At 44.6% G+C, this 254,507-nt stretch overlaps 2 protein-coding genes, 1 non-coding gene and 1 pseudogene across 6 annotated transcripts; 3 read left to right on the top strand and 1 right to left on the bottom strand.

The window, feature by feature from the left end:
• The first annotated feature begins 27,905 nt into the window (after positions 1 to 27,905).
• LOC101556903 (enhancer of rudimentary homolog) lies at positions 27,906 to 28,213 on the top strand (annotated as a pseudogene).
• Positions 28,214 to 36,570: 8,357 nt separating this feature from the next.
• LNPEP (leucyl and cystinyl aminopeptidase) lies at positions 36,571 to 148,097 on the top strand. Of its 3 annotated transcripts, none has more exons than XM_055123817.1 (18): positions 36,571 to 36,677; positions 74,902 to 75,742; positions 79,671 to 79,809; positions 82,404 to 82,535; positions 98,177 to 98,297; positions 98,889 to 99,043; positions 101,499 to 101,612; positions 103,208 to 103,339; positions 111,128 to 111,259; positions 113,533 to 113,693; positions 113,931 to 114,019; positions 126,966 to 127,149; positions 128,597 to 128,753; positions 134,374 to 134,558; positions 136,251 to 136,412; positions 138,135 to 138,275; positions 138,788 to 138,869; positions 139,701 to 148,097. In XM_055123817.1, exons 2-18 carry the CDS (start codon positions 74,925 to 74,927, stop codon positions 139,830 to 139,832), a joined length of 3,036 nt encoding a protein of 1,011 aa, XP_054979792.1. In that variant the 5' UTR covers positions 36,571 to 36,677; positions 74,902 to 74,924; the 3' UTR covers positions 139,833 to 148,097. The 3 variants fall into 3 exon arrangements, with proteins under 3 accessions (XP_054979792.1, XP_054979785.1, XP_004613147.2); XM_055123810.1 differs by lacking the exon at positions 36,571 to 36,677 and adding an exon at positions 37,229 to 37,900; XM_004613090.3 differs by lacking the exon at positions 36,571 to 36,677 and adding an exon at positions 74,061 to 74,078.
• LOC129401005 (small nucleolar RNA SNORA26) lies at positions 72,187 to 72,303 on the top strand. The gene has a single exon (XR_008628036.1). It is a non-coding gene; the product is annotated as a small nucleolar RNA SNORA26 (small nucleolar RNA).
• Positions 148,098 to 186,696: 38,599 nt separating the features above from the next.
• Positions 186,697 to 250,921, bottom strand: LIX1 (limb and CNS expressed 1). 2 transcript variants are annotated; one of them, XM_004613091.2, is made up of 6 exons: positions 250,634 to 250,920; positions 232,980 to 233,143; positions 206,555 to 206,695; positions 202,366 to 202,461; positions 191,959 to 192,036; positions 186,697 to 189,732 (listed from the first exon to the last, which is right to left on the bottom strand). In XM_004613091.2, the coding sequence occupies exons 1-6, from the start codon at positions 250,713 to 250,715 to the stop codon at positions 189,445 to 189,447; spliced, it is 849 nt and encodes a 282-aa protein (XP_004613148.1). In that variant the 5' UTR covers positions 250,716 to 250,920; the 3' UTR covers positions 186,697 to 189,444. The 2 variants fall into 2 exon arrangements, with proteins under 2 accessions (XP_004613148.1, XP_054996607.1); XM_055140632.1 differs by lacking the exon at positions 202,366 to 202,461 and having other exon boundaries at positions 250,634 to 250,921.
• Between the last annotated feature and the right edge of the window lie 3,586 nt (positions 250,922 to 254,507).

The following is a 254,507-nucleotide window of genomic DNA, read 5'->3' on the forward strand; positions in this document are numbered from 1 at the left end:
TGGACTCATTACCATCTAGAAGAATTAAATTTTCATATATGTAGGCAAATGTCTGCATTCATGTCTAATAGACATATCCAGGCAACTCTCAGTGCCCAGATGCTGGTTTTATAGAGATATTTAGACAGTGATTTTACATCTGGTGTATTTTGTTATTCAGACCTCAAGACAATAAACAGTCTACTTAACATAAGGAGACTTAGCAAGTAGAAGAACCCCTAGCTCATCCCCACATGCCAGGAGATGTGTCCAATAGCCCAAACATCCTTTCATCCTTTTGAGTAACTGAGCAGAAGAGAACGCATAGGATTCCCTGGAACACAGCTGACTGGGGAAATGTGTCCAGGCCATTTAGGCCAGAAAGCTTTTACTACCCTGTTTCTGTTACTGTAATTCAGCTTCTCCGCTGCTAGCTAAAAATATCTCAGTTCAAACTTCCTCTGAGCAGTTCCTGCCGTATCTGCCTCCAGTAGGTTCTGAGAAGTGCCCAAATAAACATGTTGTTAGGCTTTGAAATAGGGTGAACAACTTCCTTGAGGTCTGGTATTTTTATTTCCTTCTGGACAGTCACTGAAGCAGGCTAGGAAGTGAAGGGGGAAAAATGCCCAAGAGAAAGAGGCAGACTTGTTCTAGAAAGAAGCCCAATGATTGTGTCACTGTGGTTTTGAAGGGAGATTTAGCATTATCCACTGGCCAGTAGTCTGTTCTGGGAAAATGCAACAAACTAATTCATATGGAAGATTAATTTATGGTATAATTCAAATTAAGTCATATGGCATAAGTTTCTACCAGCAAAACTATGCCACATAGTTAAAGCTTCCCTAGAGAATGACATTTCTGTCCTAAGCCAGTGTCTGGGTCCCATGGTCCTAAACACGGAAAACTCTTCTTGGGTGTTTTCTGAGGTATTTTTTTCAAATTGGGTCCATTCCCAGCAGAGCCACTATAAAGGGTGCCAGGGGTCAAACTGAGGACCTCATGTGGAAAAAGCCTTACCCTGCCCTAACCCCTGAGCCCTGCATATGGTGAAAAGGGAGTGTGAGGGAGATGAATCTCAAGCTTCCTCTTGACTGACTTTTCTCACTCTGGTGTATGTGGGGGTGTATGGTGTGTGGGCTATGCATGTGATGTGTTTGGATGTGTGTGGTATGTGTATGTGTGGTATATGTGCTATATGGAGTGATTTGTGTGTGAGCTATATATGGTATATGATGGTGGTGTGAGTGTGTGTGTGTGTGTGCAGTATGTGTGTAAATAAAACATTTCTTATCTAAGTCATATAAAGGAGTCAAGAGAGTGAGTCCCCAAAGTAAAGGAACATGACACTTGGAGCTGGGGTGTGGAGTCCCTGTAGACTGGGTGTCCCATGTCCCCTCAGAGACAGTGCTTGTTCCTGGGTCTGACTGGGGTGAGGAGGCTGAGGGCTCTGTTGGCCGTCCTGAGGGGAGTGAGGAGTTCAGAGATGGGGACAGGAGAGCCTCGCCCAGCTGCCATGGGAAGGTTCCTGAGGAGGTGCAGAGAAGCATGAGTGGAGGCCAGCAGGCACTGTGTTGGCCTTGGTCAGGCTCACCATCCCCATCCTGCTTCCTTCTTCCACAGTTTCTGGCTGGGGGGCTGCGGGGTGTCCTTTACACCTGGGAATCTGTGGCTAAACTGCCTTGACAGCAGATTAACAGTGTCATGGGGTGGCCCTCGGTCACTGGGCTGCTGTCTAAAGCCTCAGCTCTCAGGCATGGGAGGCCGCCATGTTTCTGCCTTCATTGAGCCAAGACTCTTCCCAACACAGATTTGAGCTCTGTGGAGTGGTGACGGGCATGTGATCTAGTGAAGAAATGGAGACACGGTCTGCAGCTGTACATCTTATTAAAGAGCAAGGAGAGACTGCACACTGGGTGGCCAGGTCTCCGGCTGCCTCCAGCTGCTGTCATGGATGAAACATGTCATGTCTTGGCAATAAGGGAAGCAAGTCCAGTTAAGCACTGTTCCCTCACTGGCCTCCAGAAAGATAGCACTGTACACTCTTCTGATTCCTCATTAACCTGATTGATCCATGCACAAGGCCGATGTAATATGAAGTAATCCAGAGGGATCTGTGATGATTTTCATGATTGTGTATTTTTCTTTTTCTTTCTTTATTTCTCTCTTTCTCTTTCCTTTCTTTCTTTCTTTCTTTCTTTCTTTCTTTCCTTCTTTCTTTCTTTCTTTCTTTCTTTCTTTCTTTCTTTCTTTCTTTCTTTCTTTCCTTCTTCCTTCCTTCCTTTCTTTCTTTCTCTCTCTCTTTCTCTCTTCCTTTCTCTCTTCTTTCTTTTTTCCCTGTTTTCTTTTTGTTTGAGATCACACCCAGTGATGCTCAGGGGTTACTACTGGCTTGGGTTACTACTGGCTCGGCACCCAGTAATTATTCCTGGTGGTGCTCAGGGAACCATATGGGATGCAGGGATCAAACCCCAGTAAGCAACATTCAAGGCAAACGCCTTATCGCTCCAGCTCTGATTATACATTTCTTTCTAATAATCTGACTATTGAATGGCAATTTCAAAACTTTTTTTGCAAATCAAAAGCACTTCTATATATTTCTGTGCTGTTTTTCCTTTTTATTGTTCCCTGTTTTTTCCCAATATTTCCAACAGCAACTCCACCCAGCCACTTCTCTGGGGAAATACCCTTCCATTGTTCCTTTTGTCCTTCTCAATCTGAACCTCAGAGCTCTTGGACAATTTGTAGCTTGGCAACATTATTGGTTCATTATTTGGCACATTATAAATTGCAATTTGGTAACTAATCAAAGGATCTCAAAAGAGTTCGTACAATACATGGTTCATAATAACACATTTGCAACACAGTGGAGATTCTCCAGTGATCCTTCACTGTAGCAGTGCTTGAATTATAGTTACAAAGTTATTGTCCTCTGAATAAGGGATACACAGAGAGAGAAAGCTGTATTTCTCTCTCTGTAGTGAGATATTTTATAATTTTATAATGCTTATTATAGAATTAGTGTCCTCTGATTCATGTCTCTGAGCTCACCTTTTCTGATTCATCTTTCTGAAGGGGCACTGCCTCTCTCTTTACTTCCACATATTGTTGGTATGAAAAAGTTCCTTTCCTTCTAGAGCCAAGATCCAACCAGGATCCTGATCCATTAGGTCTTGGCACTATCAGTGTATCTATTTTTTTTTCTTTTTGGCTTACACCTGGAGATGCACAGGGGTTACTCCTGGCTTTGAACTCAGGAATTCTCCTGGCAGTGCTCAGGGGACCATATTGGATGGTGGGAATTGAACTCGGGTTGACCGAGTGCAAGGCAAACGCCTTACCTGCTGTGCTATTGCTCCAGCCCTAGTGTATCTATTTTTAATCTTCTTATTTAAATATTTCAATTGCTTTGTTAATTATCTGAAGTTTGTGAACTATCAGACCCTGTCCTTTGATAATACAGAATATATATGTAAGTTGGGTTTTTATTTTCCCCATTGCTGTTTAAAGCATAACGGGAACTTCCTGGTGTTTTTTTTTCCATTTTATCAAGCAAGCACATGCACATATGCCAGAATTCTATAGCTAATATGACTTGGTGAGATAGAGGAAATCAATTCTAGGAGCTTCTAGGAATGTGGTTCAGAAAAAAAAAAAGTAGCTGTTTTTGATTATTTACTGTCAATGGGCCCTTGAGAAGTCACTGAGACCTTTTAGTTTGGTCATTCTACGTTTCTGCTTTCTGGACTTGACCGACCTATGAACCATAGATTATAACATTGTTTGGCTCTTATAGTCATTCATAATGGGGGCAGGACATAGCTTTGTTGAATCAAAGGGGAGTCATAAGTGTGTACTGGAATAAGCTATTTACCTTTTTGAGGCCAGAGAGATAGTACAGGATGTAGAACACTTGCCTTGCATGTGGCCAATTCAGGCTCGATTCCCAGCACTGCATATGGATCCTAAAGCAAGGATTGATCCCTTGCTTTAGGGATCAATTGATCCCTGGGCACAGTGCCAGGAGTAACGCCCCAGACCCCGACCTCAAAAAAAGATATTTACCTCTTTAAATATGTAAAGAGGTAAAAAGATATTTACCTCTTTCCTGCAGTTTTAGTTTTTTTGTTGGAATTAATATCAGATGAAGTGCAACTTCATCTGATATTGAAATCAAATAAAGATATCAATATATTAATTCCAATTTTTTGTTGGAATTAATATATTGATATCTTTAAATATGAAAGAGGTAAAAAGATATTTACTTCTTTCCTGCAGTTTTAGTTTTTTTGTTGGAATTAATATCAGGCTGCTAGCATTGTTGGAAATGTGAAAGGAAGGGGTTTTTTTTCTTTATTTTTGTTTTTGCTTTCACTTAGAAGGAACTATCAATAGAACTTGTTAATAGTATGATTTTTTTTTTTTGCTTTTTGGGTCACACCCAGCACTGCACAGGAGTTACTCCTGGCTCTGCACTCAGGAATTACTCCTGGAAGTGCTAGGGGACCATATGGGATGCTGGAAATCGAACCTGGGTTGGCCTCGTGCAAGGCAAACGCCTTACCCACTGTGCTATCGCTCCAGCCCCTATAGTATGATATTTTACAGCAAATAACCCAGGGACTTGTTATTGAGCTCAACTCAGTAATAACATACATATTGTGCACTTTATAATATATTGTTGCACTTCATAATTATCACAAGAGAATTTTTCATACCTAAGGACCTGCTACTCTAAGCCTATACAGTATAAAGGGCCACTAATAGTTCCCTTTAATGTCCAGGTCAGCCAAGTGAAATTTAGACTCTCATTCATTTAATCTGTAATGGTATTTCCTCTCTAATACAGGGCCTGTAGCATGTATCATTGACCCACACCATGAGTTCCTTGGACAGGTTTTAGCATCATATTAAAAAATCAAAGACAAGGGGCTGGAGCTATAGCACAGCGGGTAGGGCATTTGCCTTGCATGCAGCTGACCCGGGTTCGATTCCCAGCATCCCATATGGTCCGCTGAGCACCACCAGGGATGATTCCTGAGTGCAGAGCCAGGAGTAACCCCTGTGCATTGCCAGGTGTGACCCAAAAAGAAAAAAATAAAATCAAAGACAAGAAAGGAGCTAATTTAATTAGCCCAACAGGTATTTTTCAATGTTGAAATTAAACATGTTTTGAGCTACTTGAAAAAAAAGATGCTTGAGTAAGTCTAATAGTAAAATACTTATATTTGGCAAAGTTCACATATCTCCAGATATAAATTACAAAAGATCCCATCAATAGAAAGTCCAAATTTTTCACTCAGTGGAAAGTTTGTTTGTGCTTTTAGCATTTAGTTTGTGTTTCTATTAAGAAATGATGGCAACCCATCTTATGTCTTTTACCACTAATTCACTTTTTATGCCATAATATGTATACTTTAGTTTTTAAGAGCAGAACTTTGGAAAGAGAGAGATAGAGAGAAGGAGGAGAAGGAGGAGCAGGAGGAGCAGGAAAAGTAGGAGGAGGAGGAGGAAGAGGAGGAAGGGGAGGAGAATGCCTGTCATAGAGGCAGACTAGGGCTGGAAGTGAGAGAAGGGTCACTGGGGATATTAGTGGTGGGAAGTGGTGAAGGGACAGGTGTTGGAACATTGTATGACTGAAAACCAATCATGAACCACTTGTGACTATCACACGTTGGTTTAAATAAAAATAAATATTCGAGAGCCCATCCCTCCACCAGTGTCCATTCTCCACCATTTATGAACCCAGTATCCCTCCCACCCCCCTATCCCATCCCCCCCACCCCACTCAGCCTCTGTGGCAAAGCATTCCAATTTGTTCTCTCTCTCTTCTTTTGGGTGTCGTGGTTTGCAATAGGGGTATTGAGTGGCCATCATGTACAGTCTCTAATCTACTTTCAGTGTGCATCTCCCTCCCCGCTCGGGATTTTCAATCACATTTTACTTGGTGTTCCCTTCTCTATCTGGGATGACTTTCCCCCAGCGTATGAGGCTAGCTTCCAAACCATGGAGCCAACCTCCTGGTGTACCCTCACTGTGACTCACTAATTAAAAAATCAATAAATTTTTAAAAATAAATAAATAAGTAAAACTGGAAGTACACACCAAAATAAATAAATAAATAAAAATAAAATTTTGAAAAGTATACTTTGAAAATTATTGACAGCAAACCCTCATTCTGTCATCTAGCAATTTCAAAACCACCCACCTAGAATTAATATAAAATACTGTATTTTATATTATAGACGTAATGATATTATAGACTTAATATCAAATACACTTATAAGTTAAACATTCTTTTTACAATTATGGCTCAAATACAGTATCTACTTTCTACTTGTTAATCCACCAATATATTAACTGTATGACATAATCTACTTATGAGAAGGAAGCAATGATGACATTTTGTGGACTTGTGTCTTAAAAAAAATGAAGAATCATGGAAAAATCATAGAGCATACAGTCCAGCCCTCTCTTTTCAGATGAAATTTTTGGAAAATTTCCTTTAAGTCTGATTTAAGCAATATGTCATCATTATTGAGAATTGAGAAGTGTAAAATCACAACAAAAGTTGGTTCTTTTTCATTTCATTTCTTTCCAGTTTCAATTCCCTCTTTTTAGGGAATAATTAAAAAATAGAAAGACTTAAAGGCAATATGTAAATTAAGAATTCAACGGACACATCTTTTGCTCTAAAATCTATTTCTACATCAAATGATTCCATCTAACCTAAGATCTGAAACAAGCATGGCTTATGCATCCTGAGCAGGCGTGGGTACCCAAGAACCACTTTGCCAAATCTACAATAGAAAGCCAGACTCACTCTAGAGAAGGGGCCCAAATGCTTTATTCAGAATTGTAGTTACTTATTCTTCTCCGTAATGGAAAATGAGGAGAAGGCATTTGATTTTAGTGTTGAAGAGGGAATAGAAAGAAAAATACAACTGCTGCTACTCTAAAGATGACAACAAAAAAGTAAAACACATGCCACTTATCCTCAAAGGACCCATTTACTTAGAGGAACAATTCACAAATCAAGTCATTAGAAAATGACATTATTTGTGAGACCTTCCTATTATTTGGTACTAAATAATATTACCTGATATTTATTTCATTACACATCTCATACTGTGTGCTTGGCACTGCTCTTCTTGTTTTCCAAATATTAATTTATTTAATCTTCAGAACAATAGAAAATACCAGCATTATCCCCCAGGGTGAAGGGGAGCCATCTGAGGCCAGAGAGGTTAGGTAAGTTCCCCCAAATCACACAGCTAGTCAGTGATAGAATTGCTTCTACAACACAGCCTGGCTGTAGTGAATTGCTCTTCATGTTGCACTCTATGTAAAATTTTTTTGCTTTAACATTAGGAATATCAAGAACCACATGAAATATACCAATCACTGACATTTGCTTTATGCCTCAGAGCAGGAAGTTTGCTCTAAACAAAGCATTTAATCAGACTCACTACCTCCATTATGAAGTGGATGCCCAGTGCTGCTTAAAGGTCTGGGGTACCTAGAATTGTTCTCTCACATGGTGGGCAGAACAAATATTTCAGATGTCTCTGAAAACCTTAAGTTTTGTGTTTTGGGGAAAAATTCGTTCCTTCACTCAGGGGAGCAGCAATGTGCATTGAGTGAATCTGTCAAGGTTTGAGAAGCAGTGGGGACTGGCTGGTGTACCAGCCATGCACGGAAAGGCAGCTACCCCTGGTCTGGATTCTTGTCACCCTTTTGTTCTCGCAAGAACTGGGCTCCAGGAAGAGGAACTAAGCAAAAGTATCCTTCCTAAGGGGATTTTTATCTTCTCCTGTGGATATTCTCCTCACCAAGAGTTGATTACAATTGGTCATCTCCTAGGGTCACTCCTGAGCGTGATTGCTGAACAAAAGCCAGGAGTTAGCCCTGAGCACTTCTGGGTGCGATCCCCAAACAAACCAAACAAACAAAAAAAATTTTAAATAAAGTACAGGAACTATCTTTTTGGTTGTTGTTGTTTTCAAGTGTTGTGGGTGAGGAGGGGCCAGGGAAAGACAAGAAAATTAAGAAGATAAGTAGTTCTGTGTTGGGGGAAGGGCTGTGTGGCTGATGGCAGTGGGTCAGTAAAAGCTAAAATTAGCCTCTGCCCGAGCCATCCCAGGCTTTCTGCAGCATTACCTTCTCCAGTATTTTAAGCCAGTGATTGATGTGCAAGTCTGGAGCGAACAGGGCTCAGCTGGGGCAGGATGCCGTGCTCTGCCTGCTGAGAGGCTGGCGGTGAGCTGACCCAGCTCCTGGCTCAGGGGAGGCAGCTGAGCTCTTCTCTGGCAGGGCGGAGTCCAGCGGGAAACGAAAGTCCACCTAGACTCAGTCCTCTTCTTTGTTCCTTTCACTTCCATGCCCATGTCTTTAACTCAGCAAGACACTAGACTGAAAACCTTCTAGAAGGGATAGAAGATAAAAACATGCTGGGGACTACACAGCCTTCTCGAATGCACTCACACAATAAACCCACATGCTGGGGATTATACATCATTCCCTCATGCGCCCACTTAGTAAGTCCTCCATGAGATATTCTGGGAAGTGAGGTTTAGTTTCCTTATGGGAAGAATAAAATACATTGGCAACACATATTTGGGGCCAATCTCCAAAAGGGACGCTTTTTTAAACATATAAAGGAGTTAGAGAAACATTATAAAATATGTGTGTGATTAAAGGTATAAAATACCGGGGGCGGGGTGGGAGGTGTCTATAGAATACTTACCTATTCCCTAATCAGTACTACAGACCACATCGTTGCTCCAAATTTCACCTTGGATGAGAAATTGATGATGTGGGGGTCATAAAGGATGCACATGATAGCAAAATACATTCTGATAGTGATCATAATCAAGGAAATTTCCAGTTATGAATTATTATGTTGTAGATCAGTTTAACAACTACAACCTATGGACACTAACAGACTGAATGACCTTTTTAAGTAAAGCCTTGATTTTGCCCAGTGCATGGCTGTATATTATTGTTATGGTTAAAATGCTGACTCTAAAGTTGGAAGTTTTCAATACTTTTTGAAAATTAAGGAAATTTTAGGAATTTAGGAAAATTAAGAAAAATAAACTTTTAAAAAATAGAACAAAATCTACAACTATGCTATCATGTAATGCAATGTATTACATTACATTAAAATGTGTCAACTTTTTACCTCTGCCAAATTGTACTATTGTGATTTCTTTTAATCTTGATGAGATTTTTGAAATCCTTTCTTGAACTATTTTTAAATTACAGGGACTAGAGAGATAGTATATTAGGTCAAGCCCTTATTTTGCATGTGTCTGACCTAGATTTGATCCCCGGCACCCCACATAGTCCCCTGAGCCCCACCATGAGTGATCTCTGAGCACAAAGCCAGGAATAAGCTCTGAGCACAGCTAGTTGTGGCTGGACACCAAAAAGAGATTAAAAATAAAAAAGGAGTTAAAGTTTTTATTTTAGAACTTTTTGCTTTCTTGCAACATTTTTGTAGATATTTTCTAGTTGTCATAACAGATAAATGGCTTTGTTTTACCTTCACAATCTTGAAAGGGAAATATTGCAAACATATATTGTCAAATTTAAGGTATGGTAGATGATACTAATCAAGGTTATTTGAAAATGGTAACAAATAAAAATCACTGTCACTGTCATCCCATTGCTCATCGATTTGCTCGAGCAGGCACCAGTAACATCTCCATTGTGAGACTTATTGTTAACAAATAAGAATACTTCTACAAAAAAATGTTTAATTAGAATACTTGCTTATTAACTAGTGGAGAATTTATTACCATGTTTGGTAAATTATGCTTTAGCATGTTTTCTTTGTCCTATTCTTTTGTACATTAGTAGCCTGAGTTCATTTCTGTTACATAACACATACCATAAAAATCAAACGGCTTTCATTTCCTCAGATTTATTGAAATGGGAATGAAACCAAAGGTTGTCAGGACATAATACTTGGTTCTTCCTGTGACTTCCAAAAATCCAAACTGCAACACTAAGGGTGGAATTTTGCTTAATTGGGTAAAATTGGGCCCACCTCCTTAAAATGTTGATATTCATTTATATCATCGATGTACTTTCACCCAGATGTCTAAGTTGCTTAAAAACAAATGTAATAAGTGTCCCTTGGTAAACATAAATCATATCATTTCTACCCAAACAGCTTGATGACAAAGACTTCCAGTTTAACACTCACCAGCTCAGTATTCACCATCCAACTTGAAGGCTAAAGATTGAAAAGGAATAAGAACAGATATTGCTTATACAGGCCAGGCGAAGGGTTGCCAAGTCCAGGGCCGCACAACAGCCCAACTGTAGGGCATTTGCCTTGCACACAGCTCACCTGGGTTTGATCCCTGGCATCCCATATGGACTCTGAGTACCACCAGGGTTAGTTCCTGAAAGCAGAGCTAAGAGTAACCCCTGAACATTTCTGGGTGTGGCTCCAAAACTAACCAAAACACACACACACACACAAACACACACACACACGCACACACGCATGCATGCAAACATGCACACATGCACCAGAGACAAAAACAATGTATTGCAAATTCAGATTGGGTTAAATCTAATCATAAGCCTTCTCCTCCTTGGCCCTACTCCCCTCCCTGCCATCTCTAGGAGAGGGTTGGGAAAGAGTATGCAAGGTGATGTATTAGGTGCAAAAAGAAAATATTACCACAACATTACTTACATATTGCTATTAGATTTTTTCCACCAATAACATAATATATATATATATATATATACAATTCAGGAATAAAAATATACTGAGAAATTCCTAGAAATCTTTAGTGATGAGGTACAGAATGCTGCTTTAAACATAAACATACATTTGAGCTTAAGCATTGCCAAGTTAGGTAGACATTTTTCCTATAAAACTTTATGTACACTTTTTTATTCTTTTTTTTTTAATTAGTGAATCACCATGAGGGTACAATAACAGATTTACACATTTTCGTACTTGTGTTCCTTTATACAATGTTCAAGCATCCATCCCTCCGCCAGTGTCCATTCTCCACCACCAGTGAACCCAGTATCTCTCCCACCCCCCAATCCCATTCCCTCAACCCCCCACCTCTGTGGCAGGGCATTCCCTTTTGTTCTCTCTCTCCTTTTGGGTGTTGTGGTCTGTAATAGGGGTATTGAGTGGCCTTCGTGTTCAATCTATAGTCTACTTTCAGCACACATCTCCTCTCCTGAGCAGGTGTTAATTTCTTACATCTCCTATTCTGTTATTTTACATTCCACAGATGAGCACAATCTTTCTATGTCTGTCTCTCTCTTTCTGACTCATCTCACTTAGCATGATACTTTCCATGTTGATCCACTTATATGCAAAATTCATGACTTCATCTTTCCTAACAGCTGCATAGTATTCCATTGTGTATATGTACCAAAATTTCTTTAACCAATCATCTGTTCTCGGGCACTCAGTTTTTTTTCCAGGTTCAGGCTATTGTAAACAGTGCTGCGATGAACATATAAGTGCAGATGTCATTTCGACTATACTTTTTTGCTTCTCCAGGGTATTTTCCCAGAAGTGGTATTGCTGGGTCAAATGGGAGCTCAATTTCTAATTTTTTGAGGAGTGTCCATATTGTTTTCCAGAAGGACTGAACAAGTCGACATTCCCACCAACAGCGTAGAAGGGTCCCTTTCTCCCCACATCCCCTCCAACAGCAGTTGCTTTTGTTCTTTCGGATGTGTGCCATTCTCTGTGGTGTGAGATGGTATCTCATAGTTGTTTTGATGTGCATCTCCCTGATGATTAGTGATGAAGAGTATTTTTTCATGTGCCTTTTGGCCATTTGTATCTCTTCTTTGGGAAAATTTCTGTTCATTTCTTTGCCCCATTTTCTGATGGGGTTGTACACTTTTAATCATAGGAAAATTTATAAAATTTCACATATTTGAAATAGTACTGGATGAATATTTTTCTTATATCAATTAGTAGTAATTGTTGCAATGCACAATTTTATCAAGATTATTAATTCTGTTTTACTATCATATATATTAGACATAAGGCTGATCTTTCCATTACTTAAATCTCAGGGGTTTCTTCTCATTTTCAGATTTTACTCGTGCTTTTTTTTTTGTCATGAGAACAATCATTTCTAGCATAACTTCTCACTTTTCTTTCTTTCTTCTCCTTTTTTTTTGGGGGGGGGAGGGTCACACCAGGCAATGATCAGGACTTATTCCTGAATCTGCACTCAGGCTTTACTCCTGGCCATGCTCAGGGGACCATATGGAATGCCAGGGATCAAACCTGGGCTGGCCGTGGACAAGGCAAACACCTAGCCCACTCTACTATCACTTCAGACTCAATATTTCACTTTTCTTCCAAGAGATTTGTGACTCCATTGCCAATGATTTAAACTTTTTTATTGAAATGATATCACTATTATAACATTATGTAAGTTTGAGGTGTGAGTCATTATAAACAAATGCGCAGGTACGTGTGTATGTTACATTAACCAGTAAAGATCAATTCTAGGGGCCGGAGCAATAGCACAGTGGGTAGGGCATTTGTCTTGCACTCGGCAGACCCGGGTTCGATCCCCGGCATCCCATATGGTCCCCCAAGCACTGCCAGGAGCAATTCCTGAGTGCAAAGCCAGGAGTAACCCCTGAGCATCGCTGGGTGTGACCCAAAAAGCAAAAAAAAAGATCGATTCTACTCATCACCATATAACTGACTTTGTTTACTCAATTTACTCCCTCTCTTCTCCCATCCCTGTGGAAATAATTAATTTGGTCTTAAAGTTTGATTTTGTTTTATATGCTGAGTTTTATCTTTCTATGTATCTCATGAGTAAAATCATGTTCAAGTTTTAGAATTAAAAGTAAACTTTGATATGATCTGATTTAAAGTTCTCATTTGATTAAAACAAACTTGGGACTCGAGAGATAGTACAGTGGGTGGAGCACTTGCCCTCCTGGTTCCATCCCTGGCATGGTACATGGTCCCCTGAACCCTCTAGTAGTGACTGTTAGGTACAGAGCCAGGAATAAGCCTTGAGCAATGCTGGGGTTGGCCTCCAACCAAAGAGAAAACCTAACAGAAACCCAACAAAGTACGTTGTTTGTTTAATCCATAGGAGTAAATGTAAGGGACAGACATTCCCAACATTCAACATGAAAACTGCACTTGAGAGATGTGTCCTTTTATGCTGAAAAAAACAAATAAAAATAAGTTAATAAAGAAAAAAAAGAGAATTTTCTTTCCAATGTTGGCAAGAAGTGCTTGCACCTGTGTTTTTACCATTTCTAAGTTGCTTTGAAACTCTTTTGAAGAAAAAAAACATTTTATGAAGTGTGCAATTGATTCTTTCCTTGCTTCTCTTCTAGGTGATATTTTCTTTGAATCTCTTAAGGCCCAAGGCTCACATCTGGATATTTTTCAAATTGTCCTAGAGCTCATTTCTAAAAACATCAAGTGACTAGAAAAGAATCTTCCCATTTTGAATACATGGCTACTGGTTAGCATGTAAATAGTCAAGAGAAATGTTCTGTCAGTTGTGGATGGTCTTGGTGTATTAGATTCAGGGTCTACTGGGTACTTGTTGGGTGCCAGGGATCTAACCTAGGCTGGCTGTGTACAAGGAAAGCACCCTACCTACTATACTATCTCTCTGGGCCCCATGAGCTGTATCTTAAATTGAGAAGCTCATGTCAGAGTTCAGGATATTTTCTCTGGTAAGAAGCTTCAAAGAATTATCCAGTAGAGTTCTGGCCTCGATAAGGTCTCAGCAGTTGGATATGATGATGGTATTAGAATAAACTAGGCCAGAAGCCTATTTAAAAGAAATGGGAGCTCAGATAGTAGAGAGGAAACTTATCTGGCATGCAGCCAACCTGGGTTCAATTCCCAGCACCCATGTGATCCCCTGAGACTCAACAGGAGTGCTCTCTGAGCACAAAGCCAGGAGTAAGCCCTGAATATAGATGGCTGTCCTCCTAACAAACAAAAAGATTAGAGATAAGAGCTTCCGGATGTGGAAACAGATCGAGAGATACAGCAGAAATAGTTTTGCCACAACAGTGACAATCTCCACTGCCTTTCAACATCCCACTCTTCTGCTTTAATACTTTTTCAGAAATCCCCTCCCCCTTCCTCCATGGTTGTTTTCTGGGGATATTGTTGTTAGTGATGGAGTTGCTTGTGTGCCCATCCTGAGTGCTTGTCAGTGACACTCCTCAGGTTATGGAGCTTGCGTGATTCTCATTGGGGCTTGACATTTAGCTGAGATGCACAAATTAAAGTGTTGTGCTCATTGGGGGTGGGGTCCCTGCAGTGGTCACACAGTGCTTGACGGAGCTCACACTTCCTTTAAGCTTGCCTTGAGGTAACGTTCTTTTCTTGGGGTGCTCACACACACCTGACTTGGTGTGGATGGGAATTGCTTGCATGCTGGACCTGAAAGACAGCCTAACTTCCAGGCTCCAACTGCCAGGAGTTGCCAGAATTACTCTGTGCATGTGGGGCAATGGGGATTTCAACTCATGACCTCACAATTGCAAAGCAGGTGCTCTAAAGCAGTTTCCTTTTTTCTGGGCTGTGTTTTAATGCTTTCTTAACTTTGATTAATGTCTTACAAGTTTGCTGAACCGGCTTACCTTCAAGAAGAAGAATGCATGAAGAAGAATGCAAGAAGGAGAAGAAGAAGAAGAAGAAGAAGAAGAAGAAGAAGAAGAAGAAGAAGAAGAAGAAGAAGAAGAAGAAGAAGAAGAAGAAGAACAATGCATTTAAAAGATTTATTTCATGTATGACCATCTAATCTTTGATAAGGGAGCAAGAGATGTGAAGTGGAGCAAGGAAAGCCTCTTTAACAAATGGTGCTGGCACAACTGGACAACCACATGCAAAAAAATGGGTTTAGACCTTGACCTGACACCATGCACAAAAGTCAGATCAAAATGGATTAAAGACCTCAACATTAGACCACAAACCATAAGGTACATTGAAGACAAGGTCGGCGAAACCCTCCACGATATTGAAGATAAAGGTATCTTCAAAGGTGACACGGAACTAAGCAATCTAGTAAAAACAGAGATCAACAAATGGGACTACATTAAACTAAAAAGCTTCTGCACCGCAAGAGATACAGTGACCAGAATACAAAGACTATCCACAGAATGGGAAAGGATATTTACACAATACCCATCAGAGAAGGGGTTGATATCAATGGTATATAAAGCACTGGTTGAACTCTACAAGAAGAAAACATCCAACCCCACCAAAAAATGGGGCGAAGAAATGAACAGAAACTTTACCAAGGAAGAAATACGAATGGCCAAAAGGCACATGAAAAAGTGCTCTGCATCACTAATCATCAGAGAGATGCAGATCAAAACAACTTTGAGATACCACCTCACACCACAGAGACTAGCACACATCCAAAAGAACAAAAGCAACCGCTGTTGGAGAGGATGTGGGGAGAAAGGGACCCTTCTTCACTGCTGGTGGGAATGCCGACTGGTTCAGCCCTTCTGGAAAACAATTTGGACGACTCTCAAAAAATTAGATATTGAATTCCCATTTGACCCAGCAATACCACTGCTGGGAATATATCCCAGAGAGGCAAAAAAGTACAATCGAAACAACATCTGCACATGTATGTTCATCGCAGCACTGTTTACAATAGCCAGAATCTGGAAAAAACCCAAATGCCCCAGAACGGATGACTGGTTGAGGAAACTTTGGTACATCTATACAATGGAATACTATGCAGCTGTTAGAAAAAAGGAGGTCAAGAATTTTGTAGTCAAGTGGATGGGCATGAAAAGTTTCATGCTGAGTGAAATGAGTCAGAAAGAGAGAGACAGACATAGAAAGATTGCACTCATCTATGGTATATAGAATAACAGAGTGGGAGACTAACACCCAAGAACTGTAGAAATAAGTACCAGGAGGTTGACTCCATGGCTTCGAGGCTGGCCTCACGTTCCGGGGAAAGGTCAACTCAGAGAAGCGATCACCAACTACATTGTAGTCGAAGGCCATGTGGGGGAAGGGAGTTGCGGGCTGAATGAGGGCTAGAGACTGAGCACAGCGGCCACTCAACACCTTTATTGCAAACCACAACAGCTAATTAGAGAGAGAAAACAGAAGGGAATGCCTTGCCACAGTGGCAGGGTGGGGTGGGGGGGAGATGGGATTGGGGAGGGTGGGAGGGACACTGGGTTTACGGGTGGTGGAGAATGGGCACTGGTGAAGGGATGGGTTCCCAAACTTTGTATGAGGGAAGTATAAGCACAAAAGTGTATAAATCTGTAACTGTACCCTCACGGTGATTCTCTAATTAAAAATAAATAAATTTAAAAAAAAATTTAAAAAAAAAAGATTTATTTCATTCACATCCTTCCATCTCTTTTATCCTATTTCAATTCAGATCAGTTTAACTTTTACTTATGTGAAAACTGAGAGAAGTTATAAAGAATGGAATCAGGAAAATGAGGACTTGGTGAGAAAATAAATCTACAGATAATTAGAAAGTAGACTAAGGACAGTAGAGATAAGTGCTAGGAGGATCACACCATGGCGTGGAAACCGGCCTCACTTGCTGGGGGAAAAGGCAGCTGGGATAGAGAAGGGACCACTAAATAAATGATGGTTGGAGGACTCGCTTGGGGTGGGAGATGTGTGCTGAAAATAGACTATGAACCAAACATGTTGGCTTCTTAGTGCCTGTATTGCATAATACCCAACAGGAGAGAGACAGTAAGAGAGAATGTGCCTGCATAGAGGCAGGGGTTGGGAATGGGGTGGCAGGAGGGATACTGGGAACATTGATGGTGGAGAATAGGCACTAGTGGAGGGATGGGCACTTGATCATTGTATGGCCAAAGCCTAATCATGAAAGTTTGTAAGTCCATAACTGTATCTCATGATGATTCTTTTTTTTTAAAAAAAAGTAAGTAGATATCAGGGTTTTTCAAAACAGTCAAAGAGATGTTTGACTTGAATCTTATGTTGATGAAGCATCTCCAGGTCAGGTTTTGAGAGTCTCCAAAGGAAGTAAAACTTCCATCTCAGGGTTTCAGGAAAGATGATACCATTTCATGGCAATCCATACACTTCATACATTTGTAATTTTATTTCTAAAAGTTATAGACTTAGAGTGTGTTGTATATATTTCAGGTTACCTCATTGTCTAGTGCAAATATTCAAATTCATTTTATTTTGTAATTCTGTTTCAGTCTTTTTTCATGTTTAAGGAAAATTTTTGATTTATAAATGCTTCTCTTAGTTGTTTGAATGAAGTAGTTATAATAAACATCACTTTTGATACAAATAGAACCACTAAGCCCACAACCCCTCATATAAATTACTACAGAAGTATAAACAATGACATGAAGATTTTAATCAATACAAAATAGACTTGTATGGGTATCAGGGAGCTGTGCTTGTCAGGACCACAGAGATGGAGAGTAGGGTGATGCTCAACCACAGTTGGAATGAAAACATGAAGATCTAGTTCTTCTCCATGGTCCTAACATAAATATCTCTAGACCTTTGCTGTGGTCATATCATGAAGATCTGTGCCCACTGTCTGCAGTGTTACTGGCAGAGTTAGGTTATAGATCAAATGGATTATGGGTGTGTTTTGCTGTTTTTTTTTCAAATCATTTTTCTGAATCTTGAAAACACCCTTGATTCTTTTTTTTTTTTGAACGTTTTGGCATTTTGGGCCACACCTAATGATGCCCAGTTACTCCTGGCTGTGCACTCAGGAATTATTCCTGGTGATGCTTGGGGGACCATTTGGGATGCTAGGGGTCAAACCTGGTCAGCTACATGCAAGTCTAATGCTGGATCCTCTGTATTATTGCTCCAGCCTCAATATCCTTGATTCTTAATTTGACCTGGCCTTAGTCCTACCAAGTTCTTTTTTTATTTATTTGTTTATTTATTTTTAATAAGTGAGTCACCATGAGGGTACAGTTACAAATTTACCCATCTTCGTCCTTGTGTTTCCCTCATACAGTGTTCAAGAATCCATCCCTCCACCAGTGTCCATTCTCCACCACCAATGAACCCAGTATCCCTCCCACCCTCCACTCCCGTCCCCCACCCCCACCGCACCCTGCCTCTGTGGCAGGGCATTCCATTTTGTTCTCTTTCCTTTTCGGTGTTGTGGTTTGCCATAGGGGTATTGAGCGGCCATCATGTTCAGTCTCTAGTCTACTTTCAGTACGCTTCTCTCTTCTCGCACGGAGTCCCCAACCACGTTTTACTTGGTGTTCCCTACTCTATCCGGGCTGCCTTTCCCCCAGCATGTGAAGCCAGCTTCCAAGCCATGGAGCCAACCTCGTGAGTCCTACCAAGTTCTATGTAACACTTAAAGCATTACACAGTTAAATGTTACACACTTAAGTATCAAACAGTTTCTCTAGAACTGTTTTAACTTGAGTACAAAAGAAAAGGTGAAAGAATAAAGTGCATGCCTTTTATATCCACCCACAGATATGGGAATTAAGGAGTAAAATATGTCTGAGTTTGTGTGGAATTGGGCCACCAATATATTTCAATAAATAAGCTAAGTTATCCTTTTTTGTACATTAAAACCTACCAAGGATTTTCCAGATTTTTCCTTCCCTCTTTTTAGTTCCTTATTTAAATACAACTGTAATTTTTCAAATTCTAGAGAATAGAGCACAAAATGTAGAAATTTTATTATTTAATGAGTGAACTTGAGAATGAATGTGCCAACAATGTTACAATGAACATTCCATTTTTTTAAAAAATGCGTTGTACTTGTATGATATTTCAAAACTTTGTGAGCTATTTAGCACCTCAAGTACTAAATAAGTCTTGGCTGATGTTAGTTTTAGTTTTTTACCCAAAATAAATGATTTGTGAAAAAGTTCCTTATAAGATCATGAATAGACCTGAGAAGCAAATACAGCTGAAGAGCTGCCTCTTCAGCTCCCCCGCAGGCTCTGAGAATTTCCCATCTTCACGTATATCTCAGGCAAAAGACTTTATAGATAACTGGAGCTTAGAACTAAAGACTTGCTCCATCCTGACCTATGAGGGTCAAGAGCCTTAGTATGCAAGAGACTGCTAACTACCATGATTGGAATTTCTTATTCTTTGTCCTACATGTCACACGTGTACTTCTGCATTACATCCCCTGTCACTGGGTCTGTTTGAGGTTACAGAGAAACAAACTTGATCAGAAAGTGCTACAAGGGATTCTGATTTTCTGAGGGAGTTCCTTAGTGAGTGTATTTAGGGGTATATCCCACCACAAACTAAAAGTGGAAATCTCCAAGCAGTTGTGGAGGCTAGTTTTTCCACTTGAATTAGATTATATACCAGACATGAAGCTATTAAAGATGGTTGCAGATTTTTACTCTGAAACTTTCCTAAATAATATTCATTAGTGACCTTCTTTCTCCCATTATCTGCATGCCAGTATTTCCCATTTCAACATCTAATGATTTGCAGCCTCTACATTTATAGATTTAATTCTCTCAGACGGTCATGGAGAGTATCATGCTAAGTGAAATGAGTCAGAAAGAGAGGGACTGACATAGAATGACTGCTTTCATTTGTAGAATATAAAATAACATAATATGAAACTGACACCCAAGGACAGTAGACACAAGGACCAGGAATATTGCTTTATAGTTGGAAGCCTGTCTTATGAGCTGGAGAAGAAGGCAGCTGGAATAGAGAAGGGGTCACTAAGTCAATGATGGTTGGAGGAACAATTTGGGATAAGAGATGTGTGTGAAAGAAGATAAAGGACCAAACATGATAGCCTCTCAGTACCTATACTGCAAACCATAATGCCCTGAAGTAGAGAACATGGGGGAAATTGTCTGCCATAGAGACAGGGGAGGGTTGGAAAGGGGGGGTTATACTTGGGACATTAGTGGTGGTGAATGTGCACTGGTGGAGGGATAGATGTTTGATCATTGCATGACTGAAACTCAAACATGAAATATTTGTAACTGTATCTCACGGTGATTCAATAACAAAAAAAAGAAAAAATGCTTTATCATATTGTCTGCTCTCTGAAACTCCAATTTCATAAAAATCATGACTCCAAATCATAAAGTAGAAAGAACAAAAAGAATTCTGGAATGTACAGACACTTCTCTGGAGAAGACAGATGGTACATTAAAAGTGCCCATCTGTAGGATAACGTTGGTTTGCCCTTCCTCCCTGGCCCCTGGGAGCTTGTGTTTGTTGATTGCCCCCCAAAATGTCAATTACCTTTGTCTCCTGATCAGACACTGACTTTGTAAATATTGTAATATTGCCTTTCTCTTCTCCTTAATGTCCTTCACATGGTAAGCTATTTCAGAGCAGTTGCTTTTTGTATGAATACAGGAAGACAGTTAAAAAGACAAGCTTGTGGCTTGGGACTTGATTGACTTCAGATAATATTACCTCCTGAACACCCGCTCTCTTGACTTAAGCCTCAGTTGCCTTTACCTCCTAGATTCCCAAAAGCAGGGACTGGATGGCCCCAGGGCAAATGGTGAGCTGTGAGCTACCCTGGCATTGAAATGGGCCTGGCCAAAATGCCATAACACTTAAGTCTAACTTAAGAGCTTGATCATGAGAAAATTCTGTCATGATGCAAAAAGTAATAGCTAGATTTTGACCCTGCTGGGGTTAGGAATGATTAATCTGGCCTGAGCACTGTAGGCTGAGTCTGTAGAGAGATAACCCCAGAAAAATCACCCTATAAGCCTAAAAGTGTCTGTTACTGTGTCCATACAGAATGGTAAATATTAGCAAGTAGAATTAAAGATGTTAATTAAGCGGCTCGAGAGCACCGGCTGTGGGCGGCAAGAGAGAGCCACCTGGAGAGCCCACAAACATCCTTTCACGTCTAATCTTCAAGTTGAAGTGCTTACACAGCCCAAGAGTGTGAAATTTTCACACTCATCGTCACTTACCAGGAAAATCCAAATCAAGATAACAGTGAAATAACATCTCACACCAGTAATAATGACATCACTTGTATCACTTGTAGTCCTGTTGATCTCCGATTTGCTCGAACGGGCGCCAGTAACATCTCCATTTGTGCCTGTCATGAGCTAGTGTAGCCCAATGATACCTGCTCGCTCCAGGAACAGAAAGAGCCTCAAATCGTTCATTCAGAGATTTGACGAAGAAATCTGACCATCTAGTTGGAGGGCGGCCACGAGGTCTTCTGACGTCCCGTGGAATCTAGTCTGTAACAGCTCTAGTCCAACGGTTGTCTCTGAATCGCATTACATGACCGGCCCATCTGATTTTTGATGCCTTGGCAAACGAGACAGCATCCCTGATTTTTGACCGTCGATGGAGGTCAGAACTCCGGATTCCTTCTCTCACTTGAGTGAGACATGATATTCCCAGCATAGATAGGAATCGTAATAATGACGTATGTAAAAAATACTGGGAGCAATATGTGTTAGTGGGATATAGTGAAAAAGAAACTCTCCTTTACTGCTGGTAGACATGTTGTTCTATTCATCCCTATGGAAAACAGTATGGAGGATTCCCAGAAAAGTAGGAAAAGAGCTTACGTAGAACCCAGCAATTCCACTTCTTGGTACCTACCCCCAGGACACAAAAACACTAGTTCTAAAGGATTTATGCACAACATTATCTATTGTAGCTCTTAGCACAATTGCTAAGATATGGAATCAACCTAGGTATCCAATGGCAGACCTGTGGATAATGAAGGTGTGGTGTGTGTATGCAATCTAATACTATGCAGCCTCAATGAATGATTTAATCACGCAATTTGCTGCAAGTTGGATGGAACTAGGAGATATCATGTTAAGTAAAGTGAGGCAGAAGAAGGGTAAATATTGAATGATCTCACTTGCCTGTTATATTAGCAGGAGGAAGGAATGTGAGGTATCAAAGGGGGAATACCCAGATCACCCCTGATCCTAGGTCATAGAAATGAGAAGAATAGCGGAGGAAAGAAACTGGGGTGGAGGGGAGTTAGTTAGAAGAGACGAGCTAGAGGTGACCAGGATAGGGGTCAGGGACCTTGGACACATGAGTGCTATAGAGGTGAGGTATATCTCTCTGTAATAACTATAGAGCCAATAACACTGGAAGTAGAAGATTCAAACTATAACAACCAAACTTTAAAATGTGTCTGTCAAGGAAGGAGTCAGGCTGGGGGTTGAGAGGGAACCTGGGGACACTGGTGAAGGGAAGACTGGTGCTGAAACACTGTACCGCTGAAAACCAACTATGAATAACTACGCAAATCACTGTGCCTTAATATTTAAAAGTTTTAAATGTAAAATAAATAAATTATTTTTAAAAGGATTGTGGAAGAAGTGGACTTGTTGGGTGGAAACACGTTTTCTATAATCTAGCATTTTAATAACTGCTTAAGATAATTTCCTGCAAATGGGTTGATTCACTTTCTTCTTACCTTATTTCCTGTGCTTGTCGGTACCAATGTAGTAGTTAATGTAGTAGTACTGTCCCTGGTAGACTAGTGTCCCCAAATATTTCCCTTGCTTTGTGTCTGGTACTCTGGATTGGTATTTGATAGCTTTTTTGTATCCTGTAACTTAGAATTTTTCTGTATCCTTTCAATGAGTCTTTTGCAAACAGGTCACACCTAAACTACTTCCTGTTTCATCCCTTACATTGAGCAGACCTGGGCTTTGCCATCTGTACTTCGTTCTCTCAAAAGTGAAGCTTCAGTTGCCCTCAAGAAGGAAGTTGACTACCTATTCTTTTTCAAAATTAAAAAATATTTTTAATTGAATTACCATGAGATACACAGTTACAAAGTAGTTCATGATTGATATCCAGTCATACAATGTTCCAACACCTGTCTCTTTAGCAGTGTACATTTCCCACCACCAATGTACTCAGTTCCCTTCCCACCACCCCTCAACCTAGCCTGCTTCTAAGGTAGGCACTTTTCTTCTCCCTCTCTCTGTCTCTCTGTCTCTCCTCAACACCCCCCACCCCCACGCCCCCAGTTCTCATCCATGCCTGCAGGTCTGTTCAATACTCCAGACTTGGGATGTGTTGCTATTTGGGCCTAGCAGTGCAGAGGTGTCCGGAGCCACCTCAGTGGTGCTAGAGCTGCATGCAGTGTCAGGCATTGAGCTCAGGACCTCATCGTGTGAGGCCCACACTACAGCACTTTAAGCATCCCCAGCCCCTGACCTCTGAGTAATCTTCACCCATTTTCCAGATCACTGATGCTGAAAAAGGTTATTTGTTTGTTTGTTTGGGTTTTTTATTGAATCACCATGTGGAAAGTTACAAAGCATTCAGGCTTAAGTCTCCGTTATACAGTGATCGAACACCCATCCCTTCACCAGTGCACATATTCCACCACCAAGAACCCCAGTATACCTCCCCTCCCACCCACTCGCACCTGTGTAGCTGATAATTTTCACTTTACTTTCTCTTTACTTTGATTACATCCAATATTTCCACAAACAACTCATTATTATTGTTTGGAGTTTCTCCCCCAAAATCAGACCTGCTGAAAAGAAAGCATTTGATAATTTGTTTTCCATTCTGAGAATGAAGAGATATGAGGTCGGTTTTGGATTTCTGTGTTTTAGTATTTTAGTAACTAAGTACAGGGAAAATTCTGTCAGAAATTACATCATCTTTCCCCCCCTGGGGTGGCATGGGGCCGTCGCTTAGTTCACAGTCGAGAGACATTTCTGCAAGAAGCTGCTGGTACCAAAAGTAGTTTAGCTGGCCTCTGGGATCATGGTCATCCAGCAATGGAGAGGCCGCACACGTGCAGCCACTCAGGTTACATCGAAAAAGGGTTTTAAATATACTAAGTTCTATATATTTTTGCTTAAGCAAGAAGGTCAGTCCAGGTACTGACCCAGCATATTCTCCCAAATCATAATAATGTCTTTTCCAATATGCAAATACTTAATTAACACTTTTAAATAAGAGGCTCCTTAAGATGAAAATTGGTTTACAGTATTGACTGTGTAGTATTGATTTCTCATAAAGCTGTGAGGAGTCTATCACTGCATGGCGTTTAGGAAGCTAGCTATATAGAATTTAACGCAGGAAAATGTTTCCACTATCTGTTGGGAGAAATGGTTAGAAAGTCAAAGAAATTCAAACTTATCTGATGGACATCAAAAATGCGCTTCTATGTCTCAGTCATTTCTACAAAATAGTTCCCAATCACTAATTCTAAGATCTTTTAAAAAATTATCCCTCCTTCTCCACAAATTTCTCATCTTTTACCCCATTCTCAGATATGATTGGGAAAGTGGCTTCTCATTCTCAGTGTATGATTAAGTCTCATCTCTAAGAACTTCCACATGAGTTTCCACACTCCCAAGCCCTTGTCTCAATGAAGTCATATTTCAATGAAAAAGCCATATATCTTTCCCTAAAAAGTCAGCTTAAATTAAGCCATATTATCTTATATGGGGCAACCTGTAGGGGGGCAGATGAGTCCCTCTAGCCACCCCAATAGAGCCCTAGCAGCTGAAAACTTCCTGAACTCAATTGTTGCCATGCTCATGGCTGACTTCCACAGGCTTGGATGAGCCTCATTCATGAGTGAATCTGATGCAAAAATCCAGATATGTGGGTTCTGTGATAGAAATCCCCAGACTTCCACAAATTTGGGAATGACCACTCTCCCCCATATCCCTGTGCTTCCAGTGGCGTGGCAGACATGCCAGAACTGCCAGAACTGCCTCTGACACCATATAAGCTCATTAGTGGCCATGATACAGAGACTCACAAATAAATTTCTTATAAGAGCAACAGAAGAACAACATGCCACTGAGATGCTTCCAGATCCCAAAGTCACTGTCCAGTTAAAAAGAATTAAGTTAACCTCAGCTGTATCACCATATTTAAAATTTTAGAATCCCAGGGCTGGAGCAATAACACAGCAGGTAGGGCATTTGCCTTGCATGCAACCCACCTGGGTTTGATTCCCAGCATCCCATATGGTCCCCCGAGCACCGCCAGGAGTAATTCCTGAGTGCATGAGCCAGGAGTAACCCCTGTGTGTTGCTGGGTGTGACCCCAAAAGCAAAAACCAAATAAATAAAATCAAATAAAATTTTAGAATTCCTGGAGTGACATCTCATACTCTACACCACTGATGTACCAACACAAGGGTTTGATGACTCCATAGTGAAATACAAAAATCTTCACACACTTTCCTCTAAGGAAACTGTTTTGGATCATTCTTAGTGGATAATTCATAACAAGCAATACAAAATAAACTATTATTCAGGTCCTGCTTTGAGGGCAGGATTTGGGAATTGGAGTGGAAATATTCAAAATACGGTGGTGGGAAGGTGAAATGGTGGTGGGATTGGTGGTTGGAATATTAAATGTAATAAATTATTTTGAACAACTTTATAAAAACAAAATTAAGTTGAAAAATAAGAAAATTAAACCATATTTCTTTCAATGTTTCAATATTCTGGCTCACACTTTCGTAAGGGAATTCTGTATTAGTATTACCTACAGTGTCTTTCTAGTTATCCTCCTAATGCCTCAGCTCTAATTTCAAATCTTTTTTTTCCAACTCTTTTTTTTTTCTGCTTTTTGGGTCACACCTGGCAATGCACAGGGGTTATTCCTGGCTCTGCACTCAGGAATCACCCCTGGCGGTGCTCAGAGGACAATATGGGATGCTGGGAATCGAACCCGGGTTGGCCGCGTGCAAGGCAAACGCCCTACCAGCTGTGCTATCACTCCAGCCCCCCAACTCTTATTTTTTAAAGTATCACTTGTATCAGTTGATCTTCGATTTTCTCGAGCCGGTGCCAGTAACGTCTCCATTTGTCCCTGTCACGTGCTAGTGTAGCCCAATGATATCTGCTCACTCCAGGAATAGGAAGATCCTCAAACTGTTCATTCAGGGCTTTGACAAAGAAGTCTGGCCATCTCATTGGTTGGCAGCCACGCGGTCTTTTGACGTCCTATGGAAGCCAGTCTGTAACAGCTCTAGTCCAGCGGTCATCTCTGAATTGCATTACATGTCCGGCCCATCTGATTTTTGATGCCTTGGCAAACAAGACAGCACTCCTGATTCTTGACCGTCGACAGAGGTCGGAACTCCAGATTCCTTCTCTGGTCCAATCCTGTTTGGAATTTTGGGACAACAGCGACATTGGTCAGGCAAAACCTTCAATTGAATATGATATGGTCAATTTTATTGTGGAACTGTCTACCGGGAGACTCCAATGTCCAGCATTTAGATTCGGCCTTCCGGAACTGTGAGTTACCATGGATGGTCTTGGTCGACATGATGAACTCAGTCTCTCACCCTGATCGTTCCATTCTAGACCATGGGTCCCAATGTGGAGTTCTTTGTGTGACCTTCTTGGTCCTATCTTGGCATTAAAATCACCCACAATTATCTTGTAGAAGATGTGGTCTTCTTTATAGAACCTCTCCAGTTCCAAGTAGAACTTCTCAATTTCTTCTTTATCATAGTTGGATGTTGGTGCGTAGACGATGAAGATAGAAACTGCCGGCAGTGAGCCACATATATTCAAGTGTAATCGTCCAATTCGGGTTGTTAAGCATTCGAATGAATCAATGCTCATGGCCAAGTTCGTGTTGACAAGGACACCGATGCCACCGACACCTCTGTTTTCGAATGTTCCAAGGAACAATTCTTCTCCGTGTCGAAAATGGCGTGATGTGATCGATGTCTTCTCGTTTCAGTCAGACCAATGATGTCGTACTTGATCTTCTGCACTTGCACCATCAGGTCCTCTATGGATGCTTCGATGCCAGCGTACATGCATTGAAAGTACAGTCATTTTAGTCTTTCTTTGTTTTGGCAGTCTAGTTCGTTCCTGAGATTTTTTCAGCCTCTCCTTGCTCATCTTTCTTTACACTGCCATATGGGGGGCTCTTTCGGTGTCAGGTGAATGAGGCCCATTGTTGTTACTGTTTTTGGCATATTGAATACGCCGCGGTTAGTTTGCCTGGCTCTGCCATGTGAGCAGGGTACTCTCCGTAGCTTGCTGGGCTCTCCGAGAGGGATGGAGGCTTTTAGGGTGGCCTCCAATTGCCCTTAGTGGTGTTCTCATGGTTCACACCATATTTGAACCCCATCAAATATGGTGCAGGAATTATGGAAAATGGGTATTAAGTGTCTTATAGTGTGTCGTGCAGCCGCGGGGTCCAGAGAGCAGCCTGGAGCATGGCGGTGGCTGCGTAGTGAAAGTAGGTAAAGTCAAATGATTTAACAGAGCTACAGCAATGGTTTCAACCTCTGCTTTGCAGACACATGTCTGTTTTCAGGTAAAAGAAGATTAATAGAAAGTTCCTGTTTGATCCTCTTAAAATAAACTTTTTTACCCCAGAAAAAATTTTCTAATAAAGTGAACTCAATTTTCATATTTTGAGCTAGAATTGAATGAGGGTTGGAGCAATAGTACAGTGGGTAGGGTGGATAGGACAGAATTGAATAAAAACTCTAAAACCATAAATATAAAAAAACAGGATAAGGGTGTGGGAAGTTTTTTTTTTAAGTAATCAATTGTTGATATAGAAAAAAACTGCTTTGCAAAGGTTTTATATATATGCATACATACATACATACATATGTATTTATATATGTATGTATGTGTATATATAAAGACATATAGAATGGGCAAGGGATAAGTATAGAGACCTGAGAGCCCTAAGCTGATAGCATTCAAAGGAAAGGGCTGGTCTGAAATACCTATGCTTGATCTAAGTCAGCTCACAGAACCCACAGGATCCAGGCCATTTGTCTGGATCAGTTAATTCAGCCCAGACTGGATTAGGGTCACTTACACAGCAGTAAGTAAGCTGTTGGGTAAAGAGGGAGACTGGATAGCATTTAAAGTTTTGCATTGGAGCTCATGTGTGCCCAGCAGAGGTGTTGACATGGGCTGCATCGAAAGTGTTTGGCGCCATGCCTCACACCTTTTCACTACTCCAATCCACAAAGAGGCCAGAAGGCAGAACTTATGCTGACTATGGACCTGTGAATGAATGCATGGAAGGTGTTTGTAAAATGTACGAAGAGCATCTGAAGAGAATGAACCCTAATAGCCCCTCCATTACATATGATATCAGTTTGATTTTATTGATGATCTGCCAGACCTCAGCTGCCTTGTTTAGTGAGTCGATACCCAGACATACCACCAGTCTTGCAACAAAGCCTGGATTAAAGAGAAGATCTACGAGCTTCGTTGGCAGACCCAGCAAGCCAGGAAATAATTGAGCTGGAAGCGTTAGGTAGATGGAGTAGGCTTGTAATGCAGGTTTGTACCGCACACTCTAGAGTATGTTTTGTATTCTAATAATCCTGTTTCCATTTGGTTCAGGACTGGAGCCATAGCACAGCGGGTAGGGCGTTTGCCTTGCACTCGGCAGACCTGGGTTCAATTCCTCCATCCCTCTTGGAGAGCCCGGCAAGCTACTGAGAGTATCTAGCCCGCATTGTAGAACCTAGCAAGCTACTCGTGGCATATTTGATATACCAAAAACAGTAACAAGTCTGACAATGGAGATGTTACTGGTGTACACTAGAGCAAATCGATGAGCAATGGGATGACAGTGAAAGTGACAGTGATAGTTGTAGGGGTCAGGAGGTGGCTCAGGGCTAGCTTAGAGACCTTGTAAGCCATTTCTGCTACCCCAGTAGCTGTTGTCGCCCAAATCCCACGCCAGCAGATGAGAAGCTCCCCGGTGAGCACCAAGCCTGGGTGTGGGAGTACACAAGTATGTGTCCAGCCTCATCACCTCAGCCTCAAGAGGGAAAGGAAGGGTGAAATAATATGCTTCCTCTCAATGACTTCTTGTGCTACATGATTACAGAGATTAATTCATTTCTCTCAGCTACTGGACAGGATAGTGTGACTTTACAAACAAATGTGTTTTTGTCTAAAAACTAAAGGTCTCCAGCTGTGTGTTCTCATTCCACGCTTTACCTCAAGTATAGCCAATCCGTAGGACTCCTGGTGGAGGAACTGGCTTAAAAGGAACATTCTTGGGATGCTCTTTCTCGGGTAAGAAAAGCACGGTGTTTTAGTTTCGAATAACTGCTTCTCTGGGAAGCTTGACTGTTTGGATTTTAGGGCCCAGGGAAACTCGCCAGCTTCACCTCAGTCTCACTGAGCATGTAGGAGGAAAGCCAGGCAGTGTGGGCCTTACGGACCCAGTCAGTACAGAGCTGCAGGAGAAGGAAACCTCACAGCTGCCTTCTTCTCTTCTAAAGCCTGTTTTCCTTTGTATTTTCATTTATAATGCCGCAATTGCAGATGTACTCCTTTAGCCTGATAATTGTGAAAACATTACATTGCAACAATGTCTCATGCTTTCGATACCCTTTTTGTTATTAATATTTGTTTATAGCTAGCTGAGTCTAAAAAAATAAAAATAAAAAAGAATACCCTTTTTTATTAAAAAGAGCAACAGTAGAGCGGGGATGGCACTGGCTTCCTAGTGCTGACCAGTTTAATCCCCAGCATCCCAGGTGGTCCCCCAAGCCCCTCCAGGAGTCATCCTTGAGCACAGTCAGGAATAAGTCCTGAGTTAGATTGACAGCTGTGCTCTCCCGAGTCCCCCCCAAAAAAGCCCAAAGGAAAGAGGGAAGCCCTGAAAGTCAGAAAGAGTATTGTGGAGGGTTCAGCGATAAGGGCAATACCCCAGAATACTGTTTGCTGGGAAGGTCCAAAAGAAAGCAGGTATCACTGGTCAAGGGTGATGGGTACAGAAGGCGTTTGCAAAGTATTTGCTCACTTTGTGAAGGGGCCGGAGAATGGGGGGAAAGGACCGAGAAATGGAATGAGGAGGACTCAGAGACAACCTTGCTTGGTGATTTTGCCTTAGGCCATACTGCCAGCAAGTAAGTGGCTAGTCTATGTCACGTTTCCTGCACCCTATAGAAATCCTGGTGCTTTTTCTGATCAACCCAAAGTCTTGCAAGCAAGAGTAAGGCAGAACTGTGAGTAAGGGTCTTATTTCGGTCTCCTTGGTGCCCAGCACAGTAAGGCACGTGGCTGATTCAGCCACAGCCTGTGTGGCCTGACAAGGGAAAAGCCTCTGAGTCAGCCCAAGAAGCAGAGTGGAGAGCATCCCTGGGGGCACCCGTGCAGGCCCTTCTCAGGCGCAGAAACAAAGTCTGAAGCACTCAGCTGAAGGAGGAGCCTGGAGACAGGCTCTGCCTTCGCATGGCTGTAAGAAGTCAAGGAAAATGAAAACGGAATTAGAACCTCTGGGAATCCAAATAGCTCCCTAGAAAGAGAAAGCCAATACAAAACCAAACGCTTTGGAGAGATCATTTCTAAAAATAGCCACTGCATCCCCTGTATCCTCGACTCCACAGGACAAGGCCCAGATTGCTTCTGTGGCTGAAGCAAGGCCTTATCTTGCCACCCCCAGCCTAGGAGGCCTCCAGGGCACAGTCCAGCACCAGCTCAACGGTCTCAACCTGGGTCCCGCAGAATTCCGTTCTCTTAAATTGTCAGCCTGTAATACAACAGTATTCTACTTTTGTCTTTTCTTTCTTTCTTTCTTTTATACATTGCAACTGTTTTGCTTGGTATTGTCTTGTTATTATTTCACAATTCACTTTTCATAGGAATAGCAAATACGCCATTTGTGCCAGTCTATGTTCCATGTGCTTTTGTGATGTAAATTCATCTTGTCCTCACAATAGCACTAAGGGAGGAGGTTCTTTTCTTAGTTTTCAAAAGGGAACATGTAGTCCAGCGAGGTTAGTCTTCTGCCCAGCACAGACACAGGCTTCTTATATTCAGACCTGTGAATCTCAGAACATTTTTATCCCCCGACAGGAATCTGTCTGTGCAGGCACTTTCCAGTCCTCCCCTGCTGTAGGCAAACACTAACCTACTTTTGTCTCTATAGACCCGCCTGCTTTGGATGTTTCATGCACCTGGATGGCACGATGTTTGATCTTCTGTAACTGGCTTCTTTGGTTGCACTCTGTGTTTTGAACTTTTGACTCTTATAAGCTATGTAGCTGTGAACATGTCCAAGTTTTTGTGTGGATAGAAGATTTTTTTTTAATCTGTTTGGGTATGTAACTTGGACTGAAATTTTTTTTTTTAATCTGTTTGGGTATGTAACTTGGACTGAAATTCTGTTTAAACTTTCAGAGCAGCAGCAGTCTGATTTCCAGTACAGTGGCCCCATTTTCTGTTCCCACCAGCATTGTATGAAGGTTCTATTTTCCCTATAAGTTTTCCAGTATTTATTATTATCTACCTCTTTAGATCTAGCTCTTCTATCTATGCTCAGCTGTACCACCAAGTGGAATCTCATTGTGGTTTTGGTTTACACTTTCCTCATGGCTGATTATTATTGAACGTGCTTTCAATGTTAGTTGATAGAAATAGATCTTCAGACCCTATGTCCATTTTTCATTGGACTAATTGTATTTTTTTGCTAAATTATAAGTTCTTTATATATTGTAGATATGCTTCCTTTGTGAAGTGTGAGTTGTGAGTATTTTCTCCAGTTCCCTGACTTGTCTTTTTTAACCTCTTAATGTAATCGTGCAAATTCAACTTCTTCTGGCCTTGTGAAAGTCAACCTTATTTGGGCTTCAAGAAGCCTTCACAAGTTGAATTGTTCCCCCTCCCTAGACCAGACTCATATTGAATTTGTTGCCTTTGGTACTTCAGAATGGATGCTATCTGGAAATAGGATAATTGCAGACTTACTTGGCTAAGCCTGTGAGCCTTGATCCAGTATGGCTCCTTTGTAAAGGAGTAACTGAAGGGAGGAGACAACTAAAGATGGAATTTATCACTGTCACACACCAAGAGACAGCTGAAGTGGGAGAGGGCCTGCAACACATCTCCCCTAATGTAGGCGACCATAGGTCGGCTGATGGCTTCATCCTGGACACTTCTATAATGTACCACATGACAACCAATCTTTGGTGTGTGTGTGTGTGTGTGTGTGTGTGTGTGTGGTGTGTGAGAGAGAAAGTGTGTGTGTGTGTAATTATTTATCATCTTTGCTGGTGTGCAGTGATTTTCAACACTGTTAATGATGGTTTTATCCATACACCGTTCCAATACACCCCAGTCACCAGAGTATCAACTCCCTTCACCAACGTCCCCAAAGCCCCACCTATTCAACACCCCCAACCCCCAGAACAGTTTGTGGACCAAGACTTCAACTTTGCTCCTACCATTTGGCCCATTTGTTGTCCCTTCCTATGTGCCTTTATATCTCACATATGAGATATTATTCTGCACCTGTCCCTCTCATTCTGACTGACTTCATCAGGACAAAACCCTCTAGTTTTGTCCATTAATGAATATTTATCCTTTCTGATAGCTGCATAATATTCCATTGTGTATATCATAACTCCTTTTTTGTGCCAATATATATTTATTTTTAGCTATAAAATTGTATTGTATTTCATTATGATATATGTATATGTACACTAAAACCACAGATTATGTGATATGCTTAAATTTTTTTTAATTTAGTCACCATGAAATTATAGTTATTTATGATTGGGTTTTAGGCAGACTATTTTTCAACACCGATTCCTTTATAAGTGTCCACTTCCTTCTACCATGCCCCCCTCATTTGCTTCCTGCCTTGTGAGATATATACATATAAATTGTGGTTTACAGTACTGTTACTGACAGGGCCTCCTCCTCTAGGTTGAATGCTTCTGTCCGCCTTGCCCCTTTCCTGTCCTCCTTTCAGCCCCCTCAAGTTGCATGTTTCCTACTAAATACCAGTTCTCATGTTGTTTCCATTGTCTTTGGGTATTCATTATTCGACCATTATGTTTCTTTATAGCCTACATATGAAAGATCATTCTGTGTTTATCTCTCTCCCTCTGACTAACTTCATTCAGCATGATATTCTCCTGGTTCTTCCATGTAGCAGCAAATTTCATGATTTTACTTTTCTTATGGCCAAGTAATATTCCATTGATATTACAACTTTTGGTCCATTCATTTGTAACTGGATATTATGACTATTTCTGCAGCTTGGCTATGGGAATAAGCAGCGCAATGAATGTAGGTGTGTAATATCCTTTGGAGTTAATATTTTTGTCTTTGAGGACCAGATGCCAAGAAATGGTATTACTGGGTTGTATGAGAGTTATATTCTTACAGGTTTTGAGAGGTGTTAACTTTGCTTTCCATATGGGTTGGACCAGGTGACGTTCCCACCAACAGTGAAAGAAGGTTCCTTGCTTATCACACCACTCCTAACACTGGCTGTTTCCAGTGTCACCAGACTTTTTGATATGTGCCATTCTCACTAGTCTGATGTTTAAGTAGTTTAAATTGCTCAGATCACAGTGGCATTCACAGCACCCCTGGTAAATAAATACAAAGTCTTTAGATTAATTTTTCCATATGAGCAATTATTTTTAGTTCAAAATTCAAGAAACAGACTATTTTGTGGTTCAGAATCCTAGTTATGTTTATAAATTGTATAAGTAAATTGTATTTAATTATATTTAGCTCTGTTCTCTACCTTTCTTTAACAAGTGTCTCAGGGTTTAAAAAAGTATAAAAAAGTTAAAATATTTGTGTTTATCATTAGCTTTAATGAATGCTTAGGGTTGCCTAGTGTTGCTTAAATTCCCTTATCCCTTTTGAATAAGAAAAGTGATTTTAGGGCTGGAGCAATAGTTCAGCAGGTAGGGCATTTGCCTTGCACTCGGCCAACCCGGATTCGATTCCCAGCATCCCATATGGTCCTCTGAGGAGTGCTAGGGGTGATTCCTGAGTGCAGAGCCAGGAGCAACCCCTGTGCATGGCCAGGTGTGACCCGAAAAGCAAAAAAAAAAAAAAAAGTGATTTTGTTCGTCTATACTCTACTACCTGCTTTGAAACAAAGCTAGTGAGAGCTAAGGAGAATTCTAATGGGAATTTTCTGTGCAGTTTTATTGTTACTAAGAAAGAGACACTGAGAAAAGTTTCCTTCTTCCTCCCTGGCCGCACTCGACTTTTTGACGCATAGCTCTTGGTCTTCCAAGAAATTGCTCAGAACGAACAGTGAAAAGTGCGGTCTATTTTTTGGGGGGAGAGAGGGACCAGAGGGGGGTTGAGGAACTATTATTAGGACAGTACCTTCTCTGGGAACTTACTTGGCATGACTCAGAGCTTTGGTTTTTGTAGTACCGAATATCTGAACTGCTCTGTAATGGCTCCTTCACAACAATGTTTCCCATTATATGGCAGAATCTTTTTAAGCTAAGTTATCATTTAGGGAATACGGGGCTGACTGCACTAGCTCTGATCTTACTCCTGATTCTGTACTAAGGGATCGCTCCTTATTTGGCTTAAGGGAACAATATGTGGTACTGGGGATTAAACCTGTGTTGGCTGTATGCAAGGCAAGCAAGCACCTTACCCACTGTACTACCATTCTGGCCCCCATGGGGTTCATTTATGTCCTGAAAGCAAGTAGCATCCTCCACCTATTCAATAGTGCCGAACAAGCATTTTCAAATGTATTATTATCTATTTAGTTTATTATTTAGTGTATTATTGCTGATTAGGTGTTTAATGTTGAATTTGGATCCTATATAAAATATCAAATAGGAATATCAGTTAATTAATGAGCAGAAATAGCTACCTAGTAGTCTGGACTTAGTTATGGTTAGCTCTATTCCATATCCCTGTCATAAATTTCTATCACTTGCCCTGACTTCCCCATGGGAACAGAGAACAGCAGAAACCCCAGGGGTGGAGCATGTGGGGTGTAGTCCACACCAGCTACTAGATTCCTGAGAATCTCCTAGTGCCTTATACTCAGTTTCCTCAACTGCTCAGTTGAAGCTTGGGTGAGCTGATCTATGCAGACCCAGAGCTTTTTACAAAAAAAGTCCTGGCCCCAGGGATATGACTCAGGGGTAGAATGCAGGTGAGAGTTGTGTGCTTGACCACCTGCGCCAGCCCACATCACTGCCAAGTACTGCCCATGTTCTGTAGCTGAGACTCAACTTCAGAAAACACCCTGGTCAACTGGATGCCCCCACAGCAGAGGGAAGGGAACATTCTTATGCTCATCCATGGGCAGGCTGTGGGTACTTTGAAAAGGACTGCCTGCATCTTCTAGATGCTGATTAGCAACTCAGACTTGTTCCTTGATCATTCAGTGGTAGAAAGGATTCTGAAAAGAACAGATAAGTGTAGTCATGTCACAGCATCTCCTTTGATAAATAATAGCTTGATAATAATAATAATCTAAAGGATTATCACCGCGATGTAAGGAAGAAGTCCTTTGTGGGAGGATGGAAGGGGTTAAAGATAGATACATGGTGGGGGCTGGTAGTGATTTTGGGAAATTATGTTCCCTCCAAAAGGCTTTGTGAAATGTAAAATGTAAACAAACCTAAACAAGAACCAAAATGAACTATTATTTGAAGGTAGGTAAGATTTCAAAACATTTAGTTGTTTACTGTTTTTATTACAAAACAAAACTGCAGTCTGTAAATGAATCCTAATGGTGTGTGTGTGTTTGTGTATGCATTATGGATGTGTCTGTGTGTGCATGTTTGTGTGTGTGTCTGTGTGTTGTTTACATTTCTGTGTCTGAATGGATGGGAGGCAAGAGGTTCACAAAAACAAGAAGCTGTTTGTGTCTCTGTTGCAGACACTGGGGACAGAGCAATAGTACAGGGAGCAGAGAGCTCTCCTTGCAAGCCACCCAACTGGGTTTAATTCGGGCACCCAATAAAGTCTTCTGAACCCAGTGCAGAGCCAGGGTGTCGCTGGATGTAGCCCAAACAATCAAAAAACAAAAAACAAAAATCCCAAAACCCAAAAATCCCACCCCCCCCCAAAAAAAAAAACCACAATGACCCACCTGCTTTGCTAATGCAGTGGGGAAACATTTTTGCCACAAGTTTTTACAGAACTGAAGTTTATAAACTAAAAGGTAACGTGTTTTGCACTTCAAAGCTCATGATAGACTCTAGCTTACAGGTGAGGGGATTTAACGAGCTGTTGAGCTTTAAATATCTCCAAGTCTAAGTACTTAGCGTGTAAAAATAACCGCGGAGGATCACGCTGTGACCCGAAATGCAGAGGGAGCTGCTTATTTAAGCTGTCGGTTCGAGGCGTGGGTCTCTCTAATAGAGTCCAGTCCTCACTATATTGTGTACCATCTAACACAGATGCACCCCCTGGCATCCTGCCTCTTGGTTCTTAGAGGTTCCCTTAGAGGGGGTGCAGCCCGAGGGCTCTGATCTTTAACTCAGTGGGGGAAGAGAGCAACTTTGAGATATTTGATGCAGACACCTCTTCGCTGATCACACAAAAAGTCATTCAGTATTGAGATCGAGATCCCAATATCGGAGAAAGTAGAATTATAAACACATCCACGGATTTATTTAACAATCCGCAGTCATTCATTGCGGATCCGGATCATCCCGGGGGGTGGAGGATGCGACGTTTCAGGGGTGCCCTGCTGCAGGGAGCTGGCTCTGAGATGGACGAGGAAAGCGGTCAGCGCCTCGCCCAGGGCGAGCGCTGCCCAATGCAGACAGCAGAGCTGGTGTCTGGTTCTAGCCACCTGCTCCGGGCAGGGCTCTGCGGAGGTGGCATGTGTGTGGGAAGCAGCAGGCAGAGGCGCAGCGGCGTCCACCCGCGGGGACGCAGGAAGAGGGTTTCTGCGACGAGGATCCTGCGCTAGCCACCAAGTTCCGCTTTGGTTGTCGGCGCACCGGGTATGTGTGGTGTTTAGAACAAAGCAGGTGGGGAGTGGGGTGACCACTGCAGCCCGCCCCGCACAGCCCCCCACTACGCCTGGCGGCGACCTCGCGGAAACCGTATCTGGAATCCCGGGCCGTCCCGCCCGGCCCCAGCGGCCGCGGGCGCTTAGCGGCGCGGTCGCCCAGCTGTGCAGCACTTCGGGTGCAGGGCGGGGAGCGCGGAGCAGGGGACCTCGTCGGTCTCCGCGGGGTTGTTCCATCACAAAGCTGCCAGGGGGCTGTCGGCCCCGGACCTCGCCAACAATGGGGCTGGGGGGCAGGAGCCTGAGAGCGCTCCGGCCTCCGCTGGTTGCTAAGCGAGGTGCCCTGACTGCGGCCCAGCTCCGAGCAGCCCTGCCGCGGGCCCCGGAGCCTGCAGCCCCGGGAGCTCGGAGTCGACTGGAGGCCGAGCTGGACTGCGCCTGCAGCCCGCTCCTTGCGGCTCCGCGCGCTCCAGCGCCGGGATTCGGGACACGCCGAGGCGTCTGGCCACGCCCCGAAGGCCGGACCCAGGGGCTGCCGTGGGGACCCCGCCTTCCCGCGGCCTCCGGGCGCCGCCGGGACCCCCGGGCCCGGCAGGGAGCCCCGCTCTGCGGCGCAGGGGTCCGCCTCGACCCTCCGGCTCCGGCCGCATCCCCACCCGCCCGGACCTGGGGCTCCGCGGGCGCTGCCGCTCCGTCCCCGCGGCTCCCGTGCTGCTTTTGCTTATTGCCAGTCTCGGGCCCGGCCGCTAGCTGGGAACGACGCCGAGCTCCACCCGGAGTCCCGAGCCCGGCGCAGCTGGGCGCTCTCAGTGCGCTCGGCCTCGGCGCCGCTGCGCGGACCCCGCCGCCCCGCGCCCTGCATGAGCGGATGCCCGGCCCCGGCCTCGGAGCACCGGAGTCCCGGGCCTCCGCGGGGGGCGGGGCCGGGGCGGCCAGGCCACGCCCATGGGTCCGCCCCGCGCGTTGATGGACAGGCCGGGGAGCCAGCCCCGAGGCGGCGGAGAGCTTGGGCCCGGGACCTGCCGTGCGTTTCCTCCGGCCGCCGAGAAGACCTGGAGCGGCGCCGCCCCCCGCGCCGCCTCCCCGGCAGGCCTGGGCGCCCGCGCTGGGCATGCTCAGTCGGCGGGGCCCCTTCCTCGGCCGGAGTCTGGAGCCCCGGCGCCGCTCGGGCCTGGAGCAGCCGCGGTGGGCGCGCCATGGAGCCCTTCACGCACGGTGAGTGGGCGGCCGGGGGGCCGGGCTGGAGGGCCGCGTCCGCTCTCACCGGGGCCCGGACCAGGGGTCGCCGGCAGTCGCGACCCCCGACCGGGCGGCGAAGTTCGGGCGCCTGCGCGCCGCCGAGGGGCGTGCGGAAAGTTGGGCGCCTTGCGCGCCCCTCCGCACCCCTGCTCGGGCCAACTTGGATGGCGAGCGGGGAGCCGGGGACGGCGCGCGGCGGCCTCGGGTGCCAGGCTGCCCGCAGCAGGGGGCGTTCGGCGGCGTCCCGAAGCCGCGGGAAACGTGCACGGGGGAGCCCGGAGCGTCTCCGCCGGCCGAGCCTGGGGACGCCCCCCGGACGGCAGCCGCGCGGAGTGCAGGCTCGGGGTCCCCTCCGCCCGCGCCCCGGCCTGAGCGCGAGGTTCCCCGGGGGCGCCTGGCCGGGGGGTACCCCCCGCCACTCCGGCGAAGGTGAACGTGCGTCCTGGCCCGCGATCCCGAGACGAGACGCGCACCTCTGGGTCCCGCCCGCCTCCCCGAGCCCGCCGCCGCCGCCCTCCCGGCCGCAACCCGTGCCTTGTGCGTCCTCGGCTCGGCGCGCAGTGCGCGTTCGGGCGTCCCGGGCGCCGGAACGGCGTGGCACAGACTCGGAGCAGATGGGGACACTGGACACCGGAAAGGCCGTCTCGTGTTGCCCTGTAGAGTGGGGTTCGGGGCCGGAGAAGCAGTGCAGCGGGGAGGGCGCGTGCCCTGCCCTGCACCCCACGGGTCGGGTCCCCGAGCCCTCTAGGAGTGACCCGGAGCACAGAGCCAGGAGCAAGCCTTGAAGCCAGCCAAGTGTTCCTTCCCCCCCCCCCCCCCCACACTACACAGTCCAAATAAATAATAATGAAACAGTGTTTGGAGCAACCAGAGGCGGTTTCCGGGAGTCTTCTTGGGCGCCCATGTTTGCAAAGCTCTCAGACCCTTTCCCAGCCAGGCCTGTCCTGACCAGACACCTCTGGTCTGTGAGCCGGCACCCACAGAATTCAGGCTATCCTCAGGTCCTGAGAAGGACCTTTCCACCGCTATGTATCGTAATTGGGGAGAAGAGCAGTTGGGGAGGTGGCCGGCCAAGTCCAGAGAAAATCGGGGGTCTTCACTCTCCAGGTAGACTTGGGTTCCGTCCCTTTTCTCTCCCCAGGCCTGTCGGTCTGCTGTAAAGTATCTGGTGCACCATCCCCGCCCCTGGGTTCTATGCTGCTCAGACCGGTTGCTTCTTCTCTACTAGGGGAATAGAAACTACAGCGTGGAAAGTCAGCCAGAAGTGAGTCTCCATGGCTTCAGGTGCTTTTCTGTTCAAGAATTGGGCCTTCCAGCTCACAGCTTGAAGAGAGGGGCTGTGCAATTTTCTAGTGTCTCCAAATCGGACTTGCTGCAGTGTAGAGTGAGTCCTTACAGTGAATCCTTTGGCGCACAAGGATCCGTAGCCCGGTTCTCCCACTTATTCTGCCAGTGTTTACCATCATCTGTGCACGTTGATGATTGCAGGATCAATCGAATGTGGTATTGGCTTTCAGCTATACAGTCATTCTCTTACTGGTTTTGTTTTTTGGGCCTCACCCAGTACTCAGGGCTTCAGGCTCTGTGCTTGGGCGGAACCTGTAAGGTGCCCAGGATCTCACCAGGTTCACACGTGCAGGGCAAGTGTTTTACCCCTGCCCTGTCTCTCAAGTTCTATATTAATCCTCCTTTAGTAAAATCTTTATCACCCAAAGTTTCTTGGATGTCCATGTAGATGGAGAGAGATGTGAGAGTTTAGTAAAAACCATTTTAGTAATCCAGGACCCTAGGCTTTGCAGTTGGAATTATTTTGTCAACACTGTCATTCTCTGACTTATATATTAGTTTGTAAGGGATGCTGAAATTTAGTTTCTGTTCTGTCAGATACGGATTCAATGCCCATGAAATTCACCAAGGCTTCCTGTACTCTGCCTGTTTTCTGTCACAACTTGCTGCCAGGGGAGGAGAGATAGCACAGGGCTAAGGCATTCTCCTTGGGCATGCAGACCCAGCTTTAGTGCCCAGCACCACAGATGGTCCCCAAAGCCCAACAGGAGTCATTCCTGATCTTAGAGCCAGGAGTAAGCCCTGAGCACCTACTGGTGTGCCCCATCACCTGCAGCCACCCCCTCCGCCCCCCCAAAAAAAGAAAAAACCTAAAAAACTTGCTTCTGGTATGGCTCCTTTCCTGTGCCCTGCTCTTTATCCTGTGGTGAGAGGTTCTTTGGCCGAAAACTCTTATTTCAGTTTACCAGGTGACCATGTGTATAACCCGTTTCAGACATACAGGCCCAGGACAGGCGTCGCTGCAAGGATCCTGGTGCCAGAGTTTCCATTTGGCTCCACAGATATTTTTGGTCTTGCCCTTAGGAGTCTCTGCTGACTGCTCTAACTCTCCAGACCGGATGTCAGTGTGGTTCTGGGTCGTGGGGACTGTTTCCTGGCAAGAGATGTGTGGACCCAGCATGCATAATTGGCACTGTCAGCTCCTGTGAGGCAGGTCGAGGGGAAACTGTTAGAAAATAGTGATTTGTGTATTGCCAAAAGCCAAAAAAAGAAAATGAATAGCACCTCTCTTGAGGTCTTTGGCTAGGTGATAGATTAGGGCGAGTAATTATTTGATAGTTTGGCTTTATTTGTATTCCTCTGCATGCAGAATTTGGGGTGTTTTGAGAATAACTTTAAGGAATGTAAATACTAGGACTGACTCATCCTTAAAATCTGATTGGAGAGGCCTGAGTTAGGCCTAGGAATTTGCAACCTTAGATCGAGGCCTTTGTTAGTGTTTATCAAAAGGGAGCTTTGGAAAACTATATTAAGTAAGCAGATTCAGAATTAGGAAGAGTGTTGGCAGAAAAGGGTATCTTTTCTGATGCATGTGTATCATCCTGTATTTCTTCCATATATACATATTTATACACATGCATTCCAGCCCTCAGGGCTTCCTTGTCACTACTTTCTAGTTTCAGGTATTTGTTGTTGTCAAATAAATGGGGAGAGGGAGAGCATTGGCACTGTGAAGTTCCAGAACTGAAAATGTCATTTAAAATTTGTCATGTTTTTCATATGAAGAGTCCCTGGGGATCGCTTGCATTCTTACCCTTTGGTGCATAATCAACCCAGAGAGCCTTTCCTGTTGCACAAAACTTTTTTTTTTCCTCTCCCAGATTGGCATCTAATTGAAAGTATTTCCCAGCTTCCAAAATGGGAAGTCTAGACAACAAAGTAAAGTTTCTTGGGTCGCTAATGCAGCATAAAATTGTGACTTTTAAGTTTTTATCTTAAAGGTAGTAGTTTTCCGCAGCTGGAGTGATAGCACAGCGGGTAGGGCGTTTGCCTTGCACAAGGCCGACCCGGGTTTGATTCCCAGCATCCCATATGGTCCCCTGAGCATTGCCAGGTGTAATTCCTGAGTGCAGAGTCAGGAGGAACCCCTGTGCATTGCCGGGTGTGGCCCAAAAAGCAACAAAACAAAACAAAACAAAAGTAGTGGTTTTCCTATAGATATGCTTTTAAAAAATTAGCACCTTTCAAAAACATTTTTCTTATTCTATGGTCAATTATATGCAGGGGGTAAAACTCTAAGAAGCAGAAGCTCATTTCTTTTCTATGATAAAATAGTCAAATGCTGCTTTATCCCAATTTCTTGGATTTTTCTTTCCATTTCTTTCTTTCTTTTTTTTTTTACTTAGAGAAATAGAAAAAGAAAAAGTCAGGTTGAGGGTATATCTAGAAACCAGTTGCATTTTGAGGTGGAAAGTTGTGGTGGCAGAGTTCTTTATGTTTATCTAAAACTCTCCAAAAACTGCCTTAAAACAAGATCAACAAATGGTGCATTTCAGAACCTACTAAGAACCAGTTGCTATCGTCTATCTGCAGATGATCCATGAGAATTCAGCCCCCAAACTGTGACCAGAGAGACCAGCTATAAACAAATTATCATCTAGAGAAGCGATGTGCCCTGTCGTAATACAGATATGTTCTTTGGTTGGATTTGGACCACCACCCTTGGCAGTTCTCAGGGCTTTTCCCTGACTCTGTGCTCAGAGATCACTCCTGGAGGGCCTTGGGAACCACCCTTGGTTCTAGGGGTCAAACCCAGGTGGGCTGGGAGCAAAGCAAGTGCCCTGCCCTCTGTACTATGTCTCTAACCTCAGACACAGTTTTGTGAATGCCTGCTTTCACTGACCACAAACCTGTCATCAGATTAATCTCATGAAAAGAAGTAGGAAAATCTAGGGTTTCTTTTTTCATGCTGATACAAAAATTAAAAAATGTGGAAGCTGTTCAAAAAGAATGGCAAGAAAACCTCAAAACAGGTGTTTATTCACCGTTTTCATCTTGGGGCTGACCTGGCACCATTTAGGGGCTGCTTCAGGTGAACTATGGTGCTGGGGGATGCTGCAGATCACACAGAGCCCAGCTCGAACCTGGACTCCAGCCCTCCAGCCTGTATCCATTCCCCGAGGCAGCATCGTTCTTAGAAGCAGAAGTGCAGAATTGTTTCTGTGGCCTGTCAGCAGTACTGTCCGGAACCCGTCCTGGGCATGACCACTGGTGTTTCTGGGGAATAGTCTTCTCAGGGAGCAGCGGTGTGGTCAGCATCCTGAATTGCCTCAGAAATTGAGGGATGGAGATGTTTCGCTATGGCCAGTCTGTACAGTGACAGTAAGCCACTGCTCCTCGGGAGAGCGTTTCCATGTTACTCGAGTCACACATGTTGTAATCCATGTGTGATTGTCTTGGGAGCACGTGTAGGGCTGTGAAAACAACGCCTCTCCAGGGAGAATTGGGTCTGAGGCGAAGGTGTGATAAGAAGGAAAGAAACGCGGAAGGTAGGGTAAGACTGAAAGGCTGGAAGTTTTTCAAAGTGCACACCTTTGAGCCTTTCCTCAGAAATGAGTCTTGTTTGGCCAAAGAACCCTGTTGTTTGAGATGAAAAGAATCAGGGTTGGCAGGGGGTGTGAGGTGAGTCTGGCTGGACAGAGGGTGCTGCTGAGTTAAGGGTCTCAGTAAGTTAGGATTGGCATGGGGATGTCCCGGAAGAAGATGAACGTTTGCTGCAGGTTCAGTATTGACTTCTTCCATAGCCGGGCAGTTCATTCGCATGCCAGTAGAAACTCTTCACTCCTCACCACTATTTTAGGTCGCCAGCAGGAAGATTCCAAGGGGCCAGGGAGCTGGCCACCTCATGGGATGTCACTCAGCCCAGCCTGGTCCTCTTCTCCTTTTCTGCTGGCTCTTGGGTTCGGCAGTGGCCAGCTGTCTTCCCAGAAACCCCAGCCGCCCTTAGCTGTGCAAGGAGGAGACTCGCAGAATAAAACTCGCAGAATAAAACTCGGGGCATTTCAAAGAGCAGTGGGGAGTTGAGTCCCTGCAGCAGCCCTTGGTGATCTTCCTCCCTGTATCCCTTCTTGTGGCTCCGCCCATGGATTTCAGGGCTGCGTTGCCAAAGCCAGACTCAGGCCGTTCTTGGGGGGTTGTCTGCATGCTTGTCTTTATAGCTGGGGGTGGATGATCCAGACCCTGCTTGGAGGATGGAGGGTGGCGGAAGCCTGGGATCTGAGGTGAGCACCCTTCAAGGCTTCTTATATTTTCTTCCGAAGCAGCTCGGGCTGGGGGCAGGGGTTGATGTGTGCCTCCTTCCTGTCCATCACAGCACAGGCCACCCACTTTCCTGGGCAGCTGAGAGGATCAGACTAGAGCTCTGCAGCTTCTCACTGAAATGCCTGTTTTGTGATTGTTCAGCAGAGCGGTCGGTGCCTCTGTCCTCTGAGAGGGAGACGTGAGGTCTCTGGGTGCCGCAAGAGTGTGGGGTTGGGGGCGGCTTTGCAATGGGGGCAGGTTTGAGATTGGGGTTAGGGGTTGGAGTTAGGGTTGGGGTTGAAGTAGGGGTTGGGTTTGGTTGGGGTTGGGAATGGTGGGACCGGGATGGGGCAAGGGTTTGTGTTGGGATTGAGTTTCAGGTTAGGGTTGGGGTAGCCAGCAGCATTTTGCAGTGCTTTTCCCCTTCATTCCTCATGCTCCTAATTGTGGAGAGGGCCACGGTTACCAGGTGAGGCTGGCCCTGCGTGCTCCATGAAAACCATGGCCCATGTTCGGGGTGGCCCTCCCTCATGCTGCGTGCTCAGGGGTGTGACTGCCCCTGTGGGACAATAGTAATGTCCTTTTTGTGTTTCGATTGGGTGACCTGATTAAGGAGACTCAGACTGTCTCGTGGGGGGTGTTGGTGGGAGTAAGGAGCACATCCTGTGGTGTTTTCACCTCCGTAAACACAGGCTGCAGGTGTGGCACAGAGATCTATGGTTGGTAGAAAGGTGGGGTCTGCTTTGGTTTGGAGGGCTAGGTCATACAAAGACTGACTGTATGGTATTAGATACAAGAAATGGGTTTACTGAAGTGTTGACTAGCCTTGTCGGGAGTACAGCTTATTGCATTTGAATATTCTGTTTAAATTACTTGCCATTTGGGAAACATAATTTAGATAAGGACTAGAAGAATGTATGCACTGACACTTTTTTTTTAAGCGGATAATAAAATAACATTGACTATTGCTAGAAGAATGTAGTCATGGTTCCTTTTGCTATTCACTGTGGGTATTTTTGGGTTTGTTTTTTTTTTAATCATACCCAGCACCAGCAGTGCTCAAAAATCTTTGGTTTTGGTTTTGGTTTTGGGACATACCTGACTGTGCTCAGGATTTACTCCTGGCTCTGTGTTCAGAGCCTCTGTGTCCATTTCTGGCAGAATCAGAGGACCTTTTGGGATGTCAGGGATTGAACCAAGACTGGTCTTGCACAAGGCAAGTGCCCTACCTGCTGTACTGTCACTCCTGCCCTTCTCTGGGATATTTTTTATAATGATAAGCAAACTGGTGATTAGTCAGTTATGAGCTTTGTTTGGTTTGAGTTTTTTTTTTTTTTTTTTTTTGCTTTTTGGGTCACACTCAGCGATGCACAGGGGTTACTCCTGGCTTTTCACTCAGGAATTACTCCTGGCGGTGCTTGGGGGACCATATGGGATGCCGGGGATTGAACCCGGGTCAGCCACGTGCAAGGCAAATGCCCTACCCGCTGTGCTATCGCTCCGGCCCCTGGTTTGAGTTTTTAAGGCCCATCTGGTGGTACTTAGGGCTCATGACTAGTACTGCTCTTAGGGATCATTCTGGATCATTTCTGGTTGGTCTGCGTGACCCTCAATTGTGAGTTTTTGCTATAGAGATTTAAAGGTATATCAGGACTTACGATTACTCAGTCCTTTGTGTCTTACCAGTATTATGAATCATGTAGAAACATATTTCAGAGAATTATGATAATATAGTAAAAATATTTCATCAAATATCTAGCTAATAATATTTAGTAAAGAATAATATCGCAAAATTATGCCTTTTCTCTCTCTTCCTTTTGTATTTTTATCCCCCCTTCTCTTTGTTGTTGTTGAAGTGGTTGTGGTAAGCAGATGGTACAGTAACTGGTGTGGTACCCACATCCTTGGCACAGTGCTCAGATCTGTGCTCCCAGTCTCAGTGCTCACCCCTGAGCTCGCCAGGCACTTTGTAGCTGAGACACAGACATCATCTGACTGTGATGCTCAGTGGGTACCTGTGGAGGTCTTGGCCCGTGGTGATGCTCAGGAGGCCTCTCAGGTGGCACAGCTGCCGAGCGCAGGCTCAGCTCGGTGCTGACTGGGCTGTGACACGCAGACCCAGCACAGCCATTGGCAGTCACCTGGCCATCTCCCCTGGGCCATGAAACGAGCCTTTCTTCCAGCCCAGCAAAGATCACGTCTAGCAAGGCAACTTACCAATCATTCATATAGGGCTTTAGTTCATCTTTAAATAAGGGGCTATTGTTTTTATTGTTGGCCTAAAATATTTGGGCACATATTCAGATGGGTGTTGGAAGTTAAAATCAGCAAAGGCATTTGCAACTCTGTAGATTTGTCCAAGAAATTAATATAAATATGAGACACCATTTTGACAAATTTAGTTACTTTTGTTGTAGGTCTTAGATACACCTGAGGATCCCTAAGCACTCTGGAACCTGTGTTGTGAGGGGAAGTAGGGATGGCCAGCCCCGCCCTGCCCCTGTCCATGCCGGCTCTGGGCTTTGTCTCTGGCCTTCCCTGTTTGTCTCCGGGGCCCGGGGAGAGGAGCCCGCTGGGCCCCTGAGGAGGAAGACTCAGGCCCTCTGCAGCCCAGCCGGGCCCCCCAGTGCCCCAGTCCCCACTACCTGGCTGGTGTCTGGGCCTCCGAGATGCCATTTCTGTGCCTGCCAGAAATAGGGTCGGGAAGAAGAAGAGCCGCTTAGCTTGGAGGCCCCTGGAGAGTGGAGAGAACTGGCCGCTGGGAGTGGGCCAAGCCTGGGCATTGGCCCGGCAGTGCCCTGGGAAGCAAGAGTGGGTCCGCACCTTTCCCACGGTGACTGGCTGGTGGGTGAGGCCTCACTGACCAGGTGAGGGTCCCGTCTGGCCTCTGCCGTGAAGGTGAATCCTCCCAAGTGGGTACATGCGGGCCCCGAAGCCCAGACCCTTGATCTGCTTACTTATTTATTTATTTTTAATATTTCTATTTTTAAAGGACTGGAGGAATAGCACAGCGGGTAGGATGTTTGCCTTGCGCGTGGCCGACATGGGTTCGATTCGGAGAGCCCAGCAAGCTACCGAGAATACCCCGCCCACACAGCAGAGCCGGGCAAGCTCCCCATGGCATATTCGATCTGCCAAAAACAGTAACAAGAAGTCTCACAATGGAGACGTTACTGGTGCCAGCTCGAGCAAATCGATGAACAACGGGATGACAGTGATATAGTGATAGAGGGGGATCAATTGGGTGGGAGGGCATATGCTGTGCATGTATAAGGTCCTGTGTTCAATCCTGCCCCTTCTCCCTCAAACACATACATATGCACACACAATGAGGATGGAGAAATTGTAAATGTGAATGGATAAGCTTGAGATATATATGTATGTGTATATATATGTATGTATATATACATATATAAACACATTTCATGTACTATATCATTTGGTCTAGAAAAGGAAAATTGAGAATAAGGGTAAAAATTATCTTACCACAGGATATTGGCTCCTTTGTAAGTGAATAAAATGGCATGCATTTGGCAAATTGTTATCACCTTCATAATGCTGTCATAAGGACAAAGGAACCAAATGCTTTCAGTGGTCTGTTGTTTGCCTGTGTACTGAAAACAACAGGCAAATTCTGTGTGCAAGGAAAAGCATGTTTAATGTGTTGACCTGATGCTTTGTAGAGGTGTCTTTTAGAATGAATTTTAGAGCATTTCCTCCAGGTAATTGGCAGTGGTTTTGACATTTTCTTCTGGTTTTGTGTTCCATGGTGAGAAAACAACCCGAGAAAATGAATGTATATGTAAGCATGTGATTGCGTGTATAGTATCTCTCCGTATGTGTAGGGGAAGAGAAGGGGGCGGAGAGAGAACACACTGTCTGAGACTCTTTTAGGAAGACAGATGCTTTGTTTTCTCTCTTCCGAAACGAGGCAAGACTGGGCTTCAAAACTAAGTTATTTGCTAGGGCTTGTTCTTCAAGACCGTGTTCCTCCCTTGAACATGCTTCTCATTTGCTCATGTTTGCTTGTTGCTCATCTTGGTGTTTCTTATTCTCTCTCTAATGAATGTAAACTTCTCTCTCTCTCTCTCTCTCTCTCTCTCTCTCTCTCTCTCTCTCTTTCTCTCTCTCTCTCTCCTCACATCTTTCTAAATAAGTCTCAATATAACGGACCTTGCTTTAAAAAAAAAAAGAGTAATTTTCTTGATTCTCTTTTTTTTTTTTTCATTTTTGGGATATCTATTTTTATTTAATGCTAATAGATTTTCTTTATTTCTTATCTTATCACCAAGTCTAAAATTACAACAACCTGAGAACTGATGCTGAGAACTGGGGAACAAATGATCTTCTTAGTTATTTCCTCAAGTCTGGAGGTCTTCCTGGCAGCCTCACTGGCTCTCACTGGTCTGTCACACTTTGCAGGGAACGCTGCTCGGAGTACAGAAACAGGAGATTCCCTTCTAGGTCCCGTTTGATTCTGGCCTAGATTTGCTCTTCTGGTTCTTTCAGGCAAATGTAATGTTCAACCCCTTATCATTGAGACAAGTAAGTCTTGTTTCATCGTAGATCAATTATCAAGTATATTTTGAGTGTTAGATGGGGTTGAAATATTTGGGAATTTGGATTCACAGGAGTAGTGTGAATGTGAAGGCATAGCATAAGAATATTTTTATTAGCTGGTAACAAGGCCTATTTTTCACACGCATTGGAATGCAGACAAAAGTACAAAATGTGTTTTAAGTTCATATCCGTTTTGTTATTCACCTCACAGGAAACTTCAAAAGCTAGTTTCACTGGTGAATTCCTATTTCTGCTAGTGACTTGCTATCTGTCGGTTACTGTCACTGAATCACTGTAACTTGGCTATACGTTTGGCTCCGAGACTCTGCTGTGAGTCAAGGCCATTTGTTTCCCTGCTCACACTACCAGGAGTCTCGGGCTTGGAGCTTCATTTTCATCTTACCCAGGGAGTATTGGGGCCTTAGAAGCAGCAGAGCTGGTGCTGTTGCCCCCATAACAGAATGCAGACTGTGAGGCAGCGCCAGCTTTGGGGCTGGAGGGATCCCTAGACTTATAGCTGCGGCTGTTCTGGGCATCGTCCAGGAAAGTCAGCCGGGCTCTGGGAGTGAGTCACTGGCCATTGGCCTCACACTGCTGCCCGGGCCTGAAGGAGTGTGAGCAGTGTGCTGTGAAGCAGGCCAGCACCTGCTGACACTCTGTGTGACTCAGGCCCCGCGGGGGTGGGAGAGACTGATGCTGGCGGCCCAGAACAGGCATTTGAGTAGCAATTGTGTTTGCTCCGTGCTATTGGTCTAGAGTCAGGTGTCCTGTCCCCTGCCTTCGCCCCCACGGGTCTACCAGGAGTTGGACTCAGGACACCACATATGCCAGCAAATGCTCCCAATACTGAGCTGTATCCTGGTGCCAGTCTAGAGGGTTTTGTTTTTGGAGAGTGGGTGGGCAGTACTCAGCGGTACTCATCCCCTGTACTCTACTCTCTGGCCCTACTGTTGGTTTTTTTGGGTTTTTTTTTGTTTTTTTGTTTTTTTTTTTGGCTTTGTTTTTAACCCCAAAGAAATTTCAATTTGTTGTTTTTTGTTTTGTTTTGTATTCTGGGGCCAGACCCAGCAATGCTCAGGACTTACTCCTGGCTCTGCACTCAGGGATCACTCTTGGTGAGGCTTGCTGGGACCATGTGGGGTGCTGGGGATCAGACGCAGGCTGGTTGCATGTAAGGCAAGTGCCCTACCCATTGTCCTGTATCTCTCACCCTGGAAATTTGACTTTCATTGTACTTTTTCTTCTCCTGTAAGCATCTCTTTATAATTCCAAGTCGCTTCTGGTATAATACCAGTGCTTATCCAGCTTCTGTGTGTGTGTGTGTGTGTGTGTGTGTGTGTGTGTGTGTGTGTGTGTGTGTGTGTGTTTACTGGAGCTCAAACCCAGGGCCTCACCATGAACAAGTGCTCTGCCACTAAGCTGCATCCCTGGCTGAGAAATGCCTTTTTGAGCAGACCTTTTGCTAGGTGCATGAACATGGTTATTGTGTTGGAGGGAAGACATTACTCTGGTGTGTGTGTGTGTGTGTGTGTGTGTGTGTGTGTGTGTGTGTGTGTGTGTGTGGCGAATATCTGACTCTGCAGCTTTTTCAGGACCAGAGTTCAAGAACAGCGTGACATTTCCCTCTTTCCCTAGCAGAGAGCAGCCAGGGAGGGGCAGCTCCCCCCCTTCCTGGTCTAGCACACAGGCCTGCTGGCCTGCTCTCGGGCACTCAGGCCTCTGTCAGAGGAAGCAGTGTCCACGCCAGCTGGGCTCAGCTCTGCGAGAGGCTGGATGGTCTGCTAGAAAGGCAGGGCTTCGTGGCTTCTCCACGGAGGAGCTGTGCGACAGCAGTGGGAAGGCGCCACCACAGTGCAGGTAGGCTCGCTGCCCATCCATGCCCCTGAGTGGCTGGTTCTGTGCCAGCCAGCATGGGGTGGGCGGGTGGGGGGCATGCCTTCTAGACCTGTCACCAACCGGCAGGCAGTCTGGGATGTTTTGTCCAGACGTTAATCCCAAGTAATGACAAGCCTTGAAACATGATCAATAGAACTGGGATCTAAGGGGCTGGCGGCGGGGAGGGGAAGGCTGGGGGTGTGGCTCGCTTCGGTGGCACGGCCACTGCCATCTCTGCACAGTACATTCAGCGGGTAGGCGAACAGAAAACCGAACAAAACCCAAATGACTCCTTAGTGCTCACGATGTGTATCATCGTGTGCGGCACTGTGAAGACGGTTATTCTGCATCTCCTTCCCACTCAAGGAGCTCGCCCTTGGGAGCGGTGATAGAGCCAAGAGTGCAGTCCTGAGTGCAGACCTGGAGCCCAAACAAGAAAGGCCTACCTGTGGGCTGGGGAAATGGTCCAGGCCGAAGACACTTGCCTGAACCTGCCTGATGCCCCAGTCCCAGCCCACATCCTCAGGCTCCGAGGGAGCCCACTGTCCCCACACATCCTGAGTACCACGGAAGGAAATACACTTGTTACAATCTCAACTTTCCCCTTAGAGTCAGTCTAATTAGGATATATTTATATGAAAAGGGGCTCTGGCTTGAAATCCCGTAATGCACTTGCCGCCGTCCTAGTCAACAGAGATGGTTCAGGCCGTGGGGTGCTGGGAACCTGGTACAGCATCTGGTCCTGGTCTGCACAGGGCTTCTTCCGTACCTGTGGACTTCATGGTCAAGCTTGGTTTACGAGTTGGGCTTAGCAAGGGATTAAGAACAATAGAAAACAGAATAGTGGGGGCCAGAGTGAGAATATAGTGGGTAGGGCACACTTGCCTCGCACCTGGTGGATCCCGGTTGGATCCCCAGCACCCACTATGGTCCCCCAAGCCCACATCACTGGGTGTCACCCCAAAACAAAACAAACAAAAGTAGTATTTTTTGATTCGACAGAATAAAACGGAATGGAGGAGATGTTGCCTCTTGCCTTCACTTCTGTGGAACAGGCATGTCGCAGAACAGTTTGTTCTGTCTGTTGCGGTGCATGGTTCTCTCATTCCCAACCTTCCCGTGTCTCTGCATGTGACTGTGCTGTAGAAGTCTTCTCCTGTTCAGTTGTATATTTCAAATACTAAAATGCTAACTTCTAAGAAGCAAGCCAAATGTATATCTTAGTTTTTATAAACCTCTTTTAATCACCCCAGATATGCTGGTGGAAATTAGTTTTTTTAGTGTGTCATAGTGGCAAAGTTGTTTCTTATTCATAACTGGAAGCAGTTTCTGTCTTGTGCTTGTAAATTTATATTCGCTTTTATCTTTGAGGATAAGACATGCTCCCCAGTTCATTTTTAAGTCTGCCAAACCTTAGATCACCATGTCTGTGGCAGAATAAACAAAACTGCTAGTACCCTCCATAGGCTCGTCCACATCAAGACGGCCATTCGTGTTAACTCACCTGGAAGTTAATACTGTGTGATGCCCTGTAAAAGAGAGATAGTTGAAAATGTGACATTCAAAATTAAATTTACCAGTAACAACCTTAATTCCCCTATCTCTGGAATAAGACCTGTGATAAAAACCATGACCAAAAGCAAACGTTCTGAGGGCCAGAGTGGATAGTAGAAGCAATGGAAAGGGCATTTGCCTTGCGCATGGCTCACCAGATTCAGTCCCTGGCACCCCACGGTCCCCGAAGCAGCACCGGGAGCGATTCCTGAGTACAGAGTCAGGAGTAGCCCGTGAGCATTGCCGGGTATGGCCCCTCCGCCCCCGCCCCCGTAACGTAGACATGCACACTCTGGCCCGTGAGTGTCACTCAACCCTGCCAACTGACCTTGGGTTCCAGCATGTAGATTCTGGGCCTTCCCTCCTGACCCACTGCTGAATGGACCTTGCCAGGCCTCCTGGAAGGAGAATTAGCCCTCCTCTCTGCGGCCGCCACAGTTCAGGATCCCTTTCGAACCTTGAGTTCTTTGTGGGAATGGATAAAAAGAGCAAAGGCCTGGACTCTGTGTTTGAATAAGTGTCTTGATTTGGCCTTTGTCTAATTAAAAGCAGTTCTGCACATCCTTACTTGTGGGGTTATATTTTAAACTTAAAGTCAAAATAAAATAAAGGATTTATAGTTTGTTCCACCCTCTAGCCCCAGTTTTTGCCTGCAGTAGCCTTCTGTCACTATAGTTTATAATTACCAGAATGTTTACAAATTGATTAATATATTTAAATAAATGAAGTCATACGCTGTCTTTACTTGCCCGGATTCCTGACTCAGCATAATTTTATTTGGAAATTCATCTATATTATATCAGTAGTTCCTTTTTTGCTTTTGTTTTCTAAAGAATACTAAATAACATCCCATTGAATCACTGTCCCATAATTTGTCTCTTCACTTTCAGATAAATATTGTGCCTAGTGTGAGTTGTTATAAACAACAGAACCATGAATATGCTAGAAAAAGTCTTTGTGTGGAACTTGTGTGTCTAGAGTGAAATATTCAGGAGTTGATTGCTTGTCACCTGGTAGCCACCAGCTGTTTTCTGAAAGTGGTTTATCATTTCACATGACCATTAGCAGTGTATGGGAGTCCTAATCTCCACATCTAGGACATACTTTGATATGGTGAATATTTGTAACATTAACTAATCAGATGGATATATATAGTGGTATCTCAGAGTGGTTTTTATTTGCATTTTCTGGGTGACTACTTATTGAACAGTTTTTTATTTATTTATTTATTTATTATGAAATGTTTTGGCTGTTCATCTTCCTTTGAGTGGCTATTCAAACTTTTACCAGTTATTGAGTTGTAAGAGCTTTTCATGTATTCTCGGTAAGTGATTTTGCAGAGATCCAAACATATTTGTGTGGTATATATTATGCACATATTGCACAGACACAATAATCTCTATGTACACAAACACTTTCAATATTTGTCTATCATCTTCTGACTTGCATAGGTCTTTGCTAAGAAACAGTTGGTAATCAGAACTGATACTGCCTTAAATGTCTTAAGGGATTTATTTTTCTAGCTGATGTCAAGATTTTCTTTACTTTGTCTTTTAACAGTTTTATTTTCTGTGCCTTGGTTTGGTTTTCTTTGGGCTGTTTTTTGGGGAAAGGGTGGGTGTTCATTGAATTTCTTGAATATGAAAATTCGAGAAGTGGGGTGTTGTGATGCAATTTCCTGTATTAGCCCAGACCCTGGCTCGGTGTGTACCAACAAGTAATAGTATAATTTGTTTCCCCAGTGATGACCATATATGTTTAGGCTTTTAAAAGTGTTTTGCATAGGAGAATTTTTTAACTTAATAAATCAAGTGTTGTGACATAGAGAAATCTTCTATGTTAATATTTATACATATATTTTCATCCCAAATATAAAATTTTACTTGTCTAGTATCAGTATCAGAGAGGAGGAAAAAAGGTGATAGCAGACGTAGCTGGCTCATTTGGGGGAAGCCATTCCCAATAGTGCTCAGTCAGGGTTTGCTCCTAGAGGTACTTCAGGAAATGTGGTCCGAGACATCTGACCCAGACCCCCACTTACAAAGCATGTGCTCTGACCTTTGAGCTACCTCCCCAACCTTAGCTTTTCATATTTCTTTTTTTTTTTTTTTTTTTTGCTTTTTGGGTCACACCCGGCGATGCACAGGGGTTACTCCTGGCTCTGCACTCAGGAATTACCCCTGGCGGTGCTCAGGGGACCATATGGGATGCTGGGAATCGAACCTGCGTTGGCCGCGTGCAAGGCAAACGCCCTACCCACTATGCTATCGCTCCAGCCCCAGCTTTTCATATTTCTAAAATACCAACCATTGTATAACACAAGACATTTCTCCCTAAAAGAATGCAAGATTTCCAACAGTTGTATCTGGTCAGAGATCAGTCTTGACCAGTCAGGTCAGTGTGTTGGATGCAATGATTTTCATTTTGCTGGCTTAGTCTTAAAAGGGTATTTAGAATAGTGTGATAACTGGTAGCATTTCTTATTATTTCAGATGTTGAACAAGTTGGTAACGTTAGGATCTGAAAAGGACTCATTTCAGAAAATGTCTGCCACCATGCAAAAAACAGTGACTCTTAGAGGTTGCTCCACCACTTCCTGTGGGTCTGAGAAAGTGGTTGTCTTCAGTCTCACCAGCTGAGTTTAGGTTAAACTAAACTTAGCCGAGCAGTTCAGTTAGATTCACTCATGGTTTCACTTCCATCTTCATGTAGAGAAGTTCATATCTAAAAACTGTCTCAAGAAAAGTGTTGATTCTTCTCATTTTCATGAACTAGCTGAATTGCTCTAAATAATACTTGATTGGGCTCGAGTGATAGCATAGTGGGTAGGGCGTTTGCCTTACACACTGTTGACCTGGGTTCGATTCCTCCGCCCCTCTCAGAAAGCCTGGCAAGCTACCGAGAGTATCTCGCCTGCATGGCAGAGCATGGCAAGCTACCCAGGGCTTATTTGATATGCCAAAAACAGTAAAAACAAGTCTCACAGTGGAGACATTACTGGTGCCCACTCGAGCAAATCGATGAGCAGCGGGATGACAGTGATACAGTGAATAGTTGGTTGCTTTATCTGTAAAACTGAATGAGTTTGGGGGTAGTGGTGTTTCTAGAAAAGTTACAAGTTTTCAGTACCATTGAGATTCAATGGTATTTCATTACCATTCAATACCAATGAACATTTAAGTCTCAGTCAAATGGACCCTGTGTTGTTTTTGGATAATGTCATGATTTTCATGAGAGTGGGAGAAGGCCCAGTTGCTGCACAGGATGGAACAGTGATGAGGGTGCAGGGAAGGCCACAGAGAACGTGGAACGGTGACGAGTACAAAGAATGCCACAGAGAATGTGGAACAGTGACAAGCGGTGCAGGAAAGGCCACAGAGAACATGGAACAGTGACAAGGGTGCAGGGAAGGCCACAGAGAACATGGAACAGTGACAAGGGTGCAGGGAAGGCCACAGAGAACATGGAACAGTGACGAGGGTGCAGGGAAGGCCATAGAGAACGTGGAACAGTGATGAGGGTGTAGGAAAGGCCACAGACATGGGATAGGTAGCACATTCTCACCGTGGGGCATGTGGCGGTGCTGGGTCAGGGCTCCTGGCTGGAGGGTGTTGGGGAAGAGGCGGGGAACAGTGCTTTCTGCAGCTGACTGAAGCAGTTGAGAGCCTTGGGAAAGCTCAGCTCAGTGTGGGGCTCATCCTGTGGATCTTGTCTGGCGCCATCCTCACCCCTGTGGCTCCGTGACCGCCCGGCCCAGCTGCAGAGGACTGGAAAGCAGGAAGAGGGACCTGACTTGACCTTCTGTGCTAGTTGAAGTCCGGAGGGTTTGCTACTGTCATCAGAGGCAGGGGCCTGGGATCGAGGCCGTGCTCCTGAAAAGTGTGCTCCTTCAGCTCTCTGACTTCCTCTAGGGAGCTTTAGGGATCACTTCATAATGCAGAAAACTAATAGTTGTTTGTGCCAGGCCCAGCATCCAGTGCTTCACACATGCCCCTTTTTCAGTCTCACGGCCCATGGAGGTGGGATCAGCCATTCTTCCCCTTTACAGAGGATCCAATGAAAGATAAAGAAGTGACATGTTGAAAGAGACAAGACATGGAGCAGAGGAGCAAGGAGCTAGAGGCATTCTTCCTGCATTGAGGTCCTCAGTAGTGTGGCTTCTCACCTACTGATGCTGGTGGTAATGCTGAACGTGGTTTGATTTTTCACTTTATTTCTGTCTAACGTGGTCTTTTTTCTAGGACCTCAGGCAGCTCTCACATCCTTTGATGGGGGGGTGAGAATCTGTGAAGTTATGTCCATCAAGGCCCTTGAGCACAGCTGCGCACAGGATCTTTTCAGAGTGACCACACCCGTGTTCTCTCCTCTGCTTGGGTCCTAATGGAAGTCTAGATAACTAGAAGTCCTGCAAGCACCCCTGTTTCAAAGATGCTGTAGTCTTGGAGCTAGTATGCTTTGTGTGACCTAAAAATCAATAGCATTCTCCATGGGCGATGTCTAAATCAGCCATCTCTGACTTCATCACCAATCAATCTCCCAGCGTAGAGGTTTAGAGTAGTGACAGTTACCCCGCCCACCCCAGTTTGGTTGGTTGGCCTTTTGTGCTGTGCTTTGCTGTTTCTCCTGTGTATCGGGCTTGAGGCCCCTCTTGGTGCAGCCTAATTTAAGCTGGATGGTCTCTGGTTACCTCACTTGCTCATCTGGCAGATGGTCTGGTTGTAGCATGGGTTGTCTTTCTTTGCGGTTCTTCTCTTATCCATAAAGAGAAGAGTTCGCAGGGGCTGCAGGGGGGATTGAGAGGGTTGGCCTGGCACAGCCAGTGATCTTGAGGCCTTACTCCTGGCTCTGTGCTCAGGGCTTACTCCTGGCAGGCTTGGGGGACCACATGGGATGCAGGGGATTGGACCCAGGTCAGTTGCATGCAAAACCAAGCGCCCTGCTCTGAGTATTGCCCCAGCCCAGCTCAGATTTCATATGGAATTCCCAGGTCTGAAGAAAAGATGCAGGAGATACTAAGAGGCATCCTAGATCCTAGGAATTGGGAATTAATCATGTGGCATCTGCTTGCCACTGACCAAAGCTGGGACTCGGGCCAGTACAGAGTCAGGCAGGGGAGGTAGAGACCCGCTTCCCATCCAGAGGGTTCCTAGGAGATTATGCCTAGATTCTGTCCTGGAGCCGAGTTTCTGGATTTCACTGACCATCCTTACACTGCTGATATATTTTCCTTAATTGATTAACCTTAGATATTGAGAGGTTAAAAGTGTTTCTTTACATGTAGGAAGGTTTTCCCCTGATTTTTATAAGTGAAAGTAGAAGATAAAGGTAGCATATATACCACCTTCTCGAAAAAACCACTGTTGACATTTTTCTTTACTGCTTCTGACTAGTTGATTCATTTATTCAAATATTGCTGTAATCTCTCTCTAAGTACTATACTTTGGCTGGTATTTTCACATGCCTTTCTATGTGTGAAATAGATGAGATTTTTATGGCTGCTTAATGTGTGATTAGGTATGTACATGCTTGTCCCCCGTGTTTATACATCGTTTCCTTCTTGCTTTGTGAAGAAGATTGCTGTAAACACTTTTGGACATTTATCTCTGCGGACATTTTACTCTGAAGATAATTTCCTCAGATGGAGCTGTCACTGTCACTGTCATCCCATTGCTCATCGATTTGCTTGAGCGGGCACCAGTAACGTCTCTGTTGTGAGACTTGTTACTGTTTTTGGCATATTGAATACGATATGCCAGATAGAGCTATGGCATGAAAATATATTTTATGGGTTTGACATGTATTGATGATTTTAACATTCTTCCAGTTTATCAGTCTGACTTGCAGTTGTAGGTTCTTAAGTGCAATAGCAAAATTGTCCTTGGGCCATTCCTAGATAAATGCATGATTATGGATTGTATGTGGGGAACCTTTATCTGGATCCTTGGTTCCACGAATGAACCTAGGGGTGAACCTGAGACTCGTCACTTTTTCTTTTCACCTGATCTCAGACATAACAGACAAGTTTTAAAATCATGTTAAAAATGGAAACTGTATGGACAAATTCATTCCATGCCCTCTCTGTGGCTCGGGGTAAGGTGCTTGGCTCACACCCATGAAACCTGGGTTCTGTTCCCCCACTACCCCTCACACCCAGCGTGGTCAATTGCATTTCTCTGTACTTTAAGACACAGTGAATAAACTTAGCCACTAATGTCTCTGGTTGACTGGAGTTGTGTTTACCTGTGTGCCTCACTCGAGCATCACACCATTCTAGTCAGCTGAATATTGCTGCCAGTAGCCCCTGGTTCCCCAAGTCCCCCCTGGTTTGGAGTGCTGGGGGCCTCCAGGCTGCACCCACAGTGCTCAGGGACTCTGGGACCAGCGGTCTGCCACATCTGCTTTAAGCCCTGTCCTCCCTCGCTGAGACTGTGCGATAATCATTTGCACAGAGCTGCGCTCCTTTCTCTGTCCCTGCCTCAGTCTGTGTGAAGCTGGCGGGGAAGGATTGTTTCTGCTGGACTCTCTTTTCTGCAGTGAATAGCACCTTCTTTTCCATCTTATGTGTTCTCCTTGATAGATGTTGAAAATGTTCCATTGCTTCAGAATCAGACTAGAAATAGTTCATCTTTTTAATGTCCTCCCAGCACTGAAATGCTGAACCATCCCCCCACTGGAATACCAGACAGCACAGGAAATAGTTGTGATTAGGTTCAGTAAATATATTTCAGTGTAGCGATTGAAGACAGCAGATTTATTAGCTGAGTGTTTGAGACTGGTGAAGTGAAATCAGTGTCTATGTAATGCTGCCCTTTAGGTTATTTCAACCGAAAATTACTGAGCATTCGATAAATTGACATTGGTTCTCTCATCGTGCTGTCATTGGATAGCTGAGTCCCACTGTGGAAGTGCAGTTCTAGTAAATATTGCACTGCAAGGCTGTAGCCAGCAGAATCCCTAAGGAAAGGGTTGCAGACTCTTTACAAGTAAAGCAGCCATTTGGAAAATACTGACTTAAAACCTGCAACCTCTTATTAAAATCTCTGTCAAGCAGTCATCTGTTCCGAAGAGGCTGAGGTTGAGGTCCGAGGTCTGACATTGCTGTCATATCTGATCCTAAACGACATCAGAGAGATAACAGGAATAAGGCACTTGCCTTGGACGCAGTCCTGGGCACCGCATCTGGTCTCCCAAGCCCCGCCAGAAATAACCCCTGAGCACAGTCATGAGTCAGCCCTAAGTACTGCCAGGAGTGGTTCCCAAATTTAAATAACAAATAAATAAATAAGTAATATAGTGACTCCAGAGTCTAAAATCCCTGAGGTTCTACTCAGTCCTGCTCATTAAAAACTCAGTCCCCACAGCAGGACCATGTAACTTCCATAGCTCATATATCCATTATATCTTTGTTTGGTTGTTTGTTTGTTTGGATTTTTTTTTTGCTTATTTGCTTACTGAGTCACACCCGGTGATGCACAGGGGTTACTCCTGGCTCTGCACTCAGGAATTACTCCTGGCGGTGTGCAGGGGACCATATGGGATGCTGGGGATCGAACCCAGGTCAGCTTCGTGCAGGGCAAACACCTGGCCCACTGTTCTATCGCTCCAGCCCCCATATCCATTATCTCTTAAGTCTAAGTGAGTCTTGGTTGAACCCTCACAGTTTATGAGGAGATACAGAGGCCATTTTCACTCATGAATACTTGAGTGTGTTTGGTATTGCTATGTTCATTGCAGTGCTTACTGCAGGCTTCTTCTCTTAGAGCATCGTGCGGGTAACAGCCCTTTCCTGGAGGAATGATCTAATTTGGATGCCTCCCTACTCTCCAGTTCCTAATTTCAGTTTACTTAAGCAGAAACCCCTATCTCTGTAGGGTAAAAGCCCTGAAGGCTTTGCTAATCTTCCCCTTTCAATTTTTTTTTTTTTTTACTTTTATTGAATCACTTTGAGATAGTTACAAGCTTTCATGTTTGGGTTACAATCTCACAATGATCAAACACCCATCCCTCCACCAATGCACATTCCCCACCACCAATATCCCCAGTATACACCCCCTTTCTCAACCTTCCCCTGCCTCTAAGGCAGACAATATTCCCCATACTCTCTCTACTTTTGGGCATATGGCTTGCAACACAGACACTGAAAGGTCATCATGTTTGGTCCATTACCTACTTTGGGCATGCATCTCCCATCCCAACTGATTCCTCCAGCCATCATTTTCTTAGTGATCCCTTCTCTATTCCATCTGCCTTCTCCCCTCCGCTCATGAAGCGGGCTTCCAGTTATGGAGCAATCCTCCTGGCCTTTTCATCTACTGTCCTTGGGTGTCAGCCTCATGTAATGTTATTCTATACTCCACAAATGAGTGCAGTCCTTCTATGTTTGTCCCTCTCTTTCTGACTCATTTCACTTAGCATGATACTCTCCATGTCTATCCATTTATAAGCAAATTTTATGACTTCCTTTCTCCTAACAGTTGCATAGTAGTCCATTGTGTAGATGTACCACAGTTTCTTTAACCAGTCATCTGTTCTAGGGCACTTGGGTTGTTTCCAGATTTTGGCTATTGTGAACAGTGCTGCAATGAACATAAAACCCCACGAATAGCTAAAGTAATCCTTGGGAAATAGAAGATGGGTGGCGTCACCTTCCCCAACTTCAAACTCTACTACAAAACAGTAGTAATTAAAACAGCATGGTATTGAGCTAGAAACAGACCTGCAGACTAATGGAACAGAGTTGAATATCCTGTCACAGACCCCAAATATATGGCCACTTAAAGGAGCAAGAAATGTGAAATGAAACAAGGACAACTTCTTCAACAAGTGGTGCTGGGAAAACTGCATAGCTACTGCAAAGAAATGAACTCTGACTTCTGTCTAATGCCAGGCACAAAAGTCAGATCAAAGTGGATTAAAGACCTCAACATCAGACATGAATCTATAAGGTACATAGGGGAAAATGTAGCAGAACTCTCCATGACATTGAAGCTAAAAGCATCTTTAAGGATGAAACAGCACTGACCATACAAGTGGAAGCAAACATAAACAAATGGGACTACATCAAACTAAGAAGCTTCTGCACTTCAAAAGAAACAGTGACCAAAATACAGAAAGAGCCCACAGAATGGGAAAGAATATTTACCCAATAGCCATCTGATAAGGAATTAATATCCAGGATATACAAGACAATAGTAGGATCATAAAAGAAAAAAAACCTCCAACCCCATCAAAAAAATGGGGTGAAGAAATGAACAGAAATTTCTTCAAAAAAAGAAATACAAATGGCCAAAAGCACTTGAAAAAATGCTCCACATCACTAGTTATCAGGGAGATGCAAATCAAAACAACAATGAGATATCATCTCACACCGCAGAGACTGGCACACATTCAAAAGAACAAAAGCAACCAGTGCTGGCGTGGATGTGGGGAAAAAGGGATGCTCTTTCACTGTTGGTGGGAATGCCGACTGGTCCAGCCTTTCTGGAAAACAATATGGACAGTCCTTCAAAAACTAGAAATTGAGCTTTCATATGACCCCTCAATATTGCTTCTGGGAACATACCCCTTTCAATTTTTAACCTCTGGTTAGCCCATCATCAGTATTAAAGTGTCTTTACCATTATTTTAGAACAGTACTGTGGAGTCAGTTTTGTATCTCATTATCTCATCCTGAATTGACTGTTAAGCATTTAGTATGCATGATTTCCTTTTGCAGGTCCAGAGGTGGCTGGGGGCTTCAGTGTGGAGAGAGTGAGGTGACTCATTACTCAGGAATGGTTGTTTGCCTTGCTCCCTGTTGTCTGCATCGTGTTGGCAGGCTGGCCAGTGTTCTCATTAACAGCGCTCAGACTGATTAGATGCACAGCTCAGTGGGCAGTGGCACCCAGGAAGCAAGGCTGCTTGGAATAATTTTCAGTGTTGCCTGGATTATTTCAGAAAGATGACTAGATGATGCTGTTTCCTGTAGATACAGCTGCATTTTTGTAGTGTCTGTGAAGTCACCATATGAGGAAATTAGTATTTTTGTAAGTCTCACTGAGTTAGTTTTTCAGGGCCCATTTAATAAGTCTGATTTTGTGCTTTTTAAAAAAGTTTTTGGGCCACACCGGGCAAGGCTCAGGGGCTATTCCTAACTCTGCACTCAGGAATTACTCCTGGCAGTGCTTGGAAAACCTTATACGGTACTGGGGATTGAACCTAGGTCAGCTGCATGCAAAGCAAGCTGCACCCTACCCACTGTATTTTCTCTCCAGCTTGCCCACTTTCTCAATCTTTACTGAAAAGGCTGCTTCCCTTTTATCCTGAGCATGGTTAGGCCCCTAGGCTTTTGCTGCCGCTGGAGCTATGCTTGGCAGTGCAGGGATGCAAGAAACACAGTTGTACACACCTCCATTAACATAACAGCAATGTGCTTGTACATACCACCACCATGCTTGTACATGACACTAATGTGTACCAACAGGCAAGGTACAATGTACATGTCACCAGCGTGCAAGATATATACTTGTACATAACACCAACATGCAAGGTTATATGCATGTACATAGCACCCACCGACATGTGAGATATGTGCTTATACACACAATTGTTATACACAGTACACATGTACACATGTGTACATACCATCGTGCAGGTTACTTACTTGTCATGCCACCAACATACAAGAAACATGCTTGTATATATTATCAACGGTGCACATACAGGTGTGTGCTTGTACCTGCTGCCTGTTGGTTATTTATATGCCACCACCAATGTAAGAGGTACAGACTTTACATGCCCCCAACATGCAGTGTATATCCTTGTAATGCTGTCAACATACAAGACATATGTTTGCACTTGCCACCAACATGCAAGGTACATGCTTGTACATACCTCTAACATGGAAGGTGTGTGCTTATACACACCACCATCATACATGGTACATGTTAGTACATATTGTCGGCATGAAAGGCATGTCTTTGTACATGACACTAACATGCAAGATGCATGCTTGTATATACCACCAATGTATAAGGTACACACTTGGACATGCCACTGATGTGCAAGACAATGCTTGTATATACCCCGGCATGCAAGATGCATGCTTATACATGCCACCACCAACATACAAGCTACACACTTGTACATGCCACGAATATGCAAGGTATATTCTTGTACATATCACCACCAGCATGTGGGGATGAGTTCTTGTACCACATGATTTGAGTAATTTACATGCCTCCACCATTATGAGAGGTACATACTTATACATACCCCCAACTTGCAGTGTATACCCTTGTAATGCTGTCAGCATGCAAGGCATATTCTTGTACATGCCACCATCATGCAAGCTCACATAACTAAGTCACATTCCCTTCCCTGAATTTTTAAATCATGCACCTTCAATTTCTAGTATTGCAGGAAGAGCAGGAGAATGAGTTCGAGTAGGATATTCTTCCCAGTAATAGTTGAATTTTTTTTTAAGTGAAGAAACTACAGATTTGAAAAGATGATATTGAACTTCTGGAATAGAAGAGAGAGATCAGGCTGAAGTGAAGAGGGTGAGATAAGAATGCAAAACTACAGTAGTCACAGCAAAGATGTGCTTGAGAGAAATGGAGAGTTTTGCAGCATGCATATAGTCCCACACAGAGCAAGCACTGTGCAAGCCTGTGTGCTTTAAGGATTTGTGGAAGGAGAGCCAAGAGCAGAGGGCCAATTTAGTTAGTTTATATATAGATTTGGCCACTGGGTCACCAAGATTTAGAACAAAGATGCTAGTTACAGAGATTGGTTTCATAGAACTGTAACCTGAACTACACCAAGAAGTTTGTGTTTCTGCAAAGTGATCTTCAGAGTTGTGATCGCCCTGAGTGAAATTAGAACTTTGATTAAGTGCTTAGCAATGTTTCCCTCCTGCCCCACCACTTTAGATTTTCCTACTAAGAAGTTCTCTTTTTAAATTTTAAGCGAAGACTTAAAAAATAAGAAAGGATGCCCGTTTTAAGAAAAAAGAATAATGGGGCCAGAGCGATAGTGTAGCAAGTAGGATCCTTCCCTTGCTCAGCTAACCCATTGGGGTTCAAACCCCAGCGTAACATACTGTGCTCTGAGCACCTCCAGGAGTAATTCTGAGTGCAGAGCCAGGAGTAACCTCATTGCAAACACATTGCCAGGTGTGGTCCAGAAACCCCAAGGGGGGAAATTTTTTTAAAAAAACTAAGTATAGAACTAGCTGAACTAAATACAGTCTTTGCTCAAGAATACTTTTTTAACATTTAAAAAAGATGAGAAATTTTCTTAAGTACTGTTTCCAATTCTGTTTCAAATACTTGGGTTTAGAAAATAAAATCTCTCTTGATTTTTATTTAGGAGGAGGTGGAGGCATGTATGATTAGCTTTGTCACTATTAATTATTGGATAAATGTTTTTGTATTTGTGAGGTACGAATGTAAGATGGTTTCCTTGTTAGAGTATTTCTATCCTGGCCCAGGACTCTGTTATAGTTTGGCTATTTGATGAATGAACCTAAATAGACTTTCAAGAATTGAAAAATCAGTCTTGGAGGTTTACTTGTACTATATTTGAAGATTTTTAATTTCGGTTTCTCAGAGAATATGACTATGGCCAATAAATAATAGTGTTCATCTTTTGGCAGGATTTTTTCTTTGTTAATTTTCTGTTTCATTGATTTCTGCTTTATTTTTCTTGATTTTAATATATTTTCTACCTTCTTAGGGGCTAACAATGTCCTATTTATTTTAAACCTTTTTCTAAAAGAGGCATCTAAACCAGTAAATTTATCTCACATCATGACATGTTGTGTTATTGCTTATTTCAGTTATTTTCTTAATTCATTTTTAAACTCAAAGATTATTTCAAGACTTATTTTCCACTTTGCAAAATACCTAGAGGTTGTCCAGAAAATCTGTTTCTCAGTTGTTTCAATTGTGCCTAGAATATATGGTCTCCAAAAAGAATATTCTAGTCTTTTGAAGAATATAGAGATCCATTATTCACCTTGGTGAATGTTCCGTGTGGATTCTGCTGTGCCTTGTTGCTTGTCACTGTTGTGTGTGCTGTAAAGTGCTCACATGGGCTCGTTGTTTGAAGCAGGCACTTGGCTTTCGCTTTCACTTCTTGTATTATCAAATTCATATTTGCTTTTGACTCACACTTGGTGTGGTGCTCGGGAGTCAATCTGGTGGTTCTTCGGGGACTGTGTTATATGGGGATCACACCCAGGGCCCCTGCATGCAGATGTTCCAGTTCTGCACTTGCTCCCTTGCCCTTAAACTCAGCTTTTTATTGAGGAATTATTGATTTACAAGAGCTCAGAGGGTTGTAAGTTTTAGGGTGCTATGGTACCACACTGCACCCTCCACCTTCATTCCCCCTCACCCACTCACTCTCCCATACCATTGGTGTGTGTGTGTGTGTGTGTGTGTGTGTGTGTGTGTGTGTGTGTGTTGCCTGAAGCTGAACCCAAGTCTCATTAATGTGAAGCACGTGCTCACCCTTTGGGCCATTTTCCCAATCCTCTCTGTAGGTCTTGGCTGTTGTAACAAGCGCTGCAGTGGATATACATGGACATACATCTTTTGGAATTAGTGCTTTTGTTTCTTTGGGTATGTAGCTCTGAGGGGAATTGCTGCATAATCTATCATAGTTCTATTTTGAATTTTTCCAGGAATCTCTAGACTGTTCTCCATAGAGGTTAAGCCAGGTGGCGTTTCCACCCAAGTGAATGATGGTTTCTTTTTCTCCACGTCCCCCCAGCACTTGTTGTATCTGCCACTACTGGTGTGAGACTCTCACTGTGATTTTGATTTGTGTTTCCCTGAAGGTCAGTGATGTTGAGCAGGTTTGCCTAGCCCTGATGGTGTTGTTCGCCTTCTGCCTGAGAGGGTCTGTTCAGCTCTTCTTACCATTTGATGGTGTAGATTTGTTGTTCTTCAAGTTCTTTACATGCCTTGGATGCTGCATACATCAGATGTGTGATATGTGACTGTTTTCTCCCATTCAGTGGGAGTCTTTTTATCTTAGCTATGGTTTCTTTTGTGCCAAAGAAACTTCCCAATTTGTGGTGATCTGGTTTTTGATTTTGTTTCGATTTTCCTTGCTAGTAGAGTTGAATGACTGAAGATACTCCTGAAGCATGTGGAGCAGAAGGTTCTGCCTGTGTGATTGTCTATGTATCATGGATTCAGTCGGAAGCTGAGTCTGTAATCCATTCTGAGAAATTTGCGTGCAATAGTAAAGTGGGTAGGGCATTTGCCTTGCACGTAGCCGACCTGGATTCGATTCCCAGCATCCCATGTGGTCTTCTGAGCACCACCAGGGGTGATTCCTGAGTGCAGAGCCAGGAGTAACCCCTGTGCATTGCCAGGTGTGACCCAAAAAGCAAAAAGAAAAAAAAATTGGGTGTATGGAGTAAAGTATCAGCCTCATTGTCTTTCAGCAACTCACTGGTTTCCTCAAAGTCTGTTGAAGAGACTTTCCTTTATCTGTTTTATGCTTTTATGTCCTTTGTTGTAAATCAGCTATGTATATGTCTCAGTCTCTGCATTGACCACACTCTGAGGACCTTGGCTCTGGAGTGAAAGCCTAAAGTGAGGGACCGTGATCTCCCTTTTTCTCAGGATTCCTTTGGCAGTTTGGAAATTTGAGTTTCATAGTGTTTACTGTTATTTGTTCTGTGTCCTTGCAGAAGCCATTAGGATAGCATCAAGTCTTTATAATGTTTTGGGGAGGATGGTTGCTTTAACACTGTTCTTCATGGACTGTCCTTTCCGTTTTCCTCACCAGCATCTTCTTTCTTTCATCTTTTTTCTTTCATCATCATCATCATATAGTTTCTGATATACAGTTTCTTCCATCGCTGTTGTTACCAGGTTATTCCTAAATATTTATTTTTTTATAATTGTAAGTGTAGTTATTCGTAAGTTATTTTAACATGCAGATTAACTTCTGCAGCATCATTTCATGGGGTTTTAATACTTTCTGTGTTATTATATCATATACCAATAGTGGTATTGCACCTCTTTTCCAACTTGGATTCATTATGTTTCTTTTTCTTGCCTAATTGTCTGGCTACAATTTCCAGTTCAGTTGACTAGTAGTGGTGAGTGAGGTAAGCCATGTTTGCTTTGTTCCTGATCTTAGAGGAAAGCTTTCAGTTTTTCACTGTTGAGTATGGTGTAGTGGCAGCTTTACTGACTACAGTCTCTATTGGTTAAGGCAAGTTCCTTCTAATTTTGTTATTTTCATCGTAAATGCATATTATCTTGTTTACTGACATAAGTACATGATCTTTTAAAAGCTTTTGTTGATGTGGTTTCTTGTATTAACTAATTTGCCTGTGTTGAATTATCCTGGTTCCTGGAATAAGTCCCACTTATCATGAAGTGTGGTCCTTTTCATGTATTGCTGAATTCTGCTCACAGAGATTTTGTAAAAAGATTTTTGGAAAGTTATTTGTTGGGAATATTGGCCTGTTCCTAGTTTTGTCTGCTTTTGGTACCAGGGCAATATTGGTCTCATGAAATGTGTTTGGAAGAGGTTTTTTGGTTTTGGTGGTTTTTTTTTTTTTTTTTTTGCTTTTTTGCTTTTCTGGGGGTCACACCCCGAGATGCTCAAGGGTTACTCTGCACTCAGGAATTACTGCTGGCGGTGCTGGCTGGGAGGCCCTATGGGATACTGGGAATCAAACCCGGGTCTGCCGCACGCAAGGCAAACGCTTTACCCACTATGCTATCGCTCCAGCCCCCTGGAAGAGTTTTATTTTCAGATTTTTTAAAGAGTTCACAATAAATAGTTTGGTAGAACTGAGTAATGAAACTATCTGGTCCTGGGGACTTTGTTTGCAGGAGGAACTTGATTACTGTTTATAATTACTTCTAATTGGTCTGGTTTTCCCATTACCACCTTTAGAGGTTGTGTTAGTCTAAGAAATTGTTTCTAAGATAGTTGGAAATGATCACTCTGGATAAGATCTGTGTGCTGAAATTAGGTAAAGACATAAACCTGATAACCTCTTAGTATCTGTATTGCAAACCTCAAAATGCGGGGAGACAGGAAACAGAGACAAAGAAGGAAAGTGCCTGCCTTGAGGGAGGAGTGGTGGCGGGAGGGAAACTGGGAAACTGGGGACACTGGTGGTGGAAATGTGCACCGGTGGAGGGACGGGTGTTGGAACATTGAATAACTGAAATCCACACCATGAAAAAAGCTTTGTAACTGTGATTCTCACTGTGATTCAATTTAAAAAAAGAAGTATTTCTTTCAGATTTCTTTTCTCTAACTTAGTCTCTAACATAGAGTTGTAGTAGTCGTATTTCTGTGTTATTTGTTGAGATTTCTTTTTCACTTCTGATCCCGAATTTGGGGTTTTCTCCCCTTTCCCTCCCCCCACATATGGCTGATCTAAGGATTTGATTTGTCAGTTTTCTTTATCTTTTGGTTTCATTGTTTTTTTGGTATCTATTTTTATTTCTGTTTCATATATTTCCATTCTAGTTTCTATCATTCACTTCTTTCTACTGATTTTGACTTTTTTTTTTGTCTACTCATGTAAAGCTGTATTATTAAGAATTTCTCCTTGGCCTGCTTTTGCTGAGTCATCTATAGTTTCTGTTTTTCTAGGTATAGGTTTTTTCAAATTTCTCCTTTGATTTTCTTATTGACCCCCAAATTATTCAGTGTCATGTTTTTTAATCTCCCGTGTATTGGAGTTTTTCCGGGCTTTTCTTTTGTGGCTCACTTCTAGTTTGGCACCATTGCAATTAGAATAGATACCAGTGACTAGCCTTGATAGCTTTATTGACATGTGTTTTGTATTCCAGCATGGACTATTCACTTGGAATAGGGGGGTACCCTTGAGCAAAGTATGTGTTCTGCTCTCCAAAGGGGTGTGTGTGTGAGTGTGAGTGTAGTGTAGATATTCAGCCTCCCTCCCCCCCCCCACACACACACCTTGCTGTCCACATGCCTCTCTGGGTCCTATTCATCTATTTTGTTGCTCCTTTATTCAGAGTGTTAATGCCTGCTGCCTTCTTGAAGGGACCCCCTAACCCCTACCCTAACCATTATGTAATATGTGCCCCTTCCTTGGTAACTTTGAGCTTGAAGTCTTTTTTTTTTTTTTTCTGAAAAGCAAGAATCTGCCTGTTTTTTTTTTTTTAGGTTCTAAAAAAATCTCTGTGGTGTTTTTCCAGCTTTTCACTCGGAGTCTGTGGGTCGTTGTAGTATCAGAAAGTCGGATTCCGTTTCTTCATTCATCCTGCCATTCTGTGCCTTGATCTGTGATTTGATGTTTAGGGAAATGATTAATAGATGATAATGTGCTGACATTTCTGCTTGTGGATTCTGAGTATTATTGCAGTTTGCTTCTGTTCCTCTGTTCTTGGTTCTTTCCCTATGTATGCTGATGTCTAGCTATAGTGGAATGGATAGCTTCGCGGGTGGAAGCCCATTTTTGCTTGGAGTTATCTGACTGCCTTCATTTCCCTGTGTTGAGCCCAAAGTAGCTCCCCCACCCCCAGTCCGGTCCTGCACCACCAGGGAGAGCGTGCTCAGAAAAGAAATAGTCATTTGCCTCTGTGAGTTTCTTGTGTTGCTGTTACCAGTTAGAGTTTTGTGTGTAGAGTCCTAAGCTTGTACAACCCCCTTTCAGTTAAAAACATGTGAATTTTAGATTTGAGAGTACCCAGGGTATCTTTCCTTATTACCTGCCATTTAGGTCTGTTATTGCTTTGTAAATATGGTCACTTTTGCGAGACTGGCCTAGTGAGAATATTTTTGTATGAAAAGCTGCTTCACATGAGTGGTCAGTAGCTGGGATCGTCCTGATTGCTCTTGTGTTCTGTTCAGCACTTTGGATAGATCATGTCCAACCCCTCTGGCCTAAGGACCCTGTCTTCTGAGTTGTCTGCATCTTTGGTTAGCATCTCATCAGAACACTTGGCTTTTTTCTTACTTTTCAAGAAATTCTTTGCCTTTGATTTTTGCCATTTAAACTAGAATGGGTCTTTGTGTCTGGGTTTGTTTGGAACTCTTTAACTGAACTGAGATGTGGCACTTGTGGCAGCTCTGAGTTATTTCTCAGAGTATAATTTCTGACCTTCCCTTTCTTCTTTCTGTGGAACACCTGATTTACATATTGGTTCTTTGTGATGTCGTTCCTTACCTCATGTTATTCTTTTTTTGGGGGGGGGGGTCACACCCAGCAATGCACAGGGGTTACTCTACTCCTGACTCTGCACTCAGGAATTACTCCTGGCGGTGCGTAGGGGACCATATGGGATGCTGGGAATCGAACCCGGGTCGGCCGTGTGCAAGGCAAACGCCCTAGCCACTGTGCTATTGCTCCAGCCCCTCATGTTATTCTTAATTAAAATATTTTTTCAGTTGTTCCTTTTGAATGGTTTCTGCTAACTTGCCTTTCCTTCACTGATTAGTAGCTCTTTTGACTCTATTCTTGAGCTTGCTATTACATTTTCAAGGTGCTGTAGTTTCGGGTTGGGTCCTTTTGAAACTTGTCTCCCATTGATTGCCTAGTTTCAGTGAGCATTGTCAGACTCTCAGATCCTTTCTGTCCAGCAGGTGCTTTGATCTGTCAGTGGGATGAGCACTCTGAGTGGCAGCTTTGGGGTCACAGATATGAGTTACTGGCAGCACCCTTGCGAGGAGCCCAGTAGCAGTTAGGGAGCAGTCTCCTGAGGGTGCGTGGTGACTTTTGGGCCTGGGTAGATGTCATTTGCGGATGCCAGTGCCTGGCAGTGACAGTTGTGCTGTGGCCACGATGGCCAGAGTGACAGCTGCAGGATCTAGTGCCAAGGCCTTGCAGGGCTTTGTGCTCAGGGTACGGCTGGGGCCTTGTCTGCTCGTGGCAGCTGTGTGTCTGATTCCAGGTGATGAGTCTGCACAGGGCTTGGGGGGGACAGAGTGCATAGGGCTGCACAGTGACAAAGTGCACAGCGCTGGGGACAGACAGTGCACAGGGCCGGAGAGAGACAGAGATGCACAGGGCTGGAGAGAGACAGAGATGCACAGGGCCGGAGAGAGACAGAGATGCACAGGGCTGGAGAGAGACAGAGATGCACAGGGCCGGAGAGAGACAGAGATGCACAGGGCTGGAGAGAGACAGAGATGCACAGGGCTGGAGAGAGACAGAGATGCACAGGGCCGGAGAGAGACAGAGATGCACAGGGCTAGAGAGTGACAGAGATGCACAGGGCCGGAGGGGACAGAGATGCACAGGGCTGGAGAGAGACAGAGATGCACAGGGCTGCAGAGAGACAGATGCACAGGGCTGGAGAGAGACAGAGATGCACAGGACTGCAGAGTGACAGAGATACACAGAGCTGCAGTGACAGTGCTCAGGGCTGCAGGTGGTCAACAGGCCCCGTGCCCTAGGTGGCTGGCCTGCAGGCGGCCTGCAGTCTGCTGCGACTCCAGCTCTTCTGTCCCCCACTCACCAGGACTGCTGCTGACCACCCATGTGCTCTGGGCTGTTCTCTGAGGGGCTTCTTGCTCCGTGCTCAGTGTGTGGTAGGAGTACTGTGGCATGTGAAGGAAGTCATTTAAAATAAACGCCAAGACACGAAATATAGACTTTTAAAAATTGTTCAATTCCAGGGCAAGAGTGCAATAGTACAGTGATAGGGGCACTTTTCTTACATGTGGCCAGCCCAGGTTCAATTCCCAGCACCCCAGAAGATCCCCTGAGCACCATGGGGTATTCCCCCAACCCAACCAAAAATTGTTAAATTCTGTAGTGTGAACTTTTTGAGCTCAGAGATCACTCCTGGTGGTGCTCAGGGAACCCTCTGTGGTGCCAGAGATCACACCAGGATCAGCCGTGTATAAAGCCAGTCCTTAACCCCTGTTCTTGTCCAGCCACCCAGGTTGTCACTTAGAAACAGACTTTGGTTTGTGTTTCCTGCGGGAGGGGCCCTCCCAGCAGAGGGGGGGCAGGATGGGGGGGTGCTCCCCACGTGCAGAGCTCACACACTTCCACTGTGTGTGTGTGTGGCAGTCACAGGGTAGGAGAGTTTGTGGGTCCTCCCTGGGCCTCACACTCCCCGGGAGTACAATCCCTAATGACTGATATAAGGAGCTTCTTTCTTTCTTTCTTTCTTTCTTTCTTTCTTTCTTTCTTTCTTTCTTTCTTTCTTTCTTTCTTTCTTTCTTTCTTCCTTCCTTCCTTCCTTCCTTCCTTCCTTTTTTTAGTTTATTACCATGTAGGTCCACGTTAAAGTGAAAACAAGTCAGCTGGGACATACTTTGCTCGGGGCTTATGGCTTATATATGTGGGTTAGAGATTTCTGAATGGGCTTTTCTGCATCCCTCTTGGGAATATGTTCATACCGCAAGGGCAGGGGTCTGCCGTGTGCCCCAGTGCGTCATCACACTGACACCAGCATGTCCTGCCCTCGCCCGTGGCAGCCGTTCTCCACCAGCTTTGGAGTACGGTTGTGGGGGCTGCCTGTTAAATGCTGCCCTCTGGTCTGGTCTGTTGACGTTAGCACAGACACACAGAAGCACGATAAAAAGAAACAGCAGGTGCACTGTGCTCTGCTCTCCTGAAAGATGAACATTCTATGTAGGCATTCTTCTGACTGGCTGATACAAGCGGTTTATCTAGGTGTTTGGCAGGCATGAGTCAGTCCTTGTGGAAAGAATTGAAGCTTGTCGCCCTTTCCTATGTGTGCCCTTAAGGTGGACTTGGTGCTTTCAGGGGCTAGCAGGAGGATAAAGTAAGTTTCCATAAAACCCAAAGAGGAGACTGGACAAACTTCTGGATCCTGTCTGGATTCATAGCCAGAAGAGTAAAGGAAAAACAAAAAGATTTAGAGTTTGTAAAGGGCAGACAGCAGTCCATGGAATAACCCTGGGCTTAATCAAGCATGGTCAAGGCGTCTGTCTGAAAACAGGACCAAGATTGGAAGGAGGAGTGGTTGGGGTGGATGGAAGGAGGTATGGTTCGGGCACAAAACCTGATGGTGCAGGGGGCCCTGAGCCAGGCTCTCCTGCTGCAGCGCCTGTGCCAGGCCCTTTGAGCTGTCCCCAGTCCCCAAAGGAATTTCACTGGTGAAACACATAATGTTCTAGTGCAATATTGCTTCATTAAAAAAAAAAAATACTCTAAAGGTTTTAAATTTCAAATGCATCAGTATTTGTTCAGTAGGTAATTTGAATGATTCCAAACATAATTTATTAAAATCTATTGTTACATCTACTATTTTAATCAACAGAAGGTAACTTTGCTAAGATGATGGTGCAGTATACGAACTTTAGGAGAGTAAGTCCCCCAAGTGGGATGTTCAAGTACCATCCACCTTCCAGATGAGCTGCAGGACACGATAGATGTCAGATTGTTAAAAGAAGCAGGGAGCGATTGAAAATTTTGCCCAAAGCAAACCCTTAAAGTAGTCTAGCTTCTATATGTATTTTGTGTTGTCTGGTTTTTGGACCACACCTGGCAGAGTTCAGGGTTTGCTCCTGGCTATGTGCTCAGGGGTCTACATGGGGTGCCAGAGATTGAACTTCATTCACATATATAGCAAGTGCCCTTCTCACTGTGCCCCAAAACAGCAGAGCTTTTATGAAATTCAGAATGGAGAGGACAGAGGAAATGGCAGAAAGGGGGGTAAGATGAAATTGAAAAATGGAAACTTGTATATTGCTCCTGAGAGGTCTGGTGAGCTTTGAGTAGCAAAATAGTAAAGGTTATTCCAGGCTTGATGGTAAGCTTGTTTCCTAGGCTAAGCTGCCATTGTTCAGATTGTACTTGTGGAATGACCCATGATACATTGCACTTCGTTAAATAGATATTAAGTAAGTTCTTTTGTCCAAGTATTGCTTCTTGGTAGTGAACTAATACTACTCTTGGCAGTTTCATTGCCAAGTATAAGAGAAATACAATTTATGTCCAAATTGTCATCTTTTATTTAGCTGAGTAGGAGAATGCTCTTGAACAAAAAAGTCTAAAATTTGAAATGGTAATTTAAATTTGGCTCCAGTAGCAATCTGTGATTGTGAGGCTGTAAGGAGAAAATAACTTGTTTTCTATTGTTCAAGATAGTTATAATAGCAATTTTATAGAATTGTTGTGAGGGTGCAAAATTATGTGTACATGTAACATTCCTTAATATAAAGATTTAAGGGACTATCACTCATCAAACTTGCAGTCCCTTAAAAACTAAAATTCTGATTGAAACAAGAGTATTGCCTGAGCTAATTGTAGGCATTATTGTTACATGTATGGGTATTTGCCTTTCGTCATTCTTTTATTCCCTGTTTTGTGTAGATCTTTGTGTTTACAAATGTCCGACACCACTTACGCTCTGTTAGTATGGTGGTGGCCACAGAGCGGCAAATACTCTAGGTCCAAAGGGAAAAAAATGACCATTTATCTGATGCTCCTTGTTCTTTTGTCTTGTTTTTCTATTGCTCCTTGTTTGGGGGATTTCTTTGCATCCTCCTCACTTATCCCTGTGGAATCTGCACCTCCAGTTTGCTGGGAAGAGGAATCTGCTGCTCAGGGGTCCCGGAGGAATGGTCTGGCCTGGTGCTCAGTGCCGCTCACCTAGGAAAGGTGGGGCTCAGAGACACTCAGGCCTCAGAGGAGGTGTGAGGGGGGTGAAGAGACAGAGAGCACGTGAGGCATTGCCTGGCGTGCAGCCTACCTGGGTTTGATCCCCGGCTCTACATAAGGTCCCCTGAGCCCCACAAGGAGTGATCCCTGAGCACAGAGGCAGGAGTAAACTGTGGGCCAGGCGAGGCTCCCAAGCCCCAGCCCTCCCCCAAGAGAGCAGCTTGAGGTCTTGCAGGCCTGAGCTTTAGGGATGCTGGGGACTAGAACTCAGAGGAGCAATGTGGACGCCTTGTGGCACAGACCTTACCTCTCCCTGACCCTCCCACTGTGGCAGGCACCAGCCCTGCAGGCCTCTCAGGACAAGGGCCCAGTGGTTACAGCAGAGTGTGTGTATCCAAGAGACACTGCGTTTCCGCTGCCTTCTGCCACACATGTTGATGGTTTATCTCTCTGTCTTTGTGCGTGCTTGCAGTATTCGTTGACTTATGCTTGAGTCTCTACCGGCCAGTGCATGAATGTCACAGGCAGGCAGCTTAGTCAGTAGCTCTGTGGTGGAGGCTTGGGGCTGTAGCTAGTAAGGCACTTGCTTCCATGCAGCCAACCTGGGTTCAGTTAGTCTCCAGCACCCCATATGTTCTCTGCCGTGAGAGATCCCGATTACAGAGCCAGGAGTAAGTCCTGAGTGCAACCAGGGTGGCTCCCAAGCCCCAGTCCCCAAAAAGAAAAAAACGTCTCATTTTAAATATGATTGCGAGAGAAGGCGGTATGGCACGTGTGTCCCCTAACTCTGCCTTCTCGTCCTTCTGTTTCGATGGCTTTGTAGATCGGCTTCAGCTCCCGAGGAATATGATTGAAAACAGCATGTTTGAGGAGGAACCAGACGTGGTGGATTTAGCCAAAGAGCCTTGCTTACACCCTCTGGAGCCCGACGAAGTGGAGTATGAGCCCCGGGGGTCACGCCTGCTGGTGCGGGGGCTCGGCGAGCACGACATGGACGAGGACGAGGAGGACTACGCGTCGTCGGCCAAGTTGCTGGGTATGTCCTTCATGAACCGAAGCTCAGGCCTGCGGAACGGCGCAGGCGGCTACCGGCCCAGCACCGAGGGGGTGTGCTCCGTGCCCTCCGCCAGGACCATGGTGGTCTGTGTGCTCGTCATCGTGCTGGCCATCTCAGTGATCATGGTCATCTATCTCCTGCCCCGATGTACCTTCACCAAAGAAGGCTGCCACAGGAGCAACCAGTCAATGGGACTCATCCAGCCACTGGCCACCAACGGGAAGCTGTTCCCGTGGGCACAGGCCCGGCTCCCCACGGCCGTGGTGCCACTCCGCTACGAGCTGCACCTGCGCCCCAACCTCAGCAACATGACGTTCACGGGCTCGGTGGCCATTGCCATCCAGGTGCTGCAGGCCACCTGGAACATCGTGCTCCATAGCACGGGCCACAACATCTCACGGGTCACCCTCTTGTCTGCGGTCTCCAGCCAGGAAAAGGTGGTGGAGCTCCTGGAGTATCCGTTTCACGAACAGATCGCTGTCGTTGCCCCAGAGGCCCTCCTGGAAGGGCACAATTACACGCTGAAGGTGGAGTACACGGCCAACATATCCAGCACCTACTACGGCTTCTATGGCCTCTCCTACACAGACGAAAAGAACCAGACCAAGTACGTCCCGCGGCCTGCTAAAACGCTTGCGCTTTCTCTAGCTCTGCTCCGACTCTGCAGGCAGGGGCCCTTTGTCCACAGCAAGGCAGTTGCTTGACAACAGTTTTAAAAAATAATTCTGACAGTGTGTGCAAAATATTAGGAAGATGATTTTGAAGAGTATACTATTTCCCTCCGTCAATGTCTTGACCATAATATTTCATAGTAGAAGGACAAAGATGGTATCAGTTACAAATAGAAAGACTTTAGTGATCTTGCACTTTCCTTGTAAAACCAATGCAGTTTTCTGTTGGTTTGCAATGTCTGTAGGGAAAGCACAGAAAAGTACAGATTGTTGTTGGAGATCTTATTTTCCTAGTGGGCAGAACTTCAGGCAGTTTTTAGTAAAAGGTGAAAACAGGGCTTGGGGCCTGGAGAGAGTACAGTGGGCAGGGCGCTGACCTTGCATGCGGCCAACCAGTGCTCGATCCCTGGCATCCCATGTGGTCCCTGAGCCATATGGTCAGGAGTCATTCCTGAGAGCAGAGCCAGGATTACTCCTTGAGCATTACCTTTTGCAACCCCAGACAAAACAAAAAAAGTGTGAAGAAATGTCTGTATACTTATATTATTTTTAGTATCTTTTATTTTTGCCGCTTTCTTTATTTTTTAGTGTAATTCTATTTTGTTCAAATAGAATGTTCATCTGATGAAAATTTAAGAAAAAAATCTCATAGAAATTCAATTTGACTTTTTTCAAAAAAATGTGACTCAAAATAATTATGGTTTGAGTTGTGTTTTGAATTTTAATATTAGTACTCATTATGTTTACTAAGAAATTGTGGGAAGATTTCCATGCATATCATCTATAAGGTGTTACTAAATAACAGTATTGTTAATTTACTTGTGCACAACATTCTGCTGAGACCTATGCAGGTAATTGGAACTTTCTAAGAGGATTTTGTCATCCAGAATGTGAATTACTGATGGCTTATTGGTACACGGAGGAATCTGAATTGAGTGTGTCATATCATTGAAGGAAAAATGTTTGTTCCTTCTTAAAACGAGAATGTGGCAAAGCAAGCTCTATATTCCTATTCAGATAATGTAACTTTTCTTTTTCCCTTTCTGTACTCTTAGGCAAGCCACAGCTGACTCTTGCTGAACTCTGACCTCAGAGCTGGTTTCTAATTGCAGTTGCAGCCGGGGATTCTTGGCTGTAGATCTCCATCTGAGGTCTCCACCATCTCTAGAAAATACAGGGTGTCCACAAGCAAAGAGGTCTTCACATCCAAAGGGACCGTTAAGGCCAGCCAGCCCCTCTTGTCTCCGCTTCCAGTTCGATACTCGTCGTTAGAGTCCAGCTCTGTGTAGTGAGAGAAATGTTGGAGGCCAGAGTGAGCCAGTTTCTCACAGGGCCACTTCTTGTCTCTTATCACGGGCAGAATTGTGTTATGGAGAATGCTCGACAAATGAAAGTAATTCCTTAAAATTAAGAAACAGTATTAAAAGTAGGATTTTGAAATTTTCTGAATTAGTCTGAAATTTTATTATATATATAACACCTTACTTGGTTTGGCAAAATGAATATCCTACATGATTCTATTTCTTGAAAAGAGATAAAGGTTTAGAAGGTTATTTTTATTCTCTCACAACGTCTGAAAACTGCCCTTAAAGGCAATTTTTTTCTTCTGCTTTGGATTTTGCTTGGTTCTGTTGGAGAAGGTTCTTGAAATCCTTCTTGTCACAGGTGGGGAAAGCAGAGGCAAGGACCGTTAATCCTTCAGCCTCTCACGGCAAGCTGGTGGTACCAGGGGAATGCATGGTGTCCTGTGGCCTCAGAGCCTTCTGAGTTCAGGTCTTTCTTCCATAACCCGGTGTCATTACTGCTGCTTAGAATTCTCTTACTTCACCCCCAACTAAGCCACAGTCACCTTCAGCACCTCTTATAGTGCTCAAACCATGGTCAGTATTTCTAAGGACAAATCTTCGGTCCCCCATGAAAGAATAAGTTTGCATGAATTCAGTCTAGGTGGAACAGATGATCCCTGCCCTCAGACGTCAGGCATCCCCAAGGCACCCTTGTATGGAGGTAGTTTTCATGGCTTCTCTTTGAACAACTAAAATTCTTCTCTTTTGTTGTTGTTATTTGTTATTTGTATAAGAATCCTCCCAAGCAGCACTCAGCCCTTCAGCCCTGTGACCCTGGCAGGCCCGTGTCAGGCCCAGTGTGCCTAGTGGTCGCCAAGACACATTTTACATGTGTCTTTAAACATGAACCAGTCTTGAGCCAGGAATAACTAGCATCATAAACTTTACCCCCTGTTCTCTGTGGCCTTCTTTCAAATTTTGCTAAGTGGGTACAATTTGGGATTAGGGTGAAGAAATGAAAGCTGGAAACATACTATGTCAAAATTGCATCACCCATGTTGTTGGCTGTCTCTTCAGTTCACCCAAGCAGAAACAGCTACGTGGGCAAATCGTTACTAGGCAAAAAGTGCAGTGATTTTAAATACGAAGGTTCATGTTTGTCTGCCATTTATAAATAATTTATAAGTGACTGGATCACTGTCATCCCGCTGCTCATCGATTTGTTCGAGCAGGCACCAGTAACATCTCTCATTGAGAGACTTATTGTTACTGTTTTTGGCATATCCAAAAACACGGGTAGCTTGCCAGGCTCTGCCGCGCGGGCTCGATACTCAGTAGCTTGCCGGGCTCTATAAAGTATAAATATCTTCGTAGGATTTGGTAACATAGGCGGTATTCTTTTATTATGAGGTCTTTCTGCAAATCCTTAGGTGTTTGGCAGAAGACCCAAGTTCGGTCCTAATTAAGCAAATATGGAACTTAAGATCTAGGCCACTGTTTGTTCAGAAACGGTTGGTGAATTGCAGAGTGTGCATCTTCTGACTCCGATTCCGCACTCTTTTTCTACTCATCCTTAAGAAGTGGAGAACAAGTGGTGAGCAAGCGAGGCCCCTGGGTCCATGCGACGCCTGTGGAGTGCCACGCTGGCCAGACCCCTTCCCCGTGTCTGCCAGGGCCACACTTGTACTGAGAGCCCAACGCAAAGGTCTACTGCTCTGCCTCAGGAGAACCTGCACCTCTCCTCTACCTCGCCTTTGTGCTTTGAGGTCAACCCATAATGGAGAACTCCTGAACCAGTTAAATCTTCACGTGTTTTTAAACTTTTATTTATTTTTGTTTAAATTTAATGATTTTTTTTTTTTTTTAGTTGAATCAGAGTAGATGTACAGACACAAAGTTGTTCATGATTGGGTTTCGGTCCTACAGTGTTCCAACATCCATCCCTTAACCAGTGTACTGGGGACATTGTTGGTAGTTTTTAAACTTTAAACAAGTTAAATCTTCATGACGAGGGAGAGGAAAATTAATTTGTATCAGAGGAGGATGACACAAGCAGTGAATGATAGGATACCTTGGGCCCCCCAAGTACTGAGCCTGAGGTGTGGTATTGAGAAGCCATGTTCAGTCAGAGCGACTCATGCAGCTCCCAGTCACCTGTCCCCATGAACACCTATCAGAACCTTCAAGACGGCAGAGATCTGCCACCCCCTTGGAGATCTCAGCACAGGCCCCAGAGTCCCCCTGCTGCCTCGCCTGCTTTCTTGAGTGCCTTCTCTTTTCCTCCTCTACATCTTCAGACATTCTTTATTCTTCAGGCGCCTTCCAGATGTCACCAGTCACAGCATCTTCAATTGCAGGAACAAGATTTGTTTCTTTCTTTTGGTTTTCAGTTGATGACATGCTTTGCAGCCTGGCGGGTGCTGGTGCCTACAAAGCCTCCGACTCTCTTAGTTGACTGCAGCTCCTTTACTGACGGCACCAGACAAACCTGAGTTTGTCTCAGGATCTCTAACACTTGTCAAAATGACTTAAGTATCAGGTCCTCAGTAACCACTGGGTTAATCTGCATTTGTTCCAGGTACTTTGCTGCAACTCAATTTGAACCCCTGGCAGCAAGATCTGCTTTTCCTTGTTTCGATGAACCATCGTTTAAAGCCACATTTGCCATCAAGATCACAAGGGAAAAACAATATACTGCTTTATCAAATATGCCCAAGGTATTGTTTATTCTTTGAGTATAAAATCTTTAAGTGTGTCCCTTTAAGAATGTTTGTGTTACTTTTTCTCTCAACTACTATTGAGTGTGCTTTAAAATAGTTAAATATGTATGTTAAACTCAACTGGGAAGTCAGTCTAAGGATGGAAATAAAGACATGGATGTGAAAAATTATAGACCAGAAATAGAAGTGTGATGTATGTATATGTATCTATACATGTTCATATATATTCATGTATATATATGCATGCATAAGTTGTTATAAATTTAATGACAATGGGCTTGTACTAAAGATCACAGGGTGTGGTGAATTTGCAGTTCCAAGCAGTGACACTTGGTCATTCTGAGTCAGGATTGTCCTTGATATTTGCTAGGTAAAAACTCATTAGAATGTGGAGGTTTAACATGAAGACCTACCTCTTTTCTTGGGTGTGAGCATGGGAAGCAAGTCTAAGGCTAGACATACTGAGGGTACCCTGTCACTGGCACCAGGCGCTTGTGTACAGCCTAATTGCACCTCCTGGAAGCTCTGTCACTTTGGGGAAGACTTGCCATACCCAGCAGACCCTGGAGTCAGCCCTTGAGTTGGACTGGCCTGGCCTTCTCCGTCAGCTGCATGCCACTGCAGAAGGCTCTCTGTCATTCAGCTCTCTTGAGTCTTTCTTGGAGGGGGTGCTGACTTGGCTGGTGTTTATCATACCTGATTCACTTGGAAAGTCTTTCAAGGTTGCCTGTTTTCCCACAGATTGTACAGAATTCTCTAGTGACACACAACTTTTTTTTTTATTTTTTAAATTTTATTGAATCACCGTGAGATAGTTACAAGCTTTCATGTTTGGGTTACAATCTCACAATGATCAAACTCCCATCCCTCCACCAGTGCACATTCCCCACCACCAATATCCCCAGTATACACCCCCTTTCCCACCCTCTCCCTGCCTTTATGGCAGACAATATTCCCCATATTCTCTCTTTCTACTTTTGGGCATTATAGCTTGCAACACAGACACTGAGAGGTCATCGTGTTTGGTCCATTATCTACTTTGGCCATACACCTTCCATCCCAACTGGTTCCTCCAGCCATCATTTTCTTAGTGATCCCTTCTCTATTCCATCTGCCTTCTCCCCTCCGCTCATGAAGCAGTCTTCCAGCTATGGGGCCCTTGTATCTACCGCCCTTGGGGTGACACACAACATTGACTTTACTAGGGCATCTTGAGGTCACTGACATGAGCACACTGCTTTATGAAGCCATTTCAGATTATTTCATTACAGAGCACAAATTCTGGGGCTTGCCACTCAGAGGCCAGTTATGTGAGACAAGGGTGAGTGCACGGAAGTGGTTTCATTCAGCTGTTATCAAATCTGAGAAGACAGTGTGCTGCTGGTCTCCAGAAATCTCAGGCTGGGATTATGGCTGTATGCAGAGGCTTGTTGGCAAAGTCAGCTAGACGCAGTTATTGGTAGTGAGTTGGGGCTGGGGAAGGATTTTGTGCTGGGCAGTCCAGAATGGCATCATGGTCTGATGTCTCATGAGTCCTGGGAGACAAGAGTGTGTTTCTTATAAAATCAAGAGAATGTGGCTGGTGGTTTTTTTTTCATGAAGTTTCTCACAATAATGGATTACATTCAATATTTTGACACCAGTCACACCACCATCACACCTTTCCACCACCATTATTTTTAATTTCCAGCCACTCAAACCTGCCGAACAGGCAGATGCTAGATAATTTACTTGTATTGCCCGCTATGAATAACATAGGATGTCTCGTGGCCACTCTTGCAGCAGTGCGGTCTTAGAAATCTAAATTATTTTTCTTTTTGGGTCACATCCGGTGATGCACAGGGGTTACTCCTGGCTCTTCACTCAGGAATTACTCCTGGTGGTGCTCAGGGGACCATATGGGATGCTGGGAATTGAACCTGGGTCAAATGCCCTACCTGCTGTGTTATCACTCCAGCCCCCGAGATTCTTTTGTGTGTCTCTGGATCATGAATGTGGCTGTTTTAATGCTATCTATCTCTGAGTCTTCAAGAATCTTTCCTGAGTGTTTGTTCCTCCTCCCTTCCTCCATAACTGGGCCTGCTATAACATGAAACACTGTGTGAGACTCCTTTAGAATTGGGATGCAGTTAAAGATTAAGGGACGATAAGACATTCTGAGAAGCAGATATGTAAGAGAACAAGATGGAGTTACTAAGCTTGCTCGGTTTGGAGAGTTGATCAGCTGTTACTTTTTCCATTGCTATCTGTAGCACTGAGGGGTGTATTGCTAGGTCAGAAGGCAAGATTTGGTTTGTGTTGTTTTAAAAGAGAGAAAAACAACAATGTTATCTCTCACTAACATTCCTATAAAGTCATCTTTGGAGCCTTCACCTTACAGAGCTTCGTAGTGCTCAGTTTGTCTTCCTGATAGATGGCAGAACAGGCCAAAAACAGGGCCATACTCTGTAAAGAAATGTGTACAGAGATTAAACTATGCCAGCCTCTTCAATACTCATCTCCTTTTTGAATTGTCAGTTTCTGTGTTTATTTTTTCACTGTCATTTATTCTCATATTTACAAAACTGTCATCTTTTCCCCTTTGCCTGTAGAAATCGTCAGTGCATGTGGGAGATGGACTTGTTCAGGATGAGTTTTATGAGAGTGTGAAGATGAGCACCTACCTGGTTGCTTTCATCGTGGGGGAAATGAAGAACCTGACTCACGACTTAAATGGAACCCTGGTATGTTGTGGTAATTGTCTGAACATATGTTTCACAAGAGGTTATGAGAAATTCCCTAGTGACTCCAGACAGCTGCTTTGTGAAGAAAACAGCTCTGGTTTTTGGACTACAGCTCTGGTTTTTGTTTTTTGTTTTTGTTTTGGGGCCACACCCAGCTCTGGGCTTACTCCTGGCTTTGTGCTCAGGGATCGTTCCTGGCAGGGTTCAGGGGACCGGAGGGGATGCTAGGGATCGAACCTGAGCTGACCCTGTGCAAGGCAAGTGCCCTGCCTTCTTATCTCTGGTCCCACAGTTCTAATAATTTTATGCCAGAAATGTTGCTGTTTGCTTAGCTGTGATTCAGTGTACTTAAAAGTCATTAATTCTCAAGTCACAGTAATTCTCAAGTTTCTTTCAACCTACTTTCATAAGAGAAAAATCCACTAAGACAATATCTGTATTTTAAAGATTCTTGATCTGTACTATATAATATAGTAGTCACTTACCTTTCGTGACTATCTATATTCAAATTCATGACTCATTCTTTCCCTTCTCCCCTGTCCGTACAACATTTGGCCTCCAAGTATAGACTTAAGTGCCTTTGTGGCTACTGTGGGATCCTAAATTGTCAGCCCAGTGGTTTGGGAGGAGTCTGGTTAGCTGTGCGTCAGATACCAGGCACCCGTGCCTTTGTCCTTGGCATGAGCTCTCTGAAAAAGCTCCAGCACCAAGTGCACTCCGCAAGCACCCGGAACACACTGTCTGAGATGTCACCCACCTGGAAGAGAGCCTTTGCGGAAACCCATATTCCCACCAGAAAAGTTCTAACATGCTCTTGAGGCAACTATAGGAGTTTGGCAACATCGGAGAGATGGTCAGTGCAGACTGGAGCAAATCACTGCTGCTTGGATGCCATGACAGCCACCCTGACCAGAGGGGACTTGTAGCATCTTGGACTAATGGCCCTGCCAGGGCACTGTTGTCTGCCTCTGGTCAATCCCAGAGACATGGAAAGCTGCAAGTAGTCAATAAAGCGTTTAGAAGAGCTGTTTCAAAAGACTCTGGGCTATGCAAGGAAACATATTTTGGCCCATTTAGGAATTGAAGTAAGAGTTCTAATGAAGACATACAAGTAATCAAAATAAAAGACTATAGTGAATGAAGTAGAACATGCAACCTATAGTATCAGTAGCAGACTAGATCAGTCAGAAGAAAGGCTTTGCATGTGAGAGTGTGGGAAATTGCTAAGTATTCATTTAAAGGAGAAGCATAAAAGACAGGGATAGAAAGTGAAGCCCGCCTCCATGGTGCCTGGAGTGCCAGCAGAGGAAACAGTTTGTGAGCTGTGGAGCTGCAGAAGGAGAGCAGAGGGAAATGGCACAAGAAGTTTATTTAAGGGAGCAATGGCTGAATACTCTCCTCTTTAGGGGAGGTTTGAGTACTTGAGGTCACGAAGCTTCTAGATGGCCACACAAACTCAATTTGAAGAGGTTGCCCTTAGATACATTAATAGTACAACAGTTCAGAGTCATCGGAGACACAGAATCTTAAAAGCAGTAAAAGAAAAGCTGATAACCGACCAGAAAAGACCCTCCCCTAAGTCTGCCAGTGGGTTTCCCAGTAGGAGCCTTTCATACGAGGAAAAAGGTGACATCATCAGGGTCTGAGGCAAGAAGGAAAAAACCTGCCAACCCACTACCTGCTGTCCAGCAGAGTTTACCTTCAGAGGCTGAGTGATACTGTCCCACACATGCAAAAGCGAGGGAATTGTATTTCTCTAGACTTGCCCTAAAGATAAGAACCTTTGAGATTTTTATAGATAAAAATAAACCAGTATGAAAATGTAGGGGCGGGGGTGGGGGGAGTTTGAAATCTCTTCCAACTGAAATAAAATATGATTATTAGTAACTTGAAAATATTCAACAAGGGGGGGGGATAAAAAGAAGAGAAAATATTCAACACATTCATAAAGGGAACTATCTAGTCAGATACAGAATGCTCTTAAACTGTAGTTCAATAGTGTAGGCCTCCATGGAGTGTATTGAAAGCAATCCTAAGAATGAAGTTTATTCCAGCAAGTGCCTTTATTAAGAAAAAGGATCACCTACGGGAAGCACTCTTGACTTTGTACCTAATAGAATGAACAAATTAGGCCCTAAGTCAGTGAAAAGATGGAAATAAGATCAGAATAGAAGTAGAATAGAGAATACTGGAAGGATAAAATGAAAAATCAGCAAGAGCTTTTTTGTGTGTGAAAAATAGCCCAAATTAACTACTCTTTACCTGCTCTTAAAAATGAAATTTGAAATCATAAAGAAACCTTACAGCTGATACCACAGAAACATAAAGGAATGTAGGAAAAAAACTATGAGTAATCACAAGCCAGGAAACTAGAGAAGCTAGAAACATAGAACGTACCAAGACTAAACCATGAAAATCAAAGTGTCTGAACAGATCAGTGTCAAGCACAAAGATGAGTCAGTAATCGCAGGCCCTCCAGCAACAGAAAGTCGAGGGGACCGTAGTGATAGAACAGCGGGGAGGACGCTTGTTTTGCATATGGCCAACCTGGATTTCATCCTGATACCCCATATGGCCCCCTGAGCTTCTCTAAGCGTGATCTCTGAGCACAGAGCCAGGAGTAGCCCTGAGCATCACTGGGGGTAGCCCAAAACTAACAAAAGCTAAACAAACCCCTCTGTAGAAACAGTTTCTCATGAATTTTATCATATATAAAAAAAAAGTTATAATTATGCCAGTTCTTCTTAAACTCTTCTAGAAAATTGAAGAAAAAACACTTCTCAATCTCATTTGATACTGGCATTCAAGAGCGGAGTCCAGAACCTAGAAATCGACTCACATGCCATCAGCTAATGTTTGACAAGAGAGCCAAGAGCATTTAGTGAGGCCAGGATAGTCTCTTGAGGAAATGGTATTGGGAAAACTAGATAATCATGTCCTGATGGATGAAACTGGACCTCTAATTTACACCATACACAAACATTATTTGAAACAGATGAAAGACTTTTTTAAAAATCTAAAACCATAAAACTTTTAGAAGAAAATGTTGGTAGAATGCATCTTGAAAATAGGTACATGGTTTTTTAGATATGCAGTAAAAGTACAAGGCAAAAATAAATTTAAAAAAATCCTTTTAGGAGGTCATGAATTTTGTATTTAAGTGGATCGGCATGAAAAGTTTCATGCTAAGTGAAATGAGTCAGAAAGAGAGAGACAGACATAGAAAGATTGCACTCATCTATGGCATATAGAATAACAGAGTGGGAGACTAACACCCAAGAATTGTAGAAATAAGTACCAGGAGGTTGACTCCATGGCTTGGAGGCTGACCTCACATTCTGGGGAAAGGGCAACTCAGAGAAGGGATCACCAACTATAATGTAGTCGAAGGCCATGTGGGGGAAGGGAGTTGCGGGCTGAATGAGGGCTAGAGACTGGGCACAGTGGCCACTCAACACCTTTATTGCAAACCTCAACAGCTAATTAGAGAGAGAGAACAGAAGGGAATGCCCTGCCACAGTGGCAGGGTGGGGTGGGGGGAGATGGGATTGGGGAGGGTGGGAGGGATGCTGGGTTTACTGGTGGTGGAGAATGGGCACTGGTGAAGGGATGGGTTCCCGAACTTTGTATGAGGGAAGCATAAGCACAAAAATGTATAAATTTGTAACTGTACCCTCACGGTGGTTCACTAATTAAAAATAAATAAATTTAAAAATAAATAAATAAAAAGTGTTCTAAAAAAAGATCCTTTTAGCAAGAAGTAAAATCAAAGGGCAGCATATAAATGAGTGAATATATTTGCAAATCATATATCTGACAAGGGAGCAATTTCCAAATTAACTCAATAGCAAAAAACTAACAGCTCCAAAGGGGTTAAAATCTGAGACCTGAATCCATAAGTTACATAGAGGAAAATCTAGGCCGAGCTTTCCAAGACATTGGAGCTGGAAGCATCTAGATGGATGCAATGCTATTGACCAAGCAAGTTGAAACAGAGATAAACAAATGGGACTACATTAAGCTAAGAGGCTTCTGCACCTCAAAGGCAATGATGTCCAGGATACAGAGACAGTCCATCGACTGGGAGAAATTATTTGTCCACCACTCATCTGACAGAGGATTAATATCCAAGGTATTAAACAAAACACTGGTAGAACTTTACAAGAAAAACTATCCAACCCTATCAAAAAATGGGGAGAAGAGATAAATGGGAACTTTTTCAAAAGATATACAAATGGCCAAAAAGTATATGAAAAAATATTCTGCATCATTAATCATCAAAGAAATACAAATCAAGAAAACAATGAGATGATGACCTTCTACCACAGAGACTGACATTCATCAGAAAGAATAACAACAACCGGGGCTGGAGAGATAGCACAGCGGGTAGGGCGTTTGCCTTGCACGCGGCCGACCCGGGTTCAAATCCCAGCATCCCATATGGTCCCCTGAGCACGGCCAGGGGTAATTCCTGAGTGCAGAGCCAGGAGTAACCCCTGTGCATCGCCAGGTGTGACCCAAAAAGAAAAAAAAAAAAAAGAATAACAACAACCAACCAGGGCTGGAGTGATAGCACAGCAGATAGGGCATTTGCCTTGCATATGGCCAATCCGGTTTCGATTCCCAGCATCCCATATGGTCCCCTGAGCACCACCAGAAGTGATTTCTGGGTGCCTGAGCCAGGAGTAAACCTGTGCATCACCGGGTGTGACCCAAAAAGTAAAAAAACAAAAAACAAAAAGAATAAAAACAACCAGTGTTGGAGAGAAAATGAGGAAAAGATGACCCTCATTCACTGCTGGTGGGAATATCGACTGATCCAGCCTTTTTAGAAAGACAATATGTACATTCCTCAAAAAACTAGCAGTTGAACTTAACTATGTCCCAGCAGTTCCACTCCTAGAAATATACCACAAGGGCAAAGAAGCACAATGCAGAAAAGACATACACACTCCTTTGTACATTGCGCGCTGTATACAATAGCCAAAATCTGGAAACCACCCAGATGCCCAAACAGATGATTGGATAAAGAAACTATGGTACATATACATAATGGATTACTACTGGGCTGTATGAAAGGTATAGTCATGCAATTTGCTACAATTTGGATGGATCTGAAGAATGTCTTGTTAAGTGAAATCAGAGGGAGAGGAACAGACTCAGAATGATCTCTCGCATATGTGGGATATAATGAAACTTCGTAGAGGAATATTAAGTACCCTATGGCAATAGAAACAAAGAACAGGAGAACTGGTCTACAACTTGCCACTTGTGGGAGGTTGGGAGGTAAATGAGGGAAGGTAACACTCAGGCAATGGTGAGCGGGAGAGGGAAGGGTGGAAGTGCCAGCCGCAGAGGCTGCCTGGAGCACATGAGGAAAACTAGGGACATTAGTGCAGGGCAGTGAACACTGGTGAAGGGATTGGTGTTGGAATAATATATGCATGCCTAAAGCTCAATCAATCGTAAATACCTTTGTAACTTTGTAATATGCAGTGATTAAACTTTTAAAAATCCTAATTAACAAATGTGCACCAGAACATGATAGAATTTTTCCAAAGAAGATATAGAAGTGACCAGTGGTGCATGAAAGCCATAACCGCATTTCCATTAATTAAAAATGACCTACAAATTAGAATTCCCTATTGATTGATTCCTGTTGGAATTGTTACCATCAGAAAACCAAGAGAAATGATGGTGAAAAAGTAAAAGAGAGGTAACTTTTGCACACTTTGATGGAAACATTGGCTTAGCCACTGTGGAGAACTTTGGAGATTTAGAAATTAAATACAACTACCCTTTGATCCAGTAGCCCCACTTCTGGGTGTGTATTTAAAGGAAGTGGATGTAAGATATTAAAAACATACCCGCACTTATGTTTATTGCAGCATTATTTGGTGATAACCTAGAGAGGGGAACTAACTATGATTATGTCAAGGATGAGCAGATAAAGAAGATCTGATACACATACTCACACACACACTAGTATTCAAAATATTGTCAGAGCATTGAGAAAGGACATCCTGCCATTTGATTCAGTGACTTTGAGGGCAGTATATCAAGTGATATATCAGGAAGAGAAGGACAAAACCCATCTGTTCTCCTGTAGGTGTGTGACTCCTAGAAGCTGAGCAGAATGATGGATGCCGGGAGCTGAGGGGTGGGAGGAATGGGGAATAGGGTACAGGGTACAAACTGGGTGATAAGATGACTCAGTTCCTGCGACCCAGTTCGCCCATGGTGATCACAGTTGCAGGCACTTGTGTCAGGTACTTGAAAGCTGCTGAGAGTAAATTGTATGTGTCCTCAACAACCAAAAAATGGTGATGGTGGTATGAGCGGAAACTGTTGTGGCAGTCAGTGCACAAGCTATGTGCACACGCTACATGTACTCCATGTGGTATGTAAATTATAGCTTTGTAAAGCTGAAAAAAGTAATTTAAAATCCACTTCCTCAGTCCTACTTGTCACATTTCAAGTGTGTCATCATGCCTTTGTGACTGGTGGCTACTATTTTACAGGTTAGAGATAATGAATTTTCCATCAATGCAGAACATGTCATTGCACAATGCCAGTCTGGAACAGACTTAAAAGAGTGCACAGAATTTCAGTTAGACATCCAAAAGGAGCCAGAGAGCAAAAGGGAATGCCCTGGCACAGAGGCGGGGTGGAAATGGTGGGAGGGATGCTGAGATTCTCCATCAAGGTGGTGGAGAATGGGCACTGGTGGAGGGATGGATACTCCACCACTGTATGACTGAAATGCAAGCACGGAAGTTTATAAGTCTGTAACAGTACCTCATGGTGATTCACTAATAAAAAAAAAGTGAAGTTAGATAAAAATTGTTAAATTGAAAAAGTAAGTTGATCCTCCCTTTTTTGTTGTAATTTATTTTATGGTTTGGGACTATACCCAAGGGGCTACTTCCAGCTGGATCTTGGGGGTAACTTTCTTCGGGGAACCCCACCGCCTCTGTGCAGAGCACATGCTCCGGATCTTTGACCTCTCTTGCCGGCTTGAACCGTGCTTCTGAAGAACAGGTCCTCATTTGGGTTTTCTTTATCTGACAGCAATAATGAGTAAGATTACTTATGGATATAGTTTATATGTAGTTTGCCCAGATTGAGTTTTTAATTCTAAGTAGGCTCCTCTGTCTTTCTTTACCACTAATTCCTGTTGATGAAATAATTGTAAGATTAAATTTCACATTAATATCTGGGGCTGGAGTGTTAGTACAGCGGGTAGGGCGTTTGCTTTGCACGTGACTGACTGACCCGGGTTCGATTTCCAGCATCCCATAGGGTCTCCCCAGCACCGTTAGGAGTGATTCCTGAGTGCAGAGCCAGGAGTCAGCCCTGAGCATTGCTGGGTATGACCCAAAAAGAAAAAAAAATTCACATTAATATCTAATAAAGCATATCTTTTCATTTAATGGCAATATAGAAAAAGGACAGCAGGTAGGGCATTTGTCTTGCTTGCGGCCAACCCAGGTTCGATTCCTCCGTCCCTCTCAGAGAGCCTGGCAAGCTACCGAGAGTATCCCACCCGCACGGCAGGGCCTGGCAAGCTCCCATGGCATATTCGATATGCCAAAAACAGTAACACCAAGTCTTACAATGGAGATGTTATGGGTGCCCGCTAAGCAAACTGATGAGCAACAGGATGACAGTGCTACAGTGCATCAAGGAATATTATCTTCCTTGAACATACTCTCTTGAATTTGGCTTTCAATTTGAGAATAAAAAGCTTGATTCTAATCATAATTTACTTGGATCTTATAATTTTGCTGCTTAGAAAGTATATCATCTATTAGAAAAGATTGTCCCAAAAAGCAAAATAAAGTAAAATAAAAATAAAAAAGATTGTCATGGGGCCGGAGCGATAGCACAGCAGGTAGGGTGTTTGCCTTGCACGCGGCCGACCTGGGTTCGATCCCCGGCATCCCATATGGTCCCCCAAGCACTGCCAGGAGCAATTCCTGAGTGCAAAGCCAGGAGTAACCCCTGAGCATCGCTGGGTGTGACCCAAAAAGCAAAAAAAAAAAAAAAAAAAAGATTGTCATGTCTACCTCACAATTTTTAGCGATAAGGTACAGGTACCAATGATATTTGAATATCAGAAGTAACTCTGTTTACTTTTATACTCAACCTGAAGGATGGAGAATTAAGAAGTAGTTTTCACAGGTAATTAATTGTAGGCTACATATTAAGTAAGTACTTAATATTATTTATTCATCTTTGGGTTGAAAGACTTTTGTCAAGTTTAAACCAAAGAAGTTTTCAGAATCCTTTCAAAAGGATGCCAAGATTGGTTTAAGTTGGAAGGAAAAGGAAAAAAAAATCAACTCCAGTTCAACATTGGGCTATGGATTTAGCCCTGGCTTCAGGCACTTGTGGACCTGATAAGACCTCAGTGGCACTGTCTAGAGGAGCCCAGTTTGCTGCTTCTCAAGGTCTGGCTGACAACAGTCCTTTCCTTAGAGTCTCTCACTCTTCCCCAGCGAGGATTGGTCACTCCTTCTCCTCACTGTAATTTAATCTCTGGTATAATTCTTATCACACTCTTGGATATAAAACTCCAGAAACTTTTTATTGCCTACCAACTTGATTTATCAAGTCTTGATCTTTTTACCCCTTCTCTTTAACTCCCTCTCTCTTCTTCCTTTTCCCACTCTTTCTCCTCTCTCATTCACTGTGTTGGCTCTTACTTGCTTGTACTCATTCTGAAATCGTCCCTTTTATGAATTGAACTATATTTTCAACTGCCTTGATGTCAGTCCCTGCAGATAACAAAGCTGAGTGATCACTTGCTCACTCATATACCTCATTCCTTACTAAGTAAGTGAATGAACAAAAACTTATATTTATAAAAAGAGAGGGATATCAGGCCATTTATTAGTTTGTTTGTGTGTATTAGGAAGTAAGGTGTTTTAATGTGAACTCTGGGTAAACATTAATTGACCTGGCTTCAGAGTACCTCTTCACCTTGTTTGCCCTTGTTCAGAGAGCTTGTAAACCCTCCACAGCCTCTCCTTTCACACACAGAGGATGTACACTCTGCTTTATCCATGGGAAAACATGGTGTGTGGGGGGGAGGGGGGCAGTGTTCTGTGTCTGTAAACCTAATCATCATTTTTTAAAATTTATTTATTTTTTTTTATTGAATCACCATGTGGAAAGTTACAAAGTTCTCAGGCTTATGTCTCAGTTATACAACATTCAAACACCCATCCCTTCACCAGTGCCCATATTCCACCACCAAAAACCCCAGTATACCTCCCGCCCCTGCCCCCCCACCCCCAACTGCATAACTGATGAATTTCACTTCATTTTCTCTTTACCTTGATTACATTCCATATTTCAACACAAAACTCACTATTGTTGTTGGAGTTTCCCCCCAAGAAGGACAGTCCTACTACCAAGGAAGCATTTGATGATTAGTTTTCCATTACTTAGAATGAAGAGATATGTAGCCCCACTGCTCCAAGTACATAACTCTTTTTTTTCTTTTTCCTTTTCCTTTTTTTCCCCCCTCATCCCCCTTCCCAAAGCCTCACAGTATGGTGGACACCACACCGCGTTTCTCCCCAAAAATGGGAAACAACTGGGAAAGAGGGATATTTCCTCTTCTCGGCTGGCGTGGGGCTGTTGCTTAGTTCAGTCTAGAGAAATGTGCTACTTTGACTACCTTCAATATTTCAACAAAAAACACTGTTATTATTTGGAGTTTCCCCCCAAAGTCAGACCTGCTAAAAAGGAACCGTTTCATATTGCTGACAATTTAGAGATGTTAACTGGCCACATGGTTTTGGATTTCTGTATAAAGTCCAGGGAAAATTCTGCCAAAAACTGCACAGCCCATCTCACAGTCCCAGTGCATTGCTGTAAGAAGCTGCGCTGGATGCCAAAATGTGTTAGAAGGTCTGTGGAATCAAAGTCTTTAGGCGCAGAGGGTCCCCCTAATCATCATTTTTAATGCTACTCGGCAATGCACTGTGAGATGGTATAGCTGGCAAGGAGCTTACTTTGCATGTGGCTGAGCCAAGCTCAACCCCTGGCATCTTTCAGAGTGATTCCTGAGTACAGGATTGGGAGAAATCCCTGATCACTGCTGAGTGTGGTACTTTCTTCCTACCCAAGAAAAGAAATGCAGATGTGTTAACAATTAATATTATATATATATGTACATATATATATTTTTATATATATGTATATATATATTTATATATATATATATATATTTTGCTTTTTGGGTCACACCTGGCAATGCACAGGGGTTAACTCCTGGCTCTGCGCTCAGGAATAACTCCTGGCGGTGCTCAGGGGACTATGTGGGATGCTGGGAATCAAATCCGGGTCGGCCGTATGCAAGGCAAACACCCTACCCGCTGTGCTATCAGTCCAGCCCCTATAGATAAGATTTTTATTAAAAAATGGAGAAGAGGCCTCCGGCGCCATTTTGCTACACTCAGCAGTGAAGAATCCTGGCCAACGGGCACCGCAAGCCGGAGAATGCTCCGGACCCCAGACCAGGCCAACAACACCGGGGTACCCCAGACGGAGAAGGTGCAGTCTCCCCACCTTCTCCAGATGGAACCCTGGTGACACTGAATTTCTACTAACATGGCTCCAGTATGTGGGGACCAGGACTGTTTCTCCAAACCGCGTGGCCATGTAAGTGCATCCTTTCCTGATATACAAAAAACCGCTCAGGAACAGCTCCTCCGCCCCTGAGCGCCATGATTCAAGAGGCACACAAACCAATCTTGGAATGCAGTGGCTGTTGGCAGATATACTTCTGGACTGTGAACAAGCTACAGCCCTGTGCAGCCCCGGGAAGGGAAGGGTCTTTGTCCCTCGGCCTTTTCCCCTTTGTGGCAGCATGGTGACTGCCACCTTTCAGAGCCAATTAGACAGAGAGGTAGGAGCTTGCAGTGATGGGGTGTGTGGGAAATCTGGGGCGGAGGGCAGAACTGCCCCTGCTCCCCCCCAAATGAGACCCTGAGCATCCGCCCACGAACAACTCCTCTGCTCTTGAACAGCCATGATCCCAGGGGCACACAAACCAATCTCGGAACACAGTGGCTGCTAGCAGAAATGCCTCTAGACTTAATTACTAAAATACTCTTAGTATTTTAGTAATTTTGTGGCCGTGCAACCTCATATGCTCTTCGTTATCAACAATCACTGTATCACTGTTACCCCATTGCTTATCGATTTGTTCGAGCGGGCACAAGTAACATCTCTTGATTGTGAGACTTACTTGTTATTGTTACTGTTTTTGGCACATCCAATACACCACGGGTAGCTTGCCAGGCTCTGCTGTGTGGGCTCGGTACTCTCGGTAGTTTGCCGGGCTCTCCGAGAGGGGTGGAGGAATCGAACATGGGTCATCCGCATGAAAGGCGAACACCCTATCACTGTGCTAGAAAACAAATGATCTAATGATGCCTTCTTGACAGGTCTGATTGTTGGGGGTAAACTCCAAATAATAATAGTGGGTTTTCTGTCGAACAGTGAATGTAATCAAAGTAAAGAGAGAGTAAAGTGAAAATCATCTGCCACACAGGCTGGGTGGGGAGTGGGAGTGGGGGTATATTGGGGTTCTTGGTGGTGGAACATGTGCACTGGTGAAGAGATGGATGTTTGATCATTGTATGACTAAGATTTTTTTTTTTGTGTGTTTTTTTTTTGTTTTTTTTTTTTTGTTTTTTTTTTTTTATAGTTTATTTTTAATTAGTGAGTCAACGTGAGGGTACAGTTACAGATTTATACATTTTTGTGCTCATGTTTCTCCCTTACAGAGTTTGATAACCCATCCCTTCACCAGTGCCCATTCTCCACCACCAGTAAACCCAACATCCCACCCCCCCTTCCCAGTCCCGTCTCCCCCCACCCCACCCTGTCACTATGGCAGGGAATTCCCTTTTGTTCTCTCTCTCTGGTTAGGTGTTGTGGTTTGCAATAAAGGTGTTGAGTGGCCATTGCGTTCAGTCTCTAGTCTATATTTGGCCCGCATCATCTTTCCCCCACATGATCAACAACCACATTTTACTTGCTGTTCCCTTCTCTGAGTTGCCCAGAGTGAGAGAACAGCCTCCAAGCCATGGTGACAACCTCCTGGTACTTATTTCTACTATTCTTGGGTGTTCGTCTTATAGTCTATTATTCTATATTCCACAGATGAGTGCAATCTTTCTATGTCTGTCTCTCTCTTTCTGACTCATTTCACTTAGCATGATACTTTCCATGTAGATCCACTTATATGCAAACGTCATGACCTCATTTTTTCTAACAGCTGCATAGTATTCCATTGTATATATGTACCAGAGTTTCTTCAACCAGAGTATGACTAAGATTTAATCCTGAAAGCTTTGTAACTGTTCTCACGGTGATTCAGTAAATAATAATAAAAAAAAAAAAAAAAAAAAAGGAGAAGAGCCATTTGTCCAGAACCACCATCTTCTAGTATATTGCAAAAAAAAAAAAAAAAAGACCGACACAAAGAGGAAGAGCAGGAGCACCTGCTGTACGTTAGAAAACATGGAGTTATTCCTTTGGCCACATGCATGCAGATCTACAGGAAAGATGCTGTCATAGACATGAAGGGAATGGGTACTGTCCAAAAAGAAATGCCCCACAAACGTTAACATGGCAAAATCAGAAGAGTCTGCAATGATACCCAACATGCTGTTGGCATTGTCATATGCAAACAAGGGCAAGATTCTTGCCAAGAGAATTTATGTTCAGACTGAGCATTTTAAGCGCTTCCTGAAATGGGTGAAGGAAAACGATCAGGAAGAGAAGGAAGCCAAAGAGAAAGAAACTTGGGTTCCAATGAGTGCTGCAGTCCACCCAGAGAAGCCCGCTCTGTGAGAACCAATGGAAAAGCAGCCTGAGCTGCTGGGCCCGTTCCCCAGGAATTCGTGGTATGAGAGGCGTCTGTTTAAAAATAAAAAGACTCCTGGGCCATGAAAAAAAGAAAAGAAGAATCAAACATGCCTGGAGTTAGACTTTGGTGGCAGCTCTGAGGCGCCCATTTAGTAACATCTTTCTAACCTGCTGCTTCTCCCAGCTGATAAACATTCAGTGTTCAAGTTCAAAAAAAGGATTTTTGTTTTGTTAAAATATTGTAGTCCCAAAGATGGATCCTATTTTGTAATGTTTGACATTAGACTTATTTCACAAGATTCAGGAATGAGTAGTTTGACTACCTTCATGATATTGCCAAATGATTAAAAGTGTCAGGGTTGACAGATTAATAAAAATAAAGTATTTCGTGTGATGGTAAAGACTGTCAAAAATCTATGGAAAAAGAAACATTTGCATTATTGCTACTGTCCACTCTTGTTCCTTAAACCTCATACTGCTTTTAAGAATACATAGTCATCTAATGCATTCCTACAATTAGAATACTATAATTAACTAGAACATTCAGGGGCAGTTTTGAAATATACTTTTGTTGCTTGAGGTTTGTTTTTTTATCATTGCCTAATCTTGTTTTTACCATAGATCTAATTTACAGAATCAGAATCCACAAACACATTGTTGGGCAAGTCTATTTAGCATTCAAACAGAACCTTCAGGAATATTATCCATCTTGTGGTATAATGTGAACTTACTCATATTTAGCCAGGAACATGACTTAATTCCAAATTTTTATTTAAATGTTCCTACTTTAGGTATCTCTTCACCAATTAGGAACATGGTACATAATTTTTGTATGTAATTTACCTATTTCTCATCCATCAGTTATTCTGGATAGACTTGATACTAGTCATTTTTTTCCATGTGGTTTTGTTAAGGGATTTATGCTGTGTTTTTTTCTATGTTCAGCTATTTAGAAAACCTCATACTTTTCAGGAAGCTTTATATTAGAAACATTTTCTATGTCATTTTGAACCCATAGGACAATTCTGTCTTTTTGAAGACAGGGTTTAATTCTCTTTTTGTTTTTGTTTATCTCTCTTTTAATCAAATTAAAGGACCATTAATTTATGCCTCACAAATGTGTTACTCCTTAGGTTGCTCAGAGAACTCCTCTTTAAGAGCACTGTTTATCGTTGTATCTCTTAGGAACATTACAAAGATCTTAGCAAGAGATCTTGCAAGAAAAGTTTTATGTCTTATTACCTGGGCACCAAGTGACAGTTATTTAACAGTGCTTAGAGTCCCCGGACCAAGCCAAGACTTGCTTTGTCAAGCTGGACTGTTCCATTTGTTTATTTCATACTTGTTATGCTTCTATTCTTAAACTAAGCTTGGTAGTGATTATGATGAACAAAAGATTCATATCTAGTCAGAATTCACAGCACATGTTCTTCTAAGGAAGAAGAAAAGTGGAAGAAGAAAACACAAACTGCGCATTTTAATCTTTGTGTTCCGGAAATGGAACCAAGCAGTCAGTCTCGTGGGAACTTCATTTTTCTAGCTTGACTTTTTCTCTAAGAAAAAGTACTTCAGGGGGACAGAGTAAACACTGGGTAGGGTGTTTGCCTTGCATGCTGCCAACTCAGATTTGGTAATTAGCATCCATGTGGTCTCCCAAGCCCACAAGTGAGTGATCTGGGGTGCAGAGCCAGGAGTAAGCCCTGAGCACTGCTGGGTGTCGCCCGTAAACCGAAAAGGAAAAAAAAAAGATGCTTCTTTTTTTTTTTCCCAATTTTATTTTATTTTTATAAAGTTGTTCACAATAGTTCATTACAGGTAATATTCAAACACCAGTCCCACCACCGTGCACAAAAAGGTGCTTCTGAGGCCAAGCAATAGTTTGGGGGTAGGGTGCTGCCCTAGGGTGCACACTGCCCACCCAGGTCCAGTTCCTGGTACCTCATATGCAGTCCCACAGCACCCCAGGAGTGGTCCCTGAGTGCAGAGCTGGAAGAAAGCCATGAGCACTGTTTGGGGCTTCCTCTGGACCCTGTGCCAGGAGTCCCCTGTGCCCAGATTTGGTTTTATTTCATTGCTGTGGTCTCCAACTAAATTTGTCTCACTTTGTAGACATGTTTATTTTGTGTGCAATGTAGACCAGGAAAACAAGCCAATAGCTGGAGGGGGAAAAAAGCCATAAGACTAGAAGGAAAACTCACTGTGCTGTACTTTCTGAGATAGAAAATGTTTTTTTAAGTTGTTTTTGTTTTCCAGGATGATTTCAATAGATGTGCAATTTCTGTTTTACCTATTAATTTTCTACTTCAGTTCCCTCTTTGAGTGTATGCCTCAACACAAGTTTTTCAGTGCCTGGCACTGTCATAAATACTACAAGAGGAAAGTTTAATTTTGTCCTTCAAATAATTCACATTATTGACTGCTCATGGGCAAGGAGGGGCTATTTCAGGTAATGGAGAAGATGAGAGCAATAGTCTAGAGTTAAAGGGGCAGATGTTTGTAAATTGTTCAGTGTGACCCAAAATAGTGCCTCTTGGGTGTTAACTTTAAAAAAATAAGTGTATCAGTTGATGTTTTCAGTATTGTGGCTGTATGTATGGGAGTGCTTTGTTAAACTCGATAGGGGCTAAAAGAAAAGTAGAAGCAGAGTTTCTGTGCTCCCTTGCCACTCTGCACTCCTCAGCTGTGCCAGTCTTGGCAGTGTTCATGCCATCCTCACCCTGTCTTTATAAATATATAATGTTGCCTTTCAGGTTTCTATCTATGCCATACCGGAAAAGATTGGCCAAGTTCACCATGCCTTGGAAACAACTGTGAAGCTTCTTGAGTTTTATGAAAACTATTTTGAAATCCAATATCCGCTTAAGAAATTGGGTAAGAATCATGCAGCATCTTATTTTCATCGTAACATAGACTCGTTTTTTATTGTGTTCGATAGAAGAATTTCTGCCAGAGCTTTAAAATAGCTCTTTTAACATCAGAGCATCACTGCTGTTAAGGTGTGGTCAGTAGGCATTTCTGATTGTTGAGGTGATGCTGATTCCGTGGATGGACCTGAGTGTGAAGCTTTGCAGACGCTTTGTTGTGTCCGGGAGTGCTGTAGAAGTGAGAGTTTGCTCAAAGCTTAGTCCTGAGTTCGGTCAACTTTTAAGATTATCCTTGATAGAAAAAAGAAAGAAGGAGTCCTAGGAACTCAGAAAGGCAATATAATTCAATACTGATTAATGTGAAGCTGTTATTCTAGACAAATGAGAGCTGATTCTAATCTTAGATTAAAGAGTTGGTTTCAGTCTGTCCTTGCTCTGGGAAGTTGCTTTATAGCTTTATTTCTTATGAAGTAATTGGGACTCCTGTCTGTTCAGCCCCCTGCAGCCAATGGGAAGGTGAAGGGCACACACGCTTTTTGTTAGGAGGACAGTATGAATTTGCTACCTCCTCTCCTGAGTTCTTTCTTGTTACACCCAGATTTGGTGGCCATTCCAGACTTTGAAGCAGGAGCAATGGAAAATTGGGGGTTGCTAACCTTCCGAGAAGAAACACTTCTGTGTGACAATAGTACCTCTTCAGTGGCTGACAGGAAACTCATCACGAAAATCATCGCCCATGAACTGGCCCATCAGGTATTACCAACCGAGGCAGTCACTGCCTCATCCTTACGAGATTAGCAGTGGCACAAAGCAGGCTTTTTTCGTAGGAGAGGTTTAGATGCTCATATGAAAAAGTGAACTTTGATTATAGTCTGAAATATGTGACCTTTCCTACTAAAATAAGTTTTTAGCAAAAGTTTCATTTTTATATGAAAAGTCCGGTTGGGCTGGAGCAATAGCACAGCGGGTAGGGCGTTTGCCTTGCACGCGGCCGACCCGGGTTCAATTCCCAGCATCCCATATGGTCCCCTGAGCACTGCCAGGGGTGACTCCTGAGTGCAGAGCCAGGAGTAACCCCTATGCATCGCCGGGTGTGACCCAAAAACCAAAAAAAAAAACAAAAAAAAAAAAAAAGAAAAGAAAAGTCCGGTTGAGGATTCTACCATTTCTGAAGCACGTTCCTGCTTGCTGCCTCAGTCACCATTGTTGAGGTTGCTCTGAGGTAGGAGTCGATGCCACATAAAGCTGTGGGAGCTAAAACTCAGCTCACTGCGTGGCACAATTGAGAAGGCTGGCACAGACCTCGTGGAGTCCCACAGCATTTGGGCGCCGTCGCCCCCTCTGGCTTCACTGCCTGGAGCCCCACAGCATTTGGGCGCTGTCGCCCCCTCTGGCTTCACTGCCTCTCAACAATGCAGTGGCCCGTGGCAGTGTGTGGGCGAGAAGCCTGTTCCTTACATCACACTTCCTTCTCAGGGCCTTTGGGCTGTCGTCATCAGGACTCGACTGATTTCTCCCTCTGCTGCTCCAGCTGTGTCTCTCTTAGTTTGCAGAGGCGGGGCGGGGGTGTCTGACAGGGTGAGCTCACACGTAGTCCTGTGACACAGAGAATATACAGGAGCAGAATCTCACGAGGCAGCAGTCCTGCATTTCCACAGCGCCCTGTCTGTCCTCTTCTCGGCATAGGGCAGGTCAGGGTTGGCTTGAGTCTGGCAGTGTGATGATGGGGACTGTGGAGGAAGGTCGTGTGGCCTCAGCCCCCTTCTGGAGACGTCTCTAAAGGCCAAGGAGAGAAGGGCAGTTCTTGACATGGTACCGCCAGGTGGGCTTGGGGGGGTCTCCTTGAGGGCTCTCATTTCTGGTGCTGGGGGAGTGTTTCCTTGTTACTGCCTTAGTGCTCGCCAATCATTGTGCTCTAAGATGGGTTTTCAGATGGAGTCTTTGCTAGAAAGGCTACTGCAGTTCTCAGAGGGACTTTGTTTCTGTGCCTCAGAACCCTCCCCCTTTGCTGCTGGCGCGAGGCAAGCTGGCCGCATGACTGGCTTGGGGGCACCCAATCCACACAGAGTTTCATGACTGCCTCAGTCCATTTTCTTCAGACTCGTTCTGTCATTGCTTTTCCCTCCTTACTACTTCATAAAAGACATTTGTTCTGGATTATTTACATTCCTCCGCCCCTCTCGGAGAGCCCAGGAAGCTACCGAGAGTATCGAGCCCACACGGCAGAGCCTGGCAAGCTACCCATGGTGTACTGGATATGCCAAAAATAGTAACAATAAGTCTCTCAATGAGAGATGTTACTGTTGCCCGCTCGAATAAATCCATGACAGTGACAGTGATTTACATTCCTGCTTTCTTTTTGTTTGCTTGTTTGTTCTGAGTCACACCAGTAAAGTTCAGAGGGTCCCCCTGGCTCTGCACTCAGAAGTCACTCCAGGTGGTGCTCCGGGAACCAGATGGGATGCTGGGGATCGCGCGTGGGTCAGGCAACTGTAAGGCAAACACTTTCCCCATAGTCACTGTCACTCCAGCCCTGACTTTCTTAGGAATATTGCTTACTTCTGTGTTGGTCCATGTGAAAATCGAGGAGAAATATGTAGTGTGGAATTTCTGACTGTAGAAAAGTCTCTCACACAGAAATTTGGTCTTAATCTGTTGTGAGTGGTGTAGATATATTGTAGAATTATCTTACTTGATTTTACCTGGTAGGAGAATTGCATGATACAGGAAATGCTACTTTTAGAAAAGCAGCTAAAACATGAACATGATTTTGTTAAGTGCTTACCCTTGCTTATCTCTTATCTCTTGCTTATCTTATCTCTTGCTTACCATTCAATTTAGTAAACTATTAAAATTTATATTTTACTTTTAAAGTATATTTGTGAAACTTATAATTATCATACTGTATTTTTAAGATATTATTATTCAGTAGTAGGGGATTGATCTGAGAGTTCAGTTATTAGAAAGTTCCTGAAAAAGTAAATATTGTGTTGGTCTTGGGACCAGAGCTATTATAGTACAGTGTGTCAGTCACTTGCATGCAGCAGACATGGGTTCTGTCCCCAATACCCCATATGAGTCCCTGAGCTCACCAGTAGTGATCCCTGAGCACAGACCAGGAATAAGCCCTGAGCATTACCACGTGTGATCTGAAAACAAAATATAACCAAAAAATCTGTTAATCATTATTTGCTTTTTCTCCCCACAGTGGTTTGGTAATCTGGTAACAATGCAGTGGTGGAATGATCTGTGGCTAAATGAAGGTTTTGCCACTTTTATGGAGTATTTCTCCTTGGAAAAAATATTTAAAGATCTCTCCAGTGTAAGTATAGAATTTGTTGGGCTTTCTGTGAATGCTGGGGCAAATAGTCAAATCTTATCTACTATTTTCATTGCATTTGGAATACTAGAACTGTTTTTTTAATTTTTTTCAATATGTTTTTATTTATTTATTTATTTTTTTTTTTTTTGGCTTTTTGGGTCACACCTGGCGATGCACAGGGGTTACTCCTGGCTCTGCACTCAGGAATTACCCCTGGCGGTGCTCAGGGGACCATATGGGATGCTGGGATTTGAACCCGGGTCGGCCGCGTGCAAGGCAAACGCCCTACCCGCTGTGCTATCTCTCCAGCCCCTCAATATGTTTTTAATCTTAATTGCATTTGGAGTGCTAGAACTGTTTATTATTTAATTGTTTTTATTTTATTTGTAATATATGTGACTCTCCCCCACTTATAAGAATTAAAGTAAAGTTAAATGTCTTTTGTGCAGAACAAAACTTGTGAGTGAGGAGAAACAAATGAAAACCTCTTCTAAGGATGCTCATTTTCACTGTAATCCTCTTCATATGAGTGACCCCCTGAGTCGTTCCAGGCAAACTCGCTGCCTTTCTTAGGTGCAAGTCACATTTTGTGCCTTTCTCAAAGACTTGGAACATCATCCTGTGTCAGCGTGCGAATACTGTGATCACTGTGCTAAGCTCCTGTCTGCATAGCCTTCCTGACCTGGGACAGATGCTGCCCCATCAGGTCTGCCATAGATAGGAAGACAGACTTCCTTCCGTCTCAGATCTCATGACTTCCTGTTATCTTCCTGCATCCAGGGTGTTCCTCTAGAACAGGAGGACTCAGTCTTTTGTTTGAAGTTTTTGTGTAAGACTTGATAGACAAGTTCAGGTGCCAGAAGGAATGAATTTTTGCCAGAACGCTAAGACTCTCTAAATCTGTTTGCTATTTGATTAAGCAAAGAGATGCACAGTTTCACCACTTGGTGGTGCCCAGAATGTTTGAAACTTCTGCCTGTGTTTAAGGGAGCTCATTTACTGAACTCAAGAAGTATTTGTGTTTAAGAGTTTTATTTCAGATGAACCTCAGTTGAGGGAAATGCTTGTAATCTTAATTGGAAAGCTCTCCTGTATGTGACAAATCACCTTAAGGACTAGGTTTTGGTTGTTTTTAACTGAAGGTAGTGTTTTGTTTGTTTTCCTTTTGCGCTACTGGGGAATCACACCCAGGGCCTCAGATATGAAAAGCATGTGCTCTACCACTAAGATAGTTGGTACATCCATCGCTGGCAAAAGGTTTTAACTTTTCAAATGTGTACTAATATTTATTCAAATATTCATCCTAAATATTCAGATTTGACATTTGGTTGCTTCAATGAAATATTCTTAATGCATCCTTATGTTGTTTAGGAAATGTTCTTTTTCATATTGCTGGAAATTATAAATCTTAACTTTTCAACTTAAAGATATACATGAATGACAGTTTTTCTACATTTTTCAAAAAACATAGATTCTAAGGTTTAGTGAAGTTTTTTATTAGTGAAGTTTTATTAGGAAACAATAATTTGTTTAATTTATATAATCACTGGCTTTAACCTTTGATGCTGTTCTTTTTTTCCTGTTTTTATCACTAGTATGAAGATTTCTTAGGTGCTCGCTTCAAAACCATGAAGAAGGACTCCTTGAATTCATCTCATCCACTGTCGTCATCTGTTGGCTCTTCAGAACAGATTGAAGAAATGTTTGATTTTCTTTCCTATTTTAAGGTACTGTGAATGCATGAAAAAACTTAGAGTGGATTTCAAATAAATTTTGTATGTGAGCAGGCTGCATGATTGAGTTTATTTTAAAGATTAAATTACTATTTTCAGGGTTTTTGTTGCATTTTAAGATGTTTGCTTCTATAACTCTTGATCTTAATTATTTGTCTTTCATTTGAAATTCTGGTATTCTGAACAGCTAACCAAATTTTATTACAATGCATTTTCAATTTTTGCTCACTCACTAGATATGTTGGCAGGCTATAACGAGGGATATAGTTTAAATAAGCACTTAGCTGGCTATTGAGAATTGAGTCATGTTTCAAAATCAGAATTGCCAAAATAAGTAAGCAGAAAGAAATTTTAAGACTGGTGTTTAGGAGCCAGAGAGATAGTACAGCAGGCACTTACCTTGCACACAGTTACTTCAGGTTCAGTCTCTGGCATCACACATGTTCTCCCAAGCTCGCCAGGAGCAATCCCTGAGTACAGAGCCAGGAGTAAGTCCTGAGGACCCCCAGGTGTGGCTCAAAAACAAACAAAGAAGACTGAAGACTTGGGGTTTAGATTAATTGGAGATTAGGAACATGGACTCCAGGTTTGGGGTAAAGCAAAGCCAAAGAACTAGATTATGGATTAGGAGCCCTGAAGGTTAGGGAGTGGAAGAGTGGGGTGTCAGTGATTCTTCCATTTGTGTTGAGAGGGAGGAATGAATGTCACTGTGTGTTTGTCTTCTTCCTCTGGCCATTACATGAACTGAGTCGTAATTGACTTTCTGTGCTGCAGCAGCAAGAAATTATGTGAACCATGTGAGGCATAGTCATCATCAGGTGGCCGGGGCATGGGGAGCACCAGGAGGTTTGCATGTGCTAAGTGGGGCATGGGGAGCACCAGGAGGTTTGCATGTGCTAAGTTACCTGCTTTTGCTTGAGATGGTGAGTGTTTCTCTAGGAGAAAATGGGGATTGAAGGAAATTAAGTAACAATATTTGAAGTGAAGAGAATGAGCATAGTAGAGAAAGGCAAGAATAGGCTGGTGAGGGCCAGGGACACACACACACACACACACACACACACACACACACACACACACACACACACTCACTCATATGCATATGTAGAAGACCTTGAATTTGAGACACAGTACAAAAAAAAAAAGGTAAGGGGAATGAGGGAGGAGGCTGGAAAGAAAAGCGAGGTCTGGAAAGAAAAAATTCAAGAATATAAATAGGAGGAATATATTTTTCCTCCTGCTCAGGGAGTGGCAATTATCCCACTGTATTAAGAAAAGTGTGCAGGATAACTTACCAGAATTTTCTGCAAGAAGGAAGTGTCAGTATGGGAAATGTATATTTCAGACATATTTTATTTAGTCTTCATGGTTTTTTTAATCAAATTCTGATGCAGATTGTCTTATGAGAATCATTCATTTGGCAGATCTTTACAAATACCAACCATGCATCTGACATTGTTCTAAGCGCTGGTGTAGATGTATTCCTTTGACAATGGAGCTTCTGGTTCATGGACTGTAGATAGAGCCACAGTGCATAAACGAATGAGTGAGTGAATGGGTGTGGTGTGAATAGGTGAATAAAACATGGTAGGGAAAAACAGCAGAAGAAATGTTTTATGTAAGATGATCGAGGAATACCATGGACATTCAAATACTGTTTGGAAGAGATGGAATAAAGATGGAGTCTGTGTGCAGAAGAGACGAGTGAATCTGGAATTGGCTGTCCTCAGAAGGACCTGAACTAACCTTTGGCTGCTGCCTGGGAACTTGGATTCCTAGAGTTCTGGCTTGCTTTCTCTGCCTGCACTGATTGCTCAGGCAGTGTGATTGAAGTTAATCCTGTTTTCCCTCTGAGAGTCTGAGGGTTTGGTATGTGCTCAGTAGAAGATACTTTCATACTCAGTAACAATCCTAAATGCGCAGTTTTGATGAACCTCACTGGTAGATAGCATTTTATTGGCACAACGTTGTGCTGGAGGATTAAGTGCATCCAGGCTCCCTGAGGAAAGAACTCTTGGCGGTATCTAATTATCTCATGCATCTTTTCCCTTGGCTGATTTTGCTGTACATCCTTTCACCATTGTAAGGCACTGTGATAGGGAGTCTTCCTCAAACCCAGGTACTGCTGTGGGGACCTATGCACAGCTTTCAATAAGAGACTGACGTGTTCCAGCACCAGAAAGAAGCTGAATATCTGGAGGGATATGGTATGTAGGGAATGTGGTATATAAAGTGAGAGGGATTCTGGGGCGCCAATCATTGCTAGGTTGAGAAGAATATGAGATGACCTGGTGTTCTCTGCAGTGAGCTAAAAAGCTGCTAGACTGTGCAGGTACCGCAGTGTGACTCTTTGGATTGATTTCTCAGCTTCCTCTGGCACATGCAGTCAGGTGACAATTGAGACTTCAGTGAATAAGATAAAGAGAGTTATGGAAAAGTTTACTCATGATTCTTCAGCTCCTTTAAAGTATCTGCTTGTTGTGGGGTGCTGGGCCTTGTAGGGAGCACTTGTACTTTCCTCTGAGCAAAATCACCAAAGGTTGAATGGCCCTCTGTGGGCAGCAGCCCGAGCCTGGTGGAGCAGTCTTTACAGCAGAGGCTGAGGAGGAGCACACAGATGAATTGGAGATGCAGAAGTGCAAGTGTAAAAGGGTTTCGTAGGTCCCAGGTGTAAAACTTGGGGGTCCACGGAGGGTCGCTCTGTCTAGCTTCCTGGCATCACGGCCCTGTGTGCTTTTGCAGCACTGGGATGGGTGGCCAGAAGTCCATCGGAGGGTAACGGTGGGCCTGGGCAGCTGTCAGGTGCTCTGATGGCCTCTTCCACCACTGACCACTGCATCTGGGTCTCCATCATCGCAGATCAAGATGAGCAGTGTGGCTGAGCTGCCCGGGACAGAGTGACTGCAAGGCTTTCTCCAGCCCATCCATGTCTGTCTGGCAGGCGAGCTTCAGGCTGTGCCCCTGAAACCTAGGGCCTCTGAGAGGAGAGCCAGCTGCCCTCCCCCTGCCTGCTTGCTCTCTCCAGCTCCCTGAGAGCCTGATCTTCCCATAATGCCACCTGGGCCCGCAGCTGGGCTGCTGTGGGGGGGTGGCGGGGGAGCCTTCAAGCCCTGGCCACCGCCCAGGCCCTCTCAGTCTCTGGGCAGCCTCTTCTGGGCACGCATGACCACACACCTCTCAGACTTGGCCCAGAGATACCCTTGAGTGCTGGTTCATCCAGGCCCTGCACCCCCCCACCCCCACCCCGGGCGTGTGTGGGACTGCACATGTGATGGAAGATTGAGTTGTGGGGGCTTGTTCATATTCACAGCAGGACAGGCCCTGGGGAGATGCAGAGCCGTAGCTGTATGGGCTGCCTCAGGAAGACTCCAGAGCTGTGGGCCTGGTGATGCCCACTGGAACAGGACAGCAGTGGGAGAGGCCGAGACGGGATGAGAGGAAGTCTGGGAAACCCAAGCAGAAACCTTAGTACCCAGATAATACAGGGGTAAGATAGAAAAATAGAATGGGGTTCAAAGTGGAATGGAAGAAGTTGGGGGAAAAAAATCAGTGAGTGTGAAGGTAGAATAGTGGAAATCCAATTATGTATGCAAAAAGACGTGAAGATCACCTGAAGCGATGTGAAGGTGGCAAGGAAAGAAAGTAAGTTCACGTGGCAGCGGTTTCAGGAGGAGAGCGAGACAGAAATCTTACTTGCAAAAGTAAGAGCCAGGAGCTTTGCCAAGCTGGGCAGTGGCAGTGGCTTAGTTGCCACTGGTCTTTGTTTTTGTCTCATTGAATCACTGTGAGATAGGTCCTTACAGAGCTGTTTGTGATCAGGTTTCAGTCATACAGTGTTCCGACACCCATCTCTCCACCTGTGCACATTTCTCAACACCAGTGTCCCCAGGTTCGCTCCCATCACCCTCCATACAACCCTAGCCTGCCTCTGTGGCAGGATGGCAAGCACCCTCCCTCTCTCTGTCTCTCTCTCTGTCTCTGTCTCTCTCTCCCCCCCTTGCCCTCGCTCTTGCTCTCGTCCCCCCCCCATCTCTCTCACTCTCTTGCTCTCTCGCTCTCCCGACCCCCACCCCCCACTGTTGATGGGCAGTAACTGAGCCCAGAGGCTACAAGAATATTTCAGCTCTTTATCAGATTACCCAGAGGTATGGAACAACTGCATTGGGCAGCTGGTTTGAAATTAAGAGTTCCCATGAAACAAGCTGTTTCAGGAGGGGGTGGAAGCCCCGTGCATGCAGAGGGTGGGTTGCTGTGGTCCTCCTGGGAGAGCCACCTGACTCTTCCTGTTGGTGGAGCAGCATGCTCCCTCTACCAGCCCGGTGCAGCTTCATTGCCCAACAGACAGAATTAACTTGATCATCCCAGCAAGCAGCTGACTCAATGGACTAGTAACTCCAGTTCTTTACCTGTCAGAACTCATTAACTTGTGCCTATCCATCACCAGTAAAGCGGTCTTTATCATGGAAAATAAGTTTGCCAAACTTAGAAAAGTGTTAGACACCTAGATCCAGGAAGCCCTTTGTTTCAAAGTAGAGCCAAAAGATAGCAAGGTGCATCACAAATTACAATGGCAAAAATCAAAGAGAGAAGCAGCAGAGGATCCCCTAGAAGAAAACCCCAGGAGACTCGTAGATTTTGTACTGGAAATGCTACAACCTAGAAAGGAATGGTGCAGTTCTTTAAAAGTGCTGAGGCAAGTCCTCCAACCACAAGTACTCTGCCCACCTGGTTATCCCTCAGACATGAAGGACAAAGAGTGAGCTTTTCAGAGAAACAGTGCTGAGACAGCTGCTGGCCTTGCTCTTCAGACTCACCAACTAAATTTCTGAGTAGTTACACACTAAGCTGCCAAAATTCATGGATTCACCATTACCCGGGCTGACAACTCTGGGACACTCTTGGAAGGTAGCCAAGCAGAGTCCCCACCTTGCTAAAGCCCCTACAGCCACCCCCACCCCCCACCCCTGCAGCTACGCCAGTGCTCAACTCCACAGCTTCACTAAGAATCTCTGCAGAGATAATAAACTGCGACAATTCCAGGTACCCCTATATTAGACTGAGAACTCTGGGGTCTTCCTTGGAGTTCTGGTGGGCAGCTTTCCCCTCTTCCCGCCCCAACCCCCAGTACTTCCTGAAACCCTGGTAGCCAGTCCAAATTAAATGGGAAAGTCATGTAGAAGCCAACTAAGCTCAACAAAAACACAGAAGGCTCAACTAGCAACAAACCACTCAGATAAGGACCTAACCTGTGGTGTGATACAGTTTTCACAAATTTTATTTTACTTAAGTATTTTTGATAGTTCCTTTAATCATTTAGTTGTAACAAACAAGCAACATAAAATAAATTATTGTTTGCCTACTAAGGGGACAGTCTTGGGCGGGGGGCGTTGGGAAAATGGGGACAGTGACTGGGGGGAGATCACTCAGATGGTAGGATTGGTGTTGTAATATTGAAAGCCTACAGCAGCTGTATTATGAACAACTTTGTAAACCATGGTGTTTAAATAAATATTTATTTAAAATAATAATCAAGTACTCTTGGAGAAAAGAGAAGAGAAAGAAACAGTACTTGAAAGGACTTCATCACCACCAAACCAGCCCTGCAAGAAATGCTTAAAATACTTCTATAAAAGGCAAAAAATCCCCACTTGGGAGTGCTAAGATTGGTAAAAACTTCGAAGAAGGAGAGGAGATTAATGATGAGGAATCTTTTTTTTTGGGGGGGGAGGGGTATTTCTTTCCTTCTTGTCTCTGTTGATTCTTTCTTTCTTGTCTCTGTTCTTGTTAAGGTTAGAGAATTTTCAATTCCAGATTTTACATTATTTTTCTATTCTAAAATTTATATCTGGACCTGGGATATGGCTCAGTGGTAGAGTCACATGTAATACTACATGTAAATCTTGGGTTTGCCCCACACACACACAGAGACACTCTCATGAATGTGGTTTTATCAACACAATTGACAGTGCTACCGTCAGCGTGTTCAAGTGAGGACAGTGACCTGGACTTCGCTTGTTAATTTTTTTCTTTCAATAAAATTTTATCTTCCTTTTTTTTTATATGATGGTTCACAATATTTGATTACATTTAATATTCAAACACCAATCCCACCACCATTACACCTTCCCTCCATATCCCAATATGACCATATTTGGGATGTTTCCATCCCAACCCCAATCCCTGTCCCAAAGCACAACTGAAATAATATATCTTGTATTGTTTGTTATGAAAAACTGCTGAAAATGCTACAAAAAAAAAGTATCCATAGAAAAAACAGTGTGAAGATTGTTCTATTTTGGCAGAGACCATTAAGACTTTCTTTAGGATATATATACATGTATAAATAGATATTTTTTCAGATACATATACAAAGTTCACATCATTTACCCTTTAACAACATGTTAGTGATATCCTAAAGAAAGTCTTAATGGTCCCTGCCCAAATAGAACAATCATAGAGGGATTATAGATATTTTCCCTCTCTGTTGGTTGCCTGCTATTTGAACAGGCCCAACCGTGTGGGGATCGGCCTTGAGCGTGGCAACAGTTGGGTTGTGGAGGTTTCTGGCTGCCGGGGCTGGGTCCCTTGGGGTGGGGAGGGCTCTCACCAACCCCTTCTGGGGCGCCCCAAGTGAAACAGCCTGGCGTGGGGTCCAGAGGCATGGCTGTGGTGGACATCATGTTGTGCTCCCTTCTGGGAGAGAAAGCCAGCCCTGTGATCTGGATGGTGGCTGATGACGAGATTATCTGGGCCAGCAGGAAGTGGCTTATGGGTGTGACCCCTGGGTTGCCAGAGACTAGACTTCGCTTGTTAATGTGATTGTTGAAGGGAGGAAAACCATGGTGCTGGAGAGAGGAGGAGCTGTTGGAAACAAGACGGAGATTTGCAGAGTGAAATAATATTAGTAGGCATCAAATTGTTACATGTATCTCATTGTTCTGGTGACTTAGCATTGCTCCATTTTTATTGGAAGTGAAATTCAAAATTATTTTTGTCCCCACTATAGTCGAGGCATTGTTTTGATCGTCACAGTAGAGCTTTGTGCTGTTTTTCCACTCATACCGTTAAAAAGAACAAAATACATACCTAGTTACAGGGACTGAGATAAATTGAAAATGAAGAGCTGGGGTGTCTGTGGAATCAGGGAAGGCCTCACAGAGGAGGTGGTTTCAGGGTTAGAGGTGACATGTGTATCTGTAAGTACTGCACTCATGGTTCTGAGCTGGTGACACCTGCTTGCTGCCCACACATTTACCAATTCCAAATGTGTATGAAGGGCCCCCAAGGATGGACAGTACTTGAGCAACATGGCACACTAAACAGGAAGGAAGAGTGGTACCCAGCACAATCTTTGGGAGTCCTGCTAAACTTGTCGTCTCCAGCACAGAATTCACAGGTTGGGGTGGGTACTGCCACTGAATATTGAACATATTTTTCTTCTAAAATCTATTTGTAAACACTAAACTTTTTAACACTAATACTAAAACAATGGTAGACCAAGCAAAACGGCTCTTTGTAGAATTCATGCACTTGAGAAATCTGGTCTATTATTCCTTTTCAAATCACTTAAACTAATTTTGAATTATGTCCACATTTGGTTTTATGAGATGTATCATAAATGTATCATATAACCAGGTTGTATATACTAATGTATACTTCAGAATATACAAATGCTACCATTTTGTAGAATATGCAGATGTTATATTTTTAATTTTAGGTTCTTTATTCTGTGGCTACAGTTTTCTCTTATTTTCCTCTTTCTCATCTTTTTTTTTTAAATAGGGAGCTTCTCTTTTGTTGATGCTGAAAAATTACATGAGTGAAGATATATTTCAACATACAATTATTCTGTACCTACATAATCATAGCTATGCATCCATTCAGAGTGATGATTTATGGGACAGTTTTAATGAGGTAAGTCATCTGGATATTTTATTTAGCACCTAAATTATTGAAGAGACAATTCTTCTATTTATATTTGTTAAAATATGTAAGTAAGTCATGATGCCAACTACAGCTCATACAGTATAAAGTTAAAAGAAAAAAAAATGGGAATACCAGTCTTGGAGAACATTGTCTGTGACCTTGGATGACTTTTGATTCTATCCCTTCGTCTCTCTCTTCTTACTCCATAGTAAAGTTGTCTTTTCTGCATTCATCTGCCAGTGAATTTGGCTGGCTTGCTTTGTATCTCTCTCGTCCTTTCCTTGCCCCCATCTCATGATGTTATTTCTTCTGGACTCTGTCCCCACAAGTTCTGCCCTTGGTGACCATGTTCCTTTAGTGTAGATGCTCTGTCACAAGCTGACTTCTCTGGCTTCAAACCACCCTGAGTCACACTTTACTGTCCGGATTGTGGTGGTCCTACAAGGGTTCTGAGGAACAGGGTGATTTGTAGCAGTGTGTAAAGTCAGAATGGTGAATGCATGCCAGCTACACAAACCTTTGGAGCATTTGGGTTTGCTGCCCTATACTTGACCAGTGATTCTTAGTGTTTTGAGAGGTCACAGATTATTTGAAGTTTGATGAGAATTCTGTAGGGGGACACACATACATGCCACATAGCACATGTAGTGGCCAAGTATTGTGGGCCCTGGCATTGAGAACCTTTTCTCTGAGTCTCTCGCGCATGCTTTCTGCTGCGCAGCCTCTGAAATCTGCTATTTTCTCACCGTTGACTCTGCCCAGAAGACACTTTTCTTTTCTCCAACTGCATGACTTCTCTTTAAGAAAAGAAAGGGCTCAATCACCATTGGCAAGTAATTTCCAAATCACTGTTATCCCTTTTACAATGGCAGTTTAATTGAAAGCCATGCTGTTTGCTTTGTACTCTCTGTAGTTTCTCCTGACATTTAGAGTATGTTTGCCTTCCTTACTGACTTTGGCTTTTTCATCAGTGTTTTCGTATCCTAGCCTAGTCTCTTACATCATGGGGGGTGGGGGCTTAGCATCCCCTTACACATGCAGCAGCCTTTGGTTTCATTGTTTTTCAAAGATCCAAAACCACCTCGCTTTGGTTTGTTAGTTTCCTAAGCTTTTGTCCAGAAATCAGTAGGTAAGAGCTGTGAAACATGTAAGAGCAACATCCAACGAATATGTGAGGTGCTGCATTCTTTGTTGTTCTTCAATAAGTGCTCATCGAGCAGTTGCATTTAGACCTGGCACGCACTGGCCCAGTGCAGTGAGGTATTACTAGATGCAAAGGCTTGGGGGATTTTTTTGTTTTGTTTTGGGGCCACAACAGTGGTGTTCAAGGGTAATTCCAGGCTCTTTACTCAGGAATTACTCCTGGCCATGCTTGGGGGAACATATGGGGTCTGAGGATAGAACCCAGGTTGCCCATGTGCAAGGCAAACACCCTCCCCGCTGAACTACCTCTCTAGTGCCGCCAGTGCAACTCCTTTACCACTCCATCACTTCACTTGTTTGTCCCTCGAATCCATGTGTGATCTACAAACATAATTGAATATTGAATTTAAGTCACCCCCTTTGTAGAGATGGTGGTTTAAAAATTGTGTCTTAATCTTTGACTCCAGATGTCTCAGAGATAGTGGGCAGTTGAGGGCTCGTGGCTCGCTTCACTGGAATCTAGATTTTGTAGACAAGTTCCTGTGTTTTCTGGAATAGAGGGTTTGTGATCATCTGGACATTCAGCATTGTTCTCTAATAGACTTAATGTTGTTCCAGTCTTCCTGTAGTGTTTTTTTTGCTTAAATTGCACAACACCTTGACCTTCCCATATTGGTAGTTCTTTGATGAAAGAACTGGAGCATTTGAAGTTCAGCATCTGAAAGCAGAGTTAACAGAGAGGTAACAGAGAGAAGCTCCCTCTAACCCACAGGGAATAGTTACAGTGCCTGTTTCTAGACTGTGTTAATGGTCATGGGGTGTCTGAAAGAACAGCCACAACTTCCTCAGGGCATGAATGAAGGCTCTCTTCTGAGATTCGTTCTCTGATTATCACTTCAATCTGTTCCAGGTTACTTGGTTTTAAGCAGTTGCTCATTCGCCTGGTTTAAAAAATGAAAATTCAGCTCAGTTTTGTACCTTTTTTTGATTATTAGCAATAAATGTAGTTTTCATCACATGTGATAGGGAAAGATAGAAGGATATAGACAAATCAATCATACATTAATGTTTTTTAAGATGTTGTTTCTCTTTAAACAAAATAATATTTTTTTTCCTAGATTACAAACAAAACACTAGATGTAAAGAAAATGATGAAAACATGGACTCTGCAAAAAGGCTTTCCATTAGTGACTGTTCAAAGGAAAGGGAAGGAACTCCATGTCCAACAAGAAAGGTTCTTTTTAAATATGAAACCTGATATTCAACCTTCAGATGCAAGGTATATGTCCACTTTCTTCCCCTGCTCTCTCTCTTGCATCCTCAGATTAAAATGTCTAAATGTCTTTAATGTCTATTAAAATGTCTACAGAGGTTCTGTGAAACCTAATAAGATTGTCTCTTTCTGAGAACAGCTTGAAACTGCCCACCTCCCTACCCCCCTTCAGGCAACAGATTGTGATGAAAATGCTGGAAGGAATAATAATCTTCCAATACATTCTTTTTTTTTTTTTCACAGTTATCTGTGGCATATTCCACTCTCCTATGTCACTGGGGGAAGAAATTATTCGGATTATCGATTGGTATCATTACTGGACAAGAAATCAGGTTTGACTATAATTTTTATCTATTAAGAAATTGGAAACATATGTTCAGGCAGCAGAGGGAGGTTGTGATTGCCACTGCAGTCACAAACCTTTAGGAGTCCCTTCTACACCATGTGGCCAACACGATTTTCTGTGCCCCCTGTGCAGACCGAGTCTTGGGTCTGTGAAAGTATCAAAAGTCACATTGGGTGTGCCCGAGTGTCCTGCTAGGAAAGAGTCCTGCTGCGTTTCGGAATCCTCAGTGTGCACTGTTTCCTCTGAATAAGGGGCTGCAGGAATATCATGATTCCTTAAACTGTGATCTGCTGTCTGCTTTCTAGGGGAGTAGACTTGTACAACTATATTTTAACAAGCACCCTGGATGGCTCTTAGACAGGTTGATTCATGACCTAGATTTATAGTTACTAATTATTTCAAAATGTCCTGCAGACATAACATGCATTTTTTTGGTAATGAGAAAATGGGGCCAGAAGTTGTGATAACAAAGAGGGGGATAATAAAATGTAAGGACCATATATGTTGACCACAAGGTTATAAAAAGCAATTGAAACATAGTTTATGGCCATCTGTTCCGTACCATTATGAATACCACACCATGTATCATCTTAATTTACACCCTGGAAGAACCTAAGGCTCTCTATCCAGTAAGAATGTTAGTGGTGCTCTTGTCGATGACAGGGTTCTTCCTTGAATTTAGATCTGTTGCTCAAGCCTGTATTTCTGAGAAGGAAGTAGACCTCTGTAGTTAGAGGAACGGACTTTGGAACCTGATAGCCTGGCTCAACTCTGTAATTTGGGGTTATATAAAACTCTGAGCTTCATTCCCTCAGTTGTAGAATGAAATGGTGATTTACTTACCTCCTGGGATTATGGTAGAGAGCAAATATGTTTATTTGTATAAAGCACCTAAAAAAATTCCCAGTATACATTATGAGCTATGTAATTGTTAGCTATTGATATAAAACAGTCTTTAGACATAATATGTGCATATGATGTAGTAACCATTGATAATGCCAATCGAAATACAAGCATTTAATTGCAATTCAGAGTGTTACAGTAACAGTTTAATTGTTTGAAACAAGAAGAACCCTTGATGATGCCATTATGTCTTTGTAGAGTAATTGGAGGGACCAGAAAGTGGTGCATTTTGTGATGAAAATAAAACTTTATTGCTGGATTCCAGATAACTAGCTAAGATTAGTACTTCTTAATCCTGACACTACATTAAAATCGGCTGGTGAATTAATTTAATTTAAATTTTATTTTACCTACTGTGATTTACAGTTTTATGGTTGTGTTAATGGTAGGGTCTCATGCATACAACATTTAAACATGAGATTTGCCACTGTAGTGTCCTTTTCCCTCCACCATTCATTATCTTAAGGCTTTTCCCCTTTCCCACTTCCCCATTCTGGAAATCTCCATTTCAGTCCCCTGCCTTTACTGCCCTCATTACTCTGTTCTGTGGACCAGTTCTGAGATTCTATTGCTTTGGGCCATTGGTTATTCCCTAACTGTGCTTCTTTGTATCTCAGGTGTGAGAGACATTCTGTATCTGGCTTCTCTCCTGGCTGACTTCACTGAGCATCATACCCATCCAGATAGTGGCAAATTGCATGATTTCATCTTTTCTTACAGAATGCAAAATTATTCCACTGTGTATATATACTATATATATTTTTTTCCCATTTAACCGGCATTTAAAAATTTGTTTTAGGCACTGCAATTCACAATATTGATAATGTCAATTAATATTAATACTAACCATGCAGGCCTGGTTAGTATTAATACGAGACATCCAAGCCTGCTCGGATCGGGACTGGGCCTCCTCTGTCCAGATTTCCCATTTCCCAGTAGCTAGGTGGTCACACCCAGGGACTGCCCCCGGCACCGTGTAATCCCATCCACTGCCAGCATCCAGAGACCTAAAAGCAAGCCCCCAGAAGCACACGGCCAATTTGAGGCAGCGCGATATCTTATAACTTACTTCTCCCTCTGAGAGAACCTGGCAAACTACCGGGAATTTCCTGCCCACGTGGGAGAGCCTCGCAAGGTCCCCATGGTGTATTAATATGCCAAAACCAGTAACAAGCTGGGTCTCATTCCCCTGACCCTGAAAGAGTCTCCAATATGACATCATTGGGAAAGACATGTAAAAAGAGGCTTCTAAAATCTCAGGGCTTGGACAAATGGAGACATTACTGAGACCACTCAAGAAATTCGACAATCAGGGCTGGAGCAATAGCACAGCGGGTAGGGCATTTACCTTGCACGCGGCCGACCCGGGTTAGAATCCCAGCATTCCGTATGGTCCCCTGAACACTGCCTGGAGTAATTCCTGAGTGCAGAGCCAGGAGTAACCCCTGTGCATCGCCGGATGTGACCCAGAAAGCAAAAAAAATTTTAAAAAAAAGATTCGACAATCAATGGGATGATGATGATGATGATGATGATGATGATGATGATGATGATGATGATGACAACTCTCAGTGACCTTTGGAAGGATATCTAACCTCAGTAAAACCAGTGATACTATCACCCTACTTGAAAGGGATCTGTAAGGGAATTTTCAGACCTCTCAGTGAAGGGTTTTGGAGACGTCTGCTTTGGTCACTACTTTGCTTTTTTAGCTTAGTTTTTTGTTTTTTTTTTAATTTTTTTTATTTTTAATTAGTGAATCACCATGAGGGTACAATTACAGATTTATACATTTTTGTGCTCATGTTTCCCCCATACAAAGTTCAAGAACCCTTCCCTTCACCAGTGCCCATTCTCCACCACCAGTAAACCCAGCATCCCTCCCACCCTCCCCAGTCCCGTCTCCCCCCACCCCAAACTGCCACTATGGCAGGGTATTCCCTTTCGTTCTCTCTCTCTGATTAGGTGTTGTGGTTTGCAATAAAGGTGCTGCGTGGCCATTGTGTTCAGTCTCTAGTCTACATTCGGCCTGCATCACCCCTCCCCTGCATGACCTCCGACCACATTTTACTTGGTGTTCCCTTGTCTGAGTTGCCCAGAATGAGAGACCAGCTTCCAAGCCATGAAGTCAACCTCCTAGTACTTATTTCTACTATTCTTGGGTGTTAGACTCCTAGTCTATTATTCTATATTCCACAGATGAGTGCAATCTTTCTATGTCTGTCTCTCTCTTTCTGACTCATTTCACTTAGCATGATACTTTCCATGCTGATCCACTTATATGCAAACTTCATGACCTCATTTTTTTCTAACAGCTGCATAGTATTCCATTGTATAGATGTACCGAAGTTTCTTCAACCAGTCATCTGTTCTAGGGCACTCGGGTTTTTTCCAGATTCTGGCTATTGTAAACAGTGCTGCAATGAACATATAAGTGCAGATGTCAAAGAAACTCTTAGAAACAATTGACCTGTACAGTAAAGTCGCAGGCTATAAAATCAATACCCAAAAATCCATGGCCTTCCTATATGCAAACAATGAGACAGAGGAAAGGGACATGAAAAAAGCAATCCCGTTCACAATCGTACCCCAGAAAATCAAATACCTTGGAATCAGCTTAACTACAGAAGTAAAGGACCTCTACAAAGAAAACTATAAAACACTACTCCATGAAATAAAAGAGGACATGAGGAAATGGAAACATCCCCTGCTCATGGATAGGGAGAATAAACATTGTCAAAATGGCAATACTCCCCAAAGCATTATACAGATTTAATGCGATCCCTATAAGGATACCCATGGCACTCTTCAAAGAAACGGATCAAGCGATCCTGAAATTTATATGGAACAATAAACGCCCACAGATAGCTAAAACAATTCTTGGGGAAAAGATGATGGGAGGCATCACCCTCCCCAACCTTAAACTCTACTACAAAGCGGTAACAATTAAAACAGCATGGTACTGGAACAAAGGCAGAGCTGAAGACCAATGGAACAGGGTGGAATATCCCTACACACAACCTCAAATGTACGATCATCTAATCTTTGATAAGGGAGCAAGAGATGTGAAGTGGAGCAAGGAAAGCCTCTTTAACAAGTGGTGCTGGCACAACTGAACAACCACATGTAAAAGAATGGGCTTAGACCTCGACCTGACACCATGCACAAAAGTCAGATCAAAATGGATTAAAGACCTCAACATCAGACCACAAACCATAAGGTACATTGAAGACAAGGTCGGCAAAACCCTCCACGATATTGAAGATAAAGGTATCTTCAAAGATGACACGGAACTGAGCAATCTAGTAGAAACAGAGATCAACAAATGGGACTACATTAAACTAAAAAGCTTTTAGCTTAGTTTTTATGTATCACTGTATCTAACTGTCATCCTGTTGCTTATCAATTTGCTGGAGCGGGCACCAATAATGTCTCGATTGTGAGACTTGTTACTGTGTTTGGCATATGAGTACGCCACAGGAGCTTGCCTGGCTCTGCCGTGTGGGTAAGATACTCTTGGTAGCTTGCCGGGCTCTCTGAGAAGGGCAGAGGAACCATACCCGGGTCAACTGCATGCAAGGCAAATGCCCTACCTGCTGTGCTATCACTCCTAGAAAATTAGATAAAGACTCAATTTGATGTAATCAAAAACTTCCAAGATATTTGTGTATAATCATGTCAGGTAGTTAAAAGTTAAACATTATTAGTAATTTCTTTGCCTTGATAATTTTCTACACTTAATAGAAATGCCACGACGAATAGACATTTTTACTTTAAGTGGAGGTCACATCCAGCAGTGCTCAGGGCTTACTTCTGGCTCTGTGCTCAGGGATCACTCCTGGAGTTGCTCAGGGGTAGTATGTGGTGCCAGAGATGGAGCCTTGTGTGCCTTGCCCATGGTACTGGTACTACCTCTTCAGCCCCTTGAGACACATTTTAAGGAGACAACTGGCATTCTATTTGATTTTGTTTTAGAAATTATTAGATCTCCCATAAATATACTTTTTGTTGCTGTGATATATAATAATTGAGAGAAACTTTATTTCCTCATTTTAAAGGAACTAAAAGTTTCCCAATAACTGCTTTATATTACACAATGGGGAAAAAAATACTATATACATAAACTAAAATAAACTTTCTCCACAGACTTCAAAACAAAAAAGGCAGTTCACAAAGGATAGAGTGTGACTAGACAGTCAGCAAGTAGGTGAGCTGGTGGAAGTCAGATCTTTTTCTTTACTATTATAAACTCCAAGATAGCATTTTCTGTCACAATACCTAACTAAAGGTTATGTGTTGAACAGTAAGTTCTAAAAGGGCTGAAAAACAAGCCAAAAAAGTCTAACAAATATGAGTTTGTATTGTTTGTCCTTGGTGATCACACATATATGAATAACTGAACATTTCTCTTGTAAACTCAACCCCGTGTTCATGCAGAGCAATTGTCAGTGAGTGCATTCTTAAACTTCACCTTTTTAGGAAGTGTTTTAAAGAGAACTATTCAAGGGGCTGGAGTGATAGCACAGCGGGTAGGGCGTTTGCCTTGCACGTGGCCAACCTGGGTTTGATTCCCAGCATCCCATATGGTCCCCTGAGATGGCCAGGGGTAATTCCTGAGTGCAGAGCCAGAAGTGACCCCTGAGCATCGCTGGGTGTGACCCAAAAAGGAAAAAAAAAAATAGAGAACTGTTTTAGGCTTTTTTCCCAACTTCAAGAAAGTGAAAATGGAATGGCGAAGACTTACTAAAACTTCCTCTGTTTCTTCAGTTATGGAATTAAGTTTCTCACAAAATGTAGGAAAGAAAAACTGGCATAAACATTTGCTGTTTCTTTGAGATCCCATGCCTTAATCTCATTCCTGTTTCCTTACTGTAGCCTCTCTTTTTTTTTTTCTTTTTGGGTCACACCCGGCAATGCACAGGGGTTCCTCCTGGCTCATGCACTCAGGAATTACTCCTGGTGGTGCTCAGGGGACCATATGGGATGCTGGGAATCGAACTCTGGTCAGCCGCGTACAAGGCAAATCCCTACCCATTGTGCTATTGCTCCAGTCCCTGCTATAGCCTCTTTGGCACTGAGCATCTCAGACATGCAGTGTCTAGTCTCGTCTCGGCTTCCAGTTATTGCTTCTCCTGGAGGAGCACCCTTGTTCTCTTCTCCTCATACTCTGATCCACTTATGTTCTTGCTCTTGGTTCACCTGTGGTTTACTCCACCTTCCTTCACTCCACAACAGAGCAAATGTCATCTTCATTCTCTACTTCTTTACCTAAATACTATTTAAGTACTTTTTCATCTGTGACTGTCTTAGCCCTATCAGAACTCTCTGAAGGTAGAGATCACGGCTGAATGAATCATTGTTGTAACACTGGTACTTAGTAGGCCCCTCTCAAATTCATAAGATGAATTAATGAAGTGAGTCAGCTTCCAAATTCATTGTAAAAAGCTCTGGGGAAAGATCCTTCAGGATCTGATAAAATGCTCTTTGGTTTCTCTTTATTGGAAATAACTTTATTGAAGGGATATTTGAAATGTACACAATATAATTGGTTAATCTAAAGTTGAAGTATGTTTCTAAAGTATTACTTCCTCTACTGTGTTATTTCCCCTTGCTGCTACTACTCTTTGAATTCCTGCCAGTTTAAGTTCTGAGAATTCACACTTGAAAACGTTCTGTTCTTATGAAGAGAAGCTGAGCCTACAGAGGTAAAGATCGTAAGTCCTGCCGCTCCACTGAGAGTCGGACTGCTGCAGCAGGCATGGAGCAGAGAGGTTAGCAGCAGCCTATGTCTTTGCTACAGTCCTGTTATAGAGTATGTTGGTGATTTCTTAGATCTTTATTTTTTCATGTGTCCTAATGTCAGGATTTTCTGAAGAAGTCCATTAGTTCTGTCCGATACCAGAGATGTTTTAAGTTAATTTCTCTGTCATTTTTCCCACCCATGTGAATTTTGAATAGTTAATAGTTGTGCATAAGAAGACTCTACCTCTCCAAGCTACATTTTAAGGAAATTGACAACCTTTCAATTCCGATGAAAGATTAACAATAATTTCCTTATTGATAATTTCTTTAAAAAGAGAAAAATTGCCTTCTTTTTAATCCCTTCCTTTCCACCCGTTTCTTTTTTCCTCCTCATCTCATCAATACCTTGCTCAGACGTCACTGTCACTGTCATCCCATTGCTCATTGATTTGCTCAAGTGGGCATCAGTAACATCTCCATTTTGAGACTTGTTGTTACTGTTTTTGGCATATTGAATAGGCCACGGGTAGCTTGCCAGGATCTGCCGTGCGGGCGAGATACTCTTGGTAGCTTGCTCAGACATATAGAAAAATTTTATATTAAATATAACTTGAATATATATCCATTCATTTTCTAAGTGGATACATCCCTGTGCTAAGAATATTTTGTTAAAGGAAAAGGTTTCTTACTGGATTGAAAGACAAAGGGGGGGCAGAGAAGGAGGGGGCATATCATCAAGATACCTATCATATGCCATTCTTTGATCTTGCCTTTTTCCCCTGTGAGTAAAATAAGGAAGGAAAAGGTGTTGGAGAAAGGAATGCTTTAGATGAGAGGCATGCAGTTCAATTGTACATATCATGCTAGCATCTAAGGCAAAGTTCCCAGGGAATGTTGTAGCTTTGTAGTAAAAACATGGTTTTTTTCCTGAGCTTTAATGTCTCTTTATGAAAAACAGTAGCTGATTTTTCATAACTCATTGACAAAGGGTTTTTTAAAACCACTATTAGATTACTTCATCTGGGCTTCTGCCATTTAAGATTGGGATTGCTCACTCTTTCTCACTACTCAGTGGACTGTGAAAATCAGACTGTTAATCTGTTAATGATTATAAGAAATTAAAAACAGATGCGAGTAGCCTCTTCCATGTTTGAGCTGCAGGATATAGTTCCCCCCCCCCCTTGTGTGCAGAGCTTTCTGACTTTTGGTAATTTTGGATGACTGTGGTTTTCAGATCCCACATTCTGGATCATGAGACTACTTGAGAGAGAGTAGTGGGGTGACTCTTCACATGAAGAGTCTCTCCTCTTTCTTTCCCCGCACTATTTAAATACCGTGATTTACAAAGTTGTTCATGGTGATTCATTACAGGCATTCACTATTCCAACCCCAATCCCACCACCACTGTCACCTTCCCCCCACCGTTGTCTCCATTTTCCCAACCATCCCTCAAGCCTACCTCTATAGCAGGTCCACGATAATTTATTTTATATTGCTTGTTACCAATAAATGGCTAACAAAATAATCAAAATGGGGAGGTTGCCCATACCAACCCCAAGAAGGCCTGGAGTTTTCAGCCAAGACCAAACAAAGCAAAACACCACCCCCCCCCCAAAAAAAAAAAATATATATATATATATCTGAAAATTTTGGCAGATTAGAATCTCTGTGGAGCTCAGTCCTGAGGTGGTAGAGTCTGGCCAGAGGGGGGGCAGCGACTTTCGGGGGAGGCAAGAAAGGGGAGTGGCTGCGGGGAGCTGGCCACCCTCTCCCCAGGTGGCCCTGCAGTTCTCAGTCTAGAATAGGTAACCAAGAAATTTTTATGGCTCCTTGATCTCTTTGGGGGTTTATCTATGAGCCTCTGGCACAGGGCTGGTAGGAGCTCATGTGGTGGCGGGGACTGTGGGAGTAGGTGTGGCTGCTAGGCTTCCGGAAGGTCACCCACCCTGACCCCACGGGGCCCTGGGTAGCTCTCTCCTCTTGGTGCTGCTGGATGCTCGGCTTCATCTTCTGTCGTCCAGATGACAGTTCCTCTTGCGGGTCCTCTTCCGCTGTGCTCTAGCCTGCTCCCACCGGGGCTTGGCTAGTTTACCTCGGGCGCTTTGCCCTTTAGCCCAGATCCTCGTGACTTTGAGTATGTTTGTTGTTCACCCAGAGGGAGAATTGCTTTGTTTTCCTTCTCCCTTTTCGCAGAAAGGAAGATCTGGAGCTCTTTAGTCTTTCCAAGGTTCTTCTTTGGACGAAAGCTCCGTGGGACTTTGGAGCACATTGATATTTTTGTATTAGCTTATGATAAAGTCTCTTCCATTAGGATTAGGTGTGCTAAAAATGGCTCTGACTTGAACAGCTACTGTTGCTATCACAAAGTATTTCTTTCAGCTTGCTTTAGAAAAGGGAAAAAATAAAACCCTATTAAAGTTGATGGTTCGGCAATAACATAGAAGTTAATGTAGATTTTTCTTCTGGGGTGGTGTCCCAGGGACCGGGTGTAAGACCCCACATGTGGAAGACATATGTTCTACCACTGAGCCACACCCTGACTCAGTATGAAATTTTTTAATGAAGAAAGAATATGGTTATCTGATATGTCATGTTAAGACTCTTCTAAAGCATCTTTTACCATTTCAGTTTTTACTCTTTTGTCTTTTTAGTCTTTTCTGATTTCAGTAGAATTGAAGGCATTATAGGAATCTGGTAAGGGGCCTGGGAGGTGGCTCCAAAGACTGGGTCCCATGTTTTATGCATGCAGGGACCCCAGCTTTCATCCCTACACCACTGGGTGTGGCCAAAAGGGAATCTGATACAACTTGACAGTGTACGCCTTTGAGATTGCCAGACCCTAAGACTTAAGGTATTAGGGATTTAAATGTGTTTCTGAAGTATGAATGGAATGAAGTATAAATTGAAAACCTTCACTACAGAACGAGTGATAACAGTGAAAATTTTAAAAGTCTAAGTGAATCCAAATAGAAATTAGTTGCTAAACTTTGGTAGGCCTTTAAATAGAATTTTTGAAGATCCTTGAACCTGGCATATGAAAATAGTGGGAAGATGGCAGGGAATAGATTGGTAAGTAAAAGAAATGACAGTATAAACATAAATGTGAAAAAGCAAATCAATGTATAGAAACATTTTGGCAGGAAATATTTGTATATGCAATAAATAGTTAAGATCACATTATTTTTATGAGGCTGGAGCTATAGCACAGAGGGTAGGGTGTTTGCCTCACATGCGGCCGATCCAGGTTCAATTCCCAGCATCCCATATGGTCCCCTGAGCACCGCCAGGAGTAATTCCTGAGTGCATGAGCCAGGAATTTCTGTGCAACGCTGGGTGTGACCCCCAAAAAAAAATCAGATTATTTTTCTTTACTAATACAATTTTTTTTCTGGTTTTGGGCCATACTTTGTGGCACTCAGGGCTTACTTCTTGCTCTGTGCTCAGGGATCACTCTTGAAGAGATTGAGGGACATATGGAGTGCCAGAGGTCAAACCTGGATCAACCTCGTGCCAGGCAAATGCCCTACCCACTGTGCCATCTCTCCAAATCCAATATTCTTTCTGTCATAAATTTGAAATTTGTATTTTTCACTCTTAAAGGGGAAGATTGCATCATAGAAATATACAAACCTTATTTGACTTTGAGTTGAATCCATTTACCATGATACAGATGTTTCATTCTTTCATTCCTTCACCACGTATTTTTTTTTTAATTTATTTATTTTTAATTAGAGAATCACCGTGAGGGTACAGTTACAGATTTATACACTTTTGTGCTTATACTTCCCTCATACAAAGTTTGGGAACCCATCCCTTCACCAGTGCCCATTCTCCACCACCCGTAAACCCAGTGTCCCTCCCACCCTCCCCAATCCCATCTCCCCCCCACCCCACCCTGCCACTGTGGCAAGGCATTCCCTTCTGTTTTCTCTCTCTAATTAGCTGTTGTGGTTTGCAATAAAGGTGTTGAGTGGCCGCTGTGCTCAGTCTCTAGCCCTCATTCAGCCCGCAACTCCCTTCCCCCACATGGCCTTCGACTACAATGTAGTTTCACCACGTATTTTTTGAGCATTTGATAATAACAGTATTCTAGGGATAGAGAGATTAGCAGTGAACAGAAGTGCAGAGTCAAGGAGCTTATAGTCTGGTCATCTGGAGGCAAACCTCCAGATGCGTAGAACCATTCCCTGAGGAATAGAGAAAGCCTCTGTCCTTGATTCCAGCTTGTTGCTAAGAGCACTTCATCTGAGCCAGAGAGATACTAGAGTTAGGCAGGAAAGTTGCTTGCCTTGCATGTGGCAAATCCGGGTTCAATTCCTGGCACCCTGCTTGATTCCTCGGGAGTGATCCTTGAGCACAGAGCCAGTAGTGAGACCTGAGCACCAGCAGGCACACCCTCCCGCCCCGCCCCAGAAGGAAAAAAGAGCTTTTGCTTTCTTGTTCCTCTGCGGTCATTGTTTCCATGACAGCGCCACACTCACTTGGTCGTGCCTGTGGGAGCGTGTAGGCGCTGAGTAGAGGGGCTTGGGCAGTGGCCACCTGCAGCAGCCACGTCCATGCAGCCCAGGTGCCTCGTCAGCCCCTCAGGAGAGCTCATGGCTCTCCTTGGGCACTCACCCCCATCCTGGGGCAGTGTCCACAAGACCCCGGGAGCCATGCGGGGGGTCCGACTCTGGGGCTTTGTGCTTCAGGGCAGGATTTCTGTCCCTGAGCCATCCCCAGGGTCTGGGATTGGTGCCGGCAGGGCTGTTGGCTCCAGTCCCGGTGTCAGGGAGGTTCCAAGTTTGCAGCAGTGCTGATGCTACTGTTGCATGCTGCGGTCAGCCCAGCGTCAGATTAGGGACTTTCATCATTGCTGCATGGCTTCAATCAGCTTTTGTAGCTAAGTCTGTCTCAATCACATGGATTTTAGCTCCTTACTCATTGCATTCGATATTCCAAAAACAGTAACAAGTCTTACAATGAAGACGTTACTGCTGCCCACTTGAGCAAATCGATGAGCAACAGGATGACAGTGCTACAGTGATAGTAATTGTATGTTAATTGTGATTTTATATCATTCATTGTAAATGCTTAATTATAAATATTTAATACTAATTTTAAATTTTTATAAGTATGGCTGTAAAGGATAAGTATAATTTAAATTATAAAAGATAAGCATTTTCTATAATTGCAAAGCATAATATGCTAATTAATTATATAATATATAATAAGCTATACATGTCTCAGGAATTTTCTCAGTGCATAGGTGTAGCTAGCAAAGTGTGCATTGCTTCAGTTATTTAGTTATTTTAACCCAGCTGTTTTATCTAGTACCTAACGAGGACTTCATTCTTCCCTAAGTTTTACTTTGCTGACTGGATCACATGACTTTCGTTACGATTTTGTTTCGTGTAAGGCCATACTCACTGTCCTTTCTCTGTCACTGTCACTATCACTGTCACTGTCATCCCGTTGCTCATCGATTTGTTTGAGCGGGCACCAGTAACAGCTCTCATTGTGAGACTTGTTGTTACTGTCTTTGGCATATCAAATACACACGGGTAGCTTGCCAGGCTCTGCTGTGCGGGCTCAATAATCTCGGTTGCTTGCTGGGCTCCCCGAGAGGGGCGGAAGAATCGAACACGGGTCGGCTGCATGAAAGGCAAACGCCCTACCACTGTGCTATCGCTCCAGCCCGTCCTTTCTCTGACCCTTGCCAGTGACCTTGTCCCTGAGTCCCAAACTTGCTAAAGGACAGAAGCTGCTGAGGCTGAGCCCACGCCCTGGGGCCTCTTCTCTTGGCTCCTGCAGAAGTGGGCAGGCGAGCGCCCCCTTCTCTGTGCAGAAGCCTCCGTGCACGAGAGTGCTTCTGGCCCCCGGCTTCAGGTCCTCTTCTCTTGGCTCTTACCAGCTTCTCCTGGGAGTGTCAGCTCAGAAGTTGTTTCTTGTAAGTAATGTCCCAGAGGCAGGGGGGCGTTTCCTCTTTGTGCTCTCCTGCACGTGCCTCTGTGGTGATGAGTCGTGTACCTGTCAGGGGGGCATTGTGTCAGGTGATGTGACTGCCTTAGGTCATCCAAATCCTAGCAGCAGGTGGCTTGTGTTTTTGTCTTGGCCACCACTGGGCAAATCACTGCTCGTGAATCAGTGATGGTGAGCTCTGTTGGAAATAGCTGCGCTTGAGAGCAGACACTTAATGCTGGCAGAATAATTGGGTATGGAAGTGCATTAATTCCGAAGCAGGGAGCATCCCTTTAGTGGTCCATTGACCCTCTTTCCTCCTCTCTCTTCTTTCTGGTCCTTACTAGGCATCATCAATCTCACAGTGGACGCGGAGTGGATCAAAGTCAACACCGACATGAGCGGCTACTACATCGTGCACTATGACGAGGCTGGCTGGGACGCACTGATCAGACAGCTGCACGCGGACCCCACTGTTCTGAGTGACCAGGACCGGGCCAGCCTCATCAACAACATCTTTGAGCTGGCTGGGTATGTCCGCATGCTCAGGGCCGGCGCTCGGCCTCCGGGTGCTGGAGGTAGCTCCCAGCAATGCAGTGTGTTGGCCCTGGGGATCACGTGGGCAGGTGGCACATGCAAGCCCCCGAGCACGTGCACTCTTGTCCTTCGGGCCCTCTCCTCCAGCCCTGGTTTGGATTCTCTTTTGCTTTTACCATTACTGAGGAAAAGAGCATTCTAGGAAAACTTGTTTAAAAATTGTACTGTTGCCTGTTAGGTTAGATTCATTTTGGAGTACCGGAAAGAATATATGAGACATTTTCCTTGCCAATAGGGGCTCTATAATCTACTTAGAAATATTGGGTACATTCACTAATAAAAAATTTAGAATGGTTAAAACAAAAAAGAAATACTGGGTACAAACATACTGAACTGTTAAATAGAAAATCTTAGATTATATTTTAAGACTAGTTCCAATAGTCCAGACACATATTTTGCTAAATAAATTCCCAAAGAGTTCAGGCTTTGTTCTCTTTTATGGAAGAATCTCTTTCACGTAACAGTTGTTGGGCACCTGAAGTGTTGAGTATTGACTCGCTGGGCTTCTGAGAGCTGGAGCCCCTGAGAACTGCTTGTCTGGCCACTGCCTCGGCCATTCCGCTCCAAGGGCATCTATGACCTGGTGTGTAGACAGCTGTAAAGAGAAAGACCCCAAGTTTAGACTGGTGATGGGTCCAAGGCCCAGGAAACATTAGAAAGGATTCCTCCAACTGACCTTCCTATTGTGTTTATGTTTTACTAAGTTGTCTTGTATCATCTTTGCCATCATTTGCGATTTCTGTGAAATGGTTCATTTAAGAACACAGCTGTCTCTCCGCAGCCAGAGACTCAGGACAGCAGGGCAGACACTTGCCTTGCACGCAGCCTACCCGCATTCCATCCCCACATCCCATGGGATCTGCTGAGCCCTGCCAGAGTGATCCCTGAGCACAGAGCACAGAGTGGGGAGTAAGCCCTGAGCACTGTCGGGTATGGCACCGCAACACAGCAGACCAAGGAAATGCCCCCTCCATACACATTCATAGTGGTCTTGGGCAAATACTCATGCAGACAAAAAAAAGTTACTTTTCTCCCTCATTCACATCATCTTTAGGCCCCCTGATCGCACCTGGTAAATATAAGTAAAAACAAATAAGCAAAATTAGTATTCCTTATCTTTCTCACTTCAGAGGCTATGATTCTGTTCCTAAGTCAGTAGCAATTTGCAAGTGACATGGGATAAAAATGGGGCTGTCATTTCTCATACTCCAAAAATCTGTTTGTGGCATTGGGTTACACACAGACTCAGAGGCAGTAATAGGTAGTCATATTTTATAAATTAAAAAACTCCAGGCTTCAGTTCCAGTTCTTGCAGATGCACCATCGAGCTGGCACGTGCCCTGTCCGCAGTTTTCACTTATTCTGTTCTTTCATACTTCAGCCTAGGCAAGGTACCTCTTGAGAAGGCCTTTGATTTGATTGGTTATCTTGGCAGTGAAAACTGCACTGCGCCCATCACGGAAGCCCTGTTCCAGACAGGCCTCATCTATGACCTTCTTGAGAAACTGGGACATCAGGATCTTGCCTCCAGACTGGTAGTAAGTGCCCACTCTGCCCCGTCCTCGTTGCCTTGTGCCTTCAAGCACCACCTCGTCCATTAAGCACCACCAGGAGAGACCTCCCCCGGCCCCTCCTATGTGTAGACTCCTGACACTGATGTCAAACACAGGGTCACATAAAAGTTAAGATTTCTTTAAAATCATGGCATTTCAAACATTCATTTTATGTAAAAAGAATGTTTGAAAAAGCTATATTGTTAAATTGTAATTTTCCCATTTAATTTCCTTGTGATTATTATAAAAGATTAGTGATGTTGGTATGAAAAGTTTTTACTGATCCTGACATTTGATTGATGATACAGTGGATGTCTAAAGGAGTCTTGGCATTGTGACTATTACAATTTCCCTTAAAAACCAGGGGCTGGAGTGATAACACAGTGGGTAGGGCGTTTGCCTTGCATGCGGCTGACCCGGGTTCGATTCCCAGCATGCTATATGGTCCCCTGTGCACCGCCAGGAGTAATTCCTGAGTGTATGAGCCAGGAGTAACCCCTGTGCATCACTGGTGTGACCCAAAAAGCAAAAAAAAAAACCAAAAACACCAGTTACCTGTTCGGGGCCAATAGTACAGCAGGTAGGGTGCTTGCTTTGTGCAACACAACATGCTGTGTGGTCCCCTGAGCTCTTCCAGAAATGATTCCTGAGCACAAAGCCAGGAGCAAGTCCTGAGCTCAGCCACCTGTAGCCCAAAATCAAGAAAGAAAAAATTTCTGTTATTAATCATATGTTTGCAAAAATCTTTTCCTATGATGGATTGCTTTTGTATTCTCTCTGCCGGCATGGACTCTCGGTGCATGAAATCTGCCTTCCGCAATCAAAGCTCTGCTGTTACTTTCTGGAAACTGTGTTTGGTGCATCTTCTGCATTTTGATATTTGATCCATCTAGAATTGACCGTGCGTAAAGGTGTGAGGTGGTCATAAACATTTCTGTCTAAAAGAGAAATGTTTATGGGTCTAGCTGGCCCAGGAGCATACGTTTTTGTTCGTGAGGCTCTGTAATTCCATTGGTTGCTTACAGTGCTGTTCCAGATCTGAACTGCGTGGAGTTGCACATCAGTTTCCTGGAGCTGCCATGAGGCCATAACCATGGTGTCTTGGAACAGCAGGGAATTTGTTCATTCATGGTTCTGGGAGCTTAAAGCCCAAAGCCTGGGTGTTGGAAGCAGAGATTTTTCCTCCTGGGGAAGAATTGGTCCCCATTGTCTCCCTGTCTTCAACAGTTGTCAGCAGACTATGCCGTTCCTTAACTCTGTCCTTGCATCACCCCTGTCTCTGCTCTCTTTGACATGGCCTTTTCCCTGGTTTTCTCAGTTGCTGTTTCCCTGTTCTTATAGGGCATCAGACACTGACTGGGACAGGAGCCCACTGTAATCTAGTAGGACTCATGCTGACTTGATGGCGTCTGTGTAAACTCTTTCCTCAAACAAGGCTGTATGCTGAGAGGCCCTGTATCAGCCCAGATGAGTCGAAGTGAAGATCGTGGGTGCACATGCCCACACTCTGCAGGGATGGCATTGGCACCGGGCGTTACAGGACAGGAAGCAGAATATCAGTTCTCAGTTGCCGCCTAGCTAGGTTAGGCTGATGCTGGCAGAATTCCTGGAAGTTCCGTCCAGGAACTCCCAGTTACTCCCAGGTAACTCTGTTCTGAGAGCAGTTGCAGCTCAGTTGAAGAAGTAAGACATTTTGCATGTTTTCCTGCTGTTACTGACACTCGGCTACTACTGCCGCGTCATCCCAGATGAGGGTTCCAGTGTCCTGGGCAGGTTGGTGTTCTTGAGCCACATGCTTCCCAGTGAGGTCCAGGGAACAGATGGCTGGAGGGCAAGAGTGGGAGGCTTTGCGTGTGTCTAAGATCTGGGCGGTTCTGCTGCTGTACATCTTCTCTCACTCGGCAGCTCACAGTTAGCATCGTCCTTCCAGTGAGAAAGGCTTCCTCTTTAAATCCTTTTTCTGCCAGCATCAAAACTCTCAAAAGAAGGGCAGAGAGAAGGTCAGATGGCGGTTATGACACTTGCCTTGCAAGTAAGACCTTTTGCATGTTTTTAAAAAGAGATTTTGCCTTGTTTCCATCCTCGGTACCACATAGGATTCATGAGCACAGAGCACCACCAAGAATGACTCGTGAGCACAGAGCATGAGGTGTGTGCTCATGAGTGAGGCTCCCAAGCAACACAGTAATAAGAGCTGGTACTGACAGGTGCACAGCTGGCAGAGATTAGGATGCTGCATCTCTGGGTCTGCATCAACCCCCCGATGCTGCATCAGTGGTTAGGACCGGGGCTCTTGGTCACCAGAGCAGTATGTCAGTTAGTCTGTTCTGTAGGCTACAGCTCACAGCAACCTCGCTGGGGCTCACGTACTGTATGTGTGCTGTGGTGTTGCAGTCAGTAGAGTCTGAGACGGGTTTGAGTTGTGACAGTGTTGGGCATTTTGTTAGCTGGCACCCCAATCTTACTCCTGTTTCATTACTTACAACTCTGTCTCTCTTTCAGATCAGGGATTGGTGGGGATAAACCCATGAAAGCTGATAGTTCACTTTTTAGAAGCTCGGCTGACTCAAAAAGAGCAACTGCCTGAGCATATCCGTGTAAAATTAGAGCAGTAAATCAGAATGTAATACATACCATAAACAATAGATCTTTCTCCATTTCATGCTGTAAACCTTTCTGTGCTGTTTTGCACAGCCCACAGTGAAGGTTGAGTAACCTATCGATCTATTTTCTCCCCCACTTCACTGATTCACTTTATAAAATTGGAGTGTTGGTTTCTATTGTTCAGCGAGTTTGAATTAAAAAAAAAACTGATGTAGAACCATGGAAAATAGGTTTCATTTTATTTCTAAAAAGAAAAAATATTTGAACACGATGGCCACCCAATACCTCTATTGCAAACCACAACACCTAAAAGCAGAGAGAGAACAAAAGGGAATGCCCTGCCACAGAGGTGGGGTTGGGTGGTGGGGGGGCGGGATGGGGGTAGGAGGGATACTGGGGTCATCAGTAGAGGAGAATGGGCACTGGTGGAGGGATGGGTACTCGAGCATTATATGACTGAAACACAAGCATTAAAATACGTAAATCTGTAACTGTACCCTCTTGGTGATTAATTAATAAAATAACAATAATTTTTAAATAATAAAAAAATTAAAAGGAAAAATAGTTTTAACCACCTGCTATAGTTTATTAATAAGAATAATTGAGCATCACTTACAAAAATAGTGTTTAATAACAGCAGAAAATCTCTAAAAACAGAAAATTTCTGTTTCAAATAAAATGACTGAGTCTGTTCTCATTTGAAGTGCCTTTATGATGAACTGCTTTGGCGATCCCCAGGAGACACTGATTCGGGGGTCACAGGTGCGCTTGTCCCTGGGGACTTCAATAAAGCAGCCCCCAGGAGATGACCTCGCCTCAGTGTCCAGCTCAAAGCTGGGGATGCGCTCTGTCTAAACTCCCATCACTGCTGCTTTCTTTTTTTGAATGATGCTTAAAGTTTATAGTCCCTGCCTGCTCCTCCCCCAATCCTTGCCCTTTCTTGCTTTGTTTCTATTTGCAAGTAAAGAGAAGCTTTTCCATCTCTTTGATCCTTCAGTCCATGGGGCCATCTGCTCTGGCACTGGTGTCCACGTGGTTAGGCTGCAGTCCGACCCATGCCAGTGTGGCCTGGGTACCTGTTCGCATCTCAGTGCCCGTCAGCCTGGCAGGATTTCTGCATCCGGGTCTTGGGAGCTTTGCCAGGCGCACATTCCTTGAGGTGTCTTTGCCGACCTTGCTGCTCGTAGCAGACCAGCAGAAGCAAATAGTTGTTGCTTCTGAGTCCTTCCCCTTTACAGATTCTTTTTTTCCACTCTCAGTTATCACCACAAAGTCATATTCAGAGACCCACTGAGAAGTGCCGGCAACCTTTTAAAACTCTGCAGCCGGCATTCATTTTTGGTTCAGAGGACATCCGGTGGAAGAGCGCGGTGCCTGCCACACAGGCCCTGCCTCGCTGGGCGAAGAGCTCCTGTGTGGGCTGGGGACTGAGGGTCATGGCTATTCAGTGGTTTGCTCGTAGCAGACCTCAGAGATGGAGACATTCAGTGGGCAAAGGCCCTGTGTGGAGAACTCTGGGTGTGGAAGGTCTGGCAGTGTTTCATTTTTATTCTCCGATGCCGGCCATGCCTAGAAAATTAAGCATTTTTGTGTTAGAATTTGTGTTGTATTCTGTGGCATTCGGGACTGCAGATTTTTCAGGGTCCTGTGTGTTCCCTTTTTCCAGGGCACTGCAGCTGGCAACCTGAATATATTTACATGTACGGGGGACCAATTCTGCACTTTCATTTCGGGTAGAGATGAAAAAGAATCTGTAGTTGTTGTTTCATACCATAAGCATGCATTTAAGAATAGATCTCATCAGAAGGAACCTTAACAGTAGACTGAATAGTAGATGATATTACTAAGCAGCTAAATTTTCTTTTCTTCTTCTTCTTTTTATTTTCTTTGGTTTTGGGCCACAACTAGTGATGCTTAGGACCTACCCCGGGCTCAGAGATCACTCCTGGTGGGCTCTGGGGACCATATGGGAAGCTGGGGATCCGACCCAGGTCAGATGCATGCAAGACAAATGTCCTACTGCTTGAAGAGCTAGATTTTCATAAGTATGATAAGGTATTGTGGTTATATAGGATATTTTTATTTCTGAGAATTGTGTATTAAGTATTTATAAATGAAATGCATTATTTGTAACTTATTCTCATGTGGTTCAGCTAAAACCAGAAAATTAATGAAGCCATACTTTTAAAAAAAAATACATGCACATTTATTTTTCTGGTTTTAGTTGAACCACATGAGAATAAGTTACAAATAACATTTCATTAATGTGTGTCATATTAACACATGGAAACAAAGCAAATACAAGAGTGTTAAAATTCCACAAATATAGATGAACAGCGTATGGGTATCACACTACTGTTATGACTTTCTGTAGGTTCGAAGAGTTCATTTCCATGGCAGGCTGGGGCTGAGGCTGTGTTTAAGCATACGCCTGTTTCTGCAAGGCCCTGGGTTCAGTCCCTGGCTCTGCAGAAAAAGGTTTTAATTAAAATATAGGGGATGGGGAACAAATACTAAAAATAACCGTCTTCCCTATGGACCTCATTTTCTTGCTCATTTAGTTAGATTAACTTGTTACGGTATCCAACTAGTTAGTATTTTAAATATCCCTCTAATACCATATTTGGAATAGTTCAGCATTTACCCATCGCTAAAGAAGTTGTTGTTTCTGTATCGATTTGGGGATTTTGGCGATATGAGGTCTTGAAGTTCCAACTTTGAGTAGTGTTTGTAGATGAAAATTTGGCAGGAAAGCAGCGCAGCTGCATCCACACACAAAGAGATGTTCCTGACCTCGTGGACGCTTCCTCTTTCTGTACGCCAACCAGCATTGTCCCCTAGTGTGTAGAGAGCCTCTCACTGCAGGATCCTGGGTTGGAGGAGTAATATCTGTGCCCACTTCGTTCTTTCGCCTCGAGTAAAATTTGCAAGCTGGAATTGTTCTGGTGTTCCCGGTGTCTTAACTCTCGCTGCTCCATTGTAATTTATTTTTTCTCTCCAGACCAGAGTATTTAAATTGCTCCAAGACCGAATCCAGCATCAGACTTGGACTGATGAGGGCACAGTGTCTGCCCGCGAGCTTCGGACAGTCCTGCTGGAGTTCGCCTGCACCCACAACCTGGGGGACTGCCGAGACATTGCCATGAAGCACTTTGAGAAGTGGGTGGCAGCCAATGGCACTCACAGGTGACATGCGTTTCCGCAAGGGCCCATCCTTCATCCCTTCCCTTATTCGGCTCACACGCTGAAGCCACCATCTTGTGTCTCGTGAGCCTGCAAAAACTGGGGGGCCTGCGGGGGTAGCACAGGGGGAAGGTGGTTGCCTTGTACACAGCTGGCCATGCTTCCATCCTGACAATATTTAGAGTCCCCGTACTCCTAGCCAGGAGGGCTCCATCTTTCTGGCCAGCAGGCTCAGTGGTCTGAGCACATCCCCTTACTGTAGACAGGAAAACCTTTCCATCCTGCAAAATTGAACCTCAGCGCCCGTTCACCATTCCCGTTTACTCCTCCCCAGCCCCTGGCCGCCTCCATCCTATTCTGTGCTTCTGCTTCCTGAGTTTGATCACCAGATACCAAGTGTTAGTGAAATCATACCGTATTTGGCCTATTATGAGTGACTTATTTCACTTTCTTTCTTATCCTCAAGGGTCTGCCCTGAGCGGTGTCTGTCAGAATTTCCTTCCTGTATAGCCCACTATGTGTACTTACTACATTTCTTCGTGCATTCACACACCTGGGTTCCCACCTTCTGGCTATTGAGAATAATGCTGTTGTGAACATGGGTGGAGAATGTCTCTTCGAGAAGCTGCTTTCCATCCTGTAAATACCCAGGCCTTGCAGTGATACTGATGCATCATATGGCCCTTCTGTGTCTCTGCTGTACTTTTCTGGGAGCCCCAGGCAGTGCTCTGAGTGGGCCCTGGTGGCCACTCTTCATAGTACTCAGCTCTTCAACCTGACAGATTGTTCAGTAGTTGGCCTCAGTAATGTACTATGACATGGCATTGTGGTCCTGAGTGCTGCAGGGTTCCCCCTGTCATGTGTACACACCTGTCATGGCTCTGACCACTGGGCCATCTCTTTGGCCCTGGTAGATCTATTTTTAATTTTTTAAGAAGTTCCTTACTGGAAAGAGTAAAGTGAAAATCATCTGCCACACAGGCAGAGGGGGAGTGGGAGGGGGGGTATGCTGGGGTTTTTGGTGGTGGAACATGTGCACTGGTGAAGGGATGGGTGTTTGAGCATAGTATGACTGAGACTCGATCCTAAAAGCCCTGTAACTGTTCTCACGGTGACTCAATTGAAAAATAAATTAAGAAAAAGAAAAAAAACTCAACTATCAGTAACTCTGTAAATCATGACTTTTTAATTAAAATTTAAAAAATAATAAAAAAAGAAGTTCCTTACTATTTTCTATTATGCGTACATTCCCACTGATGATGCTTCCCTTTCTCCACATCTCATTGACCTGATTCTGGTATGGATGGTCATCTCGGGTCATCCATGCTGCTCAGTGCTCCGGGATATTGAAGCATCAGGAGGAGGCGGAGAGCCAGGCTGAGACACACTGCCCGTCCTTGGGCCCCTTTCCAGTGCCCCGCATCCTCCATCCTGCCCTCCTGGGCTGAGCCTTTGCTCACCTGCTGCTTTGCAGGGACCCCGGAACTCCCCTCTGTGCTGCAGGGAACCCAGCTGCTTCAAAACCCTGCCACCAGAATAGTTGGAACCACGCAGTTGTCCTTTTCCGTGGTTCCATGGCCACAGTAAAGACACGGGTGCTTCCTCCCTGGCCCCCAGACCACCACTGTTAGTCACTGTCTTACTTCAGGCATCGGGAATTGTTCTGTTCTTCTCACATGTGGCTTTTGGTTGCAGCCTCCCTACCGATGTCATGACCACTGTGCTGAAGGTCGGAGCAAAGACTGAGCGGGGCTGGGCATTCCTCAAGAGCAAGTACGTCTCCATGACCTCAGAGATGGAGAAGAATAAAGTGCTGGAGGCTCTGGCCAGCTCAGACGACGTACGGAAGCTCTACTGGTATGTGAGCACCCAGGAGTGAGCGACGGGGAATCTCTGTGGGAGGGGGTGCCGTGGGGTGGGGCGCAGTCAGGTGTACCCGGGCAGTGCGGTGCTGCTGGACCTCACCTCGGGGCAGACGCAAGGCACCTGCCCACGGGGCCGGCATTCTGGGTGCCCCAGCATCCTCCTGCCTTCATTCTCAGACATGCTTGGGGCTTGAGCCCTGTCCTCTCGTTTGGGCCCTGCCCTGCCCAGCTGTGCTCAGGATGTGTGTGCTTCAGCACATGGGATGCGCCAGCTCTGTGGTCACACTTGCATGTGGCTTTGGCAGACGGGGGCGGGGTGGGGGGAGGTTCCCTACAGCTGCCTCGGAGGCCCAGGACAGGTTGACCACACCTGGAGGTGCTGGGGGCTACTCCTGGCTGTGCTCATGAGTGTCCTCGGCGATGCTCGGGAGTCTGAGGCAGTGGCGGAGACGGAGCTGTGGCCGCAGGGCACCATGGCCTCTGAGGGATGCTGCCCGGACACCCCATGCTCGCCCTGTGGCTCCCCACATTCAGTACCAGGCCCAAGGAACCGGGCACCTCACCCCGTGATGCCACCCCTCGGGCAGCCGGGGCCCTGTGGTGCCAGGGGCAGAGACCGTGTCAGCCCCTGTACTCTCTCTTTGGCCTTCCCAGACTTAGCCATCACAGGGTCCCTCTGGGGACACAGAGCCAGTCCCCAGAGGGAGCCAGGAACTGATGAGGAAATCTGAGGGTGTCTTCACACTCACTGGATGGAGGGGCCTGGCCTCAGTGCTTATTTTGGATGGTTTTACTCAGATGGGTACTCAGTGTCCCAGAGATGTCCTGAGCCCTGCTAGACCCTGCTGGGCTGTTCCCTGCAGAGTAACAGGGCCTCACTGCTGAGCTCTTCCCCACCTGTGTCTCTGCGCCTGCCTGCTCACAGGCTGCTCTGCTCCGTGAATCTGCATACACTGACCGGGTTTTCCGACACTCCTTTCAGTGGCTGCTCTGGCCCTGTGAGCCTCACATCCTGGCTCCTAGCACTGCTTTCCATGGTTTCTGTGAGCCCTGGGGTCCCTAGCGGGTTCTCTCTTCACTGATGGAAGCACCGTGTCCTGCTGGGCAGCTGCTATTTTCCCACCTGTTACAGTCACTGTCTGACCCCTTGCTTTCTGTGTTTCCTGCTGTTGGCAGGTATTTTAGCAGAGTTCATGTAAACTGCTCTGTTCCAGTGCCAGCCTGGAATATTCATTGGCGGTGACGTGGCCTCTAAACTCAAAAGCTGGGCTTGGTAGCAAAGAACTGTTTGGTTTGGGGAGGAGGGTTGGGTGTTTGTTTTGAGTTTTTTCTTTTTCTAATTTTTTATTTTGAGGCCACACTCAGCAGTTCTCAGGGATCACTCCTGGCGTTGTTCAGAGTACTGTGAGAGGAGCAAAGGGGTGGCCCCTGGTCAGCTGCATACAGGGCAAGAGCTTTATCCACTGTCTGATCTCCGCAGTTCCTGCAAAGGCCTACCTGAAGCATTGTTATGGCAAGAGTTAAGAACATTACCTAGGACATATTAAGTATTGATAAAATGTTGATTATTAAAATTTTTCCAAAATACATCTTTATCTTCACATCACACGGCCCCATTTTTTTCAGGAGTCATAGTACACCTGCCTACTGAAGTCAAATCAGGAGTTTGTTAGGGCCTCCCCTTATGTTGCAGCAAAATCTTCTCTGCTCTTAGGTTAATGAACAGCAGCCTCAGTGGCGATACCATCCGGACCCAGAAGCTGTCGTTTATCATCCGAAAGGTGGGCCGGCATTTTCCTGGATACCTCCTGGCTTGGGATTTTGTCAAGGAAAACTGGAGTAAGCTTGTGCAGAAGTAAGTTTCTCAGAGAATTACCAGCTTCCCTCACCCTTGGACCCTGGAGCTGGAAGGGCCGAGTCACTGAGAGATCCAGCTCCCTCAGCACCTGTCCTTCTGGGGGAGGGGGGAGGCACACAGGCTTGACACCAAGGAACTCAGCTCTGCAAAGTGCTCCTGTGGACCAGTGTGTTGGAAGCTTAGTCAAGAAGCCATGACCAGCCCCGCTGCCCTGTTGCTCAGGCCCAGACAGAGGCCATGTTTCTGCCCATCTGAAGTGTTTATGAATAGACGGATGGGGCAATGGTTTGCCCCAGTACCCAGCCTACCTGCCGTCTTGGCCTGCCCTTCGTCCATGGGGGTAATTAGCGTGCTGAGGGCTGATTTGGCTTCCCGAGAGGAGCCGACTCCACTCTGCCCTTGACCCCCCCACACCTCTTGTTAACAGTTTCATTTGCCCTCAGGAACCCCGCTCCCCAACACTGCCTCATTCTTTTCACATGCTTTTCTCTCATGTTTTGTTTTTTCAGGTTCCACCTGGGCTCTTACACCATACAAAGCATTGTTGCTGGATCAACTCACCTATTTTCGACAAAGACGCATTTGTCTGAGGTTGGTTGTATGACATGGTGATGGGACTGGGACCCCCTGCCTGTGGGCTTCTCTGCCCAGGAGGGTTGGTGGTGGCCGCCTCCGCTGCCTGCTTTGCTATAGGGTTTCTCCCCAAGGTGGCCAGATGGTAGTGAGGAATAATACTCAGTTTTCTTTTTTCTCTGATACGAATAGCTTTTGAATCAACACCAGTAAGCCAAGTCGGCCATATTTCTTTCTTAGCGGTAATAAAATTATTTTTTAAGAATTCCACACCATGGGTAAAACTGGGCAAACTTAACTTAAATCCTTAGTTCTATAACTTGGATTTTTTTTTTTAATCTTTGAATTTAAAAAATTCAACCTTGTTAGAGAAAGGAAAATTTTATTTAATTTTGGTTTGGGGACACCTGGTGCTGTTCAGGGCTTACTCCAGACTGTGCTCAAGGTTACTCCTGGCAGTGTTTGGGGGACCATATGGTACTGGGAATTGATCCCAGATCAGCCACATGCAAGGCAAGTGCCCTGCCCACTGTACTATCACTCTACCCCACTACTTTCCTTTTAAAACACAGCCACCATTGAGTGAAGGCTTTTTTGGAAGAATAGAGTCACTGTTACCCTCTTTTTTTTTTTTAAGCTTTTTGGGTCACACCTGGCGATGCACAGGGGTTACTCCTGACTTTGCACTCAGGAATTACTCCTGGCAGTGCTCAGGGGACCATATGGGATGCTGGGAATCGAACCCAGGCCAGCCGCGTGCAAGGCAAACGCCCTACCCGCTGTGCTATCTCTCCAGCCCCTCACTGTTACCCTCTTCTGCTGAAAGTCTTGCCTGCGCGTGACTTACAGGTCCAAGCGTTCTTCGAAAACCAGTCAGAGGCGACCTTCCGACTGCGTTGTGTCCAGGAGGCTCTGGAAGTCATTCAGTTGAATATACAGTGGATGGAGAAGAACCTGAAAACTCTGATGAAGTGGCTGTAGCATGTTCAACTGCACCTCACGATGTCACCCGTTCTGAGAGTTTCATAACTTTGGCTCTGCTGCTTTTTGCAAAAGAAAAAAAGTAAAAGAGAAAAAAAAAAGCCACAGTGTGAAGCCAGGATCACTGTCAAATCGTTTGCACTCCTAGGAGTCCTAGTTAGCTCAGGGCCTGTCTGGATTTTTCATCTGTCTTTTCTGAATTGTCTTTGTATGTAGTTGTTTATGATAAAATTCTCTTCACCTATATGCCAACTATCTACAGAAACATTAAGTTTTCTAGTTTGAAGATATTCAAATGGGGGAGGGGGCGAGGGGTGGGCATCTGCTTGAGAATCCTATTCTCTTTCTCAATTCTTAGAAAGTATCTCGAAGGGAGCTCCGTAAGGCGAGGAAAGCTCTGCACTGGGGGCCACCAGCCCTGCTGCTGCCGGTTTGCTGCCATTTGTTGCTTGTCATTTGAATGTGATACAAAACTGGCTCCCAACGAACAGTATGGTGGGGCTGGAGCTGAGACATCGGGCAAGGCACCTGCCTTACAAATGGCTGACCCTGGGCTCCATCCTGGCCCCCAGATGGCCTCCTCAGCACCACAGGAAGTGATTCCCTGAGCACGGAGACAGGGGTGTGCCGTGAGCACTGTGGGGTGTGACCCATAAACCAAAACTGGGTGTGCCCCAAAACCAAATATTCTGGCAGTGAAGTCAGTGAAATGTATACCGCTATGGGGATCTGGCCCTAGGTGCACAGAGCTACGCAGAAGGAGGGTCTTGGTTAACCCTTTGTTTTCTGGGAAATATTTAAATAAGGTCTATAAAAGTTACTTTCTTTTCTGCGGAACAGCCAGGTGCTACAGAATTTTTAAATTTTTGTTGTATCGAAAAGCTAACAAGGCTAAAAGATTAAATTTTTCACTTTTTCTTTTTCATCTATCATAGCATTATCATAAGAAAAAGTCCCAACTGGGTTAACGAGTCATTCTCCATAACTGTACACCTTTATCACACCGCCGTATATATGCTTTATATTATTATAGAGAACTATTTCTACATTTATGGCAACTATTTTGTTCATACTAGTGCTTTTTTATTTTATCTTCATCACTGTAAAAAGAAATTTTGCAATTTGTTTGTCGCCTTCTTGCATGCTAGACCATGCTTTTTCAGTCATACCCATGGATGAATTTTCATTTTATATGATAGAAGTAGCATATTTTAAAATAGGATCTTTGAGGAAAATAAAAACATTTTTATTTGGAGTTCACCATAGTACCTTAAAGGAATAAGGAGAATGTGGGATAGGTGTAATTTGATTCAAGTTCAATATGGTGGGCTTTGAATTTTTTTCTACTATCAAAAACAGTTCTTTTCTTAAGTTTTCTTTTTGTCATGGCCAAACTGACATATGAAAGAAATGGCCAAGAAAGGAAAGAAAAAATAAATGAGGGAAGCTGCCCAGAACTGTCTGGCATTTTTATTCCTTCCGAAGGAGAAATACTGTACTTGAATTTTCTGAGCTATGCAGACTTACACCTAGATTGTGTTTCCTTAGTTATTGGACGAAAAACTCTCTTCCTGAGTAATTACTGAGTACTTTGTATATTTTGTTTGAGAACCTCTATGTACATAAAAGAGTAGCTACCCATTTCTGAGCACTTGCAACACTCCACAGGATCAGACATTGATAGCCTTTCTTAATTCAGCAGGTGTTAAGTGAGAATATGTGGGTTTGCATATAAAATTAAATTTTATTTTATCAAAATATTTTTCTATAACAAAATTCAGAAGGTGAGCAAGCTGAATGATAGCCTCCTTCCATCCTGCTGTGTGACAGCCCCATTTAGTCTTTTCTGAACAACATTAGTCTCTGTTGTAGATTGAAAATCATATCCTGAGGATCACAGAATCGCCCAAGAGTGTCTTCTGAAAATAGGGTGATTATAGGTCTTTATCCATCTTGTGATTCGGCAAATGAGTGATAGATAGTTTAGTCGATACTGCAAGTTAGCGTGCTTTTATATTTGTAGAGTGAGAGAAAATCCTAAACTTTTGAGGAGGTTTTTGATTTAGTTTTTGTTTTCTACCGGATTATATTACTAAATACCACTTTGATACAGAGCTTAGATTTTGGTACTCTTTGAAAATCAGCTTAAAAATTCCTATTTCACCAACCCATCAGTGCGTTGCTTCTGTGATGTATGTTCACTCTGCGTCTAGCAAATTCCCGTAAGGGGGCTGGGGGCAGTCTCAAATAAAACCTTTTCACAGCATAGGCTAAGGAAGAGAAACCTGCCCATTGCTGTACTCATACCTGTCTTGTACTCAAAAGTCGTTCATTCCCCTGATACCGGTTGCACCCTTGGCAGCTTTATTTGTAGACCTCTTTTGAATTATTTCTAGGTAGTCCAGTCTCACCTCAAAGGTTCCCACAGAATTCCATCCTTTTCAGTGCTATGCTAACGCACCCAGGACTTAGTGCAAACCCTCAAAACTAACGCTGAATCAGGAGTCAAACTTTAGTGCTGGTGGAACTCGTAGTCGGGCAAGTGTGGCCCCTGAGACTTTGGATGTGCCCCTGTGATTCTGGTGGAAACCTGGCAGTCACAGGGTGCTTTGAAGTAAGTGCATCCCTCCAGGACATCGCTGTGAGCTTGAGGCAGGTTCTGTGTGCACCGTAGAGACAGGCTGCTGGAAGGGAACCCGAAGGGCACGTTTTTGTGGGACAGTAAAGAAAGATGGAACTGGTAAAGAAAAGCTTGTCTGGAGATGTCAGAGGTGATAAAGGTGGAAGCCCTCAGGGTCTGATTTGTTCCCCATGGTCTGGGGCATTAAAGCCCAGACAGTGTCAGCCCCCAGGCCCCTGGCTGGGGATCCTGTTCTCGGTGAAACTGCCATGTCCACCCACAGCATCTTGTTCTCAGGGCTCCAGGTCACAGTGCCCCAGGGCGTGGATGTGCTTCCATCCTCTGCTCTTGGCCTAGTTATCCTCCCTGCAGAGTGGAATGCTTGTCCCAGAGTGCTGGGGGCAGGAGGGCGTGGAGTTCAGAGTGCCGTGCCCAGGAACCAAGTCTGCTTTGCACGCGGCCCAGACCAGAGACCCAGGCACCACAGCTGTGCCCGCCCTGGGCCTTTGTTGCCATCCTGTGTGGTGGATTCCATCCCTAAAGAATGCCTCACACACCCGTCCGTCCCTCTCCTGAGCAGTTGTGTATGTTTTTGCTGTCTTTTGCTTGCTTTTATTCTGAGTTGCATCCTTTGCACTGGCACGTAAGTACCGAGAGAAAAGGGATGCCCAGAGGCACGTGACTCTCCCTGCTGCCCTGTGCCTTCTGCGTGGGCAGTAGCTAACGCTGCTTTGCTTGCGCTGGGTGTCTTTTTTGGATGCAGATATATTTTACGTGTACATAATGTTTTTTTCTTTTTCCTTTTGAAAAATATTATAGTTTCCCACATTATATTTTTGTCCTGATAGAAAGTCGAACATTTTTCTCTAAAAAATCTCTTACTTTCCCTTCCCTTTTTGTCATACTTTGTAGACAATAACTACAAAGTATGTTTGTTCTGTGTTGGTTTTCATTTTGGAAAAAGGTTGAATTGGGAGGTGGGTGAGCAGAATATAATTTTTTTTAAGTATACAAGTGGTTGTTTTTTTTTTTTTTTGCTATTTTATAGTGTCGCTTCATTTTGCACATCATCCTTCTCATGGATATGCAGGTATCTCAGTAGAGTAGCTGTGTCTGCGGCTGTTTCGAACTGATCGTGGGGCAAGGCTGTGTGTGTGTGTGTGTGTGTGTGTGTGTGTGTGTCTAAGATTCACTTGTACAAAGGAGTTGTTATTCTTTTTACTGCATTTTGTGGGCTTCTTTGCTGGATACATAGGTACTTAATGAAAACTGAGGCCCAGAGTCTGACAAAACTCTACTTTCCCCTTCTCCTTTCTGCCTGATTGAGCTGTAGGGACTCGTGTTCGGGTGGGGGTCAGAGGTGGGGCCATGTACTTGATGTGCCTCACCATAAATTGGCTGCTTCTTTGTCTTTGTATTCTGGATTCGTTCGGTGCGGCATTCTTCTCATAGCACCCGAGGCCGGTCAGGAAACGTGAATGTCTGGACGGTTACGAGGCTTGCTTGTGCTTGCAGGCATTAGCCGATGGTCATGTGGTGTGGGCCGGGTGTAGGCAGGTGCCGTGACTTCTGCTTCTCTGTTGTTCTGTTCACTGGGCATCCCGATGAAGGCATCCTGACCCCCAGGGTTCTAGACTTGTCTCCTCTTGTCCCTCCCCCTCCATGCCTGCCCATGAGGGCAGTTCTTTCTGGGCAGAGAGGCATTTTTGAGGTGTTTGTTTGAGAGAGAGATGTCGGTGCAAGGGGCACCAACCTTGCTTTTTTAAAATGTACAGAAATGTGTGAGCTGTTACTTAATTCCTTTCTTAAACCTTTGTCCTTTCCCCGGGGTTTTGGCTCTGTGCAGAAAACTGAAGTTCAGTTTACTGTGAGTCCTCACGACTCCCTTTGGTTATATCTTGCCTTGTGGGTCGTGGCTAGTGGAGTTGTTGATTCATTCTAGGGGTTCTTTGTGGGTACTAGGATAACTACTTTAATACAGCATATCCCCAAAGTGAAACAAAATTCTTAAAGTCTGGGAACTGAGAGGTGGGGTTGTTGAGGCGCTTGCCTGACGCAGGGCTAGCCGGGGTCCATCCCCAGCGCCCTCTGCAGTTTCTAAACCCACAAGGAGAAACCCCTGAGCACCACCGACTGTGGCCCCCAAGCAGACAAAGAGAATGAGTGAAAGATAGTTGATGGGTTACTCTCGCTGAAGCTCTGTCATGGAGCACGCAGCCCTGGTCTGGGACATGTAGTTGCTGACAGGCAGGGGTAGCCCCCCTGTGTCTGTGTGGGCAGGTGATTTGAGTTTCTTGGTGTTTCCGGCGGGTGGGAAGGGACTCGGAGCCGAGCATGTGCCACTGTGACTAGAACATAGTGTTTGCGTCTGTTTGGCTTTATTCATTCTGTACCCCATCTCGCTGGCCATGCAGGTACTAATGACTTTGGAGGTCCGGATGTATGAAAAATCTCCTCTTGTCCCCTTTCCTTATAGCCTCTGTGGGCAATAGTTTTAGAGTAGTCTAGGTATTTTTTATCTCTACCATGAAGATATGTACTTTAAAACATGTATATAGATCTTGTTGCTCCTTTTTCCCGTTCACATCATTTTGTACCCAGACCTTTGCAGGGATACTGAGGTACATGATGAAAATTAAGGTTCATTCTATGAAAAAAATCTCCTTTTGTCCCCTTCCCTTATTGCCCGTGGGGGCAATTGCTTGTAGCGTAGGTTTTTTACACACTTGTGGTGGGAGGGTAGTGGTGGATTTCTGGTGTTGCATCTTTTTATATGTGTGTATAGAAATGTTTGCTACTTTTTTGTTGTTCTTTCACTCCAAACACTCCCTTGTTTGGACTCATAGGTACAAGGAGTATCCCAGAGACCCAAATCAGAGGTGCAGTGTTTGTCCCTTCCCCTGCCACCACTGTGTGTGGGCAATAGGCCAACATAGTTTGGGGCTTAGCTTCTTCAGGGCGTTTTGTCTTTCTAATTTTGATTTTTTCAATAGGGAGTGAACTTGATAGGCGACATACATAATTTTTTATTGTATATAAGTATTTTTGCCTCTCTCATGTTCGCTTCGTTTCAAATCGAGTCCTTTGCATGGCTGTTTAGGGACTTAATGAAAGCTGAGATTGATTCTATGAAAACTCTCCCCAATTCCCTTCCCTGATTGCCTTGAGGGCAATGGTAGAATAGATGTTTGGTTCTCTTTTTTACTGGGGGCGGGGGTGGGGTGGGGTGCATGGTTATAGCTGTAGATTGTGTGGGTGTGTGTGTGTGTGTGTGTGTGTGTGTGTGTGTGTGTGTGCGCGCGCGCGCATGCATTTTTAATGTAGATAAATATTCACTGCACTGTGTGTGTTCTTTCCTCGGACCCAGTTCTTTCTCTGGGACACACAGTGAAACATGGAGGTCCATGAGTATGATAAATCTCCTCTGCTCCCTTCCCCAGTTGCCTCTGGTAACAGTTTTATCGTTTGGGCTAGGTTGTTTGTTTGTTTGTTTGTTTGTTTGTTTGTTTGTTTAAGGGGAAGGATTGTTTAGGGGGTGGGGAATGTGTGTCCCTGTTTGTGAATGTGTGTTTGTGAATGAATCTCCCCTCCTCTCTGGCCCATGTTGCCTCTGTAGGCAGCAGTGACTAGGATGATTTGGTGGATATTTTTACGTTTGTGTTTTTTATTAAATTACCGTGAATTACAAAGTTTCTTGGTTTTTTGAGGGATTACTATTTGGGGCAAGGGGTATTCTTCAACAGATGTAAATACCTTTCTATTTCTTAATCTTATTTTGTATGTAGACCTCTGCATGGCTTTGAGGAACCTGATAAAATTCGGGCTTGGTAGGATGACAGACCATTCCTTCCAGTCCGACCTGCCCCCTCTTCAGCAGTAGCAGGTAGATTTGTTGTCTTGTGGTTGCTTTCATCTAGCTGTCTAGATCTGCGCCTTAAAGATGTAAATAGATGTACTGTCATGATGTGTATATATGTATATATCCCTGGCCTCTTTGTCCCCCAGGATTTCCCTTTTGTAGTCAGTTCCTTGCAGGGCTCTGACCTTAGCTAACAAAACTACAGACCCACCGTGCCCTGCCAGCACAGGGTGTAGGGGTGCAGTTAATGCCCAGTAAGCATGGATGGGAGGAGACACTTGAATGTGGCGAGTCAGGAGAGCCTATCAGACCTACAGCTAGAGGTTATGGATTTGCACTGGAGGAAAAGGCAAAGGACAGGCTATAGTTTGGAAATACCAGGAGGACAGTTCAGTGCCAGCTCGGTGCTCAGGATCCTGAGCAGTGTCCTGTTTGGGATTCTAGTCATCTAGGAGAGTTGGTTGTAGCATTATTGCTGTGTGCCCGGTAAAAATCATTTCAGTTTTTGGAATGAACCTTTTGAGTTACTGCCATGGACCCAAAACCTAATCTGGAAAGAGTCTTGGGGGTTGGGGGGAACCTTTCCTAGCAGAGCTCCTCTGGGTGGCTGTGCTCTCCCTACTGCCCCACCGGCCTGGCCCACCATGTCCTGTGTCCCTTTTGTCTGCAGCCTCACTTGCTCCAGCTCTCTTCAAGTGCTCTCAAAGACATGACCCATGGGATCTCATTAGCGATGTGTTTCTTCCAGTGTGTTCAGACATGTGTGTTTGCGTTCAGCATTCGTGAATCATTCACGCACCACATGGTAAATGTTATGAGTCCACATTTGCCATCATCAAAGAAAGTGTGTGTGAAAATCTGTCCATAGCTCTGCCTCCTCGCGGCCTTCCCTTCCTTTCTTTAAGCTGCTTATCGTTATAAAATTTACAATTTGTAATGAGTACAATGCTAACGGTTTACCTTATCATTATTATTAGAATCATTGAATGATAGGAATCCTAGAAAATTTGCAGAGATATTTACCATATCAAAATCTCAGGTTCTGGTGTTGAAAAATTAGTAACTTTACTGTTACTTAAATATGTAAGGGGAAAAAAGTTTATTTCTGACACACTCAACTTTGATCCTCTATACAAGGGAAGGAGGCATCTTTTTGGACTAGTGGTCATCATTAGTGATATTTCTGAACATATTTCTTAACAGTTCTTAATGTGAAGTGCTTCGAAGGGAGTAAAGTTCATGGCTTAGTTGAATTAAATGCTCCAGAGGTTAAATGCTGTAAAGGCATCAGTAAAATACTACAGTCATGTCTGTACGTGTATATAAAATAAGAATTAAAACATAATTGGAGTATTTGTATTAATCACCAAATCACAGTGAGACAAAACTTACAATTTTACCTGTGTCTTGATTAAATCCAAGTGTTCCATGTCATTGTGAAAAAAAAAAAGTCTTTCAATACTTTCAAAAGTAATAACTTCAAAACTTGTAAAGGTGTTATGTTTTTGTACTTAAACTCCTGTAGAGATCTCCAGTTCCTGGAGTCCGAGCTTGTGGGTGGAATTCCAAATTTGTAGCATCATCTGTCTTTCGTGGATGATTTGGGAAATAGTATGTATATATATAATATATATGCAGATTGTGTTGTTTCCTTGTAAAGGGAAAAGGCTTATTTTTCTTTATACTTTTGACAACTTGTTTTGCATATGAACAGCACTAAAAGGCATGTGTAACTGCAAGCACTGTTGCTTTCCTTGTGAAATGAAAATAAAGTATTTAAATATAATCCTTGCTTTTGGATGAAAAGCACAAGTGGAACGGTTTGTCTTCACGGATGACTCATTCAGCCAGGCCCAGACATGTCACTGAGCAGCCTGGGCTGTGGGGCCCTTGTGTCAAAGCTGCCGCAGTCCTGCCCGAGACACTACCGGGAGACCCTGGAGGGAGGGGGGACATCAGCAACTCCGGATGCTTGGCCAGGGCTCCCGAGGATGCCGCAGGTGACCACCATGATGCTGGTCACTGCTGCTCATGGCTAGTGATCCTCTGGCGCCTCGCCGTGGGCTCAGGGGCCCTCATTTCCCAGGAGCTAGGAGTGGGCGCTTGGCTTCCTGCAACGGCTTTGCACAGTCGCTCTGCCCAGCTGCTTGCTTGGTTCTGTGCCCACATGGCCCTGACTGAGCTTAGGGCTTTGAGGTTTGCCGACGTGAGGCCTCGGGCCACCGGCCTTTCACAGTGCAAAGGTGAGGCAGTGAGGCAGTGGGCTTCGCAGGGGAAGCAGTGCTTGGGGCAGTGCTGCCAGAGGCCCCAAGCGCAGTGTTCTCCGCTGCTATGTCTGCTCTGCAGGGAGACCTGAGGCCTGTGACTCATCCTTCTGTGTGCGTGGTTTGGGGGCCACCCCCGGTGGTGCTCGGGTCACTCCTGCAGTGCCAGGGATATGACCCAGGCCGAGGACCTCCCTCCTGGACTCCCGTCAACGCTGTCCTCATGTGCTTTGCCTCTGGGCCTGGATGAGTTTTGTGAGGCACCCCCAGCACTGCTCAGGGACCCAGGAACCTCTCCAGGCAATACTCTGGTGGTCTGGGGCCTGGGGTCTGGGCTTGGCTGCCACTAGGATGGCACCCAGGGTGGCTCCAGGGGCCAGAGGGTGCCAGCGATCAGAGCTTCACACAGGTAAGGCACGCACTCCATCTCTTTGGACATGTTCCAGGCCCTATTCTTTAGAGCTGTTGTTTGAACCAAATAATTTAAATGTCTGTACTGCTACAGGAATAAGGAGGGTTGTTTGGGGTGTTTTTTTGTTTGGTTGGTTGGGTTTTTTTGCTTTTTGGGTCACACCCAGCGATGCACAGGGGTTACTCCTGGCTTTGCATTCAGGAATTACTCCTGGCAGTGCTCAGGGGACCTTATGGGATGCCGGGAATGGAACCTGGGTTGGACTGCGTGCCAGGCAAATGCCCTATCCACTGTGCTATTAACTCCAGCCCCAGGAGGGTTTTTTGAATGGAAAGACTGGAGTGATTTTGAAGTATTGTGGATCGCAGACAGGCAACCAGTCAAGCCTGAAACAATCCCTTGCTCATTTCTTTTAGCCTGTTTTCTTGGTTGATAAACTAGGAAGACTGCCCAACTGGAATGACTGTAGCATTAACTCACTGATACCTGCCTGGCATAGCGCATGGTATGGGGCAAATAGCAGCTTCGGGGCTAGAGCGTCATGCAGTGCAGGAGCCACACAGCAGGACCTGAAGGATGGCACAGTTGATAGCGCATGTGCATGCAGCTGATCCTAGTCAGATCCCCAGCACCTTTCATGGAACCCCATACCCGCCAGGAGTGTGGAGCTGAGCATTGCCAGGTATGGCAAACCCCACCCAAGCCCACCTCCCCCCAAAAAGAAAAGAACCCCAACCCAAAGATCCCTGTAAGCTACATTCTGGAGCGTATGTAACTAATACCTTCAGTTACAGATGAAAATTGGTTTTAATTAGGGTTTCATGATTTGCCAGTTAGGAAATGAGAGAACGAGGGGAATAATTTCAGTCTGGCCCTCTTTCATCCTAAGCCTTAAATTTGTGAAGATCACATTTGGAGGTAAAACGTTAGGGAAAGCATGAAGTTACATAGGCTTCAAAAATGAAATGATACTCTGATTATCACTGGATTTGGCTGATTAAAACAATGAAATAGAATCCTGGCTGTGGGGGAGGGGGTGATGTCTCCTTCAATGAACTAGTACAGGGCACAGTACAAGAAAATAGACCGGGTACTTCAAAAGGGCCCTGGCAGCTGAAAACCTCCAGAACTCAATCATCACACTCACAGCCGCTCTCCACAGGCTTGGACAAGCTTCACCCATGAGTGAATCTGCAGAAAAAGGCAGGTATGTGGGACCCATGACTGAGATCTCCAAGCTCGCTCAAAGCAGGAATAGGCCTCCTCCCTCCGTCTCCCAAGTTTACCAGTAGCTTGGCAGTCACACCCGCAGGTCATTGGGCTTTGACTGGAGTGGGGTGCAGGACCCTCACTGCTGGGATGGTGCACAAGGGCTCGTCAAAAGTAGATTTCCTCTCCACGCGGCACAGGCGTGTATGCAACCACAGTGCTCCTGTCAACACCTTGCCACTGACGGCAGCCAGAGGCCCAAGTTCATTTCCCAGGGTCCTCTGTGCGGACTATCTCAGGTTCCCCTGAGCACTGATGAGCAGTCCCTGGGTCTGGCTCACCTTGTCTTGAGTTGTGAATGCGTTTTCTTGGTCTGTTTCTCCATATGCTGAGTCAGATTGAGGTTGACTTCCGTGGCTTTTTGTTGATTTGTTTTTGTTTGGGGATGATACCCAGCAGTGTGCAGGGCTTACTCCTGGATCTGTGCTCGGGGGTCATTCCTGATGGTGCCTGGGGGACCCTCTGCAGTGCTGCGCATTGAACCTGGGTCAGCAAAATGCACGGCAAGTGTTGTAATCCCTCTACCCAGCCCCTAAGCAGGGAGTTTGGACCCAGATACTTATTTAATAACAAATGGAATTGGAACAGACCGACAGAACACTGTGCCAGGACTAGCTTCTGAGCACCCCCAGGAGTGGTTCCAAGGCAGAGAAGAACTTACCCTTTCATGGAAGTCTGTGTTCCACTGCTTCAGCTTCACCCCATATCTCTATTTAAGAAAGCAGCTTCCCTAAATGACAGTGGCCACTTGGTTATTAGGGATGGAGACAGCATGGCCATAACTTAGTCCTTACCAGGGGATGTGAGCCCTCCCCTCTGTGACAGGTATTTCTGTCTCATGGGAGCAAATAAAAATATTTTCTTGGCAATGAAGACAATAGTACTAGGGTTAAGGCCTTGCATGCAGCAGACTCTGGCTTGACTTCCAGGCACCACATGTAGTCCTCTGAGGACTACCAGGGGTCACTCCTGAGCTCAGCATCAAGAAGAGGTCCTGAGCACCTGGCTGTGTCCCAGCTGCTTTCCCCAAAAAGGCCAGTTTGCTGAAGTTAAAAATATGCCTCATTCTATACACAGCTACACCGGGGGGTGGCAAAATTCATGGCTTCTGTCTTTGCCCAGAGCTCAACAGAACATCTGGGAAGATCTGTTTGTTCTGAGATGATTTAGAGTTCCCACAGCAGACCTTAAAGTCTTGGGAAAAGAGACATGTGCACACACACATACACACACATACACATACACACGCAGATATGTGGAAATGTGCACACATCCACACAGGTGTACACACAAACAATACACATAGGCACACATGTGCACACAGATCCACAGAGACTCCTGTATATGTGTACACATATATGTACACTGGCACAGTGCATACATGAGTGTATCTCTGTGTATATGAACACAGACACAAAACCACAGACACATGAATACACAGACGCACATATGTGATCATACACATAGGCACAGATGCAGAGTTATACACAGGCACACACACAGACATGTGCGCGCACAGACACTTGCATGAGACCAGTGGAGACATGGCTAGAGTTACAGGTACCTGGGCCATGTGCTCCAAGTGACTGGAGACTTGGAAATGTAACTTAAGGAGAGTTACCAGGAGCGGGGATGTTTCTTTTCTTTTTTTTTTAATTTTTATTTTTTTAAAAATTTTATCACCATGTGGAAAGTTACAGAGTTCTCAGGTTTATGTCTCAGTTATACCGTATTCAAACACCATCCCTTCACCAGTGCCCATATTCCACCACCAAAATCCCGGGTATACTCCCCGCCCCCCACCCCAACTGTATAACTGATGAATTTCACTTTATTTTCTCTTCACCTTGATTACGTTCCATATTTCAACACAAAACTCACTATTGTTGTGGGAGTTATATCCCCAAACAAGATAACCCTAATAAGGAGGCATTTGATAATTAGTTTTCATTAAAAGATTGTATGTTTTCAGGTTTTACAAAAGCTCGGATGTGTCCCAGTCCCGAATCCTGGAGCCGTGTTAGTTGCTGCTCAGTGTCGCCAGGGTTCCATCTGGAGAAGGTGTGCTGGCAGCACCTCCTCCTTCCGGCCCCCCGGTGTTGCTGGCCCCGATTCGGGTCCGGAGCATTGTCCGGGCCGTGTTGCTCACCAGAATGCCTACCGCTTCTCTGTGGATTGTGGCATCAAGATGGCTCCGAGGGTGGGTTGAGGGCATGACTTCCGGCGGCCGGGACCACTTGGAGTTTTGGGCTGGCGACGCCCCACTCCAGTGCCCAGAGCGGGGATGTTTCTTACGGTGGCTGGATCTTGATGGCTCCAGTCTCAGTCTCTCACCCCTCGTGGACTGGCAGGCACTAGTGGGCCGTGGCCCGGAAATACCCAGCAGCCATGCAGGGAGCCAGCTGTGGCCTGAGCAGGCCCGCCTGAGGAGGGACCCCGGAGCTGCTGTGTGTGGGCTTGGGGCCTCACTCAGTGGAAGGAGACCCGAGCTCCCTGGTCCGTGTCCCCAGGACCCTGAGACCCGGGGTAGCCTGGGGCAAGCAGGAGGAGTGTAGGCTTCCTGCCCCAGGCTGCTGCTCAGGCAGGACAAGCCCTGGCTGATGGGTTCCCATGAAGGAGGCTTGCTAGGGACATCTCCAGTCTGCAAAGGGCTGCAGCCCAGCTTCTCAGCCTGCCACGGCTCAGGACATTGCAGGCTGCCTGCAGATTCTGCACACGCAGACCAGACTTGTGTGGGCAGGTATTTGAGGCACTGGGCACTGAACTCCAGAAAACTACCCGCGGGACTTGGGGGGCTGCAGACCCTGCAGTGCCTGTTCAAGGGAATGATGTGGTTTTTAATTTCTTTATTTTATAAAGTAATTCACATTTTTTTATTACATTTAATTTTCAAACACCAATCCCACCACCATTACATCTCCCCACCACATTTTGGGTGTTTCCAGCCCGAACCCCAATCCCAGCCCCAAAGTAGAACCAAAATAATATAATGTTTTCCTCTTAAGATTGATGGTCTCCTCCAGTAGGTTGGCTCCATGGCTTTGGAAGCTGGTCTCACATGCTGGGGAAAAAGGCAGCTCAGATAGAGAAGGGAACACCAAGTAAAACATGGTTGGAGATCCCGCCTGGGAAGGGAGATTCGTGCTGAAAATAGACTAGACACTGAACACAATGGCCACTCAATACCCCTATTGCAAACCACAACACCCAATTGGAGAGAGAACAAAAGGGAATGCCCTGCCACAGAGGCAGGATGGGGTGGGGGGGAGATGAGATTGGGGGGTGGGAGGGATACTGGGCTTATTGGTGGAGGAGAATGAGCACTGGTGGAGGGATGTGTTTGCGAACATTGTATAAGGGAAAAGCAAGCTTGAAAATGTGTGAATCTGTATCTGTACCCTCATGGTGATTCACTAATTAAAGAATAAAATAAATCTAAAAAAAATAAAATAAAGTTCACTTGAGAACTAAAAAAAAAATAAAATACATTATTAAAATAAAAAAAAAAGATTGACGGTCTCCTACTTTTAATCCCATGAAATGTGGTGCGGTACTCTTGGAGTATGGGTAGGGTGTGCCCTATGAGGTGCCGAATTTGTGGCCATGCATTCCAGGTAAAGGTTGAGTTCTGGAGGTTTTCAGCTGCCAGGGCTGAGTCCCTTGGGGCAAGGAGGGTTCTCACCCACCCCGCTCTGGGGTGTCCCGAGTGAAGCAGCCTGGCGCGAGGTCCAGCAGCATGGTTATCGGGAATAATGTATTAAGATGGTGCTTTATGATGCAGGATGCAGAACTCACCAGGCCACACGTTAGGTATGTGGTGTGGGCCCCTTTCTCCCGTCATGCTGGCCAGCCTGCGGTCAGGGAGGGGGGACGCCGGAGCAGTGGGATCAAGACTTCTAATAGCTCAAGCATATGTCCCCATTCTGTTCCTTGTGAGTCATCCTACCCCCTTGCCTACTGGTGACAGGTAATTTCTGCCTGGGGCGTGGCCTGCAAAATACATGCCTAGTGTGTATAAGGCCTTGGAGTTATAAGCACTGCTGGGCAAAGCAAAAAAAAAAAAAAAACTCATTTCTGGTTCTAGCCAAATAGTAGAGGCAAAAGGCAGCACCAGGAAACTATAAACCAATATCCTTTCTAAACAGATGCAATAGCCTCTAAGCAAATACTAGCAAACTGAATCCATCAACATACACAAACGATTATATATCACAATCAAGTGGGACTTCTCCAAAGAATGGAAAGTGGATCTGACAGCCACATTAACATCAGATGTGAATTAATGCGATGCATTGTATCAATTACATATCATAGAATTTTAAAACACACACATGGATCATCTCACCAGATAAGAGGAAAAAAACATTTGAGAAAACCAACATCCTTTCACATAAGAATAGAAAAGAACTAAAAGGCACTTAGGCAAAATCCATAACATCAGATAATGATGGAAAGTTTAAAGATTTTTCTTCTAAAATTAGAGCAGTCTTCCAGCTATAGGGCAATTCTCCTGACCCTTGTATCTACTGTCCTTGGGCATCAGCCTCAAGTGATGTTATTCTGTACTCTACATATGAATGCAGTCCTTCTATGTCTATCCCTCTCTTTCTGACTCATTTCACTTAGCATGATACTCTCCATGTCTATCCATTTATACGCAAGTTTCATGACTTCATCTCTCCTAACAGCTACATAGTATTCCATTGTGTAGATGTACCAAAGTTTCTTTAACCAGTCCTCGGCTTCATGAGCGGAGGGGAGAAAGGTGGAATAAAGAAGGGATCACTAAGAAAACGATGGCTGGAGGAATCAGTCGGGATGGGAGATGTGTGCCAAAAGTAGATAATGGACCAAACATTATGACCTCTATGTTGCAAGCCATAATGCCCAAAAGTAGAGAGAGAGTATGGGGAATATTGTCTGCCATGGAGGCAGAAGGAAGGTGAGAAAGGGGGTGTATACCGAGAATATTGTTGGTGGGGAATGTGCACTGGTGGAGGGATGGGTGTTTGATCATTTTGTGATTGTAACCCAAACATGAAAGCTTGTAACTATCTCACAGTGATTCAATAAAATGAAAAAAAAATTAGGAGTAAGGTGGGACTGGAGCAATAGCACAGCAGGTAGTGTTTGTCTTGCACGTGGCCAATCTGGGTTCAATTCCCAACATCCCATATGGTTCCCCAAGCACTGCCAGGAGTAATTCCTGAGTGCAGAGCCAGGAGTAACCCCTGTGCATTGCCAGGTGTTATTCAAAAAAGAAAAGAAAATTAAAAGCAAGACAAAGATTTCACTCTCACTATTTTATATTTATTTATATTTATTTCTTTTGGGAGTTTCAGCCAAACCCAGAGGTGCTCAGGGGCTAATCAGGTTCTGTGCTCAAAGATCACTCCTGGCTCTTAGCTCAGGGGACCATACGGGATGCCTGGGAGTGAACCTGGGTTGTCCACCCACAAAGCAAATGCCCTTACCCACTGTGCTGTCTCTCTGGCCCCTGGCTAGTTCTGTGCAATATTGTATTAAATTTGGTTGTTGTTCTTGTTCTTGTTGTTGTTTTGTACTGACTTTTTAGTCAGAACAATCGAACAATAAAAATGTTTAAATTGGGGCTGGAGTGATAGCACAGCGGATAGGATGTTTGCCTTGCACGTGGCCAACCCGGGTTCGATTTCCAGCATCCCATATGGTCCCCCAAACACTGCCAGGAGTAATTCTTGAGTGCAGAGTCAGGAGTAACCCCTGTGCATCACCAGCTGTGACCCAAAAATCTAAAAAAAAAAAGTTTAAATTAAATAATACAAATTAGAAAAGAAAGTCACATCTCTGCTGATGACATGACCGTATGTGTAGAAAATTTTAAATTTAAAAAATCCTATTACAGACAGTAAGATAACCTAAATGATAATATTGAGTTTAACAAAGTTTCACAAAACAAGATCAAAATTTAAAAACTCAGTTGTGTTTCTATGTATAACAAATGATGAAAACAACAAAATTCAGTCACTTTCACCGACCACTAAGGCGACTTAGTGGCAGAGTATGTGCCTTGCATGTGTGAGGCACAAGGTATAATCCCAGGCCCTACAACAACAACAATTTCATATACAGTGATATTCAAACATTTAAGATCTCTAGGAATAAACTGAACAAAACAAAGTCAATGCATACCCCCGAAAACTGTGGGAATAGGAAGCTAGGGAGGCTGGTACTGCATGTTGGGGGCAAAACTGTCTGAAACCTAAACCATCTTGAAGACACAGAGACCGTTGACACAAAAGACCCATCTCAGAAGCAGGATTCTAGGCCCAAGTACAGATGGCTCCTTGAGAGGAGAGGTTCCGCTGTGAAACAGAGGTCACACAAAGGATAGCGAAAGGGCAGGGCTGGAGCAATAGCACAGCTGGTAGGGCGTTTGTCTTGCATGAGGCCGACCCGGGTTCAATTTCCAGCATCCCATGTGGTCCCCCGAGCATCACCAGGAGTAATTCCTGAGTGCATGAACCAGGAACCTGTGCAACGCCGGGTGTGACCCCCAAAAGAAAGCAAAAAAAAAAAATAGCTAAAGGAGAAGATCAGCCTCAACTTCTCAAGCTCTGTCCCTGGCCAACCACATTAGCAATGGGTGTGTACTGGGGAGAGGGATGGGGAATTTGAAACATCTCTATAAACTAACTTGGAAGAGGCAGAGGCACGTCCATGCCTCTTCAGTGGGTAAGGTCCTGCTTTGCATGTTGTCACCCTGGGTTCAATCCCTGCTATGTATCCTCCACTGAGCTCCACCAGGAGTGTTCCCTGAGCACAGAGCAAGGAGTAAGGCTTGAGCACCACTGGGTGTGGCTCCAAAACCTGTAGCACTGTAGCACTGTCATTCCGTTGCTCATCGATTTGCTCAAGCAGACACTAGTAACATCTCCAGTATGAGACTTGTTACTGTTTTTGGCATATCGAATACACCACGCATAGCTTGCCAGCCTCTGCCATGCGGGCGGGATGCTCTCAGTAGCTTGCCAGGCTCTCCGAAATGGACGGAGGAATCAAACCCGGTCAGCCGTGTGCAAGGCAAACGCCCTACCCACTGTGCTATCACTCTAGTCCATCGTCACTGTGGAGAGGAATGAATTTACTGTGCAACTTCTGGAAGTTTTATTATTTAAGTCAGGCAGCATGAGGAGCACACACGATTTTTCACATTTCTCATCTTCGGCAAGAAGCGGAAGAGCGAGTTCACTGTGTATCTGGGGTGATGCCTGTGACTAGTCTCTACTGTCCTAAGAAGGAGGCCATAGGGTTGTCTGGCCTCTGGCGTTTCATTCTGTAGGCCTCCATTTCTTCCTCTGTGGGCTCCTGGGTTTCATAGATACTATTGTACGGCCACTTCCTCTCATCAATCTGCATGATCTCCTTGACATGAAGAAGGCAGGCCTCTTTGGCATTCAGCGCCTTCTTCACTTTTTTGTGTTTCTTTTCTTCATCATCACTCCAAAACCTAAAGAATAATAATAATAATAAAGGCTTCAAAACCTAAATAATAATAATAATAAAGGATATCCCCAGTAGAGGAAAGACAGCTGAATTTTCAGGTTATCTTCTTCATTTAATTTGTTATAAGAGACTCTTTTGATTGAAGTATCTGAAGAAACTCTAGCCTATCATAGACATACAATTGTGTTGAGAAGCATTTTACATGCTTCTTAAATAACTTCTCAGATAATTGTGGATCTTCCTCTTGGATCACCAAACCTTTGCAAGTAGTTAAATTTAAAAGTCCAGTTGCAATGTAATTTGCAGACCTCAATAAACCATGTTTGTACAATCATTTGGCTAAAATATGCTCATCTTATTGAACTTTGAGTGGATCTGTTACTCATGAATAATATTGAAATATTATGCAGAAATTTTAATTCTTTGAATTTTATGCTTTATATGCATGAATTTTGGATTTGGGGCCACACCCAGCAGTATTCAGATCTTACTCTCACTCTGTGCTAAGGGATCAGTCCTGGCAGGGTTCAGGGGACCAAATCTGGTGCCAGGGATTGAACACAGGTCAACTGTATGTAAAGTAAGCACTCTACCCATGTACTGTCATGCCAGCCTCACCCCTGTCTGCTTTGATATTTGGAGAATGTCATAAAAATGGTCTTATTGTGTGTAAGAGGATAGAGTGATAGCATAGCGGGTAGGGTGCTTGCCTTGTACGCAGTCAACCCGGGTTCGATTCCTCCACTCCTCTCAGAGAGCCCTGCAAGCTACCGAGAATATCTAGCCCACACAGCAGAGCCTGGCAAGCTACCCGTGGTGTATTCAATATGCCAAAACCCAGTAACATCAAGTCTCACAAAAGAGACGTTACTGGTGCCCACTCGAGCAAATCTATGAGCTGGATGACAGTGACAGTGATTGTATGTAAGCTTCTTTTTCTTTTCTTTATGTTTTTAATTTTTTATTTTGGTGCTTTGGGTCACATCCGACAATGCTCAGGAGTTAGTCCTGGCTCTACATTCAGGAATCACTCCTGGCAGTGCTCAGGGGACCATATGGGATGCCAGGGATCAAACCTGGGTCAGATAAATGCAAGCTAAACATCCTGCCTGCTGTACTATCACCCCTGCCCCATTTGTGTAAGTTTCCGAGTTTGGCTTTTTTCAGTTCGTTCAGTTTCCTTGACATATCCAAGTTATGTCTGAGTCCATTGTTTGTTTTCATTGGATAGTATTCCACAGATGGGTACACCACGGTTTATTTTAGCATTTACCTATTGAGAGGTGTTTTGTTCTTTTTCAGTCTTGGCCTCTCACAGATCAGTCTTTTTTGGGTGGGATTTGGGCCACTCCCAACAGTGCTCAAGGTTTACTCCTGGATTTCCACTCAGAAACTACTCCTGGTGGTGCGTAAGGGACTGTATGAGATGCCAGGGATCAAATCCAGGCTAGTGTGTGTAAGACAAGCTCTGTATCTGACCTACTCTCTCCAGCCCTCATATTTCAGTCTTAATTTGAATTTCCCTAATGGCTTTTAGTGGAAAAAAAACACATCTATTTTTTGGAGGGAATTGAGTTGGAGGAGGTTGGGCCACACCTAGTCTTGGCTCTGTGTTGATGGATCACTCCTAGCAGGGATGGTTGGACCCTACATGGTGCCAGAGAATGAACTGGGATTGGCCACCTACAAGAGAAATGCTTTAACACTGTGCTATGTCTCTAGCTGGGGAACAGATCCTTACATGTGCCTATTTCATTCATTCATTCATTCATTCATTCTTGAGGAAATGTCTGCTTAATATTGAAGTTTGACAGAAACCATAGCTTATTTATTGTTCTTCCAACTAGAAAGTGTTCCAGGGACTGGAGTGATAGTGTAGTAGGTCAAGCAGTTGCCTTGCACATGCAGACTCGGGTTCAGTCCCTGGCACTCCATAGGGTCTCTAAGCAGCCAGGAGTAAGCGGTGAGCGTTTCTGGGTTTGGCCAAGAGAGGGCGGAGAAGAAAGGAGGTAGGGAAGGAGAGAGGGAGGGAAAAAGCAAGTGTTCCATGGGATTCTCTGAGCCTCAGGTGGGCTCTGGGCACTTGCCATGCCACCCTGGAGACTGTCCAAAAGGTACTTGCTCAAGTGGAATCAGTTGATGTTTAAAGACTGATACTGTTTAGTGTCACCAGAGACATTCTTTAGTGAACCTGATATTCTGGTTGTTTTAAATAAACTTTTATGTTTTAAAAATGGTTTTGGATTTACCCCAGAACTATGCCAATGATACAGTGTTTCCATATACCTCCCCATTTCTCACTAACACCCCCCAAGCATGGATGAATAATGGCTCCACTGTGAGCGCAGTGTCACGCCTCTGTCCTCACAAGACACTGGCAGTTTTTCTGCTTGTTCACTTGTATTTTGGCCTCCTACGTGCTACTCGGGAGTCTGGGGACCTCACTGGGTGGTTCTCAGGCAGCCAGGCCTGACGGTCTGTGCTTGCGTGGCCCCGCTGTGCCAGCTCTGGGGACCCTCGGGCCAGCAGGGGAACTCCAGGGCTGCACCCACCATGCTCAGGACACCAGAGACACTGCAGTTTTATCCACCGTTGCTTTTACCTTATCTGCAAATGGGAACACCATCAAAACGACAAGAAATATCTGAATATTGATTGAATATTAGTTCTGAACCTGGTTCCCCAGGTCATCCGTGGTGGACACAGGCTGTGTTAAACCTGTTTGCTGGACTCCTAATGAGAAGCTGTGCAGCTTCCACTTGAAGGGGAGTCACTAAAGTGCGGAGAGAGGGGTGCAGTGACTACCCCGGGGTCCCGTCTCCTTCCCTTTCCCGGGGTCCCGTCTCCTTCCCAGCAGCTGGCCCCACGAGCAGCTGGTGCTGTTTTGAGGTCCTCTGGGAATGATGCTGGCTAACGGTCATGGAGCAGAAGTGATCACGTTTCCTCTGGGTGCCTTCTGCCAAGGGCCTGTTGCACAGAGCTGCAGTGGGGTATGTGCCTGCTGACTGGGCCAGGGCTGAAACTGCTCCAGGTAACTTATCTGCAGTGGGAAGAAAAAGAGGAATCTACTGCTTCCCTCTCGGCCCACCTTGGTCCCCTGCGGATGTGCCTAGAAAATCTAGGACTGATGAGAATCTATGATGAGCCTCTGTGTGGTACAGACCCACATCTCACCAGCCCTGTGAGAGGGTTGTCCTACCTGGAGTGGGAAATGGTCACTGCACCTGATTTTTGGGGGAGCTGTAAGGACCCAGGCGGGTACCAGGAACTGCTCTTTGCAGGGAAGGAAAGTCAGACCTAACTCTTATCCATGGCTTAAGGAGGAGACAACAGATGAAGTATGGTAAGTCTGCTTGGGAAAGGAGAGGAGGGAGAGTCTCACATTCCTCCAGTGGGAAGAGAGCAAAGTATACAGCCCAGGGGGTGCTGTAGAGGGTCCTAGAGATGGAGAATCTGTATCACACCATGCTGTAAAGGAAGTCCACGTGTGTGTGTTGGGGGGGTGGGGGGGAACCTCTCTGGGATGCATCCTGAGGTAAGAAATTCACATGGAAGGCAATGTAGGGACTTCCCCCTGGGAGGTGAAGTGTGTGCCTTTTCCTCTGCCAAGTTAGTTCATAAACAGTTTTCCCCAAAATGCCATCTCTCCCCACACACACCCCAGTAACATCTAGAGTAGTTGGGTGGTTTCTGGGGAGAGGCCTAGAGCTGTGGAAGGTCATTAATACTCCATTTGTCCTTGGTTCCAGGGTCCAGTCTCCTTCCATGGAGTCCAGCCTGACGCTGGGCCTGGGATTCTGCATCCCGGAATAGGCGTCTTGGTGGCTCAGGCTTAGATCCCAGACAGTGGTTTTCCAATCCACAGTACCAGGCCCCCGTATTTCTGTCTGTGAAAGATACTTGGCTGGGGCATCCCCTTGCCCAGGATTTGGTTGAATTCACTCACATTCTCAGACTTTAAGGCACTGGGTTTTGGTGGGGCCCCAAGAGTCTTTGGGCTGGATTTGTGAGGATGACTTCTTTAGTTTTTGTTTTTGGGCCATACCCAGTGGTGTTCAGGGCTGATTCCTTGCTCTACACTCAGGGATCACTCCTGGCAGACTCCTATTGGGTCACCATATTGGGTGCCAGGGATTAAACCCGTGTCAGCCACCTGCCCTCACTCCAGTCCTGTGAGGATGATTTTAAGGAATCCTTGAGACTGTGTAGTAGGATGATCGGTGTGTCCTGCTTTGTCTAAGATTTTCCTGGTCTCAATACTAAAAGTTGTGCCCCAAAGACCCAGGGTCATCTTCATAAGTCAATGTTGGCTCATCAACAACTATAATATTGTCTGCAAGTCTAACTCTTCCTTGTCAGGTAAGGGGGCTATTTTCCTTCCCAGATATGAGCACTTTTCAGGGGCACTCCTAATTTGCTTCTTACACTGTAGCTCTGGACTTGGGTCAGAAATAGAAATTAGGAGGGGCTGGAGCAATAGCACAGCGGGTAGGGCGTTTGCCTTGCATGCAGCCGACCCGGGTTCGATTCCCAGCATGCCATATGGTCCCCTGTGCACCGCCAGGAGTAATTCCTGAGTGCATGAGCCAGGAATAACCCCTGTGCATCGCCGGGTGTGACCCAAAAGGCAAAAAAAAAAAAAAAAGAAGAAGAAGAAGAAGAAGAAATAGAAATTAGGGTCGTAGAGATAGGGCACTTGCCTTGCATGCACCCATCCAGGTTTTGATCGCCAGCATCCCACATGGTTCCTCAAGCCCCACCAGAAGTGACCCTGAGCACAGAGCCAGGATTAAGCCCTGAATACGCTAGGAGTGACCTAACCACCCACCCACCCCCCCCCCCGAAAAAAGAAAAGAAAGAGAAAAGAAAGAAAAAAGTGGAAATGCGGCCAGACTGTAGTTACATAAAGTGGAAGCTGGATGGGCTGTTCCTCTCCATGCAAAGTCCTAACGGACCCTGAGCCTTTGTCCAACAGATCTTGAGGGGCTTGACCTACTGCAGTCTCTGCCCTTCCCATAGTCAGACAAGACAGATGAGCGTCTGCGAGGGCAGGCACACAGCTCACATGCCCTCAGTCCCAGGAGGCAGCCTGGAATCCATTTGTTCTGCCAGTGTGATGATGATCTCCCCCCCCCCCCAATGGGGCTTCCAGGGGAAACGTGGACCGAGGCTGGAGAGAGTAACTTCTCTTCACCGGAAGGATAAATGAATTAAAGTCTTACCCAGGCTTTTCAGATTTGTTGCTTTGTGCTCTCACAGAGAAGAATTACACGAGGATACAATAACGAAGTAAAAGAGCTTTATAATGAAGAAGTTGGGGGGGGATTGGGGGGAGAGGGAGAGAGAGGGAGGGGGAGAGAAGAGATTAAAGAGAGAATGAGAGCTGAGTGCACACATCTAAGGTGGTGATCCCCACCAACCCCTGAGAATGTGGAGGCTGCAAGTTGGTGTTTTGGGGTTTCTTCCCAGCTGTCCTCACCTGGGGCTTTCTACCTCCTTAAGAGTCCATTACCATGGGAAAGGAAACAATGTGAAACTTTTGATGGTCCTCTTTCATGTCCTCATCACAGCCCTTGGTTCCTGCTGGGGCTTCTCTTGGAGGGGGGTCTAGCCTTCTCTTGCAGGGGGCGTCTAGCCTTCTCTGGGCCTGTGCAGCCAAGCCAGAGTCTTCTCAGCCCCCAGGTCTGTGTCCACAAAGCGGTTTGGCGACAATGCTTTAGGGCTTATGGGGGGCTGACTGCCTGCATGCTTCAACTTCACTGAGGCGAAGTGGTCATTCCCTCCTCTCACTCTCCATTTTACAAATAAAGAACAAAGGTCTAAGTAGGGTGAGCAATTTTCCCAAGGTCCTGCAAAGCATCTATGTCAGGAAAAAAAGGACCAGATCTCACTCTTCTAGTTTTATAAAAACAAAACCTCGTGGTGGTTTGCACGGTTCGTTGCTGTTTTGATCCACAGCAGTGTTCCATCTGTGTGGAAAGAACTAGAGACTTGGCTGTATTTTGGAGCACCCACCTAGCCGTACTCGTGAATGGAGCCTTTAGCAGAAGCTGGATGACAGTACCGGAACTTTCAAACTGCTCTTGCGACTCGTGTGCTGAGTATCTACTTGTCAGTGAGTGCATGGAGAGAGGCAAGCTCATTGGGAGTGATGTCGGTGAGCCCCACGGGTGACATGTGAAGCGGGGAGGAGAAAGACGGTCACTTTCTCCCCAACCGCCTTTGCCCCCGGGACCCAGGGTTACTGGGTTCTTGTCTCGCCTGGAAGAAAGGAATTTCAGTAGAGAAGCAGTGAAGTAAATAGATTTTATATGGAGGTTGTTTAAGGTGTTGAGGGGGAAGAGAGTGAGAGAGAGAGTATTGCACTCAAGAGAGAACACAGGCTTCTCCAGAGGCAGAGAGAGCCCCTACACACATCCTAGCACTAGACACAAAAGCACGAAAGTACACCTATCAAGGGGGGAGATGCGGGCGCCACATGTGCTCAGGCGCCACATGTGCTCGGCCACGTGGGCACAAGCAGCACATGGGCTCAGGCAGCATATGAGCCCCCTTTCTTTGTTCAAGGTGGCTTTTATAGGGTTTCTCCAACCTGCCCCCACGTGGGGCTTCTTCCCAGGTAAATATTCGTTGTTAAGGAATGGACTTAGCAATGAACCAGGGAGGTTGGGAGTGGTGACGGTCTTCTTTGGGCTGAATCACTGAAGTCATTCAGTTTGAGGGAGAGGTCCGAGGGATTTCCTTCGAGGAATTTCCTTCATGGGGAGGGGTCCAATCTCCTCAGGGTCCGCTACTCAAGGTCTTATCCATATCCACAAAGTGGATCAGCCTTGGAATTTTCCTCCCAGAACTTTTGCTGACCTGTTTCGTTGTCCAGGGCCCTTCCCTATCTACCTGCCTACAAGGATCCAGAGGGAAGAAATCAGAGATTAGGGGCCATGGCCACAAGCATCAGCTACCTGAGGAGTGTGCCGGGCATATTGGAGAGGAGGAGCATCATTTCGCAGCCAGAGAGAGGAAAGGGAGAGATTTCCCTCATACGCTTGCTGGGAACATTCACCCAGTTTTGAGTATCTTTTATTTCCCTCCCTCCCTTCCTCCTTCCCACCTCCCTCCTTCCCTCCCTCCCGCCCTCTTTCTCTCCTGCCCTCTTTCTCTCCCTCCCTCCCTCCCTCCCTCCTTCCCTCCAGTCCTTCCTTCCTTCCTTCCTTCCTTCCTTCCTTCCTTCCTTCCTTCCTTCCTTCTCCCTCCCTTCCTTCCTTCCCTTCTTTTCCTTCCTTCTCCCTCCCTTCCTTCCTTCCTTCTTACCTTCCTCCCTTCCTCCCTTCCTTCCTTCCTCTCTTCCTCCCTTCCTCCCTCCCTCCCTTCCTTCCTTCCTCTCTTCCTCCCTTCCTTCCTCCCTTCCTCTCTCCCTTCCTCCCTTCCTCCCTCCCTCCCTTCCTTCCTTCCTTCCTCCCTCCCTTCCTTCCTTCTTACCTTCCTCCCTTCCTCCCTCCCTTTCTTCCTTCCTCCCTTCCTCCCTCCCTCCCTTCCTTCCTTCCTCCCTCCCTTCCTTCCTTCCTTCTTACCTTCCTTCCTTCCTCCCTCCCTTCCTTCCTTCCTCCCTTCCTCCCTCCCTCCCTTCCTTCCTTCCTCTCTTCCTCCCTTCCTTCCTCCCTTCCTCTCTCCCTTCCTCCCTTCCTCCCTTCCTTCCTTCCTTCCTTCCTCCCTCCCTTCCTTCCTTCCTTCCTTCCTTCCTTCCTTCCTTCCTTCCTTCCTTCCTTCCTTCCTTCCTTCCTTCCTTCCTTCCTTCCTTCCTTCCTTCCTTCCTTCCTTCCTATCTGTGGACTCGGCCCTGCTGTGCCCTTATAGCTGACAGTGAGCCTGCACAAATCCATCTGAGGTGCTGACTGCCCTGCTCTTGTGACCCAGTTAATCCAAGCCGGGCTGTCTGGCCAGAGCACAAGCCACAGGTCACAAGAAGACCTTCCTGTCCCTCGTCTGCGCAGGGCAGTCAGGTCTGCAGAGCCCTTGGGACCACTGGCTGAGCAGATGCTCTGGCGCCAGGGACGCAGGTGCTTTGGCGTTGGCTCATACTTGACAGGTGTTTGTGAGTGTGTCAGCGGGCCTGAGGGGTGGCACTCTGAGTGCCCTGGTCTCCAGGAGCCATGACCCTGAGCAGCTGTCCAGAGAACATAGCACATTCTACAACAAGGGTCAGTGAGTGTCCTGCTGCCGACCACATGGAAGATAGTTTGGCTTTGCTCTTAGGAGTTTTCCTTTCTTTTTTTAGGATAGCACATTTATTTTCTTGGACATATATAATTCAGGACTTTTTCTCTCAATTTGGGTTGCATCGTTTTTCCCATGTTCATCTACGGTGACTAGTCTACGGCTAACTACTTCTTTCAGAAGATGTTTGTAAGTGTGTTTTGGTTAGACAGTGTCTGTTTGCTTTATATTCGTAATGGGAAAACCTCTTCCATCTCATTGTTACGTCATGAAGCCCAACTAACATGCTCTTTGCCTCCACGCATCACTCTGTGAAGGCCATCGAGGAGTTGTACTCATCTTTTAAATGTGATGGATTGTGTAAAGTACGCTTCAATGTTCCTATGACTCTCTCTAGGGCTACACCTAGACTATGTGCTACTAAGCGGAGTCTAATTAGGGTCCCTAGAGATGCTCAGGAGACGCTTGGCAGCTCAGTGCTAGGGCCCAAGGGTGCGAGGCTGCTTGGTCCTCCAGGGTCTTGGCTGATGCTGCTCAGGGCTGTGTGGTGCCGAGAGGGCCTGAGTTGGAATGTGCCACTCCAGCTCTGTCTGTGACTAGGAAAAGAAGGAGCGGAAAGGCTCTGAGGTCACTTTTTTAAATTTAAAATATTTAATTAAGTTTTTTATTAATTTTTTTAATTTAGTGAAATTATAAAGTTATTTATGATTGAGTTTCTTTTTTTTTTCTTATTTTTTGGTCACACCCAGTGATTGGTGCACAGGGGTTACTCCTGGCTTTGCACTCAGGAAGTACTCCTGGCGGTGCTCGGGAGACCATATGGGATGCTGGGAATCTAACCCGGGTCAGCCACATGCAAGGCAAACACCCTACCCGCTGTGCTATCGCTCCAGCTCTCATGATTTTCAAGCAAACAGTGGTTCAATATGGATCCATTTACCATTGTCCACATTCCTCCACCGATGTGCCTCCCACCCCCCCCACACACACACACACCAGCCTACTTCTACGAGAAGCACTTTTTAAAAAATGATTGTAAGTTTTTTCTCTGTGGCTGACAGGCCTGTCACTGCTAGAGTTTCACGCGTCCCTGTCCCCGGCTCTCAGCACCACTCCCTCCTCTGGGCTGAACACTTCCTTCTGCTCTAGTTGTTGCTCCCTCCCTGTTCTGACCAACTGAGGTCACTTCCTGAGACTTTCTCTATTTCTTTATGTAAAGATGCACACAGAATGGTTAAAATATTTTTTACTGATTTATTTGATTTTTGGCCCACACCCAGCAGTGCTTAGGGATTATTTCTGGCTCTTTGCCCAGAAACTACTACTGTCAAGTGCTCAGGGGACCATGTGGAATGCCAAGGATGGAACCTGAGTCAGCCGAGTGCAAGGCAGTTGCCCTACCCACTGTGCTATCTCTCTGGCCCTGGTTTAAATTTATGTAGACTTGCTGTTGGAGGCTCCTTGGGTGGTTTATGTGAAGTGGGGAGGAGAGAGGCAGAAGCTTCTAGAAGGAAGCCTGCTGCTTTCCTCTACCTACTTCTGTCACCCCCAGAAAGGCTCTGAGAGAGTTAGGAGTGATGAAAGTCTGCAGTGAGCCCCTCCTGGTGGGGATATTCATGTCCCACCAGCCAAGCCTGAGCCCACTTGTTCTGCAGGGCGTGAGAGATGATCCCCACCGCCCAGTTTCTCTGGGAGCTGAGAACTCAGCTGGAGAGAGAAATTGCTTTTTCCAGGAAAAGAAAGTCAGTCCTGGACTTTCCCCGCGCCTTTCAAGTAGGTTGATTTTCCCTCACAGACTATTTCACTTGGAGACAAATAGTAAAGTGTAACAAGTTTATTGGGAAATAAAGGGAGGGAAGAAGGGAGGGATATTAAGATACAAACTCAAAAGAACATGCAGGAGCTGGGGAGATAGTTCAGAGGGCAGGGTGTTTGCCTTGCATGCGACTGACCCAGATTCAATCCTTGGCACCCCATATGGTCCCCCAAGTGATTCCTGAGTGCAGAGCCAGGAGTAACTCCTGAGCATGTCTGTGTATAGCCAGAGGCTGGGGAGAGGGAAGGGAAAGGGAGGGGAAGAGAGAGGGAGGGAGGGAGGGAGGGAGAGAAGGAGGGAGGGAGGGAGGGAGGGAGGGGAAAGAGAGAGGGGGGAGGGAGAGAGAGAGGGAGGGAGGAAGAAAGGGAGGGAGGAAGGGAGGGAGGGAGAGAGAGGGAGGGAGGGAGGTAGAGAGAGAGGAGGGAGGGAGAGAAGGAGGGAGGAAGAAAGGGAGGGAGGGAGGAAGGGAGGGGAGGGAGAGAGAGGGAAGGAGGGAGGTAGAGAGAGAGGGGAGGGAGGAAGAAAGGGAGGGGGGAGGGAGGGAGGAAGGGAGGGCAGTAGGGAGGGAGGGCAGGAGGGAGGAGGAGGGAGAGAGGAAGAGAGGGAGGGAGGGAAAGAGGGAGAGAGGAGGGAGGGAGAGAGAGAGGGGCGGGGGGAAGGAGGGAGAGAGAGAGAGAACACTTGTTTTTAGGAAAGGTTAAGTATGATTCTTTTCCATACATGCTTTTCGTCCAAATTCTTTCACAAGTAGTAATACTTTCACAAGTAATGGAACTCTTCCTGGGGATAAGCTTTGATCTGGTGTCCATTCCTACCATTCCTGCGGCATCCTCTGTCCATGCATTCCTGGTGTTCTCTCTGCCTTTGTATCTGAAATTCTGCCTCTCTTGGCTTTCCAAACTCCTGAGATGAATCCTTTGTCTCAAAGGATCCATCAGCTTTGGGCTGATTCAGATTTTTAAAACTGTTTTCCTCAACATAAAAAGGACCCTCTTACCGTCCTGCCTGCAATGAAACCATAGAGTTTTTTTATTGAAGAGGGTTTGCAGACCACACCGTGTGGCACTCAGGGGCTACTCCTAGCTCTGTGCTCAAGAATGCTCCCTGCTGTGCTTAGAAAAACCACATGGTGGGGATGAAACTAGGGGGTTTTCAGCATTGCAAGGCAAGGGCCTTACCTGCTATCTCTGGCCTCATATGGTTATTTTAAGCAAAAATGATCTTTTGGTGAAATTCAGTAGCAAATATGACATAAGTAAATCAAATTATAGCTGAGATTGTGGAAAGAGACATAACATGTTTTAGTCCTATAAGATGCTCAAAGAAAAGTGGGGACAGAGGTCAATCCAACCCTGAAATTATTCTCAGATCAGTGCTGCTCCTCATACGACACAGACCCAGGGCTTCAGGAGAGGAGAGGATACCTTCCCATGTCCCCTGGCTACTGATTTCTGATGAGACATAGCTTTAGTTCATTGGTTTCCTCAGTGGGAGACTGAGTCCAGAACTGAGGTAGGTGGGGGGAGAGGTAGTAGGCATAAGGCAACCAATTCAGCTAATCCAGATGTAGTGGATGCAGGAGGACTTTGGGGACAAAAATTATGATGATGGGGCTGGAGAGGCATTACAGGGGTAAGGAAGGTGCTTGCTCTGCACACGGCCCACCCAGGTTTGATCACCAAGCACTCCCAAGAGTGATCCCTGAGAGCAGAGTGAGTGTGGTCCAACAGCCCTCAAAAACATTTGTTGTCGGCTGCAGCGTTAGCACAGAATGTAGGGCGTTTGCCTTGCACGCAGCCGACCCAGGTTCGATTCCCAGCATCCCATATGGTCCCCCGAGCACCGCCAGGAGTAACTCCTGAGTGCAGAGCCAGGAGTAACCCCTGTGCATCGCCAGGTGTGACCCAAAAAGCCAAAAAAAATAGTTTGTTGTGATTGATTCTTGTGGGTTATAATTCTAGAACCCCTCACTAAAGCTGTCTGCGGTCTATTTAGAAATACAGGAGCACACAGCGAGCAGAAAGGCAGGTGTCAGGGTCTGCCGCTGCTGCAGAAGTGGACATGAGCTCCCCGGTGCCCACAGCGGGGTGCTGCAGGTCAGGCTGCTCAACCCCTGCCCTAAATTCCTTGCAGGCAGAAACTCCAACCTCAAACTCTGGCCTTTTGGAAGACTGTCCAGTCTTATTTTCTACAAATGGTGTATTTTTTTCTTCTCCTTACCCAATCCTCCTTTTTCCCTCCTCCTGCCCAATCAATCCCCAATCAATCCTAAATTTGCCATATACCCTACTAGATTCCCTCCTCCTTTTCCTCTTCCTCACCCCCTTTTCCACCTCTTCTTCCTCCTTCTCCTCCTTTCTTCTCCTTTTCTTGTCTTGGTGTGTGTGCCAGGGTTTGGGTAGGGCCAGAACACTTGCATGGAGTTAAATTGTTCCACAGTGTTATTCAGCCCTGAAATATACGGATTCAGAATTCACACTTCCCCCAAAGCTAGCTGGTATTTCTCCCACAGCTTAGTCTTCTATCCAAGGGACAGACCTGAGACTAGATGAGATCAACACTGACTCCATGTTGTTCAGCATCCGTGTTGATGGGCAAGAAGGAGCCTTTCTCAGCGAACTGAGAGAAGCTCAGCAACACACACACACACACACACACACACACACACACACACACACACACACACACACACACACACGCTGTCTGGTGAATGGATTTCAGTGAAATAGTTTTCACTCCGCAGGTGGGAAAGCTGGCACAAAGGGGTATTATTGAGCAATAATTACTTGTATATGCTAAGGTTGAATTCTTGGGGGGAACTGGGAGGGATTGCCCCAGAGGCATTTTCTTTAAGACCATGAGCTAAACGATGAAATTTCATGAATTTGAGATCCTGTGATTTAAAGAGTAATTATGTCTTTTCCAATGCACCTTTATTTAATTTCCAAACCCTTAGCTGAAATCTGACCCCGAGGAATGTGAACAGGAAGGGGTGGGAAAGGTGCTCACAAGGACCAGGGATCTCTGAGACACATTTGTCTGATAAACATCCCTTCAGTCGTGCCCGGGGGTCCCTGGCTGATGTGGCTTTGCTGACTTTATACACAAATGTCTCTCTGCCTCCAATGTTGAACTAATCAGTTCTGTTTTTTGTATTTTTTTTTTGCTAAGTTCCAAAATGAAGAAAAGAAAATGCCTTTAAATGTTGATATTTATTTCTGTTTCATTTTTACGTCTCGTCCCTTTTTTTCTCCAGTCTTGTGAATTGTGGATGAAGGGAAACATAAATTAGTAAATGGAAAAGTGAATAAAATACCTTTTTTCTTTCTTTTTTGAGAAAAAACAGACATGGCTGGGTGCCACTTGTATTCTAAGATCAATGTTTTAAAACAATATCCCAGAACTGTTTATTAATTTACATAATAGATTCATTACCGAGTCCTGGCTTCAACTGAGCGTGGAGAACTTGATTGAATGCGCCTTTAATGAAAAACACTACCTGCAGCAATACCAAACACCTACTAAATTGTGGTGGTTAGCAGCAGACTTCAGATGCATGGCACGGTGGTAACGCTAATGAAGGACATTGGAGCAGGAAAGGCAAGGAAGGGAGTGATGGAGTCTCACATATGATTATATTTTGGACAAGCAAGAGACCACCTTTAAGAAGAAAGGGGAAGATAGAAGAAATAAGAGAATGTGTTTTCATTATTTTTACTCACTGAGTCTTCCAAGTTTGCCCCAATAAATGTGTAAACTACAGGGTATGTGATACCATTGTTATTATTATTTATAAAAACAAGATACTCCAAGTGCTCCAAAGACACACTAAATGTAAGATTGGGGTGGATCCTTTTTGTGGTGACCTGATTTGAAATAAAAAGTTGTTCATCATTTTTCTGCCACCCAGTATGAAGCTCCTTAGAGATGCACTCTCTTTCTCTCTCTCTCTGTCTCTCTCCCTCCCTCTTTCTCTTTCTCTGTCCCTCTTCTAGCCAAAAAAAAAAAAAAAAACGTTACAGGAAGCTTTTATTGGGTTAGGTTTCCACAAGAAATTGTGAAGCTTGTCCTGAAAGCCTTGGTTCGTTTGCTCTAATTGCTCCTGACTTAAAAACAAACTCCTTTTCGAACTTATGTGCCTTCTATTCTTCCAACTCATTAAATAATCTCATTTAAAAAGCCTTTAAAGTCTAACCAAGTTTCAGGTAACCAGATCCCTTTTGTGTGCTTTCTATTTTATTTTACTGAATTGTGTTTTGTTTGGGGGCCACACCTGGCTCTGTGCTCAGGGCTCACTCCTGTCCATATGCAGTGCCAGGGAGGGGCTGGCCTCGGGCAAGGCATTGCCTAACCTTCTGGCCTCTCTCTCCTACCCTTCCTTGCAACTTTTCCGACCTGCTCCTTTTCCACTTATTCCTTTGAGTGAATTGAAAATGGAAAAGAAGCAGATGTGAGTCTGACTGTTGATTTTTGACTCCCACCCACCGAGAGAGGAAAGAAATAGATTGTTTCAGCTGAAACCTGGTTTTTGATGATAGATTATTTGTTGCTGCTATTTCTGAAACTCTTCGGTTACTGTGTTTTGGAAGGTGTGTGTGAGAAAAGCTTTTTTTTTTTTCCCTTTGGAACCAGTCCACATTTTTTGTTTGTTTCTTGGGTCATACCTGGCAATTCTCTGAGGTTACTCCTGGCTCTGTGTTCAAGAATTACTCTAGCCAGGGCTCAGGGGACCATATGAGATGCTGAGCACCATCCAGGTCTGCAGCCTGCAAGACCAAAGCCCTGCCAGCTTACTATCTCTCCAGTCTGGGAACTAATCCACTTCTTAGCCCGTCAGAAACAGCAACTGCTGTGAGTCAGTCATTTTCTGGGCCCTGCTTGTAAGAGGAATTTCAGGAGGTTTGTCCAGGCAGGCCTGGGCCTGGGACTGTGCTCCTCTTTCTTACCAGCCTGTTTTTATTCACATGAGAGTGGAGAAACTGAGAGTTTGAGAAAAGTGGTCAGAAGGAATGAGTCAGCCTGTGCTGGCTTACTGGGATTCTCACCCATTTTCTCTGGTTTCTGACCTGACTTTAGTGGTCTTGGATACAGGACTCCTTCCTTTCTACTTTTCAGGTCAAGTCATTGTTTGGGGGTAGTAAATGTAGCCACACACGAAGGTCCCTGTGTAACGCAAAGACCCGATCCACTGTACTATCTCTCTGGCCCCAGGTCAAGCCATCTTAAAGGTCACCTCTGAGAAGAGTTATTTACAAGTGTAAGACAACAAAGGGGCCAGAGTGATAGTACCGAGGGCAGTACATTTGCCTTGCACACAGTTGGGCCAGGTTTGACTGCCAACAACATATATTGTTCCCTGAGTACCACCAAGGGTGATCCCTAAGCACCAGAGGGAATGGCCCCCTAGATATAATAAACAAAAGACAGACATGTCATAAGAAAGAATCATCAAAATAGAGCTTTGAAATGAAAATCTAGACATTCTTATTGGGACTACTCTTGGGGATTATAATAACATGAAAAGTAGTGCATATGGGGCCAGAGGGGGACCTCAGTGGGCTAAGCAGAGGCTTGCCTGAGTTTCAATGGGCCCCATTCCTAGCACTGCATGAGAACCCCAAGAACCATTAGGAGTAGCCATGAGCAAGGAGCTGCAGTAACACATGACAACAGCTGTCTGTGACTACTTCAAAAAAACAAAGCAAAATAAATCTATGTGTATGTTCAGAATAGTCTTACTAAGGTCATGGAAATTGAGGGTAATAATAATAATAAACCCTGAAGAGCTAATAAACTTGTCTTGCAATTATGATTAAGATAAGCTTAAGAACCATGGTAGGAGATATAAGAAATTGCCCCAAATAATGTAAAAGGACTAAGTCAGACACACAATACTGTGAACACATACCAGAACTGTGTATAGGTAAATAAAGACATAAGATGTGAGGTAAGACCTCCAGAGCCTAGCCACAGCCATGCTCAAAGCCCCTCTCCACACGTTTGGATGAGCCTCATGCATGAAGATACTGGCTGAGGAACCCAGGTGTGTGGGACCCGGGGCTGAGACCTCCAAGCCTGCTTGGATCGGGACTGGGCCTCTTCTGCCCAGATCCCTCATTTTCCAGTAGCTAGGCGGTCACACCCATGACTGTCCCCGGCACCATGTAATCCCACTAACGGCCAACATCCAGAGACTTAAAACCAAGCTCCTGGAAATGACATCTTATAGCCTAGTTCTCCCTCTGGGAGAACCTGGCAAGCTACTGAGAGTTTCCTGCCCAGATGGGAGAGCCTCGCAAACTCCCCATGGTGTATTCATATGCCAAAACCAGTAACAATGATGGGTCTCATTCCCCTGACCCTGAAAGAGCCTCCAATGCGGCATCGTTGGGAAGGACGAGTAAAGAGAGGCTTCTAGAACCTCAGGGCTAGGACGAATGGAGACATTACTGAGACCGCTCGAGGAATTCAACAATCAACAGGATGATGATGCTGCTGATGATGATGTTGATGATGATGATGATGAATTTACTTTCATAAAAGCTGAAGAGCATTTTTTATTTGAACAATTTCCACAGTTCTTTCCTATGGCTTTGGAAACATCAGATGGTTAATGGAGAAATAAATTGATTTTAAGTTTGTGTTCTTGGTTGTCAACCCCCAAGGAAAATTGCAAGAACTGAACATTTGGTCATTTGAAATTGAGTTTGTCGTTTCTTAGTTGGACAAGAAATTTGTCAAGTTTTATTTTTATGTCCCTGGCTCATGTAAAAACAAATGGCTAATAGTAAGGAAGGATACTATCATTCTGTTGAGAGAAAACTGCAAGATTTGGCAATCTATTGTCAAGAGATCTCTGTGGGCAATGGGAGCCCAGGCAGTCAGAACACACGTTTGAATAGCTACCAACACGAAACCTCATGACTGTCCCGTTGGTTTTTTCCCACTGAGTTTTTTTTATCTTCCAGTTCCATCTTCGTTTCCTCCTAATTTGCACAAACTGTGACTTCACCTCAGTGCTGGGGTGTCTCCTGTGACTCTCCACCAGCCCAGAGGCAGTGCTCCTGAGTGCTGCCCTACAGGGACACCCAGACCACCTGGTGGTGCTGGGACCAGATTCCAGGGGTGCCCCAGTAGCACTCAGGAAACCACCAAGATTTCCATGCACATCATCTACCCAGCCCCACAGCTGCAATTGACATGATAGCACAGAAACTCTTCATCACCAGCACAAGGGCACATGTCACTGATTCTGTTTTGTTTTGTTTTGGGTCACACCCAGCAATGTGCAGGGCTTACTCCTGACTCTTTACTCAGGGATCACTCCTGGCAGTGCTAGGCAGTGCTATGGGATAGTGGGGATCGAACCTGGCTCTGCCACATGCAAGGCAAGTGCCCTACCTGCTGTACTATTACACTGGCGCCTCTGTCTCTCTGTCTCTCTCTGTCTCTGTCTTTCTGTCTTTCCCTCTCTCTCTCTGTCTCTCTGTCTCTGCCTCTGTCTGTCTGTCTGTCTGTCTGTCTGTCTGTCTCTCTCTCTCTCTCTCTCTCTCTCTCTCTCTCTCTCTCTCTCATAGGGCCCATTTTCCCTTCCCTTCCCACTGCTCTTGTTGCTGTGAAGCTGCAGTGCTTGGTGGCATCACAAAGACAGGCCCAAGGAAGTGCATGGCAGTGCCAGGGACAGTACCCAAAGGGACAGACAGAGCTGCGATGGGGCTCAAAGTCTTGTGGCTCTACCAAGGAGCATATCCCTTTGATTCCTACATTTGCTTAGTTAAAAGAACAAGACCAAATACGCTTACCTCTTAGGCATTGCTCTGAGTTTTTAATAAGGGGAGGAGGTGTTTGATTTTGTTTGTTTGAGGATCACACCTGGGGGTGCTTAAGGCTTCCTCCTGGCTCTACACTCAGGGATCACTCCTGGGGCCGCTCAGTGGGACATATGGGGTGCCAGAAATGGAACCTGGGTCGGCTTATAAAGACCGACTTTGCCACACAATTGGCAAACACCCTCACTCTGTACTATTTCTCTGGCCCTCTGCTTTGAGAATCATCTTCCTAAGAGTCTCAACCGCAGCTCTCTAAAGCTATACTTGGAGCTCTCTCCTTCTAAGGGCTGCAGAAAACAGGTGAATGTTTTGACATCAATAATCTGAGATTCAAATAAGAATGATATAGTAACATTTTATATTATAGCAATAGTATTAAAGAAGTAAAAAGTAGGTGATGGAATTAATTTTAAGACTTTTTGGCCTAATATATCTGAAATGGTGTCATTTCAACATGCAATCAATTTGAAAAGCATCAGTGGAATCTCTTAGTTTTCTATATGTCAAGTTTTCCAAACCCAGTGTATATTCACACCAACCCAGCGTGTGCCAGTATTCAGTACTTGCCTGTTTATTAGCCACTAGCATGTTGGAAGCCAAGGGAAAGTGCCAGGTTATGAAATTAACTAGTCTTCTTTTGAGTGTCCCACAGCATTCTGCTATAAAATTATAGCAGAAATAATAAAGAACGAACTTTTACACAATTCTTTGTGCACTTATAAAAAAAGTCTGTGGCACAAATTTTATTATTATTGTTATTATTTGAAGAGTCACTTCTGGCAGTGCTGAGGGCTTACTCCTGGCTCTGTGCTCAGGGCTTACTCCTGGCACACTCAGGGAACCTTATAGGGTGTGGTGTATCGAACGGGGATCAACCATGTGCAAGGCAAGCACCTTCTCCACAATAGTCTCTCTCTCTCTCCTCTCTCCCTCTCTCTCTCCCTCTCTCTCTCTACTCTCTCTCTATTTCCCTCTCTCTCCTCTCTCCCTCTCTCTCCTCTCTCTCTACTTCCCTCTCTCTCCTCTCTCCCTCTCTCTCTCCTTCTCTCTCCTCTCTACTTCCCTCTCTCTCTCACCCTCTCTCTCTCTCCTCTCTCCCCCCCTCTCTCTCTCTCCTCTCTCTCTCTATTTCCCTCTCTCTCCTCTCTCACTCTCTCTCTCTTGGCCCTCTAGAGAATGACTTATTAGAAGTGAAAAGTGTAGGATCAAAGGATAAGAACTTTATGAATTTCAGCTGAGTTGACTCCAGAAGATTATTAATTTTTCACTCTTGCCAACAAGGTATGAGAATGTCCATTTTCTTACAACTCACCAATGTGGGATAATGACTTATTATTTTTTGCTGATCTGATTAACAGGAATATTATTACTTTTGGTAAGTAGATACATTGAACATAGAATTTCTAGATTGGGAATGTATCTCAGCCGTAGAGTTATTACCGTACATGTGTGAGACCCTGGGTTTGATTCCCAGCACCTCAGGGGAAAAAAAATTTTTTTTTCTTTAAAGTGTCTGTTGAATAGCCAGAATCTGGAAAAAACCCGAATGCCCCAGAACGGATGACTGGTTGAGGAAACTTTGGTACATCTATACAATGGAATACTATGCAGCTGTTAGAAAAAAGGAGGTCAAGAATTTTGTAGTCAAGTGGATGGGCATGAAAAGTTTCATGCTGAGTGAAATGAGTCAGAAAGAGAGAGACAGACATAGAAAGATTGCACTCATCTATGGTATATAGAATAACAGAGTGGGAGACTAACACTCAAGAACTGTAGAAATAAGTACCAGGAGGTTGACTCCATGGCTTCGAGGCTGGCCTCACGTTCCGGGGAAAGGTCAACTCAGAGAAGCGATCACCAACTACATTGTAGTCGAAGGCCATGTGGGGGAAGGGAGTTGCGGGCTGAATGAGGGCTAGAGACTGAGCACAGCGGCCACTCAACACCTTTATTGCAAACCACAACAGCTAATTAGAGAGAGAAAACAGAAGGGAATGCCTTGCCACAGTGGCAGGGTGGGGTGGGGGGGAGATGGGATTGGGGAGGGTGGGAGGGACACTGGGTTTAGGGGTGGTGGAGAATGGGCACTGGTGAAGGGATGGGTTCCAAACTTTGTATGAGGGAAGTATAAGCACAAAAGTGTATAAATCTATAACTGTACCCTCACGGTGATTCTCTAATTAAAAATAAATAAATTTAAAAAAATAAAAAATAATAAAAAAAAAAAATAAAGTGTCTGTTGAACTCTTCTCATGCCTGAATAAAACTGCCTTCGCTTTTCTGGGTTCATGGAAGTAGGTTATGATTCTTTGTTCGTATGTTTAGATTCTGAAGACTTTTCTTTCAAAGTAGAGATTCTTACAGCTGATGTGTGGGAACTGGCTTGGAAGCCTGCTGCAGGGTGTCGGAGTGGTCCTCAAGCTTCTGGTTCAATATGCAGGAACTGGCTCTGTATGGCACAGACACGGTTACCCCAAGTCACCCATTTTTATAAAGGCTGAGCAGAAGCACACTAGGTAACTACCTATCTTTCCTATGCCCTGAGCCTGTAAGAAGTGTGCTTGCATCAAGAAAGGCTGGAGCAAGAAGTCATTTCAGTAAAAATGACAAGGCCTTCATTATCCCGAAGTCAGTCCTCATTGCTTCTCACAGAACCTTTGTTTTCAAGTGTAAGCAAGACTAATTTCAATAAAATGGATTGAACATGCTTATTATGAACAACATGAAGCAAACTGAAGAATCCAGGAGGGGAAAATGCCTCCTCAAAGGAAAAGGAAAGGCTAGAGAGTCAGTCAGGTATTGGAGTGGAAACAAGTTGCTTTCCTCAAATAGGCTCCAGAGAGGTATCATAAGTCCTGTAGGACTTGGCCATGTTTCCCAGAGTCCTTTGGCTTTGTTTCTGTTTTCAAAGAGGTTTTTTTTTTTAATTGGGGATGGGCGTGGTTGGGCCACACCCAGCAGTGCTCGGGGATGAGGTTCAGGAGACATGCCACTGTTCACACTTGAGCTTGCTACATGCACGGCAAGCACCTTATCCCAGTGCTGTTTCTATTCCTTCTTTTTGGTTGTGGCACATGGGGGGTTGGGTCACACTCAGCAAGACTCAGGGGTTACTCCTGGCTCTGCACTCAGAAACTACTCCTGCCAGTGCTCAGAGGACTGTACACTAGGTATAAAATCCCCTGATCAGTATGTGCAAAGCAAGAGCCCTAACTCCCTGTGCTATCTCTCTAGAGTTACCCCTGTACTAATTCTCTGGCCTAAGAGTCCTTTTCTTTTGGGGAATGATGGGGGTGGGTGGATGCGACCTACACAGCAGTGCCCAGGGCTTATTCCTGGCTCCATGTCCAGGGATCACGCCTGGCTATGTTTCGGGGACCATATAGAGTATCAGGGATCTAACCTGGGCCACACACATGCAAATAAAGTACCTTATTCCTGAACCCCATATGATTCCTGTTGAAAATCTTGCTCTCAGGAAATTTTTGTCAGAACATGTATAATTTCCCAAGGAACACCTTCCATCCAACCATCCTTCCTCCCTCCCTCCCTCCCTCCCTCCCTCCCTCCCTCCCTCCTCCTCCCTTCCTTCCTTCCTCCTTCCCTTCCTCCCTTCCTTCCTTCTTTCCTTCCTTCCTTCCTTTCCTTCCTTCCTTCCTTCCTTCCTTCCTTCCTTCCTTCCTTCCTTCCTTCCTTCCTTCCCTCCCTCTCTCCCTTCCTCCCTTCTTTCCTTCCTTCCTTCCCTTCCTTCCTTCCTTCCTTCCTTCCTTCCTTCCTTCCTTCCTTCCTTCCTTCCTTCCTCCCTCTCTCCCTTCCTCCTCCCTCCCTCCCTCCCTCCCTCCCTCCCTCCCTCCCTTCCTTCCTTCCTTCCTTCCTTCCTTCCTTCCTTCCTTCCTTCCTTCCTTCCTTCCTTCCTTCCTTCCTTCCTTCCTTCCTCCCTTCTTCCCTTCCTCCCTCCCTCCCTCCCTCCACCCCTCCCTCCACCCCTCCCTCCCTCCCTCCCTCCACCCCTCCCTCCCTCCCTCCCTTCCTCCCTTCTTTCCTTCCTTCCTTCCTTCCTTCCTTCCTTCCTTCCTTCCTTCCTTCTTTTTCCCACATCTGGCAGTGCTCAGAGCTTATTCCTGGCTCTGCACTCAGGGATCACTCCTGGTGGGACTCAGGGGACCATATCGGGTGCCAGGGATGAAACCTGGGTTGAGCACCTGCAAGGCAAGCACTTTACCTGTAGTACTATCTTCTCACCCCAAGGGTGTATTTCTTCAAAAGACAATGCTCATTTCAGGTTATGAATTCTAGTTGTCTGGGATGTAGTTCAATGGCAAAGTACAACTGCACATATCCCATATATGAAATCCTAGTTTTGATACCACTAAGAGGGGGAAAAAAAGAAAAGAAAAAACTGTAAACTGGCACAAATGGAAAAAAAACAAAAACAGAAATTCCATAAGATGCAATGATTCCACTCCCTAGATATGAAAATGCTAATTCAAAAGGACATTTTCACCCTTGATCAGAGCAGCATTATCACAATAGCCAGCGTATGAATTCAGCTCAAACACTGACTGCACAAAGTGCTGGAGTCTAGATGCACAATGAAAACCTGCTCTGTTGTTTTCAAAAGATGAAATTATGCCTTTGGAACAAAAATAGATGAATTTTGAGGTGATTATACTATGTGAAATAAGTGAGAAAGTAGAAGATTTGGTGACTTTACTCAGATGAAAAAGATGAACCACTAAAGCAAATTGGCAAAAATACAACACAACTGGCTTCTAGATTTAATGAAAGCAACAATGGCTATTGGTGGGCAAAGGGATGGCAGATGAGAGGAATGAACAGAGGCACTTTTTGGTGGTGGGAGTGGTGAGAATTACAGAGATGTGAGCTTAAATCCTAGGTGAACTCAGGGGCTGGAGCACATGTACAAGTGGGAGCCCAGATTCACTCCTGGCATGGCAGGGTCCCTGTAACCTTGAGTTGACACAAACCCGGAGGGAGCACAGTCTGGAGGGTCTCTCTGCACCCCAAGGAAAGCAACCAGGCCACTTTCTCACCATCACTTTCCTCCTCCTTGAGTCTGCATCCTGCTGTCTCTATCTCCACTGACCAGCTACTGTCTTATTTTTTTGGTGGTGATGGGATTGGGGGAGGTGGGTAAGTACTCAGGGCTTACTCCTGGCTCTATGCTCAGGGATAGCTCCTGGCAAAAAGGGGAACCATATGGGATACTGGGGATCAAACCCTGGTCAGCCACACACAAGGCAAATGCCCCACACACTGTACTATTGCTCTGACCCACCAGGTGATGTCTTTGCCTCTTTCTTCGCTCCACTTGATCTGCTGGTTCTGCTTCTTCCTGCCCCTATGGGGCACAGCTCTTGAGAATAGGATTCCACCAATATAAACCCCCAGTTCAAACAGGGGCGCTTTCCATGTGTCTTGACACGACTAGGGCAGCTCCAAGAGTCTGACTCAGAGCTGCAAACCAGATAACCCAGAACAGAATCGCCAGTTATGGACACCTGGGAGGGAAAGGCCACACCAAGCCAAATAAGAAGGTTCAAAAAACAGAGGCCCTTCCCTCCCCACCCCAACGGAGACCCAGCAGCCGAAAACCTCCAGAAATCATTTGCTGCCATGCTCTCAAACACTCTCCACAGGCTTGGATGAGACTCACACATATTACACTGTTGTATAATCATATTCTAAGTTTTGGAATTCCTGGAGCTGAATTTTCACACTCTAAACTACTGATGTACCAAGAGTAGCACACAGCATTTGATGGGTTTTAAAGTAGAAGCAACCAGTCTCATTATATATATATATATATATACATATATATATACATATACATATGCATATATGTGTGTTTGTGAATAAACACAAGGCTCAAACTTTAATGAACATGTTAGTAATCTCATAAAATGGCTTAATGACTCCGGATGAAATACAGCAATCTTCACACACTTTCTTCTAAGGAAACTTTATTGGACCATTTTTAGTGGATTATTCATAATAAGCAATACAAAATTAATTGTTTCTGTTCTGCTTTGGGGGCACCATTTGGGGTGGAAACATTGGAAATATGATGGTGAGAAAGTGCAATGGTGTGGGATTAGTGTCAGAATATTAAACATACTGAATTATTGTGAATAACTTTATAAAAACAAAATTAAATTTACAAAAGGAAGCAGAGGCCCTGGGGGGGGAGGGCGGTGGCAGGCTCCATTGTGTGTCTATCTTCCCCGCAGCCCTGTGAAATGAGCCACTGCACAAAGCTCAGTAGCTTCCATTATCCATCACATGAATGTTTCTGCATGAAAGTGTTAGCAGGGAGGTGGGGAAATCACTTTTTTGTTATCAGTCAGCGAGTAGAGGAGACCATGTTCAAAAGTGGGTGGGGCCCAGGAAAACAGCACAGAATGTTGGAACCAGTTCTGCCAGTGTGGACCCCTCCCCCCATGCTGAACGGGCTCCCACAGCACCAGCTATGGCCCGGGAGGCTCTAGCAGGCAGGACCTGAAGTGCAGGCTAAGCCTCTGTGGGGCACTGTGAGGCATGGGGCACGGTTCATGGGTTCATAGTTCATGGTTCATGGGTCATGGATTCATAGTTCATAGTTCATGATTCATGGGCTCATGGTTCATAGTTCATGGGTTTATAGCTCATTGGTTCATGGGTTCATAGGTGTATGTGCTCATGGTTCATAATACATGGATTCATGGTTCTTGGTTCATGGGTTCATGGTTCATAATATGTTGGTTTACAGTTCTACTTCATGGGTTCAAAGTTTATTGGTTCATGGGTTTGTGGGTTCATGGTTTATGGGTTCATGGTTCATTGTACTTGGGTTTATGGTTCCTAGTTCATGGATTCATAGTTTATTCTTCATGGGTTCATGGTTTATAGTGCTTGGGTTCATGGTTCATAGGTTCATGAATACATAAGACCATGTTTCATGGCTTCATAGTTCATGAGTTTATGGGCTTATGGGGTCTCCACATTCCTGGCCTCTGGGTTCCTCTCCATGATGGGGTACTGCACCCCCCAGCTGTCACCCTCGATCTCATGACACCCCTATGAGGGGACAAAACTGGCATTACACTGAGGCCACTCCTACCTGGCTTTTGGGAGCACATGTGCTATCAGGATCTTTGTTCTGCCCTTTCCTGGGGCCTGTCCTCAGGGACCTGCTGCCTTGCCACATGTCCCGAGCCCCCAGAACATGCTGTGGGCATGTAATGGCATAGTAGAGTGAGTGAGTGGGGGTGACCCCGTGCCCCAAGCACAGCTGAGGAACCCCACTCTGGAAAATAATGAAAATGAAGAGAAGAGAAAGTGGCTGGGTAGCCCATCTATGGAGTGCCTGCAGGAAATCAGGGGACTTTGGAGACCCCATTTGGCTGCTCTCGGTCCCCCAGTGGCTTCCCAATACTATGCCCCAGGCCCCTGTGTGGTCCTTGTTCTTCATTCACTCCCCGGGGACCACTCACTGCCAAGAGCTCAGCCAGGTCCTGGGGACAGTATTTTAGGTGGCCTGTGGCAGCCTAGACCTGTGGGGACTCACCTTCAGAGAATGCACCCTTGTGGTAAAAGGGGCTGACAAAAAGATGGCAGGAGCTTGACAGCAGGACAGCTGAGACCCCGCCTCACCTGGACTCCTGGGACCCATCAACAGCTCTTTGAAGGAGTCGTGCATAACAGCTCTGCCCCCAGGCAGGAAGGCCGGGCTTAGCTGGGCACAGATGATACCGTCACCGCCAGCTAACGGAAGTCTTCATGGTTTCTAGTAGAAGGGGCTAAAACCGATTCCAAATATTAGGCCAAAGAAGCCCAAGAGTGAAGCGGCCTGCTTCTTGGGGAAAGCTGCCATTTGCCCTTTGGCTCCTCTCCGGCCCCCTTACTCCTCCCTGTGCCTCCCTGCAGAGGCTGTTGTGTCAAGAGCCGCTCTGTGAACAGAAACACCTGGGGAAATCCAGCCCCTGGTCTGGAATCTGCTGAGCAGGTGTGCAGTGGCCTCGGGGCTTGTGCTTTGAAATAAGCGACCTCAAGTCATTCTGGTGCAGAGTTCAAGGAAGAGGGCTTGACTGGGCGGTGGGGAGTGGAGAGAAAGCAGAGAAGCCAAGGCATATGCCTTGCATCTGGTCAACTCCACTTCAATCTCTGGCACCACAGGTATTCCCTGAGCCCCACCAGGAGTGCTTCCTGAGCACAGAGCCTGGAATAAGACCTGAGACTGCTACTGTGGCCCCAATCTCCCCATGCTTGTCCCAAGGAAAAGCTCAACCAAAAAATAAAATGGGTGCTGGAGCAATAGCACAGCAGGTAGGGCGTTTGCCTTGCACGTGGCTGACCCTGGTTTGATTCCCAGCATCCCATATGGCCCCCTGAGCACCACCAGGAGTAATTCCTGAGTGCAGAGCTAGGACTAACCCCTGTGCATTGCCAGGTGTGACCCGAAAAGCTAAATAAATAAATAGATAAATAAAAAAATAAAATGGAAGCCAAAATCTCGGTTCTCCCGCTAAGATACATGTATGCATAGATGTGTGTGCATGCCCGCCTGACAGATGTGTACAGACCAGTCCCACAGGGATGTGTGTGTGTGGTGTGTGTGTGTGGTGTGTGTATTGGGGAGGAGGGTGCTCCAAGAGCCTCTGCCAAGGATCTGCTCCTTCCTAACTTAGCATTTAGAACCAAGGCCTAGACCCACCAGCCTCCAAACCCCCACTTCTGCCTGGCACCCCTTGGAGAGGCAGAATTCTTGGTTCCTGATGCAGCCTGCGTAGTCCAGGTCTTTAAAGCTCACATCTCTCTCTCTCTCCTTCTCCCTCCCTCCCTCTCTCTCTCTCTCTCTCATTCTCTCTCTCTCTCTCTCTCTCTCTCTCTCTCTCTCTCTCTCTTCTTTTTCTCTTTATTTTTCCTTTTTGGTTTTGAGGCCACAACCAGTGGTGCTCAGGCTTACTCTGGCTCTGTGCTCAGGAATCACTATTGGCAGTGCTTGGGAAACAGGTAGATGGGGTGCTGGGGATCTAATCCTGGTCAGCCAGGTATGAGGCAAGTGCCTTACCCACTATATCATAGCTCCAGCCCGTAAAACTCACCCTCCTAACACTGAGAGTACTGGGCTAGAGAAATGATTGCTCATTATCCCAGCTGGTAAAACAATCTTCATAGTAAATATTTAACACAACAGACATTTTGATATTTGCATTTCTGTAAGGTAAACCAGAAAACCACACTGGTAACATGGCATGTTCTGAGCAGTGTTTACCTGCGGCATGATGAATAGTCACTGGAATGTCTCAGTTTGACTCTTCCTCAGTTAGGAAAGGCATATCCTGAGATATAGGTTGACCTTCTCTAAAGCACTTCAGGAATAAATGCAGGTCTTGGAATTTCAAAAAATCTCTCCTTGAAGAGGCAGAGGTATGCAAAAACTTGGTGCTTTCTACTTCTTCTGAAGAACAGATGATCAGATTTGTAATTGATGTAGGTCTATAGAATTTTAAGAATATTCATGACTTATTTCCTTTCCTAGGAACAGGTGAGTGAAATTCTCAATAGACATGTCAGTGGACTATGGATTTTAACTAAATGGACACCTCAATTCTGATCACTAGAGAAACAAGGACTTTATTAAATTTGCAATGTTCTGACATGTTCCCACAACTTTAATGACTAGTTTGCTTGCGGTCATCTTTTCCAGCCATAACAATCTGTCTGATTTGGATTTTATGAAACAGAATTTCTAATCAAAACTGCAATTCTGCATATAAGGTGGATGGCATTTGTCCTAAAATAGGTGGCCTGGCACTGTTTCTGGTCTAGGTTGGATTCCAGCTGAAAGTCTGAGTGACTCAAAGCATGGCTCAAAATGTCGAGTTCTAAATTAGGGTTCTGAACGGAGCAAACCCTGAACTCTGGGCAGACCCACATATCCCCAGAAATATTACAATTTTGAATGTATGGATTTAAGTCCTGGCATAAGGTCCACAACTTTTATTAGAGTCTCAGAGGATCCAGCAGTCAGTAGGGGTATGAAGAGTGCTCTTCATGATCGAGAATAAGAAAAGGGGCTGAAGAATGAGTGCAGGGGTTAAGGTGCTCGCCTTGATGTGGTGGCACCCATATGATCTCTGGCACCATCTGTGACCCCAGAGAACTGCCAGGAATGGTCCCTCAGCACCTCTGGGAGGGGGGTGGCAAAAAAAGAACATAGAAGGAAAGAGGAAAAACAATAAAACTTTGCTCCTTAGCTCTGTTCCTGGGGTCACGTTACAGGTCTGTATTATGTACTGACACAATCCACGACATAATGACAATGATTATGTCTTAGCTGAAGCTGACCTGACTGTTGGTTCTTAACAATAGCTTCCACACCATCCCAGGAAGATTAGGATGATGGCCCTGGCAGAAGCTGTTTTGTTTTCAATTTGTAAAGCAGCACATAAATCTGTGACTTCCCAGCTTTTTCCTACAATTACAGTTAGGGAGATGGAGTCAGTCAGAATTGGAGTTGCCCAAAACTGTCAGACATTTAAGGTAAATCCTGTATCTCCCCCAATATGGGAAATAGGTGTTTTTTTTCCCCCCACAATCATAATAGAAAGAACAATAACTGAGCCTGGAAAGATAGTACAGCAGATAGTTTGCCTTGTGCGTGGTTGACCTGGGTTCAATCCTTAACATCCTATATTATGGTCTTCTGAGCCCTGTAGTAGTAATGCTGAGCTCAGAGCCAGGAGTATCACCAGGTGTGGCAGAGAGAGAGGGGTAGGGAGAGAGAGAGAGAGAGAGAGAGAGAGAGAGAGAGAGAGAGAGAGAGAGAGAGAGAGATTGGGAAGGAAGGAAGGAAGGAAGGAAGGAAGGAAGGAAGGAAGGAAGGAAGGAAGGAAGGAAGGAAGGAAGGAAGGAAGGAAGGGAGGAAGGGAGGAAGGGAGGGAGGGAGGGAGGGAGGGAGGGAGGGAGGGAGGGAGAGAGGGAGGGAGGGAGGGAGGGAGGGAGGGAGGGAGGAAGGGAGGGAAGGAGAGAGGGAGGGAGGGAGGGACAGGATGATGGATGGACTATGAAACACTGGTTTTTGTAGTTTAATTTTTTATTTACTTTTAAAATTTTTATTAAAGAGCCATGATTTACAAGTTGCTGATAATTGAGTTTTAAGCATAGAATAATTCAACACCAATCTGTCCACTAGTGTCAACTTCCCTCCACCAGCTACTTACTCTAAACAAAGTTTAAAAAACTTACTTTAAACAAAATTTTCTTTGAAGTTTGATATAATAATATCAATTCTAATTCCCTTTGAAGAAATGCAAGAGAATGATGGTTTTTTTACAAGTGACATTTAGCTTTATAATGGGAAGGAATGTAATTTTTATTTAAACAACTTTTTAAAAAGTTTACCTAATATTTGTAGTACTATCTTCTTAAGACACAATGATAGGGTAACTATGCAGCTAAATTTACCACTGGTGTAAGGAATATGATGAAGTTCATTTTTTGTTATCAGTAATAATTCCAAAATCTTAGATTAGTATGTAGTAGTTTCCATGGGGATTTAAAGAGTGACAATTATATTTGTATATCTTCACACCTGAGAGTAAACTATTATATTTTTAGAGTTTTAATGTAGCTACAATGGTTTTAGATTTCAAAAAGCCTGTGTCTAAATAAAAGGGGAAAAGGAAACTTATATAAAATTGAGGAAAATGGTTTTCTATAATTTGAATTGAACTAAATGCAGGAGAGTTCTTTTCATATTATAGATATGGAATTTCATAAACGTTTAAAATGGACACGGCTACCATTTTTAAATTTAAGTGACCAAAAATAATCCACATGTTATTTATTGTTTTGGATCTTCTGTTGAATGGGCCAAGCCTTTTAAAATACTCTTTCTTTAAAGATGATTCAAGGCTGAAGAGATAGTTCAAGAAGGTAAGGTGCTTGCCTTGCTCATATCCACCCCCAGTTCCATCTCCAGCACCAATGGCTCCCTAAGCACTGCTCAAGGTCACTCTTAAGGTCAGGGTCAGAAATAGCTCCTGAGCACTGCCCCTAAGCATCATCCCAGGGGGTATTTCCCCTCATGAAAAACACCAATAATCAAAAAATGAAGAAGATTCAAGTACTTCATAGCATAACATGAGCTATTGGTTGCACATGGACTTGAATAATAATAAAGATAGCTAAAGATCACTTCTCATGAATGCATGAGAAACCAAATACAAGCACTGTTACACGCACAAAATTGTTTGAAATAAACTAGTAACTTTCTCCATTGTGGATAATGTCTAAGGTGGAAGAAATAAAAACTAAATCAATTGATGTGCAGTACTCATAAAAATTAGATATTCATCCTTGAAGAATTATTAAAGGGCACATTCTGGGTTCTGTTTTTGCTGCACCTGGAAGTGCTCAGGGCTTACTCCTGGCTCTGTGCTCAAGGATCACTCTTGGCAGGGGCCATATGTGGTGCCAGGGACAGAATCTGAGTTGGCCGCATGCCAAGCAAGTGTCTTCTGTGCTATCCTATCTCTCTGGTCACTATTCTAGGTAACATTTATTACCATGTGAAAGAGGGCATTAAAAAAAGTCTTGCAGTGGTGTTTTAAGTCACATGAAATGTATTTGCATTTTTATACTATTAGCAATTAAGGCTTTTGATAAGGGGCATCCACAAAAAAATTCCTGCTGTCATTTTAGGCTATACCAATTAAACTGTAATCTATCTATTGGTATATAAACTTTATGAAGAAACCCTAAACTTTGGATAGCTTTAAAAATAACCCATATTATTTATTTAACCCTAGAATTTAAAAAATAAAAAGCTGCTATAAAACTGGAATATAAATGCCCCGGTCCTGGCTGGCATTTTTTAAAGGGTTGCTATGCTACCATATTCTTTCAGAAACCACATGCTCAATCTAATGAGGCCCATGCCAAACTGGCTTCAGGTTGGACCCAGGTCTGGAAAATGGTTTTCAAACCACCCTGTCTCCACTCTCCCAGTCAGTGGTATATTGGATGAGGGCCGGGTACTATAAAGGCACTCACTGTCTTCAGATTCTATAAGTAGTAAAAGTGACAGCTACAGGGGTGGGGAGAGAGGGTGGCAGGTTCAGCCAGTCTTTGGGGCAAAGGCCCTAGCAACTGACTTCCTTCAGAGATTTCAGATGTCATTCTGGCTTCTACCACCCCTGGGATTAGTGTGTGTGTGTGTGTGTGTGTGTGTGTGTGTGTGTGTGTGTGTGTTTCTGTCTGTGACTGTGTGTGCATCTGTGTGTGTCTGTGTGTATTTGTGTGCCTGTCTATGTGTGAATGTGTCTGTGTGTGTCCGGTGTGTCTCCATATGTGTCTGTGTGTATGAATTATCTCTGTGTTTGTGTATGTCTGTTTGTCTCTCTGTGTGACTGTGTTTGTCTGTAGTCCCGTGTGTCCGTGTGTGTCTGTGCATGTCCATGTGTCTGTGTATTTCTTCATGTGACTGTGTGTGTGTGTCTGGGTTCATGTGTATCTGTGTGTGTCCCCTTTTATGTCTGTGTGTCTCTGTGTGACTATGTGTGTATGTCTGTGTGTCTCTCTGTGCAACTGTGTGCCTATGTCGCTACGTGTCTGTGTGTTTGTGGTTGTGTTTGCCCATGTGTATCTGTACATGTCCACCTATGTTTGTGTCTCTATGCCCTCGTGTGTCTCTGTATGTGTGTCCTCGTATGTATCCGTGTTCGTCTCTGTGTCCCCATGTGTCTGTGTGTCCCCGTGTGTATCTGTATGTCTCTGTCTGTGAGTCTGTGTGTCTGTCTGTATGTCCCCGAGTGTGTCTGGGTGCCAGCTGGGACAGCCCCCTAGGGGTAGCCACACAGGGCCGTGAGGCTCAGCTGATCGTCACTCGGGGAGGAAGCGTCGGGCTCGCTGTAGATCTGCATCAGGGCTAAGCTCAGGATCTCTTTCTTCTCTTTGTAAAACCGGAGTTCCTGCCCGGCCTTCCTGGCCTGCTCCAGCTCCCGCAGGGCCGTCCGCAGCTCCTCAGAGAGTGTGCCCGGGGCCTCGCGCTCCCTCATGATCCAGTCCAGGGCCATGTGGCTCCGCATCTTCTCGTCCAGCGAGTACTGGGAGTAGTAGGAAATGACTTCCTGTGCAAGAGATACAGGCCCGAGCATCAGAGACGGTCCAGTAGGCCTGACCCACATGCCCTCTACTCTGCCCGCTGTGCCCTCACCCACACCTCCACTGTCACAGATGAACACGCTTCTTCACAGTCCTCGACAGGGCGTCCCTCCACACTGCGTCAGAACCCAGTGACCTGAGCATAGAGCTCAGGCCTTTCTGCCTGGCCTATGCATTGGGCTCTCTAGCCCCACTGTGTCCCCTGGCCAAGAGAGAGAGAGGGGCAGAGCTGGTGCAACAGTACCCAGGAAGGCTCTTACCGTGCTGTTGCCTGCCCTGGGTTTGATTCCCAGCATCACATATGGTTGCTGGAAGCCTTTGAAGAGTGCGCCCTTGAGCACAGAGCCAGGAGTCAGCCCTGAGAGGAGGGATGCACAGAACTGGGTTTGGCCACATGCATTCAGAGAGCAGACGGCTTTGAGTCCAAGAAGTAAATAGGACAGGACTTAGAAACCATGAGACTCAGGCCTGTTCTGAGTTTGGGGAAGAGGCGGCCACACGGCCCAGGGAACTCCAGAAAAAGCTCCAGAGCAACTTCAGAGGGAACGCAGGCTTTACTGCCATCGAGACCATCACACTCTCTATGTGCTCCTAGTCTCAGGTTTTGCAAGGTACCAAATGTTGCTTCCTACCCGTCAATGCCCTCTCACGCACACACAAAATGCCAGCACATTATAACATCATATGGAGAGCTGACGGCTGTTGCACTTTAAGAAGCTCATGTGCAGTAGATGAATTGCTTATTTTGATTTTTAAGAACATATGGTATTTATTTATGACCTTAACAAATGAGAAACGATCATGGAAAAGTGCTTGTAACCAGCACAGCATATTTCAAAGTCCTTTTACAAAAATCAAAGGGGAAAAAAAATAGCTGAAGCTATTGTCAGCTACCCATTCCTCTCCCATCTTTGATATTTTGAACATCAGACGTTCTGAGCGAAGGGCAGCTGAAGTCCACAGGGCTCAGAGCCCCAGAAAGTTCTGACATCTCCTTCATGTTGCTGGCTTATAGGAGTTTGGACCCTCAAATTCCTGTTAGCAAATTCTCAACCATGGCTTTCCACCATTCCAAGTCTAGTGGTGGCTAAAGAATGATAAATCTGAGAGGGCAGTAAGTGAAACTATCCAATACTTAGGAGGAGGTTATTCTTAGGGAAAAAAAAATAGAAAGAACCGCTCCCCATGCTTCTGAAAAACTAATTTACTTTGAAGCAGGTAAATGGGAGTGATTTAGTGCATGCTTGTCCACCTTTATAATAATTTCTGTTGAGAACTTCTGGTAAGCATAAAAGTTTCTCCCACTACAGCCAACTTGGCTTCTCTCCAGTAGGGGGTTCCTGCATCTCCAGGCTGGCTAGCTCAGCTGGCTGGAGTGTCCGCTATGTGGGCACAAGGCCACGATCAGTTCCCACCACTGCACAGCACCCTGAGCACCACAAGTAGCTTCTGAGAACCACTGGGTGTGTCTCCCAAGTGAAAATAAGCCCCGGTCCCTTGAGCACCACCAAGACTGATTCCTGAGCTCAGATAACCCCCCAAGAACAGCTGTGTGAGGAAAACTATAAACAAACAAACAAACAAATAGACAAACAAAAGAGCCCCCAAAGGGTCTAGAGAGATAGTACAGAGGACAGGCGCTTGTCTTGCATTCTGCCAACCCAGATTTGATACCCAGAATCCCATAAGGTCCCCTGCACCACGAGGAATGATTCCTGAGTTCAGAGACAGCCATGATTAAGCCCTGAGTACCACCAGGTGTGGCCCCCAAACAAACAAAATCTGAAAAAAATTAAAAAGAAGAAGCCCCCAGAAAAAATAAAAGATAAAATGTCCTCCCCGCCCCCACTTTCTTTCACATCGGGGACTGGAAAAAGGTACACATTCCAAGCGGGCAGGGCAGGCAAGACAGTCAAGTTTGAGTCTGCCTTAGCACCCCAGTTTGTCTGCACGAGCCCCCCATGTGGCAGGTCCCAACCAGTCTTGGCTCCTTCATCTGCTTCACACGGGCTTGTCTGGTAAACCTGGGACTCCGATGAGGAGATGCACTAATTTTTTTTCTCATCTTCTCTTTTACTCCATAACTTAAGTCACTGTGTTTAAACAGGAAAGATACCAGAGACAGGGAATCTTCTAGAAAGATGACAAGCCCTGTTCTCGCAGACACGCAAGCCTTGGTGGGAGAATCTCACCTGTCGGGAGCACCTAGTTTCACGCAGCGCCTTGAGGCTTCCATTCCAGTGCAAGAGCTGGAAGACGGTCATCAGCTCCTGCCAAACCCAAATGCATGTCATTAGTCACGACCACACGGCAAAAGCATCAGTGACAGGCCAGTGGGGACGGCCCTGAGCCCAGTGACCCAGGATAGAACACCTCAGGCTGTCACAACACTGGCAACTCTTCAGACCAAGCGTGGCAATATTGTAGATGATGTTTATTTTTTGTGTGAGGTTTTTTGTTTTGTTGTTGTTGTTGTTGTTGTTGTTAATAGCCACACCTGGCGGTGCTTAGGGCTTACCCTTGACTCTGTGCTCAGGGGTCGCTCTTGGCAGCGCTCAGGGAACCAGATGGGATTTCAGGGATTGAAGCTGGGTCGGCTGCATGCAAGGAAATACCTCACCCACTATACGCACTCAAGCCCTGAGACAAGCAAAATTAAAGGGACTGTTAAATAAAGTGTGACACTGAATGGCCATAGAGCATGCCGCCCCCAGATTGGCCACTTGGATATACTGACCACTGGAGCTGTGGGAGCTTGGCAACAGTTCATGCAAAGACTCCATCATCGCCTTAAGTCAAGATTTCCTCCAGGAGCTGGAGCGATAGCTCAGCGGGTGTTTGCCTTGCATATGGGCGACCCAGGTTCAATTCCCAGCATCCCATATGGTCCGCTGCGCACCGCCAGGAGTAATTCCTGAGTGCAAAGCCAGGAGTAACCCCTGTGCACTGCCAGGTGTGACCCAAAAAGAAAAAAAAAAAGATTTCTTCCAAAGGACCTCCTAGACCTCCTTGGATCTCACCTGCCTGAGAGGACAGTCTGCATTGCCTCCCAGGAAAAAACGTGGCTTCAAGCTCCTTTCCTTCCATCTTTTATTCGACGGCCTAGTGAGGATATTTTTTGGTAGGGGGATGCCTGATGGTGCTTGGGGCAAGCCTCAGGGGTTGCTTCTGGCAGTGCCAGGACCACCCAGAAGGCCCTACCTCTCCTTCAGCTGGCGTTTAAGACTGAATTCTCAGCCATGTAGGTAGTTCCTCATTGTTTCTTGGCTCTTTCTCTCCTATAAATATTCAATAAACATGGCAATAAACTGCCACTGATATGGATTCGATCCCTGGCACCACTGTAGTCCCCCGAGGCCCACCAAGAGTGATCAATGAGCAGAGAGTCAGAAGTAATCCCTGAACACCATCAGTGTGACCCCAAAGTCAAAAATAAATAAATGCAAAAATAAAATTAAAATAAACATTGCTAAAGAGATGGTACAGCAGGTAAGACACTTGTATGCAGCTAATGCTGATTCAGTCCTGGTACCACATGTGGTCCCCTGAATACGACCAGGAGTGATCCCTGAACACAGAGCCAGAAAGAAACCTTGAAAACTGCTGGGTGTGGCCCCAAAAACTAGAACTAAAATGTAAAACAGTAAAGAGAAATGATCATTGTAATGTTTCTATTACACAACTGTTATGATATATTTACATTAACCAAAGCAGAATAGGGAAATAAAGGCATTTTATGTTCTCAAAGCTACATTATATACTAAAAGTGTCTGGCACAGAAATACTTTTACTCCAGTATTGCTTTAAACAAGTTATTCACTCGAGTCATCCTGAATAGGATTGGTAGAACACTAGATGAAGGACAACCAGGCAAGCAAGCCGGGTTCTGAAAAGGATTCAGCACGATCAACCATATCCACACAGTGACCAAGCTCATTGAGGTTTCGTGAGAATTCAAGATGCCACTCTGTCTAACATTCATTGATTTAAAGGCCTTTGATTCTGTTGAGACTGAAGGGGTCATTGAAGCCCTAGCCAAACAGGGCATCCAAACAGGGCAGCCAATCAGAATCCTCCAAGAGCTGTATTACAGATTCACCACCAGAATGTCATCATTCTACCAGGAAGTGTACATCGATGTAAAGAGAGGGGTTTGGCAGGGCAACACCATTTCACCGAAACTTTTCAGTGCCACCCTTGAGAACATCATGTGACGACTGGAATGGGAAGGAATGGGAGTAAAGAGAGATGGTCAGCAACTACAACACCTCTGCTTCGCTGATGACATCATTCTAATAATACCAAAAAAGCAGCACGAATGCTGGCCGACTTCAACCATGAGTGTGGAAAGGTCGGACTGCAGCTGAATCTTACGAAGACAATGTTCATGAGAAATTGGACTAGTTCCTGATGTTCCATTTTTCCTCAACAGAACGAACATCTCCAAATTCAGCAGTTATGTACCTAGTTTAGAACTCAACATGACAAACGACCTGGCACCTGAACTGTGCAGGAGGAAGAAAGTGGCGTGGAATGCCTTCAAGAGCGTGAAAGAAGGGTTAAGAGGATGGAGAACCTCCGGCTCTGGGCACATCTTTTCGACTCCACCATTCTTCCTGCACTAACATATGCCTCAGAGACCTGGGACCTACAAAAACAGGATGAGAACGATATTAGGGTCTCCCAAAGAGGAATCGAAAGAGCTATGCTTGGGATATCAGTTTCACTCAAGTGAGAGAAGGAATCTGGAATTCCGACCTCCTGTCAACAATCAAGAATCAGGGACACTGTCTTGTTTGCCAAGTTGTCACAGATCAAATGGGCCAGACACGTAGTGCGATTTAGAGATGACTGCTGGACTAGAGCTGTTACAGACTGGATTCCACAGGACATCAAAAGAATGCATGGCTGCCCACCTATGAGATGGTTAGACTTCTTCTTCAAGACCCTGAATGAACGGTTTGAAGCTCTTCATGTTCCTATGAGCGAACAGATGCCACTGGGCTACACTAGCATGCGACAGGGATGAATGGAGACATTACTGGTGGCATTAAAAGATAATTGAGGGTTGGAGTAATAGCACAGCAGGTAGGGCGTTTGCCTTTCACGCGGTCGACCCGGGTTCAGTTCCCAGCATCCCATATGGTCCCCTGAGCACGGACAGGAATAATTCCTGAGTGTATGAGCCCGGAGTAACCCCTGTGCATCGCCAGGTGTGACCCAAAAACAAAACAAACAAACGAAAGATAATTGAACATTTGTGTCCACGTGCTATAAAATCTCTAGTTCCATGAATATCAGAGCATCTATTATTGCTAGATATAAAATAAAAGTTAATTTAAAAATCTTAATGGTCACATAGGGCCAGAGAGATGCTCAATGGACTAAGCACAGGCTTTGCATGAATACCTGGGGCCTCTGAGCTACTCCAGGAGCCACTATGAAAACTGTCAGATGTGTTTCCAAGTTCTCCTACCTGCCCCACCCCCCAAATGGAAACACCTAGAATAATGGAAAATCCAGGAGAGATCTGAAGGTAAAATGGGAGACCAAAACAAATACCTTATTTGTAATGTTGGTTTCTATAATACACACAGAGTGTTCCCGGTGAGGCTGTGAGGGCCTAGGGTTCTTTCCACTGAATTTAAACACCATGGCTTACAAAGTTGTTTATGATGATTTGTTACAGGCATTTAATATTCCAACACCAACCCTAACACCAATACCATTGTCACCTTCCCTTCACCATTGTCTCCATTTTCCCTACCAACCCTCAAGCCTGACCCCTCAATCTCTATAGCAGGCCCCCAATAATTTATTTTATATTGCTAGTTACCACTACATGACTAATGGAATGATTGAAAAAAAATTCAACAATGTGAAAATTATATCTTACATGAGGACATTAAGTCCTTGTCTGAGGGTTTACTAAGCTACTGTTGCTAGTTGGGCCTTCTGTGTTAATGTTTTTGTTAGTCAAGCTTAGTTGACTTCTATGTTATATTCCCATCCAATCTGTGCTCTTAGTGGAATGTTAGTACTGTAGAGTTTGGAGCCTCATTCCAGAATATTTAACTGAGCAGTCCATCCAGAGGCAAGGTAATAACTGGTGGGGCATGAGTACAGCTGTCTGTACTTTGGCAGGGTGGGAACTGGCCCACCCTCTCCCAAGATCACCCTGGACATCTCACCCAGTGTTTCCTGCTTGACCATGTAGTACTGGTATCTGAGTTGGGGTCAGGTACCTACCCGTGTATTGTCTTTTTCTTTTGTTTGTTTTTTGACTCAGAGATCCTGGCTCTGCACTCAGGGATCACTCCTAGTGGTGCTCACGGGAACATATATAGTGCCAGGGATTGAACCCAAGTCAGCCATGTGCAAGGCAAGCACCTTATCCAGTTCAATCCTTCTGACCCCCTAAAGAACTCCTTCTTTTGGGGGAATCACAGCCAGCCATGCTCAAGGCTCATTCCTGGCAGTTCTTGGGGTTTCTTAGAAGCATGCGAAGCTGGGGGTCGAACCCAGGTTGGCAGCATGCAACACAAATACTTTATGGTCTCTCCAGCCCACCCCTAACCATCTTCTCACTTCCTTATTCCTTCTACAGAGGTACTAATCTTGCTCCATCACTTTAGGAAGTATAATAAGGAATTTCACATTCTTTCTGGATGTGAAATTGGTTCTCCATCCTAGGACTAAATTCATTACTGGGAACTGCCTGGAGCTCTGTGCTGTGTGCCTGGGCTCCAGTGGAACTTTGGCATCACCACTGACACGCACAGGCTTCCTGGAGGCTGATTCTAACTTCGTGAATTCCCACACACCACTTTCTGCTTCAGCCAGGTCCTTGTGCTGTCTCCTGGCCCTCTGCAGTCTTTTTTTTTTGGGGCCACTGTACTATTGCTCCAGACCCACCTCTGCAATCTTCAATGTGCTGTCTTGTCAGTGCTGTGCCCTGATCAACAAACTTGGGGAGTCTGGCGGGGCAGAGAGAACCACAGGGGTCTGGTTTAACTATACAGGCAGGGACTAGACTCCAGGGAAACGATGAAACAAAGTTGGAGACAAATCACACAAGTTCAGGATTTCTCATTGGAAATTTGGATATTTTATTTTCATGATTTCTGTGTATTCAATTTGAGCGGAGAGGTAGTTGGGATCACAGCGGTGCTCAGAGACTATTTCTGGGTCTTTGCTCATGAATGAGCCCTGGTTGTGCTTGAGGAACTCTATGTGATGCTGCAGACTTGAACTGGGATAATTAGGATGCAAGGAAAAAACTTTATCTGCTGTACTCTTCTCTCTCTCTCTCTCTCCCTCTCTCTCTCTCTCTCTCTCTCTCTCTCTCTCTCTCTCTCTCTCTCTCTCTCTCACTTTCTCTCCCCTACCCCCATCTCTTTCCAGCTCTCTCAGCATTCATTTCAAGTTTTTAAAATACTGCATTAGGGGCTGAAGAGATAGCACAGCGGGTAGGGCGTTTGCCTTGCACGCAGCCGACCTGGGTTCAAATCCCAGCATCCCATATGGTCCCCTGAGCACAGCCAGGGGTAATTCCTGAGTGCAGAGCCAGGAGTAACCCCTGTGCATCGCCAGGTGTGACCCAAAAAAGCAAAAAATAAATAAATAAATAAAAATAAAAAATAAAGTAAAATACTGCATTATTCTATTAGCTGGATCAGTGGCCGAACTTTTCGGAGCGTCTTTGTTGCTCCTTGATTTTGCACCTGAGATGAATACCACAGACTCCTCCTGCTATTCCAAGCCCCTCTCTGGGGAAAAAAGCTGTTTCCTGAGTGATCAAAGCAGTTCTCTTGGGCCCTCCAGCCTGGCTTCATGCTCTGCTGTCTTGCAATACTTTGCAAATTTCCAACTCAAGGTGCTCCCTGCATTTTCATTTTGCACTGGACCCGGGACCTGCAAATCACACAGCCAGACCCCATTAGCAAAGTCAGTTGAAAGTGGGAGAGGAAACCCAGCCCGGGAGTGCGGGCAGCTGCAGCTCCCCGTGTCTGGCTTCCCTGGTTGGTCATTATGTCATTCACCCCACAGGAACCGGCAGCAATCCTGGGTCTGGCTCAGGGTATGCCTGGCGCCACCTCCTATGAGAAACAAGCTCTGGCCTCTCAGCCACTTTGTGGGGAGAGGAAGCACAGCGCTGCTCTCTGCAGCCCTGTCTCGGGCTGGCAGGGCTCTGCGATTCATCAGCAATAAGAAAAACAAACAGTGTAAATGGAGAACTTGAAAAACAGGTGGGCACCATCTCCCCACCCACGAGAGCGGATTTAAGAGGAAATTTGTTTATGGGATGGGGTTTTAAAAGGCGACCTGGAGAATTTAGCAGAGATGTAAATAAACAACGCTTCCTGGGACTGCATTAGGCCCGGGACACAGTCCCGCAAGCAACCTCACTGCAGCCGGCCTCTAATTTGACCTTGACGAGATCCAGGCCCCCAGGCATCAGGCCACCTCCCAACAGGCGTCTCTGCTCTGCCTCCTTGGGAGACCTCCCCTCCACCCCACCACTGCCAGTCAGCAGCCATCAGGAGACCCCAGTTTTCTTTGACATGCCACAGTCATCCACAGCAAGACCCAGACACAGCCGTGACCCACCAGGAGCATGGAACTGTGGCAGTGCTGTGGCACCATGCGGACACAATTGGATGCACTTAACCGGGGGCGGCAGGAATGCGCCCCGGCCAGCAGGCGACCTTGAGCTGGGCCAGGAAGAGGATGTGCTTCCTGGCACTCTCCTGCTGGTGCTCTCCCAGGGATTCTCCCTGCTGTCACCAGTTCCTCTGCTTCTGTCTCCATCCTGCCCGAGAATTTATGAAGTATTTTTGCTGGATGACTTGAGTGATTCATTCAGCTCTTTAAATACCTGACTACAAAGACCACACAGCAAACAGCAGCCTCTGAGGAGAGGCAGCAAAGGCAATTCAAGTTTCACTAAAAGGTGACAGGCTAGAGCTTTTCCTACTCCTTGGAAGGAAATCTCAGATTTTCTTTTCTTTTTTTTTTTTTCTCAAAATACCTTGCCTTCCCCATCTTTGGCAAACCAGGTCACTCACATTCAAAAATAATTCCTGGATTTCTGAAAAATACCTACTAAATCACACGCAAGCTACTATGTACAGGCATAGGCAACGTTCATTTATAATTTCCTTAAGGACAATATTCTCTTGTCAGAGTTAAAGGGGAGAAATTAAAATCATGGAGGTGCTTCCTTGGGGAATCCTATTGTGAAAGTCCCACAAAAATCGTAGTCATGGGCCCTGAGATTCTGATCTGATGGACGCAAATACTGAGTGCCAGAATAGTTATGGTCACAGGTGGTAAGCAGACTTCACACATTGGCCAATATGACATTTTCTTTTCTTTTTAGGTCTTGAGGTCACCCCAGCTGGTTCCAGGGTCCCACCTAGGCTTCCTGCATGGAAAATCTGTGCTGGGTCCTTTGAGCTCTCCCCAGTCCAAGGCAGGTCCTTTGGTGCTTTTATGTTTGTGTTCTGTCTCTCTGTCTCTCTCTCTCTTCTGTCTATCTCTCTCTGTTTCTCTGTCTCTGTCTCTGTCTCTGTCTCTGTCTCTGTCTCTCTCTCTCTCTCTCTCTCTCTCTCTCTCTCTCGGGGCCATACCTGGCAGTGCTCAGGATTTACTCTTGATTTTGTACTCAAGAAGCACTCCTAGCAGGGCTTGTGGGACCATACTGGATGCTGGGGATTGAACTCAGGTTAGCGAGATGCAAGGCAAATACCTTCTCGCCCATGCTACCACTTCAGCCCCGCGTGTACTTCTCTTGTAACCCCTGCTCAGTTTAACCTGAGATAGATATGGAAGAGAGAAAGACCCTTGATAATTCCATCTTTTTCTGTATCAAGGGCCTTGAAAATGTTAGTGCAGGGAAATGACCGTGTCCTCATCTGAAGCCTTGAGGTTGCATAAAGCTGAGGGAATCCATGCAGCACCCTCCCACACTTCAAGTGAAGCCACCCCTCCTCAGCTGTGCGCCTGCACTCGGGGCGGATGCAGAAACTGTTCTCTCTATCATACCATCCTCACAGAGGCATTAGCAGGTGGTGCCACTAAAATTATTTTCCCTGATTTATATATGATTGAGGGGACAGATTTGGGGGAGAGAAACCAGCCCAGGCAAAGCCATTGATGGATGCTTTCTCTGAAGGGGTCCCAAGACAAGTGACATCAAGGCTAAGAGACCAGGGCCACTTAGGGAGAATCCAGCATACCAGACATGTTCCCAGGAAGAAGAAGAAAGAATATTTTACACCACCACCACCACCACTGCCACCGCAGCCGCCACCGCCTCTGCCCAACAACTCTTTGGCAGAAGAAACAGATATATTGAAAAGTAGCCATACCATGGAGTTGAAAAGAGAATGTGAAAATTTGAATTTTCCCCAGAAAGCATTTGAAAGTTAATGGCTTCAGGGCCCAACTGTAATACCACTAAAACATCTACTGTGCATAAGATGTTGGGTTTCTGATTGTTTCTTGAAATCTAACTTTGTAATTTGTGACTTCGACTCTGCGCCAGGCTGTTGTCCCTCGGGGTGCACCAGAGGGGGGACGAGTGAGAACCCTCCCTGCCCCAAGGGACCCAGCCCTGGCAGCCGACCTAACGACCAACTGCCCCCACACTCCAGGCCAATTTCTGGATGCTCCGGCCAAGCCTCACGCATGAATGAAGTCCCACGGAACCCAGATTATGCAGAACTTTGTGACCTTGGACTCTGGACTCAACGGGACTGGAAGCTTTGCAGCCGCACTAAACATTATAAGACACTTTCTACCCATTTTCCATAATTACCACACCATATTTGATGGAGTAGGCCACAAATCATAAAGAGTAATATATATATATATATATATATATATATATATAGTAATATCACTGTATCACTGGCATCCCATTGCTCATCGATTTGCTCGAGTGGTCACCAGTAACGTCTCCATTGTGAGACTTGTTATTGCTTTTGGCATATTCAATACACCATGAGCTCTGGTGGTGCGGGCAAAATACTCTCGGTATCTTGCCGGGCTCTCAGGGACAGAGAAATTGAACCCAGGTAGGCCGCGTGCAAGGCAAAGGCCCTACCTGTTATACTATCACTCCAGCCCCATACACACACACACACACACACACACACACACACACACACACACACACACACACACACACACCCCTCTCGGAGAGCCCAGCAAACTACTGAGAGTATCCTGTCCACATGGGCAGAGCCTGGCAAGCTACCCATGGCATATTCAATATGCCAAAAACAGTAATGATAGGTCTCATTCCCCTGACCCTGAAAGAGCCTTCAATCGTTGGGAAAGACGAGTAAGGAGAGGCTGCTAAAATCTCAGGGAGGAATAGACGTTACTGGTGCCCACTTGAGTAAATCCACGATCAACGGGATGACAGTGATACAGTTATAACTTTGTAATCCATGACGAGTTTCTTGGAATCAGCTTCAAAATGAGAAATAATGCGAGTAAAGGCTCTTCATTATGTTATTGACATTAGCACTGCAGGAAGATGCATGCTTAGCTGCATTCAAGCGCAGTTTGTCAGAATGCCCACATTTTATGCTCCACACTATGGCGTTCTCATCTGCCATGTCCATATAGGACAATAGTCAGGACTGTGAGCTTAGAAGTCTATCTACCTAGGCTTGACCCTGGCTCTGTTCTTGCAAATATGAGATAAGGATAAGAAACACACACACATTTATGGAGAGAGGCTTAGATGAGAATATTTTTCCTGCTCAGCCCAGTGCCAGACAAGAGAGAGAGATGCATCCAAAAGTAGCAGCTGTTCTTACCGTGACAATTTTTTAACTTGCAAATACTAGATAATAAAGCTCTTTAGCCCTATTTATTATTTGGCTGGAGCGATAGCACAGTGGGTAGAGCGCTTGCCTTGTATGCAGCTGACCTGAGTTAGATTCCTTTGCCCCTCTCAGAGAGCCTGGCAAACTACTGAGAGTATCCCACCTGCATGGCAGAGCCTAGCAAGCTACCTATGGCGTATTTGATATGCCATAAACAGAACAACAAGTCTCACAATGGAGACGTTACTGGTGCCCACTGGAGCAAATCGATGAACAATGGGACGACAGTGCTACAGTGCTATTGCCCTATTATTACTGGTCTAGTAGCGGAGAAAAGGGATTAGTTATAGTGGTTAAATATTGGGGTTTAAAGCTAGGAAGGAGCATATCCTGTTTAAGAAAACTACCAAATGGTCAAACAGCACTTCAGAGGACTGGCTTGGCTTTAAGAGAAGACTTTGTAAGTAAGGAATCAGTAAAATGTTAACAGCAACATAAGCTGGGAAAGCAACTCACCTGTTTCTTGATTTAAGTCATTCACTTGTAATCAAAAAGAAGCCAAGACTGTGCTTTGTCTCTGTTAGCCTGCTGAGTTGTGGCTAAGATGGAGTTAGTGTGACAAATTCTAAGAAGGTTAAGTTAAAAATACCAAAACACACAGATAGCAAAAATAGTGGATTACTGGGATAGACATTAGTGTCAGTCAGTCAGGTTTCTTGGTGATGGGCTGAATAAACATGCACAGGAAGTTGGTACCTGAAACTCCAGCATGGTCTTCCCCATGTTGGACTCCAACATGTAGTGGTAGGCTCCAATGCTGGTACTTGGGTCGTCGGCATCATCTAGACTACCCTGGGGAGGAAGCAGAAACGGAAACCATTGTAGTCTTCCTCCTCTTTAGGAGGTCATGAATAAAGCCTGGCGCCTCCAGCGACTCCTGTGGGGAGTAGTAGCAGATGACCTGCAGCTCTCCTCATTTTTCAGGCTATGTTCTAGAGCCAAAGCTCCAGCGGGTTGAGGATAAAATCCTTCATCTCATCTTGACTCAGAGTAAAAAGGGTGCTGTCATCCGTTTCAAAGAAACTTTTGATTAGATGGTGAGTTAATTATATTCTTGCTAACAGAATCATTACCCCAAAGCAGACATTCTCTCTCTTTGCTCTGCATTTGGTGGGTGATGTTGGTGATATTTGCATGGCTGCCTTCTGGAGCTGCTTTCATCTGCTGTTGTAATGCTGTTGCAATCCAGAGATGACTAGACAAAATGGTGCAACCGACGGGGAAAGGAGTCTCTGGTTTTATGGACCATTTATCATTTATTGCCATGACCTACAGTGAGAGTTTTTCATAGTACACTGGTGTTTGGTTTCTTGACCACTTAATTAATCTTTAAGAACTGGTGTGGGGGCTGGAGCAATAGCACAGAGGGTAGGGCATTTGCCTTGCATGTGGCTGACCCAGGTTCGATTCCCAGCATCCCATGTGGTCTCCCGAGCACTGCCAGGAGTAATTCCTGCGTGCAGAGCCAGGAGTAACCCCTGTGCATTGCCAGGTGTGACCCCCAAAAAAGCAAAACAACAACAACAACAAAAAACTGGCGTGTGTGTGTGTGTGTGTGTAGAAGCAGAAATGAAGTTCCCCCTCTGTTTGTTCAGGGAGAATGATTGTTAGAGCTCACATGAAAATTTGCCCTTCAATACCCCGTGGCCTGGGATTCCCAAGAAAGTGGGTGAAGACTTTGAGACTGAATGAACAACAACTGCAAGCATTAGATAGCAACAAATTTATAGCTTTTGAATGCAGTAACATTAACACACTGCTGCTGAAATATTTATGTTGGCTTTTTAAATATCCCAGAGGAAATCCATGCAGAAGCCTGTAAGCCATATATATTCTCTTCCCTTAGAAATTTCCAAGGGAAAAAAAAATGATAAATTACATTCACACTGAGGGCCCCTCCCTGCTGCTGAGTAAATTCTGCACCAATAAATCAGGCATTATTTTCTTAACTTCTCTTCCTCAAAGGCACTTAAAATTTGCAGACTTAGAAAATAAAGACTTCTTTTCATCCTTAGCAGAGAGAGAGAGAGAGAGAGAGAGAGAGAGAGAGAGAGAACTGCAGGCCAGCCAGCCTGTACCAGCACTTCCCATATTTCTCTATTCAATAGGAGCATTACTGAGGGGGTTAGGAGCACAAGGGTTGGTATTTGGGGCATTACCAGCAGCTTCCCCAGAATGACAATCCTTTTCAGTGGATCAAAGGAATCAAAGAAAGAAAAATCTCAGTTGGGGTTTATTCATGCTAAAGGCAAAGCCATGAAGTGGCTAATCCCTTCCGGTAATGCCAAGTTTCTGCCCTTCCCGGACACCCAGGGAGACACCTGCTATTATGGCCCCTAGAGCTTCCTCTGGAGGAAGCAAGGTCAGGACCACTCATCACTCATGCAGCATTGCATCTACTGCCGGAGAGCTGAGACACTTCCTGTCAAAAATCTCTTAGTCAGCTCATTGGCTCCTTAGATACCAGGTTTTAGGATTAAGAAACCTCCAAAACTCTTTGTAACAAATAATTGTTATGAAGCACAATACTTCTACTAGCCACCAGATATGGGTCCATGACTTTTCCTAGAAGACAGTACTTATTCCAGATATCAGTAAAGAATGCTGAATTTGGGGGAAAACGAGGGGCTATTTATCACTAGATTAAATTTGTCACTAGATTAAAGCAGATTCAACTGCACATGTTCTCAGGCCATCAAAGAGTTCACGCTGTGCAAGTGGCAATTATTCCAATCAACAAATCAAGCAAATGATCTACTTTGATTTAAAGCTGGTTCATGGTGAGTCAGAGAGGCTGAGAGCATTCTTAAGATTGGTCTAGGAAATGGAGACACATCCCTTACTCATGGATAGGAAGAATTAACATTATCAAAATGGCAATACTGCCCAAAGCACTATACAAATTCAATGCGGTCCCTATCAGGATACCCATGACATTTTTCAAAAAAAATATAGACAAAACATTCATGAAATTCATATGGAACAATAAACCCCCACGAATAGCTAAAGCAATACTTGGGGAAAAGAAGATGGGTGGCATCACCTTTCCCAACTTCAAACTCTACTACAAAGCAGTAGTAATTAAAACAGCATGGTATTGCACTAGAAACAGACCTGCAGACCAATGGAACAGAGCTGAATATCATGTCACAGACCCCCAAATATGTGCCACTTGATCTTTGACAAAGGAGCAAGAAATGTGAAGTGGAACAAGGAAAACCTCTTCAACAAGTGGTGCTGGGAAAACTGGATAGCTACCTGCAAAAAAATGAACTCTGACCTCTGTCTAACGCCAGGCACAAAAGTCAGATCAAGGTGGATTAAAGATCTCAACATCAGACATAGATCTATAAGGTTCATAGAGGAAAAAGTAGGCAGAACTCTCCATGACATTGAAGCTAAATCATCTTTAAGGATGAAACAGCACTGACCATACAAGTGGAAACAAACATAAACAAATGGGACTACATCAAACTAAGAAGCTTCTGCACTTCAAAAGAAACAGTGACCAAAATACAGAGCCCACAGAATAGAAAAAGCCCACAGAATGGGAAAGAATGTTTACCCAATACCCATCTGATAAGAGATGAATATCCAAGATATACAAGACACTAATAAAAGAAAAAAACCTCCAATTGCATCAAAAAATGGGGAGAAGAAATGAACAGAAGTTTCCTCAAAAAAGAAATATAAATGGCCAAAAGGCACATGAAAAAATGCTCCACATTGCTAGTCATCAGGGAGATATAAATCAAAACAACAATGAAATATCATCTCACATCACAAAGACTGGCACGAATTCATAAGAACAAAAGCAACCAGTGCTGGCATGGATGTGGGGAAAAAGGGACGCTCCTTCACTGTTGGTGGGAATGCCAACAGGTCCAGCCTTTCTGAAAAACAATATGAACAGTCCTTCACAAACTAGAAATTGAACTTCCATATGACCCTGCAATATCACTTTTTGGAATATAGCCTGAGGATGCAAAAAAGCACAGTAGAAATGACATCTGTACCTATATGTTCATTGCAGCACCGTTCACAATAGCAAAAATCTGGAAACAACCCAAGTGCCCTAGAACAGATGACTGGTTAAAGAAACTTTGGTACATCTACACAATGGAATACTATGCAGCTGTTAGGAGAGATGAATTCATGAAATTTGCTTATAAATGGATAGACATGGAGAGTATCATGCTAAGTGAAATGAGTCAGAAAGAGAGGGACAGACATAGAAGGACTGCACTCATTTGTGGAGTATAGAATAATGAGGCTGACACCCAAGGACAGTAGATACAAAGGCCAGGAGGATTGCCCCATAGCTGGAAGCTTGCTTCATAAGCGGAGGGGAGAAGGCAGATGAAATAGAGAAGGGATCACTAAGAAAACGATGGCTAGAGGAATCAGTCGGGATGGGAGATGTGTGCTGAAAGTAGATAATGGACCAAACAGTGTCTCAGTGTCTGTGTTGCAAGCCATAGTGCCCCAAAGTAGAGAGAGAGTATGGGGAATATTGTCTGCCATGGATGCAGGGGGAAGGTGGGAAAGGGGCAGTATACTGGGGATATTGGTGGTGGGAAATGTTCACTGGTGGAGGGATGGGTGTTTGATCATTGTGTGATTGTAACCCAAACATGAAAGCTTGTAACTATCTCAGAGTGATTCAATAAAATAATAAAAAAAAAAAAGATTGGTCTAGAGAGCCAGCTTCAACTTCAGCATTTCCAATCAAAGTAGTCCTTCTGAGGGTTGTTGTTTTTGCTGAACATTAATGACTCAATGGGTAATAATTAAACTATCTAGGCTTAGAGAATTTGCTCACTTTGGCATCTCCTGAGATTTAAACCCAGTGCAGCCAGCACCTCCCTCCCTGGTGGGCACTTACGCTGGTGGAGGCAACGGCTTCATGCACACTCTCCATGATGAATTCCTTGGTGATTCTGCGAGAGGGCAGCTCATTGAAGAGGGAGTTGATGAGTGCCACTTTTGCAGCATCCCGGCGGGCCTCCGCTCGACTTAAGCAGCACTTGGGAAGGAAAGGAGAAAGGAGTGATGAAAAAATTCCACTTCTCATTGTTTCATCCTGGCATCACTTGGACTTGGACATTTGTGTTTATCTGTTGGTTGTCTGCAGCTGTTCTTGCATACCCATTGCTAATCTCCAGACCATCCTGCAGAGTTTGTTTCAGCCCTGCAGCACATACAGAAGTCTTGGAGAATCTTCAAATGTTTTTTGTCTCCTATCACGGTGGTTTCCTATTCAATCTCCTATTGCATGTGAGCTATGCACCCAAGTCTTTGCACCTTTTGCTAATAAATAATAATAATAATAAATAGAACCCTCATATGACCCAGTGATACCACCTCTGGGTATCTATCTCCAATACATAAGAACATTAATTCAGAAGGATATATATACACACCTATGTTCATTGTGGTGCTCAGTACAATAGCCAAGATAATGAAAACAACCCAAATGCTCAGCTATGGATGAATGGATCAAGAAGTTGTGAAATCCGGCTGCTTCTCTCAGAAGGGAGCATAACATAAGGCCCCCATAGCCATGCCACTGGACTCCGTGCTAGACTATTTCACATGGGATACCCCAGAGGGGATGGTTGAGAGACCTCCCCACCCCAAGGGACCCAGCTCTAGCAGCCAAAACCCTCCACAACCCAACCACTGCCATGCTCAAGGCTGCTCCCCACAAGCTCAGGTCAAGCCTCACACATGAGTGAAGTCCTACAGAACCCAGATAATGTGGAACTTTGTGACCTTGAATTCTGGGCTCAACAGGACCAGGAGCGGAGATCCTCTGCCCTCTTTCCCCAGTCTCCGGCGACCCAGTGGTCACGCCCATAAGCCACTTCCTGCTGGCTCCAGATAATCTCATCATCGGCCACCTTCCAGATCACAGGGCTGCTTCTCCCGATAGGAGCATAACATGAGGCCCCCATAATCATGCCACTGGACTCCACACCAGGCTGTTTTCACTCAGGGTGCCCCAGAGGGGGGTGAATGAGAGCCCTCCCCGCCCAAGGGACCCAGCTCTGGCAGCCAAAAGCTTCCAGAACCCAACCGATGCCACGCTCAAGGCCACTCCCCATGTGCTTGGGCAGAGCCTCATATATGAGTAAACATACTCCTGGACCACGCGGCTGAGAAAGAGGCTGTGCAACAAACACATCATAAACCACTCCCTACCCATTCCCCATAATTACCACACCACTTTTGATGGGGTTCAGATAATAGGCAACAAATCATAATAGGCAACAAATAGGGAAATATATATATGCATATATACATATTTTCAGATATATATACCAAAGCTCACATCGCCCAAACTTTAACAACATGTTAGTGATATCCTATAGAACGTCTTAATGGCTCCTGCCAAGATAGAACAATCTTCACACTGTTTCCTATATGAACACTCTTTTGTAAGCATGTTCGGCAGTTTTTCATAACAGACAATGCAAAATAAATTATTTTGGTTTTTTTTGGGACAGGGATTGGGGTTAGGGATGGAAACATCCCAGATTTGGTGGTGGGAAGGTGTAATAGTGGTGGGATTGGTGTTTGACTATTGAATGTAATCAAACATTGTGAACTAACTTATAAAATTTAAAAATTAAAGAAAAAAGTTGTGGTATCTTGGTGAAAGGATAGGTGCTGGAACATTTTATAACCGAAACCCAATCATGAACAACTTTGTAACTGTGTCTCTCACTGTGATTCAATAAAACATTATTTAAAAAAAAGAAATTGTGGTATATATACACAGTGGAATACAATGATGGAATAAGAAAGAACAAAATCATGCAAGTTGCTACAACATAAATGGAACTAGAAGGTATAATGCTGAGTGAAATTATAGTCAGAAGGAAAGAGATAGATACAGAATGATCTCTCTCATATGTGGGACCCAAAGATACACAGCAAGGTAGCAACAAAGGGCAAAGGCAACCCAACAGGAGAACTGACCCACACAACTGAGTTTGGGAGAGGGTTGAAAAGAAGTTATGTTGGGGTCCTAGGAAAAGAAGGGAGGTAGATATACTGGTAAGGGGTGTGTTGGAATTATGTGTTTAGGAAACCCATCATTAACATATTGTAAATCACAGAACCTCAGTCAATAAAAAAGGTAATAATAATATTGAAAATAGTAATAACAAGAAAAGTAATGGAAACAGTAACGCACATATTACTATTGTATGCTAGGTGATTGTATTCATTATTACAGCTTTCCTCAGTCCTTATTTCAGAAAACAAAACAAAACCCAGATACCATCATAAGGAAAGAAAGGCAAGAGAAGCTACTTAAGCATCCTAATTAAAAGCACAGGCTCTGGAGTCAGCTTTCAAATTCCAGACCTGGCCCTTAGGAGCTGAGAGACCCTGGCCAGTTAGTTTTCTCCTTTCCTGGGAATGATAGCCACTGTGCAGAGAGGCTGAATCACAGGTTCAGTGCGTGATGGAGGATAAAGCACCAGCGATGAAGCACAAAACAGGGCTCAGACCATCCTCGATTCAGTCCTTCAGCCTCCCACCAGCGGAGGACGCTCTGCCAAAACCCAACCCCCAAAGCTTCTGCTTTCCTGGGACAAGTACCCCACCTCCCTGCTAAGTCTCAGTCTCACTCTCCGTCCACGCCCACAGTTCAGGCTCCTGAGGCCCTCCCGAGCTTAGGGGCTGGTCACCCCTGCTTCCACGTGTTTCCCCACGTGTAATTAATATTCATCCCCATGCTCTTGGCACGGGAATCTCCGCTTCCGTCCAGTCTCGTTCTTGATTTCATCCCGCCCTCTGTTTTCTCGTCAGCTGACCCAGCCTCAGGTTCTGACTTGGTGTGTGTCCTGGGGCTGCAGAGACAGAAGCAAAGTGTCCCTGGAGCCCGCTGGGCTGGGCTCATCATGTAACTAGCGTCAGGCTCCTGCTTGGAACGAACCCCTGGGCCCTGTCAAGCAGCACCCCCTGCTCCGCCCCTGGGCCAGTGGGGTGAAGGCTGCAGGATTCAGAGGTTGCTCCTCGCTGGACAGTGCTCTCTCCGACGGCCACCAAAATACTCGGGTCTCAGATTCCGAGCAGCTGGGGGACTGGGAAGATGCGGCCATCCTGCAGTGTGCGGGTTCAAAGCGTCAAGGCCTTCTTAGCGCCCACGGGAACAGCTAACACCCTCCATGTCTGGCACTTGACCTCAGCTGCACGTGCCCCGCACTATCTCTGTCACAGGTGGCTGTACCCCGTGAGATGCCCCCCACCCCACCTTTGTTCCCACACGCTGAGCTTGTGTGCCCTGAGGTCAGACTCTGGCCCCTCCACTTTGCCCCAGGCTCCTCCCACCAACCATGGTGCCCATCAGCAGGAGCCCCGCTCTGTCTCTAGCCCTGAGCCACGCAGTACTTCCTCCTGCACCCCAAAACTGCAGGCCAGGAAGCCTCCTTTTGTATTTGTGGGCACCTTCAGCAGACCCAGCATCAGTGAATGATGCTCTGACCTTGCTGGTAGGGGGAGCAGGGCATGACCAGGCCCCACAGCAGGGTTGCTGCTGAGACATGAAGGTGCACACGTGCTTTGCGCTCAAAGAGTACAGCAGACAAAGAACGATGGCACTCATTTGTGGGATATTAAACAAACAATAAAACATACTGGGAGACTAAAACCCAAGAACAGTAAAAACAAGGGCCAGGAGGAATGGACTACGGATGGAAGCTTGCTCTAAGTGGTTGGGGGAGAAGGCACTCAGGGCAGAGAAGGGATCACTATGACAATGATAGCTAGACATGAGCACTCTGGACAAGAACTGCGTGCTGAAAGGAGGGAAAGAGACAAACATGATGAACTTTTCAGTACCTGTGTTGCAAACCGTAATGCCCAAAAGAAAAGAGAGAGAGAAAGAGAGAGAGAGAAGTGTTGGCTGTAGAAGTAAAGTGTAGGTGGAGGATGGGAGGGAAACTGGGGACATTAGTGCTGGGAAATGTACACTGGTGAAGGGAGGGGAGTTGGAACATTGTAGGACTGAAACCCAATCATTCACAGCTTTGTAACTATGTATCTCACCGTGATTTAGTATAGAAAAGAGTGCAATGAAAGCTCTAAAGGTGAGCTGGTAACTGGTGACTGGTGGGGGCAGGGGAGCTCCAGTGATCTGAGCAGATAACTCAACCCTAACCTTGTTTGGCTGGAGGGGTGCTGATGTTATTGCATGCTCAGGTTACTGTCCTCAGCCAGACTTTGTTGGAGTCAGGTGGCCCAATCAACAGCAACTTTACAGGGGGAAAGGAAGGGCTGGACAGGGCAAGGAGGCCCGCATGGCATTTTCTTACAAGGATTCCTTGGGGAAAATGGGAAACCATCTCCTTCTACTCCCTTAACTAGGGCGATGGCTAAGTATCTCCACTGTGTTCAAGACTTTCAAGGCGGAAAGATAAATTAGGAGGGGAGTAAGGAGAGGCGCATAGGAGGTGGCAGGCCAGAGGCCAGGGGTCTCAGAACATCCATGATGAAGAGCTCTGGTATGTAAGTTCTAAACCTCAGAGCCAACAACCTTGGAAGCAGGAGACCCAAACAACCACAAACCAGAATGGGAAATGTGCCCATCAGGGAGGCAGGTGAGGCTGCGAGGTAACCTTCGGACACTGGAAGAGGAAAATCAACACTGGATTGGCGGGACACTATATGTGTGAAACCCAACTGTGAACAATTTTGCAAATCATGGTGCCTAAGTATATTTTCTTCAAGTGTCAGGTGCTGGGGAAAAGCATGATGCTTGAGAGGATTATTTCCCACATATCCTGGTTCTATTTCATTCTCAGGAGTTTGTTTTTCACTGGAGCCGTTTTAAAAAAAAAAAAAAAACCTCACTTTACCTATTTCCCTCGGATCTCAATGTAGCACATGAGTTTTAAATAAGTGGTCTTTTACTGAGATTCAGCTGCCTTTTCTTTCAGGAAGCTTTCCCAGACTGCTCCCAGGCCAGGAGGAGAGAACCATACTGATCTGTTCTTTGCTCAGCACCCCTCCTTCCACACCTCTCCCAAAGGGCAGAATGCAACTTCATCCTCTTTGTTGCTCAGTAGCTGCAATATGCCTGAATCCAGAGTCCAGCCTAGGGAAGGCAAGCACAGATCACTGAAGCACCTAAAAAAATGCTTGAGGAATTCTCTTCAGGAAGATAATTAAGGATATATGCTCCTTGTTATAAAAATTCCAATGTGAAAGGACCAGAGTGAGAGTATAAGCGGTAAGACACTTGCATGCAGCTGGCTTAGGCTAGATCCCCAGCGTCCGTTCCATATGGTCCTTTGTGCCCTGCCAAAACTGATCCCTGAGCACAGAGCCAGGAGTAAGCCCTGTGAATGGCCAGATGTGGCCCTCATACAAAACAAAACAAAACAAAAATTTCAATGTGAATGTACTCCGTGCAGTACCTATAGCTGTGTAATATAAAAATGCAATGGATAATTTTCAGAGGAGTGATTAGCTCTGAATTCTGAGAAACTCTGAGAGGTCCAGTCTCGCCTGACTGTCGGGTTTGTTTATTATTTGGACAACCAGTTTCCTGTTAAAAATCAGAGTTTTTGCAAACATTACCTGACATCTGTAGGATGTCAGCTCATTTTAATAGGATTAGGGTTTTGGCTTTACAAAATCTAAACTAGAGGCATTGGGGTTTTCAAATTTAGAGAATTAGATTCAGACCTGGGTCCTCTCTAGAAAGTACATAAATTTATATCTAAATACTAGCAATTTAAACCATCTTTCATAGAGAGAGACCCAGTAAACACTGCTTAGATAAAAGAAGCTATCTATTTTAAATAAGACCAGTTAAGTACTAGATCAAAGGCGCCACATACATTTACAACCAAATGGCATTGCTTCTGGGATCAAAGGGCTGCCTGCGGAGAGCTGGAAAGAGCCTGTCCCCAGCAAGCATGAAAAAGCACTGCAGAGACGCAGCCAGTATCAAGATTTTAAGCCAACACATGTCTTTACTTATTTTATTGTTTCAATGTACAGAATCCTGGGATAAAATGAGACAGAAAGTGTACCAATTAATAAGTACATAAAATAAAAATAAATTCAGAGCCATCAAAGAGCTTTTCTTGCTCTTATTGTTCTCTGCATTTCTCAAAGACAAGTACTTCAAAATGTCTATAATGTCAACCAGCCACATTCTTTGAAAAATTTGGAGCTACAAATCCAAGCGTGTAAGGGCTGCATTATTCTCTTTGGGGCTCCTTTCACAGCCCTCTTCAACCAGGAGAACCTGTAGCCAAAAGCAAATCTAAATCAGAATGTGGATTCTGCAGAAAAAAACAGGCACTGTCAAAACTACCCTGAAACAGTGGAAAGTGCTGCAAGAAAATAAAATATGGTAAGTGACAGGCTGTTTTATTGAGGTGTCCAACCTGGCTGTCAAAGACAGCAGGGGGGCGGGGCGAGGGTGAGTGAAGTATGTTATTACAAAGCAACTTCCCACCAGAGTTAGACTTCCCAGTTTGGATGGCTTGTTCTTGCTATTTTTCAGCCATAACCACAGATTTGTAAACTGGACCATATCCACTAACCATTCTAACACATTCATTCGGATGGACAGTTTCTGTCCCTTGCACAAGTGGAAGTGCATGGCTAGAGGACTTAACAGTCAAGGCTCTACGAAAGGCAGCGTGGGCTGCTTGGCATCTGGTGCCACGCGCTTTCCAAGTGACTAGCAGACTCCACGCAGACATTTGTCTTGATTCTCAGATGCCTTTCATCTGCTATTAGATTTTTATTTATTTTTGGGTTTGGGGACCACACCCAGTGGTGTTTAGGGTTTATTCCTGGCTCTGCAGTCAGGGATCACTCTGATGGGCTTAGGGGACCATATGGGGCGGAGGGATTGAACGGAGTTGGCTGCATGCAAGGCAAATGCTCTACCTGCTATATTATCATTCCAGTCCTGCTGTTAGATTTTTATACCAGTAAGCTCCAGGAAGAAAGGAAGGAAGGAAGGAAGGAAGGAAGGAAGGAAGGAAGGAAGGAAGGAAGGAAGGAAGGAAGGAAGGAAGGAAGGAAGGAAGGAAGGAAGGAAGGAAGGAAGGAAGGAAGGAAGGAAGGAAAATATAAACAGGCTCGTCAATGGCGTTGCACAGGAAAGCCAATGGAATGGCAGTAATGGCAGAGACTTAAAGATAGTAGTTCCCTCCCAAACTACAAGCACTGCTACATGGCTGCTGGGAAACCATGTGAGATTTCAGATCCTCAGAGATGAAATTCATGTCTGCTTTTGCTATCAGCTATAGATAACTAATATAAATATTTCGCTCACACCAGGTAATTAGCATCTCAGCACACTAATAATTCTTATTTCTGACAGGTGCTGGCACCAAACCAAGCACATTATATTATGAGCATAATCTTTCTTCTTGTTTGTTTTTAGGATCACACCTGTTGGTGCTTAGGGCTCACCCCTGGCTGTTTTCTCAGGGGGCCATAAACACCAGCAGGGACTGAGCTGAGGTTGACTGCATGCAAGGCAAGTGCATTAACCTCTGGATTCTCTCTCTCTCTCTCTCTCTCTCTCTCTCTCTCTCTCTCTCTCTCTCTCTCTCTCCCTCTCTCTCTCTCTCTCTCTCTCTCTCTCTCTGAGACTCACCACTGCCATAATCTTAAGAAGTAGATTTCTTTCTGTTATTCTTATTCTGCAGATTAAGTTATATATTCCAAGGTCATACAACTTTAAAAAGTGGCCAAAACAAAATTTAATGCCTGTCTTATTATTTTGTTTTCTGTTTTGTTTTTAAGTTTTGGGCCCCACCCAGTTTGCTCAGGGCTCACTTCTGACACGGTGTTCAGGGGCACTCCTGGTGGTTCTCAAGGACCATATGCGCTGCTGGGGTCAACCTTGTGCAAACCAAGTGCTCCACCCACTCTGACCCCAAGTCTGTGTTACTTGAGAGAACAGACAACCCAACTCTACTTGACACAGAAACTACCACTCACCTTGGAATAGGGAGGGTGTGTGATTTGGCTGTGAGTTAAGGCATGCTCCTAACTGTACACTTCTCTACCCAAAGTTTAATTTGTACTGTCCATGAGGCATTTTGACATAAGACTCCAAGAGTAGCTCTTCCCATCTGTACCTGACAAACTCAGCCTCATAAAGAAGAAAAGGCCAGGGGCTGGAGAATAGCACAGCGGGTAGGGTGTTTGCCTTGTACACGGCTGACCCGGGTTCGATTCCCAGCATCCCATATGGTCCCCTGAGCACCACCAGGAGTAATTCCTGAGTGTAGAGCCAGGAATAACACCTGTGCATCGCCAGGTGTGACCCAAAAAGAAAAAAAAAAAAAGAAGAAAAGGCCAAAGAGAAAGCAGTAAGGAAGCAGTGCCTGGTGAGAAGGGAATACACTAACAATTTATCATATCAGGACAGGTGGGCAGGGAGGGGAACTCATTGGGCAATGAATTTCGGGCAGAATAAAAACCGAGATAAGCTCGCCCAAGCAGTTTCCCTGTCATGGGCTCTTTTCCCAGCCTCAGAGTCAGGACATCCTCGGTCTGAGAGCACTGAATGATGAGTGCTGTGCCGTATCTACACAGGCACCCTAAGAAGCATGCTTGCCAACTCTGACCAGTCCTGGGCTGCCGCAACCCAATTTGGGATGTGCTAGTCCTTTTTTCACCTTCTTCTTTTCCTTGCCTCTCTCAGATTTCCTATGTACTTTTTTTTTCCCCCTTGCTCTATATCTGCTTCTGAAGGTCTTTTCTGCGAGGCAGACAGGGACCGAGGGAGTCTGGACAGAGGCTGGGACTGACTACTTTCCTTTTCCTGAGGAGAGTCAGACCTTGCTCCAGCCTGAGATCCCCCACTCCCCGGAAGGAAGCTCCATGGTGCAAATCCACATCCTGCCGTGCTGATGAGGTGGGTCTCAGGAGCTGCAGCTGAAGGACCTGGTGGGATGAAGGGTTGTTCCTTCAGGAGCGCCTTGGAGATTGGCCTGCCCCGCAAGGTGTGGAGGCCAGGCAGGAGGGTAGTGCTCTCCCTGCATCTCTGTGTGGCCACTACTCTGGCTGTCCCTGCTCCCTCCCTCCAGGGCCTCTCTGTCCTCCTCCCTCCTGTTGTCCTTTTGAAGCCTTTCTGCTGGACTATGGCGAGAAGGAGGATGTGGACGGCAGAGAGCACACCAGTAAAAGCCCTTATGTCATCCCTCTCAAGGAGTCCTGACTTCGGGCTGAAAAGGACGCCTCAACCAAGCTGGGCCAGCAGGATCTGAGGTTTTACCAAACAAGGTGGTGCAACTATGTTAACAAGTATCTGGCATATCTTCAAGGGCAAAAGTCATTTGAGCTTCCACAGCTCCACCAGATAATTTTTAGAATTTTTTTTCAAACCCAGCAGATGCATATCTTGGAATTTACCCCAAGAGCCCTAAAACTCATTCAGAAAAGACATTCATAATCCTAAATTTATTGCAGCACTGTTCATAGTAACACAGATGTGGAAACAACCCCAATGCCCAACATCTGATGACTGGATAAAGATACGATGGTACATCATCACAATGTAACACTTCTTGGCTATAAGAACAGATGAAATCAAGCAGTTTGCAGCTATGTGATGGATCTGGAGAGTATCATGCTGTGTGAAGTCAGTCAGAAGGAGAGGGACATAATACAGTGACCTATCTCATATGTGGCATAAAAGAAACATAATAAGGAAACAAATGCCCAACAGAACCTGAGAACTGGTCTTCAGTAGGAAGCTTAACATGGGTTACTAGGAAGGTGGGGATGGATGGATAGATGGATGGACATAGGGACAGTGGTGAAGGGAAGTGGACACTCTAGTGGAAGGTGAGGTGCTGGAATGTTTTATGTAAGAACTCTACTACTAATAATATTGCAAACTATTGTGCCTAAAAATTTTAAAACAGAAAAAATAATGCCTCTAAGACCAGCTTATCTGGCTCGTACACTCTCCTGGACTTTAGATCACTGGCAGGTTCCCGGGGCCCGCAGCCCCACCGGGAGCACAGTGACCATGCTGCAGGCTGAGGCGCCAGCTGAGAGCTACTCCTGCTTCTCCAGGCTGCCAGGGAGCTGGGGCGCACGCAGTGCCAGGCTCTGCACAGGGGTGTGTGCCCACAGAGATGGTCCTGCACTGCAGGAAGAGTAATTTTTATATCAGGATGGTCCAGCAGTGTGAGCGCCAGAGCCCCTCACCATGCTTCAACAGCAGGATTAGACTCAGGTTTGTTTTTTTGTTTGTTTGTTTGCTTTTCGGGTCACACCCAGAGATGCTCAGGGTTTACTCCTGACTCATGCACTCAGGAATTACTCCTGGCGGTGTTCAGGGGATCATACGGGATGCTGGGAATCAAACTCGGGTCAGCCGTGTGCAAGGCAAACACCCTACCCGCTATGCTATCGCTCCAACCCTGACGCAGGTCTTTAAAAAAAAATCACTTATTTAATTTTTGGGTTTTGGGGCCACACCCAGTTGTGCTCAGGGTTCATACTTGGATCTTTATTCAGAGATTACTCCTGATGGGGCTGGGGGACCAAACGGGGTGACCCAGATCTGCTGCATACAGGGCCAGCACTTGATCCTCTGTTCAATCGTTCTGGCCCAAGATTCAGTCTTTAAAAATCTTTTACTATCCACAACCAGAAAAGCAGGGACCAAGAAGCCTGATTGGTCAGTGGTTGGAATCTACCACAAGTATGTGTGGGGCTGAGGGTAGTAGGTAAGACAGAGAAGGGACCAGTGGAAATGATCATGTTGGATAAAAACTGAGGATTGAAAATAGGTGAAGGGATGTACATGACAACCTTTCAGTATCTGTATTGAAAACCACAATGCCTAGAAGGAGGGGGGGCGGAGAGAGAGAGAGAGAGAGAGAGAGAGAGAGAGAGAGAGAAGGAAAGTACCAAACTACCTGCCATAAAAGTAGATTGGGAGGAAAACTGGGGACTTTGGTGCTGGTAAATGTACTCTGGAGGAGGGATGGGTGTTGGAACACTGTATGATTGAAACCAATCATGAACAGCTTTGTAATGTGCTATCTCAGCCTGCCAGAAGTGATCGCTGAGCAAAGAGCCAGGAGTAAACCTGAGGACTGTCAGTGTGACTTCCAAAGCTAAAATCAATCAATCAATCAATCAATATCTTTTCTTTAACTTGGGTTGTTTTTTTGGGTGGAGAGAGGTAGAGGGACTACCAAGCAGGGATGAGGTGCCCGCACCATGTTCCAGTGATTCTCAGCTGACCTGGTCAGTGCTCAGGCCAAGGGCCTAAGAATGCAAAGCTGTTCAGGCCTGTGGTGTGGGGGTGTCCAGGAACCCTGGGGCAGGGTGGGGCACACAGGGCCAGGGAGACACGCTGGTCTGGCTTCATCCCAGAACCAGGTTTTGTGGAGTGGGGAAGGTTATGTGATTTGGGGGACCTGATTTAAGAAAAACAGTATGAGGGCCCTTGTGGGGGACCCTCTGCCTAAAGACTATGATCCGAGAGGTCTTCTAACCCATTTTGGCACCCAGCGGCTTCTTACAGAAATGCATCTAGACTGTGAACTGAGCTAAAATATCAGAAATCTAAAACCGCGTGGCCGCTGTCATGGCCGCATGAGCTCATAGAGTCTTCATTCTCAGCAATGAAAAGGAATTATTAAATGATGCCTTTTCAGCAGGCCTGATTAGTGGGGGAAATTCCAAACAATAATAGTGAGTTCTCTATTGAAATATTGAATGTATTCAAAGTATAGAGAGGATAAAGTGAAGATCATTAGCTACTTAGGTGGGGGCTGGGTGGGAGGGGGGTATTTTGGGGTTCTTGGTATTGGAACATGTGCACTGGTGAAGGGATGAGGGTTCAACCATTATACGACTGAGACTTAAACCTGAATGCTTTGTATTTTTTTCACGGTGATTCAATAAAATAAAAACTTAAAAAACAAACAAACAGTGGACAGTAATCCTTTCTCCTATGCTTGCAACATGATTGGCAGGAATAAGTGATTGCTCTAAGTATTCAGCAACTCTCTGTGTGCTAAAACACTGTCATATTTCAGAGTAAACTAACCAGCCCCAGCTCATCTTTGACTTGAGTGCAGAATAACAGGACAGGGGACACAAAAGAGCGAAAACTGAATGCAAAGACAGGAGACAAAATGCAAGTTGACCCAAACTTTGACAACCAGATTTGGAAAGGTGCCTGTCAAGATGGGAGCCTGGGTGGGGGATGGGAACCCAACCTGGCACATTGGTGCCGGGATTGCTGCTGGAATATTGCATGCCTAAAACCAAACTATGAATAGCCTTGTGAGTCACAGTGCTTTAATAAAATAAAATTTGAAATGAAATTAGAAAAAAAAATCGCCCTTGTGGGCTGGGGTGAAAATACAGCAGGTGGGGCTCTGGCCTTGTGTGTGGCAACCCGGCTTCCATCCTGGGCACCACAGTTAGTCCCCTGATCCCCACCAGAAGTGATCCTTGAACACAGAGCCAGGAGAAAGCCCTGAGCACTGCCTGGTGTGCTCCCAAACTAAAACGAAATAAGGAAAAATAAAAATTGCCTTTGCGATCTGGAAGGAGCGGGATAGACCCTTCATGGGCTTAGGGTTGAGAAGGAAACTCTCCTCTCTTCCACAGCTGTGCTCGAGCCAGTGATTGTGCACTTCCACCCCAAAATCCTGTCTCACTTGTCTCACACCCCCGCCCTGGGGGTCCCACAGTCTGACTCAGCTCTGAGACCACCTAAGATCACATCAGATCCCACTTCTCAGGGTGTCTATCTGGCACATCTGCTGCCACTTCAGAAGCCTCACATTTCCTGGGGATGGATGAGGCCTCCGAACACCCCTCCCCCACCCCTCGAGCCCCTGCACCCCCTCCTCTTCAGCTAGAACAGCTCACAAAACTCAGGACAATGAACAGATTGTGGATTTACTGTACACAAAACAGTCAGACGAAGAGAAGACCTAGGGCAAGGGCCTTCCAAGGGTCTCTACCCTAGCAGGCCACCAGCCCTGTATCCTCTAACCCCACTCTAATATTGTCCTGAAGGTTTCACAACGCCCGCGGGTCACAGACTCTGGCTATTGATGGCTGAGTGAACCTTTTGCCTCTCCTTTCTCTGGAGTATGGGGGAGGCACTGGAAGATTTAATCCCTAATCATGCAGCCTGTGCCCTGGGTGCCCAGTCCCCATCCTGTGGAAAACCTTGTGTTTTCCAAGAGCGATGGCATTAATTTAAACTCCTCCAAGGTAGACAGACACTTACAACAGACTATTTATCACCTTTATCACCTCTATCACCTTTATCACTCTTGTCATTTAGCAAATTCCAAACAGGTTAGGTTCTGGGTGCCAGGAACCAGGCCAGAGACTGAACACACTTTCCTTATGATAAATCATAGTGCAGCAACAGCAAACCCATCTCTTCTAACATGAAAATAAATAAATGCCACTTTCTCAGTAAAGGAACGACTTCTACTGAAGAATCAAAGAAAGTGGCATTCAGATTGGGGGAGAAAAAGTGCTTGATGACAGTTTGTCTGAAAACTAACCCCTTAGAGCACTGTGACCTCACTCACATCTCAATTCCATTCACCTTCTTCATGACAATTTCTTAAATTGTTGCACTATGCAACAACTTGGCAATTCAGCCAAGCCTAATTTGATGAATAGCAGGCTATCTGAAATAAAGTGGCCGGTCCACTTTTTACACTGTATTAAGGTTTCTTAAATGAACGGAAACAAATTCTGGAAATCATGAACATATTTTAAATAGAAATATCTAATAATATACTAGTTTTATTGTTATCTCTCTTTCTCTCTTTCTTTCTCTCTCCCTGCCATGTGTGTGTGTGTGTGTGTATGTGTGTGTGTGTGTGTGTTGGTGTTTCCGCCACACCTGGTGGTGCTCAGAGCTTACTCCTGGCTCCATGCTGCTCAGGGATCACTCCTGACTCCTGTCAAGACTTGAGGGACCATATGAGACATATGGGATACAAGGGATTGAACTGGAGTTGGCTGTGTGCAAGGCAAACACCTTACCCACTGTACTGTCTCTCTATCCCCAATATTATTACTTATTTATTTGTTGCTGATGTTTTTAAAATTTGTTTTTGGACCACACCTGGTGATGCTCATGGCTTACTCCTAGTTCCGTGCTCAGGGATCACTCCTGGAAGAGTCAGAGGACTATATGAGGTGCTGGGTCAGCCACCTGCAAGGCAAACACCCTGCCTGCTGTACTATGGCTCTAGCCCCCTAATTCTATATTAAGTCCTTAAAAATGATTTACGGATGTGTTACTATGACATAGAAACATTCCCTATCTGGGCTGATACAATTTATACTCTGAGGATAATTTTCATCACAGACCACTTTTGATAAGTAATTTTCCTCCCAAATTTTGTACCCCAGACAGGGTACCCGTGGGGTAGATGTTTTGAGGGTTTTACTGTTGCGTGGATCCTCTAAACACCAAACACAGAGCTTTCTTTAGAAAAGCATGCTGAAAGAAGCAGGCCATTTCTCTCTGTATGAAACAATGGGCCTCTTGGAACGTCTCATTTAGGTGATTTATTCATTTCTGTTATTCCTTTGCATGGAGGACCACGGGGTGCAGAGGATCAAACTGGGAACAGCTACATACAAGTACCTTCACCACTCTGCTCTCTTGTCAGCCCCATGTACATGGTTTAAAGACACCAGGACAGAAGAAGAAAAAGGTCACAGATCCCAAAGATGCAGAAACCAAGTGAAGCACATTTGACTCATTTTATCAGCCTGCCCCTGTGGCCAAGAAGTTGAAAAATGGCTTGTTAGAAACTTGACTTAGGAATAAGAAGAGAAACTGCAAGTGTCAGATTTTATCTGGCTGTGGGGGTTCTGGACTGGAGTGATAGCACAGTGGGTAGGGCATTTGCCTTGCACACGGCTGACCTGAGTTCGATTCCTCTGTCCCTCTCCTCTCGTAGAGCTTGGCAAGCTACCAAGAGTATCCCGCCAGCATGGCAGAGCCTGGCAAGCTATCTGTGGCGTATTTGATATGCCAAAAACAGTAACAAGAAGTCTCACAACAGAGATGTTACCGGTGCCTGCTCGAGCAAATCTATGAACAATGGGACAGGACGACAATGCTACAGTGCCCAGGTGCTGAGGCAGCATTTGCTCAGTGGCACAGCAGGGAGGTGAGCCGGCCAGCACCAGGTAGGCTCAAGGGCAAGGAGGTGGACAGTGAGACAGAGGCTTCTCGAAGATTTGCTGCATGTGGCTGCAAAGATCTTTGGGCTTTCTAACTTTCTAAGTGGGAGCCAGTGACCCCAGAGCCAGAGTGAGGGGCCTGTGGGCTCAGGTCAGCGTCACTGACACCTCTGACTCTTCCAGGCACACAAAGAATGCCACAAGCCAGCCCTGCTGCTAACTGACCCCTTTCCAGCCCAGACTTGCTGCCCTGCTAAGCCAGGCACAATGGCCTGCGCCCCCAGTCAGCAGTAGCTGCCTCCAGATGGCCTGTGAGAAAGGGCAGCCCTGAAAGGCAGCTCCCCAAGGCAACAGCGGGCTGCAAGGCAGCGGGGAGCAATGTGGAGCTCTGGGCCTGCTGGGACTGAGGGGGGTGGGGCATGTCTGTGGGCAAAGGGGGAGGGGACTGGCCTGGGAGCCAAATTTTCAGAGAAAACTCACCAGTTCCTGTCAACTGAAAGAAATGTTTCATGCACACAGAAGGTCAGAATGTTATTTTTATAATATAAACCACCTGGCCTTCCCCTTCACCTCTGGTGCAGATGCCGGGCTGTGCTCAGGCCCTGGGATGCACCAAGCCCCCCTCCATCCCCCCTCCACCCACCCCCTGTGCTCAACTCCTTGAGGTTGGCCTTTCCTCTCTCTCTCCCACTTTCCCTGCTCTCTTCTCCTTTCCTTCCCCTCCCCTTCTCACCCCTCCCCTCCCCTTCCCTTCCCTCTGCTCTTTTCCACTCCTTTTCTTTTCTTTTCTTTTCTTTTCTTTTCTTTTCTTTTCTTTTCTTTTCTTTTCTTTTCTTTTCTTTTCTTTTCTTTTCTTTTCTTTTCTTTTCTTTCCCCTCCCCTTTCCTCTCTTCTCTACTTACATCTCCTTCTCCTCCCCTCCTTCTTTTCTCTTCCCTTCCTTTCCTTTTCCTCTTCCCTCCCCTCCCTCCCCTCCTCTTCCTTCCCTTTCTCTTCTTTACTTTTTTTCTTTCTTTCTTTTTTTTTCAAGTTAAGGTGAAGACAGAGCTGGAGCAATAGCGCAGCTGGTAGGGCGTTCACCTTGCATGTGTGGCGGACCTGGGATTGATTCCCCCATCCCTCTCAGAGAGCCCAGCAAGCTACCGAGAGTATCCCGCCCGCATGGCAGAGCCTGGCAAGCTACCTGTGGAGTATTTTTTATGCCAAAGACTAACAAGTCTCACAATGGAGACATTACTGATGTCCGCTCAAGCAAATCGATGAGCAATGGAATGACAGTGAAGGTGAAGACAAAATGAACAGACAAGCTTCAGTTTGTTTGACATTGAAGGACTTGGCAGCAGACTATGACGCTGGTGGCACAGAGAGGGCTAGAGAAGGCTGGGGAGAGAGGGACTCGGGTTCTTCCTCGCTGAGCAAAATGAGCCAGCTTGCTACAGGGCTGAGGGATTCCAGCAGGGTTAGACTCAAATCTTTTTTCTTTACTTTTTTCCCTCTTTTTCTGTTCTTTCTTTCCATTCCCCCTCCACCGCCCTCCTCGCCCCCCCCACCCCCGGGCCTAGAATTGAACGCTTGCAAAGCAAGAAAGTAAGCACTCTACCCTTGCACTATTTCAGGTTTCTTTATTTGTCATAGAACCTTTCCCCATTCTTGCACTTCACTCTGTGTTTCTCTATAGAAGCTAAGTCAGAATCTTCTTTGCTTGATAGGGAAAGACAGAGATTAAAGTTGGGTTAAGATGGGGTAAGAGAGGTAAACAAAACTCTCATTAAAATAATATGCACTTCCTCTTTCATGGACAAGCCATAAAAGTCTGATCGTTAGGTAAAATATGACTTTCAGAGGGAAGGGGTTATGACTAACTCTCCATCTTTGGGGCTCATTAGTTGCAAAACAGGACGTTTTCCAGGAAATAGCTTCTTTAGAAGTTCCGTTACATTGCAGCGCAGATCCTGCCTCTGAGTTAAGGTACACAACTCTGGAGACAGAGGAGAGGTCATGGAGGGCTTCAACTAGAAATATCCAGCATTAAAGCAGCAATAGTGAGGGTGGGTGTCAGCTTTATGACAGGAACTAAACCGCCATATGGAGCCTGGAATGGTAAGGCCAGGACTTATTAAAGGATCAGTGAATAGAGCATATTACAATCCCATCAAGTCAGGTTCACAAGTTAATCAAATCTTTTCTTAGTCCTCTCCTGGCAAAAACTTAGAGCTTAATCGTGATTTAAATATTCTTTTCATTCCCTGGGCTTTGAGAAGAATCAGTGTATGAAGGTATAAATAAAACCTGTATTTTCATATCTGGTAGGATAGGTACTGTCTGCTTACTGCTTTAAGCAGCTAAGATAAAACGAGATTAGACTCCCTGATCCTTCAGGCAGTCTGCTTCTCAGAAGAGCCATGTGCATGGGGATTTTCCTACGTTTTGAAAACTCAGTGATATAAAAGATCACAGTCTTTTTGGAGACAGTTTTCAAGGAGCACATCCGCCCTGACTGTTCCTTCCACCTCACATCTCCCAATTGTTCCGCCCCGTTATGGAAAACCAAACACTGGCTGACAATTAAAAAGAAAACTCAATCAACAACTTACTATGGAAATATAACATGTCTTCATTTCACTTGGTGTTTGGCATTATGCAAATATCCTATTACCTGGCCCCAGGGTTTAACATCTGTATTCATTTTCTGCGTATGAATTTTAACAGTGACAACAAAACACTTTGTTAAAAAAGAGATGATACCTAATGAATTAGTGTCTAACACTTCACATTAATTGAGCAATCACATCAGCGTTTTAGCCAGAGGGAGAAGAGAGGAGAGGGGATGAAATATTTATTCAACCACTACTCATCAATGAAACGATATCTAAAGGAAGCTGGGAAGCCAGAGTGAGAATACAATGGGTAGAGCACTTGTCCTGCATACAGCCAACCGGATTTGATCCCCAGCATCTCATATAGTTTCCCAGAGCATTGCCAGGAGTGATCTCTGGGTACAGAGTCAGAAGTAAGCCCTGAGAACCATTGGATGGCCCCCAAACAAAAACAGACCATGAACAAACACACACACACACACACACACACACACACACACACACACACACACACCACACGCCCCAATGGGAAGTTTCCCTTTTATTCCAAATAAGAATCAAATTCAGAAACTCCAATCTTTCTAGTAGACTCTATGTAGAAGAGCATGCCACTTGATTGAGTCACAAACCTTTTAATGAAAATATTACATAAGAGAAAATACTCAATTAAATTCCAGCGGGAACAAAGCAACTGCTGAGTGAGTGGTTCTTCTGAGTTCATCAGGAAAGAAGACAGAGGTGGTCTGTGGCTCTTATTGCTCTTATTGTAAAAGACAGAAATTACTGTACTTTTTTGATGGTCATGATATCTACCTATACACAGCTGGGAAATGGTGAACTGCCTAGACAAAAGTGGTATAAAGAAAATATGTCCCAAGTATGAATTCCCACCTAATGCCCGGAAGGTCAGAAGGTGGCTTCTTTTAGGGGCTGGAGAAATAATGCCATGGGTAGGGTACTTGTCTTGCACGTGACCAAACCAGGTTTGATCCCTGGCACCTGCTATGGATCCCTCAGCCCCACCAGCAGTGATCCCTGAGCACTGCCATGTGTGACTGCCCCCCAAAACAAAAAACAAAGATGACTTTTTAAACGTAAGTAAAACAGAAGTAATCACATGTTCAATATAATTCTATAAAAGAAAAATATCAATGATGCTTATTTTTTTGAACGTAAAAAAAGAATACTGTTTTCACTTCTCTTGCCTCCACTGGACTAGCTTACAAAGACTAGTTACAGGTGGGCTCGAGGCAACTCTTTTCGTCTGTCTTTCTGTTTTTTGTTGATTGTGTGTATCGAGACTAACTGAAAATTCTTTAATTAGCCTTCATGAACCAGTCTCCCATATACTTTAGTGGAAGGTTTCTTTGCATAAGACCAGTGGTTTGTGTGTTTCTGGGCCTTTTGACTGCTTTCCTTTGAGTAATCAAAAACTAAAGCTCAACTTTGAATACTACTTTTCTAAAGAATGAATGAACATAATCTCTTGCAGCTTTCAGAAACCAGAGGGACTAATCCTGCTACCCTGTCCTCCACACTGCTTCAGTGTTTTTAATCACTTGGCACCATTGGAGGTGACATCCTCAGCACAGTGAGAGGCTACTGCTGGCATAATGGCTTTTCCATGTCTCAGCACATAGTCTGGACATTAATAATCCATCGTGAAATGCTTTGCAGAGCACAGGGGTGACGTTTGATTATGTGAAAGGTGTTGCAGGAATGTACAGAGAAGCCTTTACAGGCCAGCTGCTGCCTCACCATGGTGAAATGCTGGATGGTGAAAAGAAAAGAACATTTAAGATGGCTTTTGAATTGACAGAAGCGTAAGGGCATTACTTTAAGAGAAACACTCTTTCTTCCTGATTTTCGTCCCTCAAATAATATTCTGAAGGACAACATTGGCTGCCAATTACCCAAATATATTTTCAGAATATATTTGATTCAGGAAATTCTGGATCTTTTAAAGCAAGGACATTAATAATTCCCCTGACAACCTTTAAACATGATGATTTAAACATAAGGTAAAGGAGGCCCCAAAGTGATCAGAGAAATCAATAAGAATTTTAGTTTTATATTTTGAATTCTGTTTCTTAAAGACCAAAAACAAGATGTTGACTGTATTCCCTAAGGGAAGTACTATTAGTCTATGTGGAAATTTATGAGATTATTAGAAAATTCATTATTTAAAAAATTAGATGTCTTAGATTCATATTCTCTATATTCATTTACTGACCTGTCAGACGCATTGCATTCTAGGTAGATGAACAAACATAATGCATAGCTGGAAATGAGTATGACCAAAAATTAGTTATTTATGGCCAGGACTGGTGGGGGAGAGTTATTCTGAAAATTAAATTCAGAGAGAATTAGATTTTAAAATTCAACAGTTTCAAATTAATCCACTTCTAAAACTTTAACTACATATATGATCATAATACCAGCTGGTTTTAATGTTGCTCATTTGCTTTCCTAACCTACCTACCATCTAGGGGACTAGAATTAGATAGACTACTTTGGTTGACTATTGATTATGTACAAAAATGTATAAATACAGGGGGTTTTTTGTTCTCTTTTTCTTGGGGGGAGGGAACATACCCGGTGACGCTCAGGAGTTACTCCTGGCTTTGCACACAGGAATTACTCCTGGCGATGCTGAGTTGGATCATATGGGATGCCAAGGATCAAACCTAGGTTGGCTGCATGCAAAACAAGTGCCCTACCTATGGGACTATCTCTCCTGCCTATTCTTGGAATCTGTCATTCATTCATTCTGCTATCATTCAACCAAATGTTTTGGTCTTGACACTAGGCAAAACACAATGCTTGGAGTGATAGAGATATAAGGTCTCTGAGGTACTGCATTTAACAGAGAGACAGAACCGGTATACATATTACTTTTTGGATCATGACAGCATTTGTCCATGACCAAGCTCTTAACTTATAGTTAAGCATTAGGCGCTTTGGCCAGGCCCATCTCGATGCCAGGGTAGCACACAACTGACCACTTTCCCTGGATCCGTTTTGTCCCTCATCGGAACCCTGCTTTTGGGGGTGCTAGGAAGTAAGGGCAACTAAGGTTTAGATCGAGAGAACAGATGTCCAGGAGGAAAATATCATGTAGAGTCAAATGACTCCCAGGTTACAAAAGCATAGCATTTGCTACAGTCTTCCTGTGTCCATACAAAAGGGCATGGCTCTGAATAAACTATGCAAAGGACTCAAGAAAGAAAAACAATATTTACAAGTCAACAGAACACAAAGAAAGAAGTTACAAAGAAACACAGAGGGATGGGAGCACTGTGATGGGAACAACCCAATAAACATAAACTACCTGAGGCTATGTTATCCTACAGGCCTCTTCCACCCAGATTTCCCATTTTCCAGTAGCTAGAGGTCACACCCAGGGACTGCACCGGGCACCCTGTAATCCCATCAACAGCCAGCATCCAGAGACTTAAAACCAAGCTCCGGGAACCTCGAGGGAACCTCCAGGCCGAAAAGCAGCTGCGCAATATCTTAGAGTCTCTGGGAGAACCTGGCAAGCTACCAAGAGTTTTCTCCCCTCAAGGGAGAGCCTCGAAAACTCCCCATGGTGTATTCATATGCCAAAACCAGTAACAATGCTGGGTCTCATTCCCCTGACCCTGAAAGAGCCTCCCTCACTGGTAAGAATGAGTAAAAAGAGGCTTTTAAAATCTCAGGGCTAGGAAGAATGGAGATGTTACTGAGACAGCTGGAGAAATTCAACGATCAACAGGATGATGGGGATGATGATGATGATGATGATGATGATGATGATGATGATGATGATGATGATGATGTTTTGAGGCCAATCCTGGCAGTGCTCCAGGACTTACACCTCCCTCCGTGCGTGCTTAGAGATCACTCCTGGCAAGTGCCCTTCCCACTGTACTAACTCTCTGGCCCCCTAAAAAATATTTATTGTGGGGGGCTGGAATGATAGCACAATGGGTAGCTTGTTTGCCTTGCACGCAGCTGACCCGGATTCAATTCCCAGCGTCCTATATGGGCCCCTGAGCACCTCCAGGAGTAATTCCTGAGTGTATGAGCCAGGAGTAACCCCTGTACATTGCCAGGTGTGACACCTCCCCAATAAAAATATTTGTTGTGAAATAATTTGAGACTTACAGAAGAGTTGCAAAGATAATATGGAGATCCTGCAAAACAAGCTATGATCCATGGAAGTTATGATGTAATATTCTTAGATTACATTTCTATGACTGAATCCCCTTATTTATTTCTGAGTATAGCAGATTTCTTGTCTTATAATGCTGACTCAAAAAAGCCATAACTTTATTTTTTATAGCACAGTGGGTAGGGCATTTGCCTTGCATGTGGCCGACCTGGGTTCGATTCCTCTGCCCCTCTCAGAGAGCCCAGCAAGCTACCGAGAGTATCCCACCCACACAGCAGAGCCTGGCAAGCTACACGTGGCATATTCGATGTGCCAAAAACAGTAACAACAAGTCTCACAATGAAGATGTTACTGGTGCCCGCTTGAGCAAATCGATGAGCAATGATGATCACTGACAGTGATGACAGTAATACAGTGATCTTTTCAAAGACATGTTTTTTGGTTTTTTGGACCATATTTACCAATTTTTATTCTGAGCTATCAGTTTCCCTGGTGCTTTCTTACATGAACATTCTAGTGATTTTTTTTTTTTTTTCAGAAAACAAGCACAGGGCTGGGTCGGGGCAGGGATGCATGCCTGGGAGTACAGAGCCCGGGTTCAAGCCCCGAGCACATGGGCCTCTTCAGCATCATTCCATGTAGCCTTGGTAGCCCCCAGCTCTGTTGAGGAGATACTCCCCCGGCCCCCTGAAAAAATCTTTAAGAAAAGCAAAAACAAACCTAGTGAAATGAATTCACAAATTCAATATCAAAAAGGTTTCTTGCTGCGGCTGGAGTACCCTGAGCACTGTGGGATATGGTCTAAAAACAAAACAAAACAATCTCTTGATCTGTATTTCAGGTAGAGGGCTGTTGCTCTGTATCCTACAGACATGGGAGTCTTGCATTTTTTGTTTTTGCTTATTTATTTGGGTTTCCAGGGTTTACTCCTGGCTCTGCACTCAGGGGGGAATGTATGGGGTGCTGGGGATCGAACCCAAGTTGGCTGTGTACCAGGCTAGAATCTGCAGGCCCTTGTCTTTGATTCTTCTGTCCTGAACCTGTTGGAATCTGATTGAACCACTTCAGAAGAGAAACCTGTGTGTTCCTTGAGTTTAAAGGAAATTGTTTTTCTCATTGATGTCCTCTTTTCTACTTTCTTTTCTCTCTCTGGAACTTGACTATTAGGTTAAATGTGTCATCTTGAATTTATCCTGGGTGTCTTATCTACTTCTGTCTTTGCTTTAAACTCAACATTGACTTTATTATTTTTCACCTTATTATCCTCAAAAATTAGGCTGTTATCTCTGTCTACTCACCAATTTCCTCGTCTTTTTTACATGTATGGTTCTAGTTTGGACTCATATTTTAACTTTCGCTTTTGCACTTGCTCTCTCTGCTCCTGCTTCAATCTGCCTTCCTTTTGCTTCCCCTTTATCAAGACAGTTCAGAAGTTTTCCTTAAAGAATTTCCTTTCGAATGTTTCCACCCCATTCAAAATATGGTGGTGGGAAGATGCAATGGCGATGGGATTCATATTTGAATATTAAATATAATGAATTATTGTGAGCAGCTTTATAAAAAATAAAATTAAATTTTAAAAAAAAGAATTTTCTTTCTTTGCACCACATCCTCCTGAAAGACCTTGACTGCAATGGTAAAGGGGTCCCACTTTAACCTTAGAAACTAAGGATGAGGGCCAGAATGGTAGTACAGAGGGTAGGGTGTTTGCCTTGTATGCGGCTGACCTAGGTTAAATCCCCGGCATCCCAAATGATCCCCTGCTCAGAGCCAGGAGTAACCCCTGAACATCACCGGGTGTGACCCTAAAAGAAAAAACAAAAAATTGAGGATAGGCTTGCAAGATCTTGGGGATTAGAGTTACTGTCTTTCTTTGCCCTTCTCTGCCCCTCCCTCCCCCACCTGCATCCCCCATCTTGGCTATGACATCTGAGGTTGCATTCAACTCTGCAATGAGGCTTCTAGATCCCCCCTTCAAATCACTCTCAGCAGACAAGTCCTGAAGCAGTTCTGAAATCAGCCTTAACATCCCCCATCCTGCTGTCAGAGGACTTCCTTCAAAATACATGAGAATGAAGAAAGAGAACATGCTCATGCTCAGAATCCTTCAGGATGCTGATCTGACACAATGAAACCTTTTTTTTTTTTTTGCAAACCACAAAGATCTCTCAGGGTCTGAAGCAAGTACTTAAGGAGCCTCACAGGACCCCCGTGGGGCCACAAGTCTCTCACTGTTTCCCTGCCCCCCCCCCCCACACACACACATACATGCAATCCCAAGAGTTTTCCAGTTCTTGTGCTCTTGCCTGTTCCATGCCTGTGCTGGTCACTCCCCATGCTGAAGCTGATCTCTCCCCTGTACTATCCGGCAACAAGCACACACACAGCAGGCTAGTAATCGCATCTCCTGCCCTTCTCCTTGCACTTTCCCCAGGCAAATGTAAGTTTGAGTCAACTTTATTAAATTGTAGTCTCTTCTCCACAAAGGATTTGGTCTGACAGAAAACAGATATGTGGTAACAAGGAGTGATGAGAGAGTGAGGCCAAGTTCAAATGGAGAATACAGGTAGAAATATAAACAACATCAAGTGTGAGGTTAGTCCTACAAACTCCATGACTTCGGGCAAGTTCCCTGCCCTCCCCATACAATGAGATGCACTGGGGGCTAGAGAGAAAGTGCAGGATAGAAACTACTTTTGCCTTGTATGAAGCTGGCCTTGACCCCGGTTTAAATCCCCAGCACCACATATGGTCTGCTGAGAACTTCCAGGATCCACTCCTGAACACAGAGCCAGGAATAATGCCCAAGCACCTCTGTGTGCGGCTGACTCCCTCTCCCCCAAACAAAGAGACATACTGAAAATCTGCCTCTGGAATTCTTAGTTGTCAAGAGCTAAGTGGGAAAATGCAGAGCTTGTGAGTTTCACACTGCCCAAAAGTTATATGGTATTTGTGCATGTTATTAAAAATTGAGAGATAGTTTGCTGTACTACAATATGACCTGATGAAGGTGGCTGGTAAACTGTGAAGATCCTTATTTTATACTTTTACTGATCATCAAATGTCATTCCAGGTAATCACCTTTCATTCTTTTTCCTTTGAATATTGATTTCCTTAAACTATAGACAATATTCTCATTCCTCAGTCAAAGGCCTAATATTTCTTCGCCACTCAGTGAGTGTTTTTTTTATACACACTGATAATCAGGTTTTAAAGGTTAATATAAGCAAATTAGTTTGAATGAGTTGGAAATTGAACTAAAAATGCACCACTGTTCACACCGATGATGAATCTAATCACAAGTTACCCACTGGGAATGTCTTGATAATAATTATCAAAGTGGGATGATATTAGAACAATAGTAGAGTAGGTAAGGCCTTACATGGTCCTAACCTGGGTTTTATCCCTGGCAACACATATGGTTCTCAGAGCACTACCAGGAGTGATTTCTTTATTTGTTTGTTTGTTTTTCTTTTTTCCTTTTTGTTTGTTTGTTTTTCTTTTTCCTTTTTTTTTCTTATTGGGTCACACCCAGCAATGTTCAGGGGTTGCTCCTGGCTCTGCATTCAGGAATTACTCCTGGCGGTGCTTGGAGAACCATATGGGATGCCGGGAATTGAATCCAGGTCTGTCGCTTTCAAGGCAAACGCCCTATCCACTGTGCTATTGCTCTGGCTCTAGGAGTGATTCCTGAGGGTACAATCTGGAGTAAGCCCTGAGCATTGCCAGATGTGGCCTGAAAACAAACAAAATTATTATTATTATCAAAGTGGCATATGGAATATATACTATGGAGAGATAAACTCAGTATATCTGTTTCATGTGACTGTGACTCCCAGTTGACAAGTGGGTACATACCACAAAAGAAAGGTCAGAAGTCTCAAGGAAAGCAAGCATACAGCTTCTCAGAGGCAGAACCTGAACTTACTACAGAGGCCTGACTTCAGCCCTGAGTTTCATCTTTGATGTTAGCTTATGCTTTGCTGATCAGCATTTAATTACAAAATTCATGAGAGATTTGATTGATGTAAGGGTCTTTTGCAAAAGCTGTGCCAAAGGTACCTTGTTCTTTAAGTTTTATTTCCAAGAATTTTGAGGAAAAAGGCAACAGGCATTAGGCAAATAGATGTTGGAATTTGTACTTTTCATAAAGAAGCATCAGGACCCACCCTATTCCAAAACACTTGCATTTAAACAAATCAGAACATCTCACCAATTTTCCCTTATAAGTGATGAAATATGGTACATTCGTTCTCAGGATGATCAAGAAAATTTACCAAGCTACTATTTTATGAAAAAGCTAACTTCTTACAAAAATCCAGTTAGCTTTCACTGGCCAACTTTTGGTTGCTTCTTACCTGAAAGTTGCCAAAACAGCTTCCTCCTGGGAGGGTGACATAACTCACAAAGGGAGGTCCCGGGGATGGTAGGGACTCGTAGACCACCAAGCCTTCACTTGGGAAAGCAGCTCTCTGCTGCTGTTTGCTTTCCCAGAACTCTTGTAGCATTGATACGACATTCACTGAAAAGACAAGACATAATCAGTTATTACTTGCAGGTGGTATTGTAAGACACATTGATTCTTAAATGGGAGAAAAGGAGAACAGAATAGTTGTATTTGGTGAAGAAAAAAGAGGCTTCCAGTAGTGAAAGAAGCAAACAACATTCAACAGAAATGTATTAATTTCTCTTAGAACATGACTGAAGTGATTCTAATTCTGACTAAATTTCATTATCTTAAATTTTTGTCTGTTTTGTTTTGAGGCCACATCTAGCAGTGCTCAAGGGTTACTCCTGGTGGTGCTTGGGTGACCATATGGGATACTGATACTAAAAATTGAACCTGGGTGGGTTGCATGCAAGGCAAACGCCCAATCCACTGTACCATTGCTTTGCCCCCAAAATTTCTTTCTTTCCTTCCTTTATTTTTTTAAGAGTGAGTTTTAAAAACTTTGACTCTCCTTTAAAAATTTCCCTGAATAAATATAAAATATCATAATATGAGACTAACACCCAAGGACAATAGAAACAGGTCCAGGAAGATTGCTCCATGGTTGGAAGCCTGCCTCATGAGATGGGAGAGAAGGTAGCTAGGATAGAGACAGGATGACTAAGTCAATGATGGTTGGATGAATCATTCGGGATGGGAGATGTGTGCTGAAAGTAGATAAAGGACTAAACGTGATAGCCTCTCACTGTCTGTATTGCAAACCATAATGCCCCAAAGGAGAGAGAGTATGGGGGAAATTGTCTGCCATAGACGTAGGGAGATGGGTGGGATGGTTGGGTAGAGTAGGAATACTGGGGACATTGGTGGTAGAAAATGTGCTCTGGTGGAGGGATGGGTGTTCGATCATTGTATGACTGAAACTCAAACACGAAAGCTTTGTAAATGTAGCTCATGGTGATTCAATTTAAAAAATAATAAATTAACTGAATTTTTATTCTGAATAAACTCTGTCCAGAGTTATGATTATCCATTGTCCTGAATTGTATTTCTCATAGACTTGTGAGCTTACAAAATGAAAGAAGAGGAGGTAAAGATGTAGGCAATGCAAATTTCATTGAGACTCAGCTCTTGGGAGACTTAAGAACAGAAAGGCAGAAAGAAGAAAATGCTTTCATGTCTCTCTCCATCCAGATGCAAAGAGGAATGCAAGGTAATTGTGTAATGGTAGGGGGCTGGGAAAAATCCATGAGCAAAACTAATAATGCCGAGACCATGTCAAGAACTAGGTCAACTCGATGACTTCAGAATGCATAGCAGTGGCTAGGGTCATATGCTTTGAATTTAGTGACCTGTGATAGCCTGCAGAAGTTCCAGATCAAATTAGGTTGGTTTATTTATCCTGTACTGCAAATTGAGTTGTGGAAATTAACAAGGATAATAAAATTGTGAAGTCAAAAGGGAATGAAAGGTCATGCAGGCAAAGCTCTGCCTCATGCAGGATTTCCTTGTATAATGCTGAGACAGCTGCCACCTGAATGTGTGCAAAGATGTGGCACTTGGCACATCTCGAGGCAGTCTGTTGCTAATGGTACTAACTGTGAATAGTCTTTTAGGGGAATGAAAGGTGCATCCTTTTAAGGCTCTTATAAGGGGTTGATTTCCCATTTCTGAGGCCTAATAGATATTGATTGCCTTATTCACATGAAAGCTCAGCAGACACTTGCTGACATGGTAGGACGTCTGTTCTTTTCATCTGCCTGGCATTTGCTTGCCCTCCCTCAGGGCAGTGCAGACTTTTCCCTTGAAGAATCACATTCCCTTTAATCATGCCGCTCCAGAGCTGAGGTGTGGGAATTTGACCAAACCTAACCAGAGAGCCAATGAAACCAGAACTTCAGTTGGAGATGGTGAAATGGTAGAAGAATAGGTCCTCTCTTCCCTCTCTCCTCCCATTACACACATGCACAGACACACACGCACACACACACACACACACACACACACACACACACACAGAGGTGTGCATGCGTCTCTTAGAAGGAGAGGGGAGGAAGAAAACTAGGTGCTGCCCAAGCAAGGAGCAACGGGGCTGAGAATAAAGAGAATGCAAGAGAAGATCAAGTTCTGGGTTCTGATGACACATTGAGACCCTGGTTCCAGCCACGTCCACATCTAGGATAGGTGATTGTGTCTGAGTCATCTGAACAAAGCATCGGCTTTGTTTCCTTAAGCTGTTTGAGCTGCTGTCAGTCAGAGTTTAGCTGGAGGAAATCATGGTGTGCAGCACTTTGTGGGCTGCTTTACTTCAGTCTACTTCACTTATCAGCTTCTGGTGTTCATACGGTTTAGGCAATATATAAGGTGTCCAAGGAATTGGATGCCTGTGAAAATCTTAAAACTTTGGTGTTAAGTACTTAAAAAATGTTTTGGGAGCAAAACTGGGAAAATATAATGATGCCAGTGGGAATAACTGATTTAGTTCATAAAATTCATATTGGAGTAAATATTGCTCATTACAGAGATTTTTCATTAAAAATATTTAAAATTATTTTTTTACTTCTTCAAAAAAGAACTGTAACTTTTATCTTCTAAACTGCATTTCTGTCTCCCATCTTTTCCTGAATCTCATTTCCAAGAAAACATTTTTTTGAGTTGGTGTGTGTTTCTAGTTGCAATTAACAGTCAGAATTTAGTGATATGCCTTGAAGATTGAAGCCTAAAGCCAAAACCTGTGGCCTGGTGCTCTGTTGGTCAAGAAGGACCACTATCCTCCCAAGCCAACCCCTGCTGAGTGACAGTTAGCTGAGAACTAGAGCAGACAGACACAGACTCCCGATCAGGTCAAGAAAACACAAGAATTTTGGCATGTACAGTTATGTGGAACAAGGAATACTGAGGTATGTAGCATTATGTTTGAACAAAAGCAACAGTTGTCAAATTTTTCATTCTCGGAGATTTCTTTGATGATCCCATGTATGTCAACGCCTCTAAGAGTGCAACATATGCACTTTATGCACTTGCACACACATAATCCGTCTTTCTATCTCTGTCTCCGCTGGTGACTGGAGAAGCAGATGAATGGAGTGCAGAGGGAAGAAGGCCAGCTTACCGCTTGGAATTTCAAAGATGGCTACATCAGAGTATGCTCTATTTATGAAACACATGCTCCTTAATTTTTTTAAGTAGCAACAACAAGGGTCATGGACAGTGTCAATGAAGATGTGAGCAAAGGGTCCACTACCGCTGATGGAAACCACCCAAGTCTGAGGCTCTTCCTCACCAGGGACTCTAGTCCAAAGTCTCATCTCCAGCTGCAGTAAACTTTCAATGTTCAGCCAGTCATTTGGAGAAGGTGGCACCTTTGTTTCTTATTTATTTAATTATTAGGTACAGGGGTGGTGGTGATACTCAGGGCTTATGCTCTGTACTCAGGAATCACTCCTGGTGAGCTTAGGGGATCAGATGGGATATCAGGGATTGAACTCAGGTTGGCTTCATGCAAAGCAAACGCCCTCCTCCCTATAGTATCGCTTGGACCCTGGGCAGTGGCACGTTCAGAGAGTGATTAAGTGCAGGTGATGTCAGGAGGGTGGGGAGAGCCCCTGGAAGAAAAGCAAGAAATAGCAGGGCTTTCCTGTTCATCATGTGAACATGCAGCAAGAATGTGGCCCTCCTCCCGCCAGGAAGGAGGCTCTTATCAAGAGTCAAATCTACTGACAATGCAGCTTGGGTCTCTTAGCAAGAGGACCAATGTCTAGTATCAATCACTCAGGCACTGGTATTTGGGGTCAGCAGCCTGACTTCACAAAGAGAAACCTTTTCACGCAGTATGTTGCGTGACAAGACTCAGTGCTATGTGTTTACAGATGAGTGCGTCTACTTTACTCATGACTGGCTTTTGAATGTGTGCAGGTTGGTCATTAGATCTCCAAGGAAGTCTTTTATATGTGAGGTTTTCATTATTCCTTCTTCAAGCTCCCTTTTGATGATTGAACTCAGCACTGAGACTTCCAAGATAGGCAACTGAATAACAAAGATTCTCCCGAAGATTCTCCATGTGGCACATGTTGGTTCATCAACTTTTGACCTTCTGTACTAAAATCCCCAAACAGCTTCAGCCAGCAGCTTGTTCCCCCCACCCCCACCCCACCCCCACACGCACACTTTACTTGAACATTGCAACTTACAAAGTTCTTTACGATGCATTTGTTACAGGTATTTGATATTCCAACCCAAATCCCATCACCACTGTCACCTTCCCTTCACCATTGTCCCCAGTCTTCCCAACCACCCTCAGCCTACCCCTATCTCAGGTCCAAAATACTTTATTGTATATTGCCTGTTACCATGAAATGGCTAATGGGATGATCAAAAACTACTTCTGTAAAAGAAAATTTGTAAAGATTGTTATATCTCACCATGGGGACATTAAGTCTTTTTCTGAGGGTTTACTAAGCTGCTGTTGCTAATTAAGGCTTCTGTGGTTCATGTTTTTGTTAATTGATCTTAGTTGGCTTCTACGTTCCCATACCGTCCAATCTGGTGTGCTCCTACTGGGATGTTAATATTGTAGAGATTGGAGATGTCGCTCCAGAAACTTCAGAATAATTAACTGAGAAATTACATGGCAGTTGTGGTGGAATGTGGGTGTGGCTGCTGAGGCTATAGACTGCTTTTTAAACATCAGGGTCTTGCTTCAAGATCTTCCTCCTCCTTTATTGTTGCCAGAGCCCCCTCTCTCTCTCTCCATGCAATTTACTTCAGTAGTAATCGCACTTCCTCCACCATGCCTTCCACACTGGTGCCAGCCCACATGAATCTCCTCTCCTGAGCTTTTCTTTCATCAGCAACTCTGTGTCTTAGCCCTTAGTCTCCTAGAAACCAGGTGAATAAAATGGATGCAGTGCACCTGGTTCAATTTATCAAGTAAGACTTGACTGGCCCTCCTTCTTTGCAGAGGTATGAAATGCCTTGTGATAACAATATTTTTCAGGAGGACATTTTTCTGCTATTTAACTCAGCACAGACTGTGAGATTCTAGAGGGACAGAGACTCTGGCTCAGTCTTCTGTGTCATTTCCTTGGGATCCAACACCAGTGTTTCATCTTGAAGCAGTTGTTGAATTCATGTGACATTTAAGAGAGCTCTACCTACTGGAATAGTTTGAGTGCAAGTGAGTGAAGATAAGGAGAACGCAGGTGAAGTCATGACAATTCATCAAGACTACCTCCTGGAAGCAGAGGTTTCATGCATGGATCCCCATGGTGTGCTCATCCCATCTGTGTGTGGATGGCAGACTGGACCCAGCTGGCACAGGTACAGAAAGATCAAACTTAGAGTGGAGACATTATTGTACCTTACTTGCTAGCTTGACTTGACCTTCATAATAACTAGAACTTCTAGGAAAGAATAGGAACTAATCTTTTTAGTATCGTGTCTGTTCCCTTTGCAGACTGCGGGGGCTCAGTTGAAAAAGGATTTTCTGGAACCTGTGGATCAGAAAACCATAATCAGACAGTAGTGTGACCTTGGCATGCTCTAGCAGGCACCCTTGATCAAAAAATAATTTTAAAAGTATAGTCGAAATGACATCTGCACTTATATGTTCATCGCAGCACTGTTTACAATAGCCAGAATCTGGAAAAAACCTGAGTGCCCTAGAACAGATGACTGGTTGAAGAAACTTTGGTACATCTATACAATGGAATACTATGCAGCTGTTAGAAAAAATGAGGTCATGAAGTTTTCATGTAAGTGGATCAGCCTGGAAAGTATCATGCTAAGTGAAATGAGTCAGAAAGAGAGAGATAGACATAAAAAGATTGCACTCATCTGTGGAATATAGAATAATAGACTAGGAGACTAACACCCAAGAATAGTAGAAATAAGTACCAGGAGGTTGACTCCATGGCTTGGAGGCTGGTCTCTCATTCTGGGCAACTCAGAGAAGGGAACACCAAGTAAAATGTGGTCGGAGGTCATGCAGGGGTGGGGTGATGCAAGCCTAATGTAGACTAGAGACAGGACGCAATGGCCACGCAACACCTTTATTGCAAACCACAACACCTAATCAGAGAGAGAGAACAAAAGGGAATACCCTGCCATAGTGGCAGTGTGGGGTGGGAGGAGACGGGACTGGGGAGGGTGGGAGGGATGCTGGGTTTACTGGTGGTAGAGAATGGGCACTGGTGAAGGGATGGGTTCTCGAACTTTGTATGGGGAAAACATGAGCACAAAAATGTATAAGTCTGTAACTGTACCCTCACGGTGATTCACTAATTAAAACTAAATTATTAAAAAAATAATTTTAAGGCAGAGTTCTGCTCCTAAAGTTTACAATGTGACCAATGAAATCACATATACATAATTGGTGAACAAAATATTGGTGTGACATTTGTATGGCAGAGATGACTTCAAAGAAATACTGAAACCTTAAAAACTTACAATGCTAGCAAGTCAATTGAAGTAAAAGGTGAATGTGTAAGACCAGAGAGATAGTATAGGAGTTAAGATTCTTGCTTTGCACATAGCTGGCCTCAGCTTAGTCCCCAGCACTGCTAGGTACCCCTAACCCCCAACCTCCAACCCCAGCACCGCCAGGAGTGATATCTGAGCAAAGCTGGGTGAGGCCCCAACAAAAGGGAAAAAGAGTAGGTGATACAATCTCGAAATGTCAGGGGGAAACCTGCATATGATGAAGGACTAAGCCAATTCCCTCAAAGAAATGAGATTTACAGGAGTAGGGAAAAGAGTTTTGAAAATGAGAAAGTTTGGGGAGGGAGTTCAGTAGTAGAACCTGTGCAAAGCAGTGAGTTCAGTCCCCAGAAGTGCATCATGCACTCCCCAAGCCCCTGGCACCCCTGCCTGTGTCTCCTGTTTAAAAAGGAGTGAGTTTGGCACAGAGTAAAGGAAGAAACAATTATATCTCATCAAAGAACTACACGAGGGAGAGAGAGGAAAAGGTGTCACTAAGAAAGGAGAACAGAGCAGGTAGAGTGTTTGCCTTGCATGAAACTGACTCAATTTCAATCCCCAGCATCCTATATGGTCTCCTGAGCATCACTAGGAGAAATTTCTGGGTTCAGAGCCAGGATTAACCCTGAACATTGTTGAGTATGACCTAAAAACAAACAAACAAAAACGAAAAATGAAAGAACAGTTGAAAGCACTTACCTTGTTTTTGTATACTCAGCTTTAGCTGAACCCAGTTTTGTTCCTGGAAGCACATATAAATCCCCTGAGCACTTTCAGAGTCACTCCTGAATATCCACAGAACCACGAATATCCTCTGAGTACTAATGGGTGTGTCCCAACATGCAAGCCCCCCTCACCCCCCACCCCAGTAAATGAACAAATGGGTTAGAGGGGCAAAGCCAGAGCTCACTGGATTGGAGAGAATTCTTTGCAAGCAGGCAGCCTGGGCTGGTCCCTTGGAACCACAAAGTCTCCCAGAGCACCATCAGAAATGAGCCCAAGCACAAAGAAGGAAGAATCCCCTGATCACCACTAGTTGTGGCCACCAACTGTCCCCACCCCCACCAAATACATAAGAGAGAAGAAGGTAAGTTTGTGAAGAGATAGGGTAAGGGGAGTTATCCTCCTTGAATGACTGGAAATCACCCCACCACCTTGGCTCCCCAGCTTTCCCCTTATGGAAACAGAAGCCTGGATCTCTGTCTCTGTCTATGAGACCATCATTTGAGGGATTCTTCCTCAGTGAAGGTGCTCAAGCACCTCCAGACGGGAATGGTGCTCTGAAAGGGTCACACAGAGACATCTGTGCAAAGAGGGTAGCAGTGAAGCAAGCAAGAGTCATCTGCAGTTTGGAAGATGCAGAGAGCCCCTCTGGAACATACAAATATGTGGCAATTCAGTGCCTATCTCCTAAAAATTCAGAGCTAGTTATTTTCCCAGAGGTGACGCAGAAGATGGTGACTGGAGACTCAGTTCATGTTTTCAAACAGGAATTCTAAGATGTGGAGGATATACATGCACTGAGGTTTATGATGTGTTACCAAACAATATTCAATACCAGTACACACCAAAATGCACAACTGTCCCTTCTCTTCACCCTGAGCAACAGAAAAGTGGTTTGCTCAGCAGTTAACACAGTGGGCTCTGGGACTAGGATGAGCTTGGGTGGTGGAGCCTTGTCTCACCGTGTGTGAGGCTCTGGTGCCAGAAGGCCTAGGTTTGAATCCTGGCCCACCATCTCCAGACACCTGCCCTACTGCTTGATGCCTCTGTACTGTTAATGGCAGCAGCTCATGGGCTTGCAGTATGGCCGAAATTGGGAAATGCTTGGAACAAACCTTCTTCAGAGTAGGCATTAGGCCGGCTTGTCAGGGTAGGTATTAGAAGACTGGCTACTATTTGTGGTTATAGATGGTAAAGGAAGAAAGGAAAAGGCTTGATTATAGACTTGAATCTTGTATCTTGAGAAAAACTATTCCTGGATGGGAAAACATATCATTAAATATTCTAAAAATAGTCTACAAGTCTGAAAATTCCCTAATTGTACACAATGCACTATTAAATTGATTTCCAAAATACATAAGGAGCTCAGAAATGAGGGGAAAAAAGTTTCTTTTGCTATCAATCGCTAGTAAAATCAATTTCAGTTTTCTTTTTTTTGAGGAATGTCCATATAGTTTTTCAAAAAGGCTCGACCAGTCGGCATTTCCACCAGCAATGAATGAAGGTCCCTTTCTCCCCACATCTGCTCCAGCACTGGTTGTTCTTGTTCATTTGGATGTGGGCCAGTCTCCGTGGTGTGAGATGATATCTCATTGTTGTTTTGATTTGCATCTCCCTGATGGTTAGTGATGTAGAGCATTTTTCCATGTGCCCGTTGGCCATTTGAATTTCTTCTTTGAGGAAGTTTCTGTTCATTTCTTCTCCCCATTTTTTGTTATTATTATTTTTTTCTTTTTGGATCACACCTGGCAATGCACAGGGGTCACTCCTGCCTCTGCACTCAGGAATTACTCCTGGCAGTGCTCAGGGGACCATATGGGATGCTAGGAATCGAACCCGGGTCAGCTGTGTGCAAGGCAAACGCCCTACCTGCTGTGCTATCACTCTAGCCCCTCTCCCCATTTTTTGAGGGGTTGGATGTTTATTTCTTGTCAAATTCTACCAATGCCTTTTATATCTTTGATATTAGCCCCTTATCAGATGGGTAATGGGTGAATCATTTTTCCCATTCCATGGGCTATCTCTATCTTGATCACTGTTTATTTTCAGGAAGGCACAACTTTTCTTCTTTTTTCTTATTATAATTATTGAATTACTGTGAGATACAGTTACAAAAATTTCATGTTTGAGTTTTGGTCATACAGTGATTGAACACTCATCCCTCCACCAGTACACATTTTCCACCACCAATGTCCCAGTATACCCCTCCCCTTTCCAACCTTTCCCCTGCCTCTAAAGTAGACAATTTCCCCCATACTCTCTCTCTACTTTTAGACATTATGGTTTGCAATATAGATACTGAGAGGCTATCAGTATTTATATGTTTGGTCCTTTATCTACTTCCAGCACACATCGTCCATCCTGAACGATTCCTCCAAGAAGGCATCACTTTATTCAGGTCTTCCAATGACAGAAAATTCTAGCTGAGTAAAATGTCTCGCCCAAAACCAAGACAAATTAGAAAGATGACAATTTATGGATATGTCATTAAAAGACTCTTAAAGTGATTAACATATTTTAATTGATTCTCTCTCTCCCAAACAGATGGCTTTATGTTATGTAATAGTTAAGTATAAACTTTAATTAGATTAGTCTCAGCAGGTGATATTTTGAAGTACTGTTAATTAGCATTTCCTATTCTAGCAATTCGATCCTGAACAACTTGTTCTTGCCCATGCAATTTCCTAGTTTTACTGAGGAAAAATAGGAAAAAGACTCCCAACGAATGTAAAGGGGAGTTCAAGATATTTCCCTCATGCAAAGCGGGCATTTTCAGGCCTTGGGCTTGGAGTGTGTCAAGAGCTCAGACCTGATCAGCAGACAGCTGCTTCCCACGCTCAGACTCTTCCAAGTTTGAACCAGGATGCTGGAACTTTGGTGGCTCAAACATATGTGCTGAGGGCAACAGAAAGGAATCTCAGTCTCTTCAACCCAACAATGGGAGGCAGCTCAGTTCTTTAGACCCTCTCTCCAAGAAAGCTCCAGACTCAGCAGGACTGAGGCAGGCAGAGACTTTTGTTCCCTAAAGAGGAACTTTCTCATTGTTTTTTCTGTTTCTTTTTCCTTTCCTTCTTTCTCACCCTGGCACTTCCCTGAGGGGCTAGGGAGGGTATTATTCCTTTTGGTCTGTTTTACAAAGCTAACTTTAACAGAAAGATATTATACATATTTTTAGTTTAATTTTCATCTTAGAATTTAACAATGCAGAACTGAAAATCACCTGGAAAAAAATTTAAATAACTCATCTTTTAAATGGAACTACAGGCCATTTTTTAAATGATGGCAGAACGGAAAGTAATGAAGGAGCAAAAGGGAATCCCAAAGCACACTCAAGTCTGAATGCCATTAAGGGAGCCAGGATTCAACAACAAGCAGGGGTCCCTACATGTGGCTTCCCCACTGTCCTGGAGTCAGATTAATTCACCCCCCCCCCCCGCATCAAAGATACATGACCTTAAACCTGCTCAAATGGATTTAAACAATCAGGAACTCCACATCTTCCCTGGCTCCACTGGGCACCAAGACTGCACTCCTTTGACAAGTGCCACTGGGGGACCCTTGAACTAAGATCAGCCACTAGCAACCGAAGTAAGGCAAGCAAAGGAGGATCTGGAGTGATAGGATAGCAGGTAGACCATTTGCCTTGCATGGTGCCAATATGGGTTTCATTCCTGACTCCACATGAGGCCTGCCAGCACCACCAGGAGTAACCCCTGAGCATCGCTAGGGATGGGCCACAAACCAAAACCAACCAAGCAACCAACCAACCAAACAAACAAACAAACAAAAAAGCAAAGCAAAGGCAGGTTTCTTTGCTAACTGGTTGTGTGAAACCAGTGCCAATGTGGTTTCCAGTACACTAGGCAACTTCCCTGGGCCTAGTCTTTGTAAAAAAGTTGCTCACAATCCCACTGCGCTGTCTAACCAGGGTTTCTGGACAAGGAACAGAGTCTGGTCCTAACACACAGGACCTCAGCCTCCAGCAGAAGGTGGTGCTGAAGATGACATGAGACCTCCGGGTGTCGAGGATGGTGGCAGTGGGCTTGCCCTGGCAGCCGGGGCTGGGCGAGGACACCCTTCCCCTTCCAGGCTCCCTCTCTGCTCAGCCTGCCTGCAATTAGGCCTGCTGACAGTGTCAGGGAACACAGGGGGCTTAGTCCCAGCTGCAATTTACTTCCCCATAAAGGCTCCTGGGAAAGGGGAATAAAAATTGCAAAAAAGAAATGTTTCATTTCCAGTCTGTGGTCCCACCTTCCTGGCTACTGGCCTCGAGAAGGCGTTTGGGATCATAGAGAAGTGCAGACTAGATTTTGCCTTCCTGGGACTTGCAAGTGTGGGGAAACAGGTGCTGAGAGGCGCCTACTCAATGAGAGTCCCCCAGAGAAAAGAAATTGATGCAGGACAGGCAGTAAGTGCCAGCGGAGTGGTGAGGGGCTGACCCCAGGACATCAAAACAGGGATCAATTGATTCTCGTTGAGGCAGCAGGATAAATAGTGCAGTCAGGTCAGAGGCTGTTTTCTCCAAATTAAACCTTCCATTCCTTTTTCTTGCAAAAGCTTCACATCTAAGATTGTCTTAAGTACCTTGACAGTCTAAACCGATGTGAACATTTGAACATGGGCGAACAGAAAGACAAGCCCGTGGGGCTAAAACTTCAATATGAAATGTATTAAATAAAGAAGATTCTTTTATGAAAGGCTTCTAAAGTGGTCTTACATTTCTTAAATCAATCTGTAGCACATAATCAGTAAAAGCGTGTCATTTAAACAGAAAAATCATATGCTCAGAAACGCACCCTGGTCCAGCTGGGTCCTATTATGGGCTGTAACTTAACACATGAGTTTCAGAAGTTGTTAAAGTTGAGTTCAGGCTAACAAATCCTAACTGTTAAAATTTTTTAAAAGCTTATGTTGAGACAAGACAGCAGGGCCATGAAGAGGCGCCAGCTATGCACATAGAATGAATGTCAATCATATTTTATCTGGGTTTATTAAATCTCATTTGCATATTAAGAAATAAAGTATTAGGATGGGTATGCTATTAGGGGATTAAGAAGTCAACTACTTTTTAACCATGTGGAAATTTTTTCCATTGGGGCAGAGACTATAATATTTAAAGTCTGCCAAATGTGTATTTACTAAAAACAAAAAGGACAAGAACATTACTGATGTTACCAATAACCAACTTGAAATGTGCGGTTTTTTTCCCTTTGAGTAAAAGTTCAGATAAAAATAGTTGCATCTAATAAAATAAAATTAGCATTTGAATAGGTTTCAGCAGAGTGGACACCCAGAGTCTGGATGTTCAAATCTCAGCTCAAATCTGAGTTCAAATGAGTATAATTAAGATGCCATTGTTAATCCAAAATGAATTAGTGACCAGTGAAGGATTTTTGGTGCTTATCCATATTCTCTCAGGCACATGTTATGTGATGGAATGCAATGCAATATGTGTAGGGATTTTACTGCACACAGCCTCCATCCTTTACATCCTACTCCAGTCTTTTCCGTGAAATGCAAAGACCATAAATGTGTCATCACGTTTATAGATTTCAGGTAACCACCAAAAACCACAGCATGGAGAAAATACCTAACTCTTTAGAATTTCTGTTCCTATGCTTCTATCCCATCAGACTCATATTTACTAAGATATTCTTCATCGTTTTACAGTCTAGACCAAATTTTTCCAAAGGACAAAGCTATAGTTCTTGAAGTGTCCACCTATTTGATATGTACATACAGCTTTCATACACAAAAATGTCTCCCAAGTGGAAGAGTTAATACACTTTCAGTATGGGAGAAATTTCCCACTAGCTGTGCCAAGAAACAGCCTTGATAAAGGTTCATGATATAGTTTTCACTATAAAATTCAGGGAAACTTATCAGTGAAACCCATCATGTCATTTTATAAGTCAGTGCTGTAAATCACTGTGTTCTTGTGGCTTCACTGACAGCTAAGATGCCTGTGTGAGAAAGTTAGCCTGGATTTGTCTTTTAGTTAGTAAAAGGCTCTTTTTGTACACACTAGTCCACATCCACAATTCTTGAATCTTATCTGAGTCCTGTGAAAAAGCTGCAATCCTCTCTCCAACTTGGTGTCAGAGAATGTCCCATATAGCAGATGTTAATATCATCTTTCCCCCAATGCAACTTTAGGTCATATCTCACAGAACTAATCTAGGATCATAGTCAAGGCCAAAGACCCCAAGACCCCGTACTTAAGCATGGCTATGTTTACCTTTCCACCCTCTTCTTTACCATCACATTCCTCTTGGGTTGCCTGACTTGTCTTTGGACCTGCTGTTCCCTCTCTCTGAAAATGTCCTTCCCCTCTCAATCTTCCATGCAGATGTGCCAATTCATCTGGTCTCAAGTCCCAGTGAGCATTTATCTACTCCACTTTTGTTTCCCTAAGGGTCAGCACAAATGGCGATGACGATGGCAATGTAAGACTGAAGAAGTTCCTCTGAGGAGCAATGATTTGTTGTGGCTTAAAGAGGAGGAGTTGGGAGATGCAATCTGAACTCTGGCTCTGTGTGACCTTGAGCAACTACATTTCCCCTCCCTGGTCCTCAGCTCCCTCACTTCTAAATCATAAACATATCTGGCATACTGCCTCGCCGTGAAGAGTATATACCCTCAGCCTCGCTGTGAAGAGTATATGCTCTTAGCCTAATGCTGTTACCACATCCTGCCATTGCTGGGAATGGTCGAATTGAATGAAGAACCCCTAGGTGGCAGATGAGTGTGTGGTACACTTGTCAGCTGAGGAGTAGGATTCCACAGTGCAGCCATCTTGAAATCAGAGGGAGCCCTCCTCTGAGGAAGCATGTGAAGAACTGTCAAACAAGGGCAGTTGTTTGTAGCTGTAAGTCGCACAGCTGACACACACTCAGAATTGCTGGCAAGGGCTGCCTTTAGGGTAAGTCATTTGTTGTCTGGCATAGGCACTTGAAAAGAAACTGGATATTCCACAAAGTCAACAATGCAGTGCACCATGGAGCCATGCTCCATTTCTCTGCAGTCTCTCAGGTGCTCTAGAGCAATGCCCCTCAACCTTCTCCCCAACTGTGACCCCTTCCAACCTTATTTCCTCCCTGTGGCCATTCTGTCCTACCAGTTGGCCTTGTAGCCTCATGCTGTGGCCCCCATTTATGCAAATCTTCACCTGTGGCCCTTTGGGACATGTTGAGGGCCCCTGTTGAGAAAAGCTCATATAGAGAACCCCAGGGCTACCTGTTAGAAAGTGGAGGCCTTTGGGTGGTAGAAAGCAGGTTAAAGTCAACCAGAACTAACTTCATGTCAAGGCCTCACTTTAGGGGCCAAAGAGATAGGACAGTGGGTAGTGCATTTGCCTCGCATACAGCTGACCCCAGTTGGAGGTTGGCTTCCTGGCACCTCATATTGTACCTGGAACCCTGCCAGAAATGACCCCAAGCACAGAGTAAGTCCTAAGCACTTTCAGGTGTGGAATACCATCCCCACCCCCACCCAAAGAGTCCATTTTATTTAAGCAGTTTCCATTTGAAAAGTGAACTAAGCAAAATTGCAGGAGTTGGGGTGTGTGTGTTATGAAATTCATTTAATTCTAGGAAAGAAAACACAAAACAAATGATGACAATTGCCCTATGAACACCTTGTTGAAAACAAATGAGACATTTAATGCATTGCAAAATGTAGCTTGGAGGCCTCCTTGACTAAAAGAATTCAAATTTATTTTCTAAAATGATCATAACTATCTATCACACACCAGAAACTATCTGGTTGCATCTTCTTGACCAAGTTGAAGAGAAAATTCAGTTTACTGTTGTTTATTTTTAAATAAAATCAAAAGCCAACTGAGGGCAGCCAATTAACCTAATGATGACTTACATCCCCTGTATTATGCCTAACCAAAGAATAATGAGACAAATTCCTTTGTATTTATACAAGATAAATTTAGAGAAAATACTTTGAGAGAAAGAGAGATGAAGAAGGAGGGAGGGAGGGAGGGAGGGAGGGAGGGAGGGAGGGAGAAAGGGAGAAAGAGAGAGAGAGGGAGGGAGGAAAGGAGGGAATGTGTGTGTGTGTGTGTGTGTGTGTTGCATTTCTTTGTTCAACTTTGCTGGGTCTTAATAATTCTTGAATTGGCTTTTCATCTTTAGAATGCAACATGTGAGGGAGTAATTTTTCTTAAGGAATTGGCAGTAATGCGTGCTGAACCCCTTGGTTCTGGCAGGAATGGATTTAGCTGGGGAAGAAGAACCAGGAGTGACTGGGAGAGGAGGCTCAGAACCTGCCACTCAAGACTGATGGCAGCCTTTCACAGGCTGTGTAAAACAGGAGGGGCATGGCACCAACTCTTGCCTGTGCCAAAAACAAGTGCTAGAGTCCAAGTGCTAATTCTGAGCCTTGCACTGCATTACCCAGGTATTTTGATGATCTACTCCAGAGTATAACTAAGCTTGTTCCCATATATTCCAGGAGGATTGTGAGTAGTTAAGATGTTTTGACATGAGGAAACCTGCTACAAAATTTGCCACTTGGCTTACTGTCCTTTCATCATTTTTCAGATGAGAAAAACTCAAAGGGTGAGGATTAACAATCTATAACATTCACACCGTAGACCATGCAGTGCAGAGGGGCAGCCCAGTCTGGCAGGCAACGCTCTCTGATCCATGTGGGTTCCTTGTACAAAACAGGAGGCCTTCCTTTACAAATATGAGTTTCCACAAAGGTCTGGATGGCAAAATAGGTGTCATTCCTTTTAACTCCCCTTCTATTTTATTCTCACTGCTCAACTGTAGGTTATTCGTGGAAAAAAATTCTATTTAAAAAGTGAGCCATAAAATTCCCTAATGAACTTTGTAAATCCACAGTGAGTTCAGTTAAAAAAATACAAACAAACAAAACCCTTTTCTATTTCTTTTCACTCTTCTACCCCTATCCAATCTGTCAGCTATAGCCCCTGGTCGATCCAACTTACCCACAGTTTAGGGCAGGTCAAAAGCTCTTTTCTCTTTCACTAAGTGAATTTAGTGGTATTTCAGGAGAGGGACATTCTTTCCTTCACTTAAAGAAACATACAAACCTGAATAGATTCCAGAACAGACTGAAGGCGGGTGATTTTTATTAGTTCTAGCAGCTATTGACATGCTTGAAGACAGTATTTAAAGAAAGAAGAAATCAAAAAGAAAAGGAACGACCAGATAGACAGGAGAATAAAAAGACAAAAAAAGAAAGAAGAAAAAGACAAAAGAACATAAAAGAGAAAGACAGAGAGAAAGAAAGAAAAAGAGGAAGGAAGAAAAGAAGAGAAGTAGGAAAGCATTTACCTTATGCCTTCAAGAGTAGATTGTTTACAACTTAATTTCCAGGAAGAAAAATTTATGGAATAAAATGGCCTAACATTTCTTTCTTCATCACATATGAGAAATATAAACTAAAAGGACATCTGGAAACTAGCATTATTCAGCAATCAGAAAGCAAAATTCCAAACCATTGATGTTTTGATGGAGACAGACATAATGAGATTCACAAAGAAACCTGTAACCTATTGAAGTAAGAAAAAAAAATCCATATGCATTATACCTTTTGGGCAGTGAAGTTCTATTTCCAGAAGCCCTTTGTAATATGAAACCCACTGTAGATAAGATACAAAATGAAGATAGTCTGTTTTGTGGCAGCAGGAAATCAAATTGGTTCCAGAACCGAAGTTACATGACAAATGGTTTAATGGTATTGCTCGAATGGGAAAACGTGATTGAATTATATTTCAAAATCATTAAAAAATATTTTGAAATAACATTGCCACAGCCATTTACAACTTTCCCTTGGGGATAGTGTGGTTGGGGGTGAGGGTGGGGCGGTGGTGGGGGAGGGGGATGGGAGCCCTCTCATTTTTTGAGTTTTTAACTAAAGTGGTACAATTAGTTGCCAAAATGTAAGAGTCCAGTGGTGATGTATTGTTAACTTTGGTTTGCAACAATTTTCAAGCACAGAACTTTGAGTATAACTACTACATGTTATGGAGAATTAAACAAATTCACAAAGACATATATTTTACATTTATGTTCAAGTCCATACTCATTTGAATCCCAGTACCAATCAATCTTGCTTTACTTAAGTGTCTGGAAAAGTTCATTAAGGCATTAGGTGACCCTTTGATTTTAGGAGAGATATAGCTTCTAAACATGGAGCAGCTAAGATCATAGGTGAAACGAAAGCAGGACTTCAGTCAGGAACAAGTTAAATATCACTTAGACCACAGCACACGACTACATAGAAATCATGCTTAAATGAGATGTGACGAGGCATTTAGATCCATTTTCTAAAACTGTTTTAAAAAAAAAAAAAAGACACCCCTGTTTCCCCTTCAGTACTTACAGTCTTTGAATACCAAAGCGGGGTCTCTTTGAGGCAGCACTTGGGCAATGATGTGTCTCAGGGCTTCCAAGGTTCTGTCCATCTCGGATCTGTCTGTGGGAGCCCGCTGCACAGCGTCCTCTTGCCTGAGTTCCTGCAGTCCTGGACTGAATTTGTGCAGCCCATTGATGCACAGGATTACCAAAGAATCCCTTTTAACATCTGCCAATCAGACGTTTCCCAGAATCTAAAGACCCCTCAGGGGGCCCTCCTCCCAGGCTCACTTATCTTTGTTGTAGGCTGAGCTAATTAGCACTCAGGGCTGGCTGACAGGCGGTTCCCATTGCTTCTTTCTGCTAAACACACCCACCTACCGGCTAGCGGGGGAAGCTCACCGGTCCTTGGGAACAGTTTTCCTCAATCAGATTTTGTTTGAATGGCGCGTAGCTTGCTGACTTGGGTATTTCTTTGAGTCCCGCGTCTTTAACTGTGAATATAGAATCAGGAAGGTTCTTCCTAAAGGAGATCTTCGTAAGCAACGAGTTTCCAGCTGCGGAATTGCTTCTCACCCTGAATTATGCTTGTAGTCATCCAGATTCTTCTTTGGTTAGAGGACGACAAAGACACAAGATTTTGTCTTTAGCCAGGCAGCAGACTTTGTTTCTGCATTTGAGCTCAGGAGCATCTCTTTGGGAGCCAAGTTATAAAATGTATGGAAGGGCAGTTCACAGTGTTTCTGGGGATATTTGCTTCCCTATTCACTCTTCAAGGGAAATCATTCTCAAGATTGACTTTAATTAATTCTGATATCATTCACCACTTCCTTTTAGTTAATGATCGTACTATTACAAACCATTTGAAACAAAGTACAAATGCATACAAGCATTTTCAGAAAAGAGAGTGAAAGACAGAGAAGATTCCTGTTAGAGAAGCTGGAAGGTAGCAGCTTCTCTAACAGCAATCTCTTTCTAAAGAGAGGGACAGATATAGAATATTATTCTCATATTGGTATATAAAGAAGCATAGGAAGGGAATAATAACAAATGGCCCAAGCCAATAGAACCCAGAACTGGTCTACAGAACAGAGCTTACTGAGGGCATGGGTTGGGATGGGGGTGGGGGACTGGCGTGGGTGGGAAGAAAGTCTGAGACAATGTGGAAGAAAGCACATATTCTGGTTGTGGGCGTGGGATGAGAATCTGTATTCATGAAAGTCTGCCATGAAAAGTATTGTAGGGGCTAGAGTGATATCACAGCAGGTAGGGAGTTTGCCTTGCATGTGACTGACACGGGTTCAATTCCCAGGGGTAATTTTTGAGTGCATGAGCCAGGAGTAATCCCTGAGCATCACCGGGTGTGACCCACAAAGCAAATAAAAAACAAAGAAAAGTATTGTAAATCATGGTGCATCAAGAAAAACCACATAAAATAGAATTCTCAATGAAGTGAAACTGATAATATAGAAACAGAAAAAATAGGGGCCGACTGGAGTGATAGCACAGCGGGTAGGGCATTTGCCTTCCACGTGGCGGACCTGGGTTCGATTCCCAGCATCCCATATGGTCCCCTGAGCATGGCCAGGGGTAATTCCTGAGTTCAGAGCCAGGAGTGACCCCTGAGCATCCCTGGGTGTGATGCAAAAAAAAAAAAAAAACCAGAAAAAATAGAAGTAGAATCCAGGATTCTAATCAATATGTGAACTATGGGAATACATTTAATTTCATCACATTGGAGATAGGTCAAAGGGCCAGAGCACAGGCTCTGGAGGCAGAAAGCCAGATTTCGATCCCTTGTACTAATGGTTCCCTGAGCACCACAGAGTGATCCGAGGCACAGTGCTCGGAGCTTCCCTGAGCACCACTGAGGGGGTCCTTAAACAAAAATAGTAATTCCAGTAACATATAGAAAGTTTTGACTATGTACTTTTGTGGAAAGCACACTGAATTTAGAATCAGAAGACCTAAGGTTTGACATGTCCTATATGTTAACACAGGAAGTATGCTTCCCCTGGGCATACTTACAAAATTAAGATGCTCTCTTTCAAGTCTTACATGACTTGATGACCATTTTACAAATCAGCACATGTACAGCCACATATTTTCTTGACTTCAGGGCAATCATGTACATCCTAAAAGCTAGACTGGTAGACAGCTTTTTTTCCTGACAATTTGTTATTCATATAATAATATGGGAGACACAAATAAATAGGATGAATTCAAAGACATTCAACACTAATGTTAGTAATTAAAATACAAGGCAAATGTTTGTTAAGCAGTGTCTGTATGTAGTGAATTTATCACCAAAGCTGTAGCTTCTGTTCTCTACTGTTTCTGTTTGATTTTCTCCAGGGTTGACACCCAGTCCTGATTGGGATCTCAGGGCCTCTTCTGTTCTGCCTGGCAGTGCTGGCGCGTCACAGTTCTGACTGGTCACTAGGGCTAATCTTGGGTGCTTTACTGCCATGTGGTGCTGGGATGATGCAGGGCCTTGCTCACTCCAGGCAATTGCTCTGCTGACTGGACTATCTCTGGTCCTACCTTTTTCCTGACCCTGGGAGCCCAAGTACCTTGATTACTCAATGTAACCAGTTTTCCAGCCTGTCTTGATATTTGATCTTCAAAGAAAGATTTTTTTTTTTAAAAGAAATGCATTAGAAGGGCCAGAGAGATAGTAGAGGAATTAGGGATTTGTCTTGCTTGCGGCTGACTCCAGTTCCATCCTCAGCACCACCTATGGCTTCCCAAGCCCTTCCAGGAGTGTGTTGGGTGTGCCCCGCCAAGCGTAACAAAGACATGAATGGGGAGAAGCTTTACTAGGCTTTGGGTTAATACTTCCCAGATAAACTCCGAATAATTTACAGTTGGGACAGTGTCACTGCTCAAGTAAGGACTGGCTCTAAGGACTCCAAGCTCTCAGTTTATCAGTTTTTGGTGAAAATCGAACAGACTGCCTTAGCTACACTGGCTGACTTCCAATGTGCGATGTTTGAAAAGGATGGTCTGATTTTTGGTGGGGAGGAAAGACTGGATTTTTCTGGTGGCTTTTACCACACTTCTCTTTTATTATAGATTATCTAGAGATTATCTAGATTATTTAAAGAATATCTAGGGGCCGGAGCGATAGCACAGTGGGTAGGGCGTTTGCCTTGCATGTGGCCAACCCGGGTTCGATCCCCGGCATCCCATATGGTCCCCCAAGCACTGCCAGGAGTAAATCTTGAGTGCAAAGCCAGGAGTAACCCCTGAGCATCGCTGGGTGTGACCCAAAAAGCAAAAAAAAAAAAAAAAAAAAAGAATATCTAGATTATCTAGAGAGCTAGTATAGGAGTTAATGTACTTGCCTTGCAGAAGGCTGGCCCCAGTTCCATCCTGCACTGCATTCGGTCCCCTGAGCAGTGCCAAAGGCCACTCCTGAGCACTGAGCCAGGAGTAGCCTCTCAGCACCACTGGGTGTAGCTCAAACCCTGCCCTCTCCCCCCAAAGTTTATCTAATGATTTGTTCCTTTCCTATGTCTTATGCTTTAATTATTTTATTTTATTTTATTTTGGGCTTTTTGGGTCCCACCTGGTGTTGCTCAGGGGTTACTCCTGGCTCTACACTCAGAAATTACTCCTGGTGGTGCTCAGGAAACCATATGGGATGCTGGGGATTGAACCTGGGTCAGCTGTGTGCATAGCAAACACCCTACCCGCTGTGCTATCGCTCTGGTCCCTGCCGTGTGCTTTCTCACAAGGTATCATCCCCATCCCCCTTCTTCACTCCCAACCTTTTGTTCAGGACAGGGATTAATTTTGTTGTATGTTCAGGAGAAAAAAAATATACAACTCATTTTTTAGTTATACACTACAACTAGACAGTGGTCTTAAAAGAACTCTGAACTCTTCAGTTGGAAGAG

Source organism: Sorex araneus, chromosome 1 (genome assembly GCF_027595985.1).
Source record: "Sorex araneus isolate mSorAra2 chromosome 1, mSorAra2.pri, whole genome shotgun sequence".
NCBI classification, from domain to species: Eukaryota; Metazoa; Chordata; class Mammalia; order Eulipotyphla; family Soricidae; genus Sorex; species Sorex araneus.

Excerpts from the sequence above, each read along its gene's own strand:
- LIX1 (XM_004613091.2), bottom strand. The coding sequence starts at position 250,715 with ATGGACAGAACCTTGGAAGCCCTGAGACACATCATTGCCCAAGTGCTG. Across the intron at positions 233,144-250,633 it reads CGCTTTGGTATTCAAAGACT|TGAATGTCGTATCAATGCTA; the intron begins GTAAGTACTGAA and ends TTGTCTTTTCAG. Across the intron at positions 206,696-232,979 it reads GCTGTTTTGGCAACTTTCAG|TGCTGCTTAAGTCGAGCGGA; the intron begins GTAAGAAGCAAC and ends TTCCTTCCCAAG.
- LNPEP (XM_055123810.1), top strand. The coding sequence starts at position 37,546 with ATGAGCGGATGCCCGGCCCCGGCCTCGGAGCACCGGAGTCCCGGGCCT. Across the intron at positions 37,901-74,901 it reads CATGGAGCCCTTCACGCACG|ATCGGCTTCAGCTCCCGAGG; the intron begins GTGAGTGGGCGG and ends ATGGCTTTGTAG. Across the intron at positions 138,276-138,787 it reads TGGAGTAAGCTTGTGCAGAA|GTTCCACCTGGGCTCTTACA; the intron begins GTAAGTTTCTCA and ends TTGTTTTTTCAG.